The sequence below is a fragment of the Ovis canadensis genome, chromosome 7 (genome assembly GCF_042477335.2).
Source record: "Ovis canadensis isolate MfBH-ARS-UI-01 breed Bighorn chromosome 7, ARS-UI_OviCan_v2, whole genome shotgun sequence".
In the NCBI taxonomy this organism is placed as follows: Eukaryota; Metazoa; Chordata; class Mammalia; order Artiodactyla; family Bovidae; genus Ovis; species Ovis canadensis.
Window position 1 is genome coordinate 68,193,114 of NC_091251.1, and position 247,452 is coordinate 68,440,565.

General features: G+C 39.0%; 2 protein-coding genes across 12 annotated transcripts; both read left to right on the top strand.

Annotated features, from left to right (window-relative positions):
- Nucleotides 1-9,578: 9,578 nt before the first annotated feature.
- On the top strand, nt 9,579-30,485 carry ARPP19 (cAMP regulated phosphoprotein 19). Of its 8 annotated transcripts, XM_069596487.1 has the most exons (5): nt 9,809-9,888; nt 10,133-10,187; nt 21,976-22,098; nt 22,596-22,634; nt 26,212-30,485. In XM_069596487.1, exons 2-5 carry the CDS (start codon nt 10,143-10,145, stop codon nt 26,380-26,382), a joined length of 378 nt encoding a protein of 125 aa, XP_069452588.1. In that variant the 5' UTR covers nt 9,809-9,888; nt 10,133-10,142; the 3' UTR covers nt 26,383-30,485. The 8 variants fall into 8 exon arrangements, with proteins under 8 accessions (XP_069452589.1, XP_069452588.1, XP_069452587.1 ...); XM_069596488.1 differs by lacking the exon at nt 22,596-22,634 and having other exon boundaries at nt 9,579-9,888; XM_069596486.1 differs by lacking the exon at nt 9,809-9,888 and having other exon boundaries at nt 9,895-10,187.
- Nucleotides 30,486-39,626: 9,141 nt separating this feature from the next.
- Nucleotides 39,627-235,759, top strand: MYO5A (myosin VA). 4 transcript variants are annotated; one of them, XM_069596495.1, is made up of 41 exons: nt 39,627-39,990; nt 106,962-107,072; nt 110,033-110,204; nt 113,529-113,673; nt 133,769-133,925; nt 140,057-140,200; nt 143,273-143,354; nt 143,981-144,088; nt 146,128-146,234; nt 152,206-152,471; nt 153,093-153,174; nt 156,504-156,644; nt 159,378-159,503; nt 160,796-160,879; nt 166,585-166,746; nt 167,963-168,060; nt 170,083-170,169; nt 170,258-170,366; nt 172,559-172,770; nt 174,309-174,465; nt 180,198-180,437; nt 181,428-181,676; nt 184,495-184,588; nt 186,842-186,990; nt 193,105-193,218; nt 199,432-199,575; nt 199,802-199,855; nt 203,848-204,075; nt 208,479-208,579; nt 211,320-211,400; nt 213,129-213,327; nt 215,607-215,681; nt 216,969-217,062; nt 222,666-222,812; nt 224,848-225,002; nt 226,978-227,067; nt 228,641-228,791; nt 229,962-230,244; nt 231,491-231,665; nt 233,688-233,768; nt 234,047-235,759. In XM_069596495.1, exons 1-41 carry the CDS (start codon nt 39,964-39,966, stop codon nt 234,197-234,199), a joined length of 5,634 nt encoding a protein of 1,877 aa, XP_069452596.1. In that variant the 5' UTR covers nt 39,627-39,963; the 3' UTR covers nt 234,200-235,759. The 4 variants fall into 4 exon arrangements, with proteins under 4 accessions (XP_069452596.1, XP_069452597.1, XP_069452598.1 ...); XM_069596496.1 differs by lacking the exon at nt 215,607-215,681; XM_069596497.1 differs by lacking the exon at nt 211,320-211,400.
- The last annotated feature ends 11,693 nt before the right edge of the window (nt 235,760-247,452 follow it).

Here is a 247,452-nt window from a genome sequence, read left to right on the forward strand (position 1 = left end):
CCTTTTCTTAAATTCTATCAACTAATTATTAGAATAAGTATTTAAATACATGTAGCTAGAGTTTAAAAAAAAATAGTTGGAGTATAGTTGATTACAGCATTGTGTTAGCTTCTGGTGTATAGCCAAGTGATTCAGTTATACATCTATATCCATTCTTTTTAAGATTCTTTTCCCATATAGGCATTATATTGAGTAGAGATCCCTGTGCTATATAGTAGGTCCTTATTAGTTATCTATTTTATATATACTAGTATGTATATGTCAATCCCAATAGACTTTTTATACACTTGACAAAAGTCAGTATTGATCATTTTATATAAAACTTGGAAAATACAAAAACATTTAAAACATCAAAATGCCTTTTTTTAATTAAAAAAATGTCATTACTGCTTTAACCTCTCTAGTAATCCAAAAATTAGTGATATATATGTTTGCGGGTGTCTTTTATGTAGATACTACAATGCAGTCCTCTAGAATTTTTTCTAGTGCTTGGTTTTCCACTTTTCTGGACATTTTAAAGAAGATTTCAAGAAAATGACTGAAGCAGCTGGATGCATCTTGTGCTCTTCCTGCCGAGTTTGTGCATAGTAAAGACGTGCTGACCTTTTTACCCATCTACTTCTTAGGGCCTTTTTTGTCTGTGTTCTTTTCCCCAGTGAGGTACAGTCACCCAGCACCTGTCTGCTCTCACTTGCCCTGGCACTATCTCTATCATAACGGGTTTTTTTTCTACCCTTCTTTTGTCATAGGCCGAGACTTTGTACTCCCCCTCTTTGTACTCACAGATTATGTCACTGCATTGAGAGTGTTTGACATATGCAGGTAAGACAACCAACACTGCTACCTGTAAGAGTTCTCCTCACTTACTGCAGGCTCACTTGGCAGTTTTGCAGACTGAAAAAATGAGGGATAACTTGTTTTTAAAAGAGACTTAAGGACACAAGTAACCTCTGGGAAATCTTTGGAGATTTTATCAGGAGAAAATGAGAAATATCAATAAATGCTGACAGTGGGGACTGGTTGGAAGGCACCCAACAGAAGCTTCCCTCCTACTGTCACTTTATTCCACCAGGTCTCTCATTCCCAGAGTGTTAATGAAAGGAAGTAATTTCTCCAAAACCTCCATCCTTGGGATCCCCACTCTTCTCTAATCAGTTTGTGAGTGAAGCAATGATTTGATTAATTTATGCAATGCATGTTTAAAAACTTTTTACACTGCATAGTTATATAAAGTAAATGTGAAAGTTCCTCCTGTCATCTGCCCTTCTAGCTATCTCTTTACAGAGATGGTAGCTGTTCAAATTTTGGTATATGAAACCTCAACTGGTCTACTGGACCTGGGACACAATATCAGTCTAGATGGGAAGCGGGCTTTTCATCATGATAGGAATTCAGTCTCAATCCCTAAGACTGTCTCTGTGTGGGTTGGAATCAACTTTCTCCATCATGGATTATCTGTGAGAGATGTATGTCTTAAACATGAATACTGTGGGAAAAGGCAGGGAGTATATGAATGCCTACTGTGTGCCAGGTTCTGTAAGTGATTTCTATGTTATTCAGTATTAAAGCCATGATTCAGAGATTATGGATATAGTCTACAGTGAAAGAAAAAAACAGGCTTGAAGTACTTGCCCAAGGTCACATGGTCAGTAAGTTGAAGAGCCAGGATTCAGATCTCAGTTAAAGCTTCTGACTTTTCCATTCAACTACACTAGTATTTTGCCCCTTTTTTCTTTTCTTTCTTTCTTTTTTTTAAACTGGTAACTGTGGCCTGGCATTAAAATATACTTTTCATCAATATTCTTGGCAAAGTTAATTTGCTCTGAAATAGGATATATAATAAGGCAATGCCTAAAGTTTTAAAAGTTTCTTCCAGACCCCACTGTTCCTCATTCTTTTTACTTCATTCAAGAATTTCCTATTCCAGCCTTTCTAGTTCATATAAAGTTCTCTTGTCTCACTGAATCCCTAGAGATATGGTATCCCCCACTTTCTAAGTCCTACTTCCAACAGTCAAGTTGTTGAAACTTTGCTTTTTACAGTTATCTGACCTAGTCAGGTATGTTCCCTGAATTTTGTTCACAGACATCACCGTTTATACTCAGGGTTTCTGGCATTCTGTATCTTCATTTGGTTTCCCTGAGTTGATCTTGCAGTCTTTCCCTTTCATTAAAAATGTATTCTGTTCATATCATATAATATCATTTATATGTGGAATCTAAAAAATGATATAAATGAACTTATTTACAAAATAAAAACAGACTTACAGACAGGAAATTTATTGTTACCGAAAGGGAAGGGGAATAGGAATAAATTACCAGTTTGGGATTAACAGATACATACTACTATATGTAGAACAGATAAACAATTAGGACATACTATATACTACAGGGAACTATATTCAATGTCTTGTAGTAACCTACAGTGGAAAAGAATCTGAAAAGGGACATATATATGTATATACATGAATGAACATATAGATATATCACTTTGCTGTACACCTGAAACTACCACAACATTGAAAATCAACTATACTTCAATTTAAAAATGTATTCTGTTCTTGATATTTGATACAACACCAGCAGTGATGCAGGTAGACAGACTTCACTCAGCTGTGTGAGGAGTGGATTGGATTTAACATCTTACCTCTTTTACTCACTCCTACAAACTCTTGAACTAGGGCACCTAAAATGCAAAAAGACCCCTGATCTTTAAAAAATTTTTATATACCAAGTTCCAAGACTGAAAAATCTTTTGTGCATGTATGCATCAGAATCACAAGGGGGAGCTTTGGTTAAACATCAATTCTTTGACTTTGCCCCAGATTTAATGAGAATCTCTGTTGCTAAGTTTTCTCAATAATTCTAATCCTTGTAGCCAATTAAATTAAATTGAAAATTCACTTCCTTAGTTGTGCTAGTAACAGTTCAAAGGCTCATCATTCATGTATGGCTAGTGGCTACTCTGTTGACTAGCTTGTATACACACTACTTCCATTACATAAAGTTCTCCTGGGTAGCACTGATCTAAAATATATATATGACTATTGAAGTCATGAGGGTGGAAATGATTTCTCAGGATGAGTAAAACTAGAAGAGAAGGGTATCCAAGGACAGAATTGTTAAAATCCCCAAATTAAGAGGCAGATAAAGACTCAACAAAGGAGGGACTTTCCTGATGGTCCAGTGGCTAAGACTCCATGCTCTCAATGCAGGGTGTCCAGGTTTTAATACCTTGTCAGGGAACCAGATCCCACATGCTGCAACTAAGACCCAGTACAGCCAAATAAATAAATAAATAAAAATAAATATTTTTTAAAAATTCAACAAAGGAGGTTAAGAAGGAATGACCAGACAAGTAAGAGAAAGAGTGGTTTCTTAGAGGTCAAGGGAAGAAAAGTTCTGAGAAACAGGGAATTGGTGATCAATGTGTAATTTTAAACATTAAGGTACATGGTTGATGATGCAAAAGGAACATTATTTTGGGGAGTATGGCCTCCCAGACAGTCCCCACAATGGGGCACTGGTCTTTGTAAATTCTACATTGGTCAAAATTGCCCTTCAGAAATTCAAATTTGCCCTTGTGAGTATCACTATCTTTCAGGACCAGATTCTCTTTATCTAAGGTTACATATACTGATTTTCTATATACATGTCTAATAGATTTTATCTCACAAATACATTGACATAGATATATACCACAATGTCAACTCAATAAAAATAAAAATTTAGTTGCTCAATAAAAATTTTAGTTAAGTTAGCCTGACTTGTGCATTCTCCATTCTCCCTGTGCTCAGTTGCTAAGTCATGTCTGACTCTTTGCTACCCCATGGACTGTAGCCCACCAGGCTCCTCTGTCAGTGGAATTCTCCAGGCAAGAATACTGGAGTGGGTTGCCGTTTCCTTATCCAAGGGATCTTCCCAACCCAGGTATCCAATCTGCATCTCCTGCATTGGCAGACTAATTCTTTACCACTGAGCCCCATGGGAAGCCCAAAAGGAATTTATACAGGGAGTCAAAAGAGGGGGGAAATAGCTTTTGGGTTCACAGTAGCTGGAACATTAACAGAACAGGCTGAGATTTTTAACAACATAACTTGCCCTCTTTTCCCTCTATACTTTATCCAAGTCTTCACAACAGTGATCTCTATTAATTCCATCATGCTGCTTCTTAATTGCAAGCTGCACAGCCCTAAATCCTATAATTCTTGTTACTGTGATGGGACAAGCCCTGTAACAGTCAGCAGAGTTAAAAAAAAAGATTACAGAAGGACAAACTCACACACACTTTACTGGGAAAAGTGGGAGAAATGTCAAGTAACATTATATGTCACTGTTGTTTATGAACATGGTTATTTGTGTCCACACTTTCTCTTCTTCATATTAGTATTGGCCTTTAGGCACCTCATACTCCCAAAGTGATTCTTGGCTTCTCCTTATAGGTCTGCATAGAGTAAAGGCAAGTTTCCAATAAGTTCCTTTGTGAGTATGCTGCTACTGCTTTAGTCATAGACTTAGCAGACTTCAGCTGCCAAGTCGCTCAGTCGTGTCTGACTCTTAGCGACCCCATGGACTGCAGCCTACCAGGCTCCTCTGTACATAGGGTTTTCCAGGCAAGAGTACTGGAGTGGGGTGCCATTGCCTTCTCTGTGAGTATGAAATGAGAGCAAATATTTAGTTGATCTTGGGAAGTTTCTCAGCTGGACCAGCTTAAGTCAATCTCAATAGATATCCCTGTAGAAGAGTGGGCTCAGGCCCAGCATCTTGAACTGTATTATTTTAATTACTCCCTTGCCTGACAATCCCCATTTTCTTTCCCCAAAAGAAGTGCACCTTTTGTCTTTGAAGTTGCAACCCCAGTGCAATTTTTCCTGCCAGAGGTTCTGTTGAGAGCAAAAGCCAATTCTGACTCCATGTTAGAACTGTTTATTTGACTTGCTTTTTGTTGCTTTTGTTATGATAATCATATACAATGACCTGCCTCAGAGAATCCTGCCCATCTGCCTGACTGGTGAAGTGCCTTCTTCCAGAAGCCTGTCCACGCGTAGATGGCAGGATAAAGGAAAAGGAAATTAACACATCCCCTTCCTGAGCCTTGCCATTCTAGGAGATATTTGCAAGAGTAATGAATGGCCTTTTTACTTTGCTTCCTCACCTCCCCTAATCTCTGATCTATAAAAGAACCTGCCATTTATGTATTTTAGATTCATTGGCCTGTCCTGCAGCCAGCATAGAGAGCTTGGACTAGGTAACAATTTTACCCACTGGTTTGAGTTTTGATGATTACCAGATTCCCACAAAATTGCATTACCTGTGGCTTTTAACTAGCTTAACACTTGGAAGGCAATCTTATTTCCAAGTTTTATGAGAGAGGCTTCATTGGATCCACCACTTATTGCCAGTATTCAGATGTCAATGGCACCCCACTCCAGTACTCTTGCCTGGAAAATCCCATGGACGGAGGAGCCTGGTAGGCTGCAGTCCATGGGGTCACTAAGAGTTGGACACGACTGAACAACTTCACTTTCACTTTTCACTTTCCTGCACTGGAGAAGGAAATGGCAACCCACTTCAGTATTCTTGCCTGGAGAATCCCAGGGACGGGGGAGCCTGGTGGGCTGCCGTCTATGGGGTCGCACAGAGTCGGACACGACTGAAGCGACTTAGCAGCAGCAGCAGCAGCAGCAGCAGCAGCAGCAGATGTCAAGTAGAATATGGATTAAATGTAAAGCCAAAGTTTTTGGCAATTTAAAATGTCATTGGAGGAGTTTGGTGCCAGCAGTTTCACTAAAGTGGGAATGGACCCCTGGGAGTTGACCAATGAATGGAAGTTTACTTCCTTCATCAGGTATTTATTGACTATGTAGGAATTGCTGGACTCTGGGGACAAAATATAAGCAAATATTGCCCTGATGTGGCTTGTCTAAACAGGAAATGTGACATTAATAAAGAAATCCACAACAAGCACTGTCTAATGATAAAGTGTGCATTCTTAAGCAACTATGCAGAAATATGACAGTATTTAAGAGGTGACTCTGACGTAGTGTAGGGGCTCAAGAAAAGCCTGAGGCCTTGATGTTGGATTGGGGATGTTAAAGATAAATAGGGTGAAGTAGGCAAGGCAGAAAGAATGAAGAGACGGAGCCAAAGCCAAAACAACACCCAGTTGTGGATGTGCCTGGTGATGGAAGTAAAGTTTGATGCTGTAAAGAGCAATATTGCATAGGAACCTGGAGTGTTAGGTCCATGAATCAAGGCAAATTGGCAGTGGTCAAACAGGAGATGCTGAGAGTGAACACTGACATTTTAAGAATCAGTGAACTAGATTGGACTATGGGTGAATTTAACTCAGATGATCATTATATATACTACTGTGGGCAAGAATCCCTTAGAAGAAACAGAGTAGCCATCAGAGTCAACAAAACAGTCTGAAATGAGTACCTGGATGCGATCTAAAAAACGACAGAATGATCTCTTTTCATTTCCAAGGCAAACCATTCAATGTTACAGTAATCAAAGTCACAGTAATCCAAGTCTATGTCCCAACCAGTAATGCTGAAGAAGCTGAAGTTGAATGGTCCTATGAAGACCTACAAGACCTTCTAGAACTTACACCCAAAAGAGATGTCCTTTTCTTTATAGGGGAATGGAATGCAAAAGTAGGAAGTCAAGAGATACTTGGAGTAACAGGCAAATGTGGCCTTGTAGTACAAAATGAAGCAGGTAAAAGGCTAATAGAGTTTTGCCAAGACAACACATTGGTCATAGCAAACACCCGCTTCCAACAACACAAGAGAAGACTCTACACATGGACATCATCAAATGGTCAATACCAAAATCAGACTGATTCTATTCTTTGCAGCCTAAGATGAAGAAGCTCTATACAGTCAGCAAAAACAAGACCAGGAGCTGACTGTGGCTCAGATCATGAACTCCTTATTTCCAAATTCAGACTTAAATTGAAGAAACTAGGGAAAACCACTAAACCATTCAGGTATGGCATAAATCAAATCCCTTACAGTTATACAGTGGAAGGGACAAATAGATTCTAGAGATTAAATCTGACAGAGTGCCTGAAGAACCATGGGCAGAGGTTCGTGACATTGTACTGGAAGCAGTGATCGAGACCATTCCCAAGAAAAAGAAATGCAAAAAGGGTTGTCTCAGGAGGCTTTATAAATAGCTGAAAAAAGAGAAGTTAAGGGAAAGGAGAAAAGGAAAGATATAACCATTTGAATGCAGAGTTCCAAAGAATAGCAAGGAGAGATAAGAAAGCCTTCCTCAGTGATCAGTGCAAACAAACAGAGAAAAACAACAGAATGGGAAGGACTAGAGATCTCTTCAAGAAAATTAGAGATACCAAGGAAACATTTCAGGCAAAGAGGGGCTCAATAATGGACAGAAATGGTATGGACCCAACAGAAGCAGAAGATATAAAGAAGAGGTGGCAAGAATACACAGAAGAACTATGCAAAAAAAAGATCTTCATGATCCAGATAATCACGATGGTATGATTACTCACCTACGGCCAGACATTCTGGAATGTGAAGTCCAGTGGGCCTTAGGAAGCATCACTATGAACAAAGCTAGTGGAGGTGATGGTATTCCAAGAGCTATTTCAATCCTGAAAGATGACTCAATATGTCAGCAAATTTGGAAAACTCAGCAATGGAAAAGTTCAGTTTTCATTCCAATCCCAAAGAAAGGCAATGCCAAAGAATGCTCAAACTACCACACAATTGCACTCATCTCCCACGCTGCTGCTGCTGCTGCTAAGTCGCTTCAGTCGTATCCAACTCTGTGCGACCCCATAGACGGCAGCCCACCAGGCTCCCCTGTCCCTGGGATTCTCCAGGCAAGAGCACTGGAGTGGGTTGCCATTTCCTTCTCCAATGCATGAAAGTGAAAAGTGAAAGTGAAGTCGCTCGGTCGTGTCCAACTCTCAGTGGCCCCATGGACTGCAGCCCACTAGGCTCCTATGTCCATGGGATTTTTCAGGCAAGAGTACTGGAGTGGGGTGCCATTGCCTTCTCCAATCCCCCACGCTAGCAAAGTAATACTCAAAATTCTCCAAGCCAGGCTTCTACAGTACGTGATGCGTGAACTTCCAGATGTTCAAGCTGGATTTAGAAAAGGCAGAGGAAGCAGAAATCAAGTTGCCAACATCCGTTGGATTATGGAAAATGCAAGAGAGTTCCAGAAAAACATCTATTTCTGCTTTATTGACTATGCCAAAGCCTTTGATTGTGTAGATCACCACAAACTTTGGAAAATTCTTAAAGAGATGGAAATACCAGACCACCTGACCTGCCTCTTAAGAAATGTGTATGCAGGTCAGGAAGCAATAGTTAGAACTAGACATGGAACAGACTGGTTCCAAATCGGGAAAGGAGTACATCAAGGCTGTATATTGTCACCCTACTTTTTTAACCTATATGCAGAGTACATCATGAGAAACGCTGGGCTGGAAGAAGCACAAGCTGGAATCAAGATTGCAGGGAGAAATATCAATAACCTCAGATATGCAGATGACACCACCCTTATGGCAGAAAGTGAAGAGGAACTAAAGAGCCTCTTAATGAAAATGAATGAGGAGAGTGAAAAAGTTGGTTGAAACTCAACATTCAGAAAACTAAGATCATGGCATCCGGTTCCATCACTTCATGGCAAATAGATGGGAAGCAGTGAGAAACTTTATTTTTTGGGGCTCCAAAATCACTGCAGATGGTGACTGCAGCCATGAAATTAAAAGGCACTTACTCCTTGAAAGAAAAGTTATGACCAACCTAGACAGCATATTCAAAAGCAGAGACATTACCTTGCTAACAAAGGTCCATCTAGTCAAGGCTATGGTTTTTCCAGTAGTCATGTATGGATGTGAGAGTTGGACTTATAGAAAGCTGAGCAGCAAAGAATTGATGCTTTTGAACTGTGGTGTTGGAGAAGGCTCTTGAGAGTCCTTTGGCCTGCAAGGAGATCCAACCAGTCCATCCTAAAGGAAATTAGTCCTGAATATTCATTGGAAGGATTGATGTTGAAGCTGAAATTCCAATACTTTGGCCACTTGATGCAAAGAACTGACTCATTTGAAAAAACCCTGAAACTGGGAAGAATTGAAGGCGGGAGGAGAAGGGGACCACAGAGGATGAGATGGTTGGATGGCATCACCGACTGGATGGACATGAGTTTGGGAAACTTTGGCAGTTGGTGATGGATAGGAAGGCCTGGCGTGCTGCAGTCCATGGGGTTGCAAAGAGGCAGAAAGGACTGAGCGACTGAACCGAACTGAGGCAAGGTAGAGTGGGGAAAGACTTGTGAAACACAGAGCTTTGGGGCGCCCGAAATTCTTTGTGGGCACAGCGCAATGAGATAGGAGGAATCCAGGACTCAGCGAGTCTGGGGAAGTGGAAATAGACAGGTTCTTGGATCCAAAGGCGGAGAAGGCAATGGCACCCCACTCCAGTACTCTTGCCTGGAAAATCCCATGGACGGAGGAGCCTGCTGGGCTGCAGTCCATGGGGTCACTAAGAGTTGGACACGACTGAACAACTTCACTTTCACTTGTCACTTTCCTGCACTGGAGAAGGAAATGGCAACCCACTTCAGTATTCTTGCCTGGAGAATCCCAGGGACGGGGGAGCCTGGTGGGCTTCCGTCTATAGGGTCGCACAGAGTCGGACACGACTGAAGCGACTTAGCAGTAGCAGTAGCAGTGGATCCAAAGGAAGGGACCAGAATAGGCAGGCGGGACGGGGAGAGGCTGTTACACGTTTAAACTACAGTTCCCAGGAAGCATTAGGCAGACGGATGTGAGGTTAGGCGCGAGCCGCGACCTTTGAAGGCAAGAAGGAAGTGCTTGGGCGTCGCAGAACTGGAGAAGCGGAGTAAGGTAGGCGAGGGCGCGGCGCGGGAAAAACGGCGGGGCGGCGGCGGGCCGCAGTGGTGGCCGCCCGCCGTGCGCGCCGGGCCTGCCTGTCGTCATAAGGCGGCGGCCATTTTCGGGGGCGGAGGCGGCCCGGGCGGGCGCTCGGGGAGCTGGCGGGAGGCGGGAGCGGGCGGGCCTGCGACGGCGCGGTGGTCGGGCGGCCTTGGCCACCCGGTAATCGCTTCTCTTCTCGGCCTCTCGTCCATAGAGGGAGCAGTATGTCTGCGGAAGTCCCCGAGGCAGCCTCCGCGGAGGAGCAGAAGGTGAGTGTGCGCGCGTAGCAGGCCAGGGAGCCGTCGCTGCCGGAACCTGGCCTGGCGGCGGCCTGGCCCTGCCTGGAGCCGAGGGGCGCGGCCGAAGCCAGCCCGGCGCCGGTGCAGAGCGGGTGTGCCGCCCCTCCTCCGTGGGCAGGCCCGTCACTCCTTGGTCGGCGGTCCGCAGAGCTCGGGTAGTTAGCGCCGGCCTGGTGCCGAATTGAGTATTCTCCGCGTTTGAAATGTGCCTTTTAACGCCTCGGTATCTCGGGGTTTTCTTAACCACTCATCTTTTCGTTAGAGCCTTGAACCTTGTACGTGGAGCGTAAGGTTTCCCATGGGCTGCTGACCTAGGAACCTTTGTTTTTCCCTGGAATAACTAACTTCAACTACTTGTATTGTCTGCGTGCTCTTCACTTCAAAGGCGTGTCTCCTGTTTGGGCGGTGACTTAGACCTAGGTTGGAATTTCAGATCCAGTCATCGTTGGCCATGTAACCTTGGTCAGTTTGCTGAACTCTTGCATCTGTAAAGTAATAGTAAGTCCTTGCTTGATACTGTTGTTGTTAGGCTTAAGTGCGCTGGGTAACTTAGTGCTTTGGCGCAACGTGTGCTTAGAAATGTGAGCCAGTGGGATTCGCATATAACTAAAAATTGGAATTTATTTTTTTCTTTTTAACCAATTTAGTTGATCGCTTTTTTTGTGTGGAAACATGGGGATATTTTGTAAATTCACTTGTAATATCTTGCTGGTGTAGAGAAATGTGCCACGGATTTGTGTGATTCAAATTACGAACATAAAGGCTTTATACTTTTGTAGGCTGGTGCTTGCTTCTTCCACCGTAATTATTTAGAGATTCAGAGGGCATTATCATAAATAGGATTTGGTCTAATACTTGAATTTTGTAAGGACTTCTGCTGAAGGTTACAGCCATGTCCCTAATCAGGCTGGAAATTTGATTAGTGTTCTAAACCCATTCCATGTGTTCTTTACCATATTAACTTTTCCTAAATTGGATGGTTTTGTTATGATATTACTTGTAAAGTAACTGGAGAAAAAAAGAGACAGTGTAAATAATAGGCCAAGTCACTACATTATTCGAGAATAGTCCAATGAAAAGTTTGTTGGGTATTTTTCACACTTTGATAAAAATTGAACTTGTGGGAAAATAAAGAGAAGTATATATGTCATATATATATATATCTATAAAGATTGCAATCATTTATCATGTTGTTCATTATTTCTTTAGGATTTAGGAATCCAAATAAAATGGTCAAGCCATATCCCTGCTGTCTTGTCTTAAACACTAAATCAACCCCAGTTTCAACTGCTGATGTACAGTAATGTGCTATGTAATTTTCCTTTATGAGATTTGCTAGTATGTTCTTAAAGCGTGGAGTGTTGATTTCTGCGTTGTAAATGTTTTCACTTGGGACAGCCTAATATTATGTCTCTTAACAAGATTAAGGCTATCCTGAATGTTTTCTTATTGTATCTACATTAAAATTTTAATTCAGGTCCTCGGTTTTAGGGCTGTTGTCACTAACTCCAGTGTGAGTTAATAATATAATAATGTCCCTTCTTGAATTAAGGTTTGGCTGTAGCTGTTAAGTGCCTGTAGCATGGGTCCCGTCCCTAAACAGGAGGAGAATGTGCAGAGTCACTTCTCTGCTCCTGTGGGCCAAATCACCTGTTTCTTCTCTTTGGAAGAATAGTTAGATGACCTAAAAAAAATTAGATTATTGTCTGTGTACCCAATTGACCTTTCAATTAAAGCCAGAGTAAGTCAGCTAAAATATTTTTATAGTTTTATGGTACGTTAGCCTATTGCCTCTGAAAAATTAAAATGAAGAGATGAGCCTGGCATGGAGTCACTGTCTAATCTGAATTATTGATTCAGTGTGGCATGTGTTTTTGCTGAAACTGAATTTCTAATATATTGAGAATATGGTAGCAGTTGTTAAAGTGCAGGAGATTTTTGAGTTTGGCAGGTTAACACTCCCCTGGACCAAATGATCCCTCAATTCTCCTTTTGTAAGAGTAGGCTGTGTAGTCGTAGGTACCTCATTTACATTTTAAATTTAGCTCTATTCTTTTTTCATTATTCTGGACAAATGGAGTAGTAAATGAAAGCTCTGACAAAGAAGTACCACAGAGGTGCTTAAATGTAAGATGGCAATTCAGATACCCTAGGATATGCTTATATTGTTCTTTAGATTATCAGTGACGTGAAAACAAAACATACTAGCAGAGACCTCGTGGATCCATCAGTCATCCACTTTGAGTAACATTAAGCTGAGACAGGCATGCAGTCTGATCCTGGGGGTAAGAAGGGGGATGTGGAGATTTAAAACATGTAATTCTGTAGTGAGCATCTTAAGCTTGGGCCCCTCCTTTATTTATCTTTTCTCCCATGGCCCCTAGCATAGCCTCTGGCATTGTTCTGAAAATGTTGGTTAAATGAGTTTTTCTCCACACTTTCTGGTTGAACACATTGTCAAAGCACTGTGCCTATACAAGTGGCACTGCTAGTACTGCAGTTAGAAAAAAGAGAGGCTAGACCATGGTAATATAAAAAACCTTAGACCCAGTTAAATCTGAATGAAAGTAGGGGAATTTTTATATATATATATTTTCATACATCTGTATATATATATGTGTGTGTGTGTATATATATAGTGGCTTTTAGGGCTTCCCAGGTGGCTCTAGTGGTAAAGAACCCACCTGCCACTGCAGGAGACCTAAGAGACGAGGGTTTGATCCCTGGGTTGGAAAGATCCACAGGATCAGAGCATGACAACCCACTCCAGTATTGTTGCCTGAAGAATCCCATGGACAGAGGAGCCTGGCAGGCTACAGTTAATAGGCTTGCACAGAGTCTGAGACAACTGGAGTGACTTAGCATGCACACATATAGTGGCTTTTAATTTTTTAAAAGAAGATCTTAGTAGCAGATTCTCTAGAAAACAGTTTCTATTATAATGTTCATCATGTTCTTAGTAGGTTAAAAGGTATGCTGGTCGACTTCCCTGGCAGTCCAGTGATTAAGACTGCCTGCTTCCAATGCAGGGGGCATGGGTTTGATCCCTAGTTAGGGAACTAAGATTCCACTTGCCAAAAAAAAAAAAAAGATTCTTGTTAATTGTAAAGAAAACCAGGGAGTTCCCTGGTGGATTAGTGGTTAGGATTCCGAGCTTTCACAGTAGAGGCCCGGGTTCAATCCCTGGTCCAGGAATCATCCTGCATGTCGAGAGCAGTGTGGCCAAAATAAAAAAATAAAAGGCATGTGTGGTGCTTTTGTGAGTGGTGAAAGAGGAAGAGAAATACTGTTTAAATTATTTCATTATGTCATCACTAAAGAGTGAATATAAATTGCCTTCCCATTTTCCAAGTTTTTAAAAAACTGGTTAATATTGGCATTTTCTGAGACTGTTTTTGACAGTACCTTCGGTAAGCAAAAGGCTCAAGATACATTCAGGAGCACAACCTGCTACTCCTGTTTGTGTGCAGCCATTGATTCTTAGCAGTCTAGAGGTAAATCTCAGAAAAGTTTTGAAAAGTTTCTTAACTTCTAAAAACCATTTGGAATATATTGTATTTGTTCATTCAGTAGACTTTTATTGGGCATCTGTTAAATGCCAGGCATTGGGCAAGCAGCAAGGACTTGGTAGAACTACAGAGTTTTTCCTTAGAGGTTGATAAGAGTATTAGTACCTTCCTGACAGTATACCAAAGGATTTGTTGGCTTTCATTAATCAGTGCATCAGTGAACATACTGTTGAGCAGATAGAGAATTTGTTCAAAGTGGTCAGATTTTTATTTGCTGATGTTGCTGTGTAACTTCTCTGCTCAGGGCCAAAGAGTGGTAATAATCATTCAAACGTGCTGTCAGTTCCATGACAGACTATAAACTAATCCTTAATTATTTGAATATATGTTTGTGTATACATATGTTTGTGTGTTTATACCTTATGTCCCTGCTACTTATAGAAAGGATAGCTAAAGTATTTCAGTGGAGTAGTTCACAAAAATGTAAATGCCTCACATTAGTAAACGTTAGGCCCTTGCGAGTTGTAGAGCATGTAACAAGGGTTATTTGGGGCCATATGTTACTTGTCAAGAGACTATCAGTCATTTAAAATATTGTTCTTAAATTTTTGGTTTTTTGTACATCATAAGCATGTATCTGTTGCGATATCCTGGATTTCTCCTTCCTAGTTCATAGGTTAGAATGGAAGTTTCAAAATTCTAATGATGCTTCTTCCGCCCCTCCCCCCAAAGCTATGATCAGCATATAGAAACTACTTAGCTCATTCTAGCATGTTTCTTTAGAGTAGTAAAATTTCTGTGAAGGACAAAGGCTTCCTGGAGAATAAAGTTTTGAAACCAGATTTGAATTTTTAAGAATACTTTATTCTTGGTTAAGCTTGTCATTTCCTCTCTGTTGATTCTTTTTGTTGTATCTGTATTTCATTAATTTCTGTTTTTTATTTTCTCCTGTTTTCTTTGGGTTCTGTTCTTTGTCTTAACTTCTTAAGTTAGACCTAGCTCATTGAGTTTTAGTTTTAAGTCCTTAGACACTTGTGGTTTGCAACTTTGGTATGTGTAGAATTTTTATTATCAGTGAGCTCCAAGTATTTGTTTTATTCCGATGATTCCTTTTTAAACCATGAATTATTTAGTAATGTATTTTAGTTTCCAAATGACAGGGAAATAATTTTGAAATAATTGACTTTTAACTTCTGAATTGTAGTCAGATTGTGGTCTGTACCTTGGCTACTTTGTCTTTCTTACCTGTCTGTATGAGGAAGAGGTGTTGAAATCTCCTATGCTGATAGGCTTGTCATTTGCTCCCTATCATCTGACTGATTTATATATTTTGATGCTTTTTTGAAATTAGAGGCATGAACATTAGATCCTCTGTATCCCTAATAAAGCTTTTTGGTCTTTTTTCTCCTTTCTTGTTCTCCCCTCTTTTTTTCAATTGATTGATTTTCTTCTTCCATTTTACGCCACTGTTAATTTGGAAGTTTTATACTTTAGTTCTGTTATTAAATTTATTCCCCCTGAAATTTTATCAAGCATCCTTAACTAAACAAATTGTAAAATTAGTATCATAAATCTTTTTCTGAATGAGATACAAACAGAATACTTTAAAAACATATATACTTTTACTCTGACCTTTTTTAGCCTCACATATGAAGATCTTAAAATCAGAAAAATGAATCTGTTAATTATTTCTCAATAAAGCTAGAGAAAATTAGAAAACTGACTCAGTATATATGCATATATACCAGTTTGTTTGCTATTTCCTTGTTTATCTCAAAATTTTTGAAGGATGTATTTTCATTCTAGCTGGAATAAATGCTCAAGAATTCCTTTGAAGGATGTCTAGAAATGCAGTCACACCAAATTTTGTGTCTTTTGTGTTTTTTAATATGATTGTAAGGATAAATTGCCCCAATTCTTTTAATTTCTGTTACAGCTTTTTTATTTTAAATCACTGTGAAGTGAAGTATTCCCATCAGACATCTCCAGGCTCCAGATGTTGATGAGGTTTCATAGGAATCAGAGTCAGGCATCTGGACTAGGCTGTCAGGTCACTTCTCCCCGTTACCCCTGTGTACACCCCCGTCACCCACAGCCCTGCCGTGACCATCCTGGAGGCAAGGCAACTTTTTTTTTTTTTTTGGTAATAGTTCTAGCAAAAGTTATACAACAGTTTTATTGCCTTAAATTAACTTGCCAGTTTACCATACATACTTGGTATAATTGGCAATTTACATACATACTTCTGTCAGTTCACTTCAGTTCAGTTGCTCAGTTGTCTCTGACTCTTTGCGACCCCATGAATCACAGCACACCAGGCCTCCCTGTCCATCACCAACTCCCGGAGTTCACTCAGACTCACGTCCATCGAGTCAGTGATGCCATCCAGCCATCTCATCCTCGGTCGTCCCCTTCTCCTCCTGCCCCCAATCCCTCCCAGCATCAGAGTCTTTTGCAATGAGTCAACTCTTCGCATAAGGTGGCCAAAGTACTGGAGTTTCAGCTTCAGCATCATTCCTTCCAAAGTATACCCAGGGCTGATCTCCTTTAGAATGGACTGGTTGGATCTCCTTGCAGTCCAAGGGACTCTCAAGAGTCTTCTCCAACACCACAGTTCAAAACCATCAACTCTTCGGCGCTCAGCTTTCTTCACAGTCCAACTCTCACATCCATGCATGACCACTGGAAAAACCATAGCCTTGACTAGACGGACCTTTGTTGGCAAAGTAATGTCTCTGCTTTTCAATATGCTGTCTAGGTTGATCATAACTTTTCTTCCAAGGAGTGAGCGTCTTTTAATTTCATGGCTACAGTCACCATCTGCAGTGATTTTGGAGCCCCCCAAAATAAAGTCTGACACTGTTTCCACTGTTTCTCCGTCTATTTCCCATGAAGTGATGGGACCAGATGCCATGATCTTCGTTTTCTGAATGTTGAGCTTTAAGCCAACTTTTTCACTCTCCTCTTTCACTTTCATCAAGAGGCTTTTTAGTTCCTCTTCACTTTCTGCCATAAGGGTGGTGGCATCTGCGTAGCTGAGATTATTGATATTTCTCCCAGCAATCTTGATTCCAGCTTGTGCTTCTTCCAGTCCAGCATTTCTCATGATGTACTCTGCATATAAGTTAAATAAGCAGGGTGACAATGTACGGCCTTGATGTACTCCTTTTCCGATTCAGAACCAGTCTGTTGTTCCATGTCCAGTTCTTCTATACTTTGCATTATTTCCTGTCTTTTATATTACGCAAATACTTTGTAGGAGATATTTCAATAAATTGCTCATTTTACCTGATTTTTTAATCAGTTGGTGTCCTCCTCTGGAGAACAGAAATCACTGAGGGTATATCAAACAGAAAGGGATATGGTTTAGGGGATTAAGTTACAAGGTTAGAGTTGCAAAAGAGGGAAAATGACCCTGCGAGAGTGAGCAGTATTCCGAACCCAGTGTCCTTGAGCCCCCATCTCATGTAGCAGCTACCATAGCCCCTGATTGTGAGCTTAATGCCCTTCTGCAAAACACACAGGAGCTGCTGCTGTCTGCGTGTGTGTGGCATCACCAGGAAGAAAATGCCTTTTAATCTGATATAGGTGCCACTGACAGACTCTTAAAGGAATTCAGTCTGGGAAATGTGCTTTCAGGCTTCTGTTGTGATTCAGAAGAGTGTTTAGAGAAGAGTAAGTGTGGGCTCAGTGTCCATGGATACAGTCCACTACCAGATGTGTTATTAATTCTCCACAAGCAAGTCTGGACCTATGTCAAAACATTGGTGAACATCCAAGCATTTGAAATTGCTTATTAATAAGCCCTGAAACTGTCTACATCTGCCAAAGGTTTAAGAATGTTTCTGTATGATCCTTTAAAAGTATTGTAGATGTTTTGATTGGTATTGACTACATTTTAAAAATGTAACTTTGGTCACATCTTGCACCTTCTTGGTATTAAATGTAGCTGAAATTTTGAATCCAACCACAAAGTTGCAGCTAGCAGGTACTTTCCATTGTGCTGTGAGTTGGGAAAGAAAGTTCAAGAATTGCTTTGTTTTTCTAGGACACATCACAGATTTATTGTAAATCTAAATATTTTGAGCTGTAGGTGCTATTTTGCCCAAAGTATTTTTCAGTAGTAAACTGTTTTGACTTAATTGAGCTGTTTCATTTAATTGGATATTATATATAAATATATGCATAAATGTATTCTTATTAAAATAAGGGAATGCCAGATAAAATGGCATATTGTATACAACTTTTTTCCCGTGTGTATAAAATGGGGAAACCTGAATAAACACTGGAAACTAGGGAAAGTTAAAGAATATTTCTTAGATACAGAGAACTGATAAATAAGTGGAGAGCTCTCATTTCCCAGGCCCAAGAAAGCTGGATGGTTTTAGTGGAAATGTAGGATTCTATTAACATCCTTTAATTTGAAGGTGGTCAGGCTGTAATCAGGTTAGAGTCCTTTTCAACCAGTTTCCAAATTTAGCTTCAGCCTATCTAAAAAGCCATTGTACAGTGGACCCCTAGAGTAGGTCCCTCCCAAGTCCACTTCTGAATTAACCACTGTGAATACCTTGGGGCCATAATAGCGAAGTGAAGCCTCTGTGGTGACTACTCTGTTATACTTAATTAATGTCTCCAGCTTATCTAATGATAAGGCAAAAATCCATATAACTAAGTTCAGTTCATTTCAGTCGCTCAGTCGTGTCTGACTCTTTACCCCATGAATCGCAGCACGCCAGGCCTCCCTGTCCATCACCAACTCCCGGAGTTCACTCAGACTCACGTCCATCGAGTCAGTGATGCCATCCAGCCATCTCATCCTCTGTTGTCCCCTTCTCCTCCTGCCCCCAATCCCTCCCAGCATCAGAATCTTTTCCAATGAGTCAACTCTGCGCATGAGGTGGCCAAAGTACTGGAGCTTCAGCTTTAGAAGCATTCCTTCCAAAGAAATCCCAGGGCTGATCTCCTTCAGAATGGACTGGTTGGATCTCCTTGCAGTCCAAGGGACTCTCAAGAATCTTCTCCAACACCACAGTTCAAAACCATCAATTCTTCGGCACTCAGCCTTCTTCACAGTCCAACTCTCACATCCATACATAACTACTGGAAGAACCATAGCCTTGACTAGACGGACCTTAGTCGGCAAAGTAATGTCTCTGCTTTTGAATATGCTATCTAGGTTGGTCATAACTTTTCTCCCAAGGAGTAAGCATCTTTTAATTTCATGGCTGCAGTCACCATCTGCAGTGATTTTGGAGCCCCAAAAAATAAAGTCTGACACTGTTTCCCCATCTATTTCCCATGAAGTGATGGGACCAGATGCCATGATCTTCGTTTTCTGAATGTTGAGCTTTAAGCCAACTTTTTCACTCTCCTCTTCACTTTCATCAAGAGGCTTTTTAGTTCCTCTTCACTTTCTGCCATAAGGGTGGTAGCATCTGCATATATGAGGTTATTGATATTTCTGCCGGCAATCTTGACTCCAGCTTGTGTTTCTTCCAATCCAGCGTTTCTCATGATGTACTCTGCATAGAAGTTAAATAAGCAGGATGACAATATACAGCCTTGATGTACTCATTTTCCTATTTGGAACCAGTCTGTTGTTCCATGTCCAGTTCTAACTGTTGCTTCCTGAACTGCATACAGATTTCTCAAGAGGCAGGTCACGTGGTCTGGTATTCCCACCTCTTTGAGAATTTTCCACAGTTTATTGTGATCCACACAGTCAAAGGCTTTGGCATAGTCAATAAAGCAGAAATAGATGTTTTTCTGGAACTCTCTTGCTTTTTCCATGATCCAGCGGATGTTGGCAATTTGATCTCTGGTTCCTCTGCCTTTTTTAAAACCAGCTTGAACATCTGGAAGTTCGCGGTTCACGTATTGCTGAAGCCTGGCTTGGAGAATTTTGAGCATTACTTTACTAGCATATGAGATGAATGCAGTTGTCCGGTAGTTTGAGCATTCTTTGGCATTGCCTTTCTTTGGGATTGGAATGAAAACTGACCTTTTCCAGTCCGGTGGCCACTGCTGAGTTTTCCAAATTTGCTGGCATATTGAGTGCAGCACTTTCAGAGCAGCATCTTTCAGGATTTGAAATAGCTCAACTGGAATTCCATCACCTCCACTAGCTTTGTTCGTAGTGATGCTTTCTAAGGCCCACTTGACTTCACATTCCAGGGTGTCTGGCTCTAGATTAGTGATCACACCATTGTGTTTATCCGGGTCGTGAAGACCTTTTTTGTACAGTTCTTCTGTGTATTCTTGCCACCTCTTCTTAATATCTTTTGCTTCTGTTAGGTGCATACAGTTTCTGTCCTTTATCGAGCCCGTCTTTGCATGAAATGTTCCCTTGGTATCTCTAATTTTCTTGAAGAGATCTCTAGTCTTTCCCATTCTGTTCTTTTCCTCTATTTCTTTGCATTGATCGCTGAAGAAGGCTTTGTTAAATCACCCTTAAATAATACTGGTAGAGTCATGATCACATTGAAGATAGCCCCACGTCAATTTTCAGGTCAAGTGATAGTCACTTTTTTGTCTAGTGTTTGAACAGATGGTTCAGCTGGTTTTTCAGCTGATTGCCAGCTGAGGTAGTTGACTCCTTTTGTATGGGCTGAGTTTTGAAACACTAGAATGATAAACAGTATGTTGATATGCTTACCTCAGAAAGAGACATAGTCTGGCATTGAGACTCTCATAGGAATAGCAGGTTTACATCACACATCTCACACTTGAGCTACCCTTTTTGAATAGAATGACTGGCAGAATCACTGATACTATTTTGAGTCTCTGGCTGGGCACACATACATCAAGTGAATGAATGATGTGACCTCTGTAAAAGGAATGAAAATCAAAACATGTAGATGCATGAAGTGGCAGCTTCAAGGGAATAGAACACTTGAAACAGAAGGAAGCTTACATGTAAAAGAAGCCCCAGAGAAAGGATATATTTGACAGCAGCAGCTGTATTCTCAAAATCCTCTTAAGACTAAAAATGAGAAGAGGTAACAGTGCATGAGGAAGTTGTCTCAGGTGAAAAAAAATATTGACCATCTATAAACTTGATTATAAAACATGCATGAATATACTTTTAAGGAAGTTATATGCAAAGATTACATGAAGTTGTTTCTTCAGTTCCTAGATTAATATGATTACTTGCTGTTTTATAAGATCAGTAGGCTTGGCATATTTATGGATAGTTTTTCTGCTTTTTTACTGCATAAATAGCCTAGAAGAATCAGGATATACAGAGGTGTGTGATTTTGCTGAGCTGGTGGGCAGAAATGAGTCCATTAGCTAGAAAGTGTACCTTGCCATTGCCCAGCCTCCCCTATCTAGGCAGCGCTATTTTTGTTCATTCTTTCTTCTGCAGTACTTGCCATGAAGTGGTAAACACTGCTTTCTTGTAAAATACCATTTCAGGGGATTGCCCCAACAGTCCAGTGGTTAAGACTTCATGGTTCCACCTCTCGGGTCAAGGGTTCTATCCCTGGTGGGGAACTAAGATCCCACATGCTGTGTGGCATGGACAAAAACAAAAAACAAATGTATCATTCTCTGGAAAAAAGAAGGCTATATCTCAACTAGTGTTAAAAGTGAATAGTCTTTAAAATATTGATAGTCCTTGAACAGAAAACACATTTTCAGTACATTAAAGAATAGGATCTTTGGCGTGAACAGTGCTTGCCATTAAATATGGGGAGAAATTAGGCAGTAGAATCTAAGGATTGACAGATGGTGTTTCTCTCCTTTAAAAATAACAGGGTCTTATGCATTGAGTTATTCAAGGAAAATGTATCAGATAAGTAAGCTGCTGTTAATTTCTACTAAAAAATCTCAGAGCTTCCAATTAAACATGATTTTGAATAAACACGAGGTCAAAAAGATTTTTTAAATTTTAACATTATTAAGGTAGTTCTCTAAATATGGGCAGAGAGCTGCTGCATTCCATAGAAGGTGAATAACTATAAATGTATTATACATGACCGGAAAGTAATGGCAAGCAAGACTTCAGAGCTGAGCTATCTTGGTATTTTTATCCAGTGTGTGGGGTGCATCACAGCTATAATAGAACTATCACATGGATCATTTGAAAAACAAGGCAGATTTTTAAAGCCTCTGTGCTTGGTTTCTTAGTCAGATGCTGCATTATTTGGCATTCGACAACAAAAGTCAGAATCCAGATATTTAAAAGGTGGAATTATCTAAAATAACTGAATTGTGATACAGAAGTAATTTATTTAAAATTATTTCAGGAAATGGAAGATAAAGTGACTAGTCCAGAGAAAGCTGAAGAAGCAAAATTAAAAGCAAGGTATCCTCATCTGGGACAAAAGCCTGGAGGTTCCGATTTTTTAAGGAAACGATTGCAGAAAGGGGTAAGTGCTCACATGTAAATCTTCAGCTGTTTACACCCTGTGAACTCTGTGCTGAAAGAGGCTGTGAAATGGGTGCCTGTATTTATACCTCTGTACCTTACTACCAGATATGTGTGTGTGCACTTACATGTTGAAATCTAGTTATATGTGGATTATTTTCTCAAATCAAATTGCAAGAGAATATCTTTTCTGGCTTTATTGAGTTATAATTGATATGTAACATTATGTAAGTTAACAGTATAGTGTGATAATTTGATACATATACATACCATGAAATACTTAACATAGTGAGGTTAACTAACACATCTTTTACCTCACATAATTACCATTTTCTTCTTGTTACGGTGAGAACATTAAAGCTCTGCTCTCAAGTATATAATCCAATATTGTTAACTGGAGTGAACCATGTTGTCCATTTTTTTAGATCCCTGGAACTTATTCATGTTATAATTAAAAGTTTGCACCCATTAACAGTTAAATTTCCCCATTTCCCCTAGCATTCATCCACTGGCAACCACTGTTCTACTCTGTTTTCTGTGAGTTTGATTATTTTAATTCTACATATAAGTAATACCACACACTAATTGTCTTTCTAAGAAAAGAAAATTTTAAAAGTTTAAAAGTGGCACAATATACAGTGGCATTTTTATATAGCATGAAAGAATGCCATTCACAGCTTTGAAAAATAGGATGACAAGGAAGAATTATAACAATTTAAAATTAAAATCCTTATTCTGTGAAAAGTAATTTGATGGGAAAATCATTACAAAAATGATAGTATTTGTAACATATAAAATAGTTTTTCAAATATACAAGAAAAACATTAAGATGCCCTAGATAAAGGATTTTAACAGAGGAAGTAGTTATTAAAACACAGAAAAAAGTGTTTATACAGGATAAAAATAAATGAAATGTAAATTAGAACAATTATTTCTTTGTATTAGTAACTGTAATTTTAAAAAGTATAATTATAAAGACCATAATATAGGGGATACATAGAAAAAAGCAGAATGGGAGACATGTTCTACATTCTATGTAAAATGTATTTGTGCCAAGTCTCATTTTGAAATGATACCACCAGATTTGGTTTTAATATGAATTATATAATAATCTTTGATTGTTAAATTACTATTTGAATTTAGGGTTTAACTGATTATTAGTGTTTAGGGAGCTCTATTTTCTTTTGCTATTTTCCACCACAGCTTATACCAGCAGGCTTTCTTCCACAGTCAGGCTGTTGTCTTTGTCATTTTTCTCTAGCTTCAACTATTTATGACTTTTAAGTATTTTCAAGTTAGAATTTATATACATTGTATCTTGGAGTTGGTGTTATAGATGTAAATAATTGTCAGTAAGAAAATGGCACTTAAATCAAGAAATAATTATGTAGAATTTGAGCTGGGAGCTCTTGAAAAATTTTGTATTTTACCAAAATGTCAGTGAATAAGCACTTTTAGAGAAGTCAAATCTTATATTCAACTATATCATTTCTTACTATGTTAAAAGATTTTTATTTTTCAAAAAAATATCTGGTCACATGATTTTAGTTTTCTTCTGTTGTAATGGCAAACTTGCAGATTGTCCTAGTATCTTTAACCAGTTTCTCACTCATTTGAGAAGGTCAGTTGCATATCATTTATATTAAGTTTCTTTCTGTTTTATGTACTCCGTGTTACTCAGATACCTATTTTTAGGCTTTAAACAATATGAGATGTGAGGGATATCAAGCAGCAGTCTGTCCCATGTTTTTTATGTTTGTGGAATTTAGAGGTCCCCCAAAACTGAGGATCCAGTGTTAAGAAACATGACCTTAAAGGTAAACACTGTCACTTAGGTGATCCGTTCGTGCCAGTGCAGTTATAAATATGGTTGTAAGTATGGCCCTTAAATTGAGAGTGGGAGAAGGCTCTTAAAAAGTAAGATGATACAGAGTATGTTGGGGTTTTTTTCCCCCCACTTAACAGCAAAATTTAAAAATTGTTAAAGACATGACGTTGCCATCTTGAACTGTTTCTTTTCCCACATGAAAAACTTTGATTGATTTTAGTTTTTTTCTAGCCATATTACATAAATTTAATTCCTTTACCTCAAGCAGAGTAGCCTAATCAGTTAAGTGAGAGCCTCTTACGATGAATCTTTGGTTACTATAAGTAGAAGTGGAGTCACTCAGTCTTGTCCAACTCTTTGTGACCCCATGGACTGTAGGCTACCATGCTACACCATCCATGGAATTTTCCAGGCAATAATAGTACTGGAGTGGGCTGCCATTTCCTTCTCCAGGGATCCTCCCAACCCAGGGATTGAACCTGGGTCTCCCACATTGTAGATAGATGGTTTACCATCTGAGCCACCTAGAATAGCTATTGTTAGAAACTGACTTTACTACATTGGAGAAAATCTGCCTAAAATTTGCACTGTGTGTTAAATTTCTCATTTTGTGCTTTTGATTCTAAAAAATTTGGCAGGCTGCTTTCTCTTTTAGAGGCTACTAAACTTAAGAAGTAGCTCACTAATGTAATATATAGTACATCAGAAATTCTGGGATTCTTTTTTTTTTTCACTATTCATTTTATTATATTTTTAATTTTTATTGGAGTATTGTTGATTTATAATGCTGTGTTAGTTTCATGTGTACAGCAAAGTGAATTACACATATAGCTATATCCACTTTTCTTTTTGTTTTTTTAGATTCTTTTCTCATTTAGGCCATTACAGAGTATTAAGTGGAGTGCCTTGTGCTATACAGCAGGTTCTTATTTGTTAGTTATCTATTCTATAGTAATGTATATACTATTATCAGTCCCAGTCTCACAATTTACCCCTCCCCCCACAGTACACTCATTTTAAAACATACAGAAATGAAGCTGCAGCAAATCTTCCTGGTCCAAGTTTCCTACTCTTTGTCTCTTGGCCTAACGTTAGGTGCTTATAAAAGAATAGTCCCTGGAGGAAGGCAGCTGATGAGACCTTTTTTTAGGCCACTGAACAACCTTAAACTAAGCTGTGATTTCCTATTTCCTCCATTTACCACCCGAGTTATCTCTAAAATCTCAAAAAGAGTATTTATATTTCCCCCCCTTCGCCCTTTGTCCAGGTCCTCATCTCATATCTGGATTATTATTCTTGCCTATGCTGTGGGCTCTGAGTAACCACAGCATCTTGAGTATTTAAGACAGTATAATAGTGGATTCAGGTGGCTTTTGTCCATTTTTGTATCTCTTTTCATGATTCACATAGTGCCTTGTGTAGTATAGCAGGCATTCATTAAAGGCAGGCTAAACACGATAGGTGAAAAGTAGGAACCTGGCAAATTCACCTGTTTTTACTTTGGAACAGACCAGTTTATGTAGATTAGCTATATTAAGGTTGATCTTTAGTCCAGAATTTCTGTTTCAGTGATAAAAGGGTATGGTGTTTACCTATTCATCTCTCCAACTAAAAAGAGTAATTGTTATACTTAGTGGCTTAGGTGAAAAATGGTATAGAATAGGGTTATGTATTTTAAATGATAATTTCTATTCAGTTTATTTCTTCTATTACCCTAGCATTTATATTTGAACCTTTAATTTTAGTGAACTGCTTTAATTCAAGTAAATGGTTTAAATCCTTACAGAAAATTTCATCTTAGTTGCCAGAGTACCAGCATCTATGAATAGTTTTCATAATTGTAAGCTTGATTGAAGGTGGGTGGCACATCCCAAACACAAGTTAGTGAGTATGTGTGTGTTTTTCCCCAAAATCATTTAAATAGGAATTTAACCTAGGTGTTTACATTAGTAAATGAAAGGCTTGCCTCCCACTCTAAAGTCAAGGGCTATTCACTCCCAATAGATTGATTTGGAAGTTGATGTTAATCTTGAGGGTTCCATACTGGAACTAGAATGATGTAAGTAATTCTGAAGAAGGTATTCTTGCCTGACTTCTCACTTACTGACTTGAGATAAAATTCACTGTAGAGACATAACTATTTCACATAATTGATGTTTGCTTTTTTTCTAAACTTTAGGCTTGTTTTATATTGACAGTATAGAGTCACATTTATATCTTAAATGAGTGTAATTGCATAAAAACTTCTTAAACTCTAGTCTGAATTCTTCTTTTTTTCTCTTGTAGCAAAAATATTTTGATTCTGGGGATTACAACATGGCTAAAGCAAAAATGAAGAACAAGCAACTTCCTACTGCAACCCCGGATAAGACAGAGGTCACTGGTGACCACATTCCCACTCCACAGGACCTTCCTCAACGGAAACCATCTCTTGTTGCTAGCAAACTGGCTGGCTGATTAAAAAGAGCTGAACTGCATGAATCTTCTAATTCCCATTATTTCTCCTTAATATGTTACTCCTCTGCTTTTTATTTCCTTTTACTCCCTATGTCATTTGAGAGTGATGGCTTTGCAGGTAGCGGTAGTGTGTGCTGCTATTTTAAGGGAATATACATGTGTAGAGTTTTTGATTCGTTTAACAGTGCACTGATGAAAAGAACATGTTAGAGCAACATAAAGTAATCTACTTGAAAATAATTGTATATATTACCTAACTTCTAGTGTAGGGCTGGATCCAACAAGTAACTAACAAGTTTTGCAGTTTTAATGTTGGCTTTCTTTAATTCATCTTAACTATAGCTTTGTATGTTATCCTTATTTGATATAACCTCTACTGTTGGTTTCTTCTGGATTTTCCTTTTGGGTTTTGTAAAACAGAAGTTTAAGACCACAAGTTATAAGAAAGGTCACATATTTCAAACACAAATAAATGGGGCTCCAAAAGATTTGTATCCTGTGCTTGAACGTGAATGGCCTTAAATCTGTTTCAGCTTTAACAATAGAACTTTACTTGGGCAATATTTGCCCATTCTGGTGTAACTTACGTGACTCTATTGCTTAACAGCTGCTGTTGAAGCTAGTGTTCTTGTTCAGTTCTATAGTGTTCAGAATACCTTTTGTCATTGAAGATGTGAATGAAGTGTGCATGTGCATCGACTGTTGAATTCACTTTTGTGCCATTTTTGTAAATACAATAGTTTTGCACAGCCTCTCACAACTGTCTGTATTACTTTCACATATTAAAGAGTAGATAATGTGCCAACCAGAAGCACAAGAGTTCCTACAAAAAACTCTGTATGTCATTAGAGCTTTTGTATAGTAAGAGTGGTTTATAGTCTTGGGGTTATAGAATACCAAACTGAAATCTTTGCTCAGTCTGCCATAGACTTAAGCTTTTTCATTTGTTAGTAGTACCCATGACATTCAGTGGCCTTGTGCAAATATGGTATGTTGCTTAGGCATATCTTTTGTCCTATGCAGAACGTTTCATTTTGACTTTTATGAAAATTACTATTCATATAATTTATATAAACTTTTTTAATGTAGAAACTTTTTACTTCCACAGTCAATTTAGGGGACACTAGAATAAAATACTTCGCCTCTTGTGGCCCCTCCCTTCTTTTTTTTGCTTCTTTGACTCACATTGTGTTGGGCTGTGCGATTCAGCCTTTTCAGAAACATAAGTGTCTGTATGTTCACTCTTGAAATTTGCTCTGCTGAATGCTGTATTTTCTAACCCAATAATTACATTTTCCTTATAATTTCTCAGTTGTTAACCACTCTTAATCCTGTATTATTACTAACTGACAGTTGTTTAAATAAAAGGAAATTTATAATAAAACAAGTATTTGAGAAGATTGGCCCAGGAATCTAGTCAGGATGAGCTGAATTTTAAGTAGTAATAATAAGCTAAGACTTGTGACAGTTAGAGCAATTTACATGATAGGTGGAACAGATAATATGTATTTAGATATTTTGCTTCTATAGATGTCATTTTAATAAAATGTAAATTTAATTGTATGTGTGGTTTGTCTAGTTAGTAAGAACTTTAATTAACAGACTGCTGGGACAAATCTACTGGTCTTTTAAGAGCTCTTCCCATAAGTTGTGATGTAGCATGATGCAGAGGATCTGTAGCCTGAGATGATAGTGCTTTTTTTCTCCTTTGACTTGTGCAGGGCCTCCACCTCTTTTGAGTCCAGGCATCTTTTCTGGATCTTGGCTTCATTAGATACTTGCTTTCCTTTAATCCCAAATCACCATAGATGGTGCGTAGAGCATGGCACCTGCACCTAAAGGCTGCCTAGCACTCTGAGGAAAGCTTGCTGACTATCTTCCTGCTCCACCCACCCCAAAAGAAGAGAACAACAAAATCAATAATGTGCTAATTTGTTACTATAAGGATTGGTGGTTTTAGTTTTAGTCGCTAAGTTGTGTCCAACTCTTACGACCCCGTGGACTATAGCCTGTCAGTCTCCTCTGTCCATAGGATTTTCCAGGCAAGAGTACTGGAGTGGGTTGCCATTTCCTTCTTCAATTATAAGGATCAGTTATACATAAATAGATTTGTAATGAGAGTAAGTAGGTTATTCAAAAGCATGTATAATCATTATAGGATTGATTTATGAATTACAAAATACCCAAAGTAGAATTTCTGTAATCTCTAGTGGGGTTTGGGTTTTGTTTTTAATGACTACTTGGAAGCTGTCACTGTTAAATTCACACACATCAGATTAATCTGAAAAACCATGTTGTTCTTGGTTATAGTAGGACTCCTGCTATGGTTTGCAATAAGTGATATAATCTCTGCCTGAGTTTTAGTTTGTAAAATAAATACTAATATTAACCTACCTCAAAACTTGTTGAGGATCTGTGAAATACTGAGTAAGTGCCCAAAATAAAATATTGTTGTCTTTTTATTAAAAGTAAGTTCCCTCATTAAACCAGCCTGCCTTCTGTAAAGTCACAATGATTGAAATCTCAGGATTTTCCATCAGGAGAGCGGTCATGTAGGACTTGTAGGTTTAAGTAATTACTTAGTCTCCATTATTGGTGCTTGGGATAGAGGTTATACATTTTTATATTTCTGTTCTGCTTCTTAGCTCAGTTTATTGAAGGTATAGTTGCAGGCTGTTTCACCATTTCTTGAGTGAAGATTTTTGAATAAGATGGGCTCCATCAAACATTTTTATGGTTTCAGAATTGTGGTTTGAGAAATGGCCAATTTAAATCATTGTCCTTATTGTAAATGTATGTTGGCATAAACAAGTCGGAGAAAAATACTTCATGAAAACCGGCTAAAATAAATTACCTGTTTCATGTCCAGTAGCTCCTGTTTGATTGTACAGTTCTTAGAAACATTTCATTTTTAAAGACTATATCTGAGTAAAACAATTCTAGTTATTGGCATGTTGGGATAGTAAGAATTGTTGGATTGTTTTGATGAACTGGAAGGAGCATGTTTGCAGTCTCTTTACAAGTTACTCAATATTCTTGTGCTGCTCACCTAAAAAAAACGTTTTAACTGTTCATCAAGGCCTGTATTTGTCCTTACTTAGCTTGGAATTTGTTCCTTGTTTTATTTGATGTAACAGAACTATACCTCTAAATGTTTATTGATACTTTTTACTAAATCAGACAGGTATTCTTTCTCAGTCCAAATTAGTGAAGTCTCATCAACACTGAAATGTGAGTGCTACTTGAATTGTGCCCCAAACTCTGGTGATTCAGGGGCAGGTATCCTGTAGGAAGGGCATGTCTGAGTGGCAGCAAAGAGTTTCTCTGGTGGCCTTTCCACGTTTCCCCAACATTCAGACACATTTCTTCATTTTTCATTTTCCTTTTCCACCTCATTTTCCTTCTCCACCTCATTTTCCTTCTCCACCTCATTTTCCTTCACTTCTCCCCCGTTCCCATCCCTGCCTATCTCTTAAGCCCCCTGATGGCATTCAGTAAAATGTTTAGGTTTGATAAATTATCAGTCCTTTGATATTCTCCCCAATATACCGCAACTGTAGACCCACTTAGAATTTTCTGAAACACTATCCTCATCTGGAAGTGACAGCTTTGAGCCACTGTCCTAATTCTGCAATTCAGCATGCACTGCCAGCCTTCCCCCATGTCCCTTCTCCCACCTTATCCCTTCTCCCCCTGACACACCACACCACACCTTGTAAAACTGGGATTGATAATTAAGGATAAAAATGCTGATTTTAATAACTTTCACTAGTTCCTGCCTTTTAAAGTAGGTGGGCCTATGGGTTTTATTCTGGAAATCACTGATGGGTCACACCATTATGTTTGTATTATGTTATTTATCAACTAAACAGCATTTGGAAGAAAAATCCAATTTCTTTAATATGCCCTCAGATCTTTTACAGCATCTCTTATTTGTGATGCAATAGGACACTTGCCTGTATTAAAAGGGCCAAAAGTAAATGCCTTTTTTTGTTGAACATGTCTATAGAGTTGGCAGTTAATGCTGAAATTTGTCAAGTAGCCCTTCCAAAGTTAAACTTGTAAAATACACAAAAAATAAATGTCTACCTAGTATCTATTGATTTTATTTGCCGTTTTTGTCTCATTTAAGTGTTACATGGTTTTTTGGTATATTTTCTGAAGTTGATCCCTTTAGATTTCAGCTACTATGATATTCAGAAAGAATTTGACTATTATAGTCTTAAATTTTGTTTCAGTTTAAATAATGTTGGTTTATGAGTTCCTGGCAGTCTAATTTATATTGGTAGAGACTTTGTAATTAAGATTAACATGAAATATTTGCAGATTGAGTCTTTTCTACCTCATGTATAAAACACTCAAGTACAGTACTGTCAGGAAGGTTTAGGAGACAACCTGAGAAATTGTATGTACACACACTTTACCACCAACTCTGGGGTTGGCTGAAAATTTGTATATAACTTTACACTCTGCCGCCCTTATCCGTTGTTATACATCCACGGATTCAACCAACCTCGTGTGTGTAGTAGTGTAGTACATATTTAGTGAAAAATTCCATCTAGAACTGGTCCTGTGCAGTTCAAACCCCTGTTGTTTAAGGGTCAACTTTTTTTTTTTTTAATATGTGTGTGTGTGTGTGTGTGTGAGTCGCTCAATCATGTCCGACTCTGCGACCCCATGGACTGGAGCCCACCAGGCTGTTGTCCATGGGATTCTCCAGGCGAGGATACTGGAGTGGGTTGCCATTTCCTTCTCCAAAAGTTAATACAAGGTAGAAGTATTAACATTCCTTAAGAGAAGTAGAGATAACGTTCTGGGAAGTCTAGAGGAATACATTTATTCAGTCTAGGGGATAAATGGGATGGGTAGTAGTCGGGAATTTTAGAGGCACTTTTGAGAGGTTGCTGTAGTCATTGGTGGAGGAAAAGGGAGGAAGAAGAGCATTTTAAGTAGAGAGCTGTTATTTTCGAATAGTCAAGGAGCTAGGAAAATGTGGCTCTGAATAAGGAAGTTTGGTTGGAGATCATGGCGTGTGAAGGTAACTTGATTTTTCTCTGTAGTATTATCCTTCCTTCCAGCCTTTAACTCAGTAAATGACACCTCTGTGCACTTGCCCACTGGAGTACTCAAACCAACTTTGGAAGTTACCCTTCATTCCTCAGAGGCTGTAACCAACATCCACCAAACTGCACGCTGAATTTGTTGATTGCTCTTCACTGCTGGCACCATGCCCCGAGTCAGGATTTCCTACCTGGACAACTGCTGTAGTTCCTAACGTGCCACTTTCCACTCCTGCTCCCTGAGCATGCTGCATCCCGCCCATTCCCCCTGCCCATCTTACTTGCATTCTTAAATCATATACCCAAGATCTTTTTGCCTGTGTTGAATTTGGGTTTCTTTTCCATTAAACACAGCACTGGTTCCTAGTTTGGCTAGCTCTTTTTCATTCTCAACTCAAATTTAACTTCCTTGGAGGAAGTCTTAATTTATTATTGCCTCCCTAGCACCTAGAAACAGCTTACACATACTCATGCTTGTTGAACAGATAAAGTGAATTGGAATATTTATTGGAAATTAAATGAGAAACCAGGTTAAGGATATGGATGCAGAGAGATTATGCTTGATTCTCCATCTTGGTCATGTCTAGCGTTTCCTTCCTTGCAGTAGGCCTTTATACCATAAAATGGTTTTGTTGTTTGAACTCATAGCTTTTTAGAAAAACTTTTTTTTTTCATTTGCACTGAATGCAGCAAGTGCCTTCAGTGGGATGTCAATTGCTGGCATCAGAATGATAGAACCAAAACCTGGTTCTAAATTAATTAGATTTCTTTTCCTGCTCCCAGCTTTTTTAAAAGGTAAAACTATACTCGTAGTGATTCTGCAGTGAAGTAGTATAGAAGTACATGGTGCAAAGCTAGGGATCACAAAATATGCCTCCACCACCAAGCTGAGCTCCCTAGAGGGAGGACTACTGGGCGCATTCAAGCGGTTTCACGTTTCTTCTGGTCATCGCCTCCATGGCTCTCACTGTTTCTGGATTTGTTAATTTTATACATAAATTAATAGTTTTCTGGACTGATAAAGGAGGATTAAGTTTACATTCCCTCCTCCTCCTAAGATCATATCACTACTTCTGATTCCTTTATAGGCTTCTTTACAATGTCTAATAATATATTTTCAGCATTATTTCTTTACCTATTGGCTGTCAAACCATTTCTGGTCTCTAGTGTGTAAGAGGACAATTTTAACATCACTATCCTTCCTTTGACTCACTTTGCTTCTCGGCTTTTGTCATATGTTCTTACAATTCCCTTATTAAGGTTGGTAACTTGCCTTCTATTTTACAATCATTATTAACAGTCCTCTTAGGTTTATAGGTTGATAACAGTTCACTGCAGATCACAGGGCATACTCTGATTTTTAATTTCTTACATAGCCTTTTGTTTTTCTTGGTGTTTCTAATTTTCCTCTCATCCTTTTGGCCTATATCATAGCCACAATTATTTTAATATCTTCCATCATATCAAGTATTCTGTAGAGTCCTTTGGCTCCAATTCCCCTGTAGGCATGTCTCCTTGCTTCAGTCTGAACTTGTTGCTTTCTTATCCTAACACACAGTTGTCACCTTGGGACTTAGCTGCTCTCCCAAACTGAATCCATTATTTTCTAGGTAGTATGTATGGCAACATTGCCTTTTACCAGTATCTTAGGTCAGATTCCCCAGAAGTGGGAACTTCCCTAGAAGTTGAATTTCTTTATATTTTAAAAATGTCATGGCTCTTTTGTGTATATATCACGAACATCTTTCTCCAGTCTGTGGCTTGCCTTGGTGATATTTACTGATAACATTCCTAGTTATATTTTAGAATTTAATTCAGACATACCTTTGAAATCAATTCAAACATCCCCTCTTGTACATCATGTTAATTGTTTCATTTTCAGAGATACAATAACCATTTCCACAGAACACGATTTTAGCCCTTAGGCATGATACATTTTAATTGCCTTCATTCAGTTATCCTCTTTTCCAGGCAAAATATTTTATTTTGCTGTAGCACTTAGCCCAGTGTCTGGCTGTTTTAAGTGCCCAATAAATATTTTCTGAAAGAAAATTATACCCTTGGGATTGTAACCATTCCCATTCACCCCATTCACCCCATATACCACACTATAATGGTCAGTATTCTTAATCACAAATTCTTATTTCTGGCTTAGAAAGGGGATTCATTGAAAGATACCAGGTCACTTACAAAATTGTTAGAAAGGCTGGAGAAAGTCTTGATGTAAATCTAGGAACAACCCCAGAAACACGACACAACAACGGCCTGTTACGGAAGCTGCTGCCACCTCCACCGCAAGCCAGGAACTCAACGCTGATGTGCGTTGTCTCCCAAACTTAGCTCTCTCTGCTACTACCTTCACTGACAAGTGGAAGTTCTGGGTAAGAGCCTGTTTCTCCGTTATTTCTCACGCCTGTAACCTAAGTCTTGTCAAATGAAGCTGATCTTTGTGGATAGGTCATACGACTGCATGCAAGATGCAAAAGAGGGGAGGATTTGTGACTATTGGGAGGCGGGACTAGTGTCGAAAATCTCCCCAAATAGAAAATCAGACGAGCACAAGTATGGCAGATGCCATTATGCCTTCTGGTGTGCTCCTTCAGCACAACATTTCAGAGTCTTCTACCTGAAGGTGTGAAATTTCAGAGTTTATTTAATCTCCTTATTCATTTCGATCTGACATGCTTAGAAGCATTAAAAGAGGATCTTAAATATACAGCCAGGTAGTATACCCAAGAAGTCAACAAATTTATACAGTCCTAAGCTTTGAGTTATGTATGCCTTCTGACTTGACTCCTAAGTTTGTTTCATTCCCATCAAAAATACTGTTTAAGAAGTCACTCAATTCTTGATATATAACTTCTATTTGATCTTGCTACATGGCAGAACCAGGCAGTCAAAGGCAGGGAGAGAATATGTGAGGACAGACAGGACTGAGAATTTGATTAATAATATCTTAAAATTCTATGGCACTATCCAGTTTCCAGTCCATTTCCTCATTTATCTCACTGAACCCCTCAATGACAATACACACAGAAGTTGCTCTTAAAAAAAAAAAAAAGAGGCTCAGGTTTTTCACTTTAGTAGAGTTTATAAGTAAGCTAGGGGATGAGGCAAGAGGGATCTAGGTGGTAATAGATACGGAGTTGGAGACGTCAGTATGAACTCTGGTTTAATATAGGGGGCTACATTACATACACAGGTTAGCATACGCATAATTCCTTGCTCTGTTGTTGAGAAGGTCTAGAAGCAATAATACCCCTGTAGCAACAAGGCTGAGATCATAGCTTCTAATATTCTCCAATGAAATGTATCAGGACTTTTACAGAATGATGGAGGGGGTGGGCTAGTATGTGAAAGGGATACAGGTACCAACTGAAATTTCCCAATAGCCAAAGCTTGAGCAATTTGAGCAGCAAAATAAAATAGTATAACATTATAATGCAAAATGTAAAATAAATATCCATGAGTCTGTATGTATAAGCAAATAAATGGGGTGATGAGACAAATCATCCATGTAGAAGAATTCCAGGTTTATGGAGATACTCTCTCCTCAAGGAGGTGGAGCATTACTCTCTCCTCCATGAGGTGGAGCGTGACTCTCCCCTCCTTAAGTGTGGGCTGCATATGGTGAATTTATTCAACTGTGTGGAAAGGGGGCCTGAATTACTTTGCTGGGGCTGACATAGGAAAGTGCCATAGACTGTGGCTTAAACAAAAGTTTATTTTCTTACAATCCTAGAGGCCTGGAACAAAAAAGGACACTAGGTAAAAACTAAGGAAACCTGAATAAAATACAGGTGTTTGTGGTTTCCAGGTGTCTTAACCTATTTAGGCTGCTATAACAAAATAGCATAAATTACTGGGTAGCTTTTAAACAATAGACATTTATTTCTCACAGTTACAGAGGTTAGAAAGTCCGAGATTAAATTGCCAGCACATTCAGTATATGGTGAGAGCTGACTTCCTCATATGTGGCTGTCTTTTCATTATATCCTTACATGGCAGAAGGGGTGTGGGATCTGTCATTTTCACTCCTGAGGGATTTCCACCATTACCACATGGAAGGGAGACATGTGTCAGTGGTTATTAGAGGCACAGAATGAGAGTGGCTAATAAGTATTTGAAGTCAAGTAATTCAGGAAGGGCAATATAAAGCAGATGAGTACTATGGATTTGAGCAGACAGTATTTCAAGATCTAGAACAAATAACTGCTAGAAGAAGCTAGTCTTAGAGATGCAGAGGCTGCTTCAATAGCAGGTGGTCAGCACACAGGCTAGAAGACTGGGAACAAAAGGCCAGAGCTCAGAGATATTTTAGGAAACACAAGATTAGAATCTAGAATTAGAGTAATAAGTACTGGGAATAAAAATAATTGTACCTTTTGAGTTAAGTACGATCCTTTTTATCCTCCTTGCCTGGGGAGCCTTAAAGTGGGGCTAGGCCTAAGCTCCCAAGGGAGAGGAAGCTAGGATAACTGGCTGGAACTAGGGAAGTGCCGGGGTGGGCATTCAGGCACACCTGATGTCTGCCTTCCAAATTTCAAGGCTTTTAGGTCAGTTTTTGTCTATTCTTCACTCTGCTTTTTCTGCTTCATAGCCTCATTCCCCCTGGCTGTTCCTTTACATATCTTTTCAACGATAAATGACTCCCTCCCCAACCAGGGTTGCAAAGACTTAGTGACTGAACACATACACACACCCACACATGCACCAGAGTCCATATCATCTTTTGGATCTTTTAATTAACTGTATGAGGTTCCCACCCAAAGGTCACCTATGCCTATGCATAGTCCTCTGAAACATTAAATATTAGGGTATGTAATTGCCAACAAAAGTACTGTAACCACTAACACTGTAATCTGCCTCTAGAGCTGGACCAGTGTTACAGAATTAGAATTACTACTTTATGTGACCATGCAGCATAGGCTGCCCCTTCCCGTACCCCTTCAGCTACTTCTTCCGGTGAGCTCCCCCAGGCCAGGGACTATATTTCATTCATCTCTGTCTTTATGGTCTTCAGAGCTATCGCATGACAGGCCCTTAGTAGATTTTTTTTTTTTTCACTTTGAATAAAGCAATGACCACCCGACTAAAAAATGCTGTTTAGTTTTTCTCTCTCGTCTCTATTTAGTTTTTCTCCATTGCACATGGCTAACTGTTGAATTGTGCCCCCTAAAAGATGTAGAAGTCCTCACTCCTACAACCTGTCAATGAGATTTTATTTGGAAATAGGGCCTGTGCCAATGATCAAGATGAAGGTACTAGTGTGGACCCTAATCCAGTATGACCATGTCCTTAGAAAAAGGGGAAATTTAGACAGAAGCACGTATGCACACAAAATACCTCATGAAGATGAAGACAGAGATTGATCCAACAGAAGCCAAGGAATGCCAAAGACTGCTAGGATGCCAAACCTTTAGGATGTAGGAGACAGGCATGGAACAGTCTCCCTTCCAGATCTCAAAAGGAACTAACACTGCCAACACCTTGTTCTGAGACTTCTAGCCTCCAGCTGACTCTGTTTAAAACCTCCAGGTCATGGTTCTTTAATATGGCTCTAGCAAACTAATACACTTATCATCTTCACTTTCTAACTTTATAATTGTCTGTCTTCCTAACTAAAATGTAAGCTCCATGGGGTCAGGGATTTTATTTGTTTTTGGTTTGTTTTTTTTTTTTACTTTTTTTGCCCCTTAGGCACGTGGTATTTTAGTTCCCCAACCAGGGATCAAATCCACACTCCCTGCATTGGAAGCAAGGAATCTTAACCACTGGACCACCAGGGAAGTCTCTGTTTTGTTTACCCTTGAAACCTTAGCATGTAGAATATTTTCTGGTACAATGTAGCTCTCAGTGTCTGTTGAAACAAATACTTTGGAGGAAAGCGATTTTTCACAATAATTTGGACACTTCATTTGGAAAACAATCTATATGAAAAATGTCCCCCTTATAAAGCACTAATTGAAAACGTTATCAATTTAAAATAGCATATAAAATATACTCTGGTTACTTCTTTGGGAGGGGGAAATCTTAAACCTTCAGAAGTTGTTCTACTTCTGGTTTCCCCTGTTTGCTGATGGCAGAGTGCTTGGGACTATGAACATACATGGTTAAGGTACGGAGGTCAGCCATCAGGGCTTCCTGACTGCTTCTTCCAGCTTTTAAGTCGATTCTCCTGAATGAATTAATGTAAGGTCCAGGGCAGAAAACCCTTCTCCTCTTCCTCATCCTCATTACCTTCCTCCTACAATGGGCCCAAATATTTGAGTGGTTCAACACATGTGTTCAGAAATTAGAACATAATTCTAGTTTCTTCAGGGGAAACACAAAACAACCAAAAAACTTCACTGATGCCTATAACACTTAATTTTTTAGTTTTTTTCAGTTTAGGGGAAGAAAAAATTTTCCTCCACCCTCTGAGGGTCCCTGGCTGGGTCTGAAAATTAAACTGACAAAAATAGATTAATACAAGAAAATCATTCTGATTCATATTTTACATGATACATGAGCCTGTACATGATACAAGAGCCTTCATAAGGAATTGAAGACCCACATAAGTGACAAAACTTACTAGCTTTTATATTGGGTTGAACAAAGAGAAGCAGTTGTGGGAAAGTGACTTAATGTGGGGAGGCTAAAGGAAGATAAGAATTATAACAAGGTCTGTTTGTATAGAATTCTCTTGCTCTGGATTTCTCGTCCTTGAAGATAAGAATGTTACTTTCCTTCTGGTACTAGGGAGAGTATCTTTCATATAGAAATTTCATTTTCTGCTTTTGAGAAAAAGAAGGCAGGTCAGTATTTTTCTTGTATTTGATGTGTTTCAAGGTCCCGCAACTCAAAATAGCCATTATACCAAAGCAGCATATACCCTGAGGTGGTATACCCTGAACCCCTTCATCAGCACACTCCCTGGGAGGTAGGTTACTAAGCTGCAGGGTGAGAAAACAGAGTGGTTACCCCCCTTATTCAAGGCATGGAGAACCTGTGAGGGGTAGAATTCAAATCTCTTAAATCTCAATCCAGTGCCCTTCCTGGTGTACTGCTCATAGCTGCACAGATTATCTCTTTTTTAAAGAAAGAGTGGGATCCAAAGATGTGGTTTCAGAACTGGAAGGTACAGAGAATTCTGCAGGTCTCTTTAGTTATTACCTCTGGCAGCTCTGAGCAGACTGTGGACAGACAGTGAGTAAGGGGAGGACTGGCTCCAAGTGTCCCCCCAACAGTGATCTTCCTTCAAATACACATGCAGGATACACACCACTACCAAGGGCACCAGCCTTGAGAGATGCTCTTGATGGAAATCCCAGAGCCCCAGCACTGACACTAGGCACCACTTGAGAGTTCAAAGAACTGAGGGAAGATGGCCACACTAAAAAAAGGTTGGGATGAAAAATACGGAGACTAGCCAAGCTGGAATGAAAGTGTGGCTGGGTAAGAGGTAGGGGATGAAGACGGCATGGGGGTGGAGTGGAAGGATCACATTCTTGTGCTTGAAGTGCAAGGATAACAGCGACTAGATAGAGAAAGAGGCTGGGACCAAAGGGTATTGTACCGCTATACAGGCGCAGGCCTAGGAGTGGAGGTTCCAGGGCTGCCCCATGGCGGCATCTTGGTACCAGGCGCACTTACAGTCTAAAGAAACCCCTATGCTTTGGTTTCACGAAACGACCCTGTGGCAGATGCTGAAGCAGTCGGGGTGACCATGGTGATTCTTTCTCTCGGATTCCCGATTCTTGCTCACTCCCAGGCCTCTAAGGCTAACAAAGCTCTTCTGGAATTCTTGGTTATTCTGTGACCTTCCAAGAAGCCTCTCCCCAGATTCCTTTCTCTACAAATTCTGGGACGCACAGGAGAAGCACCCTGCAGACTCGCAATCATTTACCTGGCCACCCTCAGTGACACAGCTATCGCTTCCCCTCTCGGGGGCTGGGCTATTCTGCACCTTCCGGTGATTGCTTGGGGTCGGGGGCATCCAGGAGGCGACGCGCCCACGGGAAGGGTGTGCGAGCAGCGGGTGTCCTGGGGCGGGCTTCTGGGCTCTGCAGCGCGGGAGGAGGCGGCGGCGACGCCGGCTGGCAGGCAGATGATGCTTGGGACCCGCAGCCGTTGGGAGGCAGCGTGAGCCCGAGAGAACCCGAAGCCGCCGCGGTGGCAGCAGCCGGAGCGCAGCCTCCTCCCGTTCCCATAATGCACAGGGAGGCGGCGGCGGCAGCATCACTGGCCGCCTGGGTGGCTGTGGCGGCGACCCGGCGGACCCCGGGCACGCCGCGCGCGCGCCACTGCTCGCGGCGAGCCCGGGCGTGATGGCGAGCCCCCCGCAGGCCGCCAGCTGCTGAGGCGCCCCGCCCCGCCCCACCCCGCCCCGCCCCGCCCCGCGCGGCCCGCCCCGCCCGGCCCGGCGCTGCCCTCCTCCCCGCCAGCGGCTGCCGGGGCGCTTCCTAGTCGGCGCGGGCGGCCGCCCAGGAGAGGTGCGGCCTCCGCACAGGCGGGGGGCGTCGGCGCCGCGGGTCCCGCCATGGCCGCGTCCGAGCTCTACACAAAGGTAAGGCGCCCCGCGAGCCGCGCAGTGGGGAGGGGGCCCCGCCACCCGCCGCCGTCGGCTGTCAGGCCAGGGAGGGGCCGGGGCGCGGGGGCCCCGTGCGGCCCCGCCTGCACCATCCCCTTTCCGAGCCTTTCAAAATCCCGGTCCCGGCCCGTGGGTCAGCTGCAGGGGCGCCTTCCTCTTTCGGGCGTTGATGGTTAAGGCGGCGGGGGCAGCCTGCCTCGGGGTGCCTCTCTGGTCCCTGCCACGCTTCTGGGCCTGGAGCAGCGCGGGTCTCTAAGTGGAAAGAGGGCCCCTGTGGATTTAGTAGGGCGGGCCTGGGTCAGGATTGCTCAGCTCTCAGTCTTGCTTTAGGAAAAATCCTGGCTGGTGGGAGATGCTAGATCTGGTAGATGCTAGATCTGGTCGGTCTCTCCCTTAGGGACACGCGCTTAAAATAACGTCTTGTGTTGGTATGCGGTGCCACTTGAACCGCCAGCCAACCTTTCTGTGAGATTTGGAATCCTGCAAACGGTCGCGTCGATTTTCACCTTTAGTTGCCCGGTTTCAGATTGCTTACCCTGGGGTGGAGAGCCCCTGGGAAGATACGAATAAATGCAAGCTGATTTCACTGGGATGGTGGATACTCATTTGTCGCTGGGAATTTGCAATCTGCGTGTAATCCCTCAGAGCCTTGTTAGGCTCCATGTCTTCACCAGCCGCTGGGGCGAGCCTTCTCCTTCTGGGTTTAGTTCAAGGGAAGTGGCAGCTTTTCCTTTCTTATACTGACGCCAATATTCTCTGGTGCTGCTGATCTCTGAATGGCATATTTTGGAGAACTTACCCGTCAAGACAGTGTGTGGTGCCCTTTGTGACTGTGTGTAGTCATGGCATTTTATACTACCACTCCTGTGTAGATCAGTGTTTTGCCAGCTATTAATTACCTCTAATGCCAGTTAACAGAATTGCCTTAACTACTCAAGTTTGCATTTGTGTCTTGCATTTCAAGTCTGCATTTATGGTCCCAGAATCATCGCTTCCAAATATGACCCAAGAAAGTCCAAGTTGCAGCATGTTATAGAAGGAAGAGGTCTGGACACCACCACACACCCCCCCCACCCCCGCTCCGGCCCCCGTCTCCCCCCCCCCCCCCCCCCCCCCCGCCCCCACCAGAAACCTTGATTCTTCTAGTCTGGGCCCTTTCACTTACTGTGTGACCTCGGGCAAATCACTTAATCTCTCTGTACTTTAGTTTACACATCTGTAAATGGAGTTAATTTTACCTGCCCTGCCTCTCACAAGGCTGTTGTATCAAACTTAATAATAGATGGGATTGCATTTGTAACCTGTGAATTTCTTTACAAGTATAAGGTATATTTCTTCAAGCATGAAGTGAGTTTGCAAGAAACATTTCTTGGGATTTCTTTGTTTCCAGCTGCAGATTTGAAAACTACACAATTGAAACTTCTCTCTAAACCTGGTCATTCTTAAGGCATTGTGGATTCTAACATATGATTGAATGCAATTGGAAATTGATCTGTATTTACTTCATTAAGCAACACTTATATAGAGCTATGTGCCAGGTACTGTTTTAAGTGCTTTATACATATTAACTCATTTCTTAGAGGTAAGTGCTAAGAAATATCAGTCATTTTCACAAGAAGAGATAGGGTCTATAAATATTCTTCAATTACTTTGTATAGACCCCATTCTTCACTGCCTGAGGAGTCCATCCTTCAGCTGCCTGCGTATTTGTAGCCTGCTTAACAAGACTGGTTGGATAATACGTTTCTCTTGGATTTTGGATCTGTATTCCCACCCCCACCTCCCATACACACACCCCCAAATGATTGGCAAGAAAAAAATTTTTAAGATCCTGGGATTTTTAAAATTGTAAGTTTGGGGGCTTTCATAGTAGCCTCATCACAATCTGTTTTAAAATTCACCCTCTAGTCATTGCAAAGACAAACTGGTTTAGGCATCAATAAGGAAGTTGAGCTTAATTGTCTTCTCCTAAATACATTTGTATCTAAGAATAATCTGGTCACTTGGCTTGTTGGCTTATTCTTTTTGTGAGTGGACCTTAGCTTAATGGCAGGCAGAACTATTTATTGAGCTCCTCCTGAATGCCAGGTACCCTGTGGAATGTTCAGGAGTTCTCACATGAACAAGACACAGTCCTTTTCCTCAAAGGACTCACAGCCTGCTTCTTTTATTTTTGGCCCAATTTGAATCTCCAAGGGCATAAATAACCTGCTGTTGCCTCAGCAGCAGGCAGACAGCTGGTATGATATTTATTTGTAGAAGTTAGGGGACAGGTTGGGACATAAGAAGGTTGGAATGATTCTAGAGATAGAGGCTTGGGTAGTGATCATTAGAGGAAGAGGGAAATCATTAGAAGTAATATCAGTGGATAAACACAAGAATTTTTCCCTTGCAGAGAATTATAGGGAAGGAAGTTCTGGGGTAGTCTACAAAGAAAGATGTAATAGTGGCATGCCATAATTAGGATATTCAACATAAAGCAGTTAAATTTGTAAAGTGCCCTTTAAAAAATGTTATTCAGAGCTTAAAGGCAGATTTAGATGTGTGATACAAATCATCTCCTATTACAGTGAAAGACACAAGATCATTCAGTTTATTCTTTTTAGCTACATTGATAATAGTTTTGTCACAGCAATTTAGCAGGGCTTCCTCTTTGTAAATTTTTCAAGCTGTATAAACATTTTCAAGGCAATAGCCTGGTTCCTAGGATACAACATTTCTGGAAACTAACATTTTGATTAAAACATGTTTGTTGTTGGTTAAAATAACAGCTTTATTGAGACAGAATTCACACACCATACAATTCACCAGTTTAAAATGTACAGCTCAGGGATTTAGTATAACCACACAGTTGTGTGTTGATTTGCTTTTAGATCCACCCAACTTCTTCCTGAAAGAATTACAGGTGGCTGTGACATCTTATTATATCTGGTTTTGGAAATATTTGCTAGTCATGACTTGCCAGTGGATATCTGAATCATGACATCACCTGTAACTACTTTCAGCAACTTCAAAGGATTCAGCATTTGTGGAGCAGGGTTTATTAATTAGACCTGAATGGATCACCAGCAGCATTACAATGGCATCCCAGTCTTCCTCTCATGAGGTTCCCAGACTCCACAGGCAGCACATAAATGCTGTAGAATAGCCAGGATTACCTGAAGTTCAATTAGGAGTCCCATAGTTTGTCAGGATGCTGAATTTTCTAACAGTACAATAGCTATCTAAACCCCCGACTTGAGAAGCCAAGTAAACTTCCTTAGGTGAAACACCTGTTAGGCCAATAGATCATATTCTGTAATCTTCCTTTCCCATTATATTTCTTCATACCTACTGAAGCCACATGGACTAGATATTTTCTGGGATAGTTTCAATTTTATGTTCTATGCCATTGTCCCTTCAAGGCATCAGTCCTGGAAATTCTAATATTTTGGTGTTGAAATTGCATTTCTCAGACTGCTTCCAACATCTTAAAGCAGAACAGAAATCTCTGATATTGTGCCCTGATTTGGGGCTTTGGCAAGTATATTCGCTTTTCTAAAGTCTCCTGCCAGGCTCCTCTGTCTGTATTTCTTCCTAATGTTCTTTGGCCTGTTAATGGTTGGAAACCTCTGTAGCCTTTTGTTTGTCCAATTCTTCTCCTTTACTAATTGTAATTTCACTTGACATCCAGCTGACAGTTCTGTCTCAATGGCCTGACTTGTACACATTTTATCTTATTATAGTTATTTGTGTGTATGTAAGCTGCTCCCGTAATACTGTTAGCCCCCTGAGATGCTGATCAGGTTTGTTTACCTCCTATAGAGCCTAGCACAATGTCTTCCACATGGTAGGTGCTCATTAAGTATTTGTTAGATGCACGAAAGAATATTTTAACAGGAGAGAAACAGAAAATAATGGCTTGGGATGATTAGTCCACTTGTAGGATGGAAACAGTATAAAGAAGTGGTTAAACAAGTCAGCACATTTTCAGGCATGTTTAACAGGGTGAGTAATAGAGAGGAGAGCTGGGCATCACGGAGACCAAGGAAACTGTTGGAGGAAACAGAATGGAAAGTGATGGATGTCTGCTAGACTGAGGTACAGGCAGAAGGTGTGAGAGCTCTCTGTGATGAAGCAGATTCAAGGTGGGAAGGAGAGGGAATAGTGTAAGTTAACACCAGTGGCTCTAGCTTTAGAAACTGGCAGTTAATTCTCATTGTATCATGAAGTTTTGCTGACTCTGTGAAACTTGTAAGCTACTCAGAAATACTTCTTTAGACTGCTTGAGCAAAGCAGAATAGTCTTGATTTCCTCTTGAAATTTGTTACTGTTTCTTGAAGTGTGACAGTTTGATGTATTGCCCAGTGGCTAAAAGGTTACCAAAAAGTTACAATTTTAATGAGAGTTGCTACTGCCAGATAAATAGTTTGTATCTTCCTGGTGCTTTTCGAAGTAGGTGGGCATTAGGATGATCTGAATGGGGTTCCAGGGATTTAACTTCAGCTTCCAAAAGGTTCCAAAAGGTTGGGGTGGAGGGGGATAACGTTCCTATTGAGAGTGTGGAAGAGGCGGCAAAATTAGTCAGGAGAATCTAGAGGCACATGGCCCACTGGAGGATGGATTGGCTTTGTTTGTCCCCACTTTAGGTAGTGTTTAACAAAGTATGAGGTATTATTATCAGAAGTATAAACTCCTGGCTGATTTGCGGAATAAGACCTGACCCTAGGTGAAATACCAAGTGGGCAGCCCCACTCCACTCTGACGGGCCTATCCTGTCCTGTCCCACAGTGGTTTTCCCAGACTTTCTCCATTTGTCTACCTGGGAGGTGGTCTTCTTCCCTTCCCTCTGGCTCCTACCTCTGTGTCTGTCTTTTGCTAATCAAATTTATTTATGTATAATTTGCATGTAATAAAATTCATTTTAGGTGCACAGTTTGAGTTTTGATATTCTGTCATGTACCCACCATCACAAACAAGATATAGAGCATTTCTTCACTCTCAGAAGTTCTCAGGTTCTTGGGTTCTTCTCTTCCCCTGCTTATTCAAAGCATTTACTGGAATTGGCTCACCTGCAGGGGCAGAGGAAAGAGGTGTTTGTTTTTTTTTTTCCAAAAATGTATATTATAGTTCCACCTTGGAGCCCAACTGATACTGATAACAATACAGAGACCCACACTTCATCGACAGTGGGAGATGGGAGTAGATGGAAAGGAACTTAGGTGGTTTATTTAATCTTTCTTTCATTCCTCACCTTTGCTAACGGTGTTTGCCTTTGATGCCTCGTTTCCTAGGTCATGAGTGTGTTAAAATGCCCTTTAGTCAATTCTGCCCTGTAACAGTTCTCTTGCCCCATCGACCTTAGTTGTAATGCCTGTCTGGGTTTGTACTGATAGAGACTTTTAACCTTTACAGAAACTTATCCCTGGCTTCTTCACACCTTAGACAGCCTCCACTTCTCTTTAAAGCCCTTTTCAGTTGAAAGTCTTTAACCAGCTTTCATTTGCATTAAATGTCTCCACAGAGGCCTTTTGCCAATTGTAGAACTTAGGGATAATGTGATTATGCTTTAATTTCAAAATAATAGCTGCAAACTTGGTTGAAATCAAGGGAGAAGTGCGTCATCCACTCCTAAGTGTTCATGAAGAGCATTTATCTACCTCCTTTGGCCTGAAGTGCCACTGTGTTCATAAATGTGAGCACAGGGCTGGACTGGAGATGGGACACAAAAAAAAACAGGTTTTGTCTCTCTATTCACTCATACAAAAACATACGTTGTCTTCGCCAGGAATCCTGTGTCTATGGTTGGGGTTTTAACTTGATAAATATATTCTGAAGGAACTTCAGAATGGGAGAAATAAAATGATCAGGGAAGTGAAGAGGCTTGACAGAATAAAAAGACAGACTCTTCAAAAAGATGAAGGTAAACTGGGAAAATGGTGAATTATTTAATATCAAGATTAGAAGTTTATAACATCATACCCCAGTTTAGTAAGGATACTTGCTGGAGCTTGAAATAAACAGTCATTTAAAATGAATTTCTAATCTAACCATTGTTTTAGACATATGAGACACATTGTCTCAGGTTCATTATTCATATAATGAATATATGAACCCTCCCTGAATGGGAGGGTTTTTGACTGGGAGGATATTGGCTATCTTTCCCCTAGAGAATAACTTCCAATTAAAAGAAAAGCCTTGGAGAATCCATAACAGCAAATGTTGATAAAGCATATGAAGGGGGATAATTAGGAGTATGAGAGTAATAGATATATACTACTATATATAAAATATATAAGTAGCAAGAATTTATTGCATAGCGTGAAACTATATTCAGTATCTTATAACAACCTATAATGAAACCTGATATCAGCTAAGATGTGTTAGATAATAGAAAGGGTCTGGTTAATTCATGGATCATAGTTCTGACACATAGACTTTCCAGATCTCTCTTTGACAGTTTATTAGCCAGAACTGTTTTAGTTGGAAGTGCCGGAAACCCAGCTCAAAGCCAAAAGGGATTTATTTGCTTAGATGTCCTAAGAGCCCAGGCATGGCTAGGTTCAAGACTCGGACATGGCCTCTGGGATTCTCTGTCACTGGCTTTCATGTCAAACTGCTATTTCACATTGGTTTCATCCTCAGGACAGTTCTTTTCTGGTGAAAAAAAGTGGCAAGTAGCACCCGTGAACCACATGGTCTAGCTCTGGGCCTGGAAGAAGAGAGCCTGGTGGAGGGTTTCTGATTGACCTTGCTTGTGGTCATGTGCCCTCTCCTGACACTGTGCTGAGGAGGTGATGGGGGAGGAAGGCAGTGAGCAGTCCAGTCTTGCTCATCTCAGAGGCCAGAGGGAGGATAGGACGTTGTGATTGATAGTCCCACTCAGACCTTGTGGGGTTGCTGAAAGCTGTTCCCCGTCAGAAGGAATGGTGCTAGAGAGACAAAACAATATCCACTATGAATCAGTCACCAAAAGTGCCAAAGCGCCTGAGTTCTGCCTCCTGTTCTGATTTTTGAGCAGATGAATGGGAGGGTTTTTGACTGGGAGGATATTGGCTATCTTTCCCCTAGAGAATAACTTCCAATTAAAAGAAAAGCCTTGGAGAATCCATAACAGCAAATATTGATAAAGCATATGAAGGGGGATAATTAGGAGTATGAGAGTAATAGATATATACTACTATATATAAAATAGATAAATAGTAAGAATTTATTGCATAGCATGGAGACTATATTCAGTATCTTATAACCTATAATGAAAAATAATCTGGAAAAAAAAATAAAATTGAATCACTTTGCTGTACTCCTGAAACTAACATAATATTGTAAATCAACTATACTTCAATTTTTTTAAAAAAGCATATTAGAGGTAGATGATTTAAAAATTATCTTTTATTCAGTCTTAATTAGAAAGTAATTTTGTGTGAGTTTATATAAATCATTTTCTGCATATGCGTGTTTTAAACAAACACTATTGTGTTAGACTAATTTTAAATTAGGCTAGACTAGTTAGAACCTAATTTTTCATCTTACCATACTGGAGTGATTAGAATAAGATAATTAGCTATTTCCTTAAGGATACACTGTCACTTTAAAATTTTTTTATAGCAGTACTTAAAACAACTTTTAAACAAGTTTGATCTCTCTATGCTCATGCTGAAAAATATCTTCTAGTTTGCTAAGCATCATGCTCAGATTGGAAGCAGAACTACTAGAGATATTTTCCATAAAATTAAGAAAAGTACTTTTTAATAATAATAAATTTGGGTCAAAACCTGGATTAAACTTTCATCAATTTAGAATGTGTATTCGTTAAAATCTTATTTTGGAGATGAGAAGTTAAACCCGCTAAAGCTAATATTGTATCTTAACCCAGCCTTCCTGTTTATACTCATTTTGTTAATTCTAACAAACATTTCTCAGCTTCTGCACTATTCTGTTTTCGGGGAACATGTCCTGTGTGTTGTAGGATATTTAGCAGCATCTCTAACCTTTATCTGCTGGATCCAGTAGCATCCCCCACCCACAGTTGTGACAACCAATCCATGTTGTCTACAGACATTGCCTAATGTTCCCCAGGGAGGAATCCCTGCTTCCCTGCCCCTGCTTGAGAACCACTGCCCTAGATCTTGAGACTTAGATTAGGGTAGGAAAAGTGGGAAAGAGAGTTAAAAATAAAAATGGAGATTAACTGGAAAAACTTTTAAAAATTGACTTTTTTAGTAATACCTCTTCTGCTTATAGGAATGTTGTATTATAGATAATTCAGAGAATATAGAAAAGCATAAAGGGAAATTTTGTAAAAACAAATTATACCATCCAGAGATTATAAGTTTCAACCATTAATTTACTTCTTTAAGTCTTTTATGTATTTATATTGGTATTTTTATGATTTTAAGCTTAATATATATTGAGATAATTTTTATATTATAAATATTTCTTTATTCAAAAAATTTAGAGCAAAAATTTTTAGACTCTGCTGTGCAGCCTGAAGAATCTTAGTTCCCTAAGTAGGGATTGAACCCATGCCCCCTACATTGGGAGCTTGGACTTTTAACCACTGGGAGTCCTATAACATATTCACTAAAAATGTTTTTCATGGCTGCATAATATTCCATCACCCAGGTATACCATAAATTGTTTACCATAATTTATGTTCACTGTGGGCTTCCCTGGTGGTTTTGTTGGTAAAGAACCCACCTGCCAGTATAGGAGAAATGAGTTCAAACCCTAGCTTGGAAAGATTCCCCAGAGGAGAAAATGCCACCCACTCCCATATTCTTATCTGAGAAGTCCCATGGATCAATGAACCTGGCAGGGTGCAATCCATGGGTTGAAAAGAGTCTGACATGACTTAGTGACTAAACACTACCACTACCACCACCAATTTTCACTGTAAAAAGAAATGTACTATGATGAACATTGTTGTACATAAATCTTTGCTTGGATTAGTAAGCTTTAGTCAATTTCAGACTCTACATCTCTCTGGCAAGGGTTGGCATTTATGATTTTTCAGTGTAGGGTATTGATAGTTATTTTATTTTAAAAATAGCACTTTTTATATATGTTGCTTCAGGGCTAGGATGGCCAGATGTCCCATTTCTGTGAGATGGCTTCTGCCATCCAGTACCTTTATTCTGTTTGGAAAAATCCTCTTAGAGTAGAATATATAAGTTTATTGAAAAAAACTAATCCTTTTGGAAATCTGAACTATTTACTTTTTCTGACAATTTTCCTTATTGTTGTTCTTATTCACTATTTCTCCTTGATCTTGGGTGAATCTGGGTCAGAAAGCATAATAGAATTAGAAATATTTTTTAAAAGATTTAAAAAAAAAACAAAACCATGAAGCTGCTGTCTTAAAGTATAAACAATTACATTGTAACTTGAAAATTACCTGAATATATGTTATTTCATTGTAAACAACATATCCTTCTAATTAGAGCAAACTACTATTTGTCTGGAGTGGTCAGAGGATGAGTTTTTCTTCAGTGAGCCGTGAAGAACCTGAGAGACCTTCTGCACAACACCTGGGCTTCCCAGGTGACTCAGTGGTAAAGAATCTGCCTGCCAGTGCAGGAGATGCAAGAGATGCAGGTTTGGCCTCTCGTTGGGAAGATTCCCTGGAGTAGGAAATGGCAACCCACTCTAGTATTCTTGCCTGGAAAATTCCATGAACAGAGGAGCCAGGAGGGCTACAGTCCATGGGGTTGCAAGAGGTCGGACACCACTGAGTGACTGAGCATACACCTATTTTAAAGCAATTAGGATGGGACAAAACACACCAGTGATAAGGACATCACTGTAAAATGGACTCTTCAAACATAGAAGGTGTTTCGGGGTTTGTGAGGCCTGCTGGTATTGCTTGGTGTAACAGCCCACTTTAAGGACTGGTAGCCACAAATGTGGTTGGAGGTCGATTGTGTGGAAATTTAGGTATTGAAGACATAGGAAACTTGAGTTGAAGCCTTAGCATCCTTGAAAGTTCTTTGCTCTTCTTCCTCCACTAAAACATAGAAATTTACCTTATTTAGTTTTCATTTTCTTTCTTCTAAAAACTGTGAATTGCATAAATGCATGATTCCAAGGCAGTACAATTAACAAATCATAATGGTTAATATTTACTGAGGCCTTACTGTGGACCAGACTGTCCAGAGGACTTTGTTACAACTGTTCCTTCCTTGGCTTCCACCTCTCCCAGTACCTGAAACTCCGGCAGTGCATCATAGCTGTCAAGGCATGGACTCTACACTTGAATTCTGGTTTGAATCTTGGATTCACTATACACTATCTCTGTGACCTTAACATTTCTGTGCCTCAATTTCATCATTTTTATAATGGGGATAACAATATCTACTTCATGAGATGGAGAGGCTCTATACAGTCAGCAAAAACAAGACCAGGAGTTGACTGTGGCTCAGATCATGAACTCCTTATTGCCAAATTCAGACTTAAATTGAAGAAAGTAGGGAAAACCACTAGGCCATTCTGGTATGACCTAAACCAAATCCCTTACGATTATACAGTGGAAGTGAGAAATAGATTCAAGGGCCTAGATCTGATAGATAGAGTGCCTGATGAACTATGGACAGAGGTTCGTGACATTGTACAGTAGATAGGGATCAAGACTATCCCCAAGAAAAAGAAATGCAAAAAAGCAAAATGGCTGTTTGAGGAGGCCTTATAAATAGCTGTGAAAAGAAGAGAAGCAAAAGCAAAGGAGAAAAGGAAAGATATACCCATTTGAATGCAGAGTTCCAAAGAATACCAAGGAGAGAGAAGAAAGCCTTCCTCAGTGATGAGTGCAAAGAAATAGAGGAAAACAATACAATGGGAAAGACTAGAGATCTCTTCAAGAAAATTAGAGATACTCTTGAGAGTCTCTTAGACTGCAAGGCGATCCAACCAGTCCATCCTAAAGGAAATCAGTCCTGAATATTCATCGGAAGGACTGATGCTGAAGCTGAAACTCCAATACTTTGGCCACCTGATGCGAAGAACTGACTCATTTGAAAAGACCCTGATGCTGGAAAGATAGAAGGCGGGAGGAGAAGGGGATGACAGAGGATGAGATGGTTGGATGGCATCACCGACTCAATGGAGATGAGTTTCAGTAAACCCCAGGAGTTGGTGATGGGCAGGGAGTCCTGGCCTGCTGCAGTCCATGGGGTCGCAAAAAGTCGGAGACGACTGAGCGACTGAACTGAACTAATGGACTTAAAAACGTTAGCGGTTATTATTGTTGCTGTTCGGTTACAGCTGTCATTCTCCTTTCTGTCATGCTGCTTTGTCTTCTTCATAAGCTCAGGTGCCTCTTATTTCCTTTTAGAGACCGGGGCTCCTTGGCTCTGTCCTTGACCTTCCCTTCCTCCCACTGTGGCCTGACTGTCTCCTGATGAGTCAGGACCAGCCTTGTGCTGATGACTTCCAAATCTGTTTCTGACCTACTTGCTCTCCCTATAAACAACAGACAACTGCCTTATGGCCATCTTTAGAAGCATCTCAAACCTAAGGTATTTAAAATTGAACTTGTCATCTCCTCCCTCTTCATGCCACTGTATGCTACTTAACTTCTCCATTCTAGTTTTCCTATCTTTAGGATGGGATAATAGTAATGCTTACTTCATAGCGTTTTTTTGAGGATTAAAAGATTGTTAATGTAGAGCACTTACAGGAATCCCTGGTACATATTTAAGCAATTTGAGCCACTCTGACTGTTGTTATTTGCATTCTTTATGTGGTGAATAGCATCAACATCTTATCCAAAACTCTAACCCAAAACTTAGAAATTATCTTGACTTTCTCCCCCACCCCCACCATTCCCATCCTACTCTAACTGATCAGTTTCCATTTCCTGGTATTATTTTTACTCTGTTTTCATCCTTTTTATTTCTTTCCTGAATCTCCAGATAGTGTCCTAAGCAATTTTTGGTATTACTTCCTGTGATCTGTTTTTCATTGCGCTACCAGAGTGATCTTTATGTAATGCACATATCTGATCCTATCACTCTCTGTCCTGAAATTCCTCAGTGATATCCCCATTGAATTTTGCCTTGAGGATAAATTTATTGATGTAGTGCTTCCTAAACTTTGGTATCCATCTGACTCACTTGGTCTCATTCAAGTTGAGATTCTGATGAAGATCTGGGGTGGGCCTGGGGGTGGGGCCAAGACAACTAACAACTTCCAGGTGATGCCAGTGTTGCTGGATTGAAGGCCATGCCTCCAGTAATGAGGCTGTAACACTCGGGGCTCTTCCTAACTTACCTTCACCCTGGGACTGCCTCTTCGCTCGTGTTTCCCTTGGGGCATTCAGGTCTTCACCTGAAGTCAGGAGCTTTCCAGGTGCCTTCTTGCTGCTTTGGAGCATTCCCCTTGCCTGGCTTTATCTACTCTTTGTGAGTTAGTTCCCCCAGACCCAGTCTGGCTAAGATGCCCCTGTGTCCTGACACCTACCACGCTGCATTGCAGTTGTCTGTCTCCTTGTATATTTCTGAGCATTGTAAGGACAAGGGAGCTATCTTGTTTTGATTATAATTTTTATTGAGATATAATTCACATACAATGCAATTCATCTGTTTAAAGCATGGAATTCAGTGGTTCTCACCTGTTTTTTGACCCAGCATCTAGACCAAGGCTTGGTCTGGTTAACAAGCCCACAATTCAAAGAATACATTAATTAAATAACATTAAAGTACCATTGGCAATTTTCCTCTAAATCTTCCTCTCCATACCTGTATTTTTGGAATTGAACATTTTAGCATTCATATCATCTTACTTATTCATCAGTAACTCTTCATGAAGCTTTCCTGGTGGCTCAACAGTAAAGAATCCACTTGCAATGCAGGAAACTCAGTTTTGATCCCTGGGCTGAGAAGATTCCCCTGAAGAAGGATGGCAATCCACTCTAGTATTTTTGCCTGGGAAATCCCATGGACAGAAGAGCCTGGCAGGCTGCAGTCCATGGAGTCACAAAGGGTCAGACATGACTTAGCGATTAAACAACTATTAACTACTCTTACTGAGCTTCTTCCTCCCAGCCCACACTCCTCCTTTTGGCACCAGCAATGGGATCCACTTGATTTTTCTCTTGGTAAGTTTTGATGCATTGTTATAAATCACTGTCCCTTGTTCTTCAGTGCTTCCAGTTCTGTTTTCAGCTCATGCTGAAAACAAGCAGTACTGACCCAAAGCACAGATCTCAACATGCTGCTTTCTTGCTCAAGACCCGTGCCTGGTCCCCAATCCACCCCCTCCCCCTCAAACTGCCTACTATTAGAATGAACTTATTCCTTAGCGTGACATTCAAGATTTTTTCTAGTTCTAATCTCTTGATTTGGTGTTTTACAACACTGGAGTTCTTAGTCTGTCTTAGTTCCAATCATCTGAAATACTTTTTAAAATGTAAATTTCTGGGTCTTGCCTCCAGAAAGTGATACAGTGATTTTGAGAGTCCCAAGTATCTGTTTTTCAGGAGTGTGCCAAAGGGATTCTGATGCAGGTGGTCTGTGGAAGCCCTCTCTCAGAAGCTGAAGCAGGCTTGCTGCTAGAGGCTGTGTTCCAGCTTTCCTTGACTCTGGATTTTGTTCACCATGTTTCCCTCTTGTGTGTACGTGTGTGTGCTCAGTTGCTCAGTTGTGTCCGACTCTGCATGGGCTGTAGCCCGCCAGGCTCCTGGCTCCTCTGTCCATGGAATTTTTCAGGCAGGAACACTGGAGCGGGTCTCCGTTTCCTCCTCCAGGGACTCTTCTCGCCTGGGATGGAGCCTGGGTCCCTTGTCTCCTGATTGGTGGGAAGACTGTGGGCTGGCACCAGTGGGAAGCACGGGGTTTCCTGCTTGCCATAGCGAAACTCATTAAGAGTTAGTGGACTGGGCTATTTGTTGAGTGGTGGCGATGAGCTTTTTTAAAAAGATGGCATTACTGTTGACATATTTTCAGCCAATTTTTCCCCCCATGGCTATTCTTAATGTTTTACTTTTAATAGAATATGTGAGAAGACCTGGCACATAGTAGTGACCCAGTAAATCATTTTGCTGTTTTTAAAGGCAACGGGAAAAACTGCTTCACTTATGTTAAAACTTAATTGAGAGTCTTCTGTGGTGAAAGATGTTCCATTACTTTTACTAATAATAGGTGTGAAATAGCATAAGAAATGACTTGCAGAATTACTTTGGGAGCTTATTTATAATTTTTAAAATTTTAATTAAAAATTTTTTATGGGAGCTTTTTAAAAAATATAACAAAAAAACTGTAAAAATAATGAATGTTCAGTGCAGAACCTTTGAAAATTCAGAAATACAAAAGAAAAAATTGCATGTAATCCCACTATCCTTAGATGCTTTTAATATTTGATGTAAGTGTAGTGGGTTTTGTGTGTGTGTGTGTGTGTGTGTGTGTGTTTTTTCTTTAGCAAAACAGTTTATTTTGTGCAGACTATTTTGTAGCAAGATTTTTTTTCTCTAAAGAGTATGTTTTAAGCATTTTCCTCTACCAACACTGCTTTGATCTCCTTAGAGATCAATCCTAAAGGAAATCAACCCTGAATATTCATTGGAAGGACTGATGCTGAATCTGAAGCTCCAACACTTTGGCCACCTGATGTGAAGAGCCGACTTATTGGAAAAAACCCTAATGCTGGGAAAAATTGAAGGCAGGAGAAGGGGACGACAGAGGAGGAGATGGTTGGATGGCATCACTGACTCAATAGACATGAGTTTGAGCAAACTCCAGGAGATGGTGAAGGACAGGGAAGCCTGGCGTGCTGCAGTCCATGGGGTTGCAAAGAGCAACTGAACAACAGCAACAATACCAATGCATATTCTTAAATACTGTGTTTTTTAATGCTTCCGACTATTATATTGCATGAATTAGTCATGTTATTCAACCAATCCCCGATGATAAGTATGTCCAATTTTTTTGACAATTTAACTAAAGAGAATCAAAAGCCTTTGTGTGTTCCTTTAAAAAGAAACCAATTGTAGTTGTCAATGAATCATCTGACTATAATTATAGAACATCCCATTTTTCTACAATAAAAATATTGGTGCAAAAACTTGATTATCATATCAATGTTAAGATTAATCCAGTTAGAGCTTAGAAGGACTAAAAAAAAAAATGCAAGAGTATCAAAGCTCTCAGGAATAAATCCTTAAATACAACTACATATTTGGTATATTAGAGTGTGTCAGCCACAACAGCCTGCTAGAAGGAAATTCTCCAGACTAGAGAGTTAGAAAGATCAAGGTTATTGATCATTGTGCCAGGGGAATGAAGCTGTAGGTTAGCTCCAACCTGGAAGAGGACAGTGGGTCTCTTCCTTATCCAGGATTTTGGAAATCATATAGTGGGAGAAGGCAATGGCATCCCACTCCAGTAAATTTGCCTGGAGGATCCCATGGGCAGGAAAGCCTGGTAGGCTGCAGTACATGGCGTTGCTAAGAGTCAGACATGACTGAGTGACTCACTTTCTCTTTTCACTTTCATGCATTGGAGAAGGAAATGGCAACCCACTCCAGTTTCTTGCCTGGAGAATCCCAGGGACAGAGGAGCCTAGTGGGCTGCCATCTATGGGGTCGCACAGAGTTGGACACGACTGAAGCGACTTAGCAGCAGCAGCATAGTGGGATAAGTTGTGTTGAAGTCAACACATTTCTGTACCTGCCTATTCTTGTTAGTTGAGGAGACTATCCTTGACTAATTAAAGCCATTTGAAATTTGCCAAGCTCCTGCATCCATATTTAATGATGGGACAGCCTGGTTGCTCAGAATATGTGGGATTTAGAAATAACAAGTTGATTTAGGCTAAAGGGAAAAGAGTTATATAGCAGAATTATTTAAAAAAAAAAACAAACAAATCACATTTACTAAGTAACTTGGGAAATAATCTCTGAGACATGAGATCTTGAAAAGTCTGAAAAGGAGTCTTTTTGTTAATGTATTTCAAATAGACCCCCTTGGTTTACAAATACTTTCTTATAATTTGCTTCCAACTGAAATAGGTTGGGAAAGAGGGCAAGGGTTCTTAGGGGCCAGCTTCTTCAGAAGACATTAAGTCCCTTTGGGGCAGAAGTGGTACTTCTTTAGGTCCTCTAGTTTTCTGAGTTGGTGTCAAGAACAAAGCCTTATACTCAAGAAAGTTGGAATACTCTGTGGACCATGCAAAGTTGCCTCCTTGGTTATTGCCCAATGGAGTCTTCCAGGTCCAGTTTGTCCCTTGGAGCCAGGGCTCCCACTATGGTGTGTTTAATAAAGTGAAAGTGAAAGTCACTCAGTCATGTCCACTCTTTGCAACCCCATAGGCTATACAGTCCATGGAATTCTCCAGGCCAGAATACTGGAGTGGGTAGCCTATTTCTTCTCCAGTGGATCTGCTCAACCCAGGGATTGAACTGGGGTCTCCTGCATTGCAGGCAGATTCTTTACCAGCTGAGCTATCAGGGAAGCCCCATGTTTAATAAGGATGTGCACAAAACATGCAGAGTGCAATTTAACTGGTTAAAGTAAGGATTGGGGTGTGTCATCTGAGTTTATGAAAACCTACATGGTGGGGTCATTTAGAAGAACATAGTACCAGTTTAAAAAATCTGTAAGAGTCCACTGTAATCTATATCATTCTGTATATTAAACCTAGATTCTTAAAATAATGTTTTTCTTAAGGTTAAGTATCTCCCATATTCTTATTTGGGCTGCATATCTGTTGGTTATTTTTCAGGATTTTCTAAGGTAACTATTATAAGCTGGTGAAATTTAATAAATCTGAATGGGTAGAGGCCAGATTAATTGTTATAAAATATATATGGATAAAATAGTGCCACTACACGATTCCAGCTTGCAAATTTCTTCTTTTGGGTGGAAATTAAGATTTTGTAAGTCTGAAATTATATAGTTTGATTTTATTCAGAATGTGGTCAGTATATAGACACAAAGTCACAGTCAGAGCACCAGAACTACCTCTGTGCATGCTTTTCACTTTAGTCAATTTAATTCCTTAAGTAGCCAGTTGTCCTTTGGTTTTCATTCTTCACTGTCACAGTGCAGTGACATCAGATGCAGCTGGAGCTTAAAGAAGAAGGGTCGTGTTAATTAATTCCAGTGAAACAAAACTGCCTCAAATAATTAATAGAATACAGTCTCATTAAAGACTTTAGAACTTTTTTTCCCCAAGGACTAGAGAAGGAGAATGGCACAGATTGTTCACTTGAGACCATTTTAAGCTATTGATGCATCTTACAGTTCTCATCTAGTGGTTCTGATTTCAACATGAATCATTCAGGCCATGTAGTTATTTTCTCTTGAGGCTCTCTCTTTGCCTTCAGTGACAGTTTTCAAGAAAGAAGTTCATGAACTTAGGCTTTGTCACAATCTAAAAATGGCCTCTATTTTATTGTTTTATTTATAGCTGTCATATTTTAGTTTTAATACAGTTGACCTGGCAAGCAAACATTTGTGTGTACAAGTAGGGTGGCAAATACCAGGTCAGGTTGCCTGCTGGGTTATTGGAGGGAAGAAGAGGCTATGTATATTCCCATCATTGTTTCTGTCAGCTGATCTTCATATTATACTTTTTTTTTTTTGTCTTCCAAATAGTTAAGGAAAATGGGATTATTGGACTGAGAAAGCCAGAGTTAGGGAAAACTGGGTTGATTAATAAGTAGGAAGATCTTTTTCCCATGTGATTAATTATCTTGGTTTTCCAACTCAACGTTTTATAATCAGTACAAGCTTGCATTCTGTGACCTATCCTTTGAGGACACTGCCTTTGAGCAAACTAGAAAGTTTAATCTACTTTTAGTTTTAATAATAGTTAAAAGGGGGCTTCCATGGTGGCTCAGAGGATAAAGCATCTGCCTGCAGTGTGGGAGACCTGGGTTTGATCCCCAGGTTGGGAAGATCCCCTGGAGAAGGAAATGGCAACCCACTCCAGTACTCTCCCCTGCAAAATTCCACAGATGGAGGAGCCTGGTAGGCTACAGTAGGATTGCAGTGATCCTACATGACTGAACGACTTCATTTCTCAATAGTTAAAAGGGGAATAAAAGGAAATTAACACATAACATGTAGTTTACAAATTTTTTTCTTTAACAGATAAAAAAGGTCTACGTTTTGCTGTGTTGTTGAAAACATGTTCAAAAGAGAATGGACTTACAGATGCACAGGGGAAGAAGAGGGTAGGACAAATTGAGAAACTTGCATTAACATATATATACTTTGCTCTTGTTCAGTTATTAAGTTGTGTCTGACTCTTTGTGATCCCATGCACTGTAGCACACCAGGCTTTACACTATCATGTGTAAGATAGATCACTAGTGGAAAGCTACTATATAACACAGGAAGCTCAGCCTAGCACTCTGTGACAACCTAGAGGGATGGGGTGGGAGAAGGGAGGGAGGCTTCAGAAGGAGGGGATATATGTATAATTATGGCTGATTCACATTGTATGGCAGAAACCAACACAACAGTGTAAAGCAATTATCCTCCAATTTAAAAAAATTTTTTAAGATTTTATGTATGTTCCAGAGCTGCATTTTTGGTAGCATAATAATGAAGATATAAAGAAAAATACATGTAAATATATATACATATCATAAAAATGTATTTTAAAATAGGCTGAAAAGGATGGTTTGAGACTGGGAGATTTGGGTATGATTGCCCACATATGTGTTACCATGTGTGGGGCAGACAGTGTTATGTCTGGGAAGGGAACCACCTCAGTAACTCAAGGAACCAATGACTTGCTTACAAATAATATTGGCCCTTGTGCTGTAGAGATGGTACACTCAGAGTAGATGAAACAGAGGAGGGGTCAGAACAAACAGGGCTAATAGAGATATATAGTTCTGTTTCCACTTTTGTTTGTATGCTGTATTGTGATATCTTTTTTTGTTTGTTGTTTTGTTAGGTTAGTTGTAATTTTTATCTAAGCTTCTCAAATTTTGATTATTTGTCTAGGTTTTGGAAAGGTGTGATATGATTCAAACAGCTCTGCCACTTTAGGATTTGTGTGAATCTGATACACTATGAAAAGTAGAGAAAAGACTATTTAAGTATATAAACAAGAGTTAAGCTTTATAAATCTGGATGCATTGAATAACAAATACGTAAAACGAATGGGAAATACTGAGAACAAATAAGGTAACAGTAACGTGACATGTTTAACAGTATGGTGTCCAGTATTAGGTTGAGTTTCTCCCAGTGTGACTGTAGGCAAATAGTGAAGGTACTCACTCATAGGGCAGCTCGGAGGCTTTATATATAAGTATGGATGTAAAGCCTTGGCCCAGCACTTGTTGCATCATGTTGTTGTCGCCCAGTTGTGTCCAGCATTTTGGGACCCCATGGACTGCAGGACGCCAGGCCTCCCTGTCCCTCAACCATCTCCCGAAGTTTGGGCTTCCCTGGTGGCTCAGATGGTGCATCATAGTGGAGTCCATAATGTTAACTCTTCAGCTGATTTTATTGGCTTATGTATTTTAAATAATTTGTAAAAATTCATTTCCTTAAAAGAGAAATCATAACTCTAGATAATTCTCTACTTACCATATTCTTAAAGCTTCTCGGTGGTTTCAGGCATGTGTTATATACACTAATATAATTCTCCCTTCATTCTAGATGGTGTTTGACTAGAAATACTCTTTCAGTTATGTCTACAATTCAACATTGTCAGCATCTGACATAGCTGTAGCTTTCATCGCAGCCCCTTTATTAATGTTTCCTTCATCAGCATTCTCAACCTTTTTTTTTTTTCTGCCAGAAAAAGGAACGTATTCTAAACCAGGACTCTTGCAGGTCCTGCACCCAGCTGTAATTAACCAATATAACTAGCACTTTATGAATTATATAGATATGTGTCATAAGCTTAAATTTCAAAATAATAATGGTTAAATTTCAAAAACTAGACCCAACTCTATTTTTCTTGCCAGTATAAAGGATTGAAAGGCAGATATTCCTTTTTCTAACTTTCGTTATAGTTAGAGCTAGCTGTGTGTTTCAGTTTTGGTCAATGTGATATAACAAGAAATCTTCTAGAGGGCCTCTATGGGGTGGGACTGGGTGGAAATTGCTTTTCAGATAAAAGGTACAGAGGCAGAAGAATGGTTTGGGTGCATATCTTCTTTCTTTCATTCATAAGTGTGGAATATGATGTACGGGGTTATGGCAGCAAAATTGCAGTCGTGAGATAACAAGGTGGAGAATGGAAAGTTAACAAGCAGAAGTGGTAGAACAGAAAGATAGAGTCTGGGTTCTCAGTGATATTTCTGAGCTCTCAGAAGAACTTTGAGGTAGCCTTCCCTGGACTTCTTGTTCATACATTATTAAAGTCCTAGTAGTTTAAGCTATTTAATCAGACTTTTCTGTTCCTTGCAGCTGAAAGTATTCCTAACTTAAACAAGATATAGCAACTTTAATGTGAATAAAATTAATATAAATTTGTGAATTTTTTTCAATTGTACAGTGATATTTATGCACAAATAACATGGGAATATGACAGAATACATGAACTAAAGGGTGAATTCTAGTCACGCTTTTGACATTGCAAAATATGAGCAGTAATGTGAAATAAATTAGCCGTAGTCATAATTCATAGGTATTCTGGCCACTTTGTGGGTCTTTCCCATATTGCCTATGACTTATAAAGCCTTGCTTTCCTTGGGCTTCGCACCGTGAGCATGGCAGATGCATAGACGGAAGGTTCGATGGCAAGGGAAAAGCTGGGTGTGCGAGAACACGGATGGGTGGGAGACGCCAGTTAAGAGATGAGTGTGTGCGGACCACACCAGTCTTCCAGTCTCCCAGCCACGGTCGTCCCCAGGCTGTCCTGGAGTTCCATGTCCTGGATTCCAGTGGGAGAGGAAGAGAACAAGATACTTAAAAGGCAAAGAAGCAACAACAGCAGCAGCCATTGAAGGCCTGAAAGAATTCCTGGCAAATACTAAAAGCTCCTTCAACGTTGAGGTTCATTTCCACCTGGTCTCTCAATCCTTATGTGAAGTTTATAGTGAAACCATACCAACGATGTGCTTAATTTGATCCTTTCAGATTTTCTAACGGTGTTAAGATGTTTGGTAAGTTTGTCCATTTGGTATGAAACTTTAGAGGTAGGCAAGGAAAGGAGTACAGGTGGGAAAATATAGAGAACTCTTAAGAAGAGTAGTTAGAAAATTAAGAAAATCTGATTGTATCATGAGATGAACATGGTGGTAGCATTTTTCACTGAGGAACTGCTCTCACTTAAATTTTGTCCTTTGCTGAGATTCCCAAGGAAATGCCTCTTTTGAGCATCTTTTAAAAGTTAATCATAAAGGAAGACTAGTTTTTTTGTGTAATTAAAGAAAAAAACCAAAGTACTTTTTGCCAGTGGCACAAAGAAAGAATTATACTTTAAATGGAGGCTGGCACTTGCAAACTCCTATACATGTTCATTTGTTGGTCATCAAGCTTGACAGCCTCTCTGTTCTCTCACTATATGTTTGGGTCTTGACTGGCCTTACTGATCATGCGTTTCTGTAGATGCAGCCTTGTTTCTGGTACAGAGTGAGTGAGTGATAGTTGCTCAGTCTTTCCAACTCTTTGTGGCCCCATGGACTTCAGCCTGCCCGAGGCTCCTCTGTCCATGGAATTCTCCAGGCAAGAATACTGGAGTGGGTTTGTAAAAGCGCTCACTGTGGGCAGATGTTGAAGGGCTGCAGCTGCAGCACTGTTAGACTTAGACCTTACATATGAGCGATGCAGAGCGATCACAGGCTCCACCGTCCATCTCCTCCTCACTGTTCTTAACAGACCCTTAAGTGCTTCCGGTCTTATTAGAGTCTGTTTGTCTTGTGAATTTTTAAAAATTCACTTTTTGTTTACATATATGGATACTTTCTTGACTGCTATTAAAAAGGTAATGAACATTTCATAATGATAGAGATGGATGTCCAGGATGTATTAAGTAACAAAACCCCAATTGTAGTCTGTATATATGTGTGTGCACATATGCCTGTGTTCTGGAAGAATTTGTACTAACCTCTTTAAATTATTGAAAAGTTATTTCTAGAGGTATGATTATGGGAGACCTTTGCTTTTTAATTTATCTATTTCTATAATATTTGGATTTTTATAATCAGCATACTTTTTTGTAATCAGAAAAAAATAAATATTTTCTGTCTCTAAGTAGTGGAAATGAAGATGTTTCATAGAAACTTTTTTCAAGTTAAGAAAAGTTTCTTGACAGTGTATACATGCATATATATTAATATACCTATTAAAATAATTTATAATATATCTGACATGTTTGATGCTTTCAGAACTGAGAAGTCTCACTCCTTATACTTTTTAAGTCTTGGGATGAGCATCTTGGATTAGGCATGAACTAAGAACATTTTTTAGGGAATAGGGGGAAAAGAGGAAGGCTCCCTGTTCAGTGTGACTTGAAGAATTCTGAGAGATGCTACCAATAAAGGAAAATTCATAAAGATCTCCCACAGATCAACAACAAACAGTCCGATTTTAAAATGGCCATATGACTTGAATAGACATTTCTCCACGGATGTACAAATGGCTAGTAAGCCCATGAAAAGATGTTCGATGTCATTAATCATTAGGGAAATACAAACCAAAACCGCAATGAGATACTACCTCACACTTGCCGGGATGCCTACTCTCAAAAAGCAAAAAATAAAAGAACAAGTGTTGGAGAGGATGTGGAGAAACTGGAACACTTGTACACTGTTGGTGAGGAAAAAAAATAGTGTGTCCACTGTGGAAAGCTGTAAGACAGTGCTCAAAAAATTAGCATAGAATTGCTATCCGATCCAGCAATTCTGCTTATGGGTTTATACCCAAAGAAAGCAGGGTCTAACAGAGATATTTGTACACCTATGTCCAACCACCACCACCATATTCCTGGCAGCATTATTCATGATATCCAAAATGTGACACTCCAGGTGTCCAGCAACAGATAGTTGTGTGTATATATATACACAGACACACACAACAGAACATTAATCAGCCTTAAAAAGGAAAGAAATTCTGACACAAGTTATAATGCAGATGAACCTTAGGGGTATTAGACCAAAAATAAATAAATCAGTTACAAAGTGATAAATACTATATGATTCCACTTAGATGAGGTATGAGGAGTCAAATTAATAGAGACAAAGTAAAATGGTGGTTGACAGCCCTGAGGGAAAGGAGGAACGGAGAGTTACTGTTTAATAGGCACAGAATTTCAGTTTTGGAAGATGAAAAAGTTGTGTGAATGGATGGTAGTGATGCTATCACTGCAATGTGAATGCACATAATACTACCAAACTGTGTGTTTTTAAATGGTGAAGATGGTAAATTTCACATTATGTGTACTTTACCACACCTAAAAATAATAATAGTAGTAAATAAAACTCATTAATGCTTCAGAATCTTCTCTTCTAATAATATTCTTTTCCTACTGTTCATGGGGTTCTCAAGGCAAGAATACTGAAGTGGCTTGCTATTCCCTTCTCCAGTGGACCACATTCTGTCAGGCCTCTCCACCATGACCCGCCCATCTTGGGTTGCCCCGCAGGCATGGCTTGGTTTCATTGAGTTAGACAAGGCTGTGGTCCTAGTGTGATTAGATTGACTAGTTTTCTGTGAGTATGGTTTCAATGTGTCTGCCCTCTGATGCCCTCTTGCAACACTTACCATCTTCCTTGGGTTTCTCTTACCTTGGGCGTGGGGTGTCTCTTCACGGCTGCTCCAGCAAAGCACAGCCGCTGCTCCTTATCTTGGACGAGGGGTATCTCCTTACCGCCACCGTTCCTGATCTTCAACGTGGGATAGCTCCTCTAGGCCCTCCTGTGCCTGTGCAGCCACCACTCCTGAACTGAACTGAACTGAATAATATTCTTAGATATTCTCTTTGCAAGTTGTTCTTTCATGAGCATAAATATTTATGATGTCTTATTGTGAGCAAGTATCAGTCCTTTCTTGAGTGATAATGAGACAGATAGTGGGAGGACATATCTGGAGCTAGGGTTGAAGGTAAAAGGGCAAAAGTGAAAGTGTTGATTGCTCAGTTGTGTCCAACTTTTTCAGTTCAGTTCAGTCGCTCAGTCGTGTCTGGCTCTTTGCGACGCTATGGATTGCAGCACGTCAGGCCTCCCTGTCTATCACCAACTCCCAGAGTTCACTCAAACTCATGTCCATTGAGTGGGTGATGCCATCCAACCATCTCATCCTCTGTCATTCCCTTCTCCCACTTTCAATCTTTCCCAGCATCAGGGTCTTTTCCATTTAGTCAGTTCTTCACATCAGGTGGCCAAAGTATTGGAGTTTCAGCTTCAACATCCATCCTTCCAATGAATATTCAGGACAGATTTCCTGTAGGATGGACTCTCAAGAGTCTTCTCCAACACCACAGTTCAAAAGCATCAATTCTTTAGCACTCAGCTTTCTTTATAGTCCAACTCTCACATCCATACATGACTACTGGAAAAACCATAGCCTTGACTAGACGGACCTTCGTTGGCAAAGTAATGTCTCTGTTTTTTAATATGCTGTCTAGGTTGGTCATAACTTTCCTTCCAAGGAGTAAGCGTCTTTTTCATGGCTACAGTCACCATCTGCAGTGATTTTGGAGCCCAAAAAAATAAAGTCTGCTACTGTTTCCACTGTTTCTCCATCTATTTGCCATGAAGTGACAGGACCAGATGCCATGATCTTCGTTTTCTGAATGTTGAGTTTTAAGCCAACTTTTTCACTCTCCTCTTTCACTTTCATCAACAGGCTCTTTAGTTCCTCTTCACTTTCTGCCATAAGGGTGGTGTCATCTGCATATCTGAGGTTATTGATATTTCCAACTTTTTGCAACCCCATTAACTGTAGCCCACCAGGCTCCTCTGTCCATGAGATTTCCCAGGCAAGAATACTGGAATGGGTTGTTGTTTCCTTCTCCTGGAGATCTTCCCAACCCAGGGATCAAACCCAGGTCTTCTGCATTGCAGGCATATTCTTTACCATCTGAGCCACCAGGGAAGCCCAAAAAGGGCAAAGGAAGGAAGAAATACTTTGAGCCACTAAAAATAATTTAAGTTGCATTACAGTTTTGCCTTCACCTGTCCTAGCCCCACAAAGCCTTGATACTACAGTATCAAGGAGATACAATAGTATCTCCGGTGTAAGTAAGAATCTAAAGTGGTATTTTATCTTTGATATGCTTTATAGAATTTTAGACTGCATTCCTGGACCAGCAAGTCATTTTATAGAGATTCATCAAATATTTACTCATGTTTTTCCATTAGAAGTTAAAGCAGGTGATTTTTTTAGATAGTAATCTTGGCATTGGGCTGATTTTCCTTTATTAGATATATGCCTTGACATTGAATTTTTCAGCCTTCCTCCTTTTGTAATGTATAATTTGAAGGCTTAAATTTCCCTCAAAGCACAACTTTGGTGATATTCTTCTGTTTGTGTGGGTTTTTTTTTTTTGGTTGAATTTTTATTATCATTCAGTTTTAAATGGTTGTATTTACCTTGAGAGTTTCTCTCTAACCCTTGGGTATTTAGAAATATATTGTTTTATTTCCAAAAATGTGGAAATTTTCTAGTTATCTTCTGCTATTGATTTGTAGCATAGTTCCACTGTTGACCGTGAACATATCCTATTATCTGTGTAAGTGCTTTGAAATTTGTTGAGACTTGCCATCCTAACCCCCAATTCCATCTGCCACCAGCTGCTTTTAAGGCTTTTGTTTGGTTTTGGTTATCAGCAGTTGTACTATGACCATATCCACATATGGTATCCATATATATGATTTTCTTTTCATTTTTTCTACTATGGGTTGTTAAAGCTTTTTCGTATGGCTTAATGTTTTTAATCAGTTTTGGAAAATGTTTGGCTGGTGTCTCTTCAACTAGTTCTGCCCTATATTCTCTGTCCTTCTAGAACTCAGCTGCATATAAGTTAGACTGTTTCACTTCATTCCTTATGTCTCTGATCTTTTATCTATTACTTTATCTTTTCTATTTTTGGTTCAATATGATTATTTTATACTGACCTATCTTTTAACTCACAACTCCTCTCTTCTACTGTGTCTAATCCACCTACTGAATTCTTAATTTTAGTTATATTTTTCAGTTCTAAAGCTTCCACGTCTTTTTTTTTTTTAGAGTACAATTGCTTTGCAATGTTGTCTTAGTTGCTGCTGTACAGCAAAGTGAGTCAGTTATACATATGCATATATCCACTCCTTTTTAGGTTTCCTTCCCATTTAGGTCACCATAGATCACTGAGTAGAGTTCCCTGTGCTATACAGTAGGTTCTTGTTAATTATCTATTTTATACATAGAAATTATACAGGTTCTACTTGCCTTTTAAAACCTATTCAAGCTCTCTGGTATAATTGCCAGCTATTTGTATCTTTTAAATGTATTAATCATTTATTGAGGTATAATTGACAGATAGCATTTGGTACTTTCAGGTATACAACATGATTTGACATTTGTATGTATTGTAGAATGATCACCACAATAAGTCTAGTTAACATCCATCACCATACATAGTTAAAATTTTTTTTCCTTGTGATGAAGACTTTTAAGATTTCTTAGCAGCTTTCACACATGCAGTATAGTATCAACTCTAGTCACCATGCTGTACATTACATCCCATGACTGATTTATTTTATAACTGGAAGTTTGTGCTGTTTGACCCCCTTCATCTGTTTTGCCCACTTCCTACCCCTCTGCCCGTGGTAGCTGCCAGTCTGTTCTCTGTGAGCTTGGTTTTTAATCATAGTTTTTTGAAAAAAGTGTATGCTTGATCACTCCAATATCTGAGTCACCTGTGTCTTCTTTCTTGGATTTTGGTCATTTAGTCCTTTTTTCCCACTCCAGTACTCTTGCCTGGAGAATCCCATGGACGGAGGAGCCTGGTAGGCTGCGGTCCATGGGATCGCTAAGAGTCGGACACGACTGAGCGACTTCACTTTCACTTTTCTCTTTCATGCATTGGAGAGGGAAATGGCAACCCACTCCAGTGTTCTTGCCTGGAGAATCCCAGGGACAGGGGAGCCTGGTGGGCTGCTGTCTGTGGGGTTGCACAGAGTTGGGCATGACTGAAGTGACTTAGCAGTAGCCACAGTCCTTTTTTCTGTCATGCCTGCTAATTTTTTATTGAATGGAGCCCATTCTATATGAGAAATTATAGAGGCTCTGGATGGTAACTTCCAGAAATGATTCAATTTTCTTCTGGCAGCTAGACTGATAGCCTTGCCCACTTAGAAACTGAGTTGTTTCACTGTGTTTCAGGCTTTGTAAGGGTAGTCAGTTTCCAGGGGCCATATCTTATATAGGATGTTTTAAGGATCTCAGCTGTTGATAAAAGCTGGAATGTATTCACAGACCTTTATTTCTAAACCTGAGCTCTAATTTTTGTTTCTTCACCTCTTGAGTTGCCGGAATTTCTACTTACCTGTTGAGCTTCTTAATGGTTGCTTTCTGCTTGGTTTTTCAGCCACTGTCCCTTCACAACTCTAGCTTGTGTGCTTAGTTGCTTAGTCCTGTCCTTTTGTAGAAATTGACAAAATACTACAAAGGGAAATCATGAGCGATTGACACCATTTGTTTTTTTCTAAGATCCTGCCCCCGCCCCCCCCCCCACCCCCAGTCTTGGAGTTCAAGGTTGATTCAAGGTCCAGCTAGTTTTTGTCTTGTTAGACCAGTGAGACTATTAAGTTCTAGGCTAATCCTCTCTGCTCAGCTTCCATACCCCATAAAGTGAATGGGCAAATGACCTGAGGGTAAAAAGTAGTAGTAACTGTAGGACTCACGTCAGTGTATTTCCCTTCTTTATCAGAACTGTGCCCTTCATATCATGATTTTTTGGTTTCTCCCAACACTTTTAATCAGCTGTTTTGTTTTCATTTGCTTTTGCATTTTATCCATCTTTATTAATTGTTCTCATTGAGAATACTAGTCTGATATAAGTTATCATATCTAGAACCAAAAGTCCTTTGTTAAGCTATTTTATAAGTGTATATTCTAAGTACTTTTGTTATGGATATGAGGAATTACTCAGATGGTTTGATAAAAAAAATTTTTTGAGTCATTTTAAAGAAACTTTCTGGTAGGTAAATCACAGTTTATGAAAATTTTATTTTGGGTATCTTATCAATCATTCCAAAGATGTATATAACCCAGCATATGTGCATGTGGGTGTGAAGTAAATCCTAAAATAGCTTTCTATTTTTAGAAACAGATTAGTTTTTCCTAATATTTTTAGAATCTTCACATTTTTGATCATTGTATAATGTACAAAGTGAAGACCTAATTTTGACTGGTATTGACTTATGATCTATTTATGAAAAGGTTGTTTGTATATATATACATATATTTATAAAAACCTTATATTTATTTATTTATTTTGGGTTGCACTGGGCCTTTGTTGCTGTGCATGGGCTTTTTCTAGTTGCAGCGAGCAGAGGCTGCTCTCATTGTGGTGTGCAGTTTTCTCATTGCGGGGGCTTCTCTTCTTGTGGAGCAAGACTCCAGGGCATGAGAGCTTCAGCAGCCACAGCAGGTAGGATCAGAAGTTAATGGTGCCAGGGCTTAGTTGCTCCACAGCATGTGGAATTTACCTGGACCAGAGATTGAACCTGTGTCTCCTGCTTTGGCAGGTGGATTTTTATCTACTGCGCCACCAGGGAAGTCCTATATTTTTTAATAATGTTTCTTAGAGATGAATTTGGATGATTTGTTTAAATTTTTAAAATAATCAAACCTTAGCTATACATACTACATACATACTAATTTTATAATTAAAATTTCTCCATACTAATAATTACTTCTGTCAAGCAAGTTTATTTTTCTATTATATTAGTTATAAATCTTTCTAAAATCCATTATTAAAAATAGGGTGTAATTTATTTTTTATTTGGAAAAGACAGAAGACCCTGTTGAAGAATTTTTTTTAAAAATTAAAAACTACCCTTTGAAGACAACCAATGCTAGTTTTTGAATATAGTCTCTGCTGTAGATACTGTGCTGTCCTGCCTAGATCTGTCTTTGAGAACTTCCCAACCCTTGTGGTTCAGCTGGTAAAGAATCTGCCTGCAATGCGGGAGACCTGGGTTGGGAAGATCTCCTAGAGAAGGGAACAGCTGCCCATTCCAGTATTCTGGCCTGGAGAATTTCATGGACTATATAGTCCATGGGGTCACAAAGAGTCAGACACAACTGAGTGACTTTCACTTTATGTGACTTCAACTCCCTCTTCCCAGCTGCTGTGAGGTGGCTGGGAATTTTCTCAGCGTAGGAGAGACATTTTGCCCAAGGTCATACTCTTCTAAGACAGCCTATATCTGAAGACTGGTTGATGCAGGCCTGCCTGCATTGCAGGTCAACTTCTCCTCTGCCCAATGCTTCCTTCCCTTCCTCCTATAGCAATAGGTGCAGGAGCGCTCCCCAATAAACTACCTGCACACTAGACTCCATCTCACACTGTGCTTCCTAGGGAACACAAACTCTAGCAGTCCCTTTCTAGCTGTTTTCATTCAGTTTTTAAATATATATAATATATATTTTATATATTTATAAATATATATTATATATATTATTTCAAATATGTATGTATACACACACATCATCTGTATTTCTGTGCAGTTCTTTTCCCTATTAATGACATGAGCATTTCCCTTGTTATTTAAAATAGTCAATTTTTCAGATTATTGTATGAATTGGACATAGTTTATTTAACCTTTGCTCTATTGCTAGCATTTAGGTTATTTCCATAGCTTGGGTATTATAAATAATACTGTTATGAATATTTGTAAAATACATTTTTATGTGTGTTTTAGAATATTTTCATAGAATTGATTCCTAAAGAGTTACTGAATATTTTAAGACACTGTGTATATAATGCTAAACTGCTTTCCAGAAAGACTGTACCAGTTTATACTTCCATCAGTAGTATGTTAATGACTGTCACCAAGTGTCCCATTTGTATAAGTATTCTCTCCCTTCTAAAGAGAGGCTATTGAATATAATTTAAGCTTTTCTGAGTGATGGGCCGACGAGATATCATAATAGAGGTAACTAGTAATGCAGTGGTACAGTGAAGCTCTCATAGTCTACTAAGCTAATATACAGGATATTTTCCCATTTTAGGGGGCCTGCCGTCTTGATTATGAGGCCATAAAATCTCACTTTTTACTATTCTCTAATTCCCTGAATTTTTCCAACTTCTCTTCCTTTGCAATGCATACTCTTTTGAGCATCTTCCTGGATTGTGATGGACCTTCTTTAATCCTCAACCAGTTTGTTTAACTTGGCATCCTCTTTCACCTCAGCCACCAGGGGTGACTAGACTAGAAGTGGCAACCTGTCTTATGTTGACCCTTCCATATCCATTTCCTGGGACTTTCTCAGGGGAGGGAATCTCACTCCCTGTGGTGAGACCTGTAGACTGGACACTTAGGATGTGTGTTGGGCATCTTTCACCAGTCATGGGACCCAGAAAGCAGTGGTTGCAGATACACACAAAGGGGCAGAGATGAGAAGGACTGATTAGCTTTCCAAGTCCTGTTTCCAGTTCTGTCTAAAGCACTCTTCCTACTGTTAAGGCTTCATGAAGAGCCCTGTATCCTTAAAATCCTCCTTACCTGCCTAAATTAACTCAGTCCTATTAGGACAGCGTTACTTTTCTGTCTTTAAACTGACATGAACTTGGGACAGATAAAATTATAAAATAAAACTAGAGGAAGAGTCTTTGAATGAAAACTTGAGGGATTCTCCTTCAAGGAAAGCTTAATAAAGCTTTAGTCTTTTCTTTTGAATACTCAGAGCCATTTATGCCTTTTATTCTTAGTAGTATTCTGTTTTTTTAAAAAATAGTATTCTGGATAGTTGAATTTTAGCCACTTTATAAGTCAATTTAATTTTTTAAATACTTTAGGCCAAGATATATTTTTCATTGCTCTCAGGAGTGACTGACTACTGGCTAACACTGTGTTTTCTAAATAGCATGAGGAAAACATTATTTATTGGACATTGTTGAAAACTATGTAATTGTCAACCTTTAACATTTATTTAAAAGTCTCTACAGTAGTTGGTTTTCTTGGTATTGAAGTGCTCAGGTAGATAAATTCAGCAGACTCATTAATATTTGCCCAGAACTTGGCATTTAGATAATATATTACAAGACATACATTCTACCTCTTGTTTAATCAGAATAACTTGCGTTTTGATAACAGGTATCTGGAGGGAACTCTAACTAAATACTGGAGTGTATTTGTTACGCACTGCTAAGTGTTGATCATAGGCTTTATGGAGTTGATATGCTTTTCCATTGGAAGGACAGATCTTTGGGTTTTAGTACAGGGTCAACCTAGACAGCATATTAAAAAGCAGAGACATTACTTTGTCAACAAAGGTCCATCTAGTCAAAGTTTTGGTTTTTCCAGTAGTCATGTATGATGTGAGAGTTGGACTATAAAACAAGCTGAGCACTGAAGAATTGATGCTTTTGAACTGTGGTGTTGGAGAAGACTCTTAAGAGTCCCTTGGACAGCAAGGATATCCAACCAGTCCATCCTAAAGGAAATCAGTCCTGAATATTCATTGGAAGGACTGATGTTGAAGCTGAAACTCCAATACCTTGGCCACCTGATGCAAAGAATTTATTTGAAAAGACCCTGATGCTGGAAATGATTGATCATGGTAGGAGAAGGGGATGACAGAGGATAAGATGGTTGGATGACATCACTGACTCAATGGACATGAGTTTAGGTAAGCTCTGGGAGTTGGTGATGGACAGGGAAGCCTGGCATACTGCAGTCCATGGGGTCACAAAGAGTTGGACATGGCTGAGCGACTGAAGTGAAGTGAAGGAGACCCTTTGCCCCTGTTCCATCTGTAAGTATTTTTCTGGTTTCCAGTCCAGAGATTTCATATTATGTTTCAGTCATATTGGCAGTTGCATAATGTGTAGGTGGATTAGTGGAAAGCCATCCACACCAGTAGGGAATGTTTTATTGATGATGAGTCATTGATGATGAGTCAAAATGCTTTTTGTTTGGAAACCAAGGATGGCACTGCTCAGTGACTAACACCTGTTTGCTTCATATAAAACAGGAAAAATGTGTGAGTCTGTATTCCTGGTTTGGGCTGGTCCTCCCTGCATCATTCTTCTTCATCCATTATGGGTTGAGCTGTCATATTGTAGGGGTGTTAGAGCAGGGGCCAGGCTGTGAAGTTTGTTACGCTGATAGTTCATCCTTGGGCTTTTAGTTGTTTTTTCACCCTTATATTATTATTAAAATCAGATTGCTTTGTTTCAGAGTAAAAAAGTATATACTTTTACTCATATTTCCCCCTACCTCCTATATACCCGCCTAAGTAAACCAAAATTCAATGGTGTCTGTGGAGACTGTGTAGCTGTGAGTCAGAATGCTCAGAATGTCTGGTGTTTAGAACTTGTTGCCAAGGTGATAGATGCTCCGAGTTTAGTGTTTTCCTGAGTACAGTATTATGTGAGTAACATGTTTTAGTACTGAAGAGCACATTTTAAAAATGGAAGCATTTTCCAGTCTTTGTTATTATGCTTTGGGAAAGAGCGGCTTCGTGTTTATTTTATGGCTCAGGAATTAATAACTCAAAATATAATACACCTGATTTGCAAAACTCTATAAATTAAGATCATTTGTCAGCCACTTAATCTGTAGCTATAGTTAAGTTGCTCTTAAACTTTTGCTTTGATACATAGTTTGCCTTGGACAAGAGACTACTTTTTCTGTCCCTTTCCCCCAGAGGGAGACATGTTAACTGATTCTTGAATACCAGGGTTCACAGTCTGTTCATGTGGTCTGGGACAACCACCCTCCTTGAAAAGTGGGAGCAGCCCAGGGGTTCTACAAGCTTCAGCTCTTATCCCCACAAGCCCATATAGCTCTGTTGATTCACAGCCTAAGCACTGCTTCTGAGTTTTCTCCTATGATTAAAAACAAACAAGGCATTCCATAATGGAAAAATCTAACACACGCTCTAAAGTAGAAAAAAAAGAGTAAGTTCCCATGAACCCATTCTCCATCTTCAACAATATCAACTCTATCCCCACCCACTTCTGCTCTTTCATATTATTTCATAAAAATCGCAGACCTACTGTCATTTCATCCCAAATGTTTCGGTATATGCAGAAAGGAATTATATTAGGCATGGCTGTTATCCATTGAAAGACTTGCTTACAAGTTTGACCCTTGGTTAGCATCTGGAAACTTGGATTTCAGGAGGGTTCTCATTGTCTTAACTCATAGTGATGCACTGTGCCTAAGCTTTGTGTACAAACAATATCAGTTTTGCTCAACACTTGCTTTCCTTCTGGGAGTCTGGAATCTTGGTATGTGCTGGAGAGAGTGGGCCTCTATAATCAACCTCCAGTGAAACCGTGGGTAGGCAGTATTGTACAAGTCATTGCTGGGGGGAATTAAGCACATTCTGTGTGACTGCACTGGGAGAAGACTCTTGGAAGCTCAAACTTGGTTTCCTGTAGACATCACCCCTTGTATCTTTTCCTTTTGCCGATTTTGTTTGGTATTCTGTTGTTGTAATAAATCTTAGCTATGAGTATGGTGTATACTGACCCTTATGAACTGTCCTAGGGTATCACTGAATCTGGAGATCTCTTAACACAGCATCACTAACACAAGCACTTAAAAAATATGTATATACATGTGATAAACATATAATCTTTATAAAATCTTTATAATTAATATAAATAAATATATTAATATAATATTTTTATATATTAATATAACAATTATATCTTTATAATTTATTTATGAAATATTCATAACTTTTAATGACATCAAATATGAAATTCGTATTTGCACTTCCTGTTGTATCATAAACTGAATCAAGGTTCTGACACTACAATTGGTTGACTCTTTGCGACCCCATGAATTGCAGCACACCAGGCTTCCCTGTCCATCACCAACTCCCAGAGTTCACTCAAACTCACGTCCATTGAGTCAGTGATGCCATCCAGCCATCTCATCCTCTGTCATCCCCTTCTCCTCCTGCCTCCAATCCCTCCCAGCATCAGAGTCTTTTCCAATGAGTCAACTCTTCGCATGAGGTGGCCAAAGTACTAGAGTTTCAGCTTTAGCATCAGTCCTTCCAAAGAACACCCAGAAGTGATCTCCTTTAGAATGGACTGATTGGATCTCCTTGCAGTCCAAGGGACTCTCAAGAGTCTTCTCCAACACCACAGGTCAAAAGCATCAATTCTCTGTTGCTCAGCTTTCTTCACAGTCCAACTCTCACATCCATACGTGACCACAGGAAAAACCATAGCCTTGACTAGATGGATCTTAGTTGGCAAAGTAATGTCTCTGCTTTTGAATATGCTATCTAGGTTGGTCACAACTTTCTTTCCAAGGAGTAAGCGTCTTTTAATTTCATGGCCGCAATCACCATCTACAGTGATTTTGGAGCCCCCCAAAATAAAGTCAGCCACTGTTTCCACTGTTTCCCCATCTATTTGCCATGAAGTGAAGAGACCAGATGCCATGATTTTAGTTTTCTGAATGTTGAGCTTTAAGCCAACTTTTTCACTCTCCTCTTTCACTTTCATCAACAGGCTCTTTAGTTCCTCTTCACTTTCTGCCATAAGGGTGGTGTCATCTGCATAGCTGAGGTTATTGATATTTCTCCCAGCAATCTTGATTCCAGCTTCTGCTTCTTCCAGTCCAGGGTTTCTCATGATACACTGCATATAAGTTATATAAGCAGGGTGACAATATACAGCCTTGACATACTCCTTTTCCTATTTGGAACCAGTCCGTTGTTCCATGTCCAGTTCTAACTGTTGCTTCCTGACCTGCATACAGGTTTCTCAAGAGGCAGGTTAGGTGGTCTGGTATTCCCATCTCTTTCAGAATTTTCCACAGTTTATTGTGATCCACACAGTCAAAGGCTTTGGCATAGTCAATAAAGCAGAAATAGATGTTTTTCTGGAACTCTCTTGCTTTTTCCATGATCCAGCGGATGTTGGCAATTTGATCTCTGGTTCCTCTGCCTTTTCTAAAACCAGCTTGAACATCTGGAAGTTCACGGTTCACGTATTGCTAAAGCCTGGCTTGGAGAATTTTGAGCATTACTTTACTAGTGTGTGAGATGAGTGCAATTGTGCGGTAGTTTGAGCATTCTTTGGCATTGCCTTTCTTTGGGATTGGAATGAAAACTGACCTTTTCCAGTCCGGTTGCCACTGCTGAGTTTTCCAAATTTGCTGGCATATTGAGTGCAGCACTTTCACAGCATCATCTTTGAGGCTTTGAAATAGCTCAACTGGAATTTCATCACCTCTACTAGCTTTGTTCGTAGTGATGCGTTCTAAGTCTTAATGTACAAGTTCCCTTTCTTTCCTTCTCTTTTTCCTTTTTCTCTTTTTTTAATTTCCTTGAAATTTATTTGTTGAAGAAACTGGGTCATTTGTCCTGTAGACTATCCTACAGTCGGTTTCTGCTGATTATTGTATTGCCATAGTGTAGTTTACCGTGTCCCTCTGTAAGTTGGTAATTGGATCTAGAGGCTTTTTGTGTGTTTTTGAAAGCCCATGCCTTCATATGTCTTGAGGCTGTGCCTTAATTTCTATTTGATTAATGTTTGCCAACCACTTTGAGGTTCTTGGATTAAAGGGGTTTTAACAGTAAATATCTTTGTTTTCATTAGCATGAGACTACATCTTCTGACACTTGGATCCTGACTCATTGCTCTTTAGAGAATCCAATCGAAAGTGCATGTCGCAGTGTTCACTGCTTATCTTAGGGTACTAGCCCTGGCAGAGTTCCCTGGGCTAAAGCTGGCTTTAGTTATTTAGGGTTGGTATAGTGCCATGGGGAACAGATATTATGATGTAAGTGGAAATGTAGTTTTTTCTTAAAGTCTATCTTACTATTCTTGAAGACCCTAAAATTTAAAATAGAAAGTGTCAGAAGCCGACTAAAATCTGTAAACCCAGCATTAAATTTGCTATTTGACAGAATCCTTTAGTATCTCAGTAACAAAGTTCTAATTAACATTACTAAGTTGTTCTTACTTCAACTCTGTAGGTAGGAATAGTCGGACAACAGGATCTAATGTAGGTTTCATAGGCCAACTTTAGTGATGTATTTTTTTTTAAATGACCATGTATTAGGGCATTTAATAAACATTTAAAATACAGATGTACACTTTAATTTTTAAAATTTTTAACAATACACACAAAGATTCCCATTTTAACCATTTGTACATATATAGTTCAATCGTATTAAGTATATTCATATTGTGCAACTATCTTTAGAACACTTTTCATCTTGCAAAATTGGATCTCTGTACACATTAAACAAGAGGTCCCACTCCTCCTCCCTCCAGCCCCATGGCAACCACTTTTCTACTTACTATCTATGAATTTGGCTACTCTAGATGTCTCATATAAGTGGAATTATACATATAAGTGAAATATATTTCTGTTTTTTGTGACTGACTTATTTCACTTAGCATAATATCCTCAGCCATCCTTATGGCACCAGGTCAGAATTTTGTTCCTTTCCAGAGCTGAATAATACTGCACTATATGTATATATTGTAGTCCCCCCTTATCTGTAATTTCACTTTCACAGTTTCAGTTACCTGTGATCAACCAAAGTCCAAAAATATTACATGGAAAATTTCTGACAGCAGATTTGTCAATGATTTCTTGGATATGAAAATGTTTCATAAGTTTTAAATTGCATATTGTTCTGAATAGTGTGATAAAATCTCACACCATCAGGCTCCTTCCTGCTGAGGACATGAATCATCCCTTTGTCTAGCATACCCCGCCTGTTAGTTACTTAGTTAGCCATCTTGGTTCAGATCTGCAGTCCTAGTACCTCGGTGCTTGTGTTCAAGTCCCCCTTGTTTAATAATGGCCCAAAGCACAGAAGCAGTGATGCTGGCAACTCAGATAGTCTCTTACTGTGTCTTATTTATAAACTACTTTATGATAGATATGTGTGCATAGGAAAAAATTAGTGTATATGCATTCAGTTCAGTTGCTCAGTCGTGTCCGGCTCTTTGTGACCCCACGAACCGCAGCACGCCAGGCCTCCCTGTCCATCATAAACTCCCGGAGTTTACCCAAACTCATGTCCATTGAGTCGGTGATGCCATCCAACCATCTCGGTCTCTGTCGTCCCCTTCTCTTCCCGCCTTCAATCTTTCCCAGCATTAGGGTCTTTTCAAATGAGTCAGCTCTTCGCATCAGGTGGCCAAAGTACTGGAGTTTCAGCTTCAACATCAGTCCTTCCAATGAACACACAGGACTGATCTCCTTTAGGATGGACTGGTTGGATCTCCTTGCAGTCCAAGGGACTTTCAAGAGTCTTCGCCAACACCACAGTTCAAAAGCATCAATTCTTCGGCACTCAGCTTTCTTTATGGTTCAAATCTCACATCCATACATGACCACTGGAAAAACCATAGCCCTGACTAGATGGACCTTTGTTGACAAAGTAATGTCTGCTTTTTAATATACTGTCTAGATTGGTCATAACTTCTCTTCCAAGGAGTAAGCGTCTTTTAATTTCATGGTTGCAATCACCATCTACAGTGATTTTGGAGCCCCCCAAAATAAAGTCAGCCACTGTTTCCACATCTGTTTGCCATGAAGTGATGGGACTGGATGCCATGATCTTCGTTTTCTGAATGTTGAGCTTTAAGCCAACTTTTTCACTCTCCTCTTTCACTTTCATCAAGAGGCTTTTTAGTTCCTCTTCACTTTCTGCCATAAGGGTGGTGTCATCTGCATATCTGAGGTTACTGATATTTCTCCCAGCAATCTTGATTCCAGCTTGTGCTTCTTCCAGTCCAGGGTTTCTCATGATACACTGCATATAAGTTAAATAAGCAGGGTGACAATATACAGCCTTGACGTACTCCTTTTCCTATTTGGAACCAGTCCGTTGTTCCATGTCCAGTTCTAACTGTTGCTTCCTGACCTGCATACAGGTTTCTCAGGAGGCAGATCAAGTGGTCTGGTATTCCCATCTCTTTCAGAATTTTCCACAGTTTATTGTGATCCACACAGTCAAAGGCTTTGGCATAGTCAATAAAGCAGAAATAGATGTTTTCCTGGAACTCTTGCTTTTTTCATGATCCAGCGGATGTTGGCAATTTGATCTCTGGTTCCTCTGCCTTTTCTAAAACCAGCTTGAACATCTGGAAGTTCACGGTTCACATATTGCTGAAGCCTGGCTTGGAGAATTTTGAGCATTACTTTACTAGTGTGTGAGATGAGTGCAATTGTGTGGTAGTTTGAGCATTCTTTGGCATTGCCTTTCTTTGGGATTGGAATGAAAACTGACCTTTTCCAGTCCTGTGACCACTGCTGAGTTTTCCAAATTTGCTGGCATATTGAGTGCAGCACTTTCACAGCATCATCTTTGAGGCTTTGAAATAGCTCAACTGGAATACCATCACCTCCACTAGCTTTGTTTGTAGTGATGCTTTCTAAGGCCCACTTGACCTCACATTCCAAGATGTCTGGCTCTAGGTGAGTGTATATGAAAGTTTGATACTCTTCACCGTTTATGCATCCTCTGTGGGTCTTGTAATGTGTGCACTACATTTTGTTTACTTTCGTCTGTTAACGGATACTTGGATTGGTTTTACCTTTTTGAATATTATGTATAATGCTGCTCTGAACATGGGTATACAAATATCTCTAAGCCAGCTTTCAGTTCTGTTGGGTATACACCAAGAAGTGAAAATACCAGATTGGGGGTTGATTTTATGTTTTTTTTTTTTAAGAGCTGCCATACTGTTTTCTGCAGCAGCTGTACCATTTTACATTCCCAGCAACAGTGCGCAAGGATTCCAGTTTCTTCACGTCCTCTTTAACATTCGCTATTTTCTTTGAGAGTAGACATCCTAGTGGGCATGAGATAGTATCTCATTGTGATTTTCATTTGCATTTCCCTCTTTTGGAGAAAAATCCATTGCCCATTTTTAATCAGATTGGTTGTTTTTGTTGTTGTTATTGTTGAATTGTAGGGGTTCCTTATATAGTCTGGATATTAGCCCCTTGTCAGATATATGATTGGCAAATATTTTCTCCCATTCTCTGGCTTGTCTTTTCACTCTTGGCTGCATCTGAAGACATGTGGGATCGAATTGAACCCACGCCCTCTGCATTGGAAGCACAGAGTCTTTACCACTGGGTCACCAGAGAAGTTCTTGCCTTTTCACTCTTGATTGTGTACTTTAATGCACAAATTTTTAATTTTGTGATAGTCCAGTTTATTTTTATTTTTCTCTTGCCTGTGATTTTTAGTGCAAGAGCCAAGAAATCATTGCCAAATCTAATGTCAGGAAGCTTTTCCCATTTGTTTTCTTCCAAAAGTTTTATAGTTGTAGGTTTTACATTTAGATCTTTGGTCTGTTTTGAGTTAGTTTTTATATGCAATGTAAAGTTAGAGTCTAACTTCATTCTCTACAGTTACACTTTTAAACTTCGGCTCAGTAATGCATGGACACGCCATCTCAAAGGCTGGGAGAGGACTCTTGAGCCAGCTGCTTGCTGCAGGAAACTTGCCTTAGTTCCTCTCCCCATGGGCAGTCTTACTAATCTGTCTCATTTTTCTCCAAAGTAAGATTTTTCTAAGTTTTAATAAAGTAAGAGAAATTGTTAAATAATATTTACTAATTATAAGTAGTGATTAATTTATAACTTATAGCTTAGATTATTGAAGCTTTTTATTATGAAAAATTTAAAATATACAGAATATAAAGAGAGTAGTAAAACAAATTCCCCAGCACAGAGCTTCATCAGATATCAGCATTTTGCATATATTGTATCTTCTCTTTTCCACTCTCATGCATTGGAGAAGGAAATGGCAACCCACTCCAGTGTTCTTGCCTGGAGAATCCCAGGGACAGGGGAGCCTGGTAGGAGGCTGTCTATGGGGTCGCACAGAGTTGGACATGACTGAAGCGACTTAGCAGCAGCAGCAGCTTCCCTCTCCCAACATTTTTTGTTTCTAGAGTATTTTAAGGCAAACCTCAGTCATTGTTATCATTTTGCTAATATTTCTATGTTTAATGTAAACATACAAAGTTCAAATCAAATATGTATTGTGTTATAGTGTGCTTTTTCTATGTGCTTTATAGTAGAATACTTGTATAATCAATTTATATTGTTTTAAAACCTAGGACTTAGACCAGTCTCATGGAAATAGTGAGAGACTTTATTTTATTTTTTTGAGCTCCAAAATCACTGCAGATGGTGACTGCAGCCATGAAACTAAAAGACGCTTGCTCCTTGGAGGAAAAGCTATGACCAAGCTAGACAGCATATTAAAAAGCAGAGACATTACTTTGTCAACAAAGGTCCATCTAGTCAAGGCTATGGTTTTTCCTGTAGTCATGTATGAATGTGAGAGTTGGACTATAAAGAAATCTGAGTGCCTTAGAATTGATGCTTTTGAACTGTGGTGTTGGAGAAGACTCTTGTAAATCCTTTGGACTGCAAGGAGAATCAAACCAGTCAATCCTAAAGAAAATCAGTCCTGAATATTCAGTGGAAGGACTAGTGCTGAAGCTGAAACTCCAATACTTTGGCCACCTGATGCAAAGAACTGACTCACTAGAAAAGACCCTGATTCGGGGAAAGATTGAAGACAGGAGTAGAAGAGGATGACAGAGGATGAGATGGTTAGATGACATCACTGACTTGATGGACATGATTTCAGTAAGCTCCAGGAGATTGTGATGGACACGGAGGCTTGGTGTGCTTCAGTCCATGGGGTCACAGAGTTGGACACAACTGAGCAACTGAACTGAGGACCAGCAGCGTACTTTTGACATTTGAAATCACTTCACAGTTTTATAATTTTGCATATTGTTTTATGACATTTCTTTGATCATATCTGCAACTAATATGCCACTTTAGCCTCAGGAACCCAAACCTCAGTAGAAACATTGCTCTTTTAGGAATATATGAACTGCTTTACAGCTCTCCACATTAGAGTGTGATTTCCAAGAACTCATTATTTACAGTAATCAGCTACATAGATTTCTAAACTGCTCATTTCTAATGAGAACTCACAGGAAAGATTACAAAAATTTGCTTCTCTTTTTTTACTTTCTCTTCTGATGTCTTGAATCCTGGTGCATATCATATAACAAGTTCACCCACCTGATTCATTATTCTTTCAACCCCTTACTTTTTTTTTTATTAAACTGGAGAATTTAATAGGTTCAATAAAGTGGAAAACCTTTTGCTCTAGAAGTGCTGTGTGGAAGTTAAGAATTCAGAAACACATGACCGTTGAATTGAGAGATAATTAAAGGTCTTCCATTGTTATAGAGCCCAAAGATGGACTCTGGGTAGGTCACCTCAGCAGGCTCTTTGAAGCAGGGCTGTTTCGAACTGGGGAGGAGGGATGAGGGGGTCAAATAAAAAAATAGGTAAACATTGCTCAATTGTGTCTGACTCTTTTTCACCCCCCAGACTGTAGCCCACCAGGCTCCTCTGTCCTTGGAATTCTTCAGGCAAGAATACTGCAGTGAGTAGCCACTCCCTTCTCCAGGGGATCTTCCCAGCCCAGGGATCAAACCTGGGTCTCCTGCATTGCAGGCGGATTCTTTACCATTTGAGCCACCAGGGAGGTATTTAATATACAAGTTAATTCCTTTAATCAGAGGAATGAGGACCTTATACAGAGTCTGAAAGGTCAAGAATGATGATCAAGAATAAAGCAAAATTGAAACCAATGAAAGCCCCAAGTGTGAAGCCCATTTTTAACACACTCTTCCATATATACCTCGGATAGTTTTATGTCATATAATATATTTCTTCTCTTTGAGAGCCACCGTATTTTGAACATCGAGGTTAAAAATGCCTATCACAGAGTCTTCTGAAAAGATAGTTAAGAAGCATTCATACGTAATACAAATACTAATTCGTTACTTTCTTAAGAAAGCCCACATTCCCCACACTGATATTTCAAACTCTGAGTGTCTGCTTCACCCATGTGCCTAAAGGGGTGTGTATTTGTGGGGACACTTCCATAGAGACTTGATTATGAGCATCTAATGACTCCAGGAAGCAAGACAGTGTGGCCCCCACTCCTCTTGGCATTTCTGTGAATGACACGGGCAAGGTATAATGCTGTTTTATTTCTTTCTCTTTTTTTTCCCTCCTGTTTTAGAAGAATTTCACCTAAGTTATAATTTGAAAAAAATGGCAAAAGACTTTTTTTTCCTAACTGGAAAAGCCTCTCACAATTTATTAATGGATTCAGTCTCTTTAAAAATGTGAAGAAAAAAAAACCCACTAATATAAAATGATGGCCTCTCTGAGATGGTGACATTTGCACTGAGGTCTGAATAAGAAAGCTCCTATTAGCACAGTGTAATGTGTGCTAAGTTGCTTCAGTCCTGTCTGCCTCTTTTCGACCCTGTGGACAGTAGCCTACCAGGCTCCTCTGTCCGTGCAATTCTCCAGGCAAGAATACGGGGGTGGGTTGCCATGCCCTCCTCCAGGGGATCTTCCAGACTCTGGGATCAAACCGGTGTCTCCTGTGGCTCCTGCATTGCAAGCGGATTCTTTACCACTGAGCCCTAGCTCAGTATAACGTGACGTGAAGTGAAGTGAAGTCACTCAGTCATGTCTGACTCTTTGCGACCCCATGGGCTATAGCCTGACAGGCTCCTCTGTCCATGGGATTTTCCAGGCATGAGTACTGGAGTGGGTTGCCATGCCCTCCTCCAGGGGATCTTCCCGACCCAGGGATCGAACCCGGGTCTCCCACATTGTAGGCAGACGCTTTACCATCTCAGCTGCCAGGGAAGCCCCAGTATAATGTAGACAGGTTGAATCCTGACTGCACCATTTAACTAGACATGTCATCTTGGCTACCTTACCTCACCCAACCTCAGTTCAGCCTAAAAGATTTGCTGTAGTGTTTTCAAAAGAATAACATTCAGAGCAGACAAATAGGTTTGATTGTTGTTTATAGGTATGACTTAAGAAATTTAATTGTTTAACATTACCATAATGTTAAAAAAAAAAGGAGTGGGGTGGACCTAACAGTCTTTATTCTTGTCTTTTCTGTTAAAGTTCCAGGACTTTTTCTACCAAAAGTGTTTTGTTGTTTTTGTTTTAAAAGTAGTCCACTCACTTCACCTGTATAGTTAGTATCCATGGACAAGAATACTTAATAAATCTAAAAAAAAAAGAAAGAATAAAGATTATGCTAATTTATGTTTTCCTTGTTATTTCATTTCAAAAGCATTGATCAGTACAACCCAGGGTAAGATTTTCTAAAAGGAGACTTTGTTATGTGAGAATTCAGTATCTCATGATCTCATCAGAGGTTTCATGGAGAGATCAACTGACTTCTTTTAAACCAGCTTCTTAACTCATGTGACGGAAAACTTGACCTCTCCAGAGTGTCCTTAATTCCAGTAGTGATTGTGAATCTACTTTACTTTGTTCAAATCCAATACCCCAAACATTTTTTGACATTGAAATGATTCATCATCTTAACAATCCTTTTTCACATAACAAATGCATATTTTACTCTCTTTTAAAGATTAGTGTTCTATCATTTACAGATCATTAGTAGAGGGGAAGTAATTTAAAGTATTGGGAGCTTCTGTGTCCATTGAAGACTGATTAGAAATGAAGATAATTTTTAGTGACAGATACCTAAGTATGAGAGTTCTGTAATTATTCAACTCAGTCTCTTTGCTTGTTATGCTCACCCAAAAGAACAGTTTATTCAATTTTAAAAAGACCATATTGAATCAGGAAATAAGGAGATTCCTGCAATTTTTTATTTTGTCTACAAAATTGTTTTATTACTGTAGAAATATAAAAATATAGTGTATATTCTATGGCATCTCATGTAATGATCACTTAGAAATATTTATGTCTGCAAAAGCCTGTGCAAAGTGAACAAGTGATCAGGGTTAAAGTTCATCTCCTGCCCTGTCTTTTTCTGGTAGTAAAAAAGAATTTAAAAGGTACAGTGTTTTCCCCCTAAATATCTACTTCCTCCCTTCCTGGCTATTGGAATAGTTTACATTCTTATTTTTTTAAGGAGTGTGTGTGTGTGTGTGTGTGTGTGTGTGTGCACGCGCGCGCGCGCACGCATGCATGTGTGTGTCTTCTGTTGTAGCTACCCAGCTAGCCAGGGCCTCTTGTGTTCCAATTCTTTACATCTAATTCAGCTAAACTTTTGAGAAAAATGTCATGTGTAAAAGCAAGGCACAGCTATAAAGTGTTCAACTTTCAGAGTACTTTTGATTCTTCTTGTATAGTCACATTTGTTCGTTTAGTGAATGAAACTAATCAACTTATTTTTCCTTAAAATGGAGCTTCAAAGGCCACTGCCTTCTACCTGACCCAGAGCTCAAAATTCCCATGTTTACTAACAAATCTTTGAGGAGGGATAAAGAAAGTGGTTTCTCTAGTGCTGACTGATTTCTTAGGGAGACTTTCAGAGCTCCAGTGTGGTTTACTCATTTGGTAGTGTCCTGCTCTCTGCAATCCCATGGACTGTGGCCCTCTAGGCTCTTCTGTGCATGGGATTTTCCAGGCAAGAATACTGGAATGGATAGTCATTTCCCTCTCCATGGCATCTTCCCAACCCAGGGATCGAACCTGGGTCTCCTGCATTGAGGGCAGACTCTACCAACTGAGCCACCAGGGAAGCCCCTCCAGAGCTCTAGCTACCGTAAATGCTTGGGAGACATCTGCTTGCAGCTGCTTTAAGAAAGGATTAGCACCACCAGCAGCAAGGCTTTTGGTCAGAACTACTCATTTTTGTAGTGTGATATTAGCCATATAAACCTGACTGTTTTTTTTAAAATTTATTTATTTTAATTGGAGGCTAATTACTTTACAAAGACCTGTTTTTCCAAATTACTGTAATGATAAAAGTTGAAGAACCATAGTTAGGGCTTTGATAAAGATGTGGACACAACCCTAAACTAAGGAAAGTTCATCTAGTTTAGGAGTGGACCTTCAAATCCTTGCCATTGTGTCCTTTAAGGTCATTTGCTCAATTAAAATGTGTACTGGACCTAGGATACTGGGGAGAGGGGTCAGATGTCTTTCTAAATTATGGGATGGGAGTGGGTGGGGAAGGAATGCTGAGTGCTGGGAAGGATGTTTCAGGAGTGTCTAGGTGTGTCCTGACTGCTAAAGGCCTCATATACAAACTTTTTTTTATTGCTAAGTCTGTACTAACCACCCAGACGTCACTTTTTCCTTCTATGACTGAGACTTCTGCCAGAGCATTGCCATCATCAGCGGATCATAAATGAATTCACAGTGCTTGCCATACCCACAGTTCCTTCTGAGGGCAACTGTCCTCCCCTGCTAGGACTCCCGCTGAGGAAACACATGACCCAGCCTCTCTGGCCGAGTGACTGGACCAGAGGAGGACCTGACCCAAGGATAGCTCACTCATAGGCCAACTAAGCTCGTGTGATGTTGCTTGATCTCAAAAATTCAGTTGAAATAGAGACAGTAGTATTTAACCAAGCCCTTCAGATATTCTGCTTTGGGAATCACAACTGAGATAAAAAAGATAAACTAGAGAAGAATGATATAGACATATGGGCTAAAATGACCCCATTAACAGTGGTGCGTAAGAAAGACCACAAATCCCTACCACTGAGCTTCCTGAGGCTGCCTTGGAATCAGCACTGTGTATCACTGTCAGTTTTGGCCTCTGTGAGGCTCAGCCCTTCTCTAGGTCCTTATCCTTTTGTTTTTCTATGTATTCTTAGTACTCTGTGCTCTTCCTGTTCTTCACTTGAATGAGTTTAAGTGAGTCTCAGCTTCTTGTAACCTCCAGAGCCCAATTATAGGCCCTTAGGTACACAGAGGAATAAAAACAGGTAGGTGGTCCAGGGGTGTCAGGGGTCAGAGTCACAGATCAGGGCCAGGGATTAGGAACCTGGCCTCAGGCTCCCAGCTTTGAGCTGCTTTAACTTCTATGCTAATGGACTTGTCATATTTTATTTTGTTTTGTTAACAGATTTTATGTTTTAGAGCACTTTTAGATTCACGGCAGTATTGAGCAGAAAGGACAGAGAGTTCCAATATACCTACCCCTCCCGACCCCGCCACACACACACATATACAGCCCCCTTTTTAAAAAATGCACTGTGAACAGAAAATCAGTGTTATAGATATCAAAAGGTTCAATTTCACCTTGTTGAGTTGTTTTCAATGTTTATGTTGAAAGATTTTTAGAATTTATGACCAGTTTTACAGTGTCTGCCACCCTCATTAAGCTCAGTGCTTCTGTTTTCTTATCGAAAATCTGTTCTGACCCAGAGTTCCTATATTTCTCAATATGGAATTCTTAGAGTATAGAATGTATTAACATCCTCTTCTCCCAGCTCTGGATGTTCTCTTGCCTCTTCAACAGCAACAAATAATTCAAGCCCACTCAAAAAACAACCATCAGGGGTATGAATTCTATTCCTTCCCAGTTCGGGGTTTCCTCTGTGTGAGGCCTTGAAGAAACACAGGTACTGTTACAGACATTTGATTTATTTATATGGGCTGTTCCTAGGCCAGTGGGAGAAAAAAAGACATGGTTGCTATATCCAAGGAGCTCTCAAGCTCACAGATCCTAAGCGTACCCTTCTTACGTTTTTACATATGATCTCAGCCTATGTCTTCTGTACAGACTCCACCCCAGCTCCTCCCTCTCTTGTGGTCATAATATCAACACTGCCCAGCCACTTCCTGTTTCTTATGCCTGCATCTCCAAGGACCATGCTGAGTGAGCCACATTCTTGCTGACTGCCTCATTTTCTTATAATTGTACTGATGCATTATATTCTGTTTCTGCTAACAATATGGATATACAAAATTTGCCCAAACATATATAACCACGTAACGATACCTTTTCCTTGATGAAAGCTCCAGCCAATTCTTTCTTCAACCAGTAGTCATTGAATATTTACTATATGCCAGGTGTGAGCTCTGGGTATCTCTCTGGTTTCTTCTCATTTCCTGTTGTTCTGCAAACATATTTCATTATGTTTCACATCTTCATGCTTTCACTCATGTTGTTTCTGTCTGCAACACACTTCCCCCAGTTGCCTCGCTAATACCTTTTCATCTTTCTAGCCCCAGTTCAGGTGTCCCCTCCTTCAGGAAGCCAGTGCCCACAGTGGGTGATGTTTGCCTTCACTGGGCTCCCATGACCGCTTGTACATACCTACACCACCACCATTACCACATCAGGGTAACCATATCTGTGTCCATCTCATCAGCAGACCCTTGAGGGAAAGGCCAATATCTTACTGCTTTTTGTTTCTACAGTTCTTAGAACAGTGCATGGAATAGAATATACACATAATAAACATTTGTGGAACCAAACCATATCAATCATGGAATAAAGCCAAACAGAAAATCTTGTAGAATCACTGGGTAGTCCGTGGTTACATTCAACTTTTTTTTTTGTCTTTATTGAATTTGTTACAATATTGCTTCTGTTTTATGGTTTGTTTTTTTTTTTTTTTCAGCCATGAGGCATGTGGGATCCCAGCTCCCCAACCAGGGGTTGAACCCACACTTCCTACGTTGGTAGGTGAAGTCTCAACCACTGGACCACCAGGGAAGTCCCCTCAACATTATTTATCATTGCTTGAGACCATTTGCCCAAATCCTCAGCAAAGACAACGCTGGCATTCGTTCTAGCAATATTGTCAAGCATGAGTAACGTGCACACCACCTGGTTTTTACTGTACAAGAGCTGGCTAGGATTTGGGCAGTATGGATTAATGCTCTTGAATCCAGCACTGGTCTCAGCCTCCAAAGGCCATCAGTAGACATGGTTATGAAGACTCTTAATATATGATGAATGTGTGCAGTATGGTCCATTGCACAAACGCCATGGCTCTTGCAGACCCTCTGGTACCCCCAAGTGGAGGACTCTAAGGCAACCCAAGCATAAGCCTAGCTGCCAGTGCAGATGCTATATCCCTAGACCTAGATCTGAGCCTGGTGTAGAGTTGGTGTTCAGTAAACACTTGTTGAATAAACAAGTACTTTTGGATAAATGGATTTAGTTATATATACCTGTGAAGGGAGCTATGATTTTTCACTTTGTAGCTCTGTAGATTTTGCTGGAGGCACAGCTTAGGGTTAAAGTTAAGAGGAAATGATGCGAAGAAAAAAGTTTTCTTATGGGACTTCTTATTCCACAGTTTTCAATAATTGTTTACTAGGGGAAAAGACTATAGGAAACCAAGTTGTGCAATAATGAAAGAATTTAGTTGAGTCTTGATTTTTCTTTCCTCTTGCCATCTGTGCTGCTGTACCATTTCTTACAGATCTGTTCACTCTGACTCAGAGAGGGGGTTGAGGGGAGGGAGGCAGACAGAAGCAGAGGAAGCCAGAAAAGGACTTACGACATTCTGGCGCTGGATTGAGCCAGCTTTGCAGTTGAAATGAATTGCCCTTGGAACTTTACATTTCTTTGTGAATGAGATGTTTGCCCAAATCAGCTTTAACCTCTCTTCTGATTCTGAAATTTCACACTCTGTGTCATTTGAGAGAGTTAGGGGTTTTCCTAAATTTTGCAGATGTTTCCTGGGTGGATTAAAAGCTGAATATAAATAGATCAAATTGTGAATGATATAGTGGAGGTTCTTTGAGTTTTAGCTAAAGACTTTGTAGCTGTTTAACAGTCACGTTTCCATGGTGATTAGCATTTAGTTCTTATTCTCATATGCTGTACAAAATCAAAGGAATCAATTTCTTTCCTGTCATAATCCCTATTAGTTATTATTAGAGCCAACACTGCAATTGATATGAAAAGACAGACCTCATTTACGTATATAACGAATTTGAACAAAGTGGGTAACCTTCTTTTTAAGACTAATTTTTTTTTAGAGCAGGTTAGAGTTCATAGTAAAATTGAGTGAAAGGTACAGAAATTTCTCATATACTCTTACACAAGCATAGCCTCCTCCATTATCAACATCCCCCACTAGGGTGGTATATTATAGCTGAAGAACCTACATTGATACTTTATAATAACCCAAAGTTCACAGTTTACATTATAGTTCATTCTTAGTGTTGTACATTCTTTGGATTTATATAAATAAATAATCACATGTAGCTATCATTATGGTATCATACAGAGTTTTTGTTTTTATTTTTTTCCTTGAAAGTGAAAGTGAAGTCGCTCAGTCCTATCCAGCTCTTTGCGACCCTGGGGACTCTAGCCCACCAGGCTCCTCCGTCCATGGGATTCTCCAGGCAAGAATACTGAAGTGGGTTGTCATTTCCTTCTCCAGGGGATCTTCCCAACCCAGGGACTGAACCCAGGTCTCCCACATTGCAGACAGACACTTTAACCTCTAAGCCACCAGGGAAGCCTGTCCTTTTTTTTTTTTTTTTTCCTTAAACTTCCCTAAATATCTTCTGTACTGTGTCTGTTCATCTCTTCCCATCTCCACCCCTGGCAACCTTTGATCTTGTTATTGTTTTCCTATAGTTTTGCCTTTTCCAGAATGCCATTTAGTTGGAATCATATAGTGTGTAGTTTTAAGATTCCTCCCTGTCTTTTCATGGCTTGATAGTCCTTTCTTTTTAGTGCTGAATAATATTCCATTATCTAGAGATACACTAGTTTATTTACCCATTCACCTACTGAAGGACATCTTAGTTACTTTCAGATTTTAGCAATTATGATTACAGCTGCAATAAACAGCTGTGTATTTTTTTTTTTTTTTTGGCTCTGCTAGGTGTTAGTTGCAACACACGGGATCTTCCATCTCCATTGTGGCATGTTGGATCTTTAGTCAGCATGTAAAGTCTTAGTTGCAGTATGTAAGATCTAGTTGCCTGACTAGGGATTGAACCCAGGCCCCCTGCATTGGGAATGTGGAGTCTTAACCACTGGACCACCAGGGGGCTCCCTGTGTATAGGTTTTCATGTGGACATAACTTTTCAATTCCTTTGGGTAAATACCATGGACCACCAGACTTTATTCTAAAGTTGCTCTACCATTTTGATTCCCACCAGCAATGAATGAGAGTTCCTGTGGCTCCACATCCTTGCTAACATTTGGTGCTGTCAAGTGTTCCAAATTTTGACCATTCCAGTAAGTGTGTAGTGGTATCTAGTGCCTGCATGCTCAGTTGCTCAGTTGCATCTAATGCTTTGCAACCTCATGGACAGTACCACAACAGACTCCTCTGTTCATGGGATTCTCCAGGCAGGAATACTGGAGTGGGTTGCCATTTCCTCCTGCAGGGGATCTGCCTATCTAGGGATCAAACAGTCTCCTGCATTGGCAGGCAGATTCTTTATCACTGAGCCACCTGGGAAGCCCAGTGGTATCTCACTGATAGCTTAATTTGCATTTCTGCCTTGATGCACGATATGGAACATCTTTTCATATGCTCATTTGCCATTTTATATCTTCTATAGTGGGGTGTCTGTTAAGGCCCATTTTTACAGTTTGCTTTTTCTTATTGTTGCGTTTTAAGAGTTCTTCGCATATTTTGGATATTAGTCTTTTATCAGATATATCTTTCTGCAAATATTTTTCTCCAGTCTATGATCTGTGTTTTCATTCTCTTAACATTGTCTTTCACAGTGCAGAAGTTTTAATTTTAATGAAGTCCATTTTATTAGTTATTTTTTTCATGGATCACATGTTCGTAGTATCACCATACCCAGGGTCATCTAGGTTTTCTTCTGTGTTATCTTCCAGGAGTTTTGTAGTTTGATATTTTACATTTTAGGTCTATGATCTGTTTGAATTTATTTTTGTGAAAAGTGTAAGATCTGTATGGGTTTCCTAGGTGACTCAGTGGTAAAGAATCCACCTGCCAATGCAGGAGATGCAGGAGACAGAGGAAGAAAATGGCAACCCACTCCCCTGTTCTTGCCTGGGAAATCCCATGGACAGAGGAGCCCGGCAGGCTACAGTTCGTGGGGTCACAAAGAGTCAAATCCAGCTGAGCACGCATGCACACAAGATGTGTGTGGATTCATTTTTTGAGTTTGGATGTTCAGTTATTCCAGCACCATTTATCGAAGACTATTTTTTCTCTGTTGTGTTGTCTTTGTTCCTTTGCCAAAGGTTAGCTGACTACGTTTATGTGGATGCATTTCTAACCTCTCTATTCTATTCCATTGATCCATTTGTCTTTTATTTCACCAGTTCTGGTCTCCTTTCCCCAGAGAGGTCTCACAGAGGGTGTCACTCGTTCATGACTGGGCAAAAGGATGAATGTTCTGATGACACAGACTTTAAGTATTGTTCACAAGAGTGTAGACCATGAATGAAAACCTGTTGACTGTCAAGCCATTATTTTATAGGATATATGAAAGTGTATTAAACAAAAATAGAATCATAAAATGATGCCATTTTGCACTTGCCCTTTTCCAATCAGCAGTATCTTCCCACATCAGTACATGTAGACCTATCTTACTGTTTTTTTAGTATTCCATTATATAGATATACCATAAATTATTAATTATATATTATACTGTAACTTCTATGTATTTCTGTAATTATATTAACCTTTATATTAATACAGGTACATATTAGCCTTTATATCATTGTATCGTTTCTAAATAGTCACTTTTACAAACAGTGCTACGGAACATTTCTGGAAATAATTATTTGTATTTTCTAGTATTTCATGACAAAAATTCCTAAAGTCTTTCTGAATCAAGGATGTATATATTTTTAAAGCTTTTGGTTATAAAACTAATACTTATCAAAAAATGCAAAATATAGAAATACATAAAATACAAATCAGATGTCTACCTGCATCCCAGTTTGATATGCATCCCTGAAATATGCATTTCATATTGTAAAAGAAATTACCCGATTGCTCTCTAAAAAGGTTGTACCTGCTTATATCACCAGTATATGAAAATGCTTATTGTCCACTTTCTTCCCAACCTATGTTATTATCTACTCTAAGTCTTTTCAAATCCAGTACACATCATTTTAAATTGTGCTTTCAATTTGCATTTCTTTAACTACTGGTGAATTGGACACCTTGTGTTTAATTTTTTTAAATGATGCTCCTGTGAGTTGCCTGTTTTCTTTTGCCTAATTTGCTATAGGGTTATCTTTTTCTTATTAATTTGTAAGAGCTCTTTATACAATAAGGGAATTAGTTTGCTACAAAATTTTGAGGAGCCGATTTTTTTTTTTTACTTTGTGATGTATTTTGCCACCCAGAAGTTTTACATTTTTCTTAAACATCTTTTGAGCCAGCCTTTTTTTTTTTTGTCCAAATATAAATCCTAGGACAACTTTTTCTGCTGCTCTTCTCAGCTAAAATTTAGTTAAAAAGACATTCCCCACCCCACCCCTTTTTTTTAGAGAGGTGAATAGAATAGGAAAATGCCTGGAGCCCAGGGATCGTTGGTGCTTTCATTCAGAGGCAGGCCAGCAGGGTTCTTTTCCTTAGGTGACTCAACCAATCTGCAAGGTGTCTTGCTCAGTTGCCCTCTCAGAGCTGGCTTATTCAAGTGTCCCTCCCTTTATCCCTGCTGTTGAACTCACTCCCAGGGTTCTTGTTTTCAGGGTTAAGAATCTCTCCTCTAGCTCCCAACAAGGCAATACCAACTGAACTGCCCTCCCAGCCCCTGCCCTTTGGCAAAAGTGACTCTTTCTCCCTCTAATGCAAACCCCATTTGCCTAATATGAATGGCATTCTGGAAGCAATTGTGTATATTAAATAAATTCTGTCTACATTCAGAATGTGAGGGACAGTAGTATACACACAACTTGGGGCAAGAACAACTAATCACAAGCAGAAGTTGTATAAGATGTGCTCTTGACTGTTTACAGAACTGCCTATTTAGGCTGTTAGAAATATCTGGTCACTCATTACCCAGTTTTTAAAAAAGCCTTTGATGAATCCCTGTCTTCTGCAGTACAAAGACCAAACAACATGGAATGTGAGGTCTTCCATATCCTCGTCCTGACCTATTTCTTCAGCCATGTAAATATATGCTCACCACCTTATCCAAATTTTTGCCAGAAATTGTTCTAGGCTCTAGAATTTGTGGTTGTCCCTGCTTTTACATGGCTTTCAGATTAGCTGGGGAGACAGACAATCCCAAGTAAACAAATTGATTTATAGGGTGGCCAGGGAGGAACTTTCTGAAAAGGAGACATCTAAAGTGAGACCTGAAGAATGGGAAGGAACCAGCTGTAACAAGAGTTGGGAGGTCGAGAGAAAGATGCTCTCAGCAGAGGGCACAGCAACAGCCTTGAAGTTAGAAAGAGTTGGAGTGTTCTAGGAATAAAAGAAGGCAGGCATAATCAGACTTCAGACAAAGGGAGAAGACCACAGTGAGGTGATGTTAAATCCAAGGGCAGGGGCCAAGTTGCACAGGGCATTGTAGACTATAGTAAAGGAGTTCAGATTAAGCCAAATGAGGTGCTTAAATCTGGGGTTGGGATGAAATAAGGGTGATGACAACATAATGTAAAGGTCTTTAAACTTTAGCTCATTTATCTGTTAACAACTCTCTGATGTGAGTATTATTAGTAACTAGTTTTATGGATGAGGCCCCTGAAGAAGAAAGTTGGGTAATTTACTCAAAGTCTTCCAGTACAATTGAAGTATTGAGTCACTGGATCTGTCTGACTCCAAAGCCCATGTGCTTAACCTTGACTCTAAATTCTCATTTGTTTAATTGCTTTGTTTTGTGAGAAAATTAAAATTCAGAGATTAAAAATAAGCAAGAATGAGGCACTGTTCAAAAAAATCACACCCTTCAATCTGAAAGGATCAAAAAATGAACTTTTTATCTGGCAGAAGCTCAGAAAGCTAGGAAACACAAGAAGAGGGCATCATAGACTTATTCACTGTGTACATGAGAACTCAGGGGCATCTTTTGAAGCTTCAAAGAAGTAATTATAGGTCAAATAAAAGAAAGTACTTTTTATACAGTGGGGAGTAAATAGAAGGAGCTGATTATCCCAGATACAGATTGAAAATAAAATAAATTTAGAGTAGCTTTTATGAAGGCTGTAGAATGAGTTAGTAAAACAGAACCTCTTTTGTATGAAGCATGACAAAATTGTAACAGAAGCTTAAATGACTAAAAATATTTGGAAAAAATGAGTAAGGGAAAACTAATTCTATGTACAATAATGAAAAAGGAAAACAATTTTAGGTGTGATAATTTTGCAGCATTTAAAAATTTTAGTTTTTTATGTATTGAGAAGAAATACATAAACTCATAAAATTTTGTTAAGAGTAGGAAGCCACTGTAAAGGGATAGAAAGAAAGACTGTCTTCCTCAGTCATCACAGACAATAAAATTCTTATTTCCAGGGAAATCCATTTTGTTAGACCAGAAGGGTGTGGTCACATCAGTTCCCGGATCCCAACTTGACATCTGAGGAAAAAGCTGAGGCCCCAGTTCTTTTAGAACCTTTGCTTGCTTGAGCTGCATTTGTCTTTCAAAATGTTTTCCCAGCCACATGCAGTTGAAGTTAACTCTTGCTTAAAAACAAATGTCCTTTATTTCATAAATTAGGAGATTTTTCAACCTGAAATTGAGCAACAGTGGGACTTGAGCTTTCTCTTATCCCCATTGTCCTGTCAGTTCCTGTCAGTCCTATTGAGAATCCCCAGCCCCTCGATGCAGATGCTCTTGCCCATTCAGTGCTACCCTTTAGTCCCTTACAGCTGTCACAGTTGAGGGGAGAAGACTGTACACTCAGTCTCTCTAGAAGTCTGGGGACTGTTGAGTCAGGGTTTCATAACCTCAATATCTAATGATTTCTGCTTCTTGGTTTTCTAGTAATTGTCTCACCACAGTCAGGTTGCAAGCACAGCCAGAAGCTTCATGGGTCCAGCACCGCTTCTGTGGTTCTCCTCTTCCTTCAGGATATCTGTGGGGGCACCTGCCTCCTTGGTATGCATCACACACCTAGTTGAGCCTTCAGCATATCAAGTGAACACTGCAACATTATATCAATAGCCTAGTCTGTTGTATATGCAATTTAAAACGTGAATGCTACAAAGTCATATTGTGAATTTTGTTCAGACAGTTTTTTATGGGAATTCTACCACTAAAAAAAAGTCTACCCAAGCTTTGGAAAAAGGGATAGTTAGCACATAAGATATAAATATGGATATGTTCTTGTAACATAGAGACTCTTCATGTTTTATGCATGTTCTGTTCATTATCTTTAAAGTAATCTCCTGTTGAGAAATGCTGGGCATTTCATTTGGGCAAGCCAGGCTTGTATTTTTAAGTGTGTGTGACAGGATTATTGTTTCCACTCATGTTTGTACTGGTAGCTAATGAAATTATTTTGATTCTCTTCTGTGACTTCTACCATGATTGGTTTTCTGTTTTAGTATACCATTTCTTCAGATTTCAAATCCATGAAAGTTCTGTGGTTCTTAACAACTCATCATTCATTCATTTTTTATTTATTCATTCATTCAACTGATCTCTCCTGAACATCTACTTTGCTAAACACTGGGCCAGGTGTGAGGATGATGCCAATGGATATATCATAGATATTGTCCCCAAGGAGGTAACAATCTAGTTAAAGAGACAAACCTATGGGGAAATAATTACAATTAAGTTTAAGATGCCTATGAGACATTTAAATAGAGATCTTAGGAAGTTATATGAGTCTGGGTCTGGAGTTCAACAGAAAGGTCTGGGCTAGAGATCGAAATTTGGGGAAAATTGGTATTCAAACTCACGAGGGTAGATACGATGCAGTGTAAAATCAAAAATAACAATAGTAATATCTAATAATAATAGTATTAATGAGGATAGCTAATATTAATTTAATCCTCATAGTAACTCTTTATCATAGGCATTATTATTACTCTTTTTGTAGATAAGGCTCAGAGAAGCCTCAGTGTTAGTAAACCATAAAACCCAGTCCAGTCCTACAGCCTGCCTCTTAATCCTGCACTAGAAGAGAGAAAAGGCTTCTCTGGTGGCCCAGATTGTAAAGAATCTGCCTGCAATGCAAGAGACTTTGGTTCAATCCCTGGGTTGGGAAGATTTCCTGGAGAAGGGAATAGCAACCCACTCCAGTATTCTTGCCTGGAGAACTCCGTGGACAGAGGAGTCTGGAAGGCTACAGTCCATGGGGTCACAAAGAGCCAGACATGACTGAGCGACTTTCACTTTCAGAAGAGAGAAAAGACTCAGCTCAGAGGTCCAGGCAATTCCTGCATTTAGAGGTTGGACGGCAGAGGCAGACTTGTGAAAGGAGTGATGTGATGGGTAGGAGGGAACTATGAGAATAGGGAGTCTCAGAAGCCAGACAAAGAGCATTCCAGGTAGGTTGCCAAGGCCAGCAGTCAAATGCTGCTGAAAGGTGGGCACTTCTAGGACACAGGCATGAACTGGGTGATGAGGATAGGGAAAAGGTTCACCAGGCTTGGAGTTTAACGTGAGTAAAGAGATAGGTATGGAGGAACCAGATGTCGTTAGAGGGTTGGTTAAACACAAGCAGGAATAGTGAAAGATGAGACCGAAGACGTTGTCAGAGGCCAGATCATGAAGGACCTGCAATACACCAAGGTAGCTCCGGACCATTGATCTCTGCCAGAAGTGTGCATCCCCAAAGCTGGGGGCAAACAAAAGTGAGCTGTTATAAACAAGAGGGAACTATATATCTATGTTATCCCATATAATGTCTGTTTTGTCAGATTTCTTCAAAATTTAGTATGTTGAATGTTGATCATTTTCAATTTATAGACATATTGAGTCATTGTGTTGTGCACCAGGAGCTGTCTTAGTATTGTAGGTCAATTATACTTTAAAAATATACAGACTCATGGAAAAAGAGATCAGATTTGTAGTTACCAGAGGTGGGAGGTTGGGAAATCAGAAATTGGGTGAGGGTACAAACTTCCAGTTATAAGGTAAATAAATACTAGGGATGTAACGCACAGCATGATTAACATAATCATGTTAATAACATAACAAATAATATAATTAACACCACTGTGTGTTATAAATGAAAGTTGTTAAGAGTATAAATCCTAAGGGTTCTCATCACAAGGAAAAGTATATTAAAATTTTTTCTTTAATTTTGTATCTATATGAGATGATGGGTACTCACTAAACTTGAGATGTGGTAATCATTTCATAGTATATATAAGCCAAATCATGATGATGTGCACCTTAAACTTATACAGTGCTGCATGTCAACTCAGAGAAGGCAATGGCACCCCACTCCAGTACTCTTGCCTGGAAAATCCCATGGACGGAGGAGCCTGGAGGGCTGCAGTCAATGGGGTCACTGAGGGTCAGACACGACTGAGTGACTTCACTTTCACTTTTCACTTTCATGCATTGGAGAAGGAAATGGCAACCCACTCAGTGTTCTTGCCTGGAGAGTCCCAGGGACGGGGAAGCCTGGCTGACTGCTGTCTATGGGGTCACACAGAGTCAGACACGACTGAAGTGACTTAGCAGCAATAGCAGCAGCATATCAACTACATCTCAAAAAAACCTGGAAGAAAAAAATTTACCATGTTGAGACATTTTAATTTCAGATTTAAAAATTACCCATGACTTCTTTCAGCACCAAATCATTTATCAGACTGGTAGATGTTCTGTGTGGAAGGAAGACATCTATATACAAAGGTACACAATTAGCATGACTGTTTTTATACCTCTTTCTATATTGGGAGCAAGTGTTGAAAGTGGTAGGAAAGTGTGATTTGTTTTGCTTAATTGGGCGACCTTGATCACAATCAGGGGAAAGTGATTCATTGAGTTTCTGTCCTTCATTGTACATCCTGAGCAGTTTTGAAGTCAGAGATTGTCCTGGGTTTGAATTCTGCCTCTGTCATTTATTAGCTAAGTGACTTTGGGGTCAGTTACTTAACCTTTCTCAAGCTGTTTGTTGAATGAGAGACTTCTTTAATTATAATAATTATAAAGCATATTGCAAGAATTAAGTAAAGGATATGAATTAGGAATTTTCTTTATCTTAATTGAACAAAAAGCCTTACAGTGAAGATGATCAATAGGATTCCTTTCTTTGTTTTTGATTCTGTCTTGCCTTTGATTATTTTGCCTATTTAGAATTTTGTAATTTATCCTTAAATACCTGTAGCTAATTGTCGATAGAAATAGTAATTTTTTCTAGATGTGGATTTGAAGACTGTGCTTATAAAGTGAGACCTAGTTCCTAAAATAATCTTTACAGGAATATTAAAGAACTGTAGTATCTAAAAATATTCATTCTGAAGCTCTACCATATCATATAGAATTCTAGAGAAGATTATTTAATTTTTGCTACTTGATGGTGACAAAATATATTCATTAATTTTCAAGGTTCTTGTTTTCTTCATGAAATTAAAATAATTTCATTGCCTGCTGGAAGCTGACTTCACAGTACATGCAGGGTAACTTTAAGAGTTACAAAAAAATTAAAAATCTTAAATTAACCCTGTCATTTTGTCATTTATAGAAGTAAATGAACTGGAATCATTCATTTATTAAAATCTCAGCTCTTGGCAGATTTTTTTTTTTTTTTTTGCTCTTATTCCCTGAACTCATTTCTTGGCAGAGCTTCATTCTATGGTCACAACCAATTGGAATACTGAGGATGGATGCCTGGCTGACCACTGTGGCTTTGACAGATTGTCTTACATGAGACATCCTTAAGTCTCATCTGATGAAATGGGCCAGTGTAATAGCACTTTTCATTACAACACAAAGGGGATCAATTTTGGAGTGGGGGAGGGGAGTTTCTTTCTGAAATCTATTTTAATTAGGGAGAAGAGAGGTAGAGTGGAAAGAATGTTTGGCTTATAGAGTAGACATGGATTTGGATTCAAGCTCTAACACTTTTAAGGTTTAAGCCTTGATGCAAGCATACCTTGGAGTTGCTGTGAGTTTGGTTCTGGGCCACTACAATAAAGTGAATATCACAATAAAATGAGTCACAATAATGTTCTGGTTTCCCAGTGCATAATACAAGTTATGTTTACTACTGTAGTCTATTAAGTGTTCATAGCATTATGTCTAAAAAAAAACAATGTATATACCTTAATTAAAAATTACTTTATTGCTTCCCTGGTGGTTCAGTGTTAAAGAGCCTGCCAATGCAGGAGATGCATTTTCAATCCGTGGGTCAGGAACATCCCCTGGAGAAAGAAAGGGTAACCCACTCCAGTATTTTTGCCTGGAGAATCCCATTGACAGAGGAACCTGGCGGGCTACAGTCCATGGGGTTGCAAAAGAGTCAGGCACAACTTAGTGACAAAAAAAAGAAAAACAAAAAAGAACAAAAAAAAACAAAAGCTAATCATCATCTTTGCCTTCAGCAAGTTGTAATCTTTTTTTTGGTGGAGGGTCTTGCCTCCACGTTGATCTTTGCTTACTGATCAGGGTAATGTGGCTATGGCAATTTCATTAAACAAGACAACAATGAAATTTGCTGCATTAATTGACTTGCCCTTTCATAAACTATTTCTCTGTATCATGCACTACTGTTTGATAGCACTTTACCCACAAGAAATTCTTTCAAAATGGGAGTCAATCCTCTCAAACCCTGCTGCTTTGTTAACCAAGTTTAAATCCTTTGTTGTCATTTCAACCATCTTCACCAGGAGTAGATTCCCTCTGCAAAAAATACTTTCTTTGCACCTCCACAAGAAGCAACTCCCCATTTAGGTTTTATTGTGAGATTGCCCTAATTCAGTCACATCTTTAGGCTCCACTTCTAATGCTTGCTATTTCTATCACATCTGCAGTTATTTCCTCCACTAAAATCTTAAACTCCTCAAAGTCATCCTTGAGGGTCGGAATCAACTTCTTCCAAACTCCTGTTAATGTTGGTATTTGACCTCTTCCCATGAATCACGATTAATGGCATCTAGAATGGTGACCAGAGAAGGTGATGGCACCCTACTCCAGTGCTCTTGCCTGGAGAATCCCATGGACGGGGGAGCATGGTGGGCCTCAGTCCATGGGGTTGCTAAGAGTCGGACACGACTGAGTGACTTCACTTTCGCTTTTCACTTCCATGCATTGGAGAAGGAAATGGCAACCCACTCCAGTGTTCTTGCCTGGAGAATCCCAGGGACGGGGGAGCCTGGTGGGCTGCAGTCCATGGGGTCGCTAAGAGTTGGACACGACTAAAGCAACTTAGCAGCAGCAGCAGCAGCAAAATGGTAACTCCTTTCCAGAATGGTTCAATTACTTTGCCCAGTTCCATTAGAGGAATCACTGTCTATAGCAGTGAAAAGTGTTTCCTAAAGAATTTTTTTAAAGTATTTCTTAAAGAAAAGACTTGAAAGTCAGAATGACTCCTGATCTGTGAGCTGCAGAATGAATGCTCTGTTAACAGACATGAAAACCACATTAATCTTGTTTTATATCTCCATCAGAGCCCTTGAGTGGTCGGGTGCATTGTCAATGAACAGTAATGTTTTGAAAGGAATCTTTTTTCCTTTGAGCAATTGGTCTCAACAGTGGGGTTAAAACATTCAGTAAACCATGTTGTCAACAGATGTGCTGTCATCCAAGCTTTGTTGTTCCATTTATACAGCACAAGCAGAGTAGTTTTAGCATAATTTTGAAGGGCCCTTAGGATTTGGGGTATAGTATATGAGCATTGCCTTCAGTTTCAAACTACCAGCTCCATTGGCCTCTAACAAGAGAGTCAGCCTGTCCTTTGAAGCTGTGAAACCAGGCATTAACTTCTCTCCAGCTATGAGAGTCCTACAGGGCATCTTCTTCCAAAATAAGGCTGTTTTGTCTACACTGAAAATCTGTTGTTCAGGGTAGCCACCTTCAGTATTTTAACTAGACCATCTGGATGACTTGCTGCAGCGTCTACATCAGCAGTTGCTGCTTCACCTTGCACTTCTCTGTTATGGAAATGACTTCTTTCCTTCAACCTTCACATTCTTCTTCTGCAGCCTCCTTACCTCTCAGCCTTTATGTAATTGAAGAGAGTTAGAGCCTTGCTCTAGATTTGGCTTTGGCTTAAGGGAATGTTGTGGCTGGTTTGATCTTCCTTCCAGACCACTCCAACTTTTTCCATATCAATGATTTGTGTGTTCTTTGGAGTAGCACTTTTAATTTCCTTTAAGAACTTTTTCTTTGGATTCACAACTTGACTATTTGGTGTTAGTGTTTTTGGTCTAGCTCAACCTTCAATGCACCGTCCTCACTAAGCTTAATCATTTCTAGCTTTTGACCTAAAGTGAGAGACCTGTAACTCTTCCTTTCACATGAATACTTAGAGGCCATTATAAAGTTATTAATTTGCCTAATATCAATATTGTTGTGTCCTAAAGAATAGGAAGGCCCAAGGAGAGGAAGAGCCAGGGAAATAACCAGTAGTTAGAGCAGTCAGAACACACACAGCATTATGAATTAAGCTCACCATCTTATGTGGATGTGGTTCGCTGCACCACGAAACAATTACAATAGTAATATCAAAGGTCACAGATCACCATAACAAATAAAACAGGAATGAAAAAGTTTTAAATTTTGTGAGAATTATCAAAATGTGACACAGAGATGAAGTGAGCAAATCTTGTTGGAAAAATGGTGCCAGTAGACTTGCCTGACACAGGGTTGCCACAGACCCTTAATATGTAAAAAAGGCCACATCTGCAAAGTACAGTAAAGCAGAGTGGAGTGCAGTAAAGTGAGGTATGCTTGTATCTGTTAAAAAGCCTCAGAGGGGCACAGGACACTTCTGCTCTTCACTTCCAGCCCCATCCAGAATGCCCCTTTTCTTCACCCCCAGCCGTTCTCTTCTCTTTCCCCCATTTTAGTGTGACCCTCTTTCCCTGCTCCAACACCTTGGCTTACCTTTCTTCCCATCCGTTTCCCGCTTTGCTGCTGTAGGAGATGGTTGGTGGAAATGGTGGTCACATCACCTCTTTTCCTTCTGAGTGGTGGAATTGGGAGTGGGTCTCTCTGTTCTGGAAGTGAGGTATAGCTTCCACTCTACATAAATTAGGAAGGGATGGGGGTTTGTTTGGGGGAGGAAAGGGTGTTTCATTACTTCTCTGCTCTGTTCCTGTCTGGCTGTTTTTCCTTCTTTCAAACCAGAATTTCCTATATAACTCAGCTCTCCAAAGTCACTTTCATCTTTCTCTACTTCTAGAAATTAGAGACCCTTTATAAGATTCTGGGAGCCTCTTTCTGATACTTCTTTTAAGCTACCCTCTTAGAGTATAATGTGTAAGGCGAGGAACATTCATGTAATAAAGATTTATTAAGAAATTATTAGATGGGCCCTGTGTTAAGTGCTGAAGAGACAAAGGTGAATGAGGCGCACTCTTCCTCTCAAGGAACCAACAGTCTATAGAGGGAGATAGGCAAGCAGAGTCATCGTTTAGTGGGATGAGAATTGCATGAGGTAATGGGGACATTGAGGTGCCAAATGATGGTGGGAAGTCAGGAAGTTCTTCTTAGAGAAGGCAGTACTTTAACACAGATGTGAAGGATAAATAGGAGTCTGCTGTTTGAAAGCAAGGGCTTATTTACGATACAGCAAACCCATAGTTTGGCATGACCAGACAGTGGCAGTGATGATTGAAAATGGAGGGAAAATGAAATGTTTAAGAATATATTCCACTGAGAGGTAAGGTTCTAATCCTGAACCTAGGTGTGTATATGGGAATTATTATGTCAACAGATACTGTGTGTGTGCACGTGTGTGTAGTCTCTGGAAAGTCCATCATGTGCTTTAACATAGTAGTTCCTAAATTTTCTACCTGAAAAGCATGCCTTTAGGGTTATTTGAATTACTTAGTAACCATTTGGCTATCAGTGTTATGTCAGGGATCGGAGGAAAGGGTATTGATGATTCAGGATTTCTCTTCTGCTTCAGTTCATAGCCTAGAGGAGCACTTAGTTATTATAGGCTTATTTGAATTGTCACATAAAACATGCATTTTTGTGAATGTTTTCAATGGGGTATTAACGTTGAACCAAGTAGATTCCTTGTTGCCAAACTGCTATGACTTAATAGGGGAACTATGAAAGATGTGCATATGTGCTGTCTGTAAGCAAATAACATGCATGGGAGTTTGGGGAAGGGAGAGCATCACATGGATCAGATTTTTGGGATTTAGGGACTAGTCATTTACTGTCAGTCTTGTTCCCAAGGTGTCTGAGGCCTCAGAAACTATTATTCTGAGTAGTCAAACTTTTGGGTTCCTCGACTGACAAAATGCAAGTTCGCAAAACTTCCAGTGAGTCACCTGCATTAATCAAGGACCTCTTGAGTGTTGTCATTGTGGTAGAATACAATGAGAATGATGACTGCTGCCTCCTTCAGCACACAGGGATGGGTGTAACCCCTGAGAAGCCATGCTGTTTGGTGCCCCTCTCTGCAGGGACCAGTGCAGGCATGTCCCCTGAACCCGCCTTTCCAGGGCTCTCCCATTAGACTCAGTCAGCTGTACCTCGTCATAAATTATGTTGTACGACAGATGGTTTTTATTTTCCTTGCAAGCTACTAATCTTTGTGTATTTATATTTCAGTGTTTTCTGTTTTAAGCCTTTTTCTCTTTTCTTCATGTCCTACAGTTTTTGTGGCTTTAGTCACAGTACCTCGTATCCCAAATCCTTGTTTTCCCTTCTTCTACAGTTTCTGCATCAGTGTTCACTCTTTCTTTGCCTACTATTCCACAAGTCCCTTCTCTGAGTCTCTGACTCCTACCCCATCTCAGCTGTGCTTTGTGGCTTCAGGAAAAATCCTGAGGTGGGTCTGTGAAGTTTGCCTTTGCTACTTCTCTTCGCCATTCTCCTAACTTTTCCCCCTTCCCTTGCCCTACCTCTGCCTTAAATAGAATCAACACAAATGTCCCACTAACTGTGGTTGAGAAGGTGAGCCAATCTAGATGGGTTCAAAGACGGCTTATGGAGCATGCAGTCTAGTGTAGGAGGCCTGAGGTATCGTAAGTGAGGCATTTGAAGGACTCACAAGGTAATGAGGGATAGAGTAGTGTGAGTTAAAAATGGAATGGGGAGCATTGCAGGAAAGCTTCACCTTCTATTAGCTAATGGAGACAGCTGGTGACAGAGTTGTTACAAGACACTGGACCTTTCCTTGTCTTGTCTTGCTGGGAACTCTGTCAGGACTGGTTCACTTTGGCTAGGATTATCTTTCACTAACTGCTTCGGTTTCACTAGGTACCTGGGCAGACTTAGTGGGTAAGTATATCCACTCCTATTTCTGATTCCTCCCTGACTGTTGCTAACACATCTCTCTTTTAGGTTCTCGTGTGATCTTGGGACCTTGCCTTCTTTTCTTCCCCTTTAGTCTCCACACTGGATGTAGCTGAACAAGCTTAGTCATCTTCATCAGGGCTACCATGTGTATTTTCTCTGGGGGCCTAAGGGGACAGTGGAAAGTAGGGTTGGAGGTGATAGAGGCAATAGGAAGGGGTATTGTCAGGTTGAGATTCCTCTCTGTTTCAGCATCTAAGGTATATATATTTTCCCAACTGACCTAGTTCTGTATAGTTGTTTCTGCAGAGTCACTGATCCTCACTGATTAAGATGGAAAAGAATAATAAAGAGACAGTGGTAATAATAGACTGACTTCTGACCTATTTCTCCTTGGATACTTTCCTCAGAGATAGAGATAAAATAAAGGGGAAGTTGGTTGTCAGAGTGATGTTTGGTATTTTAATATCTTGCCTCTGGTGAGTGTAAGGGCCTTAGCCTCTGTCTTCTATCTATAAGTGTTGTTAACATCTGGCTCTTGGAAATCAAACCTTTGGCAAAGTACCAGCTCATTACTGTTTCCAAAATACTTATAGAAGTCTGAGCTAGAGCTTGCTATGGACAAAACACAAAGGCACGTCTTTCTAGCGTTAGTTGAAAACTCGTGTTCAGAGCAGGCCAGCCATGACTCTGCACACTCACTTGGACCCATTTTGCTTTTCGTGTTATCGCCAGTCGAGGTAGTAGGTTATTTCACGACTCTGAATCTCATGTTTTAGACATCTTTTTTGGAACTAGTATATCCTTTCAGAAAAAGTCATAGAAATACCGGCTTTTTTTGGAACTAGTATATCCTTTCAGAAAAAGTCATAGAAATACCGGCTTTCTAAAGTAGGCTTCAGAGTGGAAGCAGTTAGTAAACAGAAATGTTTATTTTTTTAATTTATTTTTTAATTGGTGGAAAAACTCTTTGCAATTTTGTGATTGTTTCTGCCGTACAACAGTTATGGCAAATCAGCCGTGATTATGCATGTACCACCTCCCTCTTGAGCCTCCCAGAAATCTTTATTGAATGAGTAAGATTTTAGTAATGTGTATGGATGTTACTCAGTTTAAGGGGTTGTATAACTGAGGGAAAAGTTATGAAATAAGTTGTAGTAACATATTTGATATATAACGTTAATAATCACTTCTTATGGAAAAAACATTTAGTAACAATCTAACAAGTAACAAGCCTATACTTATATATTGGTTTATGCTTTTCACAGAGTTTCTGTGTGTATAAACCTTGGAGATAAACTAGATGAGTCTTGCTGTCATCCCCCATCTTGCAGATACCTGAAGTAAAAGCTAAAAGACCAATCTGGTAGTCCTGTGATTGGGACCCGTAACCCGGCTTGGTACTCTTTTCTCTGCAAACCGTTCAGACCAAAAATCTGCATGAATCTATGGTAGTAAGAGATAAATAAAGCAAGGGGTGAGGTTTTTTTCTGTGCTTTTTTTTTTCCTTTTTTTATGCTCACTTTTATTCAATTTAAGGATTGGCATTCTTTTAGCAAATACTCAGCGCCCAGCTGTGTACCAGATACACAAGCACTTGATACAGTGTTGAACAAGACAAATATGGAACTTATATTCTAACAAACTAAGAAAAATAGTAAATACGTAAACAGAAAATAACATAAGTAAATTCAGGTAGTAATAAAAGCTCTGAAGAAAATGGAGAAAGACTTGTGTTGGTGATATTTTTATATGTGATATATTCCTGAAAATGGGCACCAAGGTTTAGTGTACATATGTTTTAAAGGGAGATTCCTTTCTAGGGAATCCATGCAGTCATAAAACACCTCTTCATTGTGGTGTTTGGAGGACCCAATCAAAATTGATCTGAAGTTCAAAATTGGCTTAAGTCCAGAGGGCGTAGTTAAGGCTGAAGATTTGCTGTTTTAGAAACTCCTCTTAATACCTCTTTCATGATATTGAGGCTAGGATGAATATTCCATTTTACCATTTTCACTCATCTTTATAAAATAATGAGGACAAAATATAGACAGCAGCGCCTTTTCATTTTTTAAAAATTAGCAACAGAACTTTCTTCAAAGCAAATTCCAGATGTCCAGTATGTAAAACAGCTGTGGCTCCTCTGCTCATACCATAATGATCCCCCACGAATGCTGAGAAATCACTAAGGGTTTGCAGAACACAAGATGAAAACTACAGTAAAAAATTCAAATTTTAAATCTTATGATTGAAAAAAATAGGTGTGCTGCTGAAACTGGCACAGCCGCCATACCAGAGCTTCCAAATCTTGTTCTTAGACCTATGAAAGTCTGCATTCAGTGGAAAAATAGGTTTATATATACATTTTAATCTAAAGTTAAATTTTTGGGTAGCATTCTTAATATAAGGCAAAGTCAGATTTTAATCAAGGCTATTTCTTCAGAGCATAGTTCCCCCCATTTCCGTAGTGTTATTGAGATAGAATTGACATACTGCAATGTATGAATTTAAGGTGTATGGCAGAATGACTTGAATTGCACATATTGTGAAATTATTACCACAATACAGAGCATGCCTTTTAATAATGTGGGCTTGATGGTACTACTGAGGCTAAAGTACTTTTCATCTGCTAATTTTAAAGCTAAATTTCATATTTGGTGCATTTTATTTTGTTCATAAACTGTTTAATTATAAATACATCCTTGATTTTTTAATATCATTATAAAGTAATTGAATTGCTGGTTTAAATATTCTTTTCTTCTTGTCTTCTAGTTTGCCAGGGTTTGGATACCTGATCCTGAAGAAGTTTGGAAGTCAGCAGAGCTGCTCAAAGATTATAAGCCAGGAGATAAAGTTCTTCTCCTTCACCTTGAGGATGGAAAGGTAGGAATTCTGCTTTTATTTGTTGTTATTGGCATAAAGTAAAGGAAATTCAAAAGGGTAAATTTGCTGTGAGATACTTAACTTCACTTGGAAGTTAAATTTTGAATTAATCTAATATTTTCACTTAACTGATAAAAATGGCAAACAATTTTCTATCCCAAAGGGTTAGTGAAAATAGCAGATACTTTAAAAAATCCATTATTTTGGCTTATGAATTTATTATGACCTGATTTAGATTTACATCTAATCCTCCCATAGATATTCCTGTTTATCTATATTTTGTTTAGGATATCACTTAAGTAATTCATATTAACTAAGAAAACAATATTTCAAGAGCTAGTTTGAGATAAGATATTTGCTGGAAATAGGTATTTGAAAAATATTTACTTAGAAGCTATTATCTATAAAACCCTTTGCTAGTGGCCAGAAAAACCTATAACCAGTTGTGTCTCTATACTTTCCATCTGCATTCACTGCAGAATAGACTTAGTTCCACCCTTTTTATTTTCTCCACTGCCTTTGACAGGGCATGTCATACTTTTAGTGTGACATTAATTTCCTCTGAACAGTTTATAATCTAGCCAGGAGAATGCAGTATATAAAAAGTAGTTCAATACTGTAATACTAAAAATGTCAAAAGATAAACTTATGATTAATTGCCAAGTGAGTAATACTGTCCTGACAGTTAATATGTATTGAACATTTACTATGTACCAGGTGTAATTCCAAGTCCTTTATATCCTATAACTCACTTAATCCTCACAACAATCCTATGAGGTGGGCCTGTTATTATTACCACTTTATGGGTGAAGTACTGAGGCTCAGTACTGCCTCAGAGTTACACAGGCATTAAGGGATGAAGTTGGGACTTTAAGCCAGTAGACTGTCTTTATGGCCTGTGCTCATGACCACTGTGCTGTACTGTAAAGACAGTGAGGACCTTAGGGTTCCAGGAGAGGGAAATATCACTGTGGGGTGCTTCAGGGAAGGCTCCCAAGAGAAGGAAGAGTTTTGACTAGACAGAATTTGGATTAACAAAGAGAAAGGAGATAGACTTTGTGAGGCTTGGAATATATTTTGAAGATAGTGAATATCACAAGTTGACTGAACAGAGATTTAGAAAGGTATGTATTCTAGTTCAAGGCTAGTGTGTTAAGGTACCTGCTATGTATCATGTTAAGAGGCAAAAAATATACTCTCTGACATTAATGTCAAATAAGAAAGTACATATACTTATGAATAGTGTGATATATGATATAAAAAATATAAATAAGAAACAAAAATAGAACAGAGTGGAGACTGGTCAGAGGAACTGATGAAGGCTGAGTCAGAGAGACATCGTCTAAAGAATGAATAGACAAGGAGGAGTGCGTTTCAGGGATCTGGAGGAGCCTCGGCAAGGGCAGGGAGGCATGCACAGTATTGTGCATTTGGGGAACAGTACAAGTTTCATGTTGTTGGGATTTGACGGGAGAGGACTGGCAGGAATATGGGGGGTGGGAACCAGATCATAGAGAGCCTCATGTTCATGCTGCAACGCTTAAACTTCAACTGGTATATCTGGGAAGTGATTGTAGTGTTTTTAAACAGAAGAAGAGTGCCAGATTTTCTGTTTTAGAAAGGACTCACTGGTGGTGGAGTGGAGAATGAATTTCAGGAGAGCAAAACAGAGGCAAGGCAATTATTCAGAAAGAAGGCAGGGAAGAATTAGACCAGATTAGAAGGGCCTTGACTACCAAATAAGGAATTAACTTATTCAATATTCATTGATCATCCACTCTGTGAGGCACGTTAGGTACTTTAGGCTATATTTTCTTATGATAACTCTCACAGCAAACCTGTGCGTTCGCATGTGATATTGTAACTATTTTCCAAATAAGGAAGCCCAGACTCAGAGACATTAAGCAGTCTGCTTGAGATCACACAGCCATTTTTTGTATGGCAGGAGCCAATGCAAAGACTAGTCAGCTTTGGAAAAGGACATTAGACCCTAATAAACAGACAAAGAGAGGTTGAGGGTCAGACTAAAAATTTCCTCATTTTGCAGAATTCATTCCAACCTGATTTGAACATTTGACCGCTATATATCTCTTTAGTATTAACAAAAGTATTAGCAGAAGGCTTTTTACAAAACTAACTTGTCCATCTCTGCGATTATATTGCTGTTTTTTTCCCTTTCATGTGTTGTATGTTGTTTCCCCTTAATACATAATCTCCATGCTTGACTTTGCCTTAAAGCCATATTCCTTAAAATGAGTACTACTTCTTAATTTGGAGGGCCAAGCACTTCATTAAAAGTCTAATAAAAACTGTGGACAGTATTTTAAAGAAATACACATATGTGTATGTACTTACACATACATGCATAGATGCAAAGTGTTAACATCTAATTTTAAGGGATTCTTGGGCCTCTCTGGGTTCAGGAGTTCCCAAGTACTTACCACATACCAAACATTGTCTCCTTTAATTTTTACCACACGCCTGTGAGCTATTTCCATTATGCCCTTTTTACAAATGAAAGATTAAGCTTGAATGATATTCACAAGACCACACAAGGAGTAAATAAGTTTCAGGACTTGAACCTGCATTGATCTGGCTCTAGAGCCAAGCTCTTACCACTCTCTTATCCTGTCTGTCACTTATACCAGGTAAAGAGAATAAAAAAAGAATTATTTTCCCATAGAACATGATCTGGCCTAGTAACTAGGTAGAAAAAATATTCTAGGCTTTGACTTTTCAAACTGTATTAGCAAAAAATGTTGCTATGAGTTAATACACCTAGTGAAGACAGACTCTCCTTATTTTTGCTGTTTCCACCAATTTCTGTGGTTTCGGGGGGTACCAGGAAAAAATGTATTTAGTAACTGAGAAACAAATCAGCAATAGGAAATGTATTAATACATGTCTGTATCTGGTTTTTGCCATGATTTATCCAGATGCTGTATCTTGTGCCTTTTCAGGATTTGGAATATTGTCTAGATCCAAAGACCAAGGAACTGCCTCATTTAAGAAACCCTGACATACTTGTGGGTGAAAATGACCTCACAGCCCTCAGTTATCTTCACGAGCCTGCTGTACTCCATAATCTCAGAGTCCGCTTTATTGATTCCAAACTTATTTATACATATTGTGGTGAGTGTGCATTGCTGTCTGAGTGAACTATGAATTCTTTTTTGCTAATGGACATAACCATGGAAATAATGTGCATGAGAAAGAAGGCTGGGGTGGATCTTTTCTTAGAAACACATTCACTTCAGAGTTATCAAAAGATTTCAGTCAGTTGTTCAGTTGTGTCTGACTTTGCACGTGACTCTTTGCACGCCAGGCCTCCCTGTCCATCACCAACTCCCAGATTTACCCAAACTCATGTCCACTGAGTCAGTGATGCCATCCAACCATCTCATCCTGTGTCGTCCCCTTCTCCTCCCACCTTCAATCTTTCCCAGCATCAGGGTCTTTTCAAATGAGTCAGTTCTTCACATCAGGTGGCCAAAGTATTAGAGCTTCAGCTTCAGCATCAGTCCTTCCAATGAATATTCAGGACTGATTTCCTTTAGGATGGACTGGTTGGATCTCCTTGCCATCCAAGGGACTCTCAAGAGTCTTCTCCAATACCACAGTTCAAAAGCATCAATTCTTTGCTGCTTTCTATATAGTCCAACTCTCACATCCATACATGACCACTGGAAAATCCATAGCTTTGACTAGACGGACCTTTGTTGACAAAGTAATGTCTCTGATTTTTTTTTTTTTAATGTCTCTGATTTTTAATATGCTATCTAGGTTGGTCATAACTTTCCTTCCAAGTAGTAAGCATCTTTTAATTTCATGGCTGCAGTCACCATCTGAAGTGATTTTGGAGCCCCCCCAAAATAAAGTAAGCCACTGTTTCCCTATCTATTTGCCATGAAGTGATGGGACTGGATACTATGATCTTAGTTTTCTGAATGTTGAGCTTTAAGCCAACTTTTTCACTCTCCTCTTTCACTTTCATCAAGAGGCTTTTTAGTTCCTCTTCACTTTCTGCCATAAGGGTGGTGTCATCTGCATATCTGAGGTTATTGATATTTCTCCTGGCAATCTTTATTCCAGCTTGTGCTTCTTCCAGCCCAGCGTTTCTCAGGATGTACTCTGCATATAAGTTAAATAAGCAAGGTGACAATATACAGCCTTGATGTACTCCTTTTCCTATTTGGAACCAGTCTGTTGTTCCATGTCCAGTTCTAACTGCTGTTCCTGACCTGCATACAGATTCTCAAAAGATTTACCAGCGTTCATTAGCTAGTTGCATTTTATGTTGAATAAACTCTTTTATGAACTTACATAATATTACTCAGAATACAAAGAACTGGGTCCATCTTTTGCTTTTTCTCTGCATAGAAGTCGTATGCCATATTCGATACTGATTTACAAGTTATATTCATCTCTTACAAAAACCAATACTTGAAGAGTAGACATCCAAAGACTTAGCTCTGGGGTGGGTTCAAGATGTTTTTTCTTTTTCTCAGTTGCTTAGCAGTGAAGGACTGACTTGAGTTGCAGTAACACTTCTTGCTTGATCTGCTTGCCTGGGCCCCTGCTCATTCCAGTACTAGCTGCCAGTGACCCAGCCCAGGATTATTTTTTTCCCTCTCCCAGCAGTTAAGCATACATGTGTATGTTCCCCCTTTCCTTCTTTTTCTTCTTTCTCTGTTTCCTTCTTATTCTTCATTTTCTCTAGCTCTTTTTTCTCTACTGACTTCTTATCCTTCTTTCACTAAGTATTATCTGCTGAGTCTCAGGTCTGGGATTTCCATCCCTTTCTTTCTAAGTCTCTGCTACATGTACCCAACTTAGTGCTCAACATTTCTTCACTGGGCTCCAGTTTGGGCCAGGGACAGCTATCTTCTCTTCTTAAAAGAATTTATATTTTTTATATCCTTGATATTTGTTCTTTTTCTTTCCTACCTATTGTCTTTTGCTCAATTTTCATTTTTTCTTCAGTTTATATTTCTTGCTCATATGCTACCTTCTCAGTGAAGCCTTTCCTGTCCACTCTATATTTTCTTCTCCTAGGCATCAATATTCCTTCTCTGTTTAATCCCCCATTTCCCTTACTATCTGTCCTGTAATATATATATATATATTTTCCTTACTTATTGTCTGAATTTCCTTCTAGATTACAAAGTCCAGAAGGACAAAGATTTTTCCTCTTTAAAAAAAATTTTTTTTTTGAAATACAGTTGATGTGGTGGCTCAGACGGTAAAAAATCCACCTGCAATGCGGGAGACCTGAGTTTGATCCCTGGGTAGGGAAGATCCCCTGGAGAAGGGAACAGCTACACACTCCAGTATTCTTTCCTGGAGAACTCCATGGACAGGGGAGCCTGGTGGGCCCCAGTCCGTGGGGTCACAAAGAGTTGGATATGACTGAGCGACTTTGACTTTCACTTTACAATGTTATATAACTTACAGGTGTACAGTATAGTGATACACAGTTTTTAAAGGTTATACTCGATTTAAATTAGTCTTTTTTTTTTACTGCTATAAATATAGCACTTAGAAAAGACTCAAAACTTAATTGTAGTCAAATATTTGTTGAATGAATGACTAAAGTTAACATATATCTGCTATAAAATTTAAGGAAATACCAAGAAAAATATTAAAAAGGAAAATAATTACATGTAATTCACCACTGAAAAATAACCAATATTAAGTTGTCTTATATCCTGTGTGTAAATGTAAAAGAGTATAAATAAATATAAAATTGGAATCTATAAAATTGGAATCCAATCTATAAAATTGGAATCAGTCTATATATAGTTGTGTGTCATTTTTTCCTATGGCACTTAATATTTGTCACAAACATGATCTGGATCACATGGATATAATAATACATATTAAACCACTCTCCCTTTTTTAAAAAAAATTATTGAAATATAATTGATTCACAACATCATATTTAGTTTCTGCTATATAGCACGTGACTCTATTATACATATGTATATTCTTTTTCACGTTCTTTTCCATTGTGGTTTATCACAGGATATAGAATATAGTTTCCTGTGCTATACATAAACCACTGTCGCTCTGTTGTGTATTTTGTTTCTACTTTTCACTGTTATGAATAACATTATAATAAACATCTTTTTTTTTAATCCCTTCACATGAATATATGTTTATTTCATTTGGATACATTTCTAGAAGTAGAATTTTTGGTTTAAATATTATAAAAATATTTGAAGTTCTTCCAATATTGCCACAATTTTTACTACTTTAAATAACCTAGTCTTGTTGGTAAATGGTGTTTTAGTTAGGACTTAATGGTTCACAGGCAAATGCTGTGGTATATTTTAACTCTTAACAATTTGTTAGTTTGATATTAATTGAATTTTAACTGTGATTCTGACTTTACCAAATTTGATATGCCCATTAGAATATTATTGACTTCTTTTGTTTTTTTACCTTTCTTCCCAGGTATAGTCCTAGTAGCTATAAATCCTTATGAACAGCTGCCTATTTATGGAGAAGATATTATTAATGCATATAGTGGTCAAAACATGGGTGATATGGATCCACATATCTTTGCAGTAGCTGAAGAAGCTTACAAGCAAATGGCCAGGTTGGTGGAAGCTCTATTACTATTTCATTACTTTTATTGGATGTGATCATTCTTTACTGAGTCACAGATATTTTAAAATACAGTAAATAACAACTTGTAAATTATTAAACAGCCTCGATTAATTTGTTTCAGGTGGCCTGAATTATTATCAAAATAAGCTAACATTTGTAAAAGGATATATAGTTTTTAAAAATTACCTTTGATATCTCACTATAATCCTGTGACTATTCAAGGACAGATGTCATGTTTTATAGATGAATGGGTCAAGGTTTGGAAGTATTAAGTGACTTGCCCAACGTTATTCATCTAGTCAGTGGCAGACCAGAACTAAAAGGCCTAAATGCTGATAGGAATCTGTCTGTATCTGGGGTAATTAAAACAGGAAACTGTGAGTTTTAAGTTAGCGAATTTTAGGGCATCAGTGATTCTGAACAGCATCAGGAAAATGTCTTTGATGATAACTGTGGAACCCTAATAATATTTTTAGAGTGGAGAATGAGAGAAAAATCTACTTTCAAGACTAGATTATGCTCTAAGTAATATAATTTAATACAAAATTATGCATGCATTGAAGAATAGTCTATTTTTAACCTATTTCTCCAGTCTACAGGTAAGGATGTGGCATCTTATAAATGTGATATTGGAAACCCTCAAGCAGTTTATGGAGAGAAAACTAATACTGAAGAGTTTTTTATTTTCTCCTTTCTAGCAAGAGAGAATGTTTGTACATAATTAGACCAGTGTGTGACAGAATTTTAGAATTATTTCAATGACAGAATCCATAGAAGTTATTATACCCTTTTGTTAGTAAAATAGTATTGATACTTCTAATGGCAGTTCAGTTCAGTCGCTCAGTCGCGTCCAACTCTTTGAGACACCATGAATTGCTGCAGCTCGCCACACCTCCCTGTCCATCACCAACTCCCAGAGTTCACTCAAACTCAAGTCCATCGAGTCGGTGATGCCATCCAGCCATCTCATCCTCTGTCGTCCCCTTCTTCTCCTGCCCCCAATCCCTCCCAGCATCAGAGTCTTTTGCAATGAGTCAACTCTTTGCATGAGGTGGCCAAAGTACTGGAGTTTCAGCTTTAGAATCATTCCTTCCAAAGGACACCCAGAGCTGATCTCCTTTAGAATGGACTGGTTGGATCTCCTTTCAGTCCAAGGGACTCTAAAGAGTCTTCTCCAACACCACAGTTCAAAAGCATCAATTCTTCGGCACTCAGCCTTCTTCACAGTCCAACTCTCACATCCATACATGACCACTGGAAAAACCATAGCCTTGACCAAATGGATCTTTGTTGGCAAAGTAATGCCTCTGCTTTTGAATATGCTGTCTAGGTTGGTCATAACTTTCCTTCCAAGAAGTAAGCGTCTTTTAATTTCATGGCTGCAGTCACCATCTGCAGTGATTTTGGAGACCCAAAATCAGTCTGACACTGTTTCCACATCTGTTTGCCATGAAGTGATGGGACCAGATGCCATGATCTTCGTTTTCTGAATGTTGAGCTTTAAGCCAACGTTTTCACTCTCCTCCTTCACTTTCATCAAGAGGCTTTTTAGTTCCTCTTCACTTTCTGCCGTAAGGGTGGTGTCATCTGCATATCTGAAGTTATTGATGTTTCTCCCAGCAATCTTTATTCCAGCTTGTGCTTCTTCCAGCCCAGCGTTTCTCATGATGTACTCTGCATATAAGTTAAATAGGCAGGGTGACAATATTCATCTAATGACAGGTAACAGCTATTAAGTACTCTTTCTGTGCAAGGCACTGTTTAATTGCCTCCCATTTACTAAGTAGTTTTATCCTTATAGGACTCATCTAAGGTTGGTATTATCATTTTATAGATGAGAAAGCTAATGATAAAAATGAACTTTTACAAATCAGAAACAGAGTCACAAACATAGAGAATAGATTTGTTTCCAGGGGTGAGGCAGAGTAGAAGAGGGATGGACTGGGAGTTTAGGATTAGCAGATGCAAACTATTATATACAGAATGAATAAACAGTAAGGTCCTATGTATAGCATAAGAAACTACATTCAGTATTCTGTGATAACCCATAATGAAAAAGAACATTAAAAAGTAAATGTTATTAGTAAAATGATTTCAAAATCAATTAGTCTGACACTATGAAATATTGACATATTAAATATAAAATGACAAAACATGGTTTTGTTCTATATGTCATATTATTTCAGATTCTGCTTTAGAATAGTAACCAAAAGTTTACTTTTAAGTTTATAAGTGAGAAAATTCCATTTATTGATATAATGTTTTCCCCCTGAAATATTGGACTGGCCAGAGTTCATTTGGGTTTTTCCGCTACATCTTATGGAAAAACAAACTTGAATGAACTTTTTGGCCAGCCCAGCAGAAAAGCCTGCCAGTATTTTATTTGTTTGGTATTGAGCTCTGCAAAACAGTGTTAACACCTTACAAGTTGAACCTGAGAGCTACTGGGCAGAGAGGGGATTACATGGTATTCCCTACCTAAAAATAAATGCCTGAAAAATTTTTTACTGTTCATAGAGAATTAAGTGACTTTTTTGAAAATACTATTTTTAAACTTTGTTACTGGTAATCCACAGTTTTAGGTTTATATGAATATTTCTAGCTTTTTACCCTTTGATTTGCTTTGGTTTCTTAAAATTGCCTCCTTAATATTTTCCCGGTGACTCCAGCATGACTTCTTAATGGCAAGTTTGTTTTCCCTTTGTTCAGTTTTGTTTTTAGACAGTTTTAAAATATGTATCAGTCAATGATGGTATTATGTTTGCCACTTATATGAATTAATCTACACCCATAAAATGTGCCACAAGCCCATGCATTGGGAGCGTGGAGTCTTAACCACTGGACCCTAAGGTGATTATTTTAAACTTTGAAATTAGTAAGTACCTTGAGGGAAAATACCTTGAGACTATGCAAATATCCTATTTCTCATAATATACTTTCACCACTAATTTTAACATCCATCAGTGGTTCTTACCTGCAGCAGTTATTACTGAGTGGTTGTTTGCTATTTCCATCATTCTTCCTACAGGTATGAATAGGAAGTCTCATCTAAGGAAAAGCTATTTCTTCCCTCCCCAACTTACTTATTATTTATTTTGTATTTGTATCAGTATGAACTCATAAACATGGATTTCATACTATGGATTATTCTGCATTCGCGTGTGTGTACTTAGTTGCTCAGTCATGTCCAACTCTTTGCAACCCCATGGACTGCAGCCCGCCAGGCTCCTCTGTCCATGGGTATTCTCCAGGCAAGAATACTGGAGTGGGTTGCCATGTCCTCCTCCAGGGGATCTTCCCAACCCAGGGATCGAACCTAGGTCTCCTGCATTGTAGATGGATTCTTTACCTACTCTGCATTGCTATCATTATTTATTTTGTTCAAACTGTCTCAGATTTGGCCATTGAGAGCTCTTTCCAGTGTCCTTTCACATTCTCCATCACTTTTGAGCATTTCCTTACTTTCTAGCAGTACTTGACTCATTTTCTAATTTTCTTGCCCCAACCCCCAATGAATTCAGCCATTTCTTCAAGGACCTTGTACTGAAGAAATGGTACTTAGGAACTAAGATCTGGGTGCTAGATGCATTCACTACTTGGGTATCCTTGCCTATAAACCTTCTCAGTGCTCACAGCTAAGAAATATGTTGCCACCAGAAGGCATTGTCATAATTTAAAATTTCCACCAAACTGACAGGTGAGATATGGTGTCCTGCTGCTGCTGCTAAGTCGCTGCAGTCGTGTCTGACTCTGTGTGACCCCACAGACGGCAGCCCACCAGGCTCCGCCGTCCCTGGGATTCTCCAGGCAAGAACACTGGAGTGGGTTGCCATTTCCTTCTCCATGCATGAAAGTGAAAAGTGAAAGTGAGGTTGCTCAGTCGTGTCCAACTGAGCATGGGATTTTCCAGGCAAGAGTACTGGAGTGGGATGCCAACGCCTTCTCCGAATGGTATCCTAGTGTTGTTTTAATTTACTTTTCTCTAAGTAGCCACTTTCTCTAATGGCAGCCCCACTCCAGTACTCTTGCCTGGAAAATCCCATGGGCGGAGGAGCCGGATAAGCTACAGTCCATGGGGTCTCAAAGAGTAGGACACGACTGAGCAACTTCACCTTCACTTTTCACTTTCATGCATTGGAGAAGGAAATGGCAACCCACTCCAGTGTTCTTGCCTGGAGAATCCCAGGGACGGGGGAGCTTGGTGGGAGGCCGTTTATGGGGTCGCACAGAGTCGGACACGACTGAAGTGACTTAGCAGCAGCAGCAGCAGCAGCAAGTAGCACAGACTTTGCACATCTTTACACACACACACACATACCTGTATCTATATAATGTATATATATTTAAAACATAAAACCATTAAAATTACTGATTCCTCTAATTTCAGTTCAACATCACAGTTTTTATTTAATTTACATTTTATCTTTATTTTGTTAATTTTTATTGATGTTTATTCTTGCTTTGACTAGTGTTGGGGTACCATGTGGTGATCTTCTGTTTTGTTTTAATTGTGTTTATTTATTTATTTATTTTTTGGTTAAATCGGGTCTTCGTTGCTGTATGCGGGCTTTGTCTGATTGCAGCGAGTGGGCTTCTCGCTGTGGTGGCTTCTCTTATGGTGAAGCATGGGCTCTAGGTACACAGGCTTCAATTGCTGAGGCTCGTGGGCTCTAGTTGTGGCACGTTGAATCAGTTGCCCTATGGCATGTGGAATCTTCCTGGATCAGAGATTGAACTCAGGTCACCTGCATTGGCAGGTGATCCATAACCACTGGACCACCAGGGAAGTCCCAAAACCATAGTTTTTATTCTTGATTTCTTTTTTCTTCTTTTAACTTCTTTCTTTGATCTTGAGAAACCTGACTCTCCTTATCTATAGTATGTCTACTTGTTTGCTCATTCCTAGAATATTCTTAGTTTCAGAAATGCTAACCCATAGCCCTGTGAAAAGCAAATTTACCACTCAAGTGCAATATTGTGTCCAGGTCATTTTGTCTTTAGTCTTACATGATATGAAGTACCAGTTTCCAAAGTTACCTAGGTTGGTTTATTTTTTCCCCACTTATTTTATTAATTTGTTGAACCACTCTCCCATATATGATCACTTAGATTATTTGCAACATTTTGCAATTACAAACAGTGCTACAATAAATAAGTTTGTATATTTATTATTTATTATATACATTTTTATATTTGTATTTCTTTATTTGTTTCTCTTCCAAGTTGCTTTTAATGAAGTCTTGGGAACAAAATATACAGTCTGACTCAGATATACCATGGAGCAAGGCCTAGATAATGAGATAATTTTGCCCACATCTTGGGGATAAGGGTGATATATATGTCTTTATGAAAACTATTTTTTTAAAAAGTGTAAACTCTGTATAACATTCTCCAGGAGCTAGAGCCCAAGAGAACCCACTGGCAGTCTATTATCGGTAGGACCTCATAGGCATCTCAGGGATGGAAGGAGAGTTAGGCAGTTTTTCCACAGTTGGAGGAGGCTGCAGCTGTCCTCATCTCTGCCGGGAATACCAGCCAGTGGCAAGCAGCATTGAAAGAATGGAGTGGGGCAGTGGTATTGGGCAGTCCTCAATATCTTGATCATAAATATTTGGAACAATCCATTTGGTGATATTTATTGCCAATGGGGCCAGAGCTGGAGGGAGATTTCTCATCCACAAGGGGCAGAGAGTGCACCTCTCTGCTTGAAGAGGGACAGGAGAGGTGATGGGAGCAAAGAGATAGAGCAAGGGACTCTCACTTTCTTTGCTACCTCAACTGGACAACTGCCACAGGGCCATGAGCAGCTTAAACCACCCAACTGCTTTTGGGAGGAGGGTGCAGAATCTAATCACTGACAGGCTTTGGTAGTTTAGGTTCATACCTGTTTCAGAGCTTTTCTCTACCAACTTGTTATCACAGGAATTCCTCAGCTGGGGTAGAAGGTCTGGTTGAATGTGTCTTCATGTCCAACATTGGTGCTTTTGCTCCAAGCCAGGACCGGTTGCTCTTAGAATCTATGGCTCCCATGTCTAGCACAGTGCTGTTTGAACTGAACACCATGGCCTTGGTGACTTGTGACACAATGGTTTGAAAATCAAGATCACTGTGTAAGCAGATGGAGGCATTGCTGGGTTTGGGGCCTATCAGCTAGTACATGGCAGAAGTGGAGTTTGACTTCACATTGTACATGGTCTTACCCCCAAATCCTAATTGCTTGTATTGGGTTACACAGTGTTCAGTGCTAATGCAGTAACCTTGACCAGCCTTTAAGAAGACAAGTTAGAGTGGAGCACATTTTTGTATTTTTAAAAGTGGCACTGGTAGGTCAAAAGGTAGGTATAAATATATTGCCAGATTCCCTCTAAAAGAGTTGTTCTGGTCTGCATTTTTGCCTAAATTGTTCAAGAGTGTCTATTTCCCCATAGCTTTATCAACAAAATATGTAATCTCTGTGTGTGTGTGTGTGTGTGTGTGTGCGCGCGTGCGTGCGCGTGCTTAATCACATATGACTCTTTGCAACCCCATGGACCATAGCCCGCCAGGTTCCTCTATCCTGGAACTGTCCAGGCAAGAATACTGGAGTGGGTTGCCATTTACTACTCCGGGGGATCTTCCCCACTCGGGGATCAAACCTGCATCTCTTGTGTCTGCTGCATTGGCAGGGGATTCTTTACCACTGTGTCATGTTCTTGCCAGTTTAACAGTATCTTAATGTTGTTTTCATCTGCATTTCTTTAAATATGGGTAAGTTTGAATATCTTTTCATATGTTTAAGAGCACTTTCATTTTTTGTTTGTTTATGGGCTGAATTATTGATTCAACTTTTTCCATTTTTCTGTTGTTTTTTGATCCTCAATTTTAATAGTTAAATATATATATATTTTAGCCCTTTATCTGTGTTATATTGCAAATACTTCCCCTCAATTTTATTTTGCTTGTAATGTCCTTTTCCAAGCAAATTTATTAATCTTTTTTATTTCTTTGAATTTTAAGTCACTGTTAGAAAACCTTTCTCTACACCAAAGTAAAAAAGATTTCATTCTCTTTTCTTCTAGTGTTTGTATTGTTTTTATAGCTTACCTTTAGATCACTGATCCCATTGGAGTTTATACATTTATATGATGAGAGATATGGACCTAAATTTGTCTTTTTTCCAAATGGCTACACAGTTATCTCAGTGTCACTTATTAAGAAGCCCATCTTTGGCCCAGTTATTTGAGATGCCACCTAAAATTTATCATGCCCTCAATTTTCTTATGTTCTTGGTTTAATGTCTTGGCTGTATTCTTTCCTCTTCCTTTATTCATGTCCCAGTACCACACTTTGATTATAGTGATTTTATAGTATGTTTTATGTTTGTGTGTCTGATACCATTAACCACCCCTCCCCTGACACAGTGTCTTTTTCATTATTTTCCTGGTTATCCTTAGGCATTTGTTTTTATATGTAGATTTTGGTATTAACTTATCCAACTCTGTAAAAAATAAAGCTAACTTTTGAGTAATAACATGAAGGAAAGGAGGAAGCAAGCCATTCAGATACTGGAGAAAGAATATTCCAAGCAGAGAGATTAGCAATTGCAAGGACCATACAAAGCCTTGAGGATTTCTGTAGCATATTTGACTTTTTCTCTGAGTGTGGGTTTTGAGCAGGGGAATGACATGATCTGGCAGCTGTGTTAAAAATTCATGATAGATTCCTACCAAAAATGTATATCCTGAATCTAATCATAAGAAAAACTGAATGAGGTGTATACTGAAAAATAGCTCTATATACTCTTCAAAATTATCAAGATCAAGATAGTCAAAGAAAGGCTGAGGAACTTATCCTGATTAAAGGAGATTGTGGAAACATGCCAGTAAAATGCAGTGAATATTTGGAATTGAATCCTTGATGATGAGGGAGACAGGGTAACTTTGTAAGGGGCAATACTGGATGATTGTAAAATAGGAATATAGACTGTAGATTAAATAATAGTTTTTTGTCAATTTTACATTTCCTGATTTTGATCACAGTACATACGTAAGAGCAATGTCATTGTTCTTAGGAAGTATACTCTAAAATATGTAGGAGTCATCAAGTCTATAATCTACTCGCAGATGTTTCAGAAAATATCAAAATAAGAGAAACAGAGATATTAATGAAACAAATGAGCAAAATCTAAACAATTGGTGAATCTGAGTAAAGCATGTACAGGAATTCAGTTTACTTTTTTTGCCATTTTCTGTAAGTTTGAAATCATCTCAAAGGTAAAATACAAACAAAACAAAAGGACTGAATGTAATGAAATAAGGGTCAATTCCAGGTAACTAGTTAGGAGGATTTTGTATTGATCCAAGCAGGAGCTAATGATAACCTAATAGAGGAGAATATATTCAGAGATGGTGAGAAGTAGATAGGCTCTGGATAAATTTTTAAGGTAGAACATAAGACGGCTTGCTTATATGGGGGTATGAGAGAAAAAGAGAAGTCAGGGATAGTGGCAAAGTGTTTGGTCTGAGCACCTAAAAGTTTGGAGTTGCTGTTTACTGAGATGGAGGAAATTCAGGCAGAGCAGGCTGTGCACGTAGGGGTGGAAGAGTTAGAAGAAGAAGGGGGTGGAGTTCCATTTTAGATATTTAAGACTGAAATGGCATTTTTGACATGTGTCCTTGGTTCATTACTTCTTTCTCAGCATGACGCTTACAGAGAATAGTGTCCTCATGGAAGATTTTCATAGACTAGCCTCTTAATTTTAACTGTCCTGTCAGCTTACAGAAGAGAAGAACTCAGTGGGCTGCTATGTCTGTCTGTCTTCTCATATTTTTGTTTCACGTTCTTATCAGTCTTTTCTCATCCTGAAACTGATTGCTCTCTGATAATTATTTTTTTTTTTTTTTAATTTTTAGTTTTTTATTTTTTAAATTTTAAAATCTTTAATTCTTACATGCATTCCCAAACATGAACCCCCCTCCCACCTCCCTCCCCAGAACATCTTTCTGGGTCATCCCCATGCACCAGCCCCAAGCATGTTGCATCCTGCGTCAGACATAGACTGGCGATTCAATTCACATGATAGTATACATGTTAGAATGTCATTCTCCCAAATCATCCCACCCTCTCCCTCTCCCTCTGAGTCCAAAAGTCCATTATACACATCTGTGTCTCTTTCCCTGTCTTGCATACAGGGTCATCATTGCCATCTTCCTAAATTCCATATATATGTGTTAGTATACTGTATTGGTGTTTTTCTTTCTGGCTTACTTCACTCTGTATAATTGGCTCCAGTTTCATCCATCTCATCAGAACTGATTCAAATGAATTCTTTTTAACGGCTGAGTAATACTCCATTGTGTATATGTACCACAGCTTTCTTATCCATTCATCTGCTGATGGACATCTAGGTTGTTTCCATGTCCTGGCTATTATAAACAGTGCTGCGATGAACATTGGGGTACATGTGTCTCTTTCAATTCTGGTTTCCTCGGTGTGTATGCCCAGAAGTGGGATTGCTGGGTCATAAGGTAGTTCTATTTGCAATTTTTTAAGGAATCTCCACACTGTTCTCCATAGTGGCTGTACTAGTTTGCATTCCCACCAACAGTGTAGGAGGGTTCCCTTTTCTCCACACCCTCTCCAGCATTTATTGCTTGCAGATTTTTGGATCGCAGCCATTCTGACTGGTGTGAAGTGGTACCTCATTGTGGTTTTGATTTGCATTTCTCTAATAATGAGTGATGTTGAGCATCTTTTCATGTGTTTGTTAGCCATCCGTATGTCTTCTTTGGAGAAATGTCTATTTAGTTCTTTGGCCCATTTTTTGATTGGGTCGTTTATTTTTCTGGAGTTGAGCTGCAGAAGTTGCTTGTATATTTTTGAGATTAGTTGTTTGTCAGTTGCTTCATTTGCTATTATTTTCTCCCATTCAGATGGCTGTCTTTTCACCTTGCTTATATTTTCCTTTGTTGTGCAGAAGCTTTTAATTTTAATTAGATCCCATTTGTTTATTTTTGCTTTTATTTCCAGAATTCTGGGAGGTGGATCATAGAGGATCCTGCTGTGATTTATGTCTGAGAGTGTTTTGCCTATGTTCTCCTCTAGGAGTTTTATAGTTTCTGATCTTACATTTAGATCTTTAATCCATTTTGAGTTTATTTTTGTGTGCGGTGTTAGAAAGTGATCTAGTTTCATTCTTTTACAAGTGGTTGACCAGTTTTCCCAGCACCACTTGTTAAAGAGATTGTCTTTACTCCATTGTATATTCTTGCCTCCTTTGTCAAAGATAAGGTGTCCATATGTGTGTGGATTTATCTCTGGGCTTTCTATTTTGTTCCATTGATCTATATGTCTGTCTTTGTGCCAGTACCATACTGTCTTGATGACTGTGGCTTTGTAGTAGAGCCTGAAGTCAGGCAAGTTGATTCCTCCAGCTCCATTCTTCTTTCTCAAGATTGCTTTGGCTATTCGAGGTTTTTTGTATTTCCATACAAAGCTTGAAATTATTTGTTCTAGTTCTGTGAAAAATGTGGCTGGTAGCTTGATAGGGATTGCATTGAATTTGTAAATTGCTTTGGGTAGTATACTCATTTTCACTATATTGATTCTTCCAATCCATGAACATGGTATATTTCTCCATCTATTAGTGTCCTCTTTGATTTCTTTCATCAGTGTTTTATAGTTTTCTATATATAGGTCTTTAGTTTCTTTAGGTAGATATATTCCTAAGTATTTTATTCTTTTCGTTGCAATGGTGAATGGAATTGTTTCCTTATAATGCATTAAGATTAGATCTCAATTACAGGAGAAAAACTATTAAAAATTCCAACATATGGAGGTTGAACAACACACTTCTGAATAACCAACAAATCACAGAAGAAATCAAAAAAGAAATCAAAATATGCATAGAAACTAATGAAAATGAAAACACAACAACCCAAAACCTGTGGGACACTATAAAAGCAGTGCTAAGAGGAAAGTTCATAGCAATACAGGCATACCTCAAGAAACAAGAAAAAAGTCAAATAAATAACCTAACTCTACAACTAAAGCAACTAGAAAAGGAAGAGTTGGAGAACCCCAGAGTTAGTAGAAGGAAAGAAATCTTAAAAATTAGGGCAGAAATAAATGCAAAAGAAACAAAAGAGACCATAGCAAAAATCAACAAAGCCAAAAGCTGGTTCTTTGAAAGGATAAATAAAATTGACAAACCATTAGCCAGACTCATCAAGAAGCAAAGAGAGAAAAATCAAATCAATAAAATTAGAAATGAAAATGGAGAGATCACAACAGACAACACAGAAATACAAAGGATCATAAGAGACTACTATCAGCAGTTGTATGCCAATAAAATGGACAACGTGGAAGAAATGGACAAATTCTTAGAAAAGTACAATTTTCCAAAACTGAACCAGGAAGAAATAGAAAATCTTAACAGACCCATCACAAGCACGGAAATTGATACTGTAATCAGAAATCTTCCAGCAAACAAAAGCCCAGGTCCAGATGGCTTCACAGCTGAATTCTACCAAAAATTTCGAGAAGAGCTAACACCTATCCTACTCAAACTCTTCCAGAAAATTGCAGAGGAAGGTAAACTTCCAAACTCATTCTATGAGGCCACCATCACCCTAATACCAAAACCTGACAAAGATGTCACAAAAAAAGAAAACTACAGGCCAATATCTCTGATGAACATAGATGCAAAAATCCTCAACAAAATTCTAGCAATCAGAATCCAACAACACATTAAAAAGATCATACATCATGACCAAGTGGGCTTTATCCCAGGGATGCAAGGATTCTTCAATATCCGCAAATCAATCAATGTAATTCACCACATTAACAAATTGAAAAATAAAAACCATATGATTATCTCAATAGATGCAGAGAAGGCCTTTGACAAAATTCAACTTCCATTTATGATAAAAACTCTCCAGAAAGCAGGAATAGAAGGAACATATCTCAACATAATAAAAGCTATCTATGACAAACCCACAGCAAACATTATCCTCAATGGTGAAAAATTGAAAGCATTTCCCCTAAAGTCAGGAACAAGACAAGGGTGTCCACTTTCACCGCTACTATTCAACATAGTTCTGGAAGTTTTGGCCACAGCAATCAGAGCAGAAAAAGAAATAAAAGGAATCCAAATTGGAAAAGAAGAAGTAAAACTCTCACTGTTTGCAGATGACATGATCCTCTACATGGAAAACCCTAAAGACTCTACCAGAAAATTACTAGAGCTCATCAATGAATATAGTAAAGTTGCAGGATATAAAATCAACACACAGAAATCCCTTGCATTCCTATACACGAATAATGAGAAAGTAGAAAAAGAAATTAAGGAAACAATTCCATTCACCATTGCTCTCTGATAATTAAAGCACAGTATTATTTTGCTTAAAACATCAGGGCTTTTTTTTTTTTAATCTCTTTTTTCTCTTTAAAACCAAGTAATCTTGATTGCTTGATTTGGTATTGTTTTCCTCCACTGTGAATGGTAGAGCAAATAATTTTATTGGTTATTTCATTTATGGGTTTTCTTAAAATAAATTTGAGAGTTACATGCATAACCTTAGTGTAAGGGAAACAATATCCATACTAGCCGAAGCTACATAAACAAATAACTATATAAGCTTAAGTTTTCCGGTCTCCCTGGACCTCGGCTTTATTACCTGAAACAGAACACTTGCACTAGATGACGTAGCTTTACACTGAAGGCATTCTTTGGTGTGCATTTGCTTCCATTTGGTTCATGGGGATTAATGCAGAAATCTTTTACTCTTTCCAGTGAAGGGCAAACCATGGTGAGGAGCTTGCAGAGACACAGAACGAGCGTAGTATAGACTTTTCATCTGGAAACTAAGAGATGTGGAGTGTACAACTTACCTCTGCTTTAACCTTGGATAAGCCATCTGACCTCTCTGCATTGTTGTTTCCCCCAACCAAGAAAAGATAATATTTATCATGCTCACATCAGAGATGAAAATTACCTTAGATGATAAACATAAAAAGCATTTTGAAAGATACTATTTAAATCTAAGCCGTTACTATCATCACAGTCTTCATCATCATGGAGTCTCACGACTCTATTGCTAGGCCTTTGCTTAGGGTGGGCCCTTTTTGCATTTGTTTAGGCAGTCTCTGAAGCTTCACTCTGAGTTTCATTGGCCAAGTCGATGCTGGCTGTTATAGATCATAAAATCTCTCCTGTTACTGCCTGTGACTCACCAGCCATGTGGTACCAATTATTTCTACTTATGCAGATATGAAGTAGCACATGCTATGTGATAAGGAATTTTATATATGATATATATATATATACATGTGTATATATATAGGGACTAACTTCTGTTAGTAATTAGGAGCTACCATGTTGGTTTTTTTTTTGAGCTACCATGTTTAGAAATATACTGTGTGCCAAGCATAAGGTCAGGCATGTTACCTCTAATTTCATTATACCCTTGGAAGCAAACATCATCACCCCTGCTTTACAAATGAGGAAACTGAGGAAAGTAAATTTCAGACCATTGTGCTAATAGTATCTGGGAACTGAGGTTTGAATCCGGCTCTGAGTCTTCAAAGCCTATCTTCTGTGTTGTTTAATTTTCTTACTTCCAATTATATGACCCTATTTATATATATCCATTACTGGAAAAAACAGGCTATTTCTTTTGTGGCATCTTTACATTAATTTCACAGGCTCTATAGAAATGGCAACCCACTCCAGTACTCTTGCCTGGAAAATCCCATGGACTGAGGAGCCTGGTAGACTACAGTCCATGGGGTCACAAAGAGTCAGACACGACTGAGCGACTTCACTTCACATACTGATGAAGGGCTTCCCTGCTGGCTTACTGGTAATCTGCCTGCCAGTGCAGGATACATAAATTCAATCCCCGGGTTGGGAAGATCCCCTGGAGAAGGAAATGGCAACACACTCCAGTATTCTTGCCTGGGAAATTCCATGGACAGAGGAGCCTGGAGGGCTACAGTCCGTGGGGTCACAGAAGAGTTGGACATGACTTGACGACTACACAGTAACAACACACTGATGAAACAGGGAAGTCAAATTGACATGAGAAGAACTGACAGTCATATGACAGACTTCTCAGCAGGAATTGGGTATATCTCTAAGAAACCTTGTTTCCATTTCCTGAGTAATCTTTCTGCCTCTGTAGCCCAGCTTTCACTGATGCGCCAGCACAGTCTTATAGCAAATATTTCTCCTTAAAAACTAATAGGATGTATTGTCTTATTTACTTATTATCTAGTAAGTTTTAGGGTTTAAATCTTTTCTTCTTGGGATTAATCAAAAGCAGAAATCTTGGAGAAACAGAGCAGAGCCTATCTTAATGCTTGGCAACAATAAAAATGTAGAAAACACCCTGTACCTTCTAACAAGAGAAATAGAGACTACAGTCTCAAGTAAAAGCTGTATCGCAGTAAATACATAACTTTGGAAGAAAGCATTTTATTACACTAGCTTAATATTTGCCTTTTTTGTTTTATCAAGGGATTGAATAAGGGAGAAGCAATTAGATTGGGTGCCTGTAAAAAAATAAACCTCTAGATTTTGTTAGATTTTGTTTCATGAGAATATGTTCACTTATAAGGTAAAAGTTAGACCATGGCAACACCTGAGAATTAATACTGAGGTGAGTGGATATAGTAAATTGTATTCTGTGTGAGTCAGGCTGGCATTATTTAGTTTCCTCATTAATGACTTGGATATGAATGGAAGGTATGCTCATTAAGTTTGCAGAGAACGAGATGATGGTCTTGGAAATATGAATAGTATTCAGCATGAGCACAATAAACTAGAGAGATTATATTTTTAAACAGTAAAGTTCAGAAGGAAAGTGTGTAAAATAATACACATGATACAAAATGAAATCTTGATAGATGTAATCTAAGGAAAGGCTGGACAGACCAAACAGATACAGATTGAAGGAAAATAGACTAAAGTATAACATCTCTCTCTTACATCAACCCAGAGTGGACATTCTATCCTTGAATAATTTAGTTCCTGGGGTTTCAGGTGCTTCTCCATAGTTTAATTCTGTTGCCTTTTCCCGTACAACCTTGTTTCTCGTTATTATTATATATGAGTCAATTCAGGCATCACCTTCTCTAGAAAGCATTTCCTGGCATCTCCTCCTCATATCTCCCTCTCCTTCTCCATGCTTTCATAAGATCCTGGGTAGACCTCTTTTCTTGTAATTGTTGTTGTCATTGTTTAGTCGCTAAGTCATGTCTGACTCTTTGCGACCTCATGGATGTGTAACCCGCCAGACTGCTCTGTCCATTGGGTTTCCCAGGCAAGAACACTGGCATGGGTTGCCATTTCCTCTCCAGGGGATCCTCCCAATCCAGGAATCTAAATTGCATCTCCTGCTCCAGCAGGCAGATTCTTTAGCACTGAGCCACCAGGTCCACCATATTTTGACTGTACTTTTCAGTCTGTCTCAATAGGCCCTGACCATAGACTCTCTTATCTTCATAAAGTGTTTGACATATTGTGACTACTCATTTTATTGTTTAATGAATGAATGAAGCAGTATTTTTGGGTGGTAGCTTTTGATTCACATTCTAGACTCTGGAAGTACCATCGACTAAACAGATCACAAGAGTTCACTTTTACTTCAGGGCACCCAGTACCCAGGCCATTTAGGATCATTGCAGAGACACTTGAGAGGTCTGGCTAAGCCAGAAATCATAAATTCTCAGTTCCTGCAGCCTTAGGATGCTCCAGATTGATTTGTCCTTGATGAAGAATGGTAAATCTATATTCCTTAATTTGGTTTTATCAGGTCCTGGGAATGATATCTATATCCCAGTAGTAAATGAAGGGTCTTATAAGGACGCGAGCGCCTTAAGGATCAGCTAATCTAAATTTGGAAGAACAATAAATTATTATTTACGTATTTTTACACTTTCACTTTCAACATTCTAAAACTTAGAGCTCAAATAAGTAGAGTAAGATAGACTCTGATATTGACCTTAAAACCATAAAATTTTTTGTCCCTTATGTTTTTGGCTGTTTTCTCCCTATCTCTATTATACTTTTCCTATTTTTCCCTTTTCATGTCTTTATTATGTATTACCCTTCTTCTTTTATGTCTCTAGTTGTCTTTCTTACTTCTACCTATCTCTGCTTTTGTCTCTTTTCGACATTTCATCCTGTGGCCACATATAGCTGAACAACATTTTAAAGATGACTGTATCACAGCAGATGGTGACTGCAGCCATGAAATTAAAAGACACTTACTCCTTGGAAGAAAAGTTGTGACCAACCTAGATAGCATATTGAAAAGCAGAGACATTACTTTGCCAACGAAGGTCCGTCTAGTCAAGGCTATGGTTTTTCCAGTGGTCATGTATGGATGCGAGAGTTGGACTGTGAAGAAGGCTGAGTGCTGAAGAATTGATACGTTTGAAGTGTGGTGTTGGAGAAGACTCTTGAGAGTCCCTTGGACTGTAAGGAGATCCAACCAGTCCATTCTGAAGGAGATCAGCCCTGGGATTTCTTTGGAAGGAATGATTCTAAAGCTGAAACTCCAGTACTTTGGCCACCTCATGTGAAGAGTTGACTCATTGCAAAAGACCCTGATGCTGGGAGGGATTAGGGGCAGGAGGAGAAGGGGATGACAGAGGATGAGATGGCTGGATGGCATCACCGACTCGATGGGCGTGAGTTTGAGTGAACTCTGGGAGTTGGTGATGGACAGGGAGGCCTGGCATGCTGCAATTCATGGGGTCGCAGAGAGTCGGACACGACTGAGCGACTGAACTGAGCTGTGCATATTTTATACGCATTTCTATTTCCTGTTCTTCATTTAAAAGCAGGTAGAAAGAGCTTACATTTTTTTCTCTTTGTAGCCCTGTGTTGATTTGACCATCTCCGATTCAAGGGTCCTACAGAGAAGAAATGTTTGGCCATGTCAAACGTAGCCCTTTAAGACCATCTGAGCACCTGTCGGCCCGTCCTATTCCAATTGTACTTGGTCCCAGGAGTTTACCTGGCTTAAAGTTCAGGTTGTGGCATATCCAACATCTTAAAAATCAACTCTGGAGTTAAACTGTTAGTTTATAAGTATTAGTAGTTTAGAATTAAGAAGGACTTTGGGTGCTATTTAATCATTAAAATGAGGGAAACTGTGACCCAGAGAGGGTATGCAGTTGCTCAAAGTCATGAAATTGGTAAATTACAGGTCAAAGATCAGAGCCTGATTCAGAGAAATTTCTATAATGGAAGAGTGGTGCTTATTTATATACTGGAGTGCTCTACTCGTCTTGGGGAAGAAGAGAAGCCTTTGCCCAGAAGCAGGGGGATATAATAAATATTGGAGTCCCTTAAAAACTGCTGGGCATGTGGATCCTGGATCCTAAATCTCCTGGAAAAGAAAATGTATCTGGTGTGTACTTGATATCACTGTGTGTTTGTGTGTATTTCTACAAATATGTGTGATCCATCTGATCAATCTCAACCTTGTCTCCTTTCAGAGTTCTCTTTTTCCCCATGGTATAGGAAAGGGCTTCTACATAATGAAGTTTAAATTTTTTGGGATAACATTTTATCACGCATGCGTGCATGCTTAGTTGCTCAGTCATGTCTGACTCTTTGCAATCCCATGAACTGTAGCCCACCAGGCTCCTTTGTCCATGGGATTTTCCAGGCAAGAATACTGCAGTGAGGGTGCCATTTCTTTCTCCAGGGGATCTTCCCGACTCAAGGATCAAACCTGCGTCTCATGCATTGGCAGGTGGATTCTTTACCACTGAGCCACCTGGGAAGCCCCAACTTTATATCATAAAGACTTGAAATAGTATTTGAAAGGCAGTACAGTTTAGGATAAGAGTTCCCACTAATATTTCCTTTTCATCAGACTAGTGAAAGCCTCTTCACCTTGTTTATTGTTGGAAAGCATGCTGGGAGAATTTTGTCAAGGTAGCTGTCACACAGGGGATAGTGACAGAACTGATCATGCAGGAATTAAGAAGAGATAATTTGTCTAATTATATTATAGAAGGGAATCCAAAGACTGCCGATACTGTCCTTTGATTAATGTATCTGAGAACGTGAAAATGTTCTAAATGACTGAAAAAGAGAAAGGTGGTACTGGTCCTACAACGAGAACTGGTTAAGAGTGATTTATCTTGAAATCATTTGTATAGAGGCAGTGAGAGTATCTGAGTCTAGAAATTCAAATAAAAAGGAATGAATTGATGACTGTGAGATTCAAGGATTTTTTTTAGAGATGATAGTTATATGCAAGCTTTTACTGTTAAGTATTAAATATTCCTTAGTATGTCACCTCGGTCCTAATTTTCCCCATAGTATGGGAGTCAAAGTGTCAGAACAGGCTGTTTACCAGCCCTGGTAGTGTGATGCGAACTACTTAATCAGGCCTGAGTTGGATATTCCCATTGTACTTTTCAAATTTTCTAAAATAATGTGGTAACTCCCATTTCTCAATGAAAAAACAGCCTTTATCATAGAAAAATCTTTGTACTTTGGAAACTTATTATGAGTACTCTTGATTCTACCACTTTGGTGTCTCTTAAACCCACCTGCCTGTCTCAGTCAAGACCACCACAGTCTTTGTTCAGACTTTCATGCCTTTTCATCCGGACCCCCTGCCACTCATATCCACATTGCTGCCAGAGTGATTTTACTGATTGGATTGTTTATTTTCTGTTTAAAACCCTGAAGCAGCACTCTGTGACCTGTAGGTAAACTTCAACTTCCTTAACATCTCATGTAAGATCTTTGTGATCCACTTCTTACTAACCTCTGTGGCCTTATCTGTCATTACTTCATGTTCTAGCCAAATGTTCTCCTTTCCCTGGAATGTTTCTTTCCTAACTTCTTCCCTTGTTTTCTCTTACTCATCTTTCTAGACTTTGCTGGATCATCTCTAGGGAGCCTTTCTTGATCACCTCTTCTTAATACCTCATTACATTTATTATAGTCTTTAACTATAAGTTTGTCTTTCCTCTCAGACCATCAACCACTGGAGCATACAGATCATAGCTTTTTAAACTTGTATCCCTTGTATCTAGCACTATGTTTGGTGTGTAGCAGGTGTTTGCTAAATGCTTGTTGGATAAGTAAATCTCTTTTAAAAGACAAAAATGTCATCTTCTGTAGTGAAATAACTTCCCAATCTTGTGGTGTGTAGGATAGTTCCACTAAAAATCCCTGAGTCATCTTGTCTCTCTGTAAATTAAGGGCACAAAGGATACCACCTTTATGAACTTGTTCAGTTAATTTGATGGGTTGTAGCTGATTGCTAGTTTCATCTCAGGAAGTTTTAGTTCCTGCTTCTGTCCCAGTCAAAGTCATAGCCAAGGCAGATTTATTCCTAGACTCACTTTCACTCAGTGCACATTTACTAAGCATTTGTGATGTGTAGACTCTGGACTAGGCGCTGGACATTAACAGTATGGTAACATAGGTCCTTATCCTCAAAGAGATGTTAGTCTTATGAGCAAGTTCATCACCTAGAGTTTTGAGTCACTGTATGAGTGAATTAAAGATGTATGTAATAATAGATAGTCTTTGAGTTCTAACATATTTGAATGAATCAGCCAGCAAATGAACTGTTTATTCTCTGCTAATGAGGGTACTCTAGTAAGAACTGGAATTTGTGAGAGATACTACTTTATGGACTGTTAGCCAGTAGACAATTTGTCTTTTTAATTAAGTAGTATTTTCTTCTAAGTTCACTTGCTGTAACTCTTGTCTCTTCTGAAGGTGGTTGACAACAGTGCTGCAATATACAAAAATAATTTTGTTTATTAATAAAGTAATATATTGAGATATGTACACACAAAAAATTCAGACTGTTACAGATTCATTCTTAGATGCAATGCTCTCAAATTTAATGCTTGATATCTTCTTCTCCTTCTCTATTCATTGTTACTTGGTAAGTTGTTATTTTTATTAGGAAATGTTGTTCCTTGGGTTCCTTCTCACAATTTTGCATGTGTGAACGAGCAAGAACTCACCTTGGCTCATTGATGAGAACACAGAGAAAATGATGTTAATCACATTTAGAAGTGGGCAGTAATGTCAGTTACTCTTCTTTGTTTTACAGAGATGAACGAAATCAGTCCATCATTGTAAGCGGAGAGTCTGGGGCAGGAAAAACAGTCTCAGCTAAGTATGCCATGAGATACTTTGCAACAGTCAGTGGTTCTGCCAGTGAAGCCAATGTTGAGGAAAAGGTGTTGGCTTCCAACCCCATCATGGAGGTAAGACAGCAACAGCCACGGCCTTCCAACTGTATCCTCTCCATAAGAACCACACTGAAGAATTTGATTGAAACAGCCCATGTCAGAAAGTTTGGGACCTCCCAACCACTAAGAGTAGGAAAATACTGTTCCAGATATTAGTAAGAGAACTAGGAAAAGTAAAAATTCAGTAAAGTAGGCATTTTAAGTAAAGTCCAGCTATAAAGGATTCCACTGTATTCTATAAACCTGTGTTTTTAACCTACCACTACATTGTTGCCTCCAAGTAGCTGGCAATGGCACTTCTTTTCCTCAATTAATGGAGTTGTGTCTATTGCTGCTTGTACTGGAAGTATAAGCTGCTCCTTTCCCCCCAGTCCTGAGCTTATTTAAGCTCCTGCTGAAACGCAGGATTCACTATGCTCAAGCATGAATGAGTTTTAGTCTTCCTTTACCCACATTTTGTTTTCTGTATGTAGGCTAACCTGTTTAGCTGTAAGTTTTTATATTTTTCCAGGTAGAATTATAAACGTAAATCATGATTTTGGAAACATTTTTCTGCATGTTTCTGTCAAGCATATCACACAGTTTTAGATTAGAAAAAGAAATTTACTAATATAAATTCTTGAAAAAAGGAAGATCTGTGAAAAGATGTCCTCTTTCCCCCCTTTTGTTAATTTAACTTAAAAAATTTTTTTTTATAATGTTGTGTTGGTTTCTTCCATTCGGCAACATAAATCAGCCATAATTATATGTACACCCTCTCCCTCCCTAGCCTCCATCCCATCCCCCCTTCCATCCCATCCTTCCAGGTCATCACAGAGCTCCAGACTGGGTTTCCTGTGCTACACAGCAACTTCTCACCAGCTATCCATCTTACACCCAATTGTGTATATATGTTGATGCTACTTTCTCCATTTGTCTCACTCTCTCTCTCCCCCAAGACCATTCTCTAATGGAGTCCATCTGTATCTCCATTCCTTCCTGCCAATAAATTCATTAATACCATTTTTTCAGATTCCCTATATATGTGTTAATATATTTGTTTTTCTCTTTCTGATTTACTTCGCTCTGTATAACAGGCTCTAGGTTCATCCAACTCACTAGAACTGACTCAAACTCATTGAAAAGATATCCTTTCAAAAGTAGACTATATAGACAAAGTAGCTATGCTCAGACCAAAGAAAACAGACCTTTTCATGTGAAAATTTGAGTATTTTAGGATTTGTAACTGGAGGATTATTTGTGTATTGATGTGGTTTTAGGAAAGATACATTAAATGGAGAAAATAAGTCTCAGTAAATGGAGAGAAATTACTTTGGACATACAGAAACAAACCTTTTTTTTTTTTTTTTACTAATAATGCTAGTCAGCATTCTTTATCCCTGTTTCTTTCCTTTTGTCAAGCCTTATTTGTCACCCAAACACAGATGGCGTTTAGAACTGGCCTGGTGCACCAGTGATACAAGTGGTTTTTGCACTAATCAGTCCAGAGGTAATTGTGCCTGGTGTGCAGTGCTGTGTGTGACACTTCATTATAGTATGCTGTGACCCCTTGCCCACAGGGCTACCTTCTAGAGCAGCAGGCACAGGGCTACCTTCTAGAGCAGCAGGACTTCTGTTCTTGGGATTGAGAAAATAAGAGATGCTGGGGACATTAAGAGCCTCCTGGACTGGGGGAGCTATGGAAAGAGAACTGGAAATGTTTTCTGAAATAGCATGTACAAGAGAAAACAGATGCTTATGTCAAAAGAAAGCAGTAAAGATCTTAAGAAAATATTAACATTTTGAAAGAATTTAAACTATACAGATATAATGGTGGATCCTACTCATGTTACTATTGTGATAATATAGTCTGTATAGCCCATTTCTTGTTTTGGTTTAGATAACAGCAGGGATTTACTTTCTGTTGTTCTTTTTACTGTTTTCGATCATAACAACAAATTCTTGGTGTTCAACAGTAGTTTAGTCCATTCTTAGTCCCTAACATTAGAAGATACCAAAGTCCTGATTATGATGGCATTAGGAAACCCCATCTCTTCTAGATTCAGACCATATAATAACATATAAGTCTAGAATGAAGCTTCTGGAATATGTCTAGTTGAATGAAATATTTTATGAAAATAACTGCATCTTTTCCTACAACACAGATTTGTGTTATGTAGGAGTGATATTAAAAATTTGAAATGGCTACAGATACTACTTTTTAAATACAGTTATAAGGAATTTACCTCATTCGCTAGGAAGAACAAAAAAAGATAAAGACAGCATTTATACATTTAAAAAATTAATTTATTAAAATGTTTAATGACAGCAGTTATGCTTAGCTGCTTCATTCTATAATATTGTTTAGTTTCTCTGCAGGAATTTGGATTAATAAAACTTATTAAAGAGATAACTACTTTTCAACAACTACAAATAAGGGCATCCCAGTTTGAAAGGTTAAAATGGAATATAGGGCTGAAAAATGGTGACAAAGGGTTTACAGTTACAGGAAGAAAACATAGGTAAAATATTGAATATGTGACCTAGAAAATTTGTAGCTTTTAAGCCTGCCTCGGGATTATGTCTCTGTATCAGAGCCCTTTACTGTGATGTCAAGAAAGGCATGTCTATGTCTCCAGTGATTACAGTCATCCCACACCTTGAACATTGTAGCCCAGTGACTTATGGGATTTGCACATTATCCTTTGGAAAGCCAGCAGCTCCTCATCCTCACCATAGACTCCTTTTGCAAAATACAAATGATGTACAGAGAAATACATGATTCTTTTTTGCTCAATTTGATGACATTTGCTTTTTTGCCCTTCTTATTTCCTAGAAATTTTTATCCTAAGATAGGGACCAGGAAAGTGATAGGGGCACACTGGGTCTTAATAGTTCTTTTTACTCTTTAATAAATTGTAGTTGAAGATTTCCATCTCCCTTTAGTAAAGAAGAATAATGCACTCAACATGTCATTGAAATCAGTAGTGAAATCAAGACCACAAAACTTCTTTCCTTTAACAATTTCTTGCTGACTGAAATGAAAATAGCATTAGGAAGGCTGTTATAAATACAGTACTTGTAAGGCTGATGAAATACTTAGGGGGAAAGGACAAAAGGCACTGTTTATATTCAGAACCTTGTTTCCGTATTGGGTTAAAGGCTTAGAATCATATAGTTTTATTTTTGAAAGGGATGCTACTGCTCATCTATTCTAGAAGCTGAAGCTGAATGGTTCTATGAAGACCTGCAAGACCTTCTAGAACTAACACCCAAAAAAGATGTCCTTCTCATCACAGGGGACTGGAATAGAAAAGTAGGAAGTCAAGAGAGTACTCTGTTACCTGTACTCCAGTTACTTGGAGTAACAGGCAAGTTTGGCCTTGGAGTACAAAATGAAGCAGGGTAAAGGCTGACAGAGTTTTGCCAAGAGAATGCACTGCTCTTAGCAAACACCCACTTCCAACAACACAAAAGATGAGTCTACCCATAGACATTACCAGATGTTCAATATTGAAATCAGGCTGATTATATTCTTTGCAGCTGAAGATGCAGAAGCTCTATACAGTCAGCAAAAACAAGACCTGGAGTTAACTGTGGCTCAGGTCATGAACCCCTTATTGCCAAATTCAGACTTAAATTGAAGAAAGTAGGGAAAACCACTAGGCCATTCAGGTATGACCTAAATCAAATCCCTTATAGTTATAGAGTAGAAGTGACAAATAGATTCTAGGGATTAGATCTGATAGACAGAGTACCTGAAGAACTATGGACGGAGGTTTGTAACAATACAGGAGGTGGTGATCAAAACCATCCCCAAGAAAAATGAAATACAAAAAGGCAAAATGGTTGTCAGAGGAGGCCTTACAAATAGCTGAGAAAAGAGAAGCGAAAGGCAAAGCAGCTCCTTGGGCTTTGAAATCACTGCAAATGGTGTCTGCAGCCATGAAATGAAAAGACACTTGCTTCTTGGAAGAAAGCTATGACAAACCTAGATAGCATATTAAAAAGCAGAGATGTTACTTTGCTGACAAATGTCTGTATAGTTAGAGCTATGGTTTTTCCAGTAGCCATGTAGAGATGTGAGAGTTGGACCATAAAGAAGGCTGAGCATCGAACAATTGATGATTTTGAACCGTGGTCTTGGAGAAGACTCTTGAGAGTCCCTTGGACTGCAAGGAGACCAAACCAGTCAATCTTAAAGGAAATCAATCCTGAATATTCATTAGAAGGACTGATGCTGAAGCTGAACATCCAGTACTTTGGCCATCTGATGCAAAGAGCCGACTCATTAGAAAAGACCCTGATGCCGGGGAAAGATTGAAGGCAGGAGCAGAAGGGGATGACAGAGGACGAGATGGTTGGATGGCATCACCAACTCAATGGACATGAGTTTGAGCAGGCTCTGGGGGATGGTGAAGGGCAGGGAAGTCCTCCATGTTGCAGTCCATGGGGTCGCAGAGTCTTACACAACTGAGCCACTGAACAGCTACTGCTTGTCTAGTCTAGTCAGTTAACACATGAGGATACTAATACTCTTCAGAGGATTAAATGATGCAAGTTGGTGGTAGGGCCTGCTGTGATACCCAGATCATTAGACCTGTATTTCATTTACTCCTCTACCATTCTTTGCTACATGTTCATATACCTTATACTCAAAGACAAAAGGATCTGTTTCACCCCTGGCAACGCGCTGCTCCTTCTCACAGAGTGTAGTGATTTTGGCAGGTCCACTCCACACTCTGAGGAGATCCAAGGGAGGTGACATGTGGAGGTTGGGATAGGAGTCAGGAGGGAGGAGAAGCTGTGGACCACCCTCTCCCAGCTTGTGTAGTTGATGGGGAAGGTGCTGAGGACAGTGCCCCGGAAGCACTCAGTGACTCTCACTGCTCTGCCGCTGCTACCACATGTAACTTCATCTGCTCTTTGACAGAGTGTGTTGTGTTGAAAGAAAACTTTGCATTGATCCATTAGTTTCATTTGCTAAACAAAATAAAATAATAGGAATATATGGAGACTTTTTGTTGTGTATTTTGTAGTGTCAAGTTTTGCTGGAAAAGTAGTTTCCAGCCATTCTTTCCCTCTTTAATGTTAATCTTAAATTTAGCAGTGTTCTCATTGTCAGAACAGAATAGGATAATACCTGTCATATTTCAGAGACTAAACATGTTTTCTTTGATTGATCAGAGATTCTAATGTGTTAACTTTTGTGGCTGTGCTACTACTGTTTTCATCACTTGTGCCTTTTTCTCCCTTATATTGCTTTCTTAATGCTGCAGAGCATTCTCATATCTTTCTGCTGCGGTTTCAGTGTACTAATCCTAGTAGTCACGGGCTTTGCATAGGGAAAGATATTAATTATATGAAATTATTTAATTAAGCGTTTAATATATGCACTGTGTGAACCCTTGCTTTTCTAACTGTAGCATGCTTTTTGCTTTGCCTTGAAGGTAAAAATTATAGAAGCATGTCACCTAAATCAGAAGGCAGTGCGAATGCCATTTAAGTGTTTAAGATTGTATTAAAAATTTAGCAGAAAGTTACATTCTCTACATTCTGTACCAGATGTCTTGCAAGTTAGATACCACTATCAAATTCAAAGCCAAATTTTACTGTGTCTGGTTTCTGAAAATTGCTTTGAATTGAGGGGGTAATTACTAACACTCCACTAATAAGCAATTCAGCTGAAACAAAGAGACCCTGAACACCAGGGCAATATTTCCAGGAAAATATTAATTTGTTTTAGCCAGGTTTTTACATGAAACAGACTGCATTTCAAGAAATCAAAAACCTAGTTATTTAACCTGGATGACTTGTGCCTAGGCAGCCCCTGGTCCCATCCGTTCTTTTCCTTTGCTGACATGAATGAGTGTGTTCCATGCCTTCTTCCATGGTGAAGACCTCCCAACCGCTGGCTTCCTGTCTGCTGTTTCTGAAAATCACTTGTGTGAAAATAACAAGGCTGATACCGACTATTAGTATATACCTGTGTCATTGTGCAGTGACAAAGCATGCAGTTTGCAGGGGCAAAATTGGTTCTGTTTTTAAAAGAATCACTTTTAAAAGGTTGTGTTCACCTCTGTTCTGTCTCTCCCTGAACAAATCTGTTCATGTCAGGGCATGAATTGCACTTCTAAAACTGCATTTTTTTCCCCCTTGTTTTTCAGTCCATTGGAAATGCTAAAACAACCAGGAATGATAATAGTAGCCGTTTCGGGAAGTATATTGAGATTGGTTTTGATAAGAGATATCGAATCATCGGTGCCAATATGAGAACTTACCTTTTAGAGAAATCCAGAGTGGTGTTCCAGGTAAGCCAGGCCAGTATACATACAGATTGCTGTATCATTCCAGAGCTCACTTTATTCCCAGATTCTCTTGAGCATGTTATGTCAGTATTACTACAAACTACATCTGGACAGAAACATGTGAAACAATGCCTGTCAGAGAATACCCCTTAGGCTAATAGTCTTGGGACTGGACAGTGATTTAGGTTTAATGGTTTTTACTGTTTCCTCCAGACGCTTGTACGAAAAGATTAGTTAAGAAGAGGTGCTGATAGTTTAGTCTTGTCTGTCACATTTCCCAGTTGATAGGGAAGACATTGGTCTATGCTTCAGTGAGTTATAGCTTGAACTCAGTTCAAAAAAAATGTTCTTGACCTTTTTCCTTCCTTCTTTTCTTTCAGAATATGGTATTGTTTAGATAGAATGTTGGGAGTAAATAGATCCTCATAACTCACTTGTGAAGCACTGTCAGAGAACACACTCAAGTCTACGTATTGGTATAAGACTTTCATTCACAAATATGCTCCTAGTCCTTTTGAAGGAGGGAGTCGGGGTGGCTTCCAAGATCTCAGTTCCCCAACCTGGGATTGAACCCAGGCCTTGCAGTGAAAATCTGGAATCCTTCCCATCCCCAGGGAACTCCTGCTCTTACTCCTTTTTTATTTGTGAATGGGAAACACTATACATTACAACACTGACAGACATGTTTATGCTCCGGGAGTGTGGACTTACCGTTGGAAAACTCCTAGTATAGGACTCCGGGTGACCCACTGCAAACTGTGAGATGGGGTTCCTCTAGCTCCTTCACTGGATGCCTGCCTCATGGAGATTCCAGTAGCCCTGGCACTGCCATCTAGCTGAGTCTATAGTTTCCATCACACAAGTCTATTAAGGCTTAGAACGTGTGTAGGAAAAATATACTGAAAATCATGAGTTTGGGCAGCCTAGAACTATTCAGGCTTTGACTTTAGGGATGTGCCTGATTTGTGGCTACCTAAATGTAATACTGTGAACTGTGGTGTTGGAGAAGACTCTTGAGAGTCCCTTGGACTGAAAGGAGATCCAACCAGTCCATTCTAAAGGAGATCAGCCCTGGGTGTTCTTTGGAAGAAATTATGCTGAAGCTGAAACTCCAGTACTTTGGCCATCTCATGCGAAGAGTTGACTCATTGGAAAAGACTCTGATGCTGGGAGGGATTGAGGGCAGGAGAAGAAGGGGACGACAGAGGATGAGATGGCTGGATGGCATCACCAGCTCGATGGACGTGAGTCCAAAAAAACTCCAGGAGTTGGTGATGGACAGGGAGGCCTGGCGTGCTGCAATTCATGGGGTCGCAAGGAGTCGGACACGACTGAGCAACCGAACTGAACTGAACTGAAATGTAATACCTGATTTGTATAGTAAAGCAATAGTTACCCTCCTCCATTGTTCTAATATCTAGATACACGCAGAACAGTGTTATTGTACACACAGGTATGCTTGAATGGGTTAAAAAAATATTTAGTAGCCAAAAGAAACAATGGGGGAAATACGTGGTCTAAGAGAAGACTGAATCTAAATAGTACAAATTTGACTGATAGGTAGACAATGAAAGGGAAAATTGGTATGGTGACCAAAGGCTAGTAGTGGGGCCTGACCCTTCTTGTCTAGAAACTGTGAAGCAATTCTAGTTGTTCCCCAACCCTCAAGGCTATATAATATTGAGGATGTTTGGTTATATCAAAGTGAGTCAGACAGAGTGTACATATTTGATATTCCTTCATGTACAAACATGATCAAATCATTTCTGTAGATTCTTCAGCTTTTCTAGTTGTCTGTGTACTGAACCCCCTAAAATATTGCCTGAAAAGTGAAAGTGGTTCAGTCGTGTCCGACTCTTTGTGACCCCACGGACTCTACAGTTCATGGAATTCTCCAGGCCAGAATACTAGAATGGGTAGCCTTTCCCTTCTCCAGGGGATCTTCCCAACCCAGGGATCGAACCCAGGTCTCCTATATTACAGGCAGATTCTTTACCAGCTAAGCCACAGGGAAGCCCAAGAATACTGGAGTGGGTAGTCTGTCCCTTTCCAGCAGATCTTCATGACCCAGGAATCAAACCAAGGTCTCCTGCATTGCAGGTGGATTCTTTACCAACTGAACTATGAGCGAAGCCCTCATATTGCCTATTCGTGCTTATAGTCATTGGTATATTGTTTGTTTGTTTAGGGTCTTCTGTCCATGTAATAAGTTTTCTTTACCAGACACCAGCCCCCATTATGCATGAAACCTGACCTTGGCCTTACTTGCTGTATTCTTCTGTCAACTGAGTTCAGCTGGTAGAGAATCTGCCTGCAGTGCTGGAGACCTGGATTCAGTCCCTGGGTTGGGAAGATCCCCTGGAGAAGAGAAAGGCTACCCACTCCAGTATTCTGGCCTGGAGAATTCAATGTACTGTATAATCCATGGGTTCACAAAGAGCGGACACAACTGAGTGACTTTTACTTTCACCTTCTGTCAACTGAATACACTGCAGAATTCAGGAGTATGATGATAGAATATAAGAATTACATTTTGTATGAGCAGTATTATTACATTGTATTTTGAAAGTATATATGTGGAAGAAGGCAGTCAGAAAATACTAAGAAATGGTCTTAGAATTGTACACAATTTATTTTCTATCTGAAATATATTTTTATTGACTTTTAAATATATAATCTAAATTGATATGGATGATGTAGTGCATTCATAGATTTCTTACAAATAAGTACAGTAGAGGGTCCGGTCTAAGATATGGGAAAGATGGGACTTTTTCCCCAGAGTGTTAGGAAGACCATGAATCTAAGAGGTACTGTGAGAAAATATGAGTATTGGGCCAACAGAGATTTTAGTTTCCCCAAAAGTCACTGATCTCATGACAGTGCCATATAGCAAGCTGTTTACTAGTTTAAAAAGCATAACTGTCATATATATTATGTTGAATGTGAACAACAGATACACTCACACAGGTGTGCATAGTTAATAAATCACTTTTCAATAATCATAGATATTAAACATAAAACTTTTCTGAGTTTTAGATTAAAATTCTCTAATTGAAAACTCTTGTTATTTCAAAGGCAGAAGAGGAGAGAAACTATCATATCTTCTATCAACTTTGTGCCTCAGCAAACCTACCTGAATTTAAAGCGCTGCGATTAGGTATGAATATGACATTAGATTTATTGTGCTGGTATTATCTTCTGTTTATTTCCAAGTTCATAACTTTACTTCTTAAAAAGGAGATTATCTTGTACTGAAATATTTATGGATGAAATAAGAGGTCTGCAGTTGGCCTTAAGATAACCCATGGGATGGATAAGGGGTAAGTGGCTGTATAAATGGAACAAGGTTAGTCTTGAGTTGATACTTGTTTAAGATGAGTGTGATGAGTACACAAGGGCTCATTATACTAGTTTCTCTACTTTTGTGTATGTTTGAAATTTGCCTTGTTTAAAAGGAAAGAAAATATAAAGGAGTTTATGTGGTAGAACCATATGAAGTCTCTGATGAAGAAAGCAGGAAAGTGTTTGAAGAAATTATCCTAGCATGTAGACTGAAATAACACATTTAGGAAAGGACTATTCACTTAAACTCTACAAACATTTTGCTCCATTATTTAATTTGAGTCTTGTATTAAAATGTAACTAAAAATGCAGACAGTCAGACTCCAGACTCTATACAATTAATTATGCTTTCACTGCCTCTAAAGCAGAATGGATATAAGGGTAGAAGTCAAGGCCTTTTCATAGACTGCAAATCTTTTAAATTTTTTCCCTTAATTGCAGGAGATGCAAATAACTTTCATTACACGAATCAAGGTGGCAGTCCTGTGATTGAAGGAGTAGATGATGCCAAGGAGATGGCACATACCAGGCAAGCCTGCACTTTGCTAGGTATGTAATCTTATCCTTGAATTCTTGGAAGCAATAGCTCTCTGACTCAAGCAACCTTTGATTTGGAATATTAGCTTAGCTTCATATTAAGTGGTGAAAATTTGGGGGAGATTTAGCTTTTTTTTTTCAGATTTAACATTCTTCATAAAAAACATTTGGACATCAAATGGGCATGGAGTTTCTCTTGGGGATGATGGGAACTATACTGAAAATATGTTATGGTAATGATTGTACAACTTTGTAAATTTACCCAAAACTTTTGAATTGCATACTTAAGATGAATGAGTTTTATGATATGCACATTATTCTTCAATAAAGCTATTTAAAACATACATTCAGGGCTTCAGGGGAAAGAGATGGGACTGCTTACTTAAATTTTTACAAAATCTCAAACGTAGAGCTGAATGAAATGGGTCTCTATTCAGAAACTCATGTTTTATAGGATTTTTTTGTGTATTTGTTTTTTTCCATTTTGGGTATGTTTTTGAGGCCTGGAAATGTGGTTGAGCTGGCTTGGTGACAAAATAATGTATTACATGTAGTTTATTTGTTTCTGAAATGGCTGTTCTGAAAGGTCACTGTTTTTGTTTCTAGATTTAAAAAATATATTGGATCTACATATAAATAAATTGACCTTTAGAAATGTAGTATACAACTTTTAGTGCTGAATTATTTATTTAAATCTTTCAGCATATGAATAACTCTAAAGTCATATGTTGGTATTTTGAGGAGTAACCTGAGATGAGTTAATTTAATTTAAAAGTATTGCTAATCAGAGTACTCTTGCCTGGAAAATCCCTTGGACGGAGAAGCCTGGTAGGCTGCAGTCCATGGGGTCGCTAAGAGTCGGACACGACTGAGCGACTTCACTTTCACTTTTCACTTTCATGCATTGGAGAAGGACATGGCAACCCACTCCAGTATTCTTGCCTGCAGAATCCCAGGGACAGGGGAGCCTGGTGGGCTTCTGTCTATGGGGTCGCACAGAGTAGGACGCGACTGAAGTGATTTAGCAGCAGCAGCAATCAGAGTATGATCCAGGACCACTATGGAGCTTGTAAAAATTTAGAATCTCAGACTTACTAAACTAGAATCTACATTTTAACCAGATCCATTGGTGATTCACATATGCATATTATAGTTTGAGAAACATTGCTTTACTTCCAGTGCTAACTCTGTTTATAAACAGAAAATTGTGAATTTGAAAAAGCCATAACGCAGGAGATGGTAGAAACATTCCTTGTAAAATGAACTCTGAATTACCTGTATGTGATTGCATTTTTGGAAATAATTTTAATTGTTTTACTTAAACATAATATATATCTAATATTTTGGAAAAATCTTACCTTATTGAAAAGTGAAGCCTCATCTGGTAAAACACCAAGGGCTGACCTGCATTCTCATCCTGCCTGACCTTTCAGGTCCTGCTCTAGTTCTTTGTTTAGGTACTCACTTGTCAGGCTGGGGCATAGCACCAGCCTGAACATTTTTAATTGTGTGGTCTCTTTGAATTATGCTTGGTCTGTAGTTAAAAGAAGTGATTGAATAATTTGGCTTAAAACAATCTTACTGAGCCACAACTTGCATTTAGAGTAGAGCTAAATAGTAGTGTTAGTAAGGTACTTAAATCGTGTGATGAATTTGTTTAGCACTTACCATGTGTCACACAGTGTGTTAACTTTACTAAGTGTAAATTCTCATTTAATGTTTACAAACTCCCTTTGAGATAGTCTCTAATGTCCCTGTGTCTCAAATCAGAAACTAGAAGGATGAAGGTGTCTGCCTGTGTGAGATGGCAGGTCAGGAGCAGAGCCCGGCTTCCAGCTGAGGTCTGTCTCACAAACCATAGTGCTAAAGTGCATCATGTATAAAGGTCAACAAAGGTGAAAGTGTTGTTAACTATGGCACATTATAATGTGTACAACATCTGGCAGTATTCAACTGTTAAAAATTAAACTCTTAAAAAGTTAAATTATCTGCTTTAATTGTTTAGTTCCTATTCTGAAATTAATCACTGTTCATTTACTCTGTTGTTTCAGGAATTAGTGAATCTTATCAGATGGGAATTTTCCGAATACTTGCTGGCATCCTACACTTAGGCAATGTTGTGTTTATGTCTCGAGATTCAGACAGCTGCACAATCCCTGTGAGTTCAGAGCAAGCTTCCTGTGATGACAGTTGATTTGTGTTTTAGTTTTGTTGATTCTTTATGGAAACAATGTGTTTGAAGTCTCTCTATTAACTAACATTAATAATTATCAGAGAGATAATTACTAGAAAGATACACTGTCTAGAGTAGAATTTTGAACCATTGATAAAGAAATGTGGATTCAGATCCCTGGTTCACAGTGATTGCTTGTGTGTGTGTGAGGGATAGGGGAGGAAAGAACTTGGGTATATGTGTGAGCTGTATAAACAGAGGTGGGAAATATTAGATGTGAAAGTTGGATTGGTGAGTCTACAGTGAAGATCTTGTTTGGCCCATGACACACATACTAGAATTGATAAGTTTATTTGTCCTGTGGAATATGGATTAAAAGTTACTGAAGAAATTGTTAGCAGTGATTACTCCTGGGAAAAGGAATTAGATGACTGGAGCGATATGGTGTCTTCACTATGATTTACATAGTCTTCCCCATGTAGAGATGACTACACACTGAGAATTAAAATCCAATTCATTTGTTTAAACTGTAATAAAACCTAATAGTCTCAGAATGTTCTCATCAGGCATTGTGATTTGCAGTATTTTCTGATCACCCCTATCAAAGATCACACACAATGCACACACTCACACATACATGTAGATAATTATTATTTGTTTTTTAACTTTGTTAAAATGGAGGCAGTTTTAATATTATTAACTCTTTTTTCATCTTGCTTCCTCAAGGATTATAATAGGAAACAATTCTGAGATTTATGTTTCACTCTTCAGACACCCAAGTTGATATTTGCAAATCTACATGTAGGTTAATTCATGTGACATAAATTTGGGTAAATTAGACTTTAGTTTTGAAATACATGTTTCAGCATCTCTGCCTGGGTTCAATCCCAGCTTTACTATTTATGCACTCTATGTTTTGGGGTGAGTTACTTAGCTTCTCTGAACCTTAGTTTCCTCATTTTTAAAATGAAAGAGTTTGTTTTTTACCAATTTTGGACTGGTTGCTCTGATCACACTTCATACTGGATAAATTATATTCTAAAAATATTTGTAATTAATACATAAGAACTTTAATAAATACATAAGAAATATTTTAATATATATATAAACTGAGTGAAAATAGGAACTCGGAACAGAGCAGAACCCTGAAGCATGGACTCACCTGAGAGGCGTTTGCTGAACCCAGTGACGTTGAGCTGTGGTTTTCATAGCCAAGTGGAGTGCAGAAGACAAAAAACAAAGCCTCAGACTCCTATAAACAGGGGAACAGGAAGGCAAACTTCTGCCTAAAGCTGAGACCCTAAATGAGGAACATGGTCACCACCTCCTCCAAGAGTACAAAGAAAAATCAAGTCTTTAAGCTAGGCGGGGGGTAAGGGGGAGGGCAAAAATAGTTCCCTAAAAATTTAGAGCAATGAGCTGCCCCTCATACTTATTTCCCAGTTTGTTTTCATAGTTCCTGGATGGTCCCCAACAGCAACATACACAAAACTTAGCTTAAATTGATCCTGGATTGGTAGTGCCCTGGATGCCTGACAGAAGCAAATGCAAACCCACCTTCAATCCAGGCCTCGACAGAGTCCCATGAGAAGAGTTACAAGAAATACTGACTCATAGTCAAAAATCTCAAATCTCGTGATACAACAAAATAGAAGGAGCTAGGCAAAACAACAGATAGCAGTCAAACCTACTAAGAAGGCTGAAAGAAATTAATAGCAGATTTGACACAACTGAATAGATAAGTGATAAGCTGAAAGACAGACATGAAGAAATGATCCAAAATGCAAGATGGGACCCACAGATGGAGCCCTTAACAATAGTTAAAAGAGATGAAGAATGGAGTAACAGAATCTAATTTTAATATAATGAGAATTTCTAAGGGAAAGAAAGAAGAGAATGAGGCAGACAAAATGTTTCAAGAGGTAATTACTAACAAATTTCAGAACCTGTGAAAATGACACTACACCACAGATTTGGAAAGGAGAAAAAATCCCAGATAGAATAAATAAAAAGAAACCCACCTCTAGGCTCACCATAATGCTACCACAGACAGAAAAATCTTGAAACACAAAGAAAGATAAGACATACTAGTGTTGAAAAAGTAGCAATTAAACTGATTGCTCACTTCCCAACAGCAATAATAGAAGTCAGAAAGCAGTGGACCATCTACAGTGTTCTAGAGTAAATAATTACCAACTTAGAATCATATATCCAGTAAAGATATCTTTTTAGAATGAGGAAAAGATAGATGTGTTTTTGGACAAATAGAAACTTGTGAGAATTTGTCACCAATAGGCCCTCACTAAAGGAAATATTAAAAGACATGGTTAAGACAGAAGGAAAGTGATCTGGATACAAGATCTAAAATTCCAGAGGGAATGGTGAATCAAAAAAATGGGCAAAATTGATTAATTAAAAGAATAATAATTATGAATTGAGCTTCCCAGGTGGCACTAGTGGTAAAGAACCCACCTGCCAATGCAGGAGATGAGACATAAGAGATGCAGGTTTAGTCCCTGGGTCGGGAAGATCCCCTGGAGGAGGGCATGGCAGCCCACTCCAGTATTCTTGCCTGGAGAATCCCACGGACAGAGGAGCCTAGCAGGCTACAGTCCATAGGGTTGCACAGAGTCATACACAAATAGTGTATTGGGCCACAAAATACTTTTTACAAAAAACTCATTACAGAGGGAACAGTAGTAGAGAAACCTCACAGACATTCCTGTAACCAAGCAACCAGTCAGCATCACATGAGTTCTGACACAGCCTCCTGAGGAAGGCACCGCACGCTTCTCTAGTATTCTCACCAGAAAGGCATGCCGAACCTGATCATGAGGCAACGTCGTACAGAACCAAACTGAGGGGCACACTACCCTTCTAAAGCATCAAGTTCTCAAAAGACAAAACAAAATAAAAGAGTGAAGAGCTCCTCAAATTAACAGAGATTAATGAAATAAGATAACTAACTTCAATGTACAAACCTAGACTGGATCCTGGACCATACAAGTGGGATCCTGGTCCCTAACAACCCGATTCTCAGAGGACACTATTAGGTCAGTCAGTAAAATTTACTAGGTAATAGGGTTGTATCACTGCTAATTTTCTGATTTTATTCATTGTACTATAGTTATATAAGATAATTTTAGGAAAATACACAGTAGAGTATTCAGTACCAAAAGGGCATCATACTTGCAACATGCTCTCAAAAGACTCTGAAAAATAATATGTATGTAGACGTATGTGAAAGAGTGAGAGAGAAAGAGCAAACTCAGTAAAATGTTAATATTTAGGGAATCTGGGTGAAGAAAATACTTTGTACTTTTTTTGCAACTTTTCTATTAGTCTGAATTTAGTTTAAAATAAAAAGTTTAAAAAACTAAAGTGAAAAAAAAACCAAAAACTAAAGTGCATCACCAGCCCTTTCTTCTTCCCAAAAAGATAATAAAGTACTGGATAGCAAAGCTTGTAGATTGGGATTGAGTGTTTGGAGTTCATGTTATTTAATTACATTAAGATAACTAATGTATCAATTCTTCTATCATAAAAACAGAAACAGAAAGTGAAGCTTTCAAACTAATAAAGAGGAAAACGAACTTAAAAAATAATCCAAATATAGCAAGAAAAGGAGAGAAATTTTTAGAAAAGGAGGGACAAGTAAAGGCACAAAAAAGGTACTAATAGAAATAATTACAAACGAACCAATGTTTTAGTTAATATGGATTGTCAGACCAGTTTTAGAATTTAGGTATATACTTTTGAAAGAAACATTCCTGAAAAATAAAGGTACAGATAGTTTCAAAGTAAAAAGTTGAGAAAAGACACACCATAATAGCTAGAAGAAAACCTGGTAGAGCTGTATTGATACTGGACAATAGACTTTGAGGCCAAAAGCGGTACTAGAGATAGAGTCACTATGTACTGATAGAGATTTTTATTCACCAGGAAGATGTAATAGTTCTAAACTTGCGTGTACTTAATGATGTAGTCTCAAAGTATATAAAGCAAAAGATTACCACGAGAATAAAAAGGAAATCTGTCACAGTGGGATATTACTGACTTCTCTCAATTACTGATAGGTAAAGAAGTCTAAAAATTAGTCAAGTTATAGAAAATTTGGACCAAACAGTTAACAACGTTGCCCTCATAGAACAAAATGGTAGTACCATTCAAATAAAATGTTTAGAGTGCTGATCCACTTCTAAATGATGTCACACAATTCATAGATAAGTGGATGAAATAAGCTGCTTATTCAAGGGAGTTGATCCATGTTGATGGTGATGGTGCTGATTTGTGTCTGAAGTGGTTACTTGGGAGGAGGGAACGTGAAAGAAAAAAGGGACTGCTTCAGTGGGAAGGGTCAGGGGAGGAAGGTGTCAAGAGACCTAGGGTTTAATGACAATTCTGACATAAACTGGTGGTGTGCTTTTTGCCAAGCTAGTCTTTTGGATGTTATGTCCTAATTTGTCAATTAGAGATAGCAGTGTTCACCCTGCCTGTTCCTCAGGAATGTTATCAGATGCAATTGAAACATGTGAGTGAAGATGTTAAAAAATATAATGTACTAACATGAGTTAAATTAAATAAGTATTTTTAATTTATGAATACTTTGCATGCCTACTCATGCAAAACCTATGGAAGACATTGTAGGGGATACAGGGATCCCTATAGGTAAGGGGTTCCCAACCTCCAGGATCTAATGCCTGATGATCTGAGGTGGAGCTGATATGATAGTAACAGAAATAAAGTGCACAGGAAATATAATGAATGCTCTTGACGCATCCCCAAACCATTCCTCCACTCCACAATCCATGGAAAACTTGTCTTCTACAGAGTCAGTCCTTGGTGCCAAAAAGGTTGGGGATCCCTGCCATAGATGATGCAGGGGATCCTTAGATTAGAAACACTAGTCTAAGAAGCCACACACACACACAAAAAATAATAAATAAAAATTAAAAAAAAAAAAAAGAAGCCACACAAATAACTATTAAGTTGTCTGTTTATAACCTTTTAGTATCTCCACCTCACATCTCCCTGCCGTTGGCCCTCATTGCTCTTAGAGGAAAGACCAGCCATGGAACAGCCTCTGGCTTCATCCCCTACGTTATCTCCCTCACGTAGCTTCAATCCCTCACATCTCTGGTTTCCCTCCCACCACAGGACTTTTATACCAGATGTCCCCTCTACTTGGAAGACCCTTTCACCAAGTTAACCCCTTCTTATTCTTCAGATCTCAACTCCATTTCTCAAGGCCACTGTCTCCTGTCTCCCTGAATAGGGCACATTCCTTACACATGGAATCTTAGTATAGTGTCCTCCTTTGTAGTAATTTTAATTTTAGGGAGCAGTCATTTAGTTAATGTCCATTTCCCTTAGTGACTATAAGTTCTAGGAGCACAGGGTGAAAGCAAAAGTGTTAGTTGTTCAGTCATATACGACTCTTTGTGACTCTATGGATGGTAGCCCACCTCAGTCCATGGAATTCTCCAGGCAATAATACTGGAGTAGGTAGCCAGTCCCTTCTCCAGGGGATCTTCTTGACACAGGAATCAAACCCGGGTCTCCTGCATTGTAGATGAATTCTTTTACTCTCTGAGCCACCAAGGAAGCCGGTACATGTCTATTTTTTTCTGCTGGCATATAATATATTTGTAGACAAGCTGACTCATTCTCTGACTGACTAAATGAATGTGCCTGAAGATGAATGCAAATAAGTACAATAAAGAGACAAAGGAAGAGGTCATTTTTTGAAGTGAGTCCTAGAAGAGATTACAAAATGCTGCCTAGATTCTGGTTTGATGGATGGTTGTGATTATCACTGATCAGCTTCAGATGCTCTTGGTGTTTGTTGTAGCAGAGAAATTGTCAGGTTTAATTGTTACCTCTTTGTTAATATTTTTTTAGTAAATTCTTACTTGATTGATCTGGTCCTAGGAAATAACCCATTCTCTTTTGTCAGCCCAAGCATGAACCCCTCAGCATCTTCTGTGACCTCATGGGTGTGGCCTTTGAGGAGATGAGTCACTGGCTCTGCCATCGGAAGCTGGCCACTGCCACAGAGACGTACATCAAGCCCATCTCCAAGCTGCAGGCCACGAATGCCCGTGATGCACTGGCCAAGCACATCTATGCCAAGCTCTTTAACTGGATTGTAGATCATGTCAATCAGGCACTCCATTCTGCTGTCAAGCAGCATTCTTTTATCGGTGTGCTGGATATTTATGGGTGAGTGTATTTGGCTTAGTGGTCTGAGCATTTCTTTCTAGACATTATCTAGTAACTCCAAGTAGGCATTTGATTATGTCTGCTACTGGTGAGCTAAAGGGAAAATTAGAAGACAGTTTTTTAAAGCCTAGTTTCATTTGCTAGTTTGCCTACTCTGGGTGCCTTTCTTTAATGTTTAACCCCTTCCTATACATTTGTGCTTTTTGATGCCTAATTTTTCATCATCTGGTTCACTTTTCAAAAAAACCTATGACATTTCTATTCCCCTCCTTTCTGTGTTTATGTAAACATGGTGAATCTGTGAATTGACAAGAGCAGTAGCTTTATCGTAATTCGGATTGTTCCCTACTTGGGGGTGAATATGCCCTCAAAAATTCATACTATTGAATATATTCACATGCTGCAGCCTTGAAAAAAAATCTCTGCCACTTTGCTGATGTCTATCTGCTGGGTACATATTTCGTGTTACTAACTTAGAAAGCCTTATCTTCACTGATGTGGAAAGTAAGTTTTGCAATGTTAGGGAATTTCCTATTTCTCTCTAATGTGCACATTTTTAATGTTTTTTAAAAGCTATTTTTTCCTTTTTCTCCTCTTCCCATATTATTTTTGATTTTACAGATTTGAAACATTTGAAATAAATAGTTTTGAACAGTTTTGCATAAATTATGCAAATGAAAAACTACAGCAACAATTCAATATGGTAAGAATTTTCTTGCTTAAATAATATTCTGCCAAAAATTATTCTTTGAATTCCTGGTATGTGTTTAAATACTGGCTTCTGAAGTGAAGTTATGAATTTCAGTTATTATCTATGGTTTAAAGCAGTTAAACTGCTGAGGAACTTATGATTAATGAATGATGCAACCCTGGAAAGATGTTTATGGTCCAGATTGGATTCAAGGTCATCTGCTGTCTGAGAATAGTTAAAATTTGGTCCAAATAAATTGAGAAAAGGAAGCAGAAAATGTTTTAGATAGTGACATAAGGGTGTGAAACTTTGACCCCAGGGATATCATTCAGTTGGTCGTCCCTGAGGCTAACTATATGTGGAGTTAATACTATCTTAGCCCTGGGTGTTCTTTGAAAGGAATGATGCTAAAGCTGAAACTCCAGTACTTTGGCCACCTCATGAGAAGAGTTGATTCATTGGAAAAGACTCTGATGCTGGGAGGGATTGGGGGCAAGAGGAGAAGGGGACGACAGAGGATGAGATGGCTAGATGGCATCACCGACTTGATGGACATGAGTTTGAGTGAACTCTGGGAGTTGGTGATGGACAGGGAGGCCTGGTATGCTGCAATTCATGGGGTTGCAAAGAATCGGACACGACTGAGCGACTGAACTGACTGACTGAACTCTTACTTGCTGTATTAAAACCTTTAGACTATTTGATCTTTGTAAAATATTGCATAAAATATTGTACTTTGATAAAAATTTGGACCCTCTTTTTAGCAAATTAAGCTACTTAGTGCAGGGAAATAATGTAGAAGTGATCTTAAATTTTTAAGCTGTTTCCATAAGAATGTGACTAGTATATTTTGTGTCTCTGCATAAGGAATATTAATAAAAACCTGTCAGACACTAAGTGGAATATTATTTTTTCTCAAGGTTTTCCTGAGTTTCTCAATACTTTAATCAACAGCAGAGCCTTCTGCTCTTTCCCAGAATATTTTGGCACAAGGTGACTGGAAGTATTAAGGAACTAACGCCAGCCTCATTAGGGACTGGCTAATTTGTTTATTTCTCGAGGACCTCATGTCTCTGCATGTGTGTTTCTGACTTTCTTGTTTTCCTTTCCCTCTTTCTGTCTCTATCCATCTGTTTCTTCTCTCTCTCTCTCTTTGCTCATACACACACACACACACACACACACTGCAGCTTAGCCTCTCTCTGCACGAGAGAGGCTTCCCTCTTTCTCTTATTTCTCTTCTTTCTCTCTTCCCTCCCTCTTATTATCAGATGGCATATATTTTCCTTCAGATGGTGTATATTTTGTCTAGGTTTTTGCTTCCTCACTTACCTCACACTTCTTGTGAACAAGCAGTGGTTGAGGTGCTTCTGTCTTCTTAACTTACTTAAATCCCATTCATCTTGACTTCTTGCAGCGTCAGCTTTCACTGTTAATTGTCTGTTTCCCAGTTCTTATATCTGAGAGAAGAGAATGTGCTTAACCCAGTTCATTTGCCCATCAGAGATCTCTGGCCCTTGACTAGCTGTGTCTTGCAGCATGGAGTCTTACAGTAAAGAACCTGGTGCTCAGGCTGCTCCCACAGCAGGGGCTGTGGGGTGGGCGGTGGGCAGGAGAAACATGGTGACTGGCAGGTTTAGTGCTTGGAGTCATTACCTTATCGAGTAAGCATCTCTTGTTATATTGAACCTCATGCCCTTAATTTTGCAATTAAGAATGGAAAATTTTTGAGGTCCCATGGATTTTGCCAAACTAGACATAGAGACTTGTATGAGAAACAGGCCCTAAAGTTTGGAGCAGTGTTTCTGTGTCAATGTGAAGACCACACTGCATTTAGATTAATGAATTAAAGGAAGATAGGACTCATTTGTGAGGAATTATTGGTACCATCAGCCAGGGCATCTTGCTTACACATGGTGCTCCATTTGCCTTCTCATTAATCAAAAGAGCAGAATAAATTTGCTTTCTAATTAGCATTACATAAATATTCATATGTATGACAAGTTTTTTTTTTTTTTAAACTAAAGCTTTCACACCTGGTTAGACTATGAATGCTGCAAATGAGCCAAGAACAGCATTATAATAAGTATAGAATAAAGTGGGAAAGTTCCAGATGTGTGAGGAGAATAAAGTATCAGAAATCTTGGTAACCCGTAGGTTTCATGGGGGTTTGGGTTCTAGGAAATATGTGTTGTCTGGTAATAGCCACAGAGGGATAATCTTCCCAGAAAAGCTGCAGGACATGTGAGAGAACCAGTGTGACAAAGAAGACAAGAAAGGAAAGCAGAACCCTGCAGGAAGAAATGAGTACAGGTCATTAGCACCTATAGAAACTAGAATGTGTGGGTTGGTGCCATTGGCTGATCAGCTTGATGCGGTGCTTCTATTGGCCTTCCTTCCTAGACCAACCTAACTACCTTTCCCTGCAGACCTCGGGTCACACAGCCCTTCCTCAAGGAAGCCTTTTCTTGCTACCATGTTCCAGCTCAGGGACTCCTGAGCTCATAGCTGGCCATTATTTTTCTCTGGAACATTATTACAGTTTGTAATTCTGTTTCTTGTGATTGATTTCTGTCTGTTTTTCTCACTAGTCTTCAAAGTCTATTAGGGCTGAGTCTGTGTCTATTTTGCTAATGGTGTGTAGTGACTGGGACATGGTAGACAGTCAATACATATTTTTGCTTAAGTGAGTGAATGGAGATGAGAAGCAGTGGCTGAAGCATTTAGCAGAAATAGTAATGTGTTTGTAGTGGTTGCAGCTGCTGGCAGAATAGGATGTAGAAGCCAAAAAAGTGAGCCATAGATTCCCTGACTGTGGAGGATAATCAAGGCAGACACAAAAGACCAACTGTTATCTAATTCTGAGGCACATGAACTTCAACACCATGGTTCCTTAAAAGAATTACTTTGTCATGCTGTAAGCATCACCCAGAATGTTTCAGTAGTCTGGAGGGCATCCTCTCTGCAGGTTGTTCAAGGCCAGCTAAGGCATTTCTATGCCCATATGGTTAGCAACACTGTGCGATAATTTAAGGGGCCAAAAGTACATAGTGTGGTTTTGGATATGTATATATCAAAAAATCAAAAGCTGCCACACTTATCAGATATTTAAATATTCACATACCTAGATTTTCTTGTTTGCCAAAAATCCTATGTAGCGGAGATTTCTCCACGTGTGGTTTATATTTGCTTTCTTATATTGTTCTCTGCCTGTAAATCGTGTTTCTCCAAGATTGCTGCTAGAAGCCATTGACTGTCTCAAATTCTGTTTTATGCATGTTTATTGACTAACATTTATGACAGTAATATAGTAATGCCAGTTTTTTTCTTTTCCATTTCAGCACGTTTTCAAATTAGAACAAGAAGAATATATGAAAGAACAAATTCCATGGACACTCATAGATTTTTATGATAATCAGCCTTGCATTAATCTTATAGAATCTAAACTGGGCATTCTAGATTTGCTGGATGAGGAATGCAAGGTAAGTATGATTTTCTGATGTATTTAATATATCAAAATTGTGCGTTGAGGTAAAATGGTAAATAGGTTTAAGCAGAGATTCACTAGTATACCATGAAGCGCCACAGTGGCAACAAGTGGGGGTTACCCTAACTTGCATTCTGAAGGATCACTAGCTCCAAAGGGTTCAAAATATAGTTGAAACTAGGAGAATCTCCCTTCCCTTTTCAGCTGTTTCTAAGTTATGTGAAAAACTGGCATTAGATACAGCTACTACCAATTTTAGCCACTTTTGTTGTTGATATGCTTATATTTGGTACTTTTGTTCAATGGTATGATATAGTTCAGGAAATGTAAGAAATTGTGCAAAAGGTATTTTGAATAATAGTTCTAAATATCTATAATTTTAAACTTGACTAGTTGTTCTTTATTACTTATATGTATGGTAGGTAAAGAGTTTTAGTTTTAATATTTGAAGATGCAGCATGTGGAAAAAATATTGGATCCCTGGCTTCACTGATGAGTGATTCTAGACAACCTATCTTTTCCCTTAGTTGTTCTTTAGTTTATATGTCATTTAAGTTACAAGTTCATGTACACTGATCCTCCTAAACATCCAGATTTCTTACAATAAGAATGTAAAGACAAATACTGTATGTTTTCACTTATATGTAAAATCTAAAAAAATAAAATGGACAAATGAATGTAACAAAACAAAAAGAGCCTCCTGGATCCCAGAGCACAAACTAGTGGTTTCCATTGTGGAGACGGTTGGTGGGAAGGGCAAGACAGGTGCAGGCAGGATTAAGAGGAACAAACTACTATGTATAGGACAAACAAGATGCAAGGATGCAATGTACAGCACAGGGAATGTAGTCAGAGTTTTATAGGAACTTCACATGGAATATAATCTACAAAAATATTGAATCACTATGTCATACTGAAACTAATATAATACTGTACACCAACTATACCTTCAATAAACAAAAAGAATACATGTAAAAGTGCTCAGTTTCACTTGAAATTAAACATAAATCAAAACAAAAATAAGACACAGCTTTTTACCTGTCAAGTGAGTTTAAATTTGATAATACCAAATTAGCATTTATTGCATATATACTCTTGATGAAGGACAAAAGTTAGTAGAACATATTTTTGAGGAATATTTATCAAGATTTTAAATACACATAGCTTTTGAACCAGAAGTAGAAATGCTGAGAGTTTACCCTATGAATATACTTACAAAAGAATCCAAAGTTTTTCTTTAAAAGGAGCCATTGTGGCAGTTTTCATAATAACAAAAAATCAGTAACAACCTAGTAGTCATAAATACAAGAATGCTATTATTAAGAAAAAAAAAATACAAGGATGGCTAAGTTGAGAATCCCTCTTGGCAAATGTCACATTGCACATGAAAATATGTGGGTTATTTTTAAATATCTTTTGATACTGATTTCTAGCATAATTCCACAGTGATAAGAGAACAGACTTTGTTTAATTTCAATACCTTTAGACCTTGAAATTTTTGCAACTTGTTTTATACCCCTGGATATGTCCCAGTGTCTCCTTGTTCACAGTCTATGGGAACTTGGATAGAATTTGTATCCTACTGTTGTATAAAAATTGTATAAATCTTAATTATGTTGAATTGGTTCACAGTGCTTTTCAGATCTAGTAGATCCTTCTACTTCTCTGTATATTCATTCTATTAATTTTTGAAGATTTGATATTGAAACTCCAACTAAAAATCTTAATTTATCTACTTAAAAAATACTTGTAATATATAGTGAAACTATATGTAACCTGGTTTTATATTTTTCAAATCTCCTGTAAATGTGTTATCATACTTCCTTAATTTAGAAAAATAAAAATTTTTAAAAATGCAAGGAGTTTATAGAATGATACTATTTGTATCCATGCCTTTAAAGACAGATAAAGCAGTTGGAAATGGTGAGAGGAGACTATTCTCTGTTTTATACCTTTCTGAATTATATAAATAATCTACTATGTGCAAATGTTGTCTTTATTTAACAAATTGTTTGAAATATATGATAATCATGGTATGTCATCTTTCATTTGTGAGGCTTTCATTGCTATAAAAGTATATTGAGTGTTTATTTGATGACCCTTGGTCCAGGCAGACTGAGTTAGTCAAAGCTTGGGCTGAGTCACCCATGGGCAGGTCTCAATTGTTGCTTTTCGTTCCCAGGTGGCGCTAGTGGTAAAGAATCTGCCTGCCAGCGCAAGAGACGCAAGATCCCTGGGTCAGAAAGACCCCGTGGAGTAGGAAATGGCAACCCACTTTAGTATTCTCACCTGAAAAATTACATGGACAGAGGAAAACACACACACACACACACACACACACACACACCACCTCCCCCCCTTCACACACACACACACACCCCAATCATTGATTTGGGACCTCTGAGAGAGAAATGTGAAAGGAATGAGTTCCTGAATTGGATGTTAAAGTTGTTGCTGCTGCTGCTGCTAAGTCACTTCAGTTGTGTTCGACTCTGTGCGACCCCATAGACGGCAGCCCACCAGGCTCTGCCGTCCCTGGGATTCTCCAGGCAAGAATGCTGGAGTGGGTTGCCATTTCCTTCTCCAATGCATGCAAGTGAAAAGTGAAAGTGAAGTCTCTCAGTCGTGTTAGGCAAAGCCAAAACACAGTCTCTTGGGTGATGCATCAGAAGAACCCCATAACAATATTCACCTTGTTTTCTTACTCTTTTTTTTCTCCTGAATGTAGATGCCTAAAGGTACAGATGACACTTGGGCCCAAAAATTGTACAACACACATTTGAACAAATGTGCACTATTTGAGAAGCCCCGCCTATCAAACAAAGCTTTCATCATCCAGCATTTTGCTGACAAAGTAAGGAAGCTTTATTATCTCTTTTCTATTTGAATACTTAAGTTCAAAGAGGAAAAAAATCACGAATCGATAAACAGCAGTTTTTTCTTTGCTGAGCTTTCATTCTTTAGCTCTTTTTAGGAAAAGTAAGCTTAATTGTTGGCTTATTGGTTTAACCTAAATGGAATTATATTATTGAAATAAGTGAGTGTTTACAGTCCTGTATCTATAATTCTGAAATCCAAGAAACTGAAATACGCAAGTATTTTCATAATTCATTTAGTGGCTAAACCTGATCTTTGACCTGAAGTAAGATGAGGTTATTTATAGTCTTTATTTACCCCAGTTAGGTGGATATTTATATATTTCAGTGTAGAAATATTAATATGTTTGATTACAGATTGCTGCTTCAGATCTACTTAAAGATTCTACTTAAAGATTCTGGATAGTGACCCTAGAGGTTTCAGAAAAGAAATTATAGACGAGTGTGGCCCTCTGAGATTGATTGGGTGGGTCCCTGCTAATAAGGCATGCAGGCCTGCTGCTTCACAGGTTCTAGAGTCTACTCAGAACATCTGGAGCTGCGACACTAGTTTATATTTCAAGGAGGTTGTGGGGGTAGGCTTCTGGTCAGCGTCCCATGGTCCCTGCCAGCAACTGAGGGTTTTCAGAGTCTGTCCTGTGTCTAGCTGGAGATCTTTGGATGGCTTCAGGGCCATCTAAGGGCTTTGTTCTACAGTCTGGGGACCCTTGAGTGGTAGATAGCTGAAGTCTTTTAGAAACAAGGAGAGTCCAGTCTCATGTAGTCCTACTTACCAGCTCATACAGTATTTACCCAGCCTCCACCTCTGTCCGTGATCATCACTTCAGCTTCCTGCCAGATAGCTGTTTGTTCCTTCTGACCCTCCCTCTCACTTCAGTCTCTTCTTCCCAAATGAGACTTTCCCCTGCGGAAAGGTGAAGCAGATTTGGAGGAGATACAGTGGTTGGCCTTGGGGGAGCTCTCTTTGGTTTACCTGAGAGAAGAGAACAGCTTCTTATTAGTCTGCTTATGCATGAATTGGGATCATCTTTTAGATCACAGTTAATCAGCACTGCCACTGTTCTCTAGGAAAAGCAGTATTTGAGAGTTTTACTCTGGAGTTAACATGCTTCTTACCAAGAATGATACTAGTTTCTTATAATAAAACTAATAACACTTCACTGAGAGCCCATCATATAGCCTGGGCCTAATACTTATTTTTGTTGTTGATGATAAATTGTATCTATTCAAAGCTTTTATTAGCTAAGAAGATTTTCCAATGTGTTTTCAGGTGGAATACCAGTGTGAAGGCTTTCTGGAAAAGAATAAAGACACCGTTTTTGAAGAACAAATTAAAGTTCTTAAATCAAGCAAGGTAACCTTGTATAGGCTTTCTCCAATTAGGATATATTCATTAAAATGTTTATGACTTAAGCATTAGCTTTTTAACATATTATAATAATAATTTTTCTAACAAAATCAGCCCTACTGTTGATTTAATTTATCAAATAGATGTGTCATGTAGCATTTTAAATGCCTTACAAATGTTAATTCATCTAATCCTATGATGAGGTGATATTATCACTGCTCCCATTTTACAGAGGAGGGAACTGAGGTATAGAAACTTTGTAGCTAGTCAGTTTCCAAGCCAAATTAAAATTCAGGCTGTTGAGCTGAGAGTCTGCATTTTTAACCACGATGCAGTGGTATTTTATGTGAAATTATTGCCTCACAGCAGTTCTAGGCTCTCTTGTGCCTTTGAGAGATATCATGAGAGAAAATTGATGGTTTTTGGTTTTTGCTATGTCATTTTGAAGGGATGCACCAGAAACATGGCCTTAAGCACTCCATCCAGGTAAAAACTGACTTCTAGATCACTGAGTGCAATTTCAGATGTGGTCCGAAGCACTTTGAAATTATTCTTCTTAGGCTTAGATACCAGAAACACTGCATTCTAGTAGGAAAACAATATTCCAGATTGTAACAAACTGTGATGTGTATCTGAAGTTGATTATGAGGTCGATCCCAGCCTCCACCTTCTGACTCTCATCAGAAAAGCACTGGGAGGGGAGCACGGCTCATGTCCATCCTATAGGGAGCACACCAGGATGTTAGTTATCTACTTAGTTTAACAAAGTAGATATTCAAGTATTCAGTGAAAAGTTAAAAACATTCATGTGAATTCTTACAAATTTCTGACCAGCACTTTCTGTTTTTTTCTAAGAAAGTCCTTTAACTTCAATGGAACATTATATGAACATTTTGATTCTTGTTTTTGAAATAAAGACTTTTACTTTCAATAGAAAGATCATATAAGGACCAAATTCTACTTTTAACCCTCAGAAAATAATGAGTCTATAGTCTTAACTATCTGTAGGAAAAGTCAGTTTTTCACTTATCCTTGTAAGCCCTGATTATTAGTGCTTTATAACTCATAGGAATGATGTGTAAGAGAAAATACTCTCACAGTGCCAGTCATTGATGTTGTTTAGTTTTTGTTGTTGTTCAAAAACAGTCAGGTCCGACTCTTCACGACCCCATGGACTGCAGCACCCTGGCCTCCCTGGCCTTCACTATGTCCTGGAGTTTGCTCAGACTCATGTCTGTTGAGTTGATGATGCCATCCAACCATCTCATCCTCTGTCACCCCTCTTCTTCTGCCCTCAATCTTTTCCAGCATCAGAGTCTTTTCCAACAAGTCAGCTCTTTGCATCAGGTAGTCAGAGTATCGGAGCTTTAGCTTCAGTGTCAGTTCTTCCAATGAATATTCAGGGTTGATTTTCTTTAGGATTGACTGGTTTGATCTCCTTGCAGTCCAAGAGACTCTCAAGAGTCTTCTACAACTCCATGTTTCAAAAGCATCAATTCTTTGGTGCTCAGCCTTCTTTATGGTCCAACTCTCATATCCATACATGACTACAGGAAAAACGATAGCTTTGACTATACGGATCTTTGTTGGCAAAGTGAAAAATCATGGAATTCTAATGGTAGTGCTCTAAATAATTTAGCTTACACAGAGCATTCATTAATTCTTATTCCCCAGGCACCCCAGTCATAATCTTTTGTGACTTTATTCTGAACTTTTCTGATTGGATAGTGAATCCTTAATTTCCAGAAAGTAGCTCTGCATTCTGAGGAATCATTTGGAGTGACTTCCAGTCTCTGTGGGGCTTCCCAGGTGGCACTAGGGGTAAAGAACCCTCCAGCCAATGCAGGAGACATAAGAGACGTGGGTTCGATCCCTGGGTTGGGAAGATCCCCTGGAGAAGGGCATCTTCTCAGTATTCTTGCCTAGAGAACTCCTGGATAGAAACCTGATGGGCTGTAGTCCACAGGGTTGCAGAGTTGGACACAATTGAAGCGACTTAGCACAGCACAGCCAATCTCTATAGCACTGTCGCAGTTGGGATAGAGGTGGTGTGAGATGTACATCCACTGCTCCCAGTCAGCAGAAAAACCCCAGCCCAAGGGTATGAACTTTATATTTTAATTTTTCTGTATCTGATAAGAAGTAAGTGTAACTTACTGTTGATTTGTACTCTTGGAAGTACTAGCTTTAGAAGATCAATATTTGTGTTATGTGCTTTATTTTTGTGGTAATACAGTGTGGGTTCTGTTTGTGTGTGTATGTGTTTTGTCTTCTTTTTTTTCCTGTAATTTCGCAGCTTCTGGCCAAAATTGTCAACTTAAAAAAAGAATTAAGGTATTAAAAAACTTAACAGAAGGTGTCTTAATTTATATTTTCCCACCATAAAAATATCTTCTGTTGCCACATCAAGTATCAAGAAACACATAAATTGGGACTGGACTAAATACTATTAAATTGCAACTCTACCAAATACCATGAAAAAGAATTGTAACCTCTGCTCTCAGTGTTGCTAATTGATGAGGGAAAGCACAGTTCATCTACTGAGTTTATGCTGCAAATCTCTCATCTGTAAAATAGAATCAAGATAGTATCTTCTTTCAAGTGTTGTTATGAAGATTAAATAGGTTGTATTAAGCTTTCAGAGCAGTGCTTCATATATAAAAAGCTTAGTGAATAATGGTGCTGTTACTGAGATGATTTCCCACATCTTCATGAAGCAGTCACTTGGATACTTCTGTCTTTTTTAATACTATTTCATAGACACATAAGTTCAGCCTTAAACTATTCAGATTCCTGTCTTAAGTATAGACAGATCAAAGAAACAAGACGGAATGTCCAGGCATATCTACCTACTTATATATCTGACTGTCTGTTTCTCTGCTTTTCTCTCTTCAAATAAAGTTGGAATCCTCAGTCAATAGGGTGAGGAGTGCTGAGACTGTATAAACTGGTTGATTTGAGATCCATGAGGAAGGCCAGTGTGGCTGGAGTGAGTAGGTTGATGGTAGGTGAGTAGAATGTGTAGGACGGGTAGAGAGAGGCCACTTTTTGGAGGAAAGTATAGTAAAGAGTTGGAGAAGGAAATGGCAACCCACTCCAATATGCTTGCCTGGAGAATCCCACGGAGCCTGTGGTGTGCTACAGTTCATGGGATCGCAAAGAGTTGGACACAACTTAGCAACTGAACAACAACAATAATGGTAAAGAGTATGGATTTTATTCCTGTTGCTTTGGAAAGTTTGGACAGTTTTCATGTGGGGGATGATATGCTATTGTGTGGAGATATGGGGGAGGCTGGAAGTGGGGAGTAATAATCCAGGAGAAAGACAGTGGATTAAGATACTGAAGTTATAGCAGTGGAAATAGCTTATCATTTATTTGTGGGGAGAGTTGACAGGTCTTATTGATGGTTTGAGTATGGAGAGTGAGAAAAGGGGAGAAATTGAAGATTATTTCTGTGTTTTGGGCCTCAATGCTAGATGAATAATGGTGCCACTTACTGAGATGAAGACATAAAAGGTCAGGCTTTGAGAGAAAGAATCAAAAGAGTTCTGTCTTGGACTCATGGAGATGGAGAACAGACTTGTGGTTGCCCAGGGGGAATGGATTAGGGGAGGGGTGGGTGGGAGGTTGGAGTTAGCAGATATAAGCTATTATATACGGAGTAGATTAGCAACAAGGTCCTACTGTTGCAGCACAAGGAACTATATTCAATATCCTATGATAAACCATAATGGGAGAGAATATGAAAAAAGAACAACATATATCTATGTATAATTGATTCACTTTGCTTTTAGTGGAAATTAGCATGACATTGTGGATTAGCTATGCTTCAATTAAAATAAAAGTTCTGTCTTGGACATGTTTTGCCCGAGATGGCAATTAAGTAGTCAAGTGGACATATCATATAGGAAGTTGGAAATGTAAGTCAGCAGGTCAGAAGGAAAGTCAGAGTAGGTCGTATAAATTCATAGTCTTTAGAGCAAGATGGCACTTAAAGCAACAGTACTGGATAAGATTGCTTAAGGAGAGCAAGTAGGTAAAAATAGTAGAGAATAAGGCTTTCAACTTCTGGAGACTGGCCTGAGGAAGAACCAGGAGAGAAGTCTGAGAAAAATGGCCGTGAGGAGGCAAGAACGCTGCCTAAGGAGGAGATCATAGAGTAGTTTCTAATATGACAATGTAAAACACACTTTTTAGAAATGGAAACTCAACGTGGAGAATTTTAAATTCATAATTTGTATAAAGAGAACACAAAACTCATACGTGTGTGTGTGTGTATTCTGAACTCTCAACATTGAGCAGTTTTCTGGTAGATATTGTAGAGACTTGTTAAACTGTAGCACCAGTGCTGAATATGATATTTCAAACCAGCTCTATTAACCATTGTACACAGACAAAAACAAATTTAGGTAGGTAGTGCTAATGTAGAACTAGCAATTTACTTGTGAATGATAGAACAGTATAGATAGATTCCAGAGTACTTGGCCTAATATCCAGTAACTTAACATCTTAACTCCATGCTGAGTTTTCAGATCAAATCTGTTAGGAACTCTTATTTTTCCCCTTTGTAATACAATATAATGGTAAAACATTCCCCCCTCCCCTACTTTGTAGCCAACCAAGCTATATGAACTCTGTAAATCAAAGGATATATTCATTTGTGTAGCAAACAGCCATTATTGGTATGTCCTGTATAACAATTTGTTATATACATCATGAATCATATCCTGAATTATCCTTATAGTTAATATACACATTGTAGCAAACAAAATTTACTGACTTTGTTGTGTAATGAAAGAATTCTCTTAAGAAAATTATTTCTTCTGGAGATACTCTGAGATTATTAGATAAATAATTGGTTGTTGCAATTATAGTTTGACTTATAAGAAGGATTTATTTTATTTCTATGGAATGCATCACTATTGTAAAGATATATACATATATCAAAACGTTCCTGTTGATTAGTTTGAAGTCTCTTTTGTTCCATAACTTTTTTTTCCAACCACTTTAACTTATACTATCCATCCATTTATTAACTATCAGATCTTTTAATAGTCTTTCTTTTCGCTATCCTGATAGAACACAAAATTGATTACAGGAATTATGCAGTTAAGTTATAAATCCTTTGAAAACAAATGCAAAGCTTTACTCTTTTTCCTATAATCCAAACTACTTTCTAAAAATTACTGTTAATTCATGATTTTTTAAAATCTTATATTGTAGAACTAGTTCTTGACACCCTTCCCAGTCATAATGTTTTTTAGCTGGTGTTCACCATTTGAATTGGTGTGTAGATAAATGAAGCACAATGATGGAATATTTTGTGGAACTGAGGTGATAAGATAGGACTTTCAGTTAGTCTTTTGCTCATAAAATAGTTATCATTCAAAACCAGTAAAATGTTTAGAGTGGGCATTTCCCATGGATTAAGATTTCAGATCTCAAAGGAGCATTTTTGATTTCATTTTCCCCTCAAAAGGTTGTAGAATTATTGCATTTTCCACCTGTATTTCTGTAGCACTTATGTCCCTTCTGCTCATATTTTTGGCTCCTACCACAGATATTGATTATTTCTGGAATGTGACTCTGAAAGGAGTAACTTAAGAAAGGGAATCACTATGGATTGCGAATCATCCTAATGCTTCTGTAAAGATTTCCATTTAAGTTTGGGTTTAGAGTGTGATTTCCTTTTACTGTTTCTGACTCAGTTTAAGATGTTACCAGAATTATTTCAAGACGATGAGAAGGCCATCAGCCCAACCTCAGCCACCTCTTCAGGGCGCACGCCTCTCACCCGCACCCCTTCAAAGCCCACCAAAGGCAGACCAGGCCAGACAGCCAAAGAGCACAAGAAAACAGTAGGGCACCAGGTAAGTTCAGGGAGCCGCCACTGCGGGGCTGCTCCCCTTAGGGCCCAGCTGCGCTGCGGGGCTGCTCCCCTTAGGGCTCAGCTGGGGCCCCAGGTCTTCTTTTGTCAGCCTCCCAGGCAGGGTCCTCAGGGGACAAGAGGCTGGAGCGCTCGCTCTGAGAATGAGGAACTCTGTCCATTCATGCTTCCATACTTCTCCTCTCATATCATAGACCCGTGACTGCAGAAGCTTTGCCCCAAATCATTTTTTATACATTTTAATTCTTCTAGTACTTATCTTCACAAACCACTGCTGCCTTCGTTTTGGTCTCTGGCTGTATCCTCTCTAGAGCTATACAACTGCTTCAGCCCGGGAGCCCTGCCCCCTCATTTCTGATGTCTTGTGCACTCAGGGGTTGGGGGTGGGGGGAGGCCTGGGAAACATGACACACAAGCTTTGTGCCCCAACAAGGGCTTGGGCTTGGGCAGGGGACTGAGTGCTAGTCAGTTTGTTTGCCTGAGGAGACAAGAAGCTGGGCCTGATACGGGCCCACAGCCCTCAGTCTCATCCCTTGTCCCGAAAGGGAACCCAGCCTGGCTGTACTCTCAGATTCTTTCCCTCATTTCCTATCCTTTTTTGAAGTCATCTGCTACTTTTTTCAGTACTGATCAGCAAGATTTCCACTGTACACGATTAAATGACCTTAATATCCTTAAAGCAAGGTTGTGTTTTTAGTCAAAGTTTTGAGTGTACAACAGAAAACCACAGAAATCTATATTAAAAGTGGGGGGGATGTGTGTGGAAGAGTGAACTCTAATATAATAAGAATGATGATGTGTCCAGATAGGTTCATCAACTGTAACAAATGTACCACTGTGGTGGGGAAAGTTGATCATGGGGAGGCCATGCCTGTGCCAGGGCAGAGGGTATGTGGCAAGTTACTGTGTCTTCTGTCTGACTTTGCTATAAACCTTAAACCACTCTAAGAAAATAAAGTCTATATTTTAAAGGGTCTGGGGGAGAGGGATAATTAAGACTGTCACAGAGTAAGCATGTGAATGGTAGGGTTTAAAGAAATTTGAACCAAAAGCCCTAGCAGCTCCACTACTGGGGGCTGGTCAGGTTCACAGGTGGCCAAGTCATCTCCACTAGTGCCATTAGAAGAAAAGTTTAGTTGTTTTATGTCATCTTTGACTTTGACAAACCCTGATGCGCCTTTCTGCTCTTTTTCATGCAGTTCCGAAACTCCCTCCACCTGCTTATGGAGACCCTGAACGCCACTACACCTCACTATGTACGCTGTATCAAGCCTAACGACTTCAAGTTCCCATTCACGTAAGTATTTCTCAACTGCTGAATTTAAAAGAATCCATATCTCATAAGGATTGTCAAACCAGCAGCTGGGAAAAAAATACATGAGTAAATCTTCATGTCTTGTAGAAGGAATAGTTATTAGAATTTTTTTCAGTTTTTGTTCTCTTTTACGAGTTTGAGAACAGGGACTTCCCTGGTGGTCCAGTGGCCAAGAATCCATGCTCCCACTTGTTGGGGCCCAGATTCAATTCTTGGTCAGGGAACTAAGATCCACAGGCCATGCAGTGTAGGCCCAAAAAAAAAAAAGTGAGAACAAATTAGCAGCTGGCCTTATGACAATTTTAAACATTTGAGGTCAACCACACATTTCTAGTTCTACTTTCTATTTTGAATTTACTTCAGTTTAAGACCTTTTTGGTTAATTTGGGCTTCAGTTAAAACCAGAGCTGGGTGAGATAAGATTGCTTTAGCAAAGACTTACAGTCATCCCTGCTGCTTTTCAACTGTTGAAAGCATCAGAGGAGTCTGCTTTTTACCATGCATCTTGTCTCCATCAATATCATACGTGAGAGGAAGTTTTTTCCAAAACAGAAATATTTCTCTAATTTTGAAGGTAATGCATGCACATTGTAAAAACAATTTTCAGGAAATATAGAATAGTATAAAAGTAAATGAAAAAGCATTTCATTATACCTAGAGAGGTAATAAGTATTAACTGACATAGATCCTGCTTGATCAGTCCTTCCCTGCTCTGTGTGTGTATCTGTGAGAGAGAGAGAGAGACATTAATAAGAGAGAAGGAGTCGTGCTGTAATTGCTGTTTTACTTCGCTTTCAACTTAATAAATTGTGAGTGTTTTCCATGTTCGTAAATACAAATCGTTATCACCATTTTAATGGCTACATCATATCCCATTATAGAGTCATACCATCATTCATTTAAGTTATTCCCTGTTGATGGCCATTTGGGTTATTCCTTGGCTATGATAAACATCTTTTGCCAAACATTTCTATATATTCGCCTGCCTGAATATCTCCTTAGACTACTGCATTTCTAGGACAGGAATTTGTGGGTCAACGATTAATTAGGCGCCTTCCCGAACACTGTAATAACTCCCACTCTGCACCGTGTGGGTGCTCCTTTACCTATGCCCCTGCCCCTCCTGCCCATGGGAGATTCTGCCTTAGACTACAAGGCCCTTCTCAAAGGCTGTTGTATTCTTCTCATTCCCAAGAAGCCTTTCTGGAGGAGGTGAGAAGCAGGAAGAAGCTTTCATGCCTGGGCAACTCTCCTGGACAGCCCCAGGGCCCATTACGTTGCGTCAACCAACCCCATCTCCCATCACCAACAAAACACTGAGAAGATGGCACCATAGAAACCTCAGATAGGTCATTCAGGGCACAACTAGGGAGTAAGGGGAGTGATCATCCTATAAGAAGCAGGCCTTGCTACTTCCTCTTTTAGTGTCAATTTAACATTCAGGTGCTGTTTATCTGAATAATAAATGCAGGTAAACAAATGCAGGTAAGATATAAAATATTTTTCACTAACGTGGACACTGTTAATGATTAGTATGTATACACTGAGTTAAATAGCTTTTAGAACACCAGTAATTAACAACAACAACAACAACAAAAAACCCAAATGGGGCATGTTTAATTCGTTCTTCTTGTGAAAGAAATCTCCAGAGCTGGCCAGTCTTTATTCTGGGGTAGCTCTGGATGGTGAACTAAAGAATTATGAGACCAACTAGTCAGGCCAAGGCATGTACTGAGCATTGCACGGGACAGAGGAGCTTGGGCTTTTTAAATATGCTCAGTGGTATTTCTTATGAGTTTTTGGTGCATGTTCTTACTACTGGTGATCTTCCCCACTCTCAAAATGGAGTTTTCAATTTTGAATCAGTACTCCAACATTTGAATTTTTTTTCTAATTTATTCATTTGGCTCCTTACAAAAGAATTCAGTCTCTGGAGTGAGGACAGTAGTTTGTGGCTAGAACCAGACTTTTTTGTGTATTAATGATTTCCACCTTTACCCATAGGTTTGATGAGAAGAGGGCAGTGCAGCAGCTGAGAGCATGTGGTGTCCTGGAAACCATTCGGATCAGCGCGGCAGGTTTCCCCTCTCGGTGGGCCTGGCAGTTTTCAAATACAAGGGATCCTCATGGGGGAGGTTCCTGCTCCTTTAGATAAGCTAACATGAGTCTCTTTTTATAGGTGGACTTACCAAGAATTTTTCAGCCGCTATCGGGTCCTAATGAAGCAAAAAGATGTACTAAGTGACAGAAAGCAAACATGCAAGAATGTTTTAGAGAAACTGATAGTGGTAAGAAAGATTTTCACTCATCTGTATCTGAACAGATGTTTGCCAAAGGCCTTGTGATTATAACCTGTACAAGTTCTAGGGGTGTCCAAATAGCACTAATTCAATGAAGTCAGGAGTGGGAGGGTGGAGAGGCACACTGTCTTGGAGTTCGAGGCTCCCTGTCTCTACGATGGAAGGACTAGTGAGGACAACAGCCCAGTGTCAAGAAACAGGATGGTGAGGCCTGAACCCAGACTTCAGATGCATTCTTTTTAGAACTGGATCATTTTCAATAAAAATTTACCGAGTACTTACTTATGAAAGACACCAGGCCAAATGCTGTGTGATTAAGGAAAAATAAGTCTTATCCTCAGGTAACATAGTATGTCTTTGAAATCAATGCATTTTAAAGACGAGTATAATATACCTTAGTGTCTATGAAATGCTGAGTGAATGAGACAAGAAATCAGAGGAAGGCAAAGCCACTTCTGCTGTGGGAAGGAGGAACAATTCATGGGAGACATGTATTTTGAGTCAGGCCCTGAAAGGTGGGTAAGACTGTGTAAAACTGGAAGGAGACTATCCTAGTAGGGAGCAAAGAACGTGGAAGCAGGAAAGCATAGTTTTCTCAAAAAACAGTACAGTAGGATTTATGTCTTTGCAGTAAAAAATTGGTGCCTGGGAAGTAAGGAATTCGTTAGGAAATCGGGGTTGGTGTTTGAAGGGTCTTGCCTACCAAGCTGAGGCATTTGCAGACCTTAAAATGCATCAGAGTCACCTACAGGACTTGTTACACTACAGATTGCCAGGCCCCACCTCCAGAATTTCTGATTTGGTCGTCTGGGATGTGCCCAATAATTTGCATTTTTATCAAGTTCCCAGTGATGCTGATGGTGGTCTGAGGACTACACTTGGACAGTCACTGATGTACGCTGTGGAGAATTTAAGCTTCATGAAATGTTTTTTAAAGAATATTATATTTTCACTTATTTGACATTAGATTGGATGGATTAACTCACTTTGAGGTAATTAGTAATAATTACTAGCTATTAATTAGATGTAATATCTCTTCTCTGGTAATAATTTTTTTTTTCCTTGAAATAGCTTAGGCCACTTTCCTGGTGATGTGTAAAAGAACTGGGTCCATTTTGAATTTGGCCCAAGTCTTTTCTAGGGAATGAAGAGCGGAACGTAGGGACAGTCCTCCCACACCAGCTTCCTCCCCTAGACCTCTCCCGGCTGAGCTTTGGGACCACAAGGCAGAGGAAGGCAGGCTTGGGGAGCAGGGAGAGGGGAGCTGAGATGAGATGGGGCTGGGAAAGGGAACTACTTACTAGCTTTTCCAGCTAGCTTCCTTTGTAAGATTTATTGATTTAAACTGAAGTAGTTTTAGATGTATGTGATTTCTTATTTTCTCTTTTCATGTACAAGATAGGAAATATTTGCTTACAGTGAAAAGTTATTTTCTGTTTTCACTTTGAATTTTAGATCACAATATTGATTGTTACAAATAAACTCTACTCTTTCAATGTGAGATGCTTAATAAATCACATGCTTTTGAATACATTGGATCAGAATGTAATAGACCGAAAATAACATGCCTATCTATCTGTGTTTACTGCTCAGCTTTGCTTATAATCAGAAGTCAGTGAGCATTATAAATGATTATATTTTTGAAATTTGTAGACAGACTTACTATTGATAAAACCAAGAGATAACTGTTGAGAAACTTAACTCTTAACATGAATATGCAGCATTTTTAATCTTTTTGTTTTTATTTTGTATGTATTACTTCCTGCCTTTTTCTTCACACTGGTGTTTTTGTCCCTTCAGCTTTCTCATGGAACTTACAGCCCGGGTCAGTCAGAGGGAGTGTCAGCATCTCCATTTCCTTGAAATATTTAAAATACAAACAAGCAAATAGTAGCTGCCTATAACCCACAACCAAGTTTTGGGCTTCAGATAATAATTCCAGGTAGACTAATTCTGGAAAATAACTCTTAAACTGCAGTTTTCCTTAAAGTCCCTTCTATTCGCTCAACTTGCCTAGGATCAAAAAGCTGGCTCCATTAGATATTTGTGATGTAGCCCAAGTTTTAGCTAATAGTTTCATCCCTTTACTGATACTGCTTTTAGAAATTTTTTTTCTCTTTAAAATTCGCTTATTTGGTCATCATTTCTACTTCTGAGTATACAGTTTCTTCCAAATACAGGACAAGGACAAATACCAGTTTGGGAAGACAAAGATCTTTTTCCGGGCTGGTCAAGTGGCCTACCTAGAAAAATTGAGGGCAGACAAGCTGAGGGCTGCCTGCATCCGGATCCAGAAGACGATCCGAGGGTGGCTGCTGCGGAAGAAGTACCTGCGCATGCGCAAGGCTGCCATCACCGTGCAGAGATATGTGCGAGGCCACCAGGCCCGATGGTAGGTGTCCTGGTGGCATGTACACGCTGGCTCAGGGGCAGCCAAGATTGGAGAGTGCATCTGACTTATTGTCTAAGCTAGGATAGTTTGGGGTGGGGTGGTCACCCTATCACTCAAGGCAGTTCAGTTCAGTCACTCATTCGTGTCCAACTATTTGTGACCCCATGAACCGCAGCACACCAGGCCTTCCTGTCCATCACCAACTGCCAGAGCTTACCCAAACTCATGTCCATTGAGTCGGTGATGCCATCCAACCATCTCATCCTCTGTTGTCCCCTTCTCCTCCTGCCTTCAATCTTTCCCAGCATCAGGGTCTTTTCAAATGAGTCAGCTCTTTGCATCAGGTGGCCAAAGTATTGGAGTGTCAGCTTCAACATCAGTCCTTCCAGTGAACACTCAGGACTGATCTCCTTTAGGATAGACTGGTTTAATCTCCTTGCAGTCCAAAGGACTCTCAAGAGGCTTCTCCAACACCACAGTTCAAAAGCATCAATTCTTTGGTGCTCAGCTTTCTTTATAGTCCAACTCTCACATCCACTCAAGGCAACACCTTATCTTTTCTTAGTTCCAAGGAATTAACTCATAAGACAATTAAATAGAATATAATTTTACTTACCTTTAGGAATCAGATTGAACCTCAAAAAAAAATTACATATTACTGTGTACTCATGTCCTCAGTATTTATTTTTTATACATTTATATTGGGCTTCCCTGGTGACTCAGCTGGTAAAGAATCTGCCTGCAGTGTGGGAGACCTGGGTTTGATCCCTGGGTTGGGAAATCCCCTGGAGAAGGGAAGGGCTACCCACTCCAGTATTCTGGCCTGGAGAATTCCATGGACTGTATATATAGTCCATGGGGTTGCAAAGAGTCAGACACTAAGCGACTTTCACTTTCACTTTTAATGGACTTGAGGAAATCATCTGTAAATTAGGACAATCATGAATATAACCTGTTAAAAATGATTCCATTGAGGTGTTTTTAGGAGCAATAAGGTGAGAACTATAGAAAACAATTAACTTACATGTGATTACATATTAGGATAATTTTAATTTAGAGCTATCAGAAGACATGAATTAATGATAAAAAACTTATGCCCAGGTAAATAGATTGAGAAAAAACATGTGTTCACAATGGATAGCGCTCAGGAAACTGGTGATAAGTAGGTATGGTATTACTGTGTAAACTGGTCTGCTGTGTAAAGGGGACATAGCCTAGGGTAATGAGCACAGTCCTAAAAGGAATAAACCTTTATGACCTTTAGCTTTTTTGTTGTAAAATCGAGTAATATGGGACAGCCCACATTTTAGGGTTAGGTAAGGTCATTTGAGATAACAGATGGACAGATATTCGGGGATCATAAAATAACTACAAATATAAGAAATATAAATGTTGATTTAACATGTTTGTTATTAGAATAATCAATGGAAGTACTACTTATTATGGCAAGATATTAGTGCTTTCATAAAATTAGTGCTCTACAAAATGTGTTCCCGGTTTTTCTGACTACTGACGACTCGCCGCTCTTTCTCTTCCAGCTATGCTAAGTTCCTGCGCAGAACCAAGGCAGCCACTATCATTCAGAAGTACTGGCGTATGTATGTAGCTCGCCGGAGATACAAGATCATGCGAACTGCCGCAATTGTCCTTCAGTCTTATTTGCGAGGCTACTTGGCCAGAAATAGGTATCACAAGGTGAGGCATTGTTTTCTACTTTTTTATTCATCCCATTAATGTTAATCAAGTTCCACGTCTATGTAGGATTTGCATGGAAACAAGGAAGATCCCCTGGTGAAGGGATAGGCTACCCACTCCAATGTTCTTGGGCTTCCCTTGTGGCTCAGCTGGTAAAGAATTCACCTGCAATGTGGGAGACCTGGGTTTGATCCCTGGTTTGAGAAGATCCCCTGGAGAAGGGAAAGGCTACCCACTCCAGTATTCTGGCCTGGAGATTTCCATGTGGTTGCAAAGAGTCAGACATGACTGAGCAACTTTCACTTTCTCTTTCAACGAACAATTGAAATATATTTTTAAATATTAAATAATAAATACATATTGATTTATTTATTAACGTGACTTAGAAAAAGAAAGCTTACCTTTTTATTCCCTTTGCGTATGTAATTTGGGGAGAAAAAAGTGACATTTTTGTTTCCTGTGGCTGCTGTAATACATTACCACCAACTTAGTAGCTAGAAACAAGAGAAATTTCTCATTGAACTTTCTCACAGTTCTAGAGGCAAGAGCTGTGAAAACAAGATGTCAGCAGAGCTACACTCCCTCCAGAAGCTATGGGGGGAGAACCCATTCCTTGCCTCTTCTAGTGCTAGAGGCCACCACTATTCCTTATACTTTTGTGTCTATATCACTCCAAGCCCTGCCTCCATCTTCATTTGCATCATCTTCTCTCTGTGTCTAACTTTACTTCCTTTTGTCTGTCTCTTGTGAGAACACTTGTGATGGATTTGGGTCCCACCTAGATAATCTAGGATAATCTCTCCATCTCAAGATCCTTAACTTAATTATACCTTCAAAGACCCTTTCCCCAAATAAGGTAACATTTACAGATTCATGGAGAAATCTAGGGGTCTTTATTCAGCTAATTATGGTGAGCTTTGAATAGCTAAAGTATATAACAGATGAACAGAAGATTAAGAGTGAAATGAATTTGGAAGAATTTACCATGATAAAGTGAAATCAAATGTAATATCAATGTAGTTAAAGTTGTGTTAACTGGAGTATGATTCCTATAGAAATATTTGACAAGTAAGCTTTATGTCTAGCACTAATCATTATGATTAGAGATAGTGGATCACCAGATTAGTCTTACCTTATCATCACCTCTAACAATATATGGTCTGGTTGATGAACATTTTTTCTCTCTTTTATTTCAGCAAGGTTTTGAGTCTGTTCTTTAGGTTCATCCACCTTGTTAGAACTGACTGAAATGTGTTCCTTTTCATGGCTGAGTAGTATTCCATTGTATATATGTACCACAGCTTCTTTATCCATTCATCTGTTGATGGACATATAGGTTGCTTCCATGTTCTAGCTATTGTAAATAGTGCTGCAATGAACATTGGCGTACATGTGTCTTTTTCAACTTTGGTTTCCTTAGGGTATATGCCTAGTAGTGGGATTGCTGGGTCATATGGTGGTTTTATTCCTAGTTTTTTAAGGAATTTCCATACCATCTTCCATAGTGGCTGTATCAGTTTACATTTCCACCAGAAGTGCAAGAGGGTTCCCTTTTCTCTACACCCTCTCCAGCACCCTCTTCAACATTTATTGTTTGTAGATTTTTTGATGATGACCATTCTAACCTGTGTGAGGTGATATCTCATTGTAGTTTTGATTTGCATTTCTCTAATAATGAGCAATGTTGAATGTCTTTTCATGTGTTTGTTAGCCATCTGTGTGTCTTCTTTGGAGAAATGTCTGTTGAGGTCTTTTTCCTACTTTTTGATTGGGTTGTTTGTTTTTCTGATATTGACTTGTATGAGCTGCTTATATATTTTTGAAATTAATCCTTTGTTAGTTGTCATTTCCTGTTTTGTTTTGTTTTTCCATTCTGAGGGTTGTCTTTTCTTCTTGCTTATAGTTTCCTTTGCTGTGCAAAAGCCTTTACATTTAATTAGGTCCTGCTTGTTTATTTTGTTTTTATTTCTATTACTCTAGGAGGTGGGTCATAAAGGATCTTGCTGTGATTTGTCATGGAGTGTTCTGCCTATGTTTTCCTCTAAGAGTCTTATAGTTTCTGGTCTTACATTTAAGTCTTTAATCCCTTTTGATTTTATCTTGGTGTGTGGTGTTAGGAAGTTTTCTAATTTCATTCTTTCACTCATAGCTGTCCAGTTTTCCCAGCACCACTTATTGAACATGCTATCTTTGCCCCATTGTATATTCTTGCCTCCTTTATTAAAAATAAGGTACCCATAGATGTGTGGGTTTATCTCTGGGCTTTCTATCTTGTTCCATTGGTCTGTGTTTCTGTTTTTGTGCCAGTACCATACTGTCTTGATGACTGTAGCTTTGTAGTTTAGTCTGGAGACTGTTCTTTAGAACATATTCCTAATAAGCCAGAATTACCCTGATGCTGGGAAAGATTGAAGGCGGGAGGAGAAGAGGATGACAGAGGATGAGATGGTTGGATGGCATCATGGACTCAATGGACATGAGTTTGAGTAAACTCCAGGAGTTGGTGATGGACAGGGAGGCCTGGTGTGCTACAGTCCATGGGGTCACAAAGAGCTGGACACAACTGAGCAACTGAACTGAACTGAACAGTCTAGATCTTGGAGCCCTTTGGGCATCATTAGGAGAGTCAGTTGAGTGATATAGGACACTTATCTAATCATAGGCAATATGTGGGCATGCCCTGGACCCTATTCATGTATGTATTTTACTTTCTTAATTTAAATTTATTTTAGACAACAAAGAAACATGGAAAGCTAATGAGGTTTGAATGAGCATATTTAAATAGCTGTGCTTTGAAGAAAATTTGAAGACAGTTTTTCTAGGTGTTTCTGCCCATGCCTGCTTTATGGTTAGGTGTTGTTTCTTTTCAAGCATGAGCTTTCAAGGGAAGGTAAAACCTTATTAAACCTGACCTATTAGACATGCCAAACCGGTTACTCCCCTGTTTTCCTCAGTACTCTCTGTGGGAACATCTGAACTGGGGTTTGAGGCTATTGGTTAGCAGCAGAAGTCTCTAGCCAGCTTAGCTCCCACTGTGACTGGACCTAGTGAGGGTACCAGCTTAGAGACTAGTTTATGTGTAGGCCAGTGGCACCCCCTTAGTGATCCTTCTAGCTGTGATTCCAATCTCAGCCTCCCCTTCTCCAGCTTTGGGAGGTCTTAAAGTGAAAGCAAGTGTTATTTAATGTCTCTGACTCACCAATGGAAATGAGATTGAGAATGGAAGCTCTAATTATATACCATTTCCATTTGACTGAAATTACAGAAATGAACCAATGTCTGAAGTTACATGGGAGAAGGAAATTAAATAGGAAAATTGGCATAAATAGCTTTGCCACTCTGTGCTGCTTGAGTCTTTTTTAAATCTGAAAGCCTTCAGTTTGCCGTCACTGAGTTTTACCCAGTTTGTCACTAGTCATCCAGATAGACAGGGGCTTCCCTCAGGATTCTGATGTTGAGTGAGAGCAAAGGATGCCCTGCTTCACTGCAGTGTGATGCATGGTGACTGCACTTAGTGGGAACTGAAGTCTGCCTTGGCATTAGGGAAACAGCCCAAAGGTGCAGTCTTGAGTTAGCTGAAGACACTATATAGGTCTCTGAAACACCTATGTTTATTTTGCTGTTGTTTAGTTGCTAAGTCATATCTGACTCTTTTGGGGACCCCATAGACTGTAGCCTACAAGGCTCCTCTGTCCAGGGGAATTTTCAGGCAATAATATTGGAATGGGTTGCCATTTCCTTCGCCAGAGGATCTTCCTGACACAGGGATTGAACCCATATCTCCTGCTTAGCAGGCTGATTCTTTACCACAGAGCCACCAGGGAAACCCATGTTTATTTTGTATTTGATGACTTTAAACACAACCACTTATTTCTTTTGTATCATCTGGGATGGCATATGATTTCATTATTTTTCTCAGCTACATCCTAAAAATAGGAACTGTTTTTTCAATGATCTTACCAAATTGCTACTATCTGAATAGATGGTTTCAGAGATTTTTTAAACATTTAAAAAAAGTTTCATAAAAGATATATTGTATCCCTTTATCATAATCACTAGTGAGTACTTAAGTGAATATATTGTAACAGTCACATCACACAAGTTCAGTTCAGTTCAGTCACTCAGTCATGTCCGACTCTTTAGGACCCCATGAACCACAGCACTCCAGGCCTCCCTGTCCATCACCAACTGCCAGAGTCTACCCAAACCCATGTCCATTGAGTCGGTGATACCATCCAACCATTTTACCCTCTGTCATTCCCTTCTCCTCCTGCCCTCAATCTTTCCAGCATCAGGGTCTTTTCAAATGAGTCAGCTCTTCGCATCAGGTGGCCAAAGTATCGGAGTTTCAGCTTCAACATCAGTCCTTCCAAAGAACACCCAGGACTGATCTCCTTTAAGATGGACTGGTTGGATCTCCTTGCAGTCCAAAGGACTCTCAAGAGTCTTCTGCAACACCACAGTTCAAAAACATCAATTATTTGGCACTCAGCTTTCTTTATACTCCAACTCTCACACCCACACATGACTACTGGAAAAACCATAGCCTTGACTAGACGGAACTTGGTTGACAAACTAATGTCTGCTTTTTAATATGCTGTCTAGGTTGTTCATAACTTTCCTTCAAAGGAATAAGCGTCTTTTAATTTCATGGCTGTAGTCACCATCTGTAGTGATTTTGGAGCCCCCCAAAATAAAGTCAGCCACTATTTCCTCATCTATTTGCCATTTTATAAAATCATAGTCTTGAAAGGACCTTAAAGTCTTGCTAGTTCAACCCTTCCTAAATTTAAGAATTTTCCCATCATTCCTGAAAATTATTTGTACAATCTCTGCTTGATGGTCATTAGTGACAAGAGATTTATCTCATAAGGATGAATGAGTGTTTATCAGTTTAGGGGAATATCTTTTTTTAAGAAAACACAATATAAAATTAAGATCTGTTTACTTTATCTTCCTTTTAGCTTTCCTTTTAAAGTTCTATCCCTACTACCTTTGAACCCCATGAGTGGATCTGTGCTACATTTGTAAAGCAATGGGAAATCCTCACTAGAGTGGTATTCCTCAAAAATGGCAAATGAGAGAATCATTTTTTTGTTTGTTTCTGGGGGGGGGAATCAATAAATTAATAATAAACTTTGCAGTACCCTAAGTGTTGGCTTCTATAGCCTGCTTACCAACCATACCCTATGTCCTCAAGCCAGAGACCTAATGCACAGTGATATGGAACCAGCAGTAAGGGTAGTGGGTAAATCTATTTTATTAGCACATGATTCACAGGGTATCAAGTTCTGTTTGTTTTCTGACGGATAACTGGTTGCTTTTAGAAATCATATAGTCATAAGAAACCTAATGCATTTTTCTTTCTTTTTAGATTAGTTTTCTATTTAGTAATCTGGTACCTTTAATTTTGATGGCTCTTGTGTGTATACTCTGTTTATCATCATACATAGACATGTAATCCCACATAGGACATGTGGATATAATACATGTTTTATATATGTTTCTCAAATTGCCTTTTAGAGATTACATTTCAATCATCTTTTAAAATAATTTGTGCCTCCATATATTTGTGATAAGTACACTCCACATAATACATTGTTGCTTCAGCTTTTCCGGTGTCTTTCCCTTTAGTTAATGTGTGGTTCTCAGACTGCATCCATAGGTTGATAGAGTTGAACATTGAGTGTAGTCCAAGGTTTGACATTTCTGGCACCTACCCTTCTCTCCAGATACTCCGTGAGCACAAAGCAGTCATCATTCAGAAGTGGGTCCGTGGCTGGCTGGCTCGCACCTACTATAGGAGGAGCATCCACGCCATCATCTACCTCCAGTGCTGCTTCCGACGGATGATGGCCAAGCGCGAGCTGAAGAAACTTAAGATCGAGGCCCGCTCCGTGGAGCGCTATAAGAAGCTCCACATCGGCATGGAGAACAAGATCATGCAGCTGCAGCGCAAAGTTGATGAGCAGGTGTGTTTTGAACAGCAGCCCTGAAAATGCAGCATGCCTAATGAAATACACTGGGATTATCTTCAGCAGTGTCTCCTCTTGATTTTACCTTTCAGTCTCAGCAAAAAAAAGTAAAACAGTAGTGACATTAATGAGCATGGAAATAGTGACAAGCTCATAGGTAAGATTATAATTGCGAGGACCAAGGCAGGAAATTGTTTTTGAGAATACAGACAGGTTTACTAACAGTCCAAAAGGTTAGGACTGAAAGTCATATTTTACACAGCTCTTTCATCATTATCATTCAGTTATGTGTAGTGTATTGTTCCTTTTGTAGATGAGTTGTTTAGCACTGAGATGCCAAAAGAAGCAGGAAGATGTCCATGCTTCTGAGGAATCTGCAGTCTATTTGCAGAGATAACAGTTTGATATCTCACAGATAGCTATTACCAACTAATATTTTAGCACCTGCAAATTATATAGGTAGTTAGTGACATATAAATACTAACAATGACAAAGAAAAACAGAAAACAGAATGAAATAAAATTCATCAGAAAGATTTTCTGAATGGGAGGAGTTTCCAGATGTTAAACAGAGAGATTTGTAAGACGTGATTTTGAGGCCATTTTACTATTCCTATACATCACTAGCCAGCACATGGCTTTCAGTAGCACACTGATTTGTTTCTAAAAACAAATCTAGATTTTCCTATTCCTGGATTGAGAATCAGGAAAGAGAATTTAGTATGGTAACTCTCCTTATGACTATGACAGAATCACATCTATGTTGCTCATCTCATGTAAAACATAAATAATTGTGTCTGTTCTCTTTTGGTATCACTAAGAGGGTACTGGTTGTGTTATTTTAAATGTTGTCACTAGTATTTTGGTTAGAGGCTATATCAGTGCTGCAGTGACATAGCATGAATATGATGAATAGGCATGGTTTTCTCACCAAGTACAATTCATGGTGTGTATGTTTACTTACTGTCACTCATGTGTGTGTTTAAAGAACAAAGACTACAAATGCCTCATGGAGAAACTGACCAACCTAGAAGGAACATACAACTCGGAGACCGAGAAGCTACGAAGTGATTTAGAACGTCTTCAGCTAAGTGAAGAAGAAGCTAAGATTGCTACTGGACGGGTCCTCAGTCTGCAGGAAGAAATTGCCAAGCTACGGAAAGACCTGGAACAAACTCGGTCTGAGAAAAAATCCATTGAGGAACATGCTGATAGATACAAGCAAGAAACTGAGCAGGTAGGAGCTAATGTCCATATCCTCATCTACTTCTTTCACAAAGATGTGCTGTCGTATTGACTTGGTTGGCCATTGTAGCTCAAGGTAGTTCTCGGTTGAAGGTAAAACACACATTTCAGTCAGTTGACTGTTCATTATTAGAGTTTTTCCCCAAGGAGTTCTTCTATATGCTGGATGAGTAGCTATAGGTCTTTTAGTAGAATGTTTTACTCTACTAAGAATAGAAGGAAAGCAGTATTATAAGAAGAAAATTGATGGCCAATTACCTATTATACACTCTTTTTGTTGAATGTATAGATCTGTGTGGAGGCAGCCAGCTTAAGGTGATTAAGAAGTAAATTAAACAATAAACTGTCAGAAGCTAGGAATTGTTATGGAAACCTACATTAAGGCTGTTTTGAGAAGTCCACCAGAAATCCAAATGTCTGCACAGTGGCCATAGTCAAGAACTGCTATGCAAAAAATAACAACAAAACTACTTACATACAGATTGACGAATGTTTCCACACTACAAATTTGTATTAACTTATATCAAAACTTTATTAAATATAGAAAACACGAAGGCTCTCAAGAAGTAATGAGGAGTATTGTTTAAACATAAGAAAAAAATACCTCAACATAAGGCTTACTCGGAAAAAGTAATAGATTTTTAGAGATCCTACTAGTATTACCATGTTTAAATGAAAACAAAGCTGACTCTGTTGGCTGTAACAACTTCTGAACCTTAACAGCAGCTCATGCAGTAAGAACCTCTGAAGGAGCTTAGACAGTTCAGGTAAGATAGTGTCACTAATAAGATGGCAATCCTTCCATGATATTCAGGATCCTGATTAAAATAAACCTGTCTATATCTTCAGGTTGACTCTGTGTCTGGAAACAGTTTCCTTGGTAGCCTAGTCCATAAAGAATCTGCCTGCAGTGCAGGAGACCTGGGTTCAATCCCTGGGTCAGGAACATCCCCTGGAGAAGGATTCAGTATTCTTCAGTATTCTTGCCTGGAAAATCATATGGAGAGAGGAACTTAGTGGGCTACCGCCCCTGAGGTCGCAAGAGTTAGACACGACTTAGCAACGAAACCACCATCAATATATGTTACTTTGACATGGCTTGTTCTATTGAATATATATCCAATGAGATACTCTTGAGGTTTAGGATCTGTCTTTCTCATTTTCTCTCTTTCTCAATCTCTTTTTTCCCCATTTCTTGAGTCCCTGAAAGCTTCCAAAATTCCTTAGAAACTATAGAGTATTAACTTGGTAGGGGTATTCTCTTTTCCTTTTCACAGTCAAATTCATACCTTTCTAGTTAGATAGAATAGTATACCCAAACATATTCAGATTTCTCCTTTCTTCTTGTTTTATTATCTGCGGCTTTCACAGGGATATCTATAGGCACTACCATTAAGTCTTTTAGATGGAGTGTGGTAATGAAGAATGGAAACATTTCCCTGGGAGAGCTAGCCTTGTGGTCAGGAAAGCTGCATTGCCAGTCAACCTGATCAAGGAGCCTAGAAGGTCCAGAGAGCTGTGCTTCTTAACCAGGAATGTGTATCAGAATTGGCTGGAGAGTTTTTAAAAAAGATACCTGCCCAAGCTTTGGGAGTGTGGGTCGGACACATTTATTTTGAAAAAGCACAACAGGTGATTGGTTGCATAGCCCTGACAAAGAGCGGCTTCTCTCAAGAGCACCCTAAGAACCCAGCCTTTGTACTGAGAGCAGACCTTCTCAGGACAGAAGGAAGAGACTGGACAATCAGAAAGAGCACCTCCTGGCCTGATGTCCACCATGGCTCACTGCTGTAACTTCAGTTCTCTGTTCTTCAGGGATCCTTTGTCACAGCCCGTTGTCTCCATCGCTGAACTCTTCATACGTTCCCTTTATTACTAAAGCTGTACCTTTAAGAGTTCTGTAAACTTACACTTACAGAAAGAAATTCGCATTTCACTTATTCAGGTTTCACTTCAGCGCACATTCTATTACAAAGCTAAACTATATAAATTATCAACTTTACAAAGTTACCTTTGGTTTTGACTTTTGTCTCCTGAGAATCCTTATCTAACCAGGAACCAGAAAGTTAAAAGGTCAACATTTTTTTTATTGTGGTAAAATATGCTTGTATTTAAAGTAACTTTAAATTTACTATTTTAATTGTTTTGAGTGTAAAGTTCTATGACATTAGTTATAGTCACATAGTTGTAAGGCCAATGCTTAAATGTGGAATAAGTTTACAACCTTGCAAAACTTAAAAGGAGATGAAAGTAAAATTCAAGACAGAGAGCAGGGAGCTTCGGAAGGCCTTCAGTGGATTTCATACTTTTCTCGTCCTCTGTAATCTCTCTGTTGAATCTTGGGTACACATAAGCATTGTGTGAGGCTGTTGGGGTGAAAGGGCGTTATCATTACTTTAAGAGCAAATGCTTACTAGGTGTCAGGCAATTGGTAAATGCTCAAGGTACAAAGTAAAACAACAACAGCAAATCATCTTTGTCCTCCAATAATTTCTAGTCAATCAGGGAAGTAAAAGTAAATCATTTATAAGGGCTATAAAGAGGCATTTACAGGGTTCTGTAGCAGTCCGATGGAGAGACATATAATTGGAGGAAGTTTCTGGGAAAGCTTTCTGGGGGTAATGCCTGAACCAAGTGCTTTCTGGGAGGTAATGCTTGAACCAAGTTTAAAGGATGACTGACTATAACTCAGCAAAGAAGTGAGACAGTGAGACATGGAAGTAAGGAGTGACTACTGTGTGGTCTTTGTGTTCAGTACCAGGTTTCCTCTGTCTGTTGCAGCCATATCAGTTTATTGTTTCATTTTATAGCTGGTGTCAAATCTGAAGGAAGAAAATACTTTGCTGAAGCAGGAAAAAGAGGCCCTCAATCACCGTATCGTGGAGCAGGCTAAGGAGATGACAGGTAAGGCTCATGTGGGCCCAGCCTACTGCACTGCAAACAACCTGAGACCAAGGGTTTATAAGTTACAACTTTGCTTGTTTAGGCTGGCATCAATAAGGTTTCAGAGTTCCAGAGGCAGGCACTCTAAATAATTGGTTGAATTAGTTGGTGAATTTGTAAATCGTATCTCCCTATGTACAAATATGAATTCATGCTTAGTCAATATTGTATATAACTTAAAAAAATAATTGTATGTATGATTTATAGCTTATAGGAGTCCTCTTGATTTAAGACAAATTATTGAGCTAAAATGTATATTATAGGAGTATATGTATCTATGTATATTATTGATTTTGCTAAATGAATGAATACTGATTTCCTAAGATCACCCACTCTTTGCCATCTTAAAAAAAAAGGCACTGACTAGAGGTAGACATTTATTTGCTGTTGGTAAGATAAATTAAAATGGTGATAATTTACAAGAAATCCACATATACATAAACATGAGATAAGATGTATATCTAAACTACAGCAATTGGTGGTAGAAATAAAAAGGAAGAGGTAGGTTAGAGTGAAAATATATGAAAAGAATTAACAGATTATTCTCATTTTTGATATGGTATTCAAAAGAGGAGCAAAAATTTTCTAAAGTGTTGCAATGAGTTATCAAAACAATAATGTGTTATTAGTAATGAGGAAATTGAGGAAAACAAGTCTCTGTTTATGAGGCAAATCAATTAAAATTTGGATGTTAGCTAGGGTCTCCAGATAGAGATGATCTGAAAGCAAATTGAGATTAAAGTGAGAACCCTCAGGGGTTTTCCCCACACCATACCCTTCTTCCCAATTAAAGGGAATACTGCATAGAAAAGAGAAGAAAATCTGGAATTCATAGGATAGTCATAAAAAAGGATAAGGTGAAGAAAAAGAGTCATAAAAGAAAGTTAAGACGGAAGGAGAAAACAGTCATTGAAGACATGGAAAGAAGGTTGCTAGGATGCAGAATATGGTGGAAAAATCCAGAATGATGAGAATTCTTCTAGGAAAATAGGAAATGTTATTTGATACTAAAGAGAACAAAACAAATAACAGTGGATTTGCCTAGGAAAATTTGTTGGTAGCCTTGGGCAGCTTCCCACAAACTTGTGAGAATAAAAGGCAATTTATAGAATGTTATTGGAGAAGGCAATGGCACCCCACTCCAGTACTCTTGCCTGGAAAATCCCATGGATGGAGGAGCCTGGTAGGCTGCAGTCCATGGGGTTGCTAAGAGTTGGACACGACTGAGCGACTTCACTTTCACTTTTATAGAATGCTGTATAGAGAAAAAATTCTTTTATTCATTTATTTGCAAATTATTAAAGCGCTAGGACAGGGGAACACTGTGGAGGCAGTCATGACAGGACACTGGGAAGTCCTTGCCCTCATGGAGCTGACAGATAAAGAGATGGTGAGCAACAGAAGCAGGCAGGACAGATTAAGATATAGCCACAAAATATGAGGTAGGAAGCCCAATATTTATAAATGTGGCTGGTTCAGCTCATTGAGAGAAAGCACATGGCTGAGATTTAAGGCTTTTTTATTGATACTTTGATTTGCAGTCACGGGCTAGTCTCCAGTCTCCAAATGATGTCCTATCTACATGCCAGCCACTAGCGATAGAGAGGGTAGAGTGAGGTGAGTAAATGGAAAAGTCCAGTCCCCGGCAGCACATAGGAGTGGTGACAACAGAGGACCAGGTGCGGCAAGTTACCTGAACGGAATGGAAGGAGTAACAGGACAAGGGCCTTCGCAGTGCTGGGAAATTGTAAGACCAAAGCCAGGGACTGAGAGATGAGTAGAGAGATCTGGAGAGCAGGACAGCTGGGTCCACTGAGAAGTCACTGTTCCCCAAGAGGCCTGAGGAATGTCTCTAACTTTTTCAACAAAAGAATTTTATGAGTAGCCTGAAACAGAATACTATTGGAATAAAAAAGTATATACTTCTAGTTACTAAATGCTGATTAGAGGAAGTTATCAAGAATGTGCTATAACCAATGAATAAACTAGTTCTGTTCATGGAAGAACATGATAGATGACTGTTATTATTAATAAATTATTTTATTCTTTGGTCATGATATTTTCTCTTTCCCTACCTCCACTAAGATACTCTTCATAGGTCATAGTGCTGCTAAAAGTAGAACCCCTCCCAAAGACTGTAAGGCAGTGCCCATGGTTTTATTCTTGCATTTGTGAAGCTGTCTTTGGTATGTTTTTCTCTCTCTCTTCTTTCAGAGACTATGGAGAAGAAGTTAGTAGAAGAAACAAAACAACTGGAACTCGATCTTAATGATGAAAGGCTGAGATATCAGAACCTTCTGAATGAGTTTAGTCGCTTGGAAGAACGCTATGATGACCTCAAGGAAGAGATGACTTTGATGGTGGTGAGTCAAATACTTTTGCCCATTTCTATAAAAAATTTCCCTGGTGGCTCAGAGGATAAAGCGTCTGCCTGCAATGCAGAAGACCTGGGTTCGATCCCTGGGTTGGGAAGATCCCCTGGAGAAGGGAAATGGCAACCCATTCCAGTATTCTTGCCTGGAGAATCCCATGGACAGAGGAGCCTGGCGGGCTGCAGTCCATGGGGACACAAGGAGTCGGACACGACTGAGTGACTTCACTTCACTTCACATGTGTGCAAAACTAGACAGAATAGTAGCATAAACCCCCATGTACTCCATGTACTCATCACTCAATTCCAAAATAGTCATCACGTTTCTATCTCCCATTCTAACCTATATCACATTCCATCCAATGGATTGGATTGTCTTAAAGAAAATCCCAGGAATCACATCACTGTGTTCATAAATAGTTTTATAAACTCAAACACTTTGAAGACTAGACTATAAGTCAGTATTGCTGGACTTTGTTTATGCACTGAATGACAATGTAAAATTTGCTTATAAAGCAAATATTTATAAGGTCAAGTATTTTCTCAGTAGTTTTTGTAATTTCAAAGGCATATTCCTAAACAAAGAAAATTCATCTGCTAGTTGTAATAAATTGTCTTACCTATTTCATGGACTCTTCTGCATCTGGACGAGTACTTTTTGTACTTTTGATAGTGCTGCACACCATCCCTGGTCTACTTATTCTGATATCAGGAAACAGAGTTCCCTGACACTCTTGTTCCTGCAACTATCAGCCTTAAATGTAACCTAATAGCTGAGACATTATTTTGCCAACAAAGGTCCGTCTAGTCAAGGCTGTGGTTTTCCCAGTGGTCATGTATGGATGTGAGAGTTGGACTGTGAAGAAAGCTGAGTGCCGAAGAATTGATGCGTTAGATCTGTGGTGTTGGAGAAGACTCTTGAGAGTCCCTTGGACTGAAAGGAGATCCAACCAGTCCATCCTACAGGAGATCAGTCCTGGGTGTTCTTTGGAAGGACTGATGCTAAAGCTGAAACTCCAATACTTTGGCCACCTCATGCAAAGAGCTGACTCATTGGAAAAGGCTCTGATGCTGGGAGGGATTGGGGTCAGGAGGAGAAGGGGATGACAGGATGAGATGGCTGGATGGCATCACTGACTCAATGGACATGAGTCTGAGTGAACTCCGGGAGTTGGAGATGGACAGGGAGGCCTGGCGTGCTGCAATTCATGGAATCACAAAGAGTTGAACATGACTGAGCAACTGAACTGAACTGAATGGCAGAAATGGCCAGAAATGCCCTGAAATATTTGCTGTAAAACACAAGATAATTTGGATGGGTGTGGTCAAGATGGCAGAAGAGGAAGACCCTGTGCTCAACTCTTCCCACAGGCATACCAAAATTATAACTATTTTCAGAGCAATTGTGTATAAGAATGACCTGAAGACTAGCAGTGTTAAAGTGCTGTTAAACTGCTGCTCTCTATATTCCAGCAAATTTGGAAAACTCAGCAGTGGCCATAGGACTGGAAAAGGTCAGTTTTCTGTCCAATCCCAAAGAAAGGCAAATGCCAAAGACTGTTCAAACTACCAGATAATTGCGTTCATCTCACATGCCAGCAAAGTAATGCTTAAAATTCTCCAAGCTAGACTTTAACAGCACCTGAACTGAGAATTTCCAGATGTTCAAGCTGGATTTAGAAAAGACAGGGGAACCAGAGATGAAGTTGCAAACATCTGTTGGATCATAGAAAAAGCAAGAGAATTCCAGAGAAGCATCTACTTCTGCTTCATTGACTACACTAAAAACTTTGTGTGGATCACAACCAACTGTGGAAAATTGTTCAAGAGATAGGAATACCAGACCATCTGACCTGCCTCCTGAGAAATCTATATGCCAGTCAAGAAGCAACAGTTAGAACTGGACATGGAACAACAGACTGGTATTAAATTGAGAAAGGAGTATGTCACGGCTGTATATTGTCACCCCACTTATTTAACTTCTATGTAGAGTACGTCATGTGAAATCCTAGGCTGGGTGAAGCACAAGCTAGAATCAAGATTGCCAGGAGAAGTATCAATAACCTCAGATATGCAGATGATACCACCTTTATGTCAGAAAGCAAAGAACTAAAGAGCCTCTTGATGAAAGTGAAAGAGGACAGTGAAAATGCTGGCTTAAAACTCAAATTCAAAAAACTGAGATTGTGACATCTGGTCCCATCACTTCATGGCAGATAGATGGGGAAACAATGGAAACAGTGACAGACTTTACTTTCTTGGGCCCTAAAATCGCTGCAGATGGTGACTGCAACCATGAAATTAAAAAATTCTTGTTCCTTGGAAGAAAAGTTATGACAAACCTAGACAGCATATTAAAAAGCAGAAACATTACTTTGTATACAAAGGTCTGTCTAGTCAAAGCTATGGTTTTTCCAGTAGTCATGTATGGATGTTAGAGTTTCATAAAGTAAGCTGAGCACTAAAGAATTGATGCTTTTGAACTGTGGTGTTAGAGAAGACTCTTGAGAGTCCGTTGGACTGCAAGGAGATCAAACCAGTCAATCCTAAAGGAAATCATCCCTGAATATTTATTGGAAGGACTGATGCTGAAGCTCCAATACTTTGGCTACCTGAAGTGAAGAACTGACTCATTAGAAAAGACCCTGATGCTGGGAAAGATTGAAGGTAGGAGGAGAAGGAGATGATAAAGAATGAGATGGTTGGTTGGTATCACCGATTCAGTGGACATGAGTTTGAGCAAGCTCTGAGAGTTGGTGATGGACAGGAAAGCCTGGTGTGCTGCAGTCCATGGGGTTGCAAAGAGTAGGACACTACTGAATGAGTGAACTGAAGACTAGCAGAAATTATTTCATGCAACTAAAGATATAAAAAAGGAACCACAACAAAATAGGTAGAAGATTAAAGGATACACAGAACAAAAAGATGTAAAATATGATGACAAAAACACTAATAGTGGAAGAGGAACTAAGAATGCATGGTTGTTATAATGTTTTGAACTTGAGATCATATTTAAATAATTATATATGTGTGTATATGTAAATGTATATGTATGTATATGTAAATGATTGAACCTCCTTTATTATTGCTTACATGATCCTTGTCATAACCACAAACATATTATAGATGTACATACATATAAAAAGAGAGTAATCTAAATATAATAGTAAAGATAGTCATCAAATCACAAGGGAAGAAAGAAAGGAACCAAAAGGAGCTATACTAATCAGAAAACAACTAACAAAATGGCAATACGTACATACCTATCAATAATTACTTTCAGTGTATTAGACTAACTGCTGTAATCAAAAGACATAGAGTGGCAGAATGGATAATGGAAACAAGACATAAAGACGTGCACGCACACACACACACACCTGTGAGAGAGTCACGTCAGTTATAAAGACACACAGAGACTAAAAGGGAGAGAATGGAAAAAAGGTATTCCATGGAAATGAAAAGACAGCTGGGATGGCAAGAGTCAGACGAAATAGACTTTAAGACAAAGACTGTAACAACAGACAAAAAAGGACATTACATAATAACAAAAGGATCAGTCCAACAAGAGGATATAATAGTGGTAAATATATGTTCACCCATCATAGGTGCATCTGAATACATACAGAAAATATTAACGAGTGTAAAGGGAGAGATTGACAGTAACGCAATAATACTAAGGGGCTTTAACGCCCCACTTCCATCAAAGGACAGATCATCCAGAAGATTGAGATCATATCAGTCATCTTTTTCCACCACAGTGCTATGAGAATAGAAATCAACTACAAGAAAAAACCTGAAAAAACAAATACATGGAGCTCAGTATACACTATTAAACAACCAATGGGTCACTGAAGAAACCAAAGAGGAAATTTTGAAAATATCTGGAGATAAACGAAAGTGGAAACACAATGATTAACATCTGTGGAATGTGACAAAAACAGTTCAAGAAGGGAATTTTAATGGCACATAAATAAGCAGTCTAGCCTTATACCTAAAGGAAGTATTGTCAAAAAAGAACAAACAAAATTCAACATTAGTAGGAGAAAAAAAAAGATTAGAGTGGAAATGAAATAGAAACTAAGAATCAGTTAAAAAGATGCACAAAACTAAAGAGCTGGTCCTGTGAGAAGATAAACAAAATTGATAAACTATTAGCCATAATCATCAAGACAAAAAGAGAGACCCCAGATTAATAAAATCAGAAGTGAAAGAGTAGTTATACCACAGAAATATACAGGATCATAAGAGGCTACTAGACAATTCAGTTCAGTTCAGTTCATTTCAGTCACTCAGTCGTGTCTGACTCTTTGTGACCCCATGAATCGCAGCACTCCAGTCCTTCCTGTCCATCACCAACTCCCAGAGTTCACTCAAACTCATGTCCATCAAGTCAGTGATGCCATCCAGCCATCTCATCCTCTGTCGTCCCCCTCTCCTCCTGCCCCTAATCCCTCCCAGTATCAGGGTCTTTTCCAATAAGTCAACTCTTCACATGAGGTGGCCAAAGTATTGGAGTTTCAGCTTTAGCATCAGTCCTTCCAATGAACACCCAGGACTGATCTCCTGTAGGATGGGCTGGTTGGACCTCCTTGAAGTCCAAGGGACTCTCAAGAGTCTTCTCTACGTGGCAATAAAATTAGCAATCTAGAAGAAATAGACAAATTCCTAGAAACATACAATCTCCCAATGCTGAATCAGGAAGAAACAGAAAATATGAACAGGTCAAATATCAGTAATGAAATTGAATCAGCAGTCCAAACACTTCCAACAAAAGTCCAAGGCCAGATGGCTTCACAGGTGAATTCTGTCAAACATTTAAAGAAAAGTTAACACCTATGCTTCTCAATCTATTCCAGAAAACTTCCAAACTCATTCTGTGAGGCATCCCACTGATACCAGAATCAGACAAAGAAATCACACACACACACACGCACGCACGCACGCACAGAAAGAAAATTGCAGGCCTATGCTTCTCAATCTATTCCGGAAAGCTTCCAAACTCCTTGTGTGCAGCATCACACTAATACCAAAATCAGACAGAGAAATCACATACACACACACACACAAAGAAAATTGCAGGCCAAAATTACTAATAAACATAGAACAAACAAAGTGGTCTGGCTTGAGACACCAACTACTCCTGAGGGCTTGTTTCCCTGTGGTCGCACAGATGGGCCTGCTTTATCTAAGCCTGGATGTTGGAAGGAACAAGGCAAAAAGCTCTTTGTGGCTTCTGGCTCTTTTCCTGCACCTTGGAAGGAGTAAAGGACACTGGACAGATCACAAAGCTTTCAGAGGTCTTTTTGAAACTCTCAGGATTTGTAACCCTAAAAGATCCAGGCCACTGAACCTCCACCTCTTCTGCGGGGGGCACCCTCAGAGCAAGGGGCCCAAACCCCACCTTTTTATTTCCTCTTCCCTCAAGTCATTCTTTAACCACTTCTCCAGAAAGAAAGGGACTGCAAATACCTAATTTTTCTATTTCCCAAAGGCTTGCTGAATACTAGTTCTTTAGTTACCACATGTCATGAAACTATCACTTGGACTCCCTGAATTAATAACCCAAGGATCTTCCCAGAGCAGCTGTTCTGCACACTCATTCTTGCCACTGCTGATGCCAGAGCTTCAGTTGCATGCATAAAACTGACAGAAGTTGTAGTTGCCTTTGTGAAAACCCCCCTCCTGTGACCTATTAATATGGTGCAGTAAAATGATTATGCTGTCACTGAATATATCCTGTGGACTTTTGGGAAGATTTTGTTTGATTATAATATGAAAGTCATCATACTTATGCCTCACCTAGTGCGACTAGCCACTCACAACTTAAGAGGTGATCTGCCGATAATCAGAGATAATTTTTATTTAAGTGTTTAGTTTTGTGACTATACTCTTCACACCCTCCTGGTGCATCTTTCTGTGTCTTTGAGGAGCTCAGGAGGTGACCCCTTGTAAGAGTTTGTTAAGACAACGTGGAATAGATTGTTTGGGTATGAGAGCATTAGGTCATGAAGATTAGAACCAAGTTAAGGTGGATGCTGTCTTAACTATGCCAAGTTCAATTATTTAATTATGTTGTGTTAACTGTAGCTGCTTATTTGTGTTGCAGAATGTGCCTAAGCCTGGACACAAGAGAACAGACTCTACCCACAGCAGCAATGAGTCTGAATACACCTTTAGCTCTGAAATTGCAGAAACTGAAGATATTCCATCAAGGACAGAGGTATATTTTAGACACCTATCAATAAAAGTAAGATGTGCCCATCCTGTTATTAACAGAGAACATTTCCATTGCAGGGAGGACCCCATTTGTTCATAAATGTTACATTTGTTTTATATTCTTTATAAAAACTTGAAGGTACTTAATTAGCTATGTATATACATACCTATTACATATTCTTGTTAATCGATATTTAAATTTTTAATGTGATTTTGAGGACCAGATTTTCCCTTTTGTAATTCCCTTTTATACCTTAACATGTTCTGTGTGTAAAAAGTATAGCTTATCATGAATTTATTTTAGACTGAGGTCATTTTTTAAAAAGTAAGCTTTTATCCTAAAATATTATAATATAAATACCAATGCCTTAGAGTTTAGCAAAATTGCTGCCTGTTTGGTGACAGTTTGTACCAATGTAATTCTCTTCTACAAAAATGCATGGAAAACAGATTATGAATCTGTCTTAGTGTTTTGTATTACATGGTTTGAAATCAAAATGGCATATTACTGTAACTCCAAGAGTACAGTGACTTTAAGTTAGATTGTTCCCAAACCAATTCTCATATCTTCTTCAAATATGATATTAGTTTCTGTAATGGGTAATTCAGGCACATTATTTTCTATTTTTAGCTCATATTCTGAGAAAATGGCCAAGTCAGAAATAGACTGCTTCTGGCAGAACAGCTGAAAAAAATCGAATGATTCTTTCCTTTCTTAGTCCTACTTGAGAATGAAAAGTTTCTCCATCTCATTCTGCTCATTTTAAAGAAATTGTCACGTAGTTGGAATGTCATATAGTTGGACTCATACATACAAGGGGGCCAAGTAACTGATCCAAGGTCACAGCTTGTAAGTGGCAGAGCCAGTATTCTAACTGAGGCTTGTCTGTTCAGAGCTCCACACTTCACCTCCTCCCACTCAGGGGTTCTACACTGCAGTTCTCCAGTCCCCTTTCTACCTACACATAAACAGATAACGTTAGTCTGGGGACATTGATACAGCAATATGGCCAGTATGTAATAGCAGAGGTTATTCAAGTTATCTGTTGTGCAACAAACCATCCCTGACTTTAGTGGTTTCAAACTACAGCAGTTTATTATTGCTCACATTTCTTTGGGTTTTGACTGGGTGGTACTTCTGTCCCTTATGGTGTGGGTTGAAGTATCTCCCTGCATTCAGCTGGGGTGAGAAGGTCTCCTCCTTGGGTCTCTCCATGTTGCTTCTCTCTTCAGTAATGCAGTGAGTGGGTTCTAGGAGTGCAAGGGCAAAAGATGTCAGGCTGTTAGGGCCAGACCCAGAACTGGCATGGCAGCCAGTTCTGCCACATTTTATGGTCAAAGCAAAGTATGAGGCCAGCCCAGATTCAAGGAGAGGAATGGACTCCATCTCTTAATGGGAAGAAAGTTATTTTTGTTGGGTGATCGTTGGTAGCCATCTTTGGAGATTACCCCAGAGTTAGACTTTGAAGATTTTAAAATTACAGCTTCTGAGCCTTTAGTGGATATAAAGATGTTTTCTCCAAATTCTTACAGATTTGAGGGGAGAGGTAACCTTTTTCATTTCTCATTCTCACTTGTTTTATGTCAAGTGACTGAACTGAACTGAACTGAACAGTGGGATTTGGTACAGTTTTCATCTTTTTTGAAAAATGAAGTATGAATTGTGCTTCGGAAATCACCAACAGATCTTGGGGTATTGATACTGTCTGTCACATGCACTGACCACCAGCAGTAGGTCGAGGCAGGGTATTGACTGAACTAGTCATGCTTGTTGCTTGTGACTGAGTGTGTGCATCTGAGATGTGGCTGGCTTTGGTTAGTACTGTCTTCATCATGCGGCAGACTGCAGTAGCTCTCCTCCTTAGGACTGAGTCCATAACCTTAGCCTCAGTCTCTCTGCATTTCAGTTTCCTCCTCTATAAAGTGGCACTGCTATTATTATCTTACTTTATAGTGATGTTTTGAAGATTAAGTGAGTTAATTTTTACACACTTGCAACAGTGTTAGATACATAATTAGTGTTCAATAAATAAAGGTTTTTGCTCTAATAACAGGCTTTAAACCCAGTATAATAAACAGACTGGGTGTGGCCAGGATCAGAAAGATGGGAATCTGTAAAACTGGTAATAGAAAAAGAAAGACTGATCATCAAAGGGAAGTTGGGCAGGAGACATGGCAATCTAAGGCTATGGTTGTCACTTTGCTCTTCAAGTTACTTATGACCTTCAGGTTTGCATTTCTTCCTGCTACTTCCTGTATAATGGCCAGGTTTACAAATCACCTCTTAACAAACTAAAGGAAAACTTTCAACTCCTATATGTAGTATTCCCAAGTAACTCCTTTAGAATCCAGGGGCCAGGGCAATAATGGGATCACTCTTGCTTATAAATTGATTTTTTAAATTAAAATAGATTGTTTTGAAACACAGAATTCTGACCTCAGTCATGTATTAATAGCAAGTAAAAATAAAGGATTAATGTCTCTTTAGTCACAAATCACAGACGTGTGATTTTCTGTTCACAAGTCACAGTGGCACCTCCACTGCTGCTTCTCTGTGGAGAACTCACCAGCCGGCTCCGCTTGCCTTGTAGCCTGCCCACACTTCTGGCATCTTTGTGGTCTGGGGTTACAAAGACCATGTAACAGTTTTGGGAACCATTGCTTTCTCTGCTGTGTCATGCACCTTTCTTAGCAACCTTTGACTAATTATCTCAGTTCTGCTTCTGCTCTCAAGCTTCCTCACACTTGTCAAATCCAGGGAAAGCGTCACTGTAACTTTCTCAACTACTGTTAGCAATAATTCCAGGATGACTGCCAGGCCTATCATGGTCATTTTGTGAAGAAATTCAGTTATTTTCCTGATTTTCCTCTAATGAGAGATTGTTGTTATTTTTTAGATTAGTTTTTAAAGCTTCACTTTCTTGGAAAAGCCCTAGATGACAAAGTCCTTACAAAGGAAAGAAAGCAAAAACAAAACCCTAGACACCTTCCTGAGCTAGATGGTCCAGTCATCCTCCTTGCTCGTGTGGCATGGGGAGGACAATATCTCTTCGATTATACATGTCATTGGAGATGAGAATGGGCACCATTTGGAGCACTCTTAGTTCCTAATCATTATGTCTCAAGCACTTTTGCACTTATCTAGTGTTCTTATCCATAAAATTTTGTTCTTATCTATACCAATTAGTTAATTTTTTGTGTAATATTAGCTGGTATCTAAAGAATTATCCCACCCTATTTTAATAAAAGGATTCCTTTTCAACAAAAATGACCATTCAAGGCTGGAGAGGAATTATTCCCAAATGATGAAATTTTAAGTACAGTGAATGAAATATTATATTCACTCATAGGATGAAGGCTTCAGTTATAGTATGAAAAAAGGATTAAGTAATTAAAATTTTCAGGGATGTATACATCATTAATGGGCTTCCCCAGTGATTCAGAAAAGAATCCTCCTGCAATGCAGGAGCCACAAGAGACACAGGTTCAATCCCTGGGTTGGAAAGATCCCCTGGAAGGGAGGGAATGGTAAGCCACTCCATCATTCTTGCCTGGAGAATCCCCATGGACAGAAGAGTCAGGTGGGCTACAGACCATAGTGTCTCAAGGAGTGGGACATGACTGAAGCAACTTTGCACGTATATGTACATCATTAATAAGATGAACAAACATTAAAATACATAAGATGGAATGTTTATATTATAAATAAGCTAAAATATCAGTATTTGTGGGGTGTATAGAAATAAGTATTTATATGAATGAAATTCTGTAGTGATTTTATGTTCAGGGAATATGTTATCTCTATTCTACCAAGTCAGGACAGACTATATACCCAAACTTTTTCTTACTCTGAGCATGATAAAATGGACAGTAAGAAAAAGTCCAGGCCTAACTAGCTTGTAGATAAATGACCCTGATAGCCTATAAGTGCCCCACTTCTTGGTTTAGTTGATTCTTCTTAGGTGTTTGTTTTTTTTAGAACTAGAATGATGCTGAACTTGGCACTACTAGGAATTCACAAATGATCAAAGATAGCTAATATAAAAATTATTCAACCTCATTAAATGGCAAAGAAATATAAGTTAAAACAATAATGAAATACCACTATTAGTATGTCAATTGAGCCCATTTTTTTTTTAATGATATAACAGTCATTGCTGCTCCAGGCAAGGTGGTGGTTACTGATGGAAGTATAAGCAGGCCTAATAGACTTTAAAACATTAATGTTTAGATATTTATGTACTGTACTAGGGGCTTCCCTGGTAGCTCAGAGTTAAAGCATCTGCCTGTAATGCAGGAGACCTGGGTTCGAAGCCTGGGTCAGGAAGATCCCCTGGAGAAAGAAATGGCAACCCACTCCAGTATTCTTGCCTGGAGAATCCCATGGACGGAGGAGCCTGGTGGGCTACAGTCCACCGGGTCGCAAAGAGTCAGACACGACTGAGCGACTTCACTTTCACTTTCATTTATGTACTGGAATGTTTATTTTAGTATATTTCAATACAAAAATTAGAAATAACTTCAGTGCTCATCTGTAACATGATGAAGCAAATGATGGTATACATTTTAATACAGCCATCAAAAATAATGCTTTCAAGTATCATATATAAATTTGGAAAACATTTATAATAAATGCCAAGTTTTTAAGATGGTACAAAATTATGATGAAATGTTTTTCCTCTTCTTTAAATTTATAGAAAAATGATTGGACAAAAATTATGAGTTTTCTCTAGATATGACGTTATACTTACAGTTCTCATTCTTGTACATTTCTTATTTCCTAAATTTTCTATGAAAACTTATTTTGCTTCTATATCAAGAAAAAATATATTTTTTTTAAATTGACATTTGGAAATATAAGATTTGCTGATCAGTTAAGAGGGCTTCCCTTGTAGCTCAGTTGGTAAAGAATCCACCTGCAATGTGGGAGATCTGGGTTCGGTCCCTGGGTTGAGAAAATCCCCTGGAGACAGGAAAGTTTGATAATTATGCTTATTAATTATTATTAATTATAACCATTATTTATTATAATTAATAATTATAAATAAGTAAATTGTTGTTACCATTCTTTTTCTCTCTGACAAAAAGAGACTCTTTATCCTCTCCATTGAGTCTAATGATACAATTCTTTCTCTTAACTCATTAAAAATTCAAACACAAAGTAAATGAGGTAAAACAATTATGACATTCTCAGAATTTCCATGATGGTTAATTAGTTCCTTTTGCTTAGCTTGAATTAGTGTATCTTTATTTATCCTGGTAGTTCTTGCTGTGATTCTGTTTTGGAACAAGTTGACATACTTTTAAATGCTACTAGGTTATCTTTTAGTTTATTAAGGGCTATATATGTTTTGGTTTTTTTGTTTTCTGTCTGTATGACCTCAATATATTTATACTAGCATTTCACCTTTTCAAAAATCATTTTTCCTAATTACGAAAGTAGTACATGCTTATTGTATACAATTCAAATATAGCAATGTATGAAACTGAAAATGAAACTTTCCCACAGTACCTCCTATTCTCTAAGATAACCTTGATGGCCTTCTAGATTTTTGTATGCCATGGGCTTGGTATATTTAAAAGTCACGTGTATTTTTTTTTAAGAAAAATTAGATCACAATATAGATACTATCCTGCAAGTTGTATATTTCACTTAGTACTTTTATCTAGAACATATTTATCTACTTGTGTAGATCTACTTCATTCTTTTTAACAGCTGTAAATATTTCATAGTTTGATTATACCAGAATTTATTTAAGTAGGTCTCCTATTGACCAGTATTTGAAGTCTTTTCAGGTTTTATGATTACAAAAATACTACAGTGAACATCTTTTGTATTGATATTATTGTGTACTTGTGTAAGTATTTTTATAGAATTAATTCTTAAACATAGATTGCTAGTTTAATGGATATACAGATTTAAATTTTAATGAATGCAGCTCACTTTCTCTTCTAAAGGGCCTACTTATACTTCCACCAACATCATGTAAGACACTGTTAGTCTTTGTCAATATGATGGAGGAAAGTGGTACCTCACTGTTGTTTAATTTGCACTTCTCCATTTATTAGCTGGTTGGATGTGCTATTCATATACTCTTTGGCCATTTATATTTTTCCTATAAGTTTGCCTATTTTTCTATCGAGCTGCTCATCATTTTCTCATCAGGTTTTACATCTTATGAATCATCTTGACCATCTTATCATTTCTGGAGTTTAGGAGCCAAGTGAGAAGAAGGTGCCTCTGGACATGTCATTGTTTCTCAAGCTCCAGAAGCGGGTGACAGAGCTGGAGCAGGAGAAGCAGGTGATGCAGGATGAGCTGGACCGCAAGGAGGAGCAGGTGCTCCGCAGCAAGGCAAAGGTGAGCAGTGCTCTCCCAGCCTAGGGCCATGGCAAACTGGGTTCTGTGGGCTCTTCTTTAATGGGAACTCAGGCCAGAAATACTTTAATCAAGTAGGATTTCCTTCAAGTGAGGGCTGAACTCGCCTTACTGTTTTCTGCAGAGCTAAGTAATATTCTGAGTAAAACTTAACAATTAAATTATAACTACTTATTTATAAAGTTCTTAACTCTATGTTTTTCCCTAGGAAGAAGAAAGACCACAGATTAGAGGTGCAGAACTGGAATATGAGTCACTCAAGGTAATGGGGAGTGTCTGGTCAAGACTTTGAATATCTTGTTTTGGCAAGAAACCCATTCAGAGCCTCTTTCTCTCAGAGAACATCCTTAATGGTACCTGAGGCCCTAGCTTAAGCTCTTTTCAGGCATTATTTCTAGCCTTGTGTTGTTACCTTTTTAAAATTCTCTTTCACATAAGCTAGATTTCAGCCTAAGCAGTAGCTGCCTTTGGAGGCTGTAGAAGTAGTAAAGGACATGGACCCTGGTGTCAGACTGCCTGGGTTCAAATGCTAGATCCACCACTATATGGCTGTATGCAAATAATCCTTTCTGTGCCTCAGTTTTCTCATCTATACAATGGGAATAATGATATTTATCTTATAGGACTTCCATGAGGATTATATGAAGTAATTCATGTAAACTGTGTAGAATAGTGCTAAGCACATAGTAAAGACATGTTAGCTGCTGTCATTATCTTCATTGTTTTAAAATACATCAGCCTTAATTTTTAACAACAATCCTGCAAGTAAGCATTTTAATTCCCATTTTATACATGAAGAAATCAACACCAAGAAGTATAAGTAACTTCCTAAGATAACCCCACTAGAAACTGACAGGAGCTGACTTTGAATGTTGGTGTCTCTGACTCCAAACCCCATGCTCTAACCATCAAATCCCCCTGAAACTATGTGTTTGTAGAGAAAGACAGATATTTGTTTACAGAGAAGAAACATATTCCAACATATTTTAAAGAATAGTTGGAGGGAAGGGGATGGAGGTAGAGAACTGTATCTGCTTAGTGGTTCAAGGCAGAGTCTCACTAGATGGAGATAAGCTGCCACTGTGTGTTCTAGAGCACATGAACACAGGAAAAGGCACTGGTTAGGAACATTAGTTCCTAAAATGCAGAGCATCTTGGGTAACACAGAGATGAAGCCGAGGGGAGACTGTCCCATTGCTTGATTCAGAGCTGGCTGACACCTTCCTTTGCTTTCCAGAATCAAAATCTTGAGCCCCTAGAAGTCTGAGCTATCAGATTGTCAGCTGACAAGTCACCCCCAGCTCCAAAAGTTCCCTAGGCTATTAATTAATTTATTAGCCTTAAATTTATTATTCTCGATGTTTTCTGATTATGCCAGTTTTTAAACTTTTTTTCTGCTTTTGAAAATTGTGGTTTTAAATAGCTGGAAAATCGCAATAATGTTCATAATTATAGCCAAACAAAACTAAAAATTGGAAAAGCCACAAAATGTTTAACAGTAGGCATTTACATAAACTTGAGAACTCCTGAGGTCTCTCTAAACAATCATGAGTTTTTTGGGGCTTATTTTTAGTAATATTATGCAAGTCTAGTCCTGATAAATTATTTCCTAATACTGTGATTTAGAACATAATCTATGCACATTTAGAGGCCCTGTTCTGTGTGGATTGCTACTTCCCACAGTCCAGAGCCGCTGACACGTGCCTCCTTTCCAGGCTGTATGGCATCTTGGTGTGGAGAGTGCCTGTCCTCTACCCGCCCAAACCCGCAATGCCTTGTTCAGCTCCTTCCCCTGAAGACAGTAAGAGTGATTCTAAACACTTGACTGATAATACCTTATATTTACTTTACAATTTGAAATGTTTTTCCTTTACCTTATCTTCTTTAGTCATGGTCACACTTCTGAGATAATTTTTTATTTCCTTTATAAGATCAATTAACTGAGGCCTTAGAACAGTGAAGAGACTTACTATTAGTTGGTGAAGTCTGATCTTGAATCCAGATCCCCAAACAATAGGAAACATGCTACGTTCCCATCACAACTTGTTTGAAAACTAATTTTCACCCCCAAAATATGATATTTACTTTTAAAATACCCTGAAGGACCTTTCCCTTTCTAAATTATAACATAATTAAATATTTTGCTTCCCCAATGAATGTACTACTGGGGTAGTACATTTTTATGTTTGTGGAAAAAGAAAAGGGTGGCAGCAAAGGGTCATCTCCATTATTCTCCTTTGTCTTTTATACTCTTTGCCTAGAAAACCAAATCATGATATGGTTATGCAAGACAGGAATCAGATGGGATGGGCTGGGATAGGCCAAAGGAACAGGGATAGGAATCTGATCTCCAGATCTTCTGCTTCTGCCTGCCTTTCACAAAAAAATGGACAAAAAGAGACATTCCCATGTGAAAATGAAGCCCGGATCACAGAGTTCCAAAGTGTTAGCACAGTGTTTCTTGAAATGTGGTCCCTGGGACATCTGTGTCAACATCAGCTGGAAACTTGATGGAAAAGCGAATCTGTGGGCGTCACACCAAATCTAAAGCCCTCCACCCTCTAGGTGATTCTGATGCACGTTAAAGTTGGGAGACATGGCATCAGAGCTTAGGTGTTGAAGTAGAGACATTCATATGTTTTCTGTTGCAGAAACAGAAATATGAATCTGATTACTTTGGTGGGATACTGAGGATAGGAAGGAGCATTCATTTACACATCAGTTCAGTTCAGTCACTCAGTCGTGTCCAACTCTTTGCGACCCAATGAATCGCAGCACGCCAGGCCTCCCTGTCCATCACCAACTCCCGGAGTTCACTCAAACTCAAGTCCATCAGGTCGGTGATGCCATCCAGCCATCTCATCCTCTGTCGTCCCCTTCTCCTCCTGCCCCCAATCCCTCCCAGCATCAGAGTCTTTTCCAGTGGGTCAACTCTTCGCATGAGGTGGCCAAAGTACTGGAGCTTCAGCTTTAGCATCATTCCCTCCAAAGAACACCCAGGGCTGATCTCCTTCAGAATGGACTGGTTGGATCTCCTTGCAGTCCAAGGGACTCTCAAGAGTCTTCTCCAACACCACAGTTCAAAAGCATCAATTCTTCAGTGCTCAGCTTTCTTCACAGTCCAACTCTCACATCCATACATGACCACTGGAAAAACCATAGCCTAAGAATGAACTAATCCATGAAAGAAAAGGTTATAAATTCTTAAACCAGAAAAAAAACTGTCTTCAGATAGTCTTAGTATGACATATTAAAAGGTCTAATTTGGTACTACAAACCTAAAATTGCTTCTCTGGAAGAAACAATAAAATGTTTTATGTTTGTATGGAAGGGTCTCACTTTCATTATTGTAAAATCTTAGCACCATCTGCTAAATAAATCAGCATGGTACTTTTAATGCCTGCCTGCTTCACTATTTCCCACCCAGTATCCTATGACCTTTGTATTTTAGTGTCAGTAAACAGAGTTTAGCATCAGAACTCTATTCTGGGTTCCTGTTGCCATTGTTTGAGCAGAGCGTGCTGAGGGCAGCGCTAACTGGTGACATGAGGATGGCTGGTGGTATGTGATAGTATGGAGATGGTGAAGGATGTGTGTGTCCATCTGCATGGCTGAAGGAGGAGGTGGCCCATCCTCTCCTTCCACTTCTCAAGGTTTCTGCCAGCACCTTCACAAGACTGTCACACAGGAAAAAGTTTCAAAAATATATGTTTTTGAATATGTTTGTTGTTATTGAAACATTATAGAGAATTTTATTAGCTTAAATGTCATATAATTTCTTAATTAGAAATTAGAAGCCTAAAATTTCAGTGGTTTTTCTCTTCTGCTTTACAAAGGAGATAGGAGGATGCTACTCAACATTTCAGGAATCTGCTCATCTGAACCATTCATTAGAAGTACCCTGACAGTTGGGCCCTCATACTTGCTCTTATATTTACACATAAAGAAAACCTGAGCTTCTTAGTACTTATCCAAACTCGTACCTGAGGACTTAGCATTTTCTTTAGGCCTGTGAACACACCTGGGCAGATTCTAAAACCTGGGTTGATGAAGCAAACTATCACTCATCTTGCTCAGTTCCACTTGATGTTGACTTTCTGAATTTGCAGAGCTGAGTTCCCAGGGGAGCCATTCCCTAGGGTGGCTCTGGTGGTCTTTTCCAGCAGAATTCTTCTGCTCTCCTGGGGAAAGGTAAGTAATCTTATCTAAAGCTGAGGAAGACGGCGATGAACCATTCTTTGTCTCGTCCTACAGCGTCAAGAACTAGAGTCAGAAAACAAAAAACTGAAAAATGAGCTAAATGAGTTACGAAAGGCCCTCAGTGAGAAAAGTTCCCCTGAGGTGACTGCCCCAGGCGCGCCAGCCTACCGTGTCCTCATGGAGCAGCTGACCTCTGTGAGTGAGGAGCTCGATGTCCGCAAGGAGGAAGTCCTCATCCTGAGGTCTCAGCTGGTGAGCCAGAAGGAAGCCATCCAACCCAAGGTGAGCATGAGCAAGTGGCAAAGGTGGGTGCTGGGGACTGGCCTTTTCCTGTTCTTTCCCTCCAATTTATGTGACGGAAACGTAAGTGTATTTAGTCTAATTGAAGATATCATCATTTGAAAAAAAGAAACTCAACATTGTTTAAAAACTGTTGCAAACGCCAATTAGACTGAGCAAGAAGCAAGTGAAATCCCAACTGCTTCTCAAAGTTTCACCTCTCACTCATTAACAAAGGGCTTTTAAAATGAATATTTTTATAGTAATCTGATCACGATAAATTTTGATCAGAAATACAATTAAGTACAAAAATCCATAAATTCCCTTGCTGTGGGAAGCCATTAAATACAATTTAAAATTATTTGTTGAAAATAGCCTGTTTAACTGGGAAGATAACACATGTAAAGATTATACATGAGATCAGTGAAGAGAAGTGACATGGAGATGATTTCTGCTCACCTCAGGGAATTCTGTTTAATGTGGGAGTGGGCCCAGATGGAAGGGGCTATATTTAGTGATTCCACAGAAGGGACCTAGGATGGAGATATAGATGGTTCTTTGAAGTCCTTCCCTGCCCTCAGGTAACTTCAGATCCACCACTGCTGTGTGTTGGTGAGAAGTGGGCTTTTTGTCATTTGATACCAGAGAGAATTCGAGTAATCATCATAAAACCTGGTCTGTGTTCCTCCTTGCCCATGTTCATGCAGCAAAGTGTTACCAAGAATTAGGCAATCAAGTATCCCAGCTGCATGACATGTCATGTGAAAAATGACTGTAAGTCAGACAGAGACCAGTATATACCACGCAATATCACTTACACATGAAATCTAAAAACAGAAGCAGATTCATAGAACAAACTAGTGATTGCAGGGTAGGAGGCATGTAGGGTGTTGGGTAAAATCGGTGAAGGCAATTAAGAGGTACAAACCTCCAGTTATAAATAAGTCATAGGGATGTAATTTATAGCATAGGGAATATAATCAATAGTACTGTAATAACTCTGGTGACAGATGGCAATTAGACATTTTAATGATCATGATCATTTTGTAGTGTATAAAAATATCTACTCACTTTGTTGCATAAGTGAAATTAATATAATATTGTATATCAATATAATTCAATTGTTAGAAGGCTATAGTATATAATGAATGGGATGCCTAGAAGGTTCAAGAGCACTTCTCTTAGAAATGGTAGTTCTGCACGTGGTTAAGATACCAGACCTGGCACATGACGTACTTGATAACAACAACTCACACAGAGGACTGAGCCTCTGAGAAACCAGCCTCCCTCTGCATGCTAGCTGGAGTAGCGTCCAAAATGAGGATCCCTTTGTCTGCTTTCCTGTGGCAATCTGATATTCTATAATAACCAAAAACTTTAGTAAAAGTTAATGGAAAGAAAAATGAGCCAAGGAACGTAAAAACAGCTCAGCTCAAAAGAGCATGTAGTTCTGGTATCACACACTCTCACCTACCTGCCTCACATATTCCATGTGATGACTTCTCTCTAGCCCCTGTTGGGCTGGCCCTATCTAATCAAGGTCCCTGCTCTCCAGGTTCTCAGCCCATGGATAGCATCAGCTTGTTCTCTCTTAAGAAAAATGCACAGGACACTGACTAAGACCTTTCAATCCCAGGGTTGTTTGTCCCACTCTGTTTCTGGTCGAGAGACATTTCACAGCTCCTTTGCAGGCAGTGACACCCCATGAGCCAGGTGAAGATAGAGCCCAGCCACGTCTAGTTTGCCTGCTCTGCCTCCGCAAGTACTCTGGGAGGCTGCACTTGGACTAATGAATGACCTCCTGTCAAGGCACTGCTGAGACTCTCACAAACCTAAGATGAGAGTTTCACCCCAATACATGAGCAGGAGACTTGTTTTCTCACATCTTCACAAATACTGTACAATTAGAAAAATCAAAACAACTCAAAAAGAATTTCAACTGAGAATTAAGAGTTGCCATTCCATAAATATATGTTAATGTCCACCGCATGCCAGTTCCATGGATACTAATTTACATATAGAGTTAGTTTGAGGAGAAACCAGTCATGGTTGTTTTCACAGTTAGCTTTTTTCTGTTTTGATGGGGACTCATTGATGGAATTTATTTATGGAACTAAGAGTTTGTTGTTTTTTCCATTTGTTTTTCTTGCTTGCTGACTTGTGATTTTTCAGGATGACAAGGTAATTCTAATTTTTTAATAAGTATCCCCCAATATACGCAGTTGATCCTTTCTGGCCACCAAATCTACTTTGGTATTTACAAATTAATTTCCTGTTTGACCTCTTCCTATTTGAGAAGTCAGTGGTAAAATTTTGGATGTCATAGGTTCCTGTCTGGATCACAGAGAGGCCTCCTTGACTTTTGAACTCATAGTCAGCTCTGTGACCCTCAGTGGTGGTAATGGTGGGCCCCCACAAACAGGGAGGAAAGCCCTTAACTCAGAAGCACAAGCTCTCACTTCTACAAGCTGTGGGTTTGTTAGCCGAGGGTGAGGAGGAGCCTGAGGAGCTGAGCATCCCCTTCTTGGGAAGGGTGGGATTTTCCTACAAGGCGCAGCCCTTTCAGCCCTGGTTCCTGTCTTGGCAGAAACTCTGAGCAGTGAGTAAGGAACTTCATAGTGCTGGTAGTCTGAGTCTGATCCCATACTTACCGGTTTCTTAGCTAAGGTAGAACAGAGGAGGGAAGGACTGGCTACTTTATACCATCTTTCCTTTGGACTGGCTCACTAGATCAACTTACCTAATTTACTACAAGTTCAAAACCACATCATATAGGTTCTCAGATGCCAGAGAATACATGTAGCATTATTTAATATAGAAATTGGTTCTTTGAGTTATTTCTTAACACTAAAATTCTGAGTGTGAGGAATTCCCTGGCAGTCTAGTGGTTAGGACTCCATGCTTCCAAGCTGCAGGGGGCATGGGTTCAATCCATGGTTGAGCAACTAAGAGCCCACAAGCCATGCAGCACTGGCAAATTTTAAAAAAATCTGAGTATGGCTTTTTAAGAATAGAAAGATTTTATGCTTTAATAAAAGAGAAAAAAAGAAATTTCCTATCAAATGTATAGTAAAATATTTATAAAACATAGCTAAAATACTTTTTAAATGCTATATGTAGTGTTTATGTGAAAAATTTTTAAAGTTCAGTAGAATATAAATTCTTTATAGCTTTTATCATATTTTAAGTATGAATTTGTAAACTCAAAAAAGGACAGCATTAGCATATAAGTAAGATTTTTTTTTTAAATAAATACTGGAATTCAAAAGCAAGTATTTATGGGCCTCTTGTTGGCATTAAAGTTATCTTGGTCTCTAAGATCACAATATTTGAAGTGTATTCTGTTATCTCCACTTTACTGTGAGACCTGGCTTTAGAGCAAACATTGACCAAAGGATTAGGCATATACTATTTAGACAGATAGAGTGGGCCCATGGATTCTAAAGGGTGTTATGCTTTAGAGACGATTAGAACAGTTGTTCTTATTGTCTATTCTTGCCCTGGTTTAGGAGGGATAGAGACTGGCTGGAGTAGAAGCAAAATTTTGAAATGATATTGGTTGTCAAACGGATTAGACCAAAAAAGAAAAAAAAAAGGAAGTAAAAATGTTAGCAGAAAAGTCCTTTCTATATAAAATCATTCGTTATTCTGACCTGCTAGATGTTTATTTCAAAAGCTTATATACTATTCCTATACCGTAACAGAGTAAAAAACATTAAATAACAGCAAGTGGTAGATAGTTCCAAGGAGCTATATCCTTCCCATTTATATATCTCTAAAGATGTGAGAAGAAACTTTAGTTTTGCTGAAACATAATCTGAACACCACTTTTTTTTGTACTGAGTTTTTAACAGAAAAATGAGTTTTGTGTCCAACTTTTCATATTTCTTAGGGCATTTGTTTTGTTATAATCAGTCCAGAAGTAAAAGAAAGAACAGCTTTGTACATTCCATTGAATACTTTCTTGGTGTTCTTGCCTAGTTATTGTTTTAAAGCTATGTATACTGGATGGATAGATGGATGGATGGATAGACAGATAGAAATAAGTATATTTAAAAGTGTATATGCAGCATTAGAATAGTAACCAGGCAAGAACACTGATATTTATGTATGTATTTCACACAGCATAAAACACACATGACCCATCAATGATTTTGTTTTCTCTGGAATCACACCATCTTTGTAGTAGAGTGTTAGGGATCCTCAAGAGAGGGACAGAGGTGCCTCGTCCTCTTAACTGCCTGTGCCCCACTCTCTGTAGTCACCCTGGGGCTAGCGTAGATCTCTGGTGGGGCAGGTGTGTTGTGGAACACATAAACCCCCTATTCTGTTGGAAAGAAAATTGTTACGTGTGGTCCAAAGCTTTTGAGTTAACACTTAATGTGGAAATGTCTTTTCCCCTTTAGAACACAATGACAGATTCCACAATACTTTTAGAAGATGTACAAAAAATGAAAGATAAAGGTGAAATAGCACAAGCATATATTGGTTTGAAAGAAACCAACAGGTAAGTTGATCTTTCTTTATTCATTTTGGTTTAATCATGTTGATCTCTAGTCTTCAAGCCAGCCTCTTGTACAGTGAGTACAAATGTTTTTGCATTGTTTTGTTAGACATCAGCTGACCTTCAAAAGGGATCCAACGTTTCCAATATATTCCCAGTTAAAATCTCATTTATAAGACGGTAGCATTACTGATAAGAAATTGAAAGGAAAATGTTCTTTACATCAAGGGAGTATATTTCTGTGTTTTTAGGGCCTTAGCCTTGAGAAAGAAAATCAATTGCTTACTCTGTAGCATGGACTCTCAGGTAGTCACTTCCATTTGTTATTCAGGATGATTATTTGTGAAGGTTTGTAGGGGCAGGTGCAGCTTTCAGTAATTGAAATTTAACGTAAAGAGAAGTGATGAAATAGCTGAATCACATCCGTGTTGGCCATATAATTCTCGAAGGGTACCATGACTTCCCAGGATGAGACCTTGATATTTGAGACCAAGTTTTTGCCACGTTTCCTAAGGTGTTCTGAGAAAATCCTAACACTGGTTTTTATCTCATTTACTCTAAACACGAATGAAGTTGTGGATGGCACTTAGCTCGGTCTTAAGAGTCTTGGGTGGGCTGAGAGTGCAGATTTGCACAGTCACTAAATGACTGAACTTTCCCCAAAGCTTTCCTGTAGCTAAGATTATCACTGCTCATTTCTGAAATTCCTCAACCTTTCTGCCACTCCTGCTTCCCAAAGAACCTTCATGCTATTAAACAACTTAAAAGACTACATACTTAAAAGAACTTGGCCAGTGATGATAACAGAGATTATCAGTGTACATCTAGATCTCCTGATGCATAATATCAGAATTGGTGTACAGAAATACTTCACAGACTAAAGAATACTGCCATGCAAGATATAAGGTATTTACTACCTTCTTTTATGGACAAGAGTAGAGAATGCTTATAAAAGTATTTGGTTAAACTTAAATTTTAATTTATGAATGTAAGTTGTAAGCATACCTTATAGCTGAGAATGTGTTAATGTAAAAAGAGCTATATTAAATTGTTCATCCATCTGCTCAGCTATTCAGTCACCAGATATATATTGTATACCTGTTTCATTCCAGACCATGTGCCAAATACTGGCAATAGAGCATTAAGCAAGGTAAATGCTGTCCTTCCCTTCATAGAGTTTGTAGAGTGTTGGCGAGATAGCCAAGAGAATTTGGACTTCCCTCTAATGACAGTGGAAGCTGTTGAAAGATTTTTAGTAGGAGAATGGTATGATGAGATTGGAAAGCTAGCCTTGGCTTTTATATTAGAGCACAGACTGTAATGGAACAAGATTAAAATCATAAAGACCAGTTAAGAGGTTATTCCCATAATTGAATGACTGGTTATAGTGACTTTGACTTAGTTGGTAGCCATTGGGATTGAAAGTGGGACACTTAGAAAGATACTTAAGAAGATGAGGTGAGCATCCTTGCAGTTTACTGGATGTGTGATCAGGGGAGGGGGATCATGAAGAGCAACTCCGCAGCATCTGTGGTGGATACTTGGTTATATAGAGATGCCACTTCACGATGCTGGGTCTGGGATGTAGGGAAGTACAGGAACTTATCAATAGATTTACAGATATTTAAGGAAGAGAACTTCATTCGGAGATTGAAAATATAGATCTGGAACAGGAGAGACGTGTGGGCTGAGATGTAAATATTGAAGTCATCAGCATGTAATAATACAGTTGAGACCATGCAAATAGACCAACTCTCCAGGGGAAAGATGGTAAATGGAAAGTAAAAGAGCAATCTATGAAATTCATTTATGTAAACATGGTATCAACAACAAAAGTCTAGTAAGAGGAGTAAGATCCTGGGCTCCGTAGTCAGATAGCACCTGCCAGGTATCTAACTTCTAAACTTTGGTATCTTCTTCTGCAATATGGCAAATGATATATATTGTTACTAGGAGAACTAAATGAAATAATGCCTGTGGAAGGATGTGAAACAGTGTCTGATACTTGGCACACACTCAAAATATTATTTTTATATACTCTAATCAGTTTCATCAGTTTTATTTGTTAATTATACATTCTTTTAATAAAATGTGTGACTTTTCTGGTCAAAAAGCACTTTCCCTGGGTCTTAAAATTAATTTTTGACACAAAAATTTTTTTTTAACTTGTGTCATAAAAGCTGGGAACTTTGGACATATTGATCAGTTACTCCTATAAGAACTTTTCAAAGCAATTTTAAAAATACAAAACTAGATTTTATCAAGCTAAAACAATTTCCTATCCAGAAGACTTAAAACTTTATTTTGAAATGAATTATAAAGATTGCCACATGAAGACAATAGCTTAAATTTTCATTCTATATGTGTATGACTGTTGTGGTTAGTCTCTAACATAATGTGTGACATAAGATCACTCTGCTAGCTGAACAGAATGTTAAAAACAGATGTCTTTCTCACCTCCTGAGTCATTTATTATTTTGCAGGAAAAGTAGCCCTGGATCCTTGATTATTTTGTTTTAAATTCCCCACCTTTACATGTGATGTTACATATTACTCATTAAAAAAAGAATATTAACCAAAAACTATTTCTGTGGTAATGTCTTAAAGTCATCTGTAATTAATAAAGACAGTCCTAGTGATTTAATAACATGTTGAAATACCATGTGCTGCTGTTGACCGTCGTCATCTCATTCCCGCCCTGTATCCCTTTGTGTTTTGCATTGTTGTTCCTTTTGCATGGAAGATCATCTGCTATGGATTGCCATGAGTTGAATGAGGATGGAGAGCTGTTGCTGGTTTATGAAGGGTTAAAACAAGCCAACAGGTTATACTTGTCTCCTCAAAATGGAATGTTATTAATTTGTTGTTTTTCTTACTAACAGTGGCCTCCTGACTTTAACTTCTATATTTCTTATACATTGTCTTCCTGGGTAAATTTCCGACACTAAAATTCGTGAACGTCTCACTAAGAGTGGAAGAAAACCCAAACCTCTCAACTAGAGCCCAAACAACTGCAGGAAAGATTAATACATATTACTTAGCTGTTTCTTGTTTGGAATCATGATCAGTTCAAAGGATATCTGTGCCTGGGCAATACAGCTACATTCTTATATATTATCATCATGCTGCCTAACAGCAGTATTCAGTACATGACTTGGCATTCAGTGTGGTTATTGTGAAATTCAGATTTGTGAAACAGCAAACCAGGAGGGTTTCCTGCACAGCTGTAGTTCAAAATAATTACCCAAACTCATCATGTTAAATATGTTTAGGAGAAAGCAAATAAAATTGAAATAGCAACACTTTTCTAACATAGACACTCATCTCCTCTAGTGATACTTGTGTCTTAAAATCTTAAAAATACTGGGGTTTTTTGATCCTAAAAATACTGTTTTTATGTCTTAAAAATACTGTTTCAGTGATTAATTTTTAAACTACTTAATAGACTGTTTTGTTCAAGGAGCTTCTACTTATTCTGCTTTTTTGTTATCACATACTGTTGTCATTAACTTTGTGGTGTTATTGGTTCAGATCCTTTGGAAATTTCGTAATCACCAAAATATTTTTAGTCTGTTGTTTACTCTTTGCTTATAGTAGTATCCATAAGTTTGCCCAGCATTTGCTAACCAAGGGGATTGGAATGAAAACATCTTTTCTTTCTTCCTATTAGTTAATTCCTATCTATAACTTTGTCTTGTCTTTGGGAAAGGGAGTGAATGTAGAATGGAGGTGCCTGGTAGAGGGAGGTTGCCAGTTGGCTCTGCTATTCTCTGGCCAGTGCCCTAGTCCATGGCACAGCTGACCTGTATGTTTGCTCAAAGCTCAAGAACAAATCTGTTGGTCCCACTAACAGTGATCTTCCAAAACCATATCTTGTTAGGATTCTCTTACTGATAAGGAAGTTATAGGGGAAAAGAAGATGACAAATTTAAAATATAAACAAAATTTCAGAACTCTGTCTGCATTTGGGTAAATCTGTATTTCAGAATAGCACTCTAGCCTTTCTCCCCTTCAGAGATAAAAGTAGGACCCTGGTCACAAACCCCCGCCTGGAATTAGTAATGCTGAAGGTCTTCAAGGCAGATTTAATTAAAGTGGGCATTTGTAATCTTGCCCTCCATAGTGATTGTTTTGTGACAAAGGCATTATAGTAATACTAATTTTGCCAACTTAAATGCTACTTTAAATTAATGCTACTTCAAATGTAGTAAGCCAGGTTAAAGTTATGCCTTTTAATTGTTTTAAAAAACATGTCTTTTAATTGTTTTAATTTCCTATGAAGCTTTCAAAGGAGTAAAATTCTCCTGTTTTTCAGGGCCTCTGAGAACTTTGTATTTGTAGCAGGGTCCTCAATTCAGAAAGACACATATGTGAGTGCATTCATTTCGTTTCTGGCTCCATTTGAGTTTCTAGACTCTAATCAAGTCAGAAGCTACACAGACACTACAGAGTCTCCATTTTTCTGCCCTTGCAAGTGAACACAAAGCCTCACACCCACCAGGTAGGGACTCAGATGTCACCTCCCTTTCCTCCCTGTGTGGCTTCTCCGCAGGCTCCTGGAGTCCCAGCTGCAGTCTCAGAAGAGGAGCCATGAGAATGAGGCTGAAGCTCTCCGCGGGGAAATCCAGAGCCTGAAGGAGGAGAACAACCGGCAGCAGCAGCTGCTGGCCCAGAACCTACAGCTGCCCCCAGAGGCCCGCATTGAGGCCAGCCTGCAGCACGAGATCACTCGGCTCACCAATGAGAACCTGGTAAGGACAGCAGAGCAGCCCTCCATGCTTTTGGAGCAAAACCTCCTTCCTGGCTGGGGAAGATGCCGTTCACTGCCCCACACTTATGACCCTCTTTCTCTAGTCCAGACACATAAGGAAAATACAACTATGTTGGTAGAAGTGAAAAACTCGTGTACTCGGGTGGTTTGTCACAGAAGGCTCAGGCACCTCTCAGCACCTCAGCCCTCGCTTGGAGGGTGTGGAAGATGCTGGCCGGCTGTGTGCTGGGGTCTTGATACCTTGAGAGCTCAGCTTCCTCTGCTGCAGCTGCACAGTCTGTGCCATCCAGGAGGTTGTGTGGTTGCCACAACCTTTGGTCCCCAGGCACCACGGAGGCCCTCCCAGCCCCTTCTCAGGCAGACAGCAGGGTTAGAGTTAGCGAGCAGATGGCAGAACCAAAGAGGGCTGTAGGTTGACCTTGGTTGGGACTCCAGGGTCAAGGAGAAACATCAGGATTCAAGATTCTACATTCTTGATATAGAATTCAGACAGTAAATGGAGAGATTTATTTTTTCTTTGCCAGCTAGATTCTGAGTAATGGCACAAAGTCCAAGTTTGTTTTTTTTTCTCCTCTGTCCTTCTTTCTTTTATAGAAAATATTTTCCAAAATATTTCTTTCTCAGCCACAAAATAACTTTTATTACAGATTTCTACTTAGGTTTGATGAACATATTTATTAAATTAAAAGTCACTGAAAAGTTATATTTCCTTTTTTTTTTTTTTGGCGGACGGTAGTGGGGCTTTGCCACACGGCTTACAGGGTCTCAGTTCTCTGACCAGAGAACTCCTAATTCCACATTTCTATATAAAATCTATACTGAAGTGTCAGACTGGTTTTGAGAAAAGCTGTTTAGGGCGAGTGGTAATTGTTTCTTTAATTCAGGATTTTAATAACTTGTAATAAAATAGTTTGGATTTTCTCTGAAGATTTAGCAACCTGAATTATCCATTAGTGATCATTTGCATTACAGGTAGTTTTCTAGTGTCACCTGTCCAACCAACTTTTATATTAGTGGGAAGCAAAACCCAAAGGTATTCTTCTCCCAGTCTGTCCTTCCTTCTGAGGACAGCATGCTGGTGAGACTGTGGCAATGGGAGAGATGGGTGAGGGACTTGAAGTCCAGACTCTTTCCAAAGTGCCTGAAATATCACTGATTTGTGGAGGAAGATCTGAATCATGATGTCATTTTATTACTCACAAGTATATTGTTGCTTAAACTAACAGTGCTTCAGTGCCTAAGAATTGATGAATAAACTCAATAACATATAATGATTGATTAGCATATAAATTCTGTGCTTTTAAATCATTATCTTAAAATACAAGGTGAAACCATGAAATAAAGATGCTTCTGGGTGGTAGATTCTCAGAGTTGTTTTGCTAAGTTGGTTAAGCATTTCCCTTGCAATCTTGTGTGCATTATTACTTTTCTTTTTGATTTTGTATAGCTGATACAAAAATAAATCAACCCCTTCCATATTCTAAGCTGGTGAAACCTAGTTTGAATTTTAGGAAAACTCTTTGTAGGTTCATAGGCTTCTCCTGCCTCACTGATTGCTAATTCAGGAGAATGGATTCAAACTTACCTACAGGGGATGATGCAGTTTTTCACTGTCATTAGAGTGTCTTTTTTTGCATTTCTGTAGGAAGCACTTGGGTAGAATGTTAAAGCACCGGTGGGCCTGGGCTTTGTGTTCTTTGAAACTCTACCCTGAAAACCCTTCCCACAAACCCTACCCTACAAACACAAACACAGAGATGACTGTTCTGCCTCCTCTAGTGAGCAAACTTCACAGGTTGCCCCAAGCTGCCCTTCAGAGAAGGAAGGCACACAGCTTCTGCCCAGTCCTTCCAACATCAAACAAGAGCTCCAACTTTGCCGTTATTCTCACTTTTGTTTGAATTCCCTTCCCCACTCTTGCTGCTGCTGCTGGCAGCAGAGAAAGTGCAGCAGCGTAGGAGCAGGTCAGAGGAGTGAACTCACAGCCTTGTCTGGGGAATATGGACCACAGCTCTGTTTACCTGCTAATATCACCTGTTTCCTCCAAGCATGTGAAAATGTATTTGTGGATATGGAATCAGAATCATCTGCACTAGAAAAATTAGAGGGCAATGACAGATGTCAAATCAGAGCCGTTTGAGTCTATATATATAGATTCTTTATCTGTGTTTTAAAATATTTTACAATTGATTTTGCTGAGATAGCATTCCCCTCAAAGACACAAAGAAAAACGAATGTCCATTGTGCCTGTTTTTTCAGTATTTTGAGGAATTATATGCAGATGACCCTAAGAAGTATCAATCATATCGGATTTCACTTTACAAACGGATGATTGTATGTAAAAGAGTGCTTTCCTGTTGTCTTCCTCACTGTTTCTAGCCCTCTATAAGCGAAGAGCACTCTGCCTGCCCTTCCTGGGAGGTCTCTTGAGGAACTTTCACAAAACCTGTTTCTCCCCACAGCTGTCTTTTAGCCAGTGATGTCGCCTCTGTCAGTGTCCTACGTCCATTGTCACCTTTGGTTTGTTATTAACACTAGGCTTACAGTGTGATGGAAGCAAAATATGATTTGAAAGGTAAAGTAAAAATCCAAGAAGCACAACTGAACACTTTGAAATGTTAGCAACTGTTCCTTTTGAATCATTGGTCGAATACCTAAATCAGCCCTGTCTAAATTGGAAAAAGAATGAATACTTGTATTTATAAACGCCTTTTAAAATCCATAACCTGAATAACAACCACAAACCTCTTAAATCATTGCTTTATTTCCGCTTGAAGCTCCTGGTTTGCTGTTGCCCACTTTTCTTCTAAATTATTGATTGTTTGTCTCTGCCTGTCATTTGAAAGAATTCTTGATTAGGGAGCCAAGTATCACACCTTTGTTTTTTTTTTAACCCCTGCCCATGAACGTACTGCTTTTGTTTTCTCTTTTTGCAGAAATCATATGGAATTATCCCCTTTTTTCCCTATAAGCAAAATTATATTACCCAGGAGATTTCTATGGGTGTGTTATCTAACTGCCACTTAGTCTGTCAACCACTCTCTACTGTTCTCTGTGGTTATTTTTTAACTTACCTTTTAATTCCCGAAACCTCTTAACTTTTCTTAGTTACAGGACTAGTTTTAGCCTCTCCAAAGGGTGGAACTCGTAGAGACAGTGCTTCACACACATAGGTGTCAGTTAAAAGCCCCTAAGTGCAGCCATCCTTAAAACTTCACACAAAACTGTGTGCATTCATCAAAATTTACCTTGCTTATTCCCCCTTTAAATGAAAAACTTTCTACTGAAATAGCAGTACATTTTATGAGCATTTAATTGTTTTGCCCCCACGGAGTCTACTGGAGTCTACTCACTCCACAGTGAGCCTGCTGTCCATCACGCTGTAAAGGAGTTACTGCACTGTATATTTTAACATTTGCTTTTATTATAGCTGCCTTTCCTATTGCCTGCCAGTTTTAGCCAGCTGGGGCTCCACCAATGAGCTTTTATGGAGCTTTTATGTAAAACTAACTTTTTGTGTAAAACTAAGTACTGTTTCTGTAACTTTGTGTCTGCTTTCCTCCCTGCATTTTAGATGATTTATTTTGATCTTTCTGTTATATTTCTCATTTTGATCTTTAGGATTTGATGGAACAACTCGAAAAACAAGATAAGACTGTCCGGAAACTGAAAAAACAACTTAAAGTATTTGCCAAAAAAATTGGTGAACTAGAAGGTATTTAAACATGTTTTTATGACAATTGCCGAACCTTGGTTTTACATACTATACTAGTGGCTTAAGAGTGTGGCTCAATTTGTGTGTGAATATTAGGGACAATAACAAAAATGACTTTAGCAAACTTGGCCTCCGTGGAGTAGAAATTTTCATTGCTGAGTGGGGAAAATGTTCTTTTCATGGTAGTACTAACTTACAAAAAGAGTGAATTCATTCAATAAACATCTAATGGCTGTCTTCTGTATGCCAGGCACTGTGCTAAGCAATGTTGCATGTCAGTTAAGCGCATGGATTCTGTAGCCAAGTTTCTTGGGTTTAAATACTGGCTGTTGCACTATTAGTCATCTGATATTGGGCAAGTTACTGAACCTGTCTATTCCTCACTATTCCCACCTGTTAAATGGGAATGATAATGATATCTACCTGACATGGTTTGTAATGATTAAATTAATTAATATGTGGAATGAATTTAGTATGGTTCCTGACACATAGTAAATGCTATCTACAACTTATTTTTATTACTGTTATTAGTATTAGGGATACTAAGATGAATAAGACAGTCTGTGTCCTCAAAGAACTTACCATCAAATGGAGAACAAAAAGAGAAGTAAATAAGAAAAAATGAATTGTAGTTATAAAGGAGAGTCTATAAAACAAGATTTATATATGATGATGATGGGAAAACACCTTGAGAAAGAATCAGATATCAGTTTTTATTATATACAAACGATTCTGGTGGGTGAGTGTTTGTTCCTTCAGTAAGTAGGTGCCAGGGATGTAGCAGTGAACAGGGCGAAAGCCACATTGTAAGCTTATCCCAGCAACGATCTCATTGTTCTAGAGATTTTGAGCCCCTCTTTGGAATTGCCTTCAGACCTACGCAAGCTATTACCATTTTGACCAGAAATGATACTGTGCAGTCTGACTACCCATCTATTCTGTCATTGTCACGGAATAATTTTTGCTCTGCTCAAAGGGTGAACATTCCCCATCACTGGGAATGTTCAAAAGAATCTGCCATGATTGACTGTCTGGCTTTCATTCCTCCAACATGCCAGGCCTGCCATAACTCTTCCACCTGTTTGATCTTCCCACTTCTCTTAGTCAAGGCCTGCTTATCCTTTGAGACCAGAGTTATATGTCAAATGCTCAAGAGCAGCCTTTCCTGATCATCTAGACAGACCCTACGGCTGTACTCTCTGTGGCACCACAGTTCATCTCCCACCTTTATGGTCTTCACTGTCATGTTTTTAGCAAATTTGCTGTCTGATACTGGCTTCCTCAATGGATTGTGATCATTTTGAGCATGGTGACCATCTGTTATTTCCCCTTGTTTTCACAGCACCTAGCATATTGTCTGACCTGTCATAATCATTCCATTAATGTTTGTTGAATGTGTAAATAAGTGTCAGAAATATTTAGAACAGCAACATGGATATTTACTTTGAAGAGGATAATACTCCCTCCTATGTACAAATACTGAAATATTTGTTTAGATATCAGATAGATTACTTTATAGTCATGTTTTATTATATAATCCTTTAGCATTATGTGATTCATCTATTAAAATTTTGAACCTCCAAATCACATACATGGGCTGTAATATCTATTGGCAGAACTTTAAAAAACCTTTATTCAGAGAACCTTTCTGCACTTAACTCTGCATTAATTATATCATGAGATGATAATTAGACAGCAGCGGCTGCTGCTGCTAAGTCGCTTCAGTCATGTCCGACTCTGTGCGACCCCATAGATGGCAGCCCACCAGGCTCCCCCGTCCCTGGGATTCTCCAGGCAAGAACCCTGGAGTGGGTTGCCATTTCCTTCTCCAATGCATAAAAGTGAAAAGTGAAAGTGAAGTCACTCAGTCGTGTCTGACTCTTAGCGATCCCATGGACTGCAGCCCACCAGGCTCCTCTGTCCATGGGATTTTCCAGGCAAGAGTACTGGAGTGGGGTGCCATTGCCTTCTCCATAGACAGCAGAGTATCTGCTTAAAAGAAACTGATTTTAAGGGTATTAACTTGTAAAATTATTTTTTAAGCTCCTAATGATTCATTTACCATATGTTAGTAACTTTTGGTAAATAGAAAAATCACTTATTTTACATTTTTACTTAGCTTTCTTTGATATGTATATTTTTACTTAAAGGGATACCTGAGAATATTTCGTGATGTTAATGATTTTAAGCCATTATCAGTCAGAATTCAACCTCATCAGTTAAACTATCCTGCCAATTGTATTCTTAACTCTATAACGACATTTGAGAAGGTAATTCATAGATTAAACAAAAAAGACATGATAGTCTTAAAAACTGAGCTAAATGATACACAGTCTACAGAATACGATGAAATTGGCTTATGTGTCTTGAGCACTTACTGAGTGCAGTGTCCTTCCCCTCCCCAAGGCAGAGCATAAAGGCTACAAGCTCTTCCCACACCTTTGTCTCCTGTTGTCTTATCCCCACGGTGCGTAGAGAACACTGATAACTTTGTATAGCAAAGCACCTTCTAATAGCTAAAAGTTTTCTTATTTTTTCTGAATATATAATAATGTACTTAAAGTCTTCTGGTTGAAAATAGCAAGACTTACCTCCTCCTATGGGCTATGCTTAATTAAAAAGACATTTTTAGACACCATCTAAGACTTTTTTTAATGCCAACATGCCTAATTTTAGCAGAAATTATAAATTTAAATCAAGAGTGTTTCAAAGTTTGATGTGCTTTGTGCTATATTTTAATCCAGGAGTGGGTGTTCCATCTCAATTTTCATAAAGTCAGTGAATTTAGACCTAAAAGAATTCTATAAATCAGTTAATTACTTCATAGGAGACAGAGCTGAGACCCAGAAACGGTGACTTCCAAAGTCTCAGCCACTTAGTGGCCAAAGTGGAACTAGAATCCATGCCTCCTGAGAACCACTGACTTCTTTCCTTTGTGTTGTATTTCTCAAGAGTCTTTCTTCTTATAGTAATTCATTTGACTGTCTCAGTTAAACCTGAGATCAAGGTCTTCCCTGTGCCAAAAGTGAGGGGGAAAAAATCCTCCAATTTCCTTTCTTTTTCTAGGATAAAAAGGTCCAGGAATGTTTTTCTCTCAAGTATAAATAATCTAGATTATAGAAATAGGTATTGCTTCAGATCTTTCTAGAAAGATGTCTGTATTAGATGGAGCATTGGGCTAAATGACCCCCAGCATCCCTTGAGTCTTTAAAAACTGTGTGGTATTCTAGCTTCTCTCTTTCAGGCTTTATATTTTCCTGATACTACATAAGGGTTGACATTTTAATTAATATATGATTTGTTAAATAAATCAAGGTTATGTTGAGCTGATACCTATATTTTATCTGTATTTTTGTAAAGACTCTAATCTCTGACAAGAATTCAAAGACAGAGAAAATTTTAATGAAAACATGGCAGATTTTATCTCTGGCATTTTTGCACAGAACTGAAAATATCTTCTTTAGAGATATTTGAAAGGAAAGTGAAGGTTTCTTTTAAAACATGTAATTTCTTAGTTAAAATATTCACTATATTTCATAAATTCTGAGGCAGAAAACTTTTCACATTTTAACATCTGAAATTATGATGTATATTATTGCAGTTGTTAGGTTGTAGTTTAATTGGCAGTATTTTTCCTTCCTTGGTGTTATATAAAATAATACTATATATTGTAATCAAATATGATAAAATTGGTAGGTTTAAAATGTTTTGAGTTATTCAGAGTCCACATATGTGCATTGTTCATAAACTTAATATCAATACATTGAATCTGTTGCCTTCCAGTTTCCCCTCATAGAATTGTTCCTGTGGCTCAAAGCAACTAGTTCATAGATGGCAGGGATTCTATTATTTTGTTTTACATACAGAACATATACAGGAGCTGTGAGGGCCATTGTATGCTGATTCTGAGATCCCCCTGGTGTTGTGTTTAAACTGTCTCCAGAAATAATTTATGTAAAACTAAATAGCTTGAATCTCATATCTCTTGTGAAGATGCATGCATTTTTCCGTTAGTCCTGTGGTTCCAGACTGTATCATACATCTGAAACACTAGGTTATGCAAGATGGCTGCAGCCCTGAGTTGTCCAGTTACAGTATGACGGCTCTTTAGATATCATGATATTGATAGATGGTGGTGCTTTTCAGCGCTGATAGCCCCAATGTGTGATGCTGCAGCGTGAGGTGGACGAGGAGCCACGAGGCTCTCTGCCACACGAGCAAGAGCGCTGGCAGGTATTGGTGTTCTCTTTGATAACCTTGTGCTGTGAAGCTGGCTTCCCAGAGCTAACACAGGAAATTGCCCAGAGTGACTGGAGAAGCACTACTGATACCTTGTGGACTCAGCAAGACAGAACTTTCTAATGCATCTGATCTGCATTTTGTTTGCCAACAGTCTCTGAACTCAAACTTAATCTGCACTTAAATAGATGTCTTAACTGCTGCTCTTCCTATAGATAAGAGAATTAAAAATGTGCTTGCTAGCATTTAGCTCCACAAACACTGTTGTAACTCTCGTTCCCTTGCATTTCCTAGATGAGATGAAATTGGAGACTTTTAACCCCGAGTTATTTTCTCACAGCTACCATCAACAATGGTGATTAGTTTTAACATCTGAAAGGGTTGTTCACCAGTGTTTGTACTTTTTTGGTTGCAACTTTGTGGTAGGATTTTTAACACTTTACTACAAACAAACAAACAAAATGAATAAATTTAGGAAATTATTTTAATATTAAATACAGAGGCTTCCCCAGGTGGCCCAATGGTAAAGAATCCTCCTGGTAGTGCGGGAGATATGGGTTCAATCCCTGCGTCTGGAAGATCCCTTGGAAAAGGAAATGGCAACCCACTCCAGTATTCTTGCTTGGAAAATCCCATGAACAGAGGAGCCTGGCGGACTATAGTCCGTGGGATCACAAAGAGGCAAACACAACTGAGCACACACAGACACAAACATATTAAATACAGGTTGTTTTATCTGTTCATGGTTTCTTCAAGGAATGAGGGATGCCTCTATAGAATATTGAATTTCCTTCTATGAAATAAAGTCAAATATATTTAGACATTTATGATTGATACTGATGAGTTAACTAAGAAGTGAAGTGAAGTAGCTCAGTCGTATCCGACTCTTTGCAAATCCGTGGACTGTAGCCTACCAGGCTCCTCCCTCCATGGGATTCTCCAGGCAAGAATACTGGAGTGGGTTGCCATTTCCTTCTCCAGGGGATCTTCCCGACCCAGGGATAGAACCCAGGTCTCCCACATTGCAGGCAGACACTGTAACCTCTGAGCCAATTAAGCCACTTACTTTGGGGACATTTAATCTTATTACAAAATAAAATGTATTACAAAAAGATGCTTTTGAATCAAGTAAGATTCTTAATGTTGATAGTAATAAGTACTAGTTGTTGTCAGAGTGACATTAATATGTAATTTTACCATCTATCCATCCAGTTTTACCAAAAAAAAATTATTTAAGAAGGGGCAATGAAGTGGCAAATAGGGCAAGTTTCTGTTGTTACAGAGTTCACTTAAAATTAATGGAACATGAAACCGCTCATCTTTTCTACCTGGAACACATTTTTCTTCTTTTGTTTCTAATGAAGTGGGCCAGATGGAGAACGTATCGCCAGGACAGATCATTGATGAACCCATTCGTCCAGTCAACATTCCCAGGAAGGAAAAGGATTTCCAAGGAATGCTGGAATACAAGAAGGAGGATGAGCAAAAACTTGTGAAGAACCTGATTCTGGGCAAGTATTTCCTGTGGGAGATGAAGGGTCTTTCTGGTACGTGTCAGTGGTGGGAGAGATTAGTCACTCATTTATTACATATTCACACTGGTTTCCTTGGTCAGCCTTGCGTGCTGTGTGCAGGACTGCCGCAGCATTCTGACCCCATCATGGCTGTCAGTCACCCTCCAAGGATGCCAGCGAGGACTGCCTATTAGGGTCACATGAGGTCTTCTCAGCTCCTGTGCCCGTTATAATAACCCAGGAAGCTTTTGAAAAGTGTTGATGTATGTTCCCCCCTGCAGACCAATTACATCAGAATGTCTAGAGGAAAGAACCTGGCCATGTCCCTAGTTCTTTTTTTTTTTCGTCTCTCAAGGGATTCTGATGTGTAGCTAGCTGCAGTTGAACACCACTGTCCTAGGCCATTTAAGTCCCTGAGTTTCTCTTGTTCCTTACTTCCCTAGGAAGGGTATATGGCTAAATATGTCAGGAAAAACAGTTTAATAGTAGGGAAGGAACAGAATTAAGGAAAAGATTCCAGCAGTGGCAAGAGAGGACTGACTGGACAATGGAGATGGGACTAGAAGAAGCCCTTCAGAGCAGCAGAAGGCCTTTGAGTCTGGGTATGAGCCCACTGGCTCTACAAGAAGACTTTTTAGGGGAGCATGGGAAATAGTTCAGGAGTGTATGCAGCCCATAAGTTGTGAGCTCGAAACACTACAACCCTCTCCTTTCAGCCTTTGCAGAGCATTCCTCCCTCCATGTGCCAGGGTGGCAGCAGTGTGATCGGCAGTGGTTTAATGTTCCTAGAGTTCGCGGTGTTAAACTTAGAACTATATGTAGATGCAGAGGCGCTTAGGTTTCAGTGTGATCTTCATTTTGAAAAAATGGTAAGAAGCCACTGGTTTTTAAGCATAGAATTTAAAAAGATTCATTAATTCAATAAACGTTTGGGGCATTCCTACTGTGTGCTAAGCATTTTCTAGGTATTGGGTAATGAACAAAGTCTCTACTCTCAAAGAGTTTATATTCCATGGGGTGGGGGGAGGTAGATAAAAACAAATAAGGGGATGAGAAAAATAAACGGTGAAGGCGGTGTACGAATTTATATAAAGTTGTTAGGAAGGGCCTCTTTGACGAGGTGATCTCCTTTGGACAGAGACCAAAGGAAGTAAGGAAGCAAGTCCTGCTGATAGCTGAGAAAAGAACATTCCAGACAGAAAGCCTTGGGGTGGGCACATGCCTGGTGTCTTCACCCAGCAGCAAGGAGACCCATTTAATGGAGGAGCACAGTGAGCTGGAAAGGGGAGCAGGCCAGATCACACAGCCATGGTGAGGATTTCGGGTTTTACAAATGAATGAGATGAGAAGCTACTTGGAAGGTTTTCAGAACAAGTGTGACATGATCTGACTACATTTTCTTATAGAATTACTCTGGTTGTTATGTGGAAAGTGTACTACTGAGGAGCCAGGTGTGAGTCAGGGAGACCAGTTGGGAAGCTCTCACCGGGATCCAGGAGAAGATGGTGGTGGCCTAGACTAGGGGAGCTGGCAGAGAAGTAGCAGGATTGTTCTGGACATGTCTTATGTGTAGAGCCAACAGGATTTGTTGTTAGATTAGATGTGTGATGTGAGAGAAGAAAAGAAGACAAAGATGATGACAAGGTTTATATCCTGAGAAACTAGAAGGCATAGACTGCCACTTACTGAGATGGGAAAACTCCTGGAAGAGCAGGTTCCGTGGGGGATGGGCTTTGTGGGACAGGCCTGAGCAGAGATGTCAAAAGCCACTTGTTACATGAGCCTAGATTCAAAGGAAAAGTCAGGGCAGAAGATAGACATTTGAGAGTTGTCATTGTGTAAGCAACTAAGAATCTCGTGTCCCTACAGTCAAGAAATCCTCTATTCTAAAATATGCTTTTTTAAAAACATGACCTATTTACCCTGAATGATTGAACTGTTACATGAGAACTGTGCTTTTATATCTCAAAAAGCATTCCTTATGAAGACTTTCAAAGTTATGTAAGACTGTTTTTCTTCTTTTCTCTTTTAGAGCTGAAGCCACGTGGTGTGGCAGTCAATTTGATTCCAGGGTTACCAGCGTATATCTTGTTTATGTGTGTTCGGCATGCTGACTACCTGAATGATGACCAGAAAGTAAGGTCGTTGCTAACGTCAACAATTAACAGCATCAAGAAAGTACTGAAGGTTAGTTCATGTTCAGCAAGTCTCTCATAATGAATATTAATGATGACAGGGTCTCTACAGAGGTGTTTTTCCATCCTTAGACATAAGCTAAGTTGCCAATTGTGGCCACATTTTAGTCTTAACTGATACCTTCCATTATAGGAAATATTCATTATGTAATGTGTCTGTGCTTTCTTTCAAAACAGGGCTCAGATTAAACAATAATCAAAATTAATTCTATATACTTACATTTAGCTGTGAAGTAAACCAAATTTCTTCATAGAAATAGTCTGCTTTGAGGTCTGTCTTAGAACTAAATTAAAAATACTACTTAGTGAAGTTCATATATACAGGGAATATGATGCTATAGTTAAAATAGGTGTTTAAAATATTTAGTGACTGAAGCAACTTAGCAGCAGCGGCAGCAGCAGCCCATTCATATAAAAAGCTGTCTGATAAAATATTTAAAATTCTCTTCTGACTTTTCTTCCCATTATTCTCCAGCTCACTCCATAATTTTCCTTGTTACCTGAAATGCCTGGTTTCAGCAACACATAGATACTAATCAGAGAGGAAACACTTGGAAAAGGCAGCGAAGTTACATAATAGAACAGAAAGCCCTACATAACTCAGTAATCACTGAGTCACGTTGCATAATCATCCTTTTGACAACCTAGAAAAACGGTGAACGTTATTCTTAGTTTTAACCATTTTTCAGTGCACAGTTCTGTGGCATTAAGTCCATTCATATTGTTGTATAACTGTCACCATCATCATCTCCAGAACTTTTTCATCTTCCCCAGCTGAAACTGCACCCATTAAACACTCTGCCCCAGCCCTGGTCATAACTTTTAATGCCAGTTCTCAATCCCTACTGCACAGATACTCTATGTGGTTACATTCTGCAGTGGTTACTAAAGTGTGGAGTTTCTAAATATGTTAACATTCAAAAACTGATGAATGTCTTCTGAATGGAGCTCATGTAATTTCTGGTATTGATGGTATACTGCATCTATTAGACTATGAATTTTACTACTTCTTAAGTTAACGCCTATGAAGACAGCAAAACCAAATCATGAAGTTTTCTCCCTCTCATCTTAATTACAAGAAGAAGTTTATCTAATTTGACTAATTATTGTACCAGATTGTTTAAAGATTTAAAATGAGTAGCTACTTGGAACTTCCCTGGTGGTTAAGACTTCCACTTTCCAATGGTTAAGAGTTCACCTTCCAATGCAGAGGGTGTGGGTTTGATCCCTGGTCAGGGACCAAAGATCCCACATGCCTTGTAGTAGAAAAACCAAAACATAAAACAGAAGCAATATTGTAATGAATTCAATAAAGACTTAAGAAAAAAATAAAATAATTTAAAAATGTAAAAAGCGTAGATTCTTGAACATAGCACTCTTTTGGAACATCCTTTTTTTAAATTGAAGTCCATTTGTCTCGTGTCCTGTTTTGATTTAGAGCTGTTGTTTGGCATGTGGCCCAGGACTGATGAAAAGCCAGACTGTCCAGTGCTCCGCACAGGACTCCCTCCATCCCATGTCTGATTCACTCCTCAGAAATTGTATCTTAATCACTGACAAGATTTTTAACCTAATCTGGGTTTTAGTGCTTCACAGTGCTTGTGATTCTCTTCTGTACCTTTAGTCCTTTCTTATTCCCTTCAGTAACCCCCAGGGAAGTAAGTTTGGGTAAGCTAGACTTGGTGAATTGTTTTCTGCCTAAAGGGACTAGTAAGCTAATATCAACGGAATGAATGGGCATCACTTTCTAATGGCAAGAAAACAGATGCCAAGCAAGGTAACAACTAATGAATTCAGTGGTTGAATTCTGTAGCAGCAACATGAGGCTTTACAACTGTAATGTGACTGATTTTTATAATTGTTGTTAACGGTAAGTGAAGGAAACGGGCCTTCTGGTATCGATTCAGTTTTTTCAGGCTTTTGTTTCCATAAGGAAAAAACTAATTTAGGCTTATTCTCCCTTTTAGAAAAGAGGTGATGATTTTGAAACCGTCTCCTTTTGGCTTTCCAACACATGCCGATTTTTGCACTGTTTAAAGCAGTACAGTGGAGAAGAGGTGAGAAAACCTTGATTACAAAACCAGCATGCTATACTTTCTCTGAACTTTTTAAGGAAAAGATTTAAAGCACAAAATGTTTAGTCACTTGTTAATTTAGAAACCTGAATTCAGAAGTGGCTTGACAGCTTATAGGTCTATTTGACATTCATTATTTATGAAACTGACTTGGGAAGTGGCGTAGTTTCTTCGCTCTGAGAGTTTGTATTATGAGAAAGCACAGCAGAAATAAAATGAGCATTGGTCATTGAATAGTTATTGCACTGAAACTTTTTGTTAAGATGTGAAAATGGGGTTTTCAAGGATTGATATATGGAGCTGTTTAAAGAAATGAATCAATTTTAGCTTTCTATAATACATTAAAAGTGATCATGTTAAAAGATATCTCAAGACTTTTTCAAAAATATATTTTGCTTTTGCTTATAGTGATGTGTTCATCAGTTGATAGACTTCCTGCTTCAAAACTACGTATTTATAATTATTATTTATTAATGGCTACATAGTATATATCAGACATCACCCACTATATATTATGTTGTTTAATTCTTACATCTCTTTGAGGTCGGAATTCTAACCCAGTTTTACAGAGGAAGAAACTAAGGCTCAAAGCAGTTCATCACTTTGCCCATGTCCTCTCAGCCATAAGGAGCTGAGCTAGGATTTTGGGTCTGCCCACCTTCAAGAGCTTGTGCCCATAAATGCTGCCCTTCATGCCTCCCCATCCTTTGCTGTCAGGACAGGCAGAGAAGCTGAGCAGTGGCCACTTTCTGAGCACTCACAGGCTTGGAGCAGAAGACTGTCCTGGCAAATGATGGGAAATACAGTATGAATAAGACATGGCCCCTGAGCAGGTGGGACTGACAGACCAGAATCCCTCAGAGGGCCTGTTAACTGTCCTGTCAGTCCCCAGTTCTAGACCATGTTGTCAAGTAAGTTGTCGAGGGGCAGATGCTTGAGTGCGGCCAGAATCCATCACGTAGGCAAAAGTACCTGCCTGTACAGTTGGCTTTCCGTGTTACCACATACCATCAAAAGATTCCGTTCTAAGCTTGGACTGAGAAGCCTGTATGAATACCATGAAATATAATTAAGGAAAAGTTTTTATTTATTCACCAGTCTCTGTAGAAATGACCAGTTTTAAGAAAATTATGTATGTCTTTCAGGTTCGGAATTTATAAATAAGACTTTAGTGAACTGAAGTTAAGAAATTGGTATTTTACATAATTTAGTGTTTGGCAGTAAACCAGCTGTTTCATAAGTGAAAACACTCATTAATTTTTTTTTTCAAATTGAGATCCCCTATCTCATTTCATTGACATTGCTGGTGGAAAGGCTTAAATGCTAGACTGCCAAGTTTAGATATTATTCAAATGCTAGTAAGAAGTGGAAGCAGGGATGTGATAGAAACAAACACGCAGAATTTGGGAAGGATTATCCTGGCACTTATGTGGAGGTTGGATGGGAACTCTTAGGAGAAAGGGGAAAGAGCATGAGGATGTTGATCAAATGAGAGTTAAACAGACAGGAGACATTTTATTTCATGTTTGTCATTAACTCTGCATTATGGCTCTAGGGCTTTATGAAACACAACACCTCTCGCCAGAATGAACACTGCCTCACCAATTTTGACTTGGCTGAGTACCGGCAGGTGCTCAGTGACTTGGCAATTCAGATCTACCAGCAGCTCGTGCGGGTGTTAGAGAACATCCTTCAGCCGATGATCGGTAAGTCCAGGGCATTGCTGACATCCAGGTCTGTCTCGTGGCACATGTGTCAGAGCATGTATTCATGTGGAGGAGGTAACGCAGTAAGACTCAGTCTCAAAATTAGCTGAGGAATCTCAGAACCGCAGCCATGACTAACTGGGACACATCAAAATCCCTGCTTCTACGTGATGGAAATGGCAGGATCTATTAATAGTTTCCCTCTCTAATGTGTAATGCCTCTCTCTTAAGATTGGGTTATGCTTTATATCCAGCAACAGACCTCAGACCTTGTCCAGTTTTCAAAAACAAAAATACTTGAAATTTTCATCGCGGACACTACTGCAGAGAACTTTCTAGGGACCCAGCTAAAACTAAAGAGACTAAGAAGGGTTTGCAGATTACCTGATAGGCTATAGTAACAGGGCTGGAAAGGTACCATGGCAACAAGAACAGGTCTCAGACACTCCATGCTGAGTTGTTCATCTCATGGCCCCTGTAGAATCATTAAAGGCAATTTGGTTTAAAGCTGCAGTTTCTCTTGGATGAGCAACTGATCAGTGTGTGTGTCTATGTATATGAGATTCCGTGTACCTCTCTTTATATGTGTGCACTCACTCTGGGTGTGTATGTACCTATCATGCTACCTATATTCCTTTGGAAAGTGTAGCAGGTGTGAAACTGGAATTAGAGGGCATGTAAAAATTGCAGGCTGCTGATTTTGTGCAAAGCTGTTGAGGGAAACTCAGGGCAAGGAAGGGCCCAGCTCTCCAGCCCCATGTGACTGCCCTCTCCCAAGACCACTGCCTGGTATCCTGCTTTTCTTACTACTTGATTTGTTTGCTTCTGAGGCTCGATATTACTGGAGAATACTTATCTTCTCCCTAATTGCCTCTCTCTTAAAAACCTCTCTCTCAAAAATCCTCCCAAGAAACTTTACACATGTGCTATTAAGACTACTGTTTCATATTTTAGAAAATAATCCATTAAAATTTCATGGTAAATTTTTGCATTTAAGGATAATTATTTCATTAAGTTTAAAATCCAGATGCCTTTTTACTTGTAGTTCCTCTCCCCTCTAGTTTGATGCTCAAATCATTTTCCTAAATTGTGTGTGTGTGTGCACGCGTGCTTGTGCGTGTGCGTGTATTTCCATCAGAATCTTCTTTGATGTATGAACTTCTCCCTTAGTCTCCGGAATGCTGGAGCATGAAACCATTCAGGGTGTCTCTGGGGTGAAGCCCACAGGGCTAAGAAAGCGAACCTCCAGCATCGCTGACGAGGGCACCTACACACTGGACTCCATCCTGCGGCAGCTCAACTCCTTCCACTCGGTCATGTGTCAGCACGGCATGGACCCCGAACTGATCAAGCAGGTGGTCAAGCAGATGTTCTACATCGTGGGGGCCGTCACCCTCAACAACCTCCTCTTGCGGAAGGACATGTGCTCCTGGAGTAAAGGCATGCAGATCAGGTGAGCGAACTCCAATACCCGTCATGGCCTTCTCGGGCTGCCTAACTGTGTGCTGGGCCTCACGTGAGGTCCGGGCACCTGACGTCTGAAACCCCCCAGGTGAGCAGTAAGGGCAGACCAGGCATGGAGCCGCTTCCTCCTGCCTAACTGAACTTCCTCCACTGACATTCGTGGTTGCTCCCAGCATGCCTTCAGCCACTGCTTGTTGGAACCCGGCTCCATGTAAAGTTAACTCATTTGAGGGAGTAAATCTTTTACTGATGTTTGAAGTATGCCCCTCTCAGTTTTAAGAAAAGCTCCACTCAGTTTTGTCCAACTGCTCCTTAGCATTACCTTATTAACATAATAGAATTATTTTTTGGCAAATAATTTATTTTAAAACAGCTAGAAAATTCACCAAGAGAGGGGGAAAGTATTTCTCCTATGAAAGTCTATAGTTACTCAATCTTAGGAAATTTGACCTTTCCAAATTTTCCGTTCTGACTCGTGTTCACTGTAGACAGCAGTCAGAAGGTAATGCCTTCCACTCAGGTCATTGAACGTATTTCTCTGCAAGCTCTGTTTATACCTGCAAGCCCCTCTTTGCCTGATTACTAAGTCCTGACTGTGGATGCTTTTATCCGACTCCTGTTTCGCAAACCACTGTCGCTTGATTGGCCACCTCTTAAAACCTCAGCATCTGTCTAGTTTCTGTCTCTCTCCATATTTTCTGTTTGCCTCTTCCTCTGCCCCGACTTGCCCTTCTTGCCTACATCCCTAAACTTCCTCAGGCCACTACCTCCATCATCCAGGCTCTTCTCTGAAAAGGGTCAGAGCACAGGGTCTAGGTGGGGATCTTATTATATCCACTAGCTTGGAGTTTGATGTAGAAACAGAGAGTAATTAGAGGATTATCAGTTCTCTCCTCTCAAGTTGTAAAAAGCTGGAAGATGTTTTCTGCTCTGCTGTTTAATAATGACACAACCATACTATGTGTTCTATTTTTTTTAAGCACACTTTATTTTATAACTTGCTATTATGGCTTCATTTCTGTCTTTCATTAAAGAGAATTATAGTCTCTAGAATAATACTCATATAATTATGATTATAAACCTGATTATTTATAGTGATAAAATTTTAAGTACAGCCAATGATTTAAAAAACAGAATTCAACAGAAATTCCTAGCAAAGCCATGCACAGAAAAATTAAGACATTTATGATAACATTCGGTAAATTTGCATCCCCCTCAACCCTTTTTTGACATAGGTACAATGTCAGTCAACTAGAAGAATGGCTGCGTGATAAGAATTTGATGAACAGTGGGGCTAAGGAAACCCTGGAGCCTCTCATTCAGGCTGCTCAGCTTTTGCAAGTGAAAAAGAAAACAGATGATGACGCAGAAGCCATTTGTTCCATGTGCAATGCTTTAACTACTGCCCAGGTAAGGCAACTTTCCCTATTATAAAATTCATCAAAGGTAACATTTAGGGAAGTCACGAAGGCTTCTAGCTATTGTTCTTGTCTCTGAGCTAACTTCATCTGTGTCAGAGATGATATGTATCAGTACTGTAGATCTTGAGGACAGGTGATTTTACCACAAGTTATATTTCAATATTGTCACACTCATGCACATACAACATTCAGTAAATATTTATCCATTCTCTACACTGTTCTGTGTAACGTACCCGCCACTCAGATAAAACCAGGAACAAGGCAAAGTTTCTGTTTTTATGGGGGATACATTCTATACATCCTATGGAGCTTGAACTCCAAAGAGTCTTGTATATTATTTAATAATTGAATGATTTTTTAGACTTATCTATTTAAGACAGATAATTCTCTTTTAATTGAAATGTAGCTGATGTATAATATGATGTTAGTCTCAGGTATACTACTCAGCGGTTTGACATTTGTATACATTATGAAATGATAACCATAAGTCTAGCAACCATATGTCCCCATATAAGATTATTATAATATTATAAACCATATTCCTTATATTGTAGATTGTATCCTCATGCTTTATTTACTTTATAACTAGAGGTTTGTACCTCTTAATCCCTTCATCTATTTTGAACACCCCCATGTCCCTCCCCTCTGGCAACCGTTTGTTCTCAGTATCACTTAAGTTGTCCCAGAGGTCTCTTAAAACCATCCTTATTTCTTTTTATTCTTTTTTCTATAAAGTTTCAGTGATTTGATTTACACTGCTGTCTTCCACCTCACATTCACTCCCTTGTATCATTTAGTCTACTGTTGATGCCTTCCAGTCTTTTTTAATTTCAGTTATTGTGTTATTCAGCTTTTTCTGGCTCTGTATATTTTCTAACTCTTTGTGAATTCATCCCTACTTCCCCTGAGTACAGTGAGCATGTTTATGATCATAACCTTGTACTCTTTATCAGGTAGATTGCTCATCTCCACTTCATTAAGTACTTCTGAGGTTATGTCTCATCCCTTTGGTTGAAACATATTCCTGTCTTCTCATTTTTCCCCATTTTTTTTTCTTTTTTTCTATGCATTAAGTGAGCTGGTTACATTTCCCAGTCTTAAAGAAGTGGCCTTATATAGGAAACATCCTGTGGGGCTCAGAAACATGCTGCCCTCTGGTTGCCAGAGTTCTGTGCCCAGGGGTACCCCCTGTGTGGGCTGTATAGGCCCTTCTGTTGTGACAGTGGTTCTACTGTGGGCTCCCCAGTGGGCAGGGTTGGCCCCTGGCCTGGTCGGCTGCCCCACCCTGCTCCCTTTGGTTTCTGCTCTCCCATGTTTTGGTGGGACCAGCTCCTAGCACAGCTGGCCACAGGGCTAGGGAAACCCAGGGCTGGTGCTAGGCCCTTGGTAGGTGGTTAAGCCCTGAGCACTAATAAGCTAGTGGGAGGACTCCAGATGTTGCTGAGGATCAATAATTAATCATTCAGGGAAAGTCTTGAATTTAAGGCAGTGAAAAGATGGGGAGGGCATTGGGGGACAGTGGCCACAGCACGAGGCAGGGCACAGGCATAAACATGCCCACTCTTCTTTTACCTAGTTATTTTTGTGCTGACTTTTGGATTTTTTTTAAATGTTCATCACTTATCTCAAAACGTAGAAATCTTACATAGGCCTTACACATAGAATATATATAGAAAGTAATTAGCTGAATACTCAGGACACTGATAACTGTTGTTACTTTGAGAGAATGAGAGCGTGAGAGTGGGAGTACTTTTACTTTTCATGATTTTTCAAATTTATATTGCTTCTTAAAATGTACAGATATTATATTAATACACTCTTATTATAAAAATTTAAATAATAAAGGTAAATGTGCCTTCAGAACAGCTCCCTCTCCCATCTTGTCCTAACCAAGCCCTGAGTAGAATTGAAAGCAATAGGCAAAGATCTTTTTCTTTTTCCTGATTAGAGGTACCTGGAATGTATGTATTTGATAATATGCTAAAAATTTTGATCATTTTATTTCTCCCAGATTGTCAAAGTGTTGAATTTGTATACACCGGTTAATGAGTTTGAAGAAAGAGTTTCTGTGTCATTTATTCGTACTATACAGGTAAGATCTCCCAGGCTTCCTTTTGCTTCAGTTTATGAACACAGTCATTTGGATGGAAATTTTATAATTTATTGAAGGATAATGCAGTTTTTGTTATATTATTGTATCATTTTCATAGTGCATTAATTTTTTGATAATAACTTATTGAGGAAATGAAGTGATTTTAAAACAAATATAAACATTTGTCATTTATTGAGGGTTTTTGGTAGAATTTTGTCTAAAAAAATAAGTTTATAGATTCAAAGATTGATGTTCTGTTTGTTTTTTTTTTTCCTCAGATGCGTTTACGAGACAGGAAAGACTCTCCTCAACTACTCATGGATGCAAAACACATCTTTCCTGTCACCTTTCCTTTTAACCCCTCTTCCCTTGCGCTAGAAACTATCCAGATTCCAGCCAGCCTGGGCCTGGGATTCATATCACGGGTCTGAAAGTGATATCAAGGCAAATATTGACAATACATTTCTTGCCTGAAATAAGAACCCATTATTTCAAGTGAGCTACTGAAAACACATTTTAAAAGATAGTACTTATTATCTCCCAAATAAGGGATTATTGACTAGAACTGCCCCTAGAATACTTTTCATCATCTTGGAAAGAAAGATAGGTTCCTTTGTGCCGTGTTACCTTCATAACAACACTTGTCCTTGGTCAGTTAGGTGTCTGCCATTGACGTGCAGGTGAATGATGGAAGAAAACAAAAAAAAAATGTGTCTTCAGCTGCCAGCATTTATTTTAAATCCTTATCACTGCATCTAAATGATATAAAAAACCTGAATTCCAGATATGAATATAAGCTGTTGTTAAGAAGGCACCATCAAGGAACCTCCTGTGTGCTAACCAGAAGAACTGAAAGAAAAATCACCACCGAGTACATATTATACCAGCTTAGGAATCAATTATGTTGATAATGTCAAACTGGAACAAACAAATAAACTGACATTATGTAAAGTAACTGGATAAGTAGCTCCCTTCTATGTGTCACTATGATGTAGAGATATTAAGAGAATGTTGGTTTGCTTAGAGCATGGAAGTCCATTTGTACTGTAGTTTACTGAGCATTTTAAATTGCTGCTACATACTATGTTCTTTAAAATGTAAGCGATATTCATATTAGGCACTACAACAATAAGCTTCTCTTTTATCAACTCTGTTTACAGTCCAATCAGATTAGTTTTAACTGGATTACATGCACATATCTACAGATTCACCTGCACAAGTAGCAGACACTGGGAAGTCATGTAGTAATATGACACAGCGTTTGACATTTAGGGATAGGACTAGGCAAAGTGGTTATCGTTGATGTCATTTATTCAGGATGTGTTATATTGATGTGCTCATTAACTTTCCCTGGGTGATATCACATCAGGGTACAGTGTTCTGTGAAGTGACTTATTTTTGGTTACCAGATCTGATTCCTGCAGTGCATATTTTCAACCCTGACAGGTTTTCTTTCTTCTTAATTTATTAAGAATTAATTTCACTATCTAGAGAGGATTGTCAGAATATTCGTGATTCAGGTCTTGAAATCTTGATTCTTTTATAAATTATGCAAAATAAAGTATATAATAAATAATTGATTCCATTTTTTAGGCTTTGCAACTTCTATAAATGTTCTCAGTACCACTAGATATTTTAAAGAGCATCATATTAGAAATACTTTGACCTATATAAAAATATAAGGAGATTGCTGAATTTTACAGAGGACTTGGTTTAATAAGACCCAGATTCTATAAGTTTTCATTCAGACATTCTAAGTAAACATATTCTCCATTTGTCCCACAAATCTTAAACAATAAATGTTTCAGATTGTACAAAAGCAAATTCTTAGCTTTCACTAGAAACTCTGGTTCAGAATTACAATCATAGATTTGTATAAATTAACTGTTAGATAATCTATAAAATATGTGCAATATTATTAATGGAAGTAAAACATTTTCAAATCAGTGATAAAGATTGTTATTAAAAGATAAATACTGTCTGTTAACTTATTTGAGCCTCAAATTCCTCATTTATACAGTAAGAGTGTTAGCCAGTTCCTAAGGTCCCTTCCACTTCTGAAGTTCTCTGCTTGGAGTGCTTGGACCCCAGAGAAGTGAGCTGCAGGTATTCGGTAAGGTAGCCTAGTGTTTGGAGCACGTTAATTTTGAGGGATGAATAAAATGTAAAATTATAGGTTTATGAAGCTATAATTTTCCTTAAATGTGCATGATTTATAGTCATGCTTTTAGAAATTTAGTTCAGGTAATTTTTATTGAATTGTGTGCTGCTGTATTCAGATTGGATACATTTATTCATTTGCAAAATCAGGCAAAAGTGCTACTTCGGATTCTCTCAATTTTCCCAGATGTCAATGTGGTTTTCAATAACTTTTGAAACCACTTAGTACTGAATGCGTCAGAGTCTAAGAACATAGATGGGACTTGGGTGGGAAAGACGTCCCCTCAAATGCCACTGTGATTGTAGGCTCCCCTACTGAAACCCGGAAATCCTCCCAGGTCCTTTCCCAGGTTAGTCCTGTATAGCATGTTCCACACACACCCTGAGTCATGTCGGGTCTTCAGGCTCACGCTCTAGCTTCCACTGCCACTGCAGCCCTTGTCTTTCCCACAGACAGCTTGTATCCTGAGGCATGTCTAGTCTGGGCCTTTCTCTCTCTCCTGTCTCCCATCTTTCTGCTACAAAGAGCCTCCATTCTACAACCAAGCCCCAGGCTCTCCTGTTCAGGGATGGCCGCACAAAGGTTATGCTGTTTCAGGGCTCCAGCTTCCTCCAGGGCCTATCCAGAACCCCAGATGGGGCTCTGAATGAATTTCTCTTAGTGGCCTGAAGATCTTTAGTTGCAACAGAAATACCTTACAACCACAGAACTCCAAATCCTGGTAAGTCATTCTGTGTCCTAGTTTCTTGGAGATTAAACAATATTCTGCTGACTGTGGGTACCCTTGGCCTCTCTGAGGGCTTCTCACCTTTCCCTCTGTCCATTCACACTTTATTACCCAGCCTCAAACAAACCTCTGCCAGCCCTCCCCACCATCCATCCACTCACTTATCCATTCATTCTTTCCCTTCCTTCAGCCATGTCAGGTATCCCCTCAACTGTCTACTCACCTGCTCTGACTATGTTGAAGGCTGTGGGCGGAGTGAGTCTTCAGTTGTTCCGTAGACCTGCCTGAGGACTTCCCTTCAGGCCAATTTTTACATGAGTTCTTACTGTTCCCGCTTCTCTGCAGTACTTCTTAGCATTACCACTAATACGCTTGTTCATAATTCCAACATGACACACTATAGGAACTCAAAGAAAGAATTCTTTGAGAAAACAATTCACTGTCTCAATAACCACTTCTCAATAGTCTCTTCCCCCACTCACTTTACATGGAGACTGAGCTCACACCTTGGAAAGCAAACCTGAAAACTTAGAAGCAGTTTCCCTTCTTGTACCTTCTCTCAGGTTAAGGTTTTGCTCTGCCTGAGAGAAACTGTAATGAAGGGGAAAGATGAGCATGGGGTAAAATCCATGACATGTAGCTTCATGGTTCCTTCTGAAGTTGTGAAAATTCCCCGTGCACCTGACACTTCTTTCCTCGATTGCAAAGGTACAAAAATATGTATTCCAAAGCCAACTGAGAGGAGATTTGGGGATTTGGGTCAGTTTGTCTCGTTTGCTTTATTTCATTCCTTTCAATGGATAATTGAAAGTTGCCTCTTTCTGGGTAAGTGATTATGTATAATATAGATCAAAGCTTTTAGTAACACAGTTTAATAATTTATTTGATTAGAATTTCAGTATAGTGGTGGTTCTGAGAAATGTCTTCCCTGGTAACCCTAGGTGAAGGGGCGCTTGGCACCATCCTGAGATGTCCTCATATTCTCTCTCTCTCTCTCTTTTTCTCTTCCACACATACACAGTCTTCAGTAACTTCAACTGTTTAACATAAAACAAAGGAAAAATGTCACCCTTGAAGGTGGCCCTTCAGCCCTCCGAGTGAAAGGGCGTATAGAAACAGCACCTTGTGTCTGGCCATGCTTGACTCCAGCTCATGTGCTCTGGAACCTCATTGTGTCCTCACAGCAGCCCTGGAAGGTAGGAGGGTCGCTACTGCCATCCTTGTGTGTATGGACACTTGAGACAGAGATAAGGCCAGTGACTTGCCTAACTAAGGCTGCCTAGGTTGCCTAAGCTGTGCCATCATCCCACACTAAGCAGTGGCAGTGAGAGCACATGTGGGGCAGGAGACTTGAGAACGTCCCCAGGTTCCATTTTGTTCTTCCTGGTACCCATGGGCTGCCCTGGCCTAGAGCACAAGGTGCTCTTTTTCTCTATCAGAGTTGGCTACTGCCCGATGGGAGGTGAATAAATGCTGAGAACCAAGTTCTTTGTGCTGATCACAGGGGGTGCCTTGTGCTTTCCTTCTTGTCATAGTTACCAACTATAACTGGGCTTCCCTTGTGGCCCAGCTAGTAAAGAATCTGCCTGCAATGCGGGAGACCTGGTTTGGGTAGATCGCCTGGATAAGGGAAAGGGTACCCACTCCAGTATTCTGGCCTGGAGAATTCCATGGACTGTATAGTTCATGGGGTTGCAAAAAGTTGGACATGATTGAGTGACTTTCACTTTCACCAACTATAACTATGTTTGGCTTTTGTAATAGATCAGTGCCCCACCCCCACCCCCCGGAGGGTGCAGGACTCTGTTCTGGTCATTATTTAGTAGCAGGCTGTCCCAGCCTGACAGGAAATAGAGAGAGCCTCCCAACAGTTAAAAAGAAGGTCACTGTCAACACACAGCCCTCAAAGTCACTATGAGGGCCACCAGGTGAGCTAGCTGAGCAGCCTGGAGAGAACCTGTGGGGACAGGCCAAGTTCCTGGGTCCCTTCTGAGGGCTGTCTACCAGGCAGGCCATACACAAGTCTTTGTGTGTTTGAACATAGCAGTGTGTGCTCGCTGCCAGTGTTGGCTTTGGAGCCAAGAGGTTAGGGAGGCACTGTGCATGCCTAAGGGCATTGATTTCTTCTCAGGCTGTGCTGTGAGGGCCACCTTAACCCCCACTCCCTTCCCTCCTAGAGCTGCCTTAAGTTCTCTGGAACCCCTCCTCTGTCAAGGGAAGTCTTGCCTGGAAAGGTATCTTGCCCTGTTTCTCAAGGTGTGAGGGTGTGGGTGGGCGTGGCCTCCTTTCTTCCTTCCCATTCTGCATGACTCTCCCCTTCCGTTCCTTCTTCCTTTGCTCTCATTTCCAAACAGGTATTGGAACTCTGAGGCAGCAACAACCTCAGAGCCAATGAAATGTAATCTTAGAGAGTGCTTCCTGAGTTTGGGGGCCTCTGTGTTACAAGTACGCAAATGAACGTATGAAAGAAATACAGAGATAATTTAGATTCTTGGTAATTCTTAAATGGCTTGTTTCCCACTGAACTGACATTTTCTTAGGCTAAAGGGTATAATTGTAAACCCTTTCATAGACATTCATTAAAAAAATTTTTAAGAACTCTTTACCCATATCAAAACTGGAGTGAAAATAGGAAACAGTGCTATAATTCTAATTCATTGTATTACCCTAAATTAAGTCAAACTGAGATTACAATAGATGTCTCAATAGATCAGAAACTGGAAAGCACTATGTAAAATATCTGCCAAAATACATTTTATACATTTTTTATTTTATAATTTGGTCTAGTTAAAATGCTCATTAGCTCAATTTAATGGGTGTTACTAGATTCATTAAGATGTCTAAATATGAATACCATTTCCTCAGTATTGTAATGTTGCTTGAAATATTTGACAGAAAACATTTCTTTTTAGAAAAATGTTTTTTGAATTGAAGTTTGTATGTACAATTCAATGCTTAGTAAGTCAGTATACATTTTCATGACATTTTTCAGAGTCAATAGTTTTAAATATCTTATTGTTATTATATGTTATAAAAACTTAGCCTACATTTCAGGCTCTCTACAACACTTGAGCCATTTAATTTTTCCAACATATGCTGAATTTTTCCTTCAAATGTGGATATATGTGTTATAATTTATGATCCTAATTGTGAATTTTTGTGGAACCCAGGAGTTATGTTGATTTTCTTGTGTCCTTGGAGAATTTAAGTTGCTCTAACAGTGTTGCATAGAAATGAGCTTATGACATTTAATATATTGTATTTTAATTACTAACTTCAATTGTCAACTTACTGTGAAATGGATAACTACCATGGCATTGAACATTACAGTTTTTCTTTTTCCTTGTTGGTCTAGAAAAGGAATTCTACTTTGACCTACATGGAAAAACATGATCTAGTTAATCTTTGAAAAGTTCTTAGGTGAGATATTCCTCCATGAAAAAGGAAGCAAAAGTGCTGAGAAGTGAAAGGCAATATCAAACAACACTAGTTTTAAACTAAACCCACCCCAGCATATCTCACATGAAATTTTTAAAAATAAGTTAATAATGCACTTCATGTCAACAAAAGCCTTTGAAACATGGGTTTTCACTAGATATCACCTAGTGCTAAGATGAAAACCAAAACAATATCAGATAGACATTTATGCTCAAAATTTGTAGTTGTCTGATGTTGTACTTAGTAAATGTGTCATTAATGCTGTATTCTCCTAGCTATTAAAGAAAATTGTTCAAATAAAGATATGGATGTAAAGGATTTTTGTTAGTGTCATAAATAAACCCACATCACATACACCAACATAGATCACATTTGGGGCCATGAAACACACCTATAAAATTTAAAAGACTAACACTAAAAATCAATGACAGAAAGACAGCTGGAAAATCCCCAAATACTTGGAGATTAAACAAGTTCTAAATAAACATGGATCAAAGAAGAAATCTAGAGAAATTTTAAAATATTTTGAACTAAATATTAGTGAAAATACAGGTTAAAAATAAATCTATATACAAAAACAGAAACAGACTCATAGACAAAGAAAACAAACTTCAAAAAAAGAAAAATTTCTGTTTCAGTTCAGTTCAGTAGCTCAGTCATGTCCAACTCTTCGTGACCCCATGAACCTCAGCATGCCAGGACTCCCTGTCCATCATCAGCTCCCGGAGTTCACTCAAACTCATGTCCATTGAGTCAGTGATGCCATCCAACCATCTCATCCTCTGTCATCCCCTTCTCCTCTTGCCCTCAATCTTCCCAGCATCAGGGTCTTTTCAGATGAGTCAGTTCTTTGCATCAGGTGGCTAAGTATTGGAGTTTCAGCCTCAGCATCAGTACTTCCAATGAACACCCAGGACCAATCTCCTTTAGGATGTACTGGTTGGATCTCCTTGCAGTCCAATGGACTCTCAAGAGTCTTCTCCAACACCACAGTTCTAAAGCATCAATTCTTCAGTACTCAGCGTTCTTTATAGTCCAACTCTCACATCCATACATGACCACTGGAGAAACCATAGCCTTGACTAGACGGTCATGGAAAAAGCAAGAGAGTTCCAGAAAAACATCTATTTCTGCTTTATTGACTAGGCCAAAGCCTTTGACTGTGTGGATCACAATAAACTGTGGAAAATTCTGAAAGAGATGGGAATACCAGACCACCTGACCCGCCTCTTGAGAAATCTGTATGCAGGTCAGGAAGCAACAGTTAGAACTGGACATGGAACAACAGACTGGTTCCAAATAGGAGAAGGAGTACATCAAGGCTGTATATTGTCACCCTGCTTATTTAACTTCTATGCAGAGTACATCATGAGAAACGCTGGGCTGGAAGAAACACAAGCTGGAATCAAGATTGCCAGGAGAAATATCAATAATCTCAGATATGCAGATGACACCACCCTTATGGCAGAAAGTGAAGAGGAACTAAAAAGCCTCTTGATGAAAGTGAAAGAGGAGAGTGAAAAAGGTGGCTTAAAGCTCAACATTCAGAAAACGAAGATCATGGCATCCGGTCCCATCACTTCATGGAAAATAGATGGGGAAACAGTGGAAACAGTGTCAGACTTTATTTTTTGGGGGTTCCAAAATCACTGCAGATGGTGATTGCAGCCATGAAATTAAAAGACGCTTGCTCCTTGGGAGGAAAGTTATGACCAACCTAGATAGTATATTCAAAAGCAGAGATATTACTTTGTCAACAAAGGTCCGTCTAGTCAAGTTTATGGTTTTTCCAGTGGTCATGTATGGATGTGAGAGTTGGACTATAAAGAAAGCTGAGCGCCGAAGAATTGATGCTTTTGAACTGTGGTGCTGGAGAAGACTCTTGAGAGTCCCTTGGACTGCAAGGATATCCAACCAGTCCATTCTGAAGGAGATCAGTCCTGGGTGTTCTTTGGAAGGAATGATGCTAAAGCTGAAACTCCAGTACTTTGGCCACCTCATGCAAAGAGTTGACTCATTGGAAAAGACCCTGATCCTGGGAGGGATTGGGGGCAGGAGGAGAAGGGGATGACAGTGGATGAGATGGCTGGATGGCATCACCGACTCGATGCACATGAATTTGTGTGAACTCCAGGAGTTGGTGATGGACAGGGAGGCCTGGTGTGCTGCGATTCATGGGGTTGCAAACAATCGGACACACTGAGTGACTGAACTGAACTGGACTGAAGGCTTTTAAATCAAATTTACTACATGTGCATGGGGAAACCACATAAATATGAAGAATTTCAAAGAAGTATACATATATTCTGAAATGTGGCAAAGAGGTCATATATTCTGGACTAAGTCTCAAAGTCCCCTTGATACTTCAAAGGGAAGTAAGGTAATTTCAGGAAGATAATATTGTTTGGTAAACAAATATTTGCTGGCAATGGGACACAGAGAAGATCCTGAGCCTGCTTGTTTTCAGCTGAAAATAATCCACATGCCAGAGTAAGCAAGCACATCTTGGAGTGGTGTGTGCCCTGAGCCTCATCATCACAAAATGAAACAACCCAAATACTTAGTAAGAGAATGAATCCAAGTCACAGCATTAGAGTTACACCTGGTGTCTGCCTTCCTTTTGGGCTTCCCTTGTGGCTCAGCTGGTAAAGAATCTGCCTGCAAAGAATCTGCCTGCAATGCAGGAGACCTGGGTTTGATCCCTGGGTTAGGAAGATCCCCTGGAGAAGGGAAAGGCTACCCACTCCAGCATTCTGGCCTGGAGAAATCCAATGGACTGTATATATTCCATGGAGTTGCAAAGAGTTGGACATGACTGAATGACTTTCACTTTCAAGAGAATGAATCAATAAACTGTAGAATATTTATACAATGGAATATTATATAGCAACAAAAATAGTGAACTACAGCTACATGCAGCAGCATAAATAAATGTCATGTAAAAAGCCAAATGCAAAAAGTTACAAACATGATTCCACCTATTAAAAACTTCTAAAATAGGTTAAATCCATACTGATAGAGGTCATAAAAGTGGTTATCTATAAGGGGTAATGGCTTGAAGTCACATGGAAGGTTTAGGGTGTAAGAAATGTTCTGAGTTGAGTGGTGGTTACTTGATTGTGTTGCTGTATTCCATGTATAAGAATATATTGAGATATACACTTATTATTTGTGTACTTTTCTATATATAATTTTATTCTTCAATAAAACTTTTTTACTTACAGAAAAAAGTAGGAATTCTCTGCTGATCCAATGGTTAGGACTCAGCACTTTCACCGTCATTGTCTGGTTTTAATCCTTGGGCGGCGAACTAAAGTTCTACAAGCTGTGTGGTGTGGCTAATAATAATACTAAATTTAAAAGTCAAGAAAAAAGTAATTAGACCTTGAGATTCCTCTCAGCTCTGAGGAACCACACAGCTGTCCCTACCCAAATTATGCCTTTTCTTTTTCTTTATGTTATTTTGGACAATAAGTGTACAGAATTGAATTTACCGTAGTTTTCTTATTTTGGCTCCTATTGTGGTTGGTCCATGTCAAGCCCTTTTTAATATTTTTGGCTTTGCTTTTTGCTTTATCCCCAGTCCCACTTCCCTCAACCTAATAAATATCTACTTTTGTTTATTTAATGGATGACTTTATAATTTATCACCCACACTTTATTTACACATGCTTATATCCATGGATAACATATAGTATTGCAGTTTTTGTGAGTTTAAAATATATATGACTTGTGCTAGCCATCTATTCAGCGTTGTTTTTCATATCTAAGTGGTATAGGTAGCTCATGTCCACTCCTACTAGAAGCTGTACAGTTTTATATTGTAAGCACACATGATTTTACTCACTCATCCCCCCTTTTGATGGATATTTAAGTGTTTCCATTTCTTTGATATACAACTGTGTTGTGATGAACATCTACTTAACTGTCTCTCTGGGTGACAATGTGAGACTATGTGAGAAGCTTTTCTGCCTGAATTTATTTTCACTAAATATTCTCAGATTGGTCTCTCGAATAGGAGTATCAGTACAGTCAGTTCTCCATATCCACAGGTTCTGCATCCACAGATTCGACCACCCTCAGATCTAAAATATACATTTTTTTTAAAAATTCCAGAAATTTCCAAAAAAGCAAAGCTTGAATTTCCAGCAGCTGTTTACACAGCATTTTCATTGTATTAGGTATTATAAATAATCTAGAGATGATTTAAAATATATAAGAAGAATATGTATAGGTTATATGAAAATACTATGCCATTATACACAAGGGACTTGAGCAATGGAAGAGTTTGTATCTTTGCGGGTCCTGGGACCAGTCCCCTCTTGGATACCAAGGGATGACTGTGTAGTTCCCACAGCTGTGTGAGCAAAACAGTTCTTGTTTCCTCACATCCTAGGCAACATATGATGTTGTCCAACCTAAACATTGTTCCCAATCATATGGGAGCAAAGTGATATCTTCATTTACATTTCTGTACTAATAAAGTTGACATGTCTTTATATGCTAACCAGCCATTTGAGTATCTCCATACACAAATTGCCTATTCATTTCTGCTACCAATTGTCCAATTTTTAAAACTGGAATTTTCATCTTTTCTTTAACCAATTTACAATAGTTTCTTATATAGTCTAGATATTGTTTTTTTAATTGCAAATATATTTCCTAACCTGTTGCCTTTTTTGTGTGAATGGTGTTCTTTACTGAACAGAAATGTTTCATTTTGATGACCTCAAATCTATAATTTTTCTCTTTTATAGCTCTGCTACTTTGTATCTTAACTCATTCTTTCTTAACCCAACAGTTAAGACATTGCCCCCGCCTTCCTTGGCTTAAGACAGTGCTTAAGACTCTGCCATTCCACTGCCAGGGGCACAGATTTCCACATGCCAAGCACTCCAGAGATACTACTCCTGGTTTTTTTTTTTTTTTTCTGGTTTTGCTTTTAGGTTTTAATCATGAATCCATCTGGAGTTTATTTTTGGATGTACTGTTGGCCATCGCTTGCTTTTTCCCCCTATATAATGACCCTTCCATTAAATAATCTCTTCCTTCCCCATCAGGTTCTCTAGGCCACTATATAATGTTGGAGGACTCCGTTCTGTTCCATTACTCATGTATTCATTCCCATCACAGTATCACACAGTTTTAATGGCTTTGTGATATCCCTTAATACAAGGTAGGGCTAATTTCTCCTCTTTGTTCTTTGAGAATTGTCTTAGTTATACACAGACTTTTATTCCATAAAAAATATAAAGTGAAGTTGCTCAGTCATGTCCAACTCAGCGATCCCATGGACTGTAGTCAACCAGGCTCCTCCATCCATGGAATTTCCAGGTAAGAGTACTGAAGTGTGTTGCCATTTCTTTCTCCAGGGGATCTTCCCAACCCAGAGATTGAACACATGTCTCCCGCATTGCAGGCAGACACTTTACCGTCTGAGCCACCAGGGAAGCCCCCCAAAATATAAAACCACTTTGCAATTCTGCAAAAGTCCTGCTGGGATTTTTATTCCAGTTATATTAGGCTTATATATTCATTTGGGTACAACTGACACCTGTACAGTGGAAGTGAGAAATAGATTTAAGGGACTAGATCTGATACATAGAGTACCTGATGAATTATGGATGGAGGTTCCTGACATTGTACAGAAGACAGGGAGCAAGACCATCCCCATGGAAAAGAAATGCAAAAAAGCAAAATGGCTGTCTGGTGAGGCCTTACAAATAGCTGTGAAAAGAAGAGAAGCGAAAAGCAAAGGAGAAAAGGAAAGATATAAGCATCTGAATGCAGAGTTCCAAACAATAGCAAGGAGAGATAAGAAAGCCTTCCTCAGCGATCAATGCAAAGAAATAGAGGAAAACAATAGAATGGGAAAGACTAGAGATCCCTTTGGGAAAATTAGAGATACCAAGGGAACATTTCGTGCAAAGATAAAGGACAGAAATGGTATGGACCTAACAGAAGCAGAAGGTATTAAGAAGAGGTAGCAAGAATACACAGAAGAATTGTACAAAAAAGATCTTCCCGACCCAGATAATCACGATGGTGTGATCACTCACCTAGAGCCAGACATCCCGGAATGTGAAGTCAAGTGGGCCTTAGGAAGCATCACTACGAACAAAGCTAGTGGAGGTGATGGAATTCCAGTTGAGCTCTTTCAAATCCTGGAAGATGATGCTGTGCAAGTGCTGCACTCAATATGCCAGCAAATTTGGACAACTCAGCAGTGGCCACAGGACTGGAAAAGGTCAGTTTTCATTCCAATCCCAAAGAAAGGCAATGCCAAAGAATGCTCAAACTACCGGACAACTGCAATTATCTCACAGGCTAGTAAAGTAATGCTCAAAAGTCTCCAAACAGGCCTCAGCAATACGTGAATCGTAAAAGGCAGAGGAACCAGAGATCAAATTGCCAACATCCACTGGATCATGGAAAAAGCAAGAGTTCCAGAAAAACATCTATTTCTGCTTTATTGACTATGCCAAATCCTTTGACTGTGTGGATCACAATAAACTGTGGAAAATTCTGAAAGAGATGGGAATACCAGACCACCTGACCCGCCTCTTAAGTAACCTATATGCAGGTCAGGAAGCAACAGAACTGGACATGGAACAGCAGACCAGGTTCCAAATAGGAAAAGGAGTATGTCAAGGCTGTATATTGTCACCCTGCTTATTTAACTTATATGCAGAGTACATCATGAGAAACGCTGGGCTGGAAGAAACACAAGCTAGAATCAAGATTGCCGGGAGAAATATCAATAACCTCAGATATGCAGATGACACCACCCTTATGGCAGAAAGTGAAGAGGAACTAAAAAGCCTCTTGATGAAAGTGAAAGAGGAGAGTGAAAAAGGTGGCTTAAAGCTCAACATTCAGAAAACGAAGATCATGGCATCCGGTCCCATCACTGCACGGGAAATAGATGGGGAAACAGTGGAAACAGTGTCAGACTTTATTTTTGGGGGCTCCAAAAATCACTGCAGATGGTGATTGCAGCCATGAAATTAAAAGACGGTTATTCCTTGGAAGGAAGGTTATGACCAATCTAGAGAGCATATTCAAAAGCAGAAACATTACTTTGCCAACAAAGGTCCATCTAGTCAAGGCTATGGTTTTTCCAGTGGTCCTGTGTGGATGTGAGATTTGGACTGTGAAGAAAGCTGAGTGCCGAAGAATTGATGCTTTTGAACTGTGGTGTTGGAGAAGACTCTTGAGAGTCCCTTGGACTGCAAGGAGATCCAACCAGTCCATTCTGAAGGAGATCAGTCCTGGGATTTCTTTGGAACGAATGATGCTAAAGCTGAAACTCCAGTAGTTTGGCCACCTCATGCCAAGAGTTGATTCATTGGAAAAGA

Coding starts and splice junctions, on each gene's coding strand:
- MYO5A (XM_069596495.1), top strand. CDS start 39,964: ATGGCCGCGTCCGAGCTCTACACAAAG. Junction 184,589..186,841: donor GCAGGCTAAGGAGATGACAG/GTAAGGCTCATG, acceptor CTCTTCTTTCAG/AGACTATGGAGAAGAAGTTA. Junction 199,576..199,801: donor TGCTCCGCAGCAAGGCAAAG/GTGAGCAGTGCT, acceptor GTTTTTCCCTAG/GAAGAAGAAAGACCACAGAT.
- ARPP19 (XM_069596487.1), top strand. CDS start 10,143: ATGTCTGCGGAAGTCCCCGAGGCAGCCTCCGCGGAGGAGCAGAAG. Junction 22,099..22,595: donor GGAAACGATTGCAGAAAGGG/GTAAGTGCTCAC, acceptor CATTTCCCCTAG/CATTCATCCACTGGCAACCA. Junction 22,635..26,211: donor ACTGTTCTACTCTGTTTTCT/GTGAGTTTGATT, acceptor TTTCTCTTGTAG/CAAAAATATTTTGATTCTGG.